At 46.5% G+C, this 232,659-nt stretch overlaps 4 protein-coding genes and 1 long non-coding RNA gene across 9 annotated transcripts; 2 read left to right on the plus strand and 3 right to left on the minus strand.

The window, feature by feature from the left end:
- Nucleotides 1-59,205: 59,205 nt before the first annotated feature.
- Nucleotides 59,206-91,620, minus strand: CDHR5 (cadherin related family member 5). Of its 4 annotated transcripts, none has more exons than XM_006263422.3 (15): nt 91,432-91,620; nt 91,064-91,239; nt 87,160-87,210; nt 86,727-86,819; nt 84,812-84,910; nt 81,171-81,281; nt 80,710-80,883; nt 78,906-78,996; nt 76,646-76,743; nt 74,619-74,825; nt 72,134-72,250; nt 71,034-71,106; nt 69,693-69,911; nt 63,366-63,520; nt 59,206-62,021 (listed from the first exon to the last, which is right to left on the minus strand). In XM_006263422.3, the coding sequence occupies exons 1-15, from the start codon at nt 91,496-91,498 to the stop codon at nt 61,461-61,463; spliced, it is 2,292 nt and encodes a 763-aa protein (XP_006263484.2). In that variant the 5' UTR covers nt 91,499-91,620; the 3' UTR covers nt 59,206-61,460. The 4 variants fall into 4 exon arrangements, with proteins under 4 accessions (XP_006263484.2, XP_019340717.1, XP_019340716.1 ...); XM_019485172.2 differs by having other exon boundaries at nt 69,519-69,911; XM_019485171.2 differs by having other exon boundaries at nt 69,240-69,911.
- Nucleotides 90,708-182,251, plus strand: LOC109282610 (uncharacterized). Of its 2 annotated transcripts, none has more exons than XR_002089637.2 (3): nt 90,708-90,927; nt 115,406-115,499; nt 182,054-182,251. It is a non-coding gene; the product is annotated as an uncharacterized LOC109282610 (long non-coding RNA). The 2 variants fall into 2 exon arrangements; XR_002089638.2 differs by lacking the exon at nt 182,054-182,251 and adding an exon at nt 159,372-160,043.
- Nucleotides 116,563-135,832, minus strand: LOC106737439 (uncharacterized). The gene is made up of 6 exons (XM_019485175.2): nt 135,471-135,832; nt 131,591-131,695; nt 126,668-126,772; nt 123,269-123,406; nt 120,996-121,115; nt 116,563-116,961 (listed from the first exon to the last, which is right to left on the minus strand). Exons 1-6 carry the CDS (start codon nt 135,557-135,559, stop codon nt 116,853-116,855), a joined length of 666 nt encoding a protein of 221 aa, XP_019340720.1. The 5' UTR covers nt 135,560-135,832; the 3' UTR covers nt 116,563-116,852.
- Nucleotides 182,252-183,923: 1,672 nt separating the features above from the next.
- On the plus strand, nt 183,924-232,285 carry DRD4 (dopamine receptor D4). Its single transcript, XM_006263418.4, has 4 exons — nt 183,924-184,592; nt 224,798-224,910; nt 227,413-227,966; nt 231,967-232,285. The coding sequence occupies exons 1-4, from the start codon at nt 184,335-184,337 to the stop codon at nt 232,167-232,169; spliced, it is 1,128 nt and encodes a 375-aa protein (XP_006263480.1). The 5' UTR covers nt 183,924-184,334; the 3' UTR covers nt 232,170-232,285.
- On the minus strand, nt 202,524-210,662 carry LOC132248678 (uncharacterized). Its single transcript, XM_059722537.1, has 2 exons — nt 210,060-210,662; nt 202,524-204,467 (listed from the first exon to the last, which is right to left on the minus strand). The coding sequence occupies exon 2, from the start codon at nt 203,857-203,859 to the stop codon at nt 202,663-202,665; it is 1,197 nt and encodes a 398-aa protein (XP_059578520.1). The 5' UTR covers nt 203,860-204,467; nt 210,060-210,662; the 3' UTR covers nt 202,524-202,662.
- Nucleotides 232,286-232,659: the final 374 nt, after the last annotated feature.

Genomic DNA, 232,659 nt, shown 5'->3' on the forward strand with positions numbered 1-232,659 from the left:
CAGGGGCAAAGCCCCCTGCCACCAAAGCCCCCACCACCTGGCTGTAGTTCAGAGTGGGCAAAGCCCTCCTGGATCCAATGGCTCCATGGGCTAGGTAGGTTTCCAGCCCCTGACTTAAACTAGAAGGCCTCATTCTGGAGGTGTCATGTTCGTTGTCAGGTGCACACTTAGGTGCTCATTACATTTGCTTTCTGCAAAAATTTAGGCTATCGAGCTCCAAGCATTCAGATCTTCAGGCTCAAGTGTGGAAATTGAGCTATGAAGGTTCAAAGCCAGGGGCTGCCAGGGGCTACCAGAGCAGTGTGTGTGTGTATGTGTGTGTGTATTGGTGGATATGGAGTGTAACTTTTCCTTGCCCAGGATGTCACATAGGAAGTTTTCACCCACTCAGGAAACAGAATACTGTGTGATTTCACTCCCCAGCAATACAGCTGAAATGCATGATCAATGGCTAAAAAAAAAGAAAGTACGCTAGAGATGACTCACAGGATAAACTAGAAGCAATCCCAAGAGGGGAATAGGCTTGATCCTTTCCTTCTTGCATGCAATTTTCTCAGCCTTGTGCAAACTCTGATAATTTAGGGATCTGATGGACCACGGCCATAGGCGGCAGAAGGGGTGGGGAGCAGCAGTGCTTAACACCCTCAAAAGCAGGGTAGCGGTAGGGCCACAAGCCAGCTCAGCTGAGGGCTTCTGGTACAGCAGGGGTGGGGAGGGAGTGGGACTGGGGCTGGGGCTGGGGCAGGTGCTGCACAGCTGGCAGAGCGTGGGACTGAGCTGTGAGTGGCTCCTCAGTGCGGGTGCAGCTCCTGCTGTTACCCACACCCCAGGAGGCATGGGGGGGGCATGTGCCCCCAGATCTGCGTGGGGCAGGGCAGGCTGCTGCTGTGGGCTGGGGCTGGGGCTGCACCGGCCTGTTCCTGGTGGGGGGGCTGGGCTGGGAAGAGCCCAGCACAGCCTCTGCCCCAGCCTGCAGTGGCACCCTGCCCTGCCCCACACAGATCCGGGGGCACGCACCATCCATGCACTCCTGGGACACGTGCAGCAGTGGGAGCTGCGACCACCTCCCCACACCCCCAGAGAGCAATGATGACTTGGGGCACAAGGGTCCCAGGGGATCCATCCCCTCTGGCCTGTCAGCGCAGCCAAGGCTGGCCCTGCTCTGGCCCCCAGCTCCAGGCCCCCTGGGTGGTGTGGAGCCGGGGCCAGTGCAGAGAGGCAGCCAGGGCGGGTGCAGGGCTGGGCGTGGTGGATTCATTGCACCAGGCAATGACCCCGGGCGTGGGGGAAGGGGTGGCCTCACTGGCACAGTGAGTCCCATCCCTGATCCTGATCCTGATCCTGGGCCCAGCTCTGCTCTGCTCCCTCCTGATCCCTGCCCAGTCCCAGGCCCATTCCCTTCCCACTCCCATGGCCCTTCAGGGGCCAAAAAGGAGGTGTACACCCAATGGAAGGGAGGGGCCATCACCAAGGAGAATTATACCTCCATTGCTCAAGACTGTAGGGAGGCTGTTAGGAAGGCTAAGGCGGAGATGGAACTGGGACTAGCGAACCAGATCAAGGATAACAAGAAGTCCTTTTTTAAATACATAGGGGGTAAAAAGAAGGTACCGGGTAACGTAAGGCCTCTGCAAGACACGCTAGGAAATCTAGTGGTCACACCAGATGACAAAGCTAACCTCTTTAACAATTTCTTTGCCTCCATCTTTTTGAGCAGGGACTGGGGTATCCCCCACACTGGGATCCCCAACGGACCCAGGGGAGGTGCTGCCAGGCCTAGGGTCAGTGAGGACCTAGTCAGGGAACTTCTGGTGGGACTAGACATGTTCAAATCAGCAGGTCCTGACAATCTCCACCCCAGAGTGTTTAGGGAACTGGCAGGGATCATTGCGGGACCCTTGGCCAGAGGTCATTGCAGGACCCCTGGTACAGTTTTACGAGCACTCATGGTGCTCTGGTGAGGTGCCAGAGGACTGGAAAGGGCCAATGGTCCCCATTTTCAAAAAGGGGAGGAAGGAGGACCCAGGAAACTACAGGCCCGTTAGTCTTACCTTGGTCCTGGGGAAGCTCTCTGAGAAAATTATCCAAGAGCACATCTGCAAGGGATCAGCAGGGGGAATCATATATATCTTCTGTGGTTAAATTGGGCCAGGAAGAAGGGCAAATTGAGGTACTATGGGTCAGGGTGAAAGGGACTTGGCAGTGGGGGTCTACTACAGACTCCCACACCAGGGGGATGAGTTAGACCTGGAATTCTCGAAACATCTCTCAGAAGCAGCGCGCTAAAAGGACTTGGTCATCATGGGTGACTTTAACTTCCCAGACATCTGCTGGGAGAAACAGGCAGCCAGGTCTGCCCATTCATGAAAGTTTCTAACCTCCTTAAGTGCCAGCAGGTCAAGGCATTTAAGGGAGCCCACCTCTGCCCCAGCCATAGTAAAATCTGTGGGCAAGGAAGGAGCCCCCCAGGGGACACTTGCTTGCCTGTACACAAATGCCAGGAGCTTGGGGAATAAGCAAGAGGAACTCATCCTCCTGCTCAATGCAAATAATTATGATGTCATAGGGATAACGGAGACCTGGTGGGACTCCACCCATGACTGGACCACGGGTATAGATGGCTATACCCTGTACAGGAGGGATCGTGTAGAGAAAAGGGGTGGGGGTGTAGCTCTCTATGTTAAGGAAAGCTACATGTCCCTGCAAGCCGATATTGGCGACCAGGGTGAACGACTGGAGACCCTCTGGGTTAAAATCCATGGGGGACACGGCACAGGGGACACAATGGTGGGAGTCTACTACAGACCTCCCACCCAAAGTCCTGAGCTTGACCAGGAGTTTGCCCGGGAACTGGCTGAGGCCGCATGCTCCAGGACCACGGTTGTCATGGGTGACTTCAATTACCTGGACATCTCGTGGAAGGATCGCTCAGCAAAATCTGAGCGGTCGCAAAGCTTCCTCTCATGCGTGGATGACCTTTACCTGACTCAAGAAGTCTATGGGCCAATGAGAGGCAAAGCCCTGCTCGACCTGGTACTGGCTACTGGGGATGACCTAGTCGGCGACCTAGTGATCGATGGGAAGCTGGGTGACAGCGATCACAAGCTGATCACCTTCACCATCCGCCGAAAAGCTGGCAAGTCAGTCAGCAACACGGAAGTCCTTGACTTCAGGAAAGCCGACTTTGACAAGCTCAGGAGCCTTGTCAGTGAGGCCCTAAGGGACCATGACCACGGAGAGAGGGGAGTTCAAGAAGAGTGGTTGCTCCTCAAGGGAGCAATCCTCAAAGCACAAACTAAGTCTATTCCATCTTGGAGGAAAGGCAGCAAGAGGGCACAGCAGCCCCCCTGGCTCTCCAGGGACCTAGCAGACCTCCTGAGGCTAAAAAGAAAGGCCTACAAAGGATGGAGGATGGGAGTCACCTCCAAGGAGGATTATTCTGCACTGGTCCGGTCCTGTAGGGAGCAGACCAGGAAAGCCAAGGCTGCAACTGAACTCCAACTAGCTTTGAGCATCAAGGACAATAAAAAGTCCTTTTTCAGGTATGTGGGGAGCCGGAGGAAAAGCAGGGGCAACGTTGGACCCCTGCTGAACCAGATGGGGCAACTGACAACTGATGCCCAGGAAAAAGCCAACCTATTAAATAGGTACTTTGCGTCGGTCTTTCATCAGTCCCATGGGACGCCCATGCCTGCTACAGGACAGGGAAGTCCAGGTGAGGGTGATCCCCTGCCCTCCATTGATGCTGACTTTGTGAAGGAACATCTTGAGAAGCTGGATACCTTCAAGTCAGCCGGCCCTGACAATCTTCACCCCAGGGTACTCAAGGTGCTGGCGAGCATCATAGCCCAGCCTCTAGCACGGATCTTTGAAAACTCTTGGCGCTCTGGTGTAGTGCCCGAAGACTGGAAGAAGGCCAATGTGGTGCCTATCTTCAAGAAAGGGAGGAAAGTGGATCCGGCTAACTATAGGCCCATCAGCCTGACTTCTATCCCGGGGAAGATCTTAGAAAAGTTTATTAAAGAGGCCATCCTTAATGGACGGGCCAACGCCAACATCTTAAGGGATAGCCAGCATGGGTTTGTTGCGGGTGGGTCTTGCTTGACCAATCTCATTTCCTTCTACGACCAGGTGACTTATCACCTGGACAAGGGAGAAGAGATTGATGTCATATATCTTGACTTCAAAAAAGCCTTCGATCTCGTTTCCCATGATCGCCTCTTGGAGAAACTGTCCAACTGTCGCCTTGGGTCCTCCACGATCCAATGGCTGGAAAATTGGCTCTGGGGTCGGACCCAGAGGGTAGTAATTGATGGAAGTCACTCATCGTGGTGTCCTGTGACCAGTGGGGTCCCCCAAGGCTCTGTCCTTGGACCCATCCTGTTCAACATCTTCATTAATGATGTGGATTCTGGAGTCAGAAGTGGACTGGCCAAGTTCGCCGATGACACCAAACTTTGGGGCAAAGCATCCACACCAGAAGACAGGCGGATGATCCAGGCTGACCTGGACAGGCTCAGCAAGCGGGCGGACGAGAATCTGATGGTGTTCAACGCCGATAAATGCAAGGTTCTCCACCTTGGGAAGAAAAATCCACAGCATCCTTATAGGCTCGGCAGTGCTATGTTGGCTAGCACTATGTAAGAAAGAGACTTGGGGGTCATCATTGACCACAAGATGAACATGACCCTGCAGTGCAATGCTGCGGCTAGTAAAACGACCAAAACGCTGGCTTGCATCCATAGATGCTTCTCAAGCAAATCCCTTAGTGAGGCCGCAGCTGGAGTACTGCATCCAGTTTTGGTCTCCACAATTCAAAAAGGATGTGGAGAAGCTTGAGAGAGTCCAGAGAAGAGCCACGCACATGATCAGAGGTCAGGGAAGCAGACCCTACGATGACAGGCTGAGAGCCCTGGGGCTCTTTAGCCTGGAAAAGCGCAGGCTCAGGGGTGATCTGATGGCCACCTATAAGTTTATCAGGGGTGACCACCAGTATCTGGGGGAACGTTTGTTCACCAGAGCGCCCCAAGGGATGACGAGTAGGTTGAATGGTCATAAACTACTACAAGACCATTTCAGGCTGGACATAAGGAAGAATTTCTTTACTGTCCGAGCCCCCAAGGTCTGGAACAGCCTGCCACCGGAGGTGGTTCAAGCGCCTTCATTGAACACCTTCAAGAGCAAACTGAATGCTGATCTTGCTGGGATCCTATGACCCCAGCTGACTTCCTGCCCTTTGGGCGGGGGGCTGGACTCGATGATCTTCCGAGGTCCCTTCCAGCCCTAATGTCTATGAAATCTATGAATCCTTACAGGACCTTCACCTATCACAGGAGGTACGTATTCCCACTAGGGGAAATGCCTTACTAGACTTGGTACTGGCCCTGAGGGCCTTTTCCAATCCTCCGGGACCTGTCCTGAGTGCCACAAGTCCTCAAACAGTTGTGCCAGCTGTTCCATTATGACTCCAGCTAATTCCCTAAGTACACTTCGATGAAGGTAACCTAGGGGATAGTGACCATCTATTGATAGGGTTCACTATCTGGAGAAAGGTGGGGAAGATAACTAGTAGGGCAGAAGTGCTAGACTTCAGGAAGTCCAACTTCAACAAGCTCAGGAGATTAGTTAGGGAGGGGCTGACTGGTAAAAGCCTTGGAGAGATGGGAGTCCAGGAAGGGTGGATGTTTCCCTTGGTACTAATCCTGAAGGTACAGAAAAGGACCATCCCAGTACACATAAAAGGGGGCAAAAAAGTAAAGAAACCCTTTTGGTGGAGCAGGGAAATCCAGGAGAGCCTGGAGGGAAGGAAGAGGCCTACAGGCTGTGGAAGCAGGGGGCTGCCACCAAGGAGGAGTATACCTTCTTGGCTCGAGCTTGCAGGAAAACAGTGAGGCGAGCCAAAGCAGAAATGGAGCTTATGCTGGCAGCAAAAGTTAAGGATAACAAAAAGTCATTCTTTTTGTACATAGGAAGTAAAAAGAAGGTGCAGGGTAACTCAGGGCCCCTTCAGGATGAACTAGGGCAACTAGTAACAGATAGCATGGCCAAAGCAGAGCTTCTAAATGATTTCTTTGCAGCTGTGTTCCTGGACATGAATACAAATACGCAACCCATTGGGACTTTAGGTAAGCCCAGTATAGCTACCAACCCTCCAACTGTTCATGCTGACCTAGTAAAGGGGCACCTGGAGGAGTTGAATGTGTCTAAGTCAACAGGTTCTGATGATCTTCATCCTAGGGTACTTAGGGAATTAGCTAGACTCATAGTGGAACCACTGGCACAACTGTTTGAGCACTCGTGGCACTCAGGACAGGTCCCAGAGGACTGGAAAAGGCCCAATGTGGTCCTTATTTTCAAGAAGGGGAGGAAGGAATAACCGGGTAACTACAGGCCAGTTAGTTTTACCTATCCTTGGCAACACCTTTGAGAAAATTGTTAAGGATCACATTTCTGGGGGACCAGTGGGTAAAATAATGCTAAGGGGAAATTAGCATGGGTTCATAGCAGGCAGATCCTGCCTGACTAACCTGGTTTCATTTTACGACCAGGTCACAAAATGCTTGGATGAAGGAATAGAGGTAGATGTTATTTACTTAGATTTTAAAAAGGCCTTTGACACAGTGTCACACCCAATTCTTATAAATAAATTAAACAGTTGCAATGTAGATTATTACACAGTCTGGTGGGTGGAAAATTGACTTATGGGATGCACCCAGAGAGTGGTGGTGGATGAGTCAGTTTCTACCTGGAGAAATGTAGGCAGCGGAGTCCCTCAAGGCTCTGTCCTGGGACCAATACTATTCAATATCTTCATTAGTGACTTGGACGAGGGAGTAGAAAGCACCCTGTCCAAGTTTGCTGATGATACCAAACTATGGGAGAAGGTACACAAACTAGACGGCAGGGAGTGAATCCAGGCTGATTTGGATAGGCTATGGAAATGGGCCAAGCAGAATAGGATGCAGTTTAACAAGGATAAGTGTCATGTGTTATGTGGCGGGCCAGTAGGGGGCGCTCCTGCATTGAGCCACCCACCTCACTGCACCCGACCACCTTCCAGGTTCCGAGTGCCTCCCTGGGGGTGCCTCACGTCTGGCTGACCCCCTTCCTGGAGCACACCCGCTAGCCTAGGGGTAACACTGCCACCACCCAGGGCTGGGCTTGATGCTGGCTCTGCGCACCCTGGGAAACACAGGCCTAGTAGCCCTCAAGGGTACTTGATTCACTTCAAGAACTTGGGATGCTTCCCTCAGTCAGAAGCACAAGTAGCAGTCTCTCTTAGTCAGCCGAGCCAAGGGGACCCCAAGGCATAATCTAGATCCACTCCCAATAGATCTCCCACACTAGGTACAAAAGAGAACTTTATTGGTTACAAGGGGTAGGGTTGGAATAGGGTACAGGGTAGAGCAATATCAGAGAAATCCCATAGAGCAAACTCCCATAGCTGGGTAGCCTTTGATCACGTATCTGAGTTACTGCAAGCTATATATCTAGTTAGATCTCAGGTAGCTTACTCACAGGTATCATCCAGAGGCAGGTGGAGATTCCCTCTGGAGGCAGGCAGTTCCTTGATCATGAGTTTTGGGAGAGAGAACACGTTTCAGATGGTCCAGCTCTTCTCTCTCTCCGAGTCTTCCTCATGGCTGCTGCCCCTACCTCCTGGGCAGTCCTTAACTTATTTAGCCCTTGTGACCTCATTTACCTGGTCCAATGGAGGCCAGTACCTGTTGGCTGTCAGCCAACCAATTTGAAATGCATCACTAGTTGCTGGGCAGACTGGCCGTCCCTAGCTCCCCAGGGAGCAAGCCCCTCACCCAGGTATGTGATACCAGTCACATAGGCAGAGGGAGCAGGTTTCTCCCCTCCCTCAGGAATGTATACAGCTCAGGTTACCTAAAGAGCTAGGGTAAGTTGTGTATCCTCTGCTGGGCCCATCCTAACCAAATTGTCACAGAGCAGAGTTTATGGGGAGAAACAGAGGTAGCCTTCTGCCATGTTGCACCTGGGGAAGAAGAATCATCAACACTCCTATAGCCCGGGAGGTACCACTCAAATAGCACAACTGCAGAAAGGAATCTCTGAGTAGTAGTCAACTCCAAAATGAACATGAGTCACCAGTGTGATGAGGTAATAAGTAAAGCTAACTGCACCCTTTCTTGCATAAATAGCTGCAACACGAACAGGTCTAGGGAGGTGATACTTCTTTATGTGGCATTGGTCAGGCTGCAGCTGGAGTACTATGTCCAGTTTTGGGCACTGCACTTCAAGAGGGATGTGGATGGCCTGGACAGCATTCAGAGGAGGGCTGCTTGTCTGGTTAAAGGCCTACAGAAAAAACCCTATGTGGACCAATTGGGAGACCTGAACCTCTTCAGCCTCCGGAAGAGGAGGCTGAGAGATGATCTTGTGGCCACCTACAAACTAATCGGGGGGGTGGGGGGGCAACAAGAAATAGGGGATACAATGTTTACCAGGGCACCTGTCAGTGTAACTAGAAATAATGGCCACAAACTGGCAGAGAGCAAATTCAAATTGGACATCAGGAGAAAATTCTTTGCAGTGAGGGTTGCCAAAATATGGAATATGCTTCCAAGGGAGGTGGTGCTGTCCCCTTCCTTGGAGGTATTTAAAAGGAGATTGGACAGACACCTGGCTGGGGTAATTTGGCCCCAGCACTCATTCCTGCCCAGGGCAGGGGGTCAGACTCGATGATCTAATAGGTCCCTTCTGACTCTAACATCTATGAAACTATGAATTAATTCAATCTTTGCAGGTTAGTCTGACCTGGCTAGGCTGAACTGGTTTGTAACTGGACAGACATTCTCTCGGGACTGAGGAAATTCAGGCACATGCCTGCAGTGGCTCAGGCTAGAGGCCGGGGGGTGCTAGAGTAGACCTCCCTTCCTTTGCACAGTGCTGAGCTGAGGGGGGGCATGGCCATGCCCCTACAGGGCCTCTGATTAGGGAGGCCTGCCTGCATGGTCCCAGGCTTTTCCCTGCTGGCTTCTCAAGGGGCAGGAGTGTTGCCAGACCCTAGCCCCCTGCTAGCACTCTGAGGCAAGGGAGACTGTGCAATGCATGCATCTGTTGATGATACAGAGTTTTTCAGTCTCCCTCCCTGCTTCTTTATACTGTCTGCAGCAAACTGACAGGTGACCAAACCAGTAGGGGGCTGATAACAGTGATTATCACCTCATCAGCAAAACAATAGACTCTCTCCATTACTTCAAACTCTTCTTAAACAGCTCGCCCCCTGATCTGTTGATTCATTCCAAATAACCGTAAGCAGTCACTGTTCTGTCTGCCTGTCCCAGTGAAATTGGAGAGAGATACACACAGACACCTCTCAGCATTAGTTAGCATACCATGTGCCTAGGGCCTGTGGGGCTGGGGTCCATGCTGTGGGAGATGGGAGGGAGGGAGGAAGGGATTCCTGCTTAAGCAGTGAGGTGGGGTGGGATTGGGCAGGGGGAAGCCAGGCAGACCCTATTGTGTCTGCAAGTCTCTGCCCTAGCTCCAGCCAGGGAGCAGAGGGGAGGGGCTAGCTCTGCTATAGAGCAGAGAGCTCCGCCCAGCCCAGAGAGCATGCTGGGATGCTGGGGGTGTCTGGTTTATCTTAAACCAGCAAGGGCTGGGACAGACATTGCATAAACCGGTTTGAGCCAAATCAGTTAAGTCTGATACTACATTCAGCCATTTTCAAACTGGTTTATGTGCACTGAACTTCTGTTCTGTTACAGATTTAAACCAGTTTCTGATCACTTAAACCAGTTTATGTGTAATGTCTGTCCCTAGCCATGATCTCTCTGTTCTTTAGCTCCATCTCAGTAACACTGTGGATGAGGATGGAAAATATGATTTAGCCAAATACAAGTTACTAGACTTAATGCAAGACAACCCAGGAGAAAAATTCTCTGACCTGTGCTATTCAGGATACCCCACCAAAAGGTCATACCAGCCCCTTAGGGTACTTTTACACATGCTCCAGGGGTGGAGGAGGGTGGAGCTTTAATTAGAGCGGCTCCAAGATCCACTCTAATTAAAGTGCAGCCGCATTTCCTGTATTGGTGTCCTCACACTTCAAAATGGTGTTAGGGGAACTTGAACTAAAGTTCATGAGATGAACTTTAGTTCAAGCACCCCCCACTGCTGTTTTTAGGTGCTGAGATGCTGATACATGAGACACAGGAGGCTGCTGAGTGTAGCAATTGCCATGCTCCAGCAGACTTGATGAATCGATTAGTTGATTCATCAAGTCTGCTTTGACCTGCTGGAATTGGAGCAGCCTCCATGCTTGTGTATAGGTGCCCTTAAGGCCTCCAAGTCATAGATCTATAGACAAGGCTTCCTCCCCTCTATCCTTTGTCTTGCCCATTTAAACCAGAGCCAGTCAGGCCAGAAGCTATCTTTTGCTAGATGTTTGCAGGATGTTTAAAGCAGCAAAGCCCTCATCCTGGTTAGGGACTCCAACTGCTATAATAATACAGATAATAATTATACCTGCGATAAAAAAATTTTGTAGGCTGATTTTCCCCTCCCAAAATATTTGCCTTAGGCAAAGATGAGCAGAATCTTGCAAGACTGCTTTATCTGGGGTATCCACAGAGCAGTGAGGTGTCAGAGATTGTGTATGTGTATTTGTGTGTGTGCACATGTGCAGGCACCTGCTATTGTAAAGAGCATTTGTAGCTGAAGACAGCTGGTAACATTAGTAAAGCCCTTGATCAGCCTTGCCTGGAATTAGTTGGTCACAAAAGTACTCTGCCTGTTTGGCATGTAACCAACAACCAGGAGTCCTGCCACTATCTCAGATGCAGGCCTTCCAGTCTATTGGGCAAAGCCCCAGCTTGTGTGAACTGCCATTGATCCACTGAAACCTGAAGGAACTAGGTGGACAGACGCATGCCCAGCAAGGGTCTGCCTCTGGTTGCCTTAGTCCATCCACAGCAGCAGAACGGTGTGATTTGCTCCAACCCCCTTGATCCTTCATGCCTTCACCCTTCCCAGTCCTTCACATCCACTGTCTTCACCTCTGGCCTCTGCCCAAACAGGATCTGAACACAGGAAGGAGAGTTAAGATTTTTTTAAAAAGCACATTGCTTTAATCACAAGCATGAATAATTGCTCGTGAAACTGCCAGGTTTGTTTAACCAGCTCCAATTAGACAGGCCAATCTGCTCTCTGATTTACAGTAATGCAGGCACTTGCCAAGAAATCTCTGCACCATATCTCAGTGTGAACTGGACCTGCCCATACACTTGGTTTTCCTCTGATAGGAGAGTTTCAGCTTGCTAAGCAAATTTTAACCATGCTAAGTCACTGTTCACTATTTGATGCTGCCAACTCTATCAATCAAGGAGGAGGCAGGGTTTTTCCTGGTGACAGAAAACTCCCACTCATATTTCATTTTTGTTTCCTATCCGATGTAGTTCCCCAGGACTGTTAATACACAGACCAGTTGCTTTCAAAGGGTTCTGAATTTCAGCTCTATTGTCTGTGGCTTGTGGGGGATTCTTGAGGGCAGAGACCAGCCCTGACATAGTGCAGTGGCTATGCCTGTCTCTGATTCATTGTACATGCTGTGGGTTGGGAGCAGAGCCCTTGAACCAGTCTTACAAGAGTCAGGAAACAAGTGCTGCTGGGAGCATCCTTACAGGGTGGTGTCTATTAATTTTAGGCTTTCTTTGATATTTTCTGTGTGGCATAAAAGGGCCTTAACCTAAGTGAGAATCAGGCTCTTTAAATTTCTATTCTCCTCTTTCCACTTCTGCTATTGTAACATGAAACTTGGCCTGACCTTCAACTGCTGCTTGTAAGGGATGTGGACCCGTGAAAAGAATCCTTCCCTTGCAGCTCTTGTTGCCCTTGTCTTGCCTTTGTAGGTGCTTTCCTCTTCCCTGTTCCTCCATGCTGTCACAGCTCAGGCATTTCATCCCCCTTCACATATCCCGCACCAAGAGACCAACTGTCTTTCAAGAGGGGAGCAAGGAAATCCCGCTTGCTTTGCTGTGTCTGTTACTATAACATACTGCACATGGACATCTCTTTCCAGCCTCCCCACTTGAAAAGGAAAAGTAGAGCATTTAGCAATTGGCAACTTATGTGCAGCTCATTAACCATTATGGGAAGCAGGGAAATACCATTATCCTGCAGTCATAGATGGGAAATTGGATCACAAAGCAATGCAGTATGCCTGATGTCATCTGGCAAATCAGTAGCAGAGCTGAGATTTCAGGGGCCACAGTCAGACAGCTGCTTGGACTTCTGTGCACCTATTGGCAGGGGGAAGGGGGCCGGATAGGATTTTCTTCCCCCATATAGGGCTAGGGACAGAAATTACACACAAACTGGTATGAGTGATTGAAAACCAGTTCAAATCTTTAACACAATAAAAGTTCAGTGCACATGAACCACTTTCAAAATGGCCAAAACCGGTTTAAGATAAACCTGGATGGATGGAGTATCAGACTTAGAACTGATTCAGGTTAAATCACTTTAGTGAACTTCTGTCCTAAGAACCCCTCCGGGTTCAAGTTAACTCACAGTCCCCTAGTATCCCAGGATGCTTTGCACCTCTCCCGCAAACCTCCCCACCTCACACAGTGGGCAGGCAGCCTTGGCCCAAGCTGTCTACTCCAGCCAAGAAGGTAGGCATGCTCTAGCTGCATTTTCAGACTCAAAACTTAATGTCAGTTCACTTCCTTATCAGTTCAATCTACACAACTTAGACTAACCTGCAAAGGCTGAATTGATTCATCCTTGGGCTTTTTGACTGTCCGCACGTAGCCCAGGTGGTCCTGCCTGAGACTCACTCCGTTATAGGCTATTGACAGGTACCTTGCTTCAGACACCTCACTCAAGTGGGGCTTGCAAGCAGCTTGTATCTTTGCCTCCCCGCTCCTTCTGGACTGTCTGCAGCTGAGAGCCCATGGCCAGGCAGTGCTTCTGGCTCTTGGGTACTACTCATCTGGTCTGGCCCATCTGGTCTAAACACATGCTCCCTTTCTTCTGGGTGGTATGGATTACTGAAGCCACCCCTTGCATGTCTCACAGGCCATTTCAGAGATCACAGATTATTTAAGGCTGGGTGTTTGCATTATAGTAGTGTTTGGAGAGGCAGTAGTTTGGCACTATGGCTGTTGCCCTATGATGCCAAAAGACGTCTTGGCCTTACTTATGTGCAGACCTCTAAAAATTTTGAATAGGGGTGCAGATAACTTTATATTGTAAGTCTGGGTATTCACATACTTTTGATTGATCACAGTCATCTTCTGCGGACTCCTTAGACATGGGCTGTGGACCTCCATGGGTCCGTGGACCGCAGGTTAAAAGGACAAAAGAATGCTTAGTTTGCTTGTTGGCTTCCCTCCATTTTTCTCCCCCATTGCATCCTATGCTAGTTTCATCACTGCTATGTTAAATCACATCACTGCCAAAACTAATGAGTTCATTTCCATTGGTTTAGGGATTAAGGTCGGTGTAGGTGGGCAAAGTGTTACGTCTCAGCTCTGTGTTCTCCGGCAACCCTGGCACAGGATGCAGCCTGTCTGACTCACAAAGGACTTGCCGCCCCTCCCCTCTACATAAACGGAACTGATTAAGATGCAGTGAGAGACACACCTAAGACCCTCCAGATAAGGGTGACAAGAGTGAAACAACTGCCCTAGGTCTCATTTGCATCCGAGATGGAACCAGATGACCATTCATTTACATGAGAGATGGAGAACAGAAAGCCTGAAGCAGAGACTGCAGTGAATTCTGGGACCAGAGAAGCAGGGGAGCACTGCGTGATGGGGAATCTGTGCTCCAAATGCTAATCAATCCATGTTCACACATACCCAGCTCAGCATTTATCAGACCATTTCTAATCTGGATTTACAAAGGACTTTTCCCCCCAGACACACACACACCTCTAAGTTTAATAGGCATCTCGGGCTGTACATTCCCTGGTCCCACTATGGGAGGCCTATTTAAACTTGATTGACTAAAACTCAGTTGCCAGGTTAGGGAATGCTGAGGCAAGAGACCGAGTCAGAGGGGGTATGGGCAACATTTGAACAATGGTTAAGGGTTCATCACAGCATCCAGCCCATTGGAGCCCTGGCCACAGGTGTTGTCATGCTTTTCCCAGGACGACTGGTGGAAGTCCTCCTGCCCAAAGGTTATAAACACTCCAATAATTGCCTTAAGTCTGTTAAAAGACTATAGTAAGATCTAGAAAAGTCATGCTAAGCTGAGGCTTGTTCACAACAAGTAAAAATCCAAAATCCTGATGCTGCAAGCTGTCTATTGTTTCTGAAGAAACCATGAGATAATCCATCAGTATATCTGCCATCCATAGGAATTTCAAGCTGGCTCCCAAGTATCTGGTTACTCCATAACCTTATGTGTTTCCTGATTATCAGCCAATTTCTTGAGATGTTCCAAACCAGATAACCCCTTGTCAATAGAAAAGACAATGATTTACACTATTGAGAATGCTTCGAAGCAGCTGAACTAAGGGTATAAAAATCTGTAAAAAGCAGCAGTGTGTGTGCTTCAAGAAGAAAAATTGTGAGCTAACACCATCCCCTGTTGTTCTTGGGACGCTGGAAGAACAGATCGTCTCCCTTCAAGGATTGTGCTAGGAATTTTACCTGTCAGCTTTGAGACTCGAGTACCTTGGACTGGTGAGATCCCAGCACTCTCTCTCTTTTCTCTCTAGGCATAAATTTCTGAACCTGAACTGTATTAGTTAAGCTTGAGCTAAGTTTCCCCAAATGCTTAGCGAAACCAGGGTAGTACTGTAATTGTTTGTGTTTGTTTTTCTTTTGCATGTCTATTACTACTAGTACCATTATATATTTCATATACTTAGCAATAACTTTTATAGTCAAACTGGTAGTAACTGGGTACATTTTTCCTTCTCTACTTCTCCTTCCTCACATGCTCTGCAGCAACGCTTCTTTTACCTAAGCTAAAGATCCCTTTGAAGCCCAAAAGTACTGTGGGGTCTGTTCATCAAGAGGCTAAAGATTGGAATGTGCTGAGTTTGAGACACATAAGGGGATCAGGCTGATTGACCCAGTTTGACTCAGACGTGCCCTTATGAACTGAATGATGGCCCATGAGGGTGTCAGCTGGACACCCAGCCAGATTCAGAGGGATTCTGTTCACCCGTGTGCTTGTGTCTGACTGCAGTTTATTGTTGCTCTGATGAACTGATTCTTGGCATATGAGGGCGTCAGCCAGTCCATGCTGATCAACCCGGCCAGGTCAGGCGTGTCACGTTAATCTGTGTGTGTTTGTGTGTATGACTGATTTGGTGACTGGAGGAACCCAGCCCCATTGAAACTGAGTCCTGCAAGATAGCTCCATTGGGGGTGAGGACTTGCAGAAGGGAGATATACAGCTCCGTATAGAAACACAAGTAACACAAGCAGCACATCGACAGAATTACCAAGACCCTAGACGTATCCCTAATAAATGAGCACACCCCAAAGTAATGGGCAAATCTGGTAACAAAAGAAACAGTGTGCAGTTCAGGTAACACCTGCCAGTCCCCAGAAGCTTGCAGCTTGGGCTTTGTTCCAAAAGCATCCATATGTGTATTTTAGGTTTAACCTCCGCACAAGTTTCCTGGAAGCTCCAGCCTCAGCGTGTGAGGTGGTATCAAGATGCAGCCTGAAGAACTGTGAAAACTCAGCACTGAGGAAGAGGGTGGTACAGTAGCAGTAACCATTAACCTAAGGCCATCAGGGCAGTTAGCCAATGTCATCTAAGCCGCACAACATCTTATAAGATAAGTTAATGTGAGATGGCCTTCACCCTCCCATCCTGCTTTAGAGGTGGAACTGAGCCCCCTGGCATGTTGAGGTGAGGGAGCTATGTTCAGTGCATTGTTCCGTAGAAAAGAGCTTCCTGTTGTGCTGAGACAGGGATGCAGCCCTGCCTGGTGGGGCTCCAGGTACTCTCCTCCCACCATTACCAGTGCCCAAGCCAGGAAAATCCTCCCATTACCCTGTCCATTAGAAGCAGCTCTTTCCTTCTGCCCTTTGCCACAATGTGGCCCCTCACCATAACCCTTCTCTTGGACTGAGAGGGAAAGCAATGGGCAGTGACTCTCATCTTAGCAATGAGTTCGAAGAAAAGATTGAGAAGCATTTGGCTGCATCTCCCCTTTTGGTTGTTCTACAATAGTGTCACCACTATGGGAATGCAAGAAATGTTGAAACCACCTACACATGCACCTCTTAACTCTCTCCATGCTCATAGAATCATAGAAAATGAGGGTTGGAAGGGACCTCAGGAGGTCATCTAGTCCAACCCCCTGCTCGAAGTAGGACCATCCCCAACTAGATCATCCCAGCCAGGCCTTTGTTGAGCTGGGCCTTAAAACCTTCCAAGAATGGAGATTCCATCACCTCTCTAGGTAACTCATTTCAGTGCTTCACCATCCTCCTAGTAAGAAGGTTTATCCTAATATTCAACCTAAACCTCCCTTGCTGGAACTTGAGACCATTGCTCCTTGTTCTGTCATCTGCTACCACTGCTTGCTCCTCCTTCTGCAGTAGAAATGGGCATGGATTTATCTGCTCCAAAACGGAGAAATCGAAACTATAAACTTGGAGGCAAGAGGCTGCCTGATGAAAGGGGAAGGAGTTTATCACGGACATTATGAGAGGGAAGTGATCCCTGCCGCCTGTACCAATGCTGTGGAAAAAATACTGGCTGTCCTCCATGCATATCATTAACCCATGCAGTGCTGTACCAGATGCAGCTGTCAATGCTGCTTGGAGGCAGTTTTCAGGAAGAAAGTGAATAGGAGTAGCACATCCTGTATCTGTGCAGGGGCTTGAATTACGTGGCTGTGGAAATCCCTTTACACCCTATAACAGTTCATAGGATTATAGGAAAGTAGTGCTGAAAAGGACCTCACACAGTCATCTAGTCCAGCCTCCTGCTTATGGTAGGGTCATCCCTAGCTAAACCACCCTAGCCAAATGTCCATCCAACGTGTTCTTGAAAATTACCAGGAATGGAGATTCCACAACTTGTCTAGGAAGTTACAGTATTGGGCCTGTTCAAATGCTTGACCACCCTCATAGTTGGAAAGTTTCTCCTAATCTTGCACCTAAATTTATTCCATCATAGCTTGAATCCATTGCTCCAAGTCCTGTCCCCTATGCCAAGTGGAAAAGCCCATTTCCATCCTTTCTCTAATTGCCCTTCAGATATTTGAAGGCTGTTATCAAATCCCTCCTCAGTCTTCTTTTCTGCAGACTGAATAACTCTAGCTCTTTCAGCCTTTCCTCATAAATCAGGCTTCCCAGGCCTTTAATCATTTTTGTTGCTGGACTCTTTCCAGTTGTGGGCTGAGTGCATGAATGAGGGAGCTGCACTTTCCAAAGGCATGGCCCATTACAAAAATGTAGCATAGAAAATTCATGCGGGCAGTAAAGGACTCCCTTCTACCCTGATGGTGAATGCTTCCCAGGCATTATTTTGGTGCAAGCCAGAATGGTAATTCTTAGTGTTCACAATCCTTACAACACTTTTAAAACGTGCATCTGTCCTCATAGAAAAAGAAGACAGCATTTTTGTTCCTATTTTCCACACGGGCACGTCTACATATTCATTAATGCACAGTGGTTACTGCTCATTTCATTTAGTACTTGTAGAATCATCAAGTACTAACTAAATGCACAGTAACCAGAGTTACTGCACAGTAGCACCAGTGAGTGCCTTTTTAGTGATGCTACGTGCAGTAGCCTAATATCACCACATAGTAGTTTATTAGCAGTGTCCATGCTATGACATGCTACTGCGCATCATTATTAGGCTACTGAGCAGTTAGCATCTCATGTAGATGCGCCCACTGAGAAGGAAAGTTACAGTGCTTTATCCAGTACCTTAGAGGGAGCTAGGGTCAGAAATTCCTCAGATTTGTGCTTAGACCAACAGCTCGTATATCCCACTGGGACCCTATTGCCAGCCTCCAGAAATCCCAGTGGGTCCCTGGTATTTGGACAGTATGGACAGTAGAGTCAAAGGCTGCTTGCTGCATAGCTCTCTTTGTCTGCACAGAAACAGCTGAGGTAGGCTTGGGTGGGTCCTTGCTTATATTTAGGGGTCTATCAAACTGGAGGAGGCAGCAGGCTGATTTTGCAGGCAGGACTTTACTGGGTTCAGTGCTGCAGGTTCACCATAGTGAATGCTCTGTACAAAATCTGTGGCCCCAGGGTAGGGGGCTATTCTCCCTCTGCTCCATCCTCCCCACTCCACCTTCCCAGCTTCCTCCCCACCATGCTCCAAGATTTCAGGGCTTCTTTGCTAGTTGGTAAGGTTTTTTATCTATTTATTTATTTATTTGCAGCAAGCCTGTGAATTATTTTGTGGAGCCTGTCCAAATAATAGTTTCCACAAAAAGTGTCCAATTGAGATTTTTGGTAGGTCCTTACCTATGGTACAGGGTACTGTGAGGTTGATCCCTAATTAGAGAGATGCTAGTTCCAACCCACTTGCACATGAAAGCTGAGACAATTAGGCTAGAGCTGTAGCACTGCTCCTCTTTGCCTGTGAGATTGGAGGGTAAAAATACACCAATCAGACTGCTTATGTTTTCTTGAGAGGTCAGTTGGTGTTTTCACCAGTAGCAAAGCACAGGGCAGCTAATGCTATTGGGCATAGAGGCTGTTAATGAGCAGTACGAGACATTCTTGGTACTCATCTCAATAACCTTTAGGTGATGGAGTCTGGGGAACCCAGCCGACTGCTAAGTATGTCACCACCACAAGCTTGAATCTGGCCCAGATTGGCCAATCCCCTGGCTGACATGAGCCATGTCTAGGGATTTCTTTCTAGTTTCTAGTGTTAGAGCTCATCTTTTCCAGCATTATCTTCACCACTGTCATGACCAACTGCTTTGCTTACAGTCCCAGTGAAGAGGCACAGGACAATTAACTTCCAGGAAGCCAGGCTCTCATCCTACCAATCTCTCAAGAGAAGAACAGCTCACACCTTCCCTCATCATTGTCCAACAGGTCCCAGCTGTAAAGCAGGCTTTTATTGTCCATTAAACATATCTGCCAGGTGCTGTTCCAGGTTGGTAAGCTATGCTGGGGTTAGTAGGGGAAGAGTCTCTTTGTCGCTTCCATCATCCTTGGTTCTCCTTTGATCCCAGCAGGCCTGTATGTGTAAGTGTTGGAAAGTCTTCTGGGAGAAGCAGTGGTGAGCAGCTATCATACCATGCCACACTGTGTTTTCTTTTCAAATGTAGGGGAAGGGATAATACTGCAACAAAGCTCTCGTTCTGTTTGTTAATGGACAGCATACCTAGAGAGGTAGTCTGCTAAGTGTCATGGTGGTGGCTACTCATTTGCAGTTGACTTACACTTACTGGTAGGGTGAGCCTAGGCTTTGCAGGGGCCTATGCAAAAGTTTTTTGGTTTTATTTTTAAATGGTGAGCCCTTTCCAGTGATTTGGGCTTTTTGTTTGTTTGTTTGTTTTTCTCTCCCCCTTCCACCCTCTTTCCTGCCTTTGGGACCTGCTCTACCATGTGAGTTCAACTGCCTTAGTTGGGGAGAAGGAGAGGACATCTAAAGCATGCTATTCGTGCTGCAGAGGGCTAGGATTTCTTCAGGTGGTCTCTTCTGTTGGACCAGTTATGTAGCTGGGATAAAGTCAGACAAGTTTTGAAATGCAAGAATTCTTCAGCAAGTCTCTGATCATAGGAAGCTGGGCACAGCAGAGTGGAAAAACAGCAGAGGGGAGGAGGTGAGAAATTCTCAAAGGGTAGCAGCCACAATTAGCAGAAATAAAGGAGTTAATTACTGAGAGAGAGAGGCGGAGAAGGGTCATTCTCACTTTTCCTGGGTGGAAAGAATTCAGGAGTTGGGTAAAATATAATGTGCCATAAACCTGATATCAGTGTTCAGTCCTTGGTTTTTAGTGTCCAGTCAGCTTATGATTTGTTGTCCACAAGTTTGGCTTTTAAAGGTGTTAGGTAGATTTCCCTTGAGTGTGAGAATAGTGAGGTCGGAAGGGAGTGGTTGTTCTGTGAGAAATGAGCTTCTAAGGTCATGTGCATGTCCCTGGCCTTTACATGGCTTTTATGAGAGTTCATTCTGGTGCATGGTTGCTGTTTAACTTCACCTGTGTAGTTGCCATAAGGCACTTGGTGCACTGGATCAGGTCTAACACATTTTGGGAAATGCATGTGTAGGAGCCATGAATTCTCATGGTTTTTTCACAGGGGTTGTTGATAGTAGTGGGTATGGAGATGTGCTGACAGTTTAAGCATTTTTTTGCCAGGCTGAGGCTGTGTCCCACTTGATGTCCATTGAGTAGTGGAGAGTTTGCTTCTGATGATGAGTTGGGCAAGGTTAGGGAGAAAACCAAATTCTGCAAACAGGGTACTGACGAAGGTGTTTGGGCTAAATAACTGCATGTAGTGCGGGGCCCTGATGGGTAGTCATCCTTGTAACAACATCTTTGAAAGATGCTTTGACTTAAAGCTGGAACAAGTGATTGGGACATGAAGTTGAGCTCCTTTCCAAACCTTTAGACGCCTACAAATGAATCCCGCTGGGGTAGAAGTTTACCACGACTCTGTGTCTGTTCTGTTGATCTGCCTGACTGGACTACAGAGTTGTACTTTATGTCTGCGTGAAAGTGAAAAGGACCAAAGGTGCCCAAATAGAGCCATGGCAGGATTTGCTCTCCTGACATGAGTGACTGGTGCCTCCTGAATCTGGGGGGGGCACCCACAGAAGCCACTGATAGTGGCAGCCCTTTCGGGGGGGGGGGGGGGCACCAGCCCTACCGACAGCATCAGTGTTGGCCATCAGGGGGGGCATGTGCACCCCTACCAGTTGCCTACATCTCCCGACTTCCCCATCCCAGGGGGTACTTGAAAACCTTCTCTTGGCTCAGGACCTCCTTTTAGCTCAGCAAGGTTCCTGCTGGTAGAGGGCCTGCAGGTCCCATCTAAACTTCTGAAATCTTGTTCCTCTTCCTCTAGCACATGCTCAGAAACCCAGCACTTCACTTACTTCACAGGTCCTGCCAAGGGGAGGACTTGCCTGTAATGGGGCTTTTCTGTCTGAGTTAACAGCTGTAATTTTGCAATCGGAAGATTGCGGTACAATGGCAGCAACTTCTACTGCTGAGGATAGGGAAAAATCTTGCGTCCTTGTGCCACTGGGCATCTAATTACACCCCTTGTGACAGTCCGTCACTGGATTCCCAGTGCCTCAGCCCCAGCATACTTCCCTGTCTTTGGTGTTTCAAGAAAAGGAGAAAGCTGATGCAGTGCCCAGGCCACAGATTTCTGCATCCTTCTACAGAAGGATGTGGCATTTTGTGCGAGGAAGGGTAGCATATAGATTTAATAAATAAAATGGCCCCTGCCCTTCCCTGGTAATGACTCTTTTTGTTAGCAGTTATACCCCCAAGGAACTGTCCCCCACTTTCTGTGTGGCTCTCTCCTGTCCCCTTCCTTTCCCTGCCCCTACCCTCCCCCCACTGCCCCATAGACTCCAGTGAGTCTGTCAGAGATTAGCACTCATCAGTTTAGTTCATCTGACTTCAATCCTGCCAGGTGAGCACAATGGCTTCAGTCCAGCAAAGCGTGTAGATGCTTACTGACCTCTGAACATCTGAGTGACCCTGTTGACTTGAACGAAATCACTCATGGGCTTGACATCAAACACACGATTTGCTGGAGCAAGACCACACAGAGTTGAACTCCTACTGTGTATCAATCAGTTTTCTTTGCACTGATTCCAGATACTAACCTATCTCTTGGGTCTTCTGAATGTCAGAAGCTGTCTTTTTGTCAAGCATAATCTACTCAAAAGCAGCTACATCATGAAAGAGTTTGGATGTCGGGAAACAAGTGGGTGATGCTCACTTTTTACCTGCATGACTGGACTTCAACCATCCTCTCCCACACAGATAATGGAAAAACAGCATCTTCAAAGGCTTAGGGGCTGATGTCATGGTTCTCATACTATTTGACATCATACCATGTGATTTGCTGTGACCTGAAGCAGGAGCAATAAAATGCCCACAGATGAGATTTTCAGTGGGCTTATTCTTTTCACTCCATTAGAAATCCTGCTCATCTGGAGGGCAGAATATTTCTATGCATTGTTCACACTACACAAGATGCTTACTGTGCAATAGCTTGTTAGTACTGTGCAGTAGCATCACCGGGCATGAACCATGACATGACACTGCTGTGCGGCTGTAACAAGCTATTGCGCAGTAGTAATGAGCTATTATGCAGTAAGCGTCACTGGGCTACTGTGCTGGAATGCTACCATGCAGTAACACCAGGTACTGCGCAGTCATTTAGTACTCAGCGTCTAATCTAGATGTGGCACTGAGGGGCTTCCTGGGCAGAGTAGTAAAGAGTACTTCCTTTTTAATTTTTTGTGAGGGAAGGGGAGGATAAAGTGGACCTACACAAGATATCTTTATAAACTAATCCGCTGAGAGCCTGCATTCAAGGTGATATTCATCACCCAGGATTTACCAATAGGGATAGGACAGAAATAATGGAAGCTAGCTGCCCACAGGAGATTATAGGGATAGATATTCCTTTCTATAGAGAAGTCTTCTCAAATGTGGAGATTGTTTACCTACTTTAATTAGTGTCCTTATTTTGGATTAGCTTTCAGGAAGACAAGAGACGGCAATAACACAGATGTGGCAGTAACTGCAAGCTAAGATCTCTCTTGGTACTGCATAGGGCTGGGACTATGCACTTCTTCACTCCCTGAAAATGGAGATTCCTTTCACCTCAGGTTGAGGAACTGATAAGAAACTGGGCAGAGCAAGGTCGTTAGTTCTGTGATCTTTTTCTTGGTAATTTATGGGCCTGCATCTTAGTATGCAATTGTGTTGGACAGTTTCATATCCATGAGCCTTTTATAAATATAAAAAAGAGCATATGCATGGTGGGAATGGGCATGTTTTTCTGCTGGTTTTCTTTCTTTGTGTCTTATGGAGATGCCTGGAAGCTTTCTGTCAAAGGACTGTGTGTGGGGGGCAGGGAGGAAGGGGCTGAGGGAGAGGGTATGAAAAGAGCTATGAGAGATTTTTCCAGAGTTATGGCTGCACAGAGCAGGGACAGAGAGCCTCATCTGACTCTTCCTCCCTTTCCTGCTGAAATCCATAGCTGCTGCTGAAGAATGGTCTCCATGGGTGGATCAATGAGTCTGAAAAGAGCTAGAGTCTCCAAGGCTATGAAAATGGAGGAGAGAGAATAGTGGGGTTGGGGAACCTCATCTTGGTTTAGGGTAAATGCAGTAATACAACAGGTGCTGTAATGTAGAACAGGAGTCAAAGTAGGGTGCTTCTATCCTGCTCAAAATCAGCTTCTCTGCTTAATGCTCTCCAATGTTGGGGGGAGAAATGCCTGTTATACATGAGCCAATACAGGACATCTCAGTTTTCTAGATGGTTGTCTTGGATTTTATTTTCTTGATGCTAAATTCTGTCATGTCCTCCTCCCCCCCCCGCCACTACTACTGTATTCATCCTGTGTCTAAGTCTATAATTATTGAAAAACCTCTCTATATAATTCTCTTTTATAACTGTAATTATATAATTTATAATTACTGAAAAGGACCTCCCTGCTCTGATCCATGTACCATGCTGCATGAAGCCAGCTAATATCCTTCTGCTCTTTTAATTCATTGCTAGCCTATCTGTGGGAACTTGGCTAGTCCTTTGACTCCTTCTACACTTCTTCTTTCGCTCATGGCTCAGTCTTGTGCCCCGCTGGCCGTGCAGCTCCTGCCCCTTCCCTAGCCCCAGCCCCACTCCCTCCCTACCCCTGCTGTGCCAGAAGCCCTTGGCTGGGCTGCCTTGCAGCCCTACCGCTGCCTCATGTTTGGGTGGGCTAAGCCCCATTATCCACCCCCTTCTACCACCTATGATGATCCCAGTTGGGAGCAGAGTACCAAGAAGCACTGACTTTAGCTAGTGATGTTCCATGGGTCTCGTGTGCCTGGGGGCCAGTGCTTGCATTTGCGCTCCCCCCTGCGGCCCCACTGTGCCCTGGGAAGGGAAGAAACAGTTGTTAAGGTGAGAGATGGCTTGACCCAAAACACTTCACCCAAGTAGTCTGAGCATGACATCTGGATCTGAGTGCCCTAGACATCTTATTTCTCCAAGGACTAAATCAAACTCCTGGATTCAGACTCCTCCGTAGCTCATGATGTCTGGAGACTATTTTGTAGCAGAGCAGCATGGTTTTAGGCCATTGTCAGGTCTTGAACAAGAATGAGTCTCTAGACAAATAGTTAGACATCTGGAAAGATCAAGCCTCCAGATCATTCCTGCCTTCCACATTGCCTGAGCCCTACAAGTGGCAGGAGGCTTTATTGGCCCAATTCAGGGGAGAGTTTATTTGTTTAAGCTGAGCTAGATATGGATTGCATATTCCATCTTCCACACCTTCAATACACATGCACAGCTCCACCAGCCCCAAACCATAATCATCTTCCTAGGCCTGACAAATGTTGCACTGCAGGGAGGATTTGATCTAACTTCCCGCTGACATGGATGAGAATTGGCTGCACTGAGCCTGTGCAAGGGCCAGTCTGCTCTGCCATATACCACTGAGGCAAGTCTCTCTGTTTAGATTTTTCTTAGCCCTGGAGCATGGGCAACTGGTGCCTCCTGAGTCTGGGGGGACTCTGGCAGAAGCTGGCGTCAGCAGCGGGGACGGGGCTGGTGAGCACCCACAGAAGCCACTGGTGGCATCAGCAGCAGGGATGGCCCTGTCAGGGGGGCACATCCCCCCCCGCCCATGCTCCCTGACCAGTTGCTTATGCCCTAGAGTATGTTGTTCTGTGATGCAACGTACCTGCTGAGCCATTCTGTATGTCAAGTGGAGGAGATGGGGGTTTTCTTCTATGAGGTATGGGTGGAAATTCTGAGTAGGGGAAGAGGGTGGAATCTCATCAGGCAACACTTTGCCTTCTGAATTTTCTGAAAGTGGTGCCTCATATTGTGCTTAGATGTTCTAGTGATGCAAGTTTCCAGGTTCATGGTTTTGGTTGATCACAGGCAGAGTAGAACAAGCAGATGTCCTGCCACTACTGTGTGGATTGGAAAGGCATGATAACAGAGCACATGGGCAGGAAGCTGTCAGAGGAACTGATTTGTGCTGGCCACAGACCACAGTACGTTTATTCGAAGGCATGGTAGAGAATAAAATAGCCGACTGACTGGGGTTTCTTTCCATTAATAGTCCAATAAAATATGAAGAGGGATTAGTAATTCTCCCCAGGCTAATTAGAGGACATGAGCATATTAGAAAGAGGAAGCGCAACCAGTTCAAGAGACTGCAGCTGGTTTACAGTAATTCTCTCTCCATTCTCCAGCATGCGTAGTTGATCTTGGTGCATCGTGGGCAAGTGTTAAATGAAAGGAGAGCAACAGTCAGCTCCTTGAGGCTTCTTCATTGGAACCAAAGCTCTTTAATAGCCAGACACAAAGAAAGCAACATTAAGCACCAGTGAGCTTTTTCTTGAAGAGATGTTTTATGCTTCCAGATAAGTTTATGCCCCATGATGAAAATGCATGCAGCTAGCCTGCATCTTGTCCAGTCATCTCTGCCAATTCAAGACTGGAGCAAAATGCTGCCAGTCTGGTTTGTTTAAAGTGTAGGACCATGATATATCAGACGGATAATCTTTCTACCCTCACTTTTCTTAAACTGGGCTGACCTTTGGGGAACTTTGGATCTAGATCCAATTTGGTGGCTTGGGGCCTGTTTTTTGTGATGTTGAGCTTTTGTGCGAAGGTGGGTGGGGACAAATTATGGAATGGAGCCGGTAGGGCTGGGTAGTGAAGTATAACTAAGGCTCCCTGAATCATATTATAGGTAAAAGGTGAGATGGATTCTTAAAAGGCATTTGGTTTTCCTAAATTCTAGTCTGGGGGCACGAATAGGAAAATTTTAGGGAGCAGGAACATAATATATTCAGAGATTCATAGATTGTTAGGGGCTAGAAGGGACCTTGCAGATCATTGGGTCCAGCTCCCCTGCTCTAGGCAGGAAGACAACTGGGGTTAGGTGACCCCAGCGAGGTGACTGTCCAGTCTCCTCTTGAAAACCTCCAGAGTAGGTGACTGCACCACCTCTGGAGGGAGTTTATTCCACAGTCTGGACACCCTGACTGAAAGAGTTTTTCCTGGTGTTAAGCCTGAAGTGGCCTTCCAGGAGTTTGTGTCCACTGGTCCTGGTCTTCCCCAGGGGTGCCCTGGTGAACAGTTGTTCACCAAGCTCCTGATGCACTCCTCTGATATAGCGGCAAGCCGCTATCACTTCCCCTCTCAACCTTCTCTTTAGGCTAAAGAGGACCAGGTCCCTCAGCCTTTCCTCATATGGCTTGCCTTGCAAGTCCCTGATCATACGGGTGGCTCTTTTACAGACTCTCTCAGGTTTTTCCACATCCTTATTGAAGTGCGGCGCCCAGAACTGGACTCAGTACTCCAACTGCGGTCTCACCAGTGCTGCGTACAGCGGGAGTATCACTTCCTTAGTTTTACACGAGATGCATCGGTTGATGCATGCCAGTGTGTTGTTTGTTTGCCCTGCTGACCACGACCTCGCACTGATGACTCGCATTCATACGGTGGTCGTTCATTACCCCTAGGTCCCTTTTGACTGTGGTGCAAGTCAAGCTGTAGCCACCGAGCCTATATGTATGCTGAGGGCCGTTTGTCCCCAGATGGAGCACCTTGGAAATGTTAAACTTCATCTGGTTCCAGTCTGCCCAACTGTTGAGCTTGTCCCTGTCTGCCTGTATCTGCAACCTATCATCTGGCATGACCACACTGCCCCATAACTTGCTGTCGTCCGCAAACTTGGCCAGCGAACTTTTCACTCCCCCATCCAAATCATTGATAAAGATGTTGAAAAGCACCGGTCCAAGCACAGACCCCTGAGGGACACCACTGGCCACTTTCCATAGGTTGACATGGAAAATGCTAATTAAACTAAAAGACTCTTGTACTGCATAGTATGGGTAACATCTAAATGGGCAGTGTGCTTAGGAGCTTCCCCTCCCACTTCCAGGTGCAGGGGCTGCCTACTCATGGTCCACATAATGTCCTTGTGGCAACAGTAACCATTCTTACACTAAGAAGTAACCTTTGAAAGCTTCCTGTAAGGGAAAACTTGACTGTTCATGGGCTGCATACCTGTTTCCCTCAGCATACTATATTCTCCATGCCTTTAGAGGAGTTGCATTCTCTCTGCAGAAAAATTCTTATCCTAGAAACAGTAGCAGTCTGTGCAAAGTATCTCCTTTCTCACCCCATATCTGGTTAAATGACTAAATTTGCCAGCATGTACGTTGGGGTTGGGGAAACTTCCCTTTTTTGTCTTTGGGTAGTTCCAGAGCCAGAGGGGTGTCATGAGCTTTATGCAGAGAAGTACTTCTGAGTGCAAGGAAACCTGCCATTAAGGGGAGCAGTTACCTGCCCAGGGTGCCAAGAGAAAACATGGCTACTGGACTTGGAGCCTGATCAGGATAGACAAATTGAAGGGAAACCTGTCACTGAAGGCCAGAGGAAGTAGCAAATGTCATCTCACCACTGAGAGAGGATTTTCTGATTGACAGGATTGTCTATGGTCAGATTCTGACTCCTATTCAATCAATGTTATACAGCCTTAAAGCCAACTTAACCAACCCTCATGGAGCAAATATCAATTGGGGAAACAATTATGGAATCACATAACCTAAGCTCCCAAGTCACCTTTCTGGTTCTAACTGTGCTTTAATTTTTTTTTTTTCTGAGTCAGCTTCTTGTTGAGCCACTGAACAGACTGAGGATACTTTCTGATATTGGCAAGAGCAAGTAAAGTCATGATTAAGAAGTGGTTGGAGGGATTAAATTTGAATGTATTGGATCCAGAATTGAACTTCCCCATAGTCTTGGGGGTATCAAATTCTGTATTCTTGCTTGGCTCATTGCTGGGAGGCCAAACTTCTTGAAATATGGATGCAGAGGGCATCAGTGAAACTTTTTTTTCAGTGGCCCACAGACTGTACGCAGGTTCCCTGGGCACAGGAAAAGTCTAGTTCCAGCTGTTCCTCATACAACATGATGTCACTGAACACAGTCATGTCCCTTCTTAATGCAAACAGCATCCTTGAGCTAGCACTTCCTTACTGGTAGAAGCAAGCACGGGAGGGTTCAGTTTCACTGAATGTGGTACACACCCAGAAGTCACATATACAATTATTTTTTACCTAGTGGATTTGTAGCATTACTCCAATGTGTGATCAGTTTTCTTGGCTGGCAGCCACAATACATAATGTAGTTATTTCTTTGCATTTATCAGGAAAAAAGGCATATACAAAAAATACTACTCTTCCAAATATGGAGAGGCAAACAGTTCTGGTGCAAGCTCTCCCTGGGAAACATGAAAAATTGTTGATTTTGCACAGGTTGATTCAAAGGTGCCTTATGTCCTGTACCTGAAACTGCTTAAAGGCCCTCTGTCCTTGAAGGCTGGAGGCAGGTAAAGTTTCTAACCTACAGTTCCTCTTGAATAACAAGGCTGTGTATCCAAAGCTTTTTATCCAAAAAACCCTAGAGTACTTTACAAACTCATTATTATTATATATGCCCTTGTTAGAGAGCTGGTTTTATGATGAAAAGTCAACAACCAGGTACAATTCAACCACTGAATGCCACACAACTGTGTAAAGGAAAGGAGGGTGTTTGCCAGTGGCTACCAGGTGAAACCCCCTACCCTTCCATGGTGTCATGGGAACTTTGATGCTTCTGGATATGCTCTACTCCAGGCAGGGGAAAGGCTCCATTCAGTTTTTTGGGATTTGGACAGGTGGCCCTTCGGAATTTGGATGTTTCCTGCGTGGGCTTGCTTAACCACGCCCATAGTTCATTAGGCTTTATTGTCTGGCTTTAACAAACAGGTACAAACAGCTTGGGTGGAGCAAGTATCGCTTGAAAGCCAGATTCTGGTCTGTATTGGCACAGGGACAGCAACAGGCTGATGGCATCTGCCCTATTCAGAAGCCTTAGGGGTCTTGTGGAATTTCTCATGGGTACAGAAGAGTCTGTAATTCTTCTTGTTTGGAGTCTGTGATTGAATGCAAGTAGGCAGGGCATGCTTGGGAACATCCTGGCAGGAATGTGATTCTTCTTGCACTGTAGGCACATCCTTTGTGGTCATGAGCAGTCAGGCGGGCTTCCTGGTTACTTGTAGAAAATGCAGAAGAGCTCAGTTCGATTGAAATGGGATACAGTCCCATAGCACCCCCTTTCCAAGAATTAGTCGCAGGCCAAGGACCTATTTGGGCTTCCCCATGATTAACTGATCTGGGTCTTTTTTCTAATCTCCTTCATATGAAATCATGCATGTGCTACTTACTGAGTCCTAATGTGTGCTCCAGGGATGTGAATATGTGCTACCACAGGCAGCGTGTCAGGGGTGCATGCCCTGCCCCAGATTTCTGCATTGACAGAGGGCATGGGGCACAGCCTGCAACCTGGCTGCAGCCAGGGCCCTGCCACAGTGCGGGTAGCCTCGCATCACCTATGTCTGCTACTTACATGTCCCTGGACTCAAATACCTTTGGAGAGGGGATTAAAAATAAACTGTTTGGTTGTTTTTTTTAATATTGAGGGGAAAGTGTTGAGTTCTGTGAGTAAGGGTTGTTGGTTGTAGCCGTGTTGGCCTAAGGACATAGGCAGACAAGGTTCTTTGGGTACATGTAATATCTTTTATTAGACCAATAGTTGGAAAACTTGTTCTTTGCAAGCTTTTGGGCACAATGCCCTTTAGGCATGGGGAGAGTCTGTCAGTGTTTGTGTGCTCTCCTGGGTAGAATAGAAGCCAACATACAAAATATATATGTGTATGTATGTATGTATGTGTGTGTGTGTATGCGTATATGTGTATATATTCTGCATGTTGGCTTCTGTTCTACCCAGGAGAGCACACAAACACCAACAGACTCTCCCTATGCCTGAAGAAGGGTGTTCTGCCCCAAAACTTGCAATGAACAATTTTTCCAACTATTGGTCTAATTAAAAGATATCAGATTTACCCAAAGAATCTTGTCTGCCAGTTCTGCTAGTTTAACATTTAAAAACAAATTTGGAATAAATTTAAAAGCAGAGATGACTAGAAGACTGTGAGATTTGCATTATGTAGAGTTCCAGGGGAAAAAGGGGGTGAATTTTATTATATGGAGATGAAGAAACACAAAAGCTTAACATCAATGAAAGTATGAAGGAACTGTCAGAGCCTGAAACGAAGAGAAGAAAAGAACACAAGACTGCCATAGACACTGACTTGGATTAAGGGAGCCCTGCTTGATGGAAGGTAAATATCTGTTTTTATGTATATTTTAGGGGATTGAATGCATCTTCAAATGTTAAATCTCTTATTTGATAAATTGGATTAGTTTTTCTGTTGGTTTGTTCTTTAAAATAAACTCTTTTTCTCAGGCTAACATTAAGAACATCATACCTGTCAATTTCTTCTAAGGCTCTCAAAGCACTTTTGCACAGCCTTTAACCTTCATACTGCTTCCATGACTTAGCTCTAGTAATTGCACAACACAGTAATAACCTGTGGAATTCAATGATGCAAGAAAGTAGTGAGCTTACTTTCAAAACAAACCTTGGACACTCATATGGTATGAAAATATCAAATGCTATAGTGAATATTAAAATAGTTTTGGAATGGATGTAAAGCCTATTGATTCATGGCAGAGGCCAGACTTCTAACTATGGGTGTTTATACAAGTGCTGGGGGAGAGGGAGCTTTAGAGTGGCTCTTGGAGCTGCTGTAATTAAAGTGCCTGGATCATCACGTGTATTAGTGTCCCCGCACTGAAAAATGGTGGCTAGGGTGCTTTAACTAAAGCTTATCAAACAAACTTTAGTTAAAGTGCTGCCACCACCATTTTTCACATGGGGATGCTGATAGACATGATGCTGGAATCTGCTGACCTCTGCCTCAGTCAGTGTGCAGGCTGGCTGAACAAAGAGGAGAAACTAAGGTTCCACCAGTAGCCTTAAATCTGGTACTTTTGACATCTTGTGTGACTTTATAGCCTATTTAACTTTCTTCTGTAATTTTGAGAGCAGTGGAATAATCTCTTGTTTCAAGTGCCAGTCTGCTTTGGCTATAGCTTGTATTATGGTAGCTCATTAACTAAATCCATAGAGGATAACTGGGGTCATCTAGCCTGATATCACATATAATTTCAGCCACTGGATAGTAAGACCATAAAAGATGGTCTTGTTCAAATTATGAAACTGAAAGAAAGTAATGATTTTTGTTAGTAAGGATAGGGTTGAAGCAGACAAGTTAAATGGCTCATCCGAAAACATGCCGGGAGTTTGTCTGTACTGTCTAGTACCTTACCCAGAAGACCAGTGTTTCTCCCTTGCCCACATGTAGAGATGAGACAGAGCGGCTGTTGTGAACTAGATAAAAATTCAGATTGACATTTCCAGAGCTGCTAGGGAGGGAGATGAGATCTGCTGCTCCAGGTCAGTTCCATCTTTAGTTGGAGTAAACAGCTTGGTGACAGTGGCTGGCTAAGGCCTATGCAGCAATTGGCTTTTCTGTTCTTCTGCCATTAACACCCTCCCATCTGGTTCATTCTGTGGCAAGCAGGGGTAACATGGCCCCAGTTCCCAAACTTCTTGTCCTTGTTCAGGAAACATTTCTTCAGCTCCTCTACCTACTCCTCATCAAGAGAAGAAGAAATACTGCAATTTCTGGTGACCCCATATCTCTCTAACCTGTCTGGCCACTTGAGTGGGCTTTAGCCTGCCTGCCTGGTCACAGGTAGGAGATGGCTTTTTGTTTGTTGATTGTGAGAGCAAGGTAATGTGGAAAACTGAGCCACAGGCATGGAGGGAGCTGTACAGTACTCTGCATGTGTCCTCTAAGCCTTTTGTAGGGCTGGCCTTAGTGGTGGGCAATACAGGCAACCGCCCACGGCTCTGTGATCAAGGTGTTAAATGAAAAAAATCAAAATAACTCATGTAATGGGACATAGCGTGTAAACCTAGTCAGCCATGGGGCTGGTGGAGAGTGGGACCAAGTCCTGCTGAATGTTGCTCCTGCGTTGCTGCTGCCTCCTCTCCTGGCTGGCTCCTGATGAGGGGTGCACTGGGAACAGGAACCAGGTTGGGCTGGGCACCACCTTGGGGAGCAGGAGGGGGGTGGGACTCCAATCTACCCATCCCACCCCCCAGTGAAGGCAAGGCAAACCCCAGATAGCACTCCCTCCTCTTTCTTTCCTCCCCCCTCATCCTGCAGATGGCACTGGGGGTGGGGATGGGCTGCTTCAGCCCAGCCCTGCTCCTGGTACACACTAACAGAAGTTAATGAAGGCACTCTACTTTGGAGTGCCTTTATCTGAACCCTCATGTAATGAGGGTTCATTTGTCATGCGATCAGACACTTTTTAAAGTGCTTTGCAGCCATGCACTTCTGTCAGAGCACAGCTGAGAGTGCTTTCAGCAGCTGTTTGTGCAACAGAACATCACATCTGTCAAAGCAGCTGTTTGTGCAACAGAACATCACATCTGTCAGTGCCCTGCAATGCACTGTGGAAGGAGGGTAAACATTAGGCAGGAAAAAGAACAAGTCAAGTTAAAGGGCTATGTTGGTAGGAGAACGAACAGGCATAGATTGGAAGTGTAAAACAAGGTTGGATATAAGAAGGTTTCTAAATCATCAGTTTCTGATGCAGTCTTCTGATAAAAGCCTCATGGGCAAAAACACAAACTAGCTTTTAGATAAAGCCTGAATAGCTTCAAGAAGGGCTTATGGTATATGTTGCAGTTGCCTACAAAAGGAAACGCTTGGACTAATTACTCAGAGGTTCCTTCCATTTCCATGTTCCTTTTGACCCTTGTTTTCATCCAAAATTATAAGCACAGACCAAAACCAATCTCTTTCCTTAAATCTCAGAAATGTGGCTCTTACTTTCATTTCCCACCCCCCCTTGCACTTTCTACTCTGCAATAAGGAGAAGGAGACTTTAGCTTGGCCAGAAATGGAAAGTACTGGAGAATGGCATTAGAAAGCCTGGTCACTTGAGTTTTACAACCTGAGCGATCTACGCCAAAGAAGTGTAGCTGAAATAAAGGACTGTTTGGTGCTTAATGCTTGGGAATCAAGAAATCTGGGGTCTATTCGTAGCTTGGGGAAGCTACTTAAATACTCCTTACCCTAATTTCCCCTTCTGTAAAATGGGGATTATGCTTTCTTTGTCTCATCTGTCTAGGCTGAAAGCTTCTAGAGGAGAAGATTCTCTTTTCTCTATATGTGTATGCACAGCTTCTAGTACAATGGGGCAGTGATCTGCTTCACAGCTTTCAGGTGCTTTTGTGATACATGTACAAAATAATTAAATTTATTATTGTAATTGGCTTCAACTGACAGAGTGCACAAAACTAGCTAAACATAGGGCAAAGTGGAGGAGGATTGTTGCAGCATCTAAGATGCCCAATGGTTGTAGTGGTCTCAGGACTGACTTGACTTGAATTACCTCTGGAGGTCCCCCCACATGCATCCAAACCACTTGGAATTTCCCATTTCTATATGTAAAGACCTGGAGTTAATGGTATAGTGCTATCAACCTATACAGGCATCAAGACAACACCCATCTTATTTTCAGCTTCCATCTCTGCTGGAGGGAATTTGTGTACACACCCATTCTCTCTGAACAATGGACAGCCTTTGTAAAGAAATGGCTAAACTGACTTGATGCCAATGTTTCAGTGATGATCTCACAGAGCTGTCGTCTCAGCCTTCTGTAACCTGAATCCTATTGCATAAGGGGGAACTATTTTCAGCTTTCCATAACCTGAATCCTACTGCTAACAACCAGCCTCTGGAGTGGTTTCCATATGATATGAGGATTTGGAAACCGCCTGCCTTGCCATTGCACTTTGTAGGATTTTCTGGTCATGTGCCACAGAATGGCTAGGACTTGACCAGACAGAGGCCTCTGTTGTGCCATGTGGTACCTACTACCTCCTATTCATTTGCTTGTGCTTCAGTGCAGCCTGGGATCTGGGTCAGCTCAGTTTGTTTGGCAGGTGAGGTTATGGACTAAGGCTTATTAAGGTCTTGATCCCATCAATATCCAGTGGAAAGGAGGGATGTGGACAACATTGAGAGGGTCCAGAGGAGGGCCACTCGCATGATCAGGGGCAGCAGAGTAGGCCCTACCAGGAGAGGTTACGGGACCTGAACCTGTTCAGCCTCCACAAGAGAAGGCTGAGGGGGGATCTGGTGGCCATCTATAAACTGGTCAAGGGGGACCAGCAGGCAATGGGAGAGTCCTTGTTCCCCTGAGCACTCCCAGGAGTAACAAGGAATAACAGCCATAAATTGATTGAGAGTAGATTCAGGCTAGATATCAGGACAGTCAGGGCGGCTAGGATCTGGAACCAAATTCCAAGGGAAGTGGTGCTCACTGCTATCCTAGGGGTCTTCAAAAGGAGGCTAGATAGGCACCTTGCCCAGGTCGTTTGACCCCAGTACTCTTTCCTGCCATGACAGGGGGTCGGACTTGGTGATCTACTCGGGTCCCTTCCGACCCTACCAACTATGAAAGGCTCCCATTGGCTTCTGTGGACTTTGGATCAGAACCCAAGGCAGGGAGTGGGAGCCTTCCCAACTAGTGCTGTCACCCTAACCACACCTGTCTACTCTGTCACTGCCATGTAAATTGTTTCTCTAATAGTCATTTGCCAGTCCCGTGCTGTGCATCTATAACCAGCTTTCCCCTGATCCGGTGTGAACTTTGTTGTGTTGCTTCAAGTACAATCGAATTCCAAGCAGCTGCAGCACAGTCTTATTTCTTAAGATGCTAAAGCTGTTAATCATCACCAGAAAAGGGGAAACACTAGAAAAGCTGGGGCTCTTGTCAATCTAAAAGTAAGTACTGTACTTGGGTTTTTTTTTAATAGGAAGTGCATAACCATTATATATTCATTGCTGATTCTGCAGATGCAGAGCAAATGCCCGAAGATAAACTTGGAAAGGAAAGAAAGATTTCAGTGATTTGATAATGCAAACAGAAGGTCATTTGAGATGCTTGCTTGAAAGATCAATTTGAAGAGCCTTTCAGAAAGCTTACAACTTTAGCTAAGGCTTTGCCAAAAGTTTTCTGCCTGAACAACTTTTTGATGGAGAAATGACAACATTTGACAGAATGGGTCTACGGTTCTCAAAAACCTTTGCTCTTTCTGATGAAAAGTCAGTCTTTCACATACATTTCATAGCTGTTAGTGCCTGGAAGGGACCTTACAGATCATCAGGTCCAGTCCCCCTGCACTTGGGCAGGAAATCAGATTCCAGCAGTCTGACCCCAGCAAGATGGGTGTCAAGACATTTTTTGAAGATCGCCAGGGTGGATGACTTCACCACCTCTGGGGGGAGCCTGTTCCAAACCCTCGGCACTAGACTTATAAAGTTTTTCCTTATGTCTAGCCTGAAGCAATCCTCAATCAGCTTGTGCCCCTTATTTCTTGTTCTACTTGAGGGGCCTTTGTGAATAGATGTGCTGCCCCGGCCCTGATGTATGCCTTTCATATGCTTGGTATAGGCTGCCACCAAGTCCCCTCTGAGTTTTCTCTTCTCCAGACTGAACAGTCCCAAGTCTTTCAGCCTCTCCTTGTATGACCTGGTGTCTAGCCCTCTAATCATGTTCGTGGCCCTCCTCTGGACTCTCAAGCTTCTCCACATCCTATCTGAAGTGTGGCACCCAGAACTGGATGTAGTACTCCAGCTGCAGTCTCACCAAGGCTGAGTAGAGAGGGACGATGACGTCCTTAGTCTTGCTTGAAATGCCCTGGAGAAAGCTAGTCCAAGCAAGGATCAAACCTGTGATCTTGATGTTATGAACACCACACTCTAACCCTGATTACCATGACTTCAGCCAACTTTACAATTTGACCTGGATTCAGTCTTCACCACTCTCTCCAGCAGTCCTGGAGGTGTACAGTAGCCACGAGGGGATCCCAGACCAATCCACTTTTTATACCTTCAGGTGCATAACCCATTCCTGCTCTGGTGCATAACCCATTCCTGCTCTGGACCAGCTGTTTTGGTCTGCTCAGCTGGCTAACTTGTTAGGTTGCTGCTTAGTGTGTTAACCAGATCCAATTTCAGCCAAAAATCAGTGCACAAAAAGCAAATTGCTGGCAGGCAGTGAATCCTCTTCATCTCCCATGTCCAAGCTTGGTAAATGAAGCATTTGAAAGCCTGAGCATGGGAAACTCAAAAGGAGCATGTCAATGGCTTCCTATTTATTTAAGAAATTAATGTGTTACAACACAGTTTCCTAAACATTATCTCATCAGACTGGCTAGTGTAGCCACAGTATAGGCATGTGTCAAAACCCTCTAACACAGTTTTTCTGAAGCCAACACCAATACAGGAAGATGTTTTGACAGGATTCCTTTGCTTGACTTCCTTTGCTCACAGCTGCAGGCTAAAAGCAGCAGCAGGGACTTTGGAAGGGACTGGACTGGAGGGAAGAGAAGGATATACCACATAACCTCCTGGGTGACTTGTGTTGGGTTGAAACTCATTCAAGCCCTACTTCTCTGTGGACAAGGTGAACTCTGTGATTAACCACCGGCACTCTGACAAACAGTCAGAAGCTTTATTGACTACAAAACATCTACTATGCTCAAAGCAATTCATCAACTGGGACCACCAGAATACAAGTAGTCAACTTTACTGGGACTGCCAGAATATAAGCAGACAGTTACCAAAGACTGAGCACTTTAACGTGACTCTTCACCACTTCACAGTCTGTCTAGAGCTGTTATGCAGAAGTTACTTCTCTCAGCCGGCCGCCCTGGGAAGGCTTCCTGGGTTGCACTGCTCCCATCCAAAGACTTGATCTTTCCTTAGAAATCCATGCAGACCTCTCCTTCAGAAATCTGCAGCGAACACTGACTTCAATTCCTTAGGCTATTTAACCTTTTAGTGATGTCATCATCATCAATGCTAGCTAAGCAGAATCTATCAGTTAAAATATTGTAATCTAAGTTAAACAATAGCATATCCTTACACGTTTTGTATACTTTCCTGTTATGTTTCTTGTTTATTAGCCTGTTCTTACATTTATTTAATCCCAATGGTCATCATGGTATAGTTCTATTGTTCTGTACTAAATGTGCAGACAGCATGTTACTGGGGTTAGGTTCAATTCTGAATCATCTTGAAAAGGCTTCTGGGAGTTCAGTCAACTTGACATGACCAAATGTAATTTTCCTTGCAACAACTTGGATCAGAATATGGAGAGCCTCCAATACGTCACTGTTAGTCCTTTCAACACCTGAATTAATATTACCATACCCGAGTTAAGGTTTTTAGCTAGACCTACAAACACATTGCACAGCTGTGAAATAGGAAACATTACCAGGACTGGCAAACAGATTGCAAAATTGTAGAGTAAAGGATAGTTTAAATACTGGAACATCAAGGCTATTAAAAAGAAAAGTTGTAACACCAGTGGGGTGAAAAGAGGTTAGTAGGAATCGGGTAGATGACAACGAGTCATGAAGTTACTTGTCACTGTAGCCTGAATAGAGTGCCACCGTTCCTCCCAGCCAGGCAGTCTTAAATTTTGGGTAGAGCAGGATTCAAAAAGGGGTGCGAGTGCACCACTGCACAGTACCTACTACAACAGGATCCTGATCTCAGGGACTTTTAGCTGCTGCTGCAATAAAGATAATACAGTGGTGTAATATCTTTGCTCCTTGCTTTCCTGCATGCAGCAGGCCATTATGAAGCCTCTGTAGCTGGCAGTAAAGGTCAGAGAGGTGATGTTACCAATCTGTTTGTGCATAGACCGATTTGAATTCTTTGTAGGCTCTTGTTCTGCAGAAAATATCCCTTGTGAGACTAGACTTTGGCTCCCTGCCTCCTACACATATATGATAATGTTTTGGACCGAATCAGGTGCAGTCTGTAAACAGAGTGAATGCAGGCATGTTCACCTGGCCTGAACAGCTTCTTAAAGATGCATGTCAGTAGCTAGTGTGCAGTGCAATAGTGATGTACCTATATCTCTCCTATGTAAATTCCTCTCTTGCTTAAACAACTTTGTAAGTGATAATTGGCCCTTTTCTCCCACCTTCCTCCAGCACTTGAGAATCCTAGCCTTTGCAATGATTACAAATGGTGATTTGCATAGGTAAAATCCTCTCTGGGTAGCAACCCAGATGCTCAGGGTGTTCTTTGGCATCGGCCACTTTTTTTTTTTTTTTTTTGGCAACAACAGTGCAAGGAATGCAGTGAAAATAGGCACAAGTCCATTGTGCAAACTTTTTCCTCCCCACCCCAGTCATTCTGGTTTAGTTCAGACACGTTAGCATTGTTCTGCAGGAAAACAGATAGCAGAGGTACGCTGCCTCATACCCAAAGGCTGAGTAGCCTAGTTTGGTGTACGAGAGAAGCAGGAAAGAGAACCGTTCTTCAGCATATTACCCCCACTGAGCTGCTTGTTGGCACTGGAACAACTCAATGGCTAGCCCTGAAGGCCCCCAGGTTTCACATGCATCTCCAGAGCTTGTCGCACCTTTTTTCTCCATACAGACGTGTGATCAGATCTGCAGCTGCATGGGTTCACCAGCCCCATTTCTCTCCTAGCCTTTTCTCTGTACTGCTTATGCATTGCTCTCAGGAAGCATCAGTATTTAGTAGGGACACCGGGTGTGACTTCTTGTAGTCTTGTGTAGACCCATTTGTGCTGTGAGAGCCCTGCCAGTATAACTGGGGCTCTTCAGACTTGAACCCATTTGTGTAGGCAAGGATGGGTTATCTAGCTGGGCTCTGAGGAAGGGCAGGTGGTGAGAGCAATAGCTTTTCCTGGATTGTGTGGCTGTTTACATAAATGGGTTGTGGTTACTTTCCTACCCACCCCATTGCAAGCTACCACTGGTGGCCAAGTTACTGGGCTGAAGGCTAGACTTCAGTCTGGAGGATCCTGAGCCCCTCTGCAAGTCAGGGAAGTGAGGGTTTCCATCTGTGTACACAGCAGGTTTCTGATGTATAACTGTCGCCTTATCCCAGCAGAGCCCTTCTATTTACTGATTATTCAGCAATAAAATACAGAACAATCTATCCTTATCAGGCCAAAGTTTCAATTATTCTCTCTGTTAGACTAGTTGAAAACAAATTCCAGGAAGAGGAGGAGAAAGAAGTTTTGGGGAAGCTATAAATCTCCAGTCATTTTATTTGTATGGCAAGCTGCGTGGGTGCTTATGCATTCCATCCACAGAGTCAATGTTATCTAGTTTTTGTGGAAGACCCAGGAATAGAAAAAGGCCTCCTGATTTTCAGCCCTGTGCTCTCTCTACCTGCTGGCCCACATTGTTCTGAAGAGAACAGTATCTTTAGCTACTGTAAGTACAGACAACTCCATTGAGGTCAATAGAGCTATGTTCATTTTATGCCAAAGTTTTTTTCAGACACTACGTACCTGTGCCCAGACTCATGGTGGCAACAGAATTGCAGAGCTTATTTGATTTTGCCCCATTGCTTGGCCCTGACTAGGAATGACTGAAGAACAAAAAATCAATTTTGTGCCAGCTCCCCACCCCCAAGCTCTCAAAGAAAAAAATCCTTTCAAAACTTTGAATCCTGTTTTCCTTCTTAAGGGGAGCCTTAAAACTGAGCCCATTTGACACTTATCATATTTCCTTGCATACCACATGAACCCTGATTTTGGGGGAAAGAATATGTATGCTAAGCAGGGGAGCTGGTTTGGTTTTTGCCTGGAACAGAAGCATGGAGATGCTATAAAATGGCTGCTGCTGCTGCTGCTGCTGCTGCTGCTGCTGCTGCTGCTTTCCTTCTCTTCCCCAGAGCCAGCTACATGGAGGGAGAAGATGAAGTTCAGCCTTCAGCAACAGCTGCTACAGTTTCAACCCTTTTATAACTGCTGCAGAATCGGAAGCCTTTGCCTGAGTGGCCAAAAGCTGCTGCCAATTAGGCAGCAATTTTGAGAAGGTTAAAACTGTAGGTTTTTTACCTGAGTAAGAAAGGGACAGTGAACGAGCTGAAGATGAAGTTCTGTCCTTGCTCCATGCAGCCATCACTGGAAAAATCTCCCCCACCCTTCATTTTGCCTTCCTCAAAACAAGGTGCACTAAGAACAAGCCTCCCTGCACCCCCCAAAGTATGTGAGAAAATATGATGTTCATGGATTGGAATGTATTTTATAACTTTGGCTTGCTTGAAGCAATAGCCTCTCATTTATACTATCTCCTCTATCAGACACACTTTTTCATCTCTTTCATAATACAAATAAGGTTGAAACAAAGGTGCTTTAGAAATGGCACCTGAAGAACTTCATTCTCTGGAGAAAAAGTTGGTAACTTATGGACCAGATCTGGCCATTGGAGTCATTTCATGCAGCTGGTGGAACCAGGGGGGCTTCTAAGGTGGAAATAAGTGGCAGCTCTGCATGGAAAAGCGGTAACTGTGGCTGCAGCTCTGGTGGCATGAGACCAGTTGGAAATGGTCTGCATTCAGAGCTAAGTTTCATTAAAGTGGTCAAGGCAATCAGGAGTCGTAGTAGAGTTGATATCTTTTATTAAACCAGCAAGATTTTTGTAAAAATAATTATTTAATTGCAAGCTTTCAAGCACAAACATCCTTCATCAGGCATTGGAGACAAGATTATAAAAGTTCTCCTAGGTAGAAATGAAATCCATATTTCATAGGATTTCACAGAGGAGTCAATAGATGGAAAACTCTTCTGGGCAGTCAGTTCATAGCTGGTATGGAGCCTCTCACCTCCTGTGAGGATCTGTGATGATGCAAATTACCTTGAAGCAAAGGCAGGAGCAGGATCTCAGGTTTCAGGTGGTCACAGTTGCTTCCTGCTTGATTAAAGTGGCCACCCACTGCAAAATGTTGCTGACCCCTGCTCTGCGGGGTTACAATCTAGACCTGGATTTTGTGACTTGGGTCCATTTCTAAAGCATTTGATCCAACAGGCACACTGATACATGTCATTTAAGAGCCAGTTAAGGGCTGAGGGGCCAGCCAGATGCGTGTTGTGGGGGCCTGCGTGGCTCCAGGTCTCACACCACACAGTGCCACTTGTGCCTCGCTGCACTGTGCAACAGGTACACCCCCACTCCACTATGCCGATGCCCCAATGCATGGCATTGACATAGTGGAGTGGGGGTCACCCTGTGTGGTAAGTGACCCTCCCATGGGGCCACCCTGCATGGTAGGTGTGTAGGTGCCTTATGGTAGGTGACCACTTGGGGTCTCTGGATCCTCCTAAACCCACTGACTCCTTCAGCCCTGTGGGCCATGCTGCCCTGTCCCCAGGGAGGGGTGGCCAGTCTGGTAGCAGCAGCAGGAGAGCAATGGTGGGGAGCAGTGCTCAGACTGGAAGCTACAGTCCCTTGGGGACTACATGTGGCCCATGGGCTGCCATTTGAACAGCCCTACTGTATTCAATACTCATGCATTGATTCTGTAAGTTGTTCCCTCTGAAGCATCACACACCAGTTTTGGAGTTTCCCCTGTTTTATTAAGTTTCAATTTTGAACTTTTTCCATTATGTAACTAGAGCTATGGCCTTGTGTTCCAGTTTCTATGAAAAAAGAAAATTTCATTTTGAAATAATAATAATAATTGTCATTATTATTATTGTCATTATTATCCATAATAATAAGGATAATAATTTCAAAATGAAATTTTATTTTTTCTTTATTTTGGACAACCAAATGTTCAATTCTTCTTCTTCTTAATAATAATAATAATAATAATAATAAGGAGAAGACATCTTTGTTTTGGCTCAACCCCAAATGATTATTCCCTTTCCATCAGATTATTCCCCCATCAGTTTGGCCCCTGAACTGAAAAATCTCCTTTTTGCCTAGCAGTGTTTATCATACCCTGGGGTTTCTATCACCCAGGCTGCTCAACTGCAAGTGATGCAAAACCCAGATTGCAATGAGAACAGCTGAAATGCTGAAGATATCGGCTGTCAGTCAGACATGGCAAGTCAGACAGCGGGGAGGTTAGAGTTCAGAGTTGTTTCACTCCCCTGTACACTTTTCCCCATTCATATAGTTAGCTCTTATTATGCAAACATGCCTGAGCAAACATTGCAGGGGCAGCAGCTCAGTCTGCACATCCTCCATGTTGACATTAAGCAGTTTTTACAGAAGGGAAAGTTCCCTCTGGGGCCACTTGGAGTTCAGCAGACTCAGCCTACTATAGCAACCTCCAGATGCTAGCTGAAACATGTTGGCTGTTGAATTTACCTTCTGACACCTGGATTCTTCCCTTCTGCTTTGCCTTTGCTCAAGAGGTTTGTTTTCTCTTCTCGTTCTCCCCTCCATTCATGAGTTCTGGTGGTTTACGTGTATGTGTAAAACTGAAACTCACTTGAGAGGCAGCACTCGCTGCTCAGACTCTGCCCAGATTACAACCCCCCTTCCCGGTTTCATCATCAGCGGCCACCCAGATCTTATTGAGGCAAATCCTTTTAGCTTCTGCATGGCTACTCAGTAGAGCTGAAGCCCTCTCTCCAGAGCTAGACTTCAGTGCTGCCAATCTTGGAAGCTCAAAAAGCATGAGTTGGTCTTCCTTGTGCCCCTAGGAGATCTGTCTCAATGATTAAGATGTATTTTATGAATTGGGTATAATTTTATGAATTATATAATAATGTGTGTTTTATATAAAAAACAGTGTGTGTCTCGCCTTCCTAGCCTTGCCACATCGCCCAAGTATACAGAATGGCACCCTCTATACAGCCCAAATAAATCAAAATAGATAGAGCTGCGTAAAAGGCTGCCTCATGGGGCAGAACTACTAGAATAAGGTTTCAGACTGGATACAAGGAAAAACTTCTTCATGGTTCATGTGAACCAGACTCTGGAATAGACTCCCAGCGGTGGTGCAGACACCTACCCTGGAGACCTTCAAAAGGAAACTGGACGCACACCTTGCTGGGGTGATTTGATCCCAGCAGTCTTTCCTGCTCAGGGCAGGGGGGCTGAACCCGATGATCTCACGAGGTCCCTTCCAGCCCTAAACTTCTGTGAATCTATATGACCTTTTGGCTCAGGCAGGGAGAAGCGGACTGCCTGCCTCCTGCAGTAGCTCTTATTAACTGCACTTTCTGTAGAAGGAAGGGAAATAGATGACGACATTTTATCAGCTTGCTTCCAGATGGAGTTAAAATGGCTTTAGTGGCCATTAGAATAGCAGGGATGCCAACTCTCCTGTTGCTCTGTCATAGTACTCCCCTGGTCATCCTGGCTGCATTTACCAAGCTCAGTGGAGAATCTGTGTAGGAAATCTGGGTTTTCTGGGATCTGGTGGAAAGGGGTTCTATGTTAATCTAACTCTTTCTGTGGCCTTCAGTATGGACTGGTGCCTTTGTTTATTCTTAGAAGGCTTGGGTGGCTTCGTTTTCTGCTGAAATGACAATGCTGAAAATTTTAGGTTGAAGCATGAATGCCATGTGCCCCCAGCAGCTGGGAGGCAAGGCGAGCTCCTGCAGGTGGCGGCAGCACTCCCGGCGGCGGAAGCATGGTGGCGGCAAGCGGGGAGCTCCCACAGGCAGCCGTGGCACTGTCAGTGGCAGAGGGGTGGGGGGTGGCCAGTGCCGATCAGTGGTTGTCGACCACCCGCAGACACCACTGGTAGCATCAGCAGTGGCCAGTGGTGATCATGGACTGCCCGCAGATGCTGCCGGTGGTGTCGGCGGTGAGGGGGGAGGGTGGTGAGCGCTGACTGTCTGCAGGCACTGCTGGCAGTGTCGGTGGCGCCTTTTTGCAGGGGCTGCACTGCCGTGCTCCAAGGGTGCATGTGCACCCACTTGCACCCGCTACACGTCGCCAGTGGGTTGAAGGAAGTCATCTGTTCTGTCCAAAATGAAGCACTCCATCTTCAGGGACTTGTCAGCAAGCCAAAGGACACCAAGGACTGGTTCCACAAGACGAAGGAGGTTCTCCTTTTTGTTAATAGCTCAGTGCTTGGGCCACTGAGGGCCAACCTTGTTGGCAGGTGTGCCACAAATTAGCCCTGCAGCCCCCACAAGTGCCACTTGGATCCCTTTCTCCTGCCTAATCTGCTGCGTTGCTTTCCACTTCCTTCCCTGTGCTCCCTGCCCCATTAGCTGCTCTGCTTTCTGTTCTGCCTGCCACTGTGCTGCTTGTCCCCTCCCTGATCTGCCTCATGCCACACACAGAGGCTACCTGGGCAACTTGGGTCACATGTGCCCATAGGCACTGAATTTTATTTTTACCAGGGGGGAGGGCTAAAATGATGGACATGTTGAAAGTTTTACACATTTCAGGTGACAGCCCTCTTCCAAAGGGGGGGGGGAGGGGCAGGGCCCTCAGGCCCCCATGTACTCAACACCTCTGCATACGTCTCAGATTGGCCACCCCTGGCTCAGGCCATTCAGTTAGGAGTAGGTTTCAGACCCCTGCCCAGTAAGTGGAGAGGCCAAAAGTGACCCACCCCAGTTCACCCTCTGGCCTGGCAATTAGGGCACGCTCTGGGCAGGTGGGAGTGGGTGGCACAAGAGAGATTTTAATCGTGGAGCTGAAAGCAACTGGAATGAGAGCAAAGCCCAGCACAGATGCAGATTTCAGGAAAGGCAGAACAAAGCGGAGGATATTCCTCTGGGACTCTTATGGAGCATGAAACCCCTGCAAGATTTCTGGAAGCTCAGCAGAAGTTGTGTGTAGGCAAAAGTACTACAGGTGGTAGGTGTGTGACAGCCCTGTGCTACCCTGGCAGAGGTGCCTATAACAAGGGTCTGCCAGGACCATGATACATCTTGAAGCAGTCACCAGAGCTACTTACACGGGGTACCTGGTGCTCCCAGGGGTACTCCTCACATGTCCCCCTCAACCCCCTTCTACTTGCCCACATGCCCCCCTACTGTTATCACTGTTGCTGAAGGAAGACCACTGATCACAGTCCGTGCTCTCCCTAAGGTGGAACTTCCTTACTGCTGACCTCCCCCAGGAGTCTCCTGTCACGTTTTATTTAGCACCTGCTCTGGGCTGCCTGCCTCAGATCCCTAGTGAGATGCCATGCTCAGCAGCAGCCGGTGTTTTCCCAGCTCTGCACTCCCACATAGCTTGCTTACTCTGTAATAGCTACAGGGATTATCCTAAACTGCCCCTCTTGCATCATGCATGATATCACCTCTGTTAGTTTAAGCACAAACTATGATCGTGCTTGTTTTCCATCATTGCCTGCAAAGCCAGGGTCACGGCACACTGAAAAGAGGAATGCAAGAGGAATTGGTCCAAGCCCTGACAAACTGTTTTGCCAGAGATAATCAAGAATCCCCTGCTCTGGTGTCAGGGCAGTTCTCAAGCAGCTGCATCTCTGGTGTCCTGGGGAATCCCTGGGTGATACCACATTAACCCAGATCATTCTCTGCCCTTGACTCTGCTTTCCCTTCTCCCCATTTCAGTAATGAGAATATTTGGGGGAACTTCCTAGAGCAGCAGAGGGCATGGTTTACAAGCCTGCTGCAAACCTTTAGAGGTGAGCTGGTATGAGTTAGAACAGCCTGGAGACTCAGCCCTAACTGCCCAGACAGTGGAAGACCTTTGGTATGGTGACGCTGCAGGATGGAGTTTTATTAGGTGCCCAAGAAATTTAGGAGCATTGGTCCTATTAAAGATCCATCTAACTTGTGCTTCTAACCTCTTTTAGCCACCTTTGGGCTCCCTGTGCCCCTGAAAACCTAGATGCCTTGAATTCCTCCTTTCTGAAATAGTTAAACTTCTGTTTCTGATGCATGAGTCATATGACAAGGCTTCAAGGGAAAGGACAGAACATCAAATATTTGAAATTCCCCTCCTCCAGCCTTGCACAGGTAGCCAGAATTAATGGTTTTTGGCATAATATTGGCCTGTTTTTTATTTATCAATAGAAAAATCTACAAGATTTTATTTACCTTCCTGGGCAGGAGCATTTTGCATGGATAATTCAGTTTCCAAAGGGATCCTAGTGTTTCATAGGAGGGCAACATTTTGTTTTATTACTCAAACCCCTCCTGAAAGACAGAGCCAATACTTTCCCAATAATGCAGCATTGCTGCACAAGTTTTCCAGTGTGTCCTAAACTGAGCCTCATGTCATATGTGTGTTATAGAGAGAGAGACTTTCATTTCCTTAAATTTACTTTCTTTGTTTTCGGGGGTTTTTTAATTTTGTTTTTTTTGGGGGTTTTTTTGCCGCTTTTAGTACATGCGTGCATTTGGGTCACAGGGTTTGTTTTTTTTTAATTTTGCAGCCACAAGTGCTAAAATCTCACTTTCTATGAAAGCAGAGAGTCTCCCATTCATAGTTTTATAGTTGCTAGGGGCTGGAAGGGACCTTACAGATCATTGGTCCAGCCCCCTGCACATGGGCAGGAAAGACTGCTGGGGTCAGATGACCCTAGCAAAATGAGCATCAAGGCCTTTAAAAAAAACATGAAAGAGCCTAAAACTTGTGATAAAACTTCCAGATGTGGCAATACCACAATGGAAAGCTCTGTATAGATTTCCAGGGGCTTTGGATCAAGCCTAATATTAGCAGCAGCTGCCTACAGGGTGCCCATTCTGCCCTTTTCTTCTGTGGCAGGAGCTGGGTTCCAGGGCTGTCCCTGAAACAAAACCATAAACATTGTTTTGCTTGTTACATGGTTTCTCTTTGGCAATTTGGCTCACAACAAAACAAATCCCTGCCTGGTTTCAATCAGTACTGACCTCCCCGGAAGAAACCCAGTCTTAGGCAGAGAACAATAAAGACTGGGTCAGATCCTCATCTATGCAGATATGGACATATGAACAATGTACCATGTTGGGGGGGGAAGGTTGTGGGGAAACAAGTTGTGCCAACTTCTCCATGGGAACTACCTGTGTACAATTGTACATACACTTACCCTGCAATAAGCAGAAGCTAAAGGGTATAGCTCAGCCTTCAATGAATGAGGAGCATGTTGCTGCCTTATAGCTCCCAATCACCTTAAAAGCATGCATTTGGGTATTTACCACAGAGCAGATGCTTGGGTAGAGCTTTCAGATGTCTTTGCCCCATGGTAAATTGACCATATGTCCATACCCTAAGAGGCCTCCTTTACACTGCGCTGGTAGGATAAAGAAACCTAAAAGTGGGTGTGAATTTATACAGCCAGAGCAGAGTCAAGCATCGGCGGATCCAGGATTTTAAAAGGGGGTGCAAGAGCGGTGACCAGTGCTGCAGGGTTGGCTGTGTCCCCACTCCAGCCTCTCCTTCTCACTTGGGGAGTTGGGGGGGCAGACAACATTGTGTGAGCAGCAGCTAGGACTCTTTAAGTCCCCAAAGCAGATAAGAAAAGTGCAGGCTCAGGGGTGATCTGGTGGCGGCCTATAGGTTTATAAGGGGTGCTCACTAGGATCTGGGGAAACATCTATTCATCAGAGCGCCCCAAGGGATGACAAGATCAAATGGTTACAAACTCCTCCATGACCATTTCAGGCTGGACACAAGGAAGAACTTCTTTACTGTCCGAGCCCCCAAGGTTTGGAATAGACTGCCGCCGGAGGTGGTTCAAGCACCTACTTTGAACACCTTCAAGAGACATTTGGATGTTTATCTTGCTGGGATCTTATGACCCCTGCTGACTTCCTGCCCCTGGGGCAGGGGGCTGGACTCGATGATCTTCTGAGGTCCCTTCCAGCCCTAATGTCTATGAAATCTATGAAAAAAAGAATCTTCACCTTGTTCTTGGCACCTTCTCCCTTCCTTTTTGTGCTCAGTGGTGCCTCCTCTCCCCTCCCGTTACCCCTTCGCCCTCTTTACTTACACCTCTGGGAGGAAGGGGATACCCACATGCTACCACAAATGTCCTGAAAAGTCCTGAAAAGTTGCCAGTGCAGCCCAGCTACAGCAGGGCAGGAGCAGATCTGGAGCCTCCCGCCCTCCTTAGTTCATCTGGGGGCAGTATCAGCAGTGGGCAGGGAAGGGAAGAAATGGGAAGATACGGCTGGGCACAGAGGGGAAGGGAGTGGGTGCCAAAAGCAGAGCAGGGGTTGTAGGTTTTTACCTGCTTCAGGGACTTAAAAAAGGTCTCTGGCAGCTGCTTCAGTTGCATGTCCTGAAAGTGGCAGACATGATTGTGCCACTGCACCCCCTAAGCATCCTCCCCTAGAGTCAAGGGGGAGAACTCCAGTAATGGAGAACTCAGATGATATCTGATAAAGGACTACCTTTATGTGTCATGGGATCATGCAGCCAGGCATGTGTCATCTTTATTCAAATAGCACTTTATCATAACCCCCACCCCCTTTGAGTCTACCACCCATCTCCAGCAGTAGATCTCAGAAGGCCAAGTGGCAATTCAAGCACTGCTTACACTTCTCCCCCCATCATTACCTTTAAGCACCAAATCTTTTGAAGTGGCAGGAGTTTGCCCCATGGGAATTAAGCCATGGTGTTTGAATAGGCTCCTGGCTCCAGCATTAACAGGTGGCACTGCAACTCGACATTGAACCCACAGAGTGCCTCCTTGAGGCCTGGAAATGACTGTGGCTGGGTTAGCCTGAGGCATTGTTTGTCTGGGCACTTCAGACCTTGGGGGAAGCAAACCTACACATTAGCCACAGAGATGCTGTTATGTAGCAACAATGTCTTGACACTGAGTTTTTGTTTTGGGGTCACCTGTGATGCTGTATTTTAGGAGTTGGGAAGAGTTTGTCTCTAGTGGGTTATGGAATAGAGAAAATCCCACACAATTTACTGATTCGTTTTGATGCACTGGCTGGGGGAGTAGTTAGCTGATTGCACGATTTCACAATGATTACACACTTAATTTATACAACACAATTTTATTTTAAAACTCTTTGCTACGTACATAACACTGCTTAGCTTTAAGAAACACCACAAACATTAAAAACACAATAATTTCATATATCAGAAACAATGCTCCGAATGCACTTCCTTCCCAAACAATACTATAAGAATTAGTGTTACAAAAACAACTACAATTACAACTAAAAGTTAAATTTGTATCAATACTATTATTTTCATAATATACTTACAATCCTAGAATTCCAAGAAGCCAAATACCAAAATATGGTTTCATTCCTCAGTAGTACGATTTAATGGGTTGGCCTCAGTAGTACGGTTCAATGAAATGGGCTCAGCAATACAATTCAATAGGCTGGCCTCAGCAGTGATAGGACTAAGTCCCCTTCCTTCAGTCCTTTTCAGGTGCTCCGTGGCTTCAGCATGAACTAAGAGATTCGTGTTCACGGAGAGGGTGGTTTCAGGTGATCAGTCTGAACCGGGCTATACTTGCGATTTTTCCTTTGTTGTTCTACAAGTATAGTCACCGCCAAATTGGGACAGCAAGTTACTGTTTTTATTGAGCGAGTTGCCGTCAGCAGGCTCCTCCTACTCAATATATGTTTGCTCCCAAATTTGGGCTCGGATCTTACTCAACAGATTCTTTTACCTTTGTTGAGCATTTTAAATTACCTTTGGGAAACTTCCATATCACTGCAAATGCCCTTTTCTTACCAACCTGGTCAAAAGGCCTCAGGGTTTGATCTCTTGGAATTCAGGATATTTGCTCTCTTTGTAAAAGATTTCTAAAAGATGAAATTTAAATTAAGACTTTAAGCGAAGTCAGGATCTTTTGCACATAGTCCCAAAACAATGAACTAGATAAGGAGATAAATCTTATCTTCTTCCTGAAACTGGCTAATGGGCAACCTTTACAAACATTCAAACTATTTCATTCAATATGACAGAGTTCTGATGTTTTGCCCCATCTACCATCAGTGCTTCCCCATGCTCTGCTCCCCAGTTCCTACCTGTAGATGTATACCCCAATCCTGAACAGGAATCAGATGGTGTGGCAGTGGCATTGCTGAGCAGGATCACAGACTTACAGTGGATTACAAACTCTATATGATGTTGGAAAACAGATCAACTAGAATTTTGTGAGGCATTAACACCAACACTGTATGTGAGATGCTGGGGATGATTTTGAACTGCTACTTGGTGCTGCTTAGGTCTTGGCTGGATGTCCAGCTCTGCATACCATATTATGAGAAGGATGTGGAAAACCTGGAACAGATCCACAGAAAAGTGGTGAAAATGATAAAGTATTTGGGAAGCAAATGGTGATGCCAGGGATCCTGGTTTTCTCTGATTAAAACCCCAACATCCATATTTTTCTGAAATTAAAATGAAACGTCACTATTAGGGCTGTGCGAAGCTTCAGGTGGTGATTCGATTCGGAGTGGATGTGGCCTGATTCAGTGGCTGAATCTCCGAATCCTAATCGAATCAGGGGACCAATTTAAGGGTCCAAATCGAGTCAAAGCTCTCTGAATCTTTGGCAAAGATTCAGAGAGCTTTGATGATTCGGGCAGTCCCCAGTGGCTGCAGCAGGGAGCTGCAACCACTCTGAGCTGGTACTCAGAGTACTAGGGGTGGAGGAGGGGGCGCTGGGGGAGGGAACCATGGGGGGACCCCTGCCAGCCCCCCTGACCTCCGCCCACTCCCTAAGTGCCCACCCATGGCTGCCCCCGCCTGCCCCAGCTCTGTACTTTAAAAAAAAAAGCCCCGATGCTCACCAGGTTCTGCTGGGCGGGGGTGGGGGGATCCCTGCTCCCCCCATTGCCCCATGTGGCATGGGGGGCTCTGCACGAGGCCCCTCAACCCTCCCCCTGGCCCCCCCACAGCTGCCCTGCCTGCCGGGGCTCTGGCCTCTTAAGAAAAAAAAAAAGCTAAGAAAAGCCCACGGACTCACTTGCTCTTGGTGCAGCCTTAGGGCTTCGGGGGCTCCTGCAGAGCCCCCACGTGGCAGGAGGCAGTGGGGATTGCCCCCCCGCCCTGCCATCAGGAACACTGAGTCCCACATTTGTTTGGTTTTGGGGTTGTTTTTTTTTAAGGGCTGGAGCTGGCCTGTGCAGGGCACCCGTGGTAGGGTTGAGGGAGCAGGAGTGGGGGGTTTGGGTGCTCATGCATAGCCCCCTGTGCAGTGTGGCACAGTGGGGATCCCCCCCCCCCTCCCCCCAGCAGCACCTGCTGAGCAGGGGCTTTTTCTCCCCCCAAGTGCTGGGAGCTGGGGCCAGTGGAGCAGCCATTGGCAGGCTGGGAGAGGGGTGGGGGTTGGGCCTGGCCTGGCTGTGTTCATTGCTTTTTTGTGGTTTCCACACTAGGCTTTTAAAGCCTGAATATATTTTCCTGCTGAACAGTGTTCATAAAAAGCCAGCAGACTGTGGAGGATCTGCTCTCTGACTTTCAGCCTCTTCTGCTGAGCCTTTTCACTCTGAAGCATCCACCTACCCTCTGACTATGTGGCAATGAACAGCATGGTGACACTACAGTTCAGCTTCCAAATGACTGACTCTGTCAGGCAGACATCATTCAAGAGCAGTCCCTTAACCTCTTCATTAGTTTTTACTGGTCTGTATCTCACCTGCCAGACCCAGGTAATGAACACAGAAATCAGTTTTATCTTGGCATAATAGCACCCTCTGCTGTGTTGATCTGAATGAACAGGCCCTTCCCTTTGCCTTGGCATGAACTCCTGGCTCTTGCTGGAGATGCCTAGCCGGGTGCACTTCCCCTCCTGCAGACATTGAGCAAGTCAAACTGACTGGGCCAGGCTGGCCTAAAAGTGTGTATGCAAGTGTGAGAGGAGGGGTATCAGCTTCCCAGAGTCTGTAGAAGGAATTCTGCTTTGCTAAGTTCCTGCTTGGGCCTCCCTGTGAAATGCCCCTGTGCCAGATCCTTTATTAAAAATATGGGGCTGTTCATAAACTCATTGTGCTAGGAAGGGAATTATTTTATGCTGACCATAGCACAGAGCTTTTCCTGGAATGAGAATATGTCAGTGATGGAGGAACTGTCTCATGAACTTCCCCAAAGTTCATGGGTGTTTGGGTCCAAGGTCTTACTCAAGACTCATCTGCGCACTTGGGGGTTACATAGCAGATTTGTCAGGCAGCAGGTTTAGAATAAACATAAAGGGGGACTTTTTTACACAGCACAATTAAGACACAGAGCTCGTTGCCACAGGATATTGTGGAAGCCAATATTATTACCAGACGGCATAAGACAAAGTTATGGAGGATTAGTCCATCAGGGAAAATAAAATGCAATACTTAAGGCTGATCTACTGGTGGTGATTGGGAGGGTAAGACACGGGATGGATCATTCCGCTTGCCCTGTTTTCTAATTCTCTTCCTCAAAAGCAGGTGTCAGCAAGATACAGGCTCTTGAGTTAGGAGTCCTGGACTTGGTTTCTGGCTCTGGCTTATGCTGACAGTCATTAGATAAAATGCTCATAACCGTTTGGAGCTGTGAACCAAACCCAGAACTCCCTCCCATTCCAGATGTAGGCTCTCACCCTTGAGCTTACACAGTTCTGCTCACATGACTGTCTTCTCTCTGGCTGCCCTCAACCAAGCCATGGAGCCTGAGAGCAGTCGCAGGGTGTGTGCTCAGGGCCCTGTTTACTTTGCATAATTACCAGACATGGGCTGAGGCAGAGCAAATGTGAACAATGGGGCTGATCCCAGGTGTAGCAGGGAAGTGGTGCATCTATGGCCTCAGTGCCTGTGTAGGCCTGGGCTTCGGTGTCTCCCTGTTTGCATTCCTCCTCAGTACAGTGGGGGATAATATTGCGCTACAGCATGAGGCATTGCTTGTTCATGTTGGCAAAGTGCTTTGAAACCCTGGCTGGAAGGAATAGCAGAAAGGGAAAGTAATCACTGCATTTGCAATTTTGGGTTTTGTCTAGTTAAGGTGAATGGAGCAAAGTGGGAGAAGCTGATGGGGCTGAGGATGGATGAAGGGGAAAACAAAGGGGAGGCATGAAGCAGAATGGGGAGAATAGCACCAGGGTCCAGATCAGCTGGGGAGCCTAGAGATTTGGATGTTGCTTTGTGGCTCTGCTAGCACTTTCCTGGGGCCTTGAGAAAGTCTTTTGAGTTCTGTGTCACCATTTCCCAAGCTATGGAAGTCTTAATTCAACTTGCAGGGCAATGCTGGGTATCTGGGGGTCTGCTCTGGCTCCATTTGAAGTCGATAGCAAAATTGCTGTGGTGGAGGATAGAGGCCTAATTCAGTCAGGATGCCCTGAAAGAACTGCCTATAAATAAGGGCCAGATCATGGCCTCTTTTCCTTATGCTGCATATTCAGCAGATGGTCCCACTGAGCATAGGGATGGAATAATGTCTTGGAATATGGTGCCTCACAGTGTAATTAAAATCATGATCTGCCCTGAGATTATGGTGAGACTGGGTTAATCTCCGGCCCTGGCACAGGTGATAGTGATTGGGAGTTCCAGATAAACCAGATGCAGGAAAAAAATGATCAATTGTGCAGAGATGTAGGGGAAGAACAGGGAAGAAACCCAGATGGGGTGCTGAGTTAGTAAGACACGAGGAAGGAGGATGAGAATAGAATCAGTCCTTCTGATGGACTTGTCCTGTTTCTCTCACTCTCCCTTTTAGGTCCCCAGTATGGAGCATCATTGCTTCTTGCTGAATTGCTCCATCTCTGCATGAAGATGATTCACTGGTTCCACCCACTGGGCTTGACATGAATTACAAACCAGAGCATGTCATGGGAAATGCCGTTAACACTGGAGCATGCTTCAAAAGGAGTGCTGTTCGGCCAGTGGCATATGGATATTTTTCTTTGAGGAGTGGAGGTGGCTGAATGAAAAAATCATTAACTGACAATACCCATCTATGATTTTTCCTTCTACCTGGGATTTCTGAATGCTTTGTGAACACTAAGTCAGCCTTGCAACATTGAGTTTAGAAGATGTGCATATTGTATTGATCACTACAAAATATAGCTCCATCTGCTGTGAAACATGAGGGCTGTCTAGCAGTGCATAGAAACAGAGTTGAGACTAGGAAGAAAAGAAGGCTGTATCTCACTGAAGTGTCAAATGAAAAGATTGGTCTACATCTTTTTGGAAGCAGATTACCCAAAGGTCTTGTAGGTAATATTGTCTTTTGAAGGAGATTTTTTTTTTGCAGTGCACATTTGCCATCTCACACTAGGGCTGATACATAATCCAACAGCAAGATTCATCCAGAAATTTTGACATGCTGCACAAATATTAGAAACCTCATCATTGCAAAGCGTACCCAGGAGGCTAAACTGAGGCACAGATAAATTCAATCGTGTATTCCTCCATTGATACAAAACAAGCCAGCAGCAGCTGCAAATGGAGCTGGAAATTCCTGTTTCATAGTTCTTGGCTCAAACAAAATCATCTCCTGAATAAAAATACAAGCATCATGACTCCTGCTGTTGCCAGCTCTCAGCAGTGAGTGTCACAGTTCCTCTTTCATCCAGACTTTCAGAAGAGCAAGTGCAAAACCCTAAGCTTGATTTGCATGCAGCAATTCAAGACCAGGCATGCAAATTTGGGGTTTGCAGTAGCACTAATTGCATATGCAAATTAGACCCACAATTTTGCAAGCATTTTTGTGTTAAAGCTACTGACAATCTGACCCTTGGTGTTTGCCATGTTTTGTCTTTCAGCTCTTTCCTCTTACCAAGCTAAGCTTTTTTCTAGCCATCTCTTATTCCCTTATCTTTGTGCTGGTAGTATTGTGATCAGGCTTGTGAATTCACGCCTATGAAGGGGGTATACAATTTTTTTATCCATATATATAGGTATCAATGCCATCAAATAACCATTTAATGCTAAAGTATGACTTGAGATTGCTCTTTAAACCCAAGTGATTAACCAAAGAATGCCCCAGGGTATTTTCTGTCTGCATGTCAATTTGTCATAGCCTGTCCTGGGGAAATTCCTGGTACTTTTCTCCTGCTTGTGTGGAAAGCATCTTTGTCATAATGTTGTGTTATGGCAGGGACCAACATCCTGTCACCATAAGGGGGCATTAAGTGCATGTAGAATGGCTTTGGATAAACCTGAGCAAATGATACATAGCAAAATGCCTTACCTGAGAGCAGCCTCTCTCTTGTTCAGAGATTGTCTGCTGGAAGTCTGCAACTTTCTAAAATGCAAATATATTCTGTCTGGAACTAATTTATTTTCTAAGATTGTCACAAACACTCGAGTAAGGCTGAGGTTTAAAAAGAAAGAAAAGTGGCGCCCAATTATCCTGTCTATACAGGTATTTCAGGCCTTAAATAAATGGAACAGGAGCTGCTGGATGTTCCATGCCTATGAATATCAATATATTTAGGTGCAGAAGATTTGTGGCAAGAGGGCTTGTGGGAATGACCGTATGGCACTCTAGCTGGGGTGGGGAACAGTTTTCTCGTCAGATACTTAGACACAGTTGCACAAGCACCCACGACACAAGTTTTGCCTGTCAGCAGCTAGAGGTGCAGGGACCCAGAACCCCTGCACTGATCTCCTCAACAGCTGGCAGGCTTCGTGGCCTCAGCAGGGGCGAGCAGGCCTGCAGCTTTCACCCTGCTGCACCCTAACACACACAGTGTCACCCATGTCACGAGTTTTGCTTGTCTGCAGCTTGAGGTACAGTTTCCCCCAAACCCCTACACCCGTCTCCTTGAAACCTGGCAGGCTTTGTGGCCTCAGCAGGGGCTAGCATCCCTGCAGTTCTGACCCTGCTGTGGCTTAACACATACATGTGCCGTGAGTTTTGCTTTCAAGAATTTGGGGCGCAGTTTCCCCTGAACCCCTGCACCTATCTCCTTGAAACTTGGTAGGCTTTATGCTCGCAGTAGAGACTATCACCCCTGAAAGTTTCATCCAAATCAGACAATAAATATCAAAGTTATAGATAGTTCATTGATTCCCCATTATACCCTATGGCTGAATCTCCAAATCGGCTCCAAAGCTTTTGCAGGGCCAAAATTTATAGCATAAAGGTTTGGGTGCCTTGAGACTAACTCCCGCCTTGCATAGGGCTCTGCCTTCTCTGTGCCCTCATGTTATTTCCTGGTTAAAAGTCAGGACCAATAAAGTAAAGCTTTTTTGTTTCCCCTTTCTCTTGATATCTATCGTTCAGTAACTTTTCAAGCCACCTCAGAGCAGCTCAAAGTTCTTTATAGATTAGTGAAGGGAGCAGCAGTTGATTGCAACCTGCTCAACTGATATGCTTCAAATTAGCAAGGCTATGATGAAAGCTAAGGTGAATCACAAAGCCAGGGCTGGGAAATGGAAGATAATGGAAGTTTTGAGCCTTGCCTACCCATACCCTTCTCCTCCTGTATTATGTATTCTCTTTCCTTTTCACCTCCTCCATCCTTCCACCTTCCTGCCTTTCTCTCTAGGCATGAGGGTTTTGGTACAAATAACTGTTCCTTTGCCCCAGTCTGCCCCACACTGCTCTGTTCCATTAGCTCAGCAAGACTATTCAGGCCACATCCTAGGTCCACCCATTAGGTGTCCTAAGCCAGAGGTTGGCAACTTATGAACTGTTAGCTGGTTTTGGCCCACAAACCCATTGGATTTGGCCTGTGGATGTAGGGCTTCAGTGACACTTGGAGGTAGGGAGTTCTTCCCTGCCATGGCAGAGAGAAGCAGTGGCAACAGGCACTTCCCTCATACAGGAAGAACTGGCAGTGGCAGTGTCCTGCCTGCCTGCCCACTTCTGTCCCAAATTGGGTCATTCCAACCCGCAGCGGCTGCCATAAGTCATCTAGGCATGCAGGATGAGACTATTCCATCTTCGTCAGTTCCCTGAAAACAGTGTTAATACAGGACAAGGGGGGAGCCAGGCTAGAGGCCCTTTGGTGAGGTGAAGGGCAGTATCATAGAAGCACCACTAGCAAAAATCTTTGCAGGGGGTGGGCTGCCTGGGCTATACTCTCACACATGACACAGGCTCACCATGACAGGCATAGCCAGTTGTTGGAGACTCTTTATGTTGCCAGTAACAGCATAAGAAGATTTCAAGCAACAGCAGCCCCCTGTAATAATAACTGGCTTCCCCCATCACCAGATAAACTATATGTATTCTGAGCCACAGACAGACACTTCCTTGTCTAGTTCCCCACCCTCTGCAAGATTGTGGTTCCAAGGAAACCCAGAGGTTGTCACGCAAACACAAACTCAGAAACTAAAGTACAGCAGAACCAAGAGCTCAATATCCACAGAGGAAGGAGGAAACGTATAAAAACAAAGACCAAGAGATGAAATCTGCCTGGGCTTGTTTGAGTGTAAATAAATTGGATCTGGGTCCAAATGTGCAGTACAACATTAATACAATGATCAATATATTTCGGGTTTTCTTCTACCTATTTTGGATATGTGCACCAATCCCATTGATTTCCAATGAAGTCTTAAGGCCAACTTCTGTTTTTGGTTACTCTGTTGTAAACCTGGATTAACCCCATGGAAAGAGAGCAGGAGTAGGCAACCTCCCAGCACTGGTGCCAGAGCATGGCACGTGAAAGCATTTTGCTTGGCATGTGCACCTCAGGGTGGATGGCAGGGAAGGGGCTGGGGCTGTGCTGCCACAACAAGGATCAGGCCCCCCGTGGCTCTCCCATCATCCACCCTTGGCATGCCAACATCTTACAAGTCGAGGTTGCAGGTGTTTTTGGCACTCTGCCCCAAAAACATTGGCGACTCCTGAAACAGGGTTTGAATCAAAGTCCATATATCAAGAATGGGCCCAGCTGTTTGCTATCATTTCTCTAGAGAGAGACTTACCTTGGGAAAACCAGGATGCTTCTGTGCTATCAAGACACTCTGGGCAAGAGGAATAAGCAACAGCAGATCATGTTTCTCCTAGTGTCTTGTTCATGAGACTTAACTCCCAGATGTATCTGAGGAAAGCCAGGTTACTTAATAGCAATCTTCAACACTTTTGCTGCCATTAAAATGGGAAAACTGAGAGCTGAATGAATTTTGGGTTAATAGATAGTAAAATGTGGACACACAAGTCCAGATTCTCAGTGGTTGTGAGTCAGACTGACTCTTTGGAAGTCAACGGAAAGATGCTAATTTACCTCAACTGAAAAATTGGCCCCAAAAGTCAGTCATTTTTCTCACTTCTGCTCTCCGTTCCATGTTCTGGAAGTGTCTTGTTCCTTAGGAGACTCCCACTAGCTGTCACAAGAATTAGCTGCAAAGAGCCCCAGAGGAAGCTGCAGTATATTCTCCACCTTCCTTGCTGGAAGGAATTCTACAGTGTGAAAAGGCCTATTAGAAGAGGAATCTAAGGCAGAAGAGAAAAGTAAGCTTCACTGCGGTCAAAAGATAGATCTGAGCTATCCAAATGGCAGACTGTGGGCCACAGGCAGCCTGTGAAGGGTTAGCATGTAGCCCCTGGGCTCCCACCTGGGCACCACTGTCTCTATTGCTTCGCTTTCGGGGTTCCCCCTTCATCCCCCAGCTACTGCTACACACCTCTATGGTGCAGTGGGGTGGGGAAATGCCTACCCACGTGTATATATATGGGACATGCCCTCAACCACTTGGAAGTTGGACAGTCCTGTGATAGACCACTACAGAAAGCCAATGGGTTAAAATCATAGAATAGAATCACAGAAAAATAAGGTTAGAAGGGATCTCAGGAGGTCATCTAGTCTAACCCCCTGCTCAAGGCAGGATCACATGTATAAAACTTCCTAGATAAGTCCTTGTCTGACCTGCTCTTGAAAACTTCCAGAGATGGAGATTCCACAACTTCACTGGGTAATATGTTCCAATGTATAACCACCATCAGAGTTATAAAGTTCTTCCTAATATCCAGTTTAAATTTCCCTTGTTGCAATTTAAGACGTACTCGTTCTGTCCCCTGCAGCCACAGGGAATAGAATATCTCCATCGCCTTTATAACCAGGCTTCAGGTATTTGAAAACTGTTATCAAATCCCCCTTCAATCTCATCTTCTCCAGCCTAAATAATCCCAGTTCTGCTAATGTTTCCTTGTAAGTCATGTTGTGTGACTTTACACACTTCTCTATCCCTCAGTGTGTATCAGATCTGTTTTCTGGCTGATTACATGACCCATTCGATTTTAATGAATGTGTTTAAAATTACTGTTAACTTCTTCCCCAGCTGACAAAGAAAACCTCCTAGGACAAGGGATCATGGCTGCTATTGCAAGTATGTAAGAGTAGTTCCTGGAACTGGTGGGAATCTAAACTTCCTTGTAACTGGGGACAGGGTTACAAGAGGATGATACTTAAGAAGTAAAGAGCACACGCTTCATACTTTGGTGGCATGGTTTTATTACACAGATAATTCAGAGAGAACAAGGATATTGAACTCTTCTTAAAGTGACGGTGGTTACAAAGAGCAACAAACAAGAGAAATTCTAAAACATAAGATGAGAAGTTTTCTCTTAATTGATGGTCCAGGTCTCTTTTTAATAACCCAGGGAGACTGTCACTGAAGTAATTCATGTACCAGAGGGGAGAAATGGTTTTTTAGAGCTGGAGGGATCCCTGTGGCTTTGGGAAAGACTCCTTCCACCCCCCAATAAGTCAAAACGAGTACAATACAGTTAATGAGGAAGAGTTGTTCAGTACTTGCAGGCAGCATAGTATATGGCAAAGTGTTTTTTATATTCACAGGTTTAATTTTTCCCCGTGGCTTTTATAGAAAGGAAGATGCTGATTCAGTCTCCCAGCATGTAAAGGTAAAGGTATTTATTCTGCCCTATTAATTTAATTAGGATTATTCTTACACTTAAATGAGAGCACATGACTTAAATACAGGATAAGGACCTTGGTTTATGTTTACTAAGGCTCAGTGGGTCATTCTGATTTTAAAATGACACCAATGTCAGAATGGACTAATTACATTGATACTGTATCGGTGTTACTGGGTGCAACTACACATGCGCTTTACCGCAAAGTTGACTAATCAGCTCCGCAGCAAAGCACCACTGTCTACACATGAGCCCATATTAGGGCACAATAAATTAATTATCTCCACTGTAGAATAGTACCATCTCTATCCTAGTACTATCCTATGGCAGAGTAATTTATGCTGCCACAATGCATGTGTAGATGATGACCTAGACTGGCTGGGGGCATGAGGGTGCTACAGTGCAGAGGCTGCCTGCTGGCTAGCCCTGTACTGTAGCCCCTTTGTGCCCCAGCTAGCCCCTCCACCACCGAACACCACCACCTGGAGCCTTGGGCTGACTCCCTGAGTCCACTTACAGCCTGAGGCTCCTTTGCATTGGCTCAACATGCTGTGGTCCCAGGCAAACATGTAAACACTGTGCCCAGGAGAAATAAACTCCGGCGCCCTAATCACATATGTTGATGCACCCACTGAGACCTGGCTTGATCCCTAATAGAAACTAAAAACAAAGAATAGAGCACAGGACAATGAAGTGATACTGGTTTGTGCAAACAAGTAATATTGGTATAGGCAGGAACGGACTGACATGCTATCAAATGGGAAACTGCATAATCTTTCCTGCTACATTTGGTTATAGGTTCCTTAGCTTCTCTGGGCAGAGTGATAGTTGCATAAATTTGCAGGCTCTTAGTTCTTTCTCAGGGTTTGTCAGAGAAATGAATACTGTGTAATGGAGAGCTACCCAAGATAACTGTGAGCTCATTAGCTCAAGGGCCAGTATCAGGTTAGCCATGGTTAACCTGCTGAGAAGGGTATATTAATCTGTGCAGAGCTCTGTTAACACCATGAGATGGCCAGCAATTCCTGAGCTACTTCTTTTAAAGCCAACTTGGTACCAGTACACTAAGCTGCAGTCAAATCTAATTCAGACCTGCCGGCTATTTAGGGATAATAACTGTGTGCGCCTCAGTAAACAACATTGGGAATTCAAATGAGCTTCAAAGTAAAACTTTCTGGGAATGGCCTGTGGCACCTCAAAAATGAAGCAAAACCTTTGAGGTATCCCTGGGAATGGTCTTACTGATGAACTTGGATTGAGCTCAATTGTGGGGAGAGGGATGGGAAGTTCACACGTACTCAATCCTTTTGACTAAGGTAGAAGTGGGATTAGATTGCTTCCGATGCGTCATCCCAAATGCAACTGAGGAAGTTAGAAGGCAGAAGTGCTTTTCAGGCCCCTTGGCTGAAGTAAGACTTAGTGGATAAAACATTGGCCCCCGAAGCTAGATACTGTGGGTCTGAGTCTGATGAGGGGTGAGAAGATACTTTCTTAAACATTAGTATTGTCTCCCTTTCTAGGGAAGATGTTTATAGTTCAACCCCAAGCAATTGAACTCAGTGCAGGGATTACTGAATGAAGAGTTATGGACTGTGCTATTGTGGAGCTTGAACTAGATTAGTTTGGTTCCTTCTTGCTTGGGTCTACACAGTCTACATGGGACAAGGGAGGAAGGGATTACACTGCTGATGATGAAATCTACCTTTGCTAGCCATCCTATCTCTCACAGTCCTCAGAACAGGGGGATCTCACTAAAAAAAGTGGCTTAAAACAGCTCATGGCCTTCAGAAGGACAAGACAAGCTTTGCCAAGCCTATAGTAAAATGTTCTCTCCTTCCCCTCCTGTGGTTGTATCCTGATCAGGTGTGCCATAATTAGCTCTCAGTGGAATGAAGGACACCACTGGGTCACCTGGGTGACTGTCCTGGTTATTGCTATCATCATTGTCATCATCATCCCGATTTTCTTTGCCCTCATTCCTGTCTCTATCATTGCCATCTTCCTCTTCCTCAGGGGCATCCTCGATCACCATAACCTCTTCCTTGGCATCTGGATTAAACCACACCGCTTTGTAGCCATCATTTGCTGGCTTCCTGTCCTTAGTGAGAATAGATTTAACTTCTTTTTCATTATCAGTGTCATGTGCCCCTTTATCCTTCTCCTCTTGCTCCTTGTTAACAGTGGCAGAAGTAGCGCCAAGGCTGCTAGCTATCATAGTTTCTAAGGGCTGGAAGCTTTCTGAGTGTTTCTGTAGAGCCGGTGAAGCGTTGCTAGAACTGTTGCTTCTCGGCAACTCACTTTCTCCGGTGCTCCTAGCAGGATTTTCTTCATCATCTTGGTAGCTATCATTACTTCTAAATGAATCCTGAAGGAGCTGCCAGACAAGGAAAGTCTTATGAATAGACAAACAGAGGATGAAGCAAAGGAAGCATGAGTGCTTGAAATGAGCAGGCAAGATCCTGAGCTATTGCATATCAGCATAGCTCCAGTTACATCAATGGAGTTTCATTCACTTGCATGAGCTGAGGGACAGACTGCCTCATTTCCTCCCTTGTGGTAACTTTGAGCTAAAAAGTTTCCTCCTTGTTTTTGTTAACCACCTTTTTTGTCCACATCAGGAATCTTGAGCCAAGTGCTCTGTCCTTTCCCATAGGTTCAGAACAGCCAACTAAAGATAACTGTGAGGAATTCAGCATGTTCTAATGAAATAACCCAAGCGTAGTCTTGGCCAGGATCCTCCCATCACTGATAGGACCTTGAGGGGTAATTCCTACTTGTAAACCTTGGAAGCATAAAGAAATGTATGGGGAGGTGGCAATGCCCCCCTTCCTCCCCACATGTCTAGTAGCTGTTACTGCATTTTAGATTTTCATGGGCATTTGCTGGGATGTGTTTATTCCTCTGGAAAACATGACCTGGGTCAACCCCTTTTATCTCAGATGCTTTCAGCAATTGCCTGAGTTGCAGGATTTCAGTATGAATTGACCAGTCCCAGCCTTGAAAATCAAAGGACCTCTGTGAGAAGCATGTTGTCATGTTTTGTACTTCTTGGGTATCTTCCACCCCAGACTTACTACAAATGTTAGCAAATTTAGTGTAACAAGCAGAAGCCATCCATAATAGAAGTATTAGCCTTGTTTTGGTAGGTATAGAAATAATCAAAGCTTCAGCAGGTGAAAGCCCAAGCATTCAAAAGTGACCACTGGTCTTTAGAGTGTGTCTACACTGCTTCTGCAGTTCTCCTGAAATTGCGGTCAAGAAACATGCCTCATCTACGATGGCTACCAAGAAGTATGCTTCATCTACCTATTCCTGATATATACACACACCAAACCCTGCAATGAGGTGGTGAAGCCTTAGATCTGTTGCCCTCAAGATCTGGTCTCTGGTGTGTCTGAGTAGAGGCACTCTCAGACCAGTTTCATCACCTCATTTCCAGGTCTGGCAAGGGTAGATGGGCATATTCAAGATTAACACATCTGCAAACCATTTGGAAAGGGCATAGATGTGCCCCAGTATCTCATGTTTGACTTCACATTGCTGTGGCTTGCATAATCAGAGCCCCCTTTGAAATGATGCAGCATTGTCACCCTAGCACAGCATGTCAGATTGCTTATATCCTGTCTCCCTGGTCTGTCCACATACACCTCCCACCCCAATATTATTTCCTATCTCAATGGCAATCTTGAAATGAGTGAGTTACAAATTAACCACTTACTTTTCTTTTGCTGATTGTCGTGACTGAATTTCTGTGGACCTTGTAGAAAATGAATCCAAGGAAAAATAAGGCAAGGATCAGCAACGCTGCTAAGGTGCCACCTAAAATGCCCATATCTTGTGCAGTGTACTTATAATCGGACATCTTGTTTACATCTACAAGAAAAACACATTGGGCGTTATGCATCGAAGGACAGTATGCATGCATTCACCTGCACATGCACGCATGCACACACACACGGATGCACGTGCACACGCGCACGCACGCACACACACACACACACACACAAGCTTTTAATGCAACACTCAGTTGTGGGAAAAGTTCAAACCACTTTTCTAAAATCAAGGAACAGACTCTCATGCCATGAGGGGCATACTTCATTTGGCAAGATGTATTCCAATGCAGTCCTTGTGGCACAGGATTTTCCAGGGGATGCCCATTGAGACTTTAGAACTTCCAAGTGGTTAAAAAGAGGTTTGGACTCACATAGGTGAAACACTTATTTCAGTGAATCAAACCTGATCCTGGGAAAGAAATGTCCAACATAAGAATGTTGCATGTGGAAGGCTTGAAATTAGGTTTAAAAGTTTGGGGGGAAGGTGAGGAGGAGATAGGAAAGAAACTGAAACAAGGGATCCTCTTCTGAACTACAAATCCCAGTGCTGGACTTTAAGGACAAAATCCAGTACTCAACCTATTTGGTGCCTCAGGAAATTTAGGCTCCCAAGTTTGATCCTATTCCACTCTACCAAAGTCTCTGAAAAATGGTTAGCACAAAAATTGGGTATGTCCTATTTCTCTCTGCTTTCTGTGACTTTGTCTTGAGGCTAACAAGATGGCATAATATAAAAATTGGCATGCTAATGGGTGGAATAGGATCAAGCTTAGGTACCTAGTCAGTGGAACAAGAGCTGGTCCATATTTACTGGACAGCTGGAGTACGAACTATTGTTGGGGGGAGACGAGGGGGGGTAAAGACTGTTGTTTAAGTAGGCATGTGTGTGGCATATTCCAGACAGACAAAATGCTTATACCTAGATTGTGATGGTACAGTGTGACAAGAATTTATTATTTTAATTTTCACATGATTAAAATGCAAAGATCACCCATTTATAACACAAGTATTACTTGCATTCCAGACGCTGCTTTTATTATTACCTAAAGAAGTGATTCTCAACCAGGTTGCTGTAGCACTCTTGGGTGCCTTGAAGTCCTTTCAAGCTTGGTATGGATGTTGCACAATGTTAGCATTATTAGGTGTTCAAACAAGATTTGCAAGATAAACCCACAGATTTCAAATAAGAATGAGTGTCAAAACCATTGACCTGTTGTGATCTTTTTGAGTTCTTTGCAACAGAACAATTGTTCTATTATTTTTCTATAGTCAAACAATAAGCGGAAGCCAAGAGCTGGCATTTTCTTGGAAGTGTCTTGAGTCTAATAAGGGCTGTCTGGAGTCTAAAAAGGTTGAGAACCATTGGTTTAAACTGTTTAATGGAATGAGCAAATAATACATGGATATAAGCAAGTAGGCATAACTCAGGGCAGAGCTGTGGGGTGCTCTATGCTTCATAAGTTTCCACCTGTGAATGGAAACATTTTCTTTGCCTTTATTTGTGAGGTTTCCTTTTTTGCAGAGTTCAAGTTCAGAAACTCTGGGTCATATAAAAACAGGGAATAAGAACTTGAATAGAGTTATCTTCTCTGATAGATGGGTGCAATTCATATTGATGTCAGCTGGAGTTACCTCTGTGACTCTGAAGGGTTCATTCTACCTTTCAGTCTATTAATAGACCAAAGTGCCATAATAAGTCTATGCCATTCTGCTGGTTGCCCTATGATAATAAAGCATCAAGGAATTGGCTCTGGAATTACACCCCTTATTGTATTAAGATATCTGTAATTAAAACTGGTCAGGATTTTTTTGAAGAAACTGGATCTAATTAGAAATTGCTGATTCCTCAAAACAAAAATGAGGAGCCAAACAGTTTCATCATTTTTTTTTTGCTGGAGAAAGGTTTCCTGAAGCCAGGATGGAGTTTCTAGTACGAAGATAGAAAAGGGGAGAGAGGGAGCAATCTCTTTTCTCCCCACAATACCCGACCACCTGGTCATGAGACTACTCACCTGGTAAGTGGGAGATCAAGCCATATAATTATTTATAGAAAGTGGGCCAGCTTCAACTGGAAGGACTAAGCTTGTATTTATGCTGCATCCTTGCTAAGTTCAGGACCTCCACTAAGAAACAAACATCACCCCCATGTTCCCATTCTGTATGTGCCCAAGCCTGACAAACCACTTTCAGCTATCTAGTCTGCCAACTTCTAGCTTGGAGAAGGAACAGGAATGGGTAGGTAGGGTTTCTCAGTGGTGGACCTGGGATCAGCAAGGCAGTGATAGAGACATAGCCCACAGTAGCTGACAAGGCATTTGCTCACCTGGGGTGTGGGAGAAGTGTAGAGGAAAGACTTGAACCTAAGTTTTCTACACCCAGGTGAGCACTGAGAATCTACAGGGCTATTAGCTATCCTGGATGAGTGTTCCTCTTTGCCGTAAACTTTTGAAAGGTCATGGTTTCCTCCTGATGCAGAACATCAACATATTTGTAATAGTAAAGTTTTACAAGCTAGGAAAAGCATTTCCTACCCAGCTGTATATTTCAATCTGTTTCATCTTTCACATCTGAACAGTGCTTCACTGCATGATATATTTATACTCTTCACCTATGGAAAAATGGAAAACTACCCAGACTTTCTTAAATGTTGTTTACACTGCATGCTTCTGGACCAACTTCAAAACTGAGATACAATATTATATTTCACAAGGATTAATCAAGAAAGTTTGCAGCAAGGAACCTTGTTCCTTATTCCATTTTCCCCAACTTAATTCTGGACTGAAAACTAAGCATGGTTAATCAAGTATGTTTGTGCTCTTCCTGGCATGTTTGTAATAATGGACTTTGGATATGTCCTTGGCTTTTATATTATCAAACAAGTTATCATCAGTGTGACATAGGAGGGATGGCATTTTTATGGAATTTTACGACTTAGTTGTGTTTGATACCACAATTAGAGGACTACCAACTTGATACAGAACTGTGCTTAACTCCTTGTGGACTAAAAAGTGGGTGTCAAAAACTTGAACCCAAGCTAGCTGAATTCAGTGGAAAGATTCTTATTGGCTTAACTCAGGAGAGATGACTGGGGCAACCGCCACACATGTCAACTTAGGAGGAGCCAAAAAAACTCCAGCTGCCACTGATAGCCAAGTGATCCCAACTGTGCCAGTGGCATGACAACCAGAAGCTGACACTACCCTTGTGTCCCAGGTGGTAACGTGTCACTATACTGCTGCTTCACTGGGGTTTGAATCAGGCCCATGGAGTATATCTCCCAGAAATGAAAGACAAATTGGCATCTGTTATCCTGTAATTATATATATCTACACACCCCTAAAGTGATTATAATATACTAAGAACCTTTACTCTTTTTCTGATATGAAGGACAAACACCAACTGACATACAAGTCCGTAGCATAGAAATCTTTAACACCAGAGAACAGCCTTGGAGATAGGAATCACAGCAATTAGACATAGCAGAGGTATCCAAAATGATTCCTCCCCTTTCCTAATGCTGAATTGCTCCTATGGGATATGGTGGGTGTATGGCAGAATTCTGAGTTTTTTAGATAGGGCAGGATATAAATCCTAATAGATAAGCAAATAGTGCAGGTCTTACTACTTAAGAATCCCAGCCCAACAGGTTTTTGGTTTACAAGTAAAACCATTTCAGTGTCCAGTTATAGGTATAGAGTTTGGGGATATTTAGATACCCAAAGCCAAGTGTTAAAGCTGCATCTAAATTTGGGAGCCTCCATTTTGGTGTTTGCAATCTTAGATGCTGTTAGACAACATTTTTCAGGTGTGAAGGTCTATCTTGGGGCAATCAAATACGAACTGAAAAAGCCTGACTTTCAAGAGGTACTGATGTACCTTCCAGTGCATTTGAAATTACAGGGAGTTAGTGGTGTTGAGCACGTCTGAAAACAAGAGCCCATGGCGTCTGAATGTGAAAGCTGAGGAACTCATTGAAGGAATCTGCACAGCATTTAGGGAAGAGCATAGTTTGTAAGAAGAAAAAGTCTAGAAGTACCTGTTTGGAAAGCTACCTGCATTTACAGTGTCTCCATACAGGGGTGGATCCAGGGGGGTGTGGTGGTACAGCTACACCTGCTTTTGATTCCTGCTCTACCCAAACTTTAAAACCAACTACCTGAGAAAGGCAGCAGCATTTCTATTCAGGCAGTGCTGAGAGGGTTAACCGACTTCATGGCTCATTATAATCTACCTGACTCCTGCTAATCTCTCTTCTTCACTCCACAAATATTAATGACCCTCTCTCCTTTTTAATGGTCTTGGTGTTCCACTAATCAAGCTAGCCTTCTGCAGTTTTGCTGTCTGTTAGTCATTCCTGGTAATCCCTCTCCTCTATTTCACAGCCCTGCAGACTGTTTTTAGCTCTAGCACTGTCAAGGCACTCAGGAAGGCTAGATCACATATTCCGAATCTGAAAAAGCAATGCACATTTAACTGTAATGACTACAGGACTAATGAAACAATATCTAACCCCCTTTTCAAAATCCTTGGTCCGCTCATGTCTCCATACATAGTTCCTAAAGAAAAAGCAACATTAGTTTTCAAAACACAGCCTTCTCATGTTATGTCCAGCAGTGTGTAGGTAAACCCGCTATATGTAGAAGCATTGCTTTAGAGAGAGTCTCAAAGTACAGTTGGGATTCATAGTCTGAGCAGAATTTCTTAAACTTCAGGTTTGCCCTATCAAGTGTTTTGGTTCAGCCCATCAAAAAGATGCGGGACCACACATGATGTCTAGATCTAGGTCTGAATCTACCCAAAGATAGGGCATCTTGAATATGTGATTTTGGGTTTGGGCCCATCATCAACCTTTCAGAGAGAGTGGAAACTGTACAGTAACTCACATTAAAGCTTTCACAATATTCCATAATTGCAGAATTCACTCAGAATTAGCTGCATTATAGTAACTGTGACATACTCTAGCAATCATGGTAAAAATGTGATGTTCTTGCACTTATCTAGCTGCAAATGGGCTGCAAAAGAGATGGGCATAACCTGAGAATTCTCAGCTGAGTGCTACTCCCTGCCATCGCCTACTCCCAGAAGGACATTCTGCGGTAGGAAGCAAACACTGAATTGTCAAGAGCCACAGTCTGATCAATTCTACAGTGGGATTGTTGTAGTAGGGAACCAATGGAATTGAAATATTTTCATGGAAAAATGTTAACAGTTTTTCAAACAGCTCTAACAGATAATGATTTTAGTAAGAAGTGATGGTGGTATTGCATGTCTCTGGGAAAAAGTCAAACAATGTCACAGCAACACGCAGGACCAGATTGTGACTCTGACTCTGGGCATGTCTGATTATGGGTAGCTCTTGTATACATACCTGAGGTAACTTTAATCCAGCCATGCAAGTGAAAACACAGTGCAATGGACTTTAGCCTGGGCTAGTTGTCTGAGCAGGTCACCAGTGGGTTTCTGCAGACTGCCCTATTTAACAGATTTCATTCAAAAGAAAGGCATTTTCCAAGCTACACTTACCCAGCATTGAAATGCAGCAGAAACTAGCAGCTGTTGAACAGCATAGGAAAAAGCTGCAAGATTTTTAGAAAAGGAAATGAAAGCTGCTATCTCCTGTATGAGCCCCCGTGGGATTTTAGTTGAACATTAAAAAGCAATTTACCCAAATTGTCCTGCAAGAATTAAACTGAATTTGTTGAATGCAAAGATGGGAAAGAAGTTGTGATTCTGGGTAGCACGCACACACATTGATCTACCTGTCTGATGACTCTTTGTAAAGGATGTTTGAGGGGTCATGGGGTCTGATGGCCTTGGAGGTCCACTTGCTACAGCAGTTAGTGTAGGATGAGGGCCAGGCCCACCAGTCTGAGAAGGCATCAGAGCAGTGGGTTGCACGACTCCACCACCTGGTGGGCTTGTTCCTGATAGGGTGGGATCAGTGGTGCCAGATTCTGAAGGTCCTGTGGGAATCTTGGTGGAATGTGTGATGGAGGGCTTTGTGGTGGCAGGATGGGTAACTGGACCTGAGGCGGTACCTGATGTAGGCTTTCCAGTGGGGCCAGATATGCTGGCAGTGTTGACTGTCTTGCTTACTGAAGAAGTGGTGGGCTGTGTTGGTCCTGAACCAGCCCCAGAGGTCGTGGTGGTTAATTTAGGTGGAAAAACTGATGATGAACCAGGCGGCTTTGAAATAGTGGAAGGTCCTGTACCAGCAGTGGTGGTAGTGGTGAGTCTCGTCCCAGCAGTGCTGGTAGTGGTGTGTCCTGTCCCAGCAATGATAGTAGTGGTGGGTCCTGTCCCAGCAGTGGTGGTCGTGGTGGGGCCTGTCCTGGCAGTGGTAGTCGTGGTGGGTCCTGTCCCAGCAGTGATGGTCGTGGTGGAGCCTGTCCCGGCAGTGACGGTGATGGTAGTGGTAGGCAGAGTTGTACCTGGAGACCCAACAGGTACACCAGGCCTTGACATTAGTGAACTTTTATCTACAATGGTCCAGTGCTACCCTCTCTTTTTTAACTTTTGACAATGTCAATAAAGCATTTTATTCATCTGAACAGAGTAGAAAAAAGACAGGTAGCGACGACACAACCTGCTGTACATTTTTGCATATGGGGGTGGGTGGCCCTCAGATATTATGAATGCATTCAGGGACCCTTGTGAACACTTGGCCCATCATATCATTTGGTGCAAGTTTTAATTATCACTTTGCTGATGGCATCCAAGGATTGGGAGTGAGGATATTGTGCACAACATTCTGTAAGATGTAGGGTACAAACCAACCAAGCTCCAAAGAAAAGTGGTCCAGGCTTCCCACCTACTCTGTTATGTTTAATGTGCAATGTTGGTCTGTCTTCATTCAAAGTGGAACAAACTCAGCAAGCTTTAGATCTACTTGACTCATCAGTTCCATTTAATAACAATTGTTGATGAGCATGGAAAATAAAAACTAGCTGGTCCCGGTACAGCTACATGAACAGTCCTATACATAAACCTGTGGCTATCCTATTCCCCATGGGTTAGGACTCAAAATTCAGAGGCAAAGGTTTTGGGAATGTCTACTTTGACCTGAACGGGAGGTTGCTTGAAGGATGATGAAGTATCACACGCCAGGACCTACTGGCTCCCTTCTCTTTTTAAAGAGAATCGCTGCAGTTTCTTCTCCATTTTATGCAAACTTTAAGCAAGCCTCGTATTTTGTGCCAAAATTTGACAACCTAGCCAAACCCCAACTGATAAAATGACGCACAAAATGATCCCAGTTTTGGCCACATGGTTAAAAGAGCTTTGGACAAAGGAAGTGAACAGCAGAAATTAAGTCCATGGCACTTCATGAGGGAGAGTTACACAATGGCCTCTTAAGCCATGAAGTGACTACACTTACTTGGACTGCTTTATTCCAACCCAGCTGGAGGATAGTACTTCTCATGGATATCAGTGGGTTTTTGGATTGGGCCCATAATCAGCAATGTGAGGCTTGTCTTCTCTAGGTCATGAGGGCAATATAAAAGAACTTCAGTTCCTCTCTGAACTATAAGGCAATAAGATGGCCAACGCACCTTTGGGAGGTATGACTTCTATGGTAATAATAGTGCTTGCCTCCTGGAGACTCGCCAAGTCAATAGCCGTTGCCTGTATAGACATGAGAAGGAGATGATTTAGCTGTTTACTACCTTCATGAAATCTTTGAACGTCTCCTGAGTTCCACTCCTGTGCATTAAACACTCTGCTATATTTCAGTCATAAATCTGGCATTGTCAGGAGGAAGGACAACACAGCCAAAGAGGCCCTTTTACCTACTGCCCAAGACAACTCAAAGGGAGAAATTATTTCTTCCATATTTGAGCAAGAAAACTCAAAGGCAGTATCAGAGGATCACAAAATTCAAGGACCATATTCATTACAGCCACTGATATATTTGGGACTCATTTCCCAGGTGACTCAGGTATGCAGTCCTGTATTTCATTATTTTCTCTGTTACATTAGTCCTATCATCACTCCACTGTTCTCTTGTCTTTGTCCCTTTCACCCACACAACCTGTCAACATTTGTCATAGGTTATACTCTAAATTCTCTAGGGTGGAACTGTCTCTTTATCATGAACCTACTCCACTGAATTCTTCGGGAGCCCCTGTGTCCTCCTGTAATAGTAATGCCATCTTCCATTCCTTCTCCTCACAATAATACCTGTATTTTCTCATATACCACATGCCCCCCAACTAAGATGAGGACCTTGTTTTGGGAAGTCAGAATGAAGAAAGAAATACTTTTTCCAGAGTCATGGCAGAATCCTGGCCTCAGGGAATCCTGACCACAAGGCTGAATCCTGACCATTACTGTTCAGCTAAAGCTACTTTTAACCCCCTCACACTATTGCCGAATTGGCAGCAGCTTCTGACTGCTCAGCCAAAAGCTACTGCTAATTCAGGAGTCATAGTGAAAGGGTTAAAATGAACTCTGACATTGCGAATGGCACTCTGCCTCTCCTCCTTTTCAGCCACAGAGATCAACAGCGCCCAGGCACCCATTATAGCCCAGGCACCCTATGCTTCTTATCTGGTGCAGAAATTAGCATCTTTACAAGAGACACACCTCAATATGGGGCTGAAGTTTTGGAAAAAGTATTCAAGTAAATATGGTATCAGAAGAGCTAACATACCAGCATGGTTATTTTCATGGCTGAAGACAAGACGGAGTTTGTCAGGACAAGTCCATCTTGGGTTACTGTGAAATCACTGCTGTTTTGAATGCTGTAAGTGATGTGAGGATTGATTTTCTGAAAAGGCAGATAAATGAAGTTGTAATTTGCATTCATGCATATGTCCATAACAACCTGTTTGCAAAGCTGAAGCCAGGAGCAAACCTTTGAGCTAGGGACAGAAATCACACATAAACCAGTTTAAATGATCAGAAACTGGTTTAAACCTGTAACAGAACAGAAGTTTAGTGCACATAAACCAGTTTAAAAATGGCTGAAACTGGTTTAAGATAAACCTGGTTGAATGTAGTATCAGACTTAACTGATTTGAATCAAACTGGTTTATGAAACTTCTGTCCCAGATTCCTTCCTGGTTCAAGTTAAATCAGAATCTCCCAGCATGCTTTCCAGCCCTGGGTTGGGCTGTGCTGCCTGCTCTAGAGAGCAGGGCTGGCCCTGTACTTCTGCTCCCTAGCTGGAGCAGTGAGGGCTGGCTGACAAGGGAGTAGAGGGGGCAGCCTGGCTGGGAATGCAGCTCAGTCTGTGGGGTGGGGGGGACTGCGCACCCCCAAAGAAACCCCAGCTGGGATCTGGGGCCAGGGAGGGAGGTTAAACACCCCTTCCTCAGCTCAAACTTACTGCTGGCTGCAACTGTGGACTACAAATCCCAGAGGCACCTGGAAGCAGGAACCGGAAGTGACAAGCAACCCTGCAGAGTCCTGTTGCTGTAATTCTGGACTGCAAATCCCAGAGCCCTCAGGGGCAGCAGGAAGAAGAAGTGAACACTCAACCAGAGAGCTGTGTTCTAGCACCTCCTAGCTTCTGGTCTGAGCCACTGCAGGCATACGATTGCATTTCCTGATTCAGAGGTAAATGTCTGTTCACTTCTATTTCAATTTAATCTGTGCAGCTTAGACTAGCCTGCAAAGACTGAACCAGTTCAGCCCCAGGCTTTTTGACTGTCTGTATCTAGCCTTGATGTTGTTAAAATGGAGATGGATATAAGGTGCTAAAAATATTAGATACTCCATGCCCTCAAACTCATAAGTGTTCTGGTTTCAAGTTACAGAAGAGTCCTAAGTCAGATGACATTCATGCCATTGCAAACCTTTGCCTGTACATAAATGGCCAGGGGTTCTGTAATTATTAGCCAGGGTCAAAATTGTTCCTGTGCTGAAGGCTAGCACAAATTTTACCACTTAGGTTTTATTTTGATGGCATGAGTAGGGCAAAGTGGTGCCATGAACCTTGAGATGAGCTTCCCTATTGTGGTGTATTTCCCCTCTGTCTGTACAAAATGGCATTGTTAGGTCCCACACTGTGTTCTGGATGCCCTTACACCAGTTGTAATTGGCTAGTTCTTTTCTTTAACCTATATAACAAATAAAGACCGCCATGCCATTGCTCCTGCCACAGGCTCCTATCAATAGCATTCCTCTCAAATTGAGACCTCCTGAAATGTCTATGTAAACGATGCATCTTGCAGCAAGACCAGAAAACTAGCAGGTTCAGACTTTGGCTTTCTGGGCTTTGCTACCAGAGTAGATGGCATCACCTGCCTTCTTACAGGCCTGATGCTGTTCCCATTTAAGTTAATGGAAAACCTCCTGTTGAAGGCTCTTCTGAATGTGGTTATAACTATGCCTACCAGAGTTCAGAGAACATTGACATCAGTTCAGCATCACTAGGCACTACACGTGCACATTTACTGCACAGTAACCAAAATTACGTTGCAGTACGGACATGCAGCTACACGTGTACACCTGTATCACACAGTAAATATGGTGACTTACTCTGACTTGAGTGTAAATTTGATACTTGCATAATGCAGGTATCAAATTTATGCCCGTTTAGTTACTGTACATCTACTGCACACGTAGATGTGTTACTGTGCAGTAACCCAGGGGGCTTCCCTTCTGGGTCTGCCCAGCCACTAGGGGGCTGGGCTCATGGCTGACCACCTCTCCTGGCTTCAATTTGGGACTAAAGTTAGTCCCAAGTGCTGGCAGCTTGCTCTGGCTTCAATTTGGGACTAAGGTTAGTCCGAAGTGCTGGCAGGCATGTGGCTGGAAGCTGGAGCTCCCCACAGTGGCCACAGGGGCACATGGCAGGCTGCTCTAACCTGGGACTAAATTTAGTCCCAGGTTGCCTGCATGTGTAGACACCAGCCTATTCCCATTTACTGAGCAGTAATTTACTGTGCAGCAAATTTAAGCCAGCCTAAATCATGTATAGACATGCCCACTGAGTTGAATTATGTGGGTACACTGGTGAGAGCATTAGGCCATGGAAGATGCCTGGTGAGAGATGAGAGGGGTAGGATGGATACTGGTTGCCTTAGTCTGTTCCTAGTGGAAATGCTAGTTACTATCCTGCTCCCCCATCCCCTAATACTGGTCTAAACACAACATAAGCACAGAAGGAAGCTAAACACTTTGTTCCTTACATTAGGGAAGTCGTCATCAGCTGCAAAGATCTTCAGGGGTTTGGAAGGAGCTCCAGCCTCCATGACCAGACTGTTACGGATAAGGCCAGTAGACACTGTCCCTGTGTAGTTCACGTGCTCAAAGTATGGTGCGTGGATGCTTCTGTTGATTACTTTGATCTCTACAGTAGTTAAAGCATATTTCTCTATGCTGTTGGCTTGGGTGGCCTGCAAAAGACAGAGACAAAGAGATGGAGGTACTAATGCCAGCTATTCCTATTTTTGGTATAATCAGAGTGGATCTAAGATTTTGAAAACTGGGGTGGGGTAGAGAGGTCACTGGCATGGAGGCTTTGATCATCAGCCAAGACTGGTTCCCAAAATCAGAGTTCTTGGAAGCAGAGAGTACACTGTGCATGAACTACAGAGTTGAAGGAGGGTATAACCATACCACAGCACCCGCTGGATTTACCCCTGGGCATGATGGACTTGATCCAAAATCTGTTGAAGTCAGTGGGATTCTTGCCATTGATTCCAATGAGCTTTGTGTTAGGGGTATTAGAGGCGAGAATAAGTTAACATTTAGGGCAAGAACACGTGGTCAGAACACCTGGGTTCAAGGTCTGTCTTTGCCATTGTCTTCCCCTGTGATCCTGGATCAATCTTTTAATGTCACCGCTTTCCCCTGAGTTTAATCATCTGGAGACATGAGGCACTTGTGTTACAGTTTGTACCTGTGAAGTGCTTTGGAACTCTTCAGGGCAAAGTGCACCAAGACTTAGTAGAGCCAGATGCTCTGAACCAACACATGCAACTGCTGTGTACTGCAAATAGGCTTCATTTGCTGCTTGGTGCTTTACAGCTTTGCACATACACTGTTTGGGAAAGAAATGTCTTGATGCTCTTAACTCTCTTTCTAGGAGCTTTTCTGTAGGAGGTGATTATACAGTTGCTTTGATGCAAATGATGATGACGATGATGATACCCAAGTCCCCCATCATTTTAAGAATGTAAGTGCCAGACTGCTCAGACCAATGGTCCATCTAGCTCAGTATCTTGTGTCCAGTAGTGACAGGAGTGGATACTCTAGAGCAGGGGTATGAAACATGCGGGCTGTGGAGCCATCCTGTCTGGTCTGCCAGACTACCAGTGTGGCTGGGAAATGTGGCCTGTCGCAGAATGGCTATCAGGGACAGGAGAGCAAGTAAGGGCTGATACAGCCCCCATCACCCTCTGGTCACTTCACCAGTCTCTGCTGCTGCAGCCCTATCTCCCCAGCTGCCAGTCCCCACTGCTTGCTTCACGCTAGAGCTAGAGCTGCCACCACAGCGGGGCATACAGTGGGCAGCAGTTCCGACTCCTGCACAGGATGTGTATTGGGAGCTGGAGTCACTGCTGTGTCCTCTGAGTTAAAGCTGGAGCTGCCGCTGTATGCTCTGGTCTAAAGCTGAACTAGGTGTTCTGGTCCAGAGCCAGAGCTGCCACCGGTGCAACAGTTTCCTCATGCTCCAGTCTGAATCAGACCTGCAAGGAGTCTTATGGTCCTGATCTGCCCAGGGCACAAGGTGAGTTTGACACCACAGCTTTAGAGGGCATACATTGAACAGGGTATATCTAGAGTGATCTATCCCCTGTCCATTATCCTCCCTGGCATCCAACATCATTAGTTTAGAAAAACCAGAGGATAGATCTCTGACCATTTTTAGTACCACTTTCAAATAGATTAAAATCCCAATGGGTGGTACTTCAATTATAGCTTCTCAAGAAATCCTTATCTGATGACACAAGTCAGCTATCTTAATACAGGTCAAAATTCCCCCTGCTTGTAGCAGGAATTTTGCTTGTGGAACACTGCAGAACTAGTCCCATCTTCCACGGGTATGTCATGTTTGGGCATCTCAAGAGAAATGTGTGGTTTTTACTGAGGTTTGTGAGCCAAGCCCAATGCCACAGTTTCCTTTATTCTTCACCCATTGAGCTTGTTATCTTCTACAAGGCCAGGAATGCTGGAACTAAGCCTTGGGGTTCTGGGATGTCAGGAGACTTACCATGACATGCAAAATAAATGTTTCTGGTGTATTCACTGCTTTGTTCATAGTTAGGTTCCCGGTATCGTAATTCAATAAGAATACATCATCCGTGTTTCCTAAAGAAATGGGAAGACTAGTTAGGGCTAGAACTGTTTATAAAATGCATTTAATAAAGTATCTTGAGTTTTTGGAGTGACTCGTGGCTTTGCATATCAGAAATATTATGCCTCATGCAGTATTGTTGTTGACCTTGTCCAGCTGTCAGCTTTGAAGACTGGATGTGTAGTCTATGGAGGTGGTACTAACTCTACAAAAAAACCCAGTATCCTGAGAACAGCAGAAAAATGCCTGTGAGCCTGACTAGAGGAAGTTTCATAGTTGTTAGGGGCTGGAAGGGACCTTACAGATCATTGGGTCCGGCCTCCCTGCACATGAGCAGGAAAGACCACTAGGATGAAATGATCCCAGCAATATGGGAGTCAAGACATTTTTTGAAGATCACCAGGGTGGATAGTTGACTGTACCTCTTCTGGGGGGAGCCTGTTCCAAACCCTTGGCACTCCACTTGTAAAGAAGTGCATTTGCAAGTTCCAAAAGCAAGAATAGCTTTTCTTACCCAAATACCTGTCTTGAACAGGCAAGGAATGTGTTTATTTTAGCTGTAACTTGTTCAACTGCATTAGGTAGCTCAGTCAACCTGAAAAAGTATGCTACATACATGCTTCACTGCTATTAGCAATATGCATTATTCCTTACAATAGTGCATCCTTTCCAAAAGCAGCCATGATTAAGTCTAATCTGTTTATGCCAGCATAGCCTATTCTTACGGAATCACAGACCTAGATGCTGTTAGGAGCGTTTAATCCTAAGTGCTTCTTGTTCAATTTTAGTCTCTAGTCATTAGCCTAAAGGAATTGCTCAGTGTTAAGCCTCCTCCCTGTAACTGCATCCTATAACTACCAAAGTAAATTTTGAATGGCCAGCACCTCAAGAATACAGGAGTTGTTCCAAGGAGAAACTTCCACATGTTCAAAAGCCTTCTTACAGTGCTCAAGTTAGCTATATCCAGCTTGGGTTTTGTTACTAGGTGCCAGTAGTTTCAGAATCTATAAAGGTAGCAATATTTTTGAGCCATGCCACAACTAGAACTTGCAGGATGTTTGAACTTTCCAAACCATGGTCTGAATGAAGAAGACACAATCGTCAGAAGCCACAGAGTAACACTTCTTATTTATTGTACCTAGAATCTCCAAGTGACATCTGAGCCCCACGATGAAAGGCTTTGCTCTTATGCCTAGTAAGACCCAGACCCTGCCTCTAAGAATTTGTAATCTAAAAAGAAATAGTCAAAGAAAACCTTACTCTCATTTTGAAGATGGGGGATAGAGGCACAGAGATTAAGTGCCGTGCCTAGGACCATAAAAGAAGTATATGGAGCTGAGCCAGGAATAGAGCACAGGCCTTTGAGTTCCCATCTAGCACTTTAACCACATGGCCATTCTTCTACTTACAGAAAAGAATTAAAGCATATTCATACTCCACTCAGTTGCATTGTTCAGTGTTTCCTCCTTCCTTTATTGAAAATATTTCAGTGACCTTCAGAAGTAAAGATGACTAAAGGACTAACAATCTGTCCCATCTGCCTGAACTGTCAGCTCATTAACTGTAATTGTCAATCAACTGATCTTTCTTTTTTTTTAAACTTTGACCAAAAAGTGCCCTATTTGGTGATATAAATCAGGTGATTATATTCAAGTCTCATCCTTGAAATCAAGCCCAATGTAGGGAATCTTTGCATCCCAGAATGGTGCAGAAATGAAATTCTTGACTATAAATGAAAATGATGATCGTCTCAATTTTTTTGGGTCACACAGATCTAATGATGGATGGAATCAATGTGACTAGAATGGAAAAAGTTGGCCCCTTTCATTCAATCCTAAATATGTCTCATCTGAGAAACCAGGGTCTCCAACAGAGACTGCAGTAACTTCTGTTTGTAGGAAGTTATTTCTCTTTCTCTTCCTCTCTATAGTCTGTCTTGTCTACTTGGACCATAAGCCTTTTGAGGTTCTTCCTCTGTGCCTGTGTAACTCCTAGAGCAATGGGGGTAATGATCTCAGTTGGCTCCTCATGACGTAACAACAATTGCAATAATTTTGTTTACATAGAAGTGCGTTGTCATGGTTCTCTATTACTTGTGAAGGTATATAAAATATGGAAGCTTTGAAAAGATGAGCAATGGAAGTGAATGTTTGTAAAGGCAGGAACTTCTACTCACCTTCAATAATGCTGTACACTATTTTTTCATTCAAGGTATAGTCAGGATCAATAGCATAGAGAGGTCCAGGTTTCAGGTTCAGAGGTTCCATCTGCAATAACATCAGTGATCTAATGAATATCTTGCATTTGAGAGTCTGTCTAACTCTATCCCAAGTATGCAGCTGGTCCAATAAAATATATCACTCTAAGAAATCCTTGCCTCTTGCAATAACAATGTAAGACATTAAAAAAAACCCCAAATACCAGAAGCTTGCAGAACTTTCATATCCAAATGGTACTTTGGACAACTGAAAGAAGCAAGATTTATTTGGCAATGTCTTTTATTGGAGCACCTATGTAGTTGGGAGGAGAGACATTAAACAAGCTTTCAGACACAAAATACCTCTCCTCTGGTCCAGGAAAGAAGCTGGGAAGAAAGTTGACATCTCCCCCCGCTATGTAGTTGGTCAAACAAAAGAGATAACAAAAACCTTGATTCTTGCATATTCCTTGGTCCATCCTGGTTACAACAACACTACAATTCTGCTAGAGCTTTGGATACTAGACCTTTTAGGCTGAAATTTACTGCTATGAGTTGATCATAAGAGAACAGAGATAATAGAGAACAGGATTCGGTTTTGTACAGCTTCTTCCTTGCTCTAGGCATTTTTCAGAAGCAAAGAAAAGCAACACAATGCTTTGTTGTGATTGCTGGTCTCAGTGGCTTGATGTTGACTCAACACCTGGAGCAACATCCTCACCTATAATGGAAGTCAAAAGCCTGTATGTGATTGAGCGGTAGAGGTTGTATTAGGCATCCACCCTAGGGGGGAATTTCCTGTTCAGTTACACCAGTCTAGTTCTACCTTCCTTGTTCAAAAAGGTGATGCATATATTCTTTCCTGCTGAACAGGGCAGTCTGCAATGGTTGTCTTTGACAACAATATTTTTCTTATACCCTTTTACTTAGGGTTTCCATCTTGGAGGGAAGATGAAGTCTGCAAAGACCACAGACTAGAGATGGAGAAATGCCACAAAGTGTCTGGTCTCCTCATTCATCATCAAGTCAGATGGTGGCTCCTGGTGGCCAGGAGAAAGCAGAGTTTGCAGTTCTAATCCTGCATTTCCAAAGGGTTCTGGATCACTTTTTGTGGGATGCAGAACCACGCGGTCACGGTGCTTAACACACTTCTCTCCTTTTCTTATGGCAATACCACGTTACAAACTTAAACAGCTCTGGTGCAGTGCAGTGTTGACCTTGTTGTGTGCAGACCACATCCATGATGTGTTGGAAAGCATCTGCCCTCAGCTGAAAAACAGCTTTTCAAAGAAGGGTCAGCATATCCAGGGCTGGATTAAGTAAAACAATCCAATCCCCCAGGTTTTCTCTGACCTGAGCTGTCCCTAGGGCTCACACCTCAGCAGAAGGTGAACTTGGACGGGAGGGAAGAGGGGTGGTAATGGTGGCCGGAGGCCCTCCATATCATGACAAGTTGCCTCCACTAAACAGTGGGCCTGGCCTGCTCTGATGACAGACTTGAGACCAATTGACTTTCTCCTTTTCTCTATGGCTTTTCATCAGTCGGCTGAACATTGCCTGCAGGCTCAGGGAGCTATCGTGGCTTTGATCTGCAGTAGGTTCATATTTCAAGCTTTCCTAGGAAACCTCTAAGGCTCAAGGGTTCACTTAAAGCTTAGGTTCTATCATCATGAGAAATTTTCCCAAGGTCTGTTCTTTAACTTGGCTTTAAACATGTTTCCAGGGCTGAAGGCCAGTCCCAGCATACAGGCTGAAAGCAGAAGCTCCTGTGTAAGTGGCATACCGTTTGCTCTGAGATGTTGATTCTTCCAATGTAACCAGTGTTTAAACAAACTTTACTGCTCATAGCCACAGGTTTACATGGCAGAAACCAGGGAGGTTTAGTGTCAGCCTGTTGGATATTTATGGTGATTGTTGCATTCGCTGTATTAGTATCCACACTGCCAGGAGCCCTGTCCTGTACAGAAAAGAAAGGAAGAATGTTCCTGTTAGGGACAAGGCATTTTTCCAACATGGGACTCCCCCTCCCCACAATGCAAAATCAGGCGGCCCAGATCCTTAGCTGAGGTATAGCATTGTTACTACAATAGTGTAAATCCACTGAAATTTGCTTATGTCAGCAGAAGTCCCAGCCCAGTACCCCATGACGGACAGACAATAACAGCAGATATTACTGAATGGAAGATGTAGCCAGATGCAGCTGCTGCTGGAAATGTGAGGATTTTTCTTGCTTAAAGAACTTACCCTCGCAAGCAAGACTAACTGCATAGATTTATTTTTGTCATAGTCCAGTGCTTTGAGCAAATAGATGCCTGGGTTGTTAACTCCTTGGATGTTAAAAAACTCGGTTGCTTCCTGGAAAAAAAACAACAAGGAATAAAAGGCTGATAATGTCTCCGTTACACAGGAGTGAGCAGCATTTCAGAGTACTGCTTAATGTGCTGCTTAACATCATGATTCTCAACCTTTTTAGACTCAAAGTATCCCTCAGAAAAAGCTGACTGTTAGCTTTCCCTTGTATTTTGACTACAGAAAAATAATAGGCAATTTTTCTGTTGCAGAGAACTCAGAAAGACCACAACACTCTGATTTCCTATTTGAAATCTCTAGGTTTATCTTTGAATCATGTAGATGTTTGCACACCTAACAGTGCTAATATTTTGTGGCATCCCATGCTATGCCCAAAGGTTTTATGGCACTGTGATTGAGAATCACTGGCTTAATGTATAAGCCAAGCTTGGTCCCTGAGACTGAGGCTAAATACAGACATTCAAAAAGCTCCTAGCAGAAGTGCTCTATTGCGCTTTACTTAAAGTGTTATTAATTAGAGTAGGAGTGAACCAAACAGAGGTTCACCATTAGGTGGGGGGATCAAAGCCTGCCTACACTGGCCAAGGTCAGCAGCCTGGGGGTGCTCTCACACACCTCCCAGGAGGCTGCTGGAGTGGCCCTCTCCCCAGCCCTGCCCCCATCAGGTGGTGATAGTCAGTAGCAGCTGGGGAACATATCCCCTCTGCTGCAAGCTCCCCGCAACTTCCTGGGTTGGGTTTTGGGTGGAAGCAGGCCGGGTTCATGCAGCAAGGAGCTCTGTTCCCCCCACCAGTTCCTGGTGCAGCGAAACGCCATGCACAGCTCCAAGCTGCAGATCCTGGCTGCAGCTGTCAAGAGGTTGAGGTGGGGTGAGGTGGAACGGACCCCCCTTGCCTTGTGGGCCTGGCCTGGCTTGGCTGTCAAAAGGTGGAGGTGGGGTGGAACAGAGCCCCCTATCCTCATAGGCTCAGCCTGGATCCTCCCAATACCCCAACCAGGGTGGCTGGGCTGGGGACTCTAGAGGCAAGGGGGCTCCATTCCACCCTGCACCACCCTCCCCAGCTCCAGCCCAGCAAAGCCCAGCTGGCATCTATCTGCTGCTCCCTCTCCTTCCCCTTCACCTTCCCCCTCCCTCCCCTGCTGACAGCCCCAGGGGTGGGCCTGTGCTGGTGCCTAGACCTGCAAAAACTTAACCGTTGAGGGAACACAAGTTCCCTAAAGTGCTCTGCTCCATAGCACCTTCAGCTAATAGCTGATTTGACGAGGGTTACGTTTTCTCATGTTTGGCCATTTTAAAAGTGCTCTGCAGCCATGCATGTGTATCTTGCTGCAGCTGTAGAGTGCTTTTAGGGGCCCAATTGAAAAAAAAAAGCAACTTGTGTAAGCACCCTTAGAGAGGGATCCACCATTTTTAAAGTGCTTTATGTGCTTTGAATGCCTGTTCTGTTACAGCTGTGCTTAATATGTAGTAAGTGTAACTTCTGTACAGGCCCTTGTGGGTCTTTATATTGGAGGCACAGGCAGGGGCCTTGTCTATTTTTGGGTTCCCATCAGGAATAAACTCAGGCTTATTCCTCTTTGGCCTTGTAAAATTGAATTGTCTGGCTTTGTTGGTGTGAATCAGTCCTGGAATTTTGAGCACAATTTTTTTCACATTCATAAGGGTGAATTTGGAGTCATGTTATTGTCTGAAACCAAATTTTGGGCCATAGCTTTCTACTGTAACTGGTAATTACAGGCTTCATTTTTTTGCTCTGGTTTCCATCACTGTGAGGGTAGAAGCTGCCCCAGTGCATACAATTCCGGATGCCTTTACATTTATTCAACACCATGAAAACCCATGAAACTGTGGAAGGGGTAACGGGCACAGTTTCTGCCTTATGCATTAATCTCTCTTCTTTCAAAAAAAAAAAAGATAAAAGCTTAATCCTGTTAACTGTTAATCCTTTATTAGCTGAAGCTCTCAACAAGCCATAATCAGCAAAGTGCAGGTGAATACTACAGACTGACATTAATTTAACTGTGAACATATTTCATCTTTCAAGAAAATCCTTCAAAATGAAGGTAGATTCTGTAGTTAAGATACTATCCTGAGATGCAGGGGAAGTGGTCTCAGTTCCTGTCTCTGCCACAGACTTTGTGTGTGACCACAGGCAGGCAAAGTACATAAACTCTCTCTTTGGTTCAGAGCAACATGTTTAAAATAGGGATGAAAATACTTAAGTTCCCATTCTTTGCCTGATCTTTTGAGATTCTAATCTCTTCAAGGCAGCAGCACTCTTTGACTACAAGACTGTAGAGCACTTCAATTATTCTCCAACCTACTGTTGGTTTCTGAGCACCACTTAATAGGTGCTGCTGTAATATATATGAGAAGAAAGTGTAACTGCTGGAAGAATTCAAAATGTTAAAAACCATTCATTTCTCCATTCCTTTAACTCCCCTTTCCTCTTCTGCCCTTGCCTTCACTTTCTGAAAAGTCTACCATTTATTCCATGAGTTGAAATCACGTCCCCCGCTGCATAGTAGGGGTGGGCCCTTTTCAATTTAGATTCGAATTCAGCTCAAATCAAGGACAGTGATTCGATTTGTTGATTCAGATCACTGTCCTCAATTCGATTTGGCCAAATCTGAATCTGAAGATTCAATGCTGATTCGGAGAAGACACCACTTTTAAAGTTTTTTCTACATACCTTGAGGTAGCAGGCACAGCTTGTGATTGCTACGATGCTGGGGCGCATGGAGTGTCCCACAGGAGTGCAGGGGGGCCCTCTGCATGCTTAGTGGTGAGCCCAGAAGTGGACTGGAAGTAGTTGTGGTCCACTTCCAGGTCTCCCAGGAAGTGCACTGGGGCCCTCCCCCCCACACCTCCCCGGCTCAGTAGTCGGCCGCAGGGGGACTCTGGGTGCCCCCTCAGACCCAGGAGGCACCAGTCGCCGAGCCAGGAGGGTGCAGAGCACCCCTCCCCCCCCGTGCTCCCTGGTGCTTCTGGTTCACTTCCGGATCTGCTGCCAAGCGCGCGCTGGGGAGCCCCCCATGCTTCTGTGGGACACTCCATGTGCCCCAACATCACAGCAGTCGTGAGCCCCTGCTACCTAGAGGGATGTTGAAAAAACATTTAAAGCTGTCTCTATGTCTGAATTTCTGAATCTTTCCAAATCTCACTGAATCGATTCGGAGGGTTCTGATTTGATTCGGATAGATTAAAGGGTCCTCTGATTCAATTCAGATTTGGAGATTCGGCCACCAAATTGGGCCGAACATCCACCAACTCGAATCAGGGACTGAAGCTTTGCACAGCCCTATCAGATAGATGTGATGTTACTCTGGGCGGGTTGTCTGTCTCAGGGTTAGTGTCTGTGGGTGCATCTCCATGAGACGTTTGCTGTGCAGTAGACTAATAACACTATGCAGTAGCACGAGTTACTGCACATTTAGTACTTGATTATTCAAGTACCAAACTTAATGCACAGTAACTATGGCTCATTAATGAACGTGTACATGAGCCCGGCATGAATGAGAAACAAGAAGTCTTTGCACTGTTTTTTACAAGATCGGTGAACAAATATACTTACTGGAGTAGTCCCTCTAAGTTCATAATATATGGTATCCTGGTCAAGGTCAGTAGCGCTTACTGTATCACTGGATAGAACAATGGCATTCACTCTTGTATCCTGAAAAGAGATTTCCATATTTGCTTGGTTTTCCCCACTCATAGCAGTAGTTATATAGTGGATAGAGAATCCTCATTAGTATGTTTTGTATTCCATTATACTGTTTCACCCAGTGCTTTCTATGCTCCCCCCGACCATGTTAAATGCTGAACGCTGTGAGAGCCTTGTCTATTCTGGGACTCCCATCAGGATTAGTGTTGCTTAACTGTGATGGCCCCAATAAGAACTGCATTGCTAAAATCCCCTAGTGTAACAGGGATGGCCATCATCTTGACTGATATACTAGGGATTGAACCAGAACTAGAAGCTTAAGCTAAAGCCCAGGTTTCCTAGCTGCTGTCACAGGCGTGTATCATATCATTGGCACAAAGGGGGTGTAGCAGGACACTAAGATGTGCCTGCTCCTTAAGGCTGAAGAAGCCTGGCCAGGGAGCTCTGCAGGCCAAACAGAGCTCCCCAGCTGCAGGCTGTCAGGGTAATAACTTAAGAGAGTAATTGGCCACCCCTGCCCACATCACCTAACCGGCAGGAGGCAGGGTTCTGGGATTTATAAGCCCAGGCTGCAGCTAGCAGATGTACACACTCTCTCTGGCAACTGATAGGGAAGGAGCTCCTGCCCACTGAAGCTACTTGAGACTTGGTGCTGCCTGCCTAGCTCTCCCAGTACTGACTGCTCTGCTATCTAGGTGCTACCTAACTACAGCGAGTCTCCCAGGTACCTAGAATAGGGACATGTTACTCTGAGTGGAAGTTTGTCCTCTTAAAGAGGCATAGCACTGTTATAATTTAAGTTATAGCCTAGGGGCTTGTGTTTGTGTTCATGTTTACTCTGGAGGATTGTGATGAGGCTAGAAGGGGAGGTTTGGAGGCCTCATTAGTGCCTAGAGAGAGAGGGCACATGATTTGGTATAGCCTAGTGTCAGGCACAGCACCCATAGTGCCACAGGGGTGTAGCCAGGGGGCTGCAGTGAGCCCATAGTGCCAGGGGGGTGCAGAACCAGGTGCCCAGGAGAGAGGCACTGAGCCAGGCATCTGAGAGAAAGGCACAGAAAGCCAGTCACTAGAGAACTCAGTGCCTGTGTGCTGCAGAGAGACAGGAGCCAGAGTCATATAGAGTTGGTGACAGTAGTAACGCCTGTGAGGCATGGGACATGTGTAGGGGAGGTCAGAGCGTGTATGTACAGTCCGGTATAGCTGGGCACATTAAGGGCAGTCTCCTGCTTAATGAACAACTTAATTATTTACTAACAAGGCATGGCAGGTGACATAGGCAGGCAGACTGCCCAAGACAGGTGGGTAGGCTGATGCAGAGGTCAGCCTTAGGACAGCGTCCCGTCACAGGGGGGAATCTGTAATATGTACTGACTAGTGGGTTATACAGACAAGACCCAGAGAGCTGGAAATGTGAGGTGTGCTAGGGTTGAGTGTGCTTTGCTCTTTGTGTTTTTTCATTATGGTTACCCAGGCTACTGACTGACTTTCAGAAATGGTGAGCAGCACTGCTAACAGCTGAAGTCATCAGTAAAAGCCGCAAAGAACTCATTGCCTCTGAATGTCAAGTCTCAAATGTCTGTGACCACAGAGGCCGTATCAATCAGCCAGTCTCTCCTGAAGTATCAAGGGAAGGATTGTCTGCACCACCTGTAAAAGTCTGTAGGAAAAGATCAAGTTTTGTGCAATGTGTTTTCTTCCATTTTTTTTAGAATTCGTCTCTAGAAAACATGGTTGTAAATCTTTCCTTTTGCCAAGATCAGAGTGCAAGGCCTTTGATTCAGAATCTCCCCTTTATGCACAAAGGCTTCAGTAAAATTCTTACCTCGGGAACATTTACAGTGAAATTTGGTTGCTTAAATACTGGGCTGTTATCATTCAAGTTGACAACGGTCACTATAACCTCCAGAGAATCAACCTTGGAGAGAGCAGGGAAAGAAAGTATCATAATAAGATCATTATGGGTTGGTACAAACTGGCTGACATAAGCTGAGGACATGGCTTGAGGATGAACTAGCTGGATGCTAGAATTTTAGACTAAATCATGGAGTGGGTTTGGATTTGGACGATGGCTCTGAAATCTTGTGGATGGTCTGGGATTTTCCTTTTTCCATGACAAGTAAATGCTTTAAGCATGAGAAACCCACAACCCTTGTGAAGGATTGTCAATTAAGAAGAAACTTAATGCCAGCATTCAGTGTTGCTTACTACTATCTAATAATAACTAATATAGCAGAATTTTTAGAAATGATACTTACTTGTACATTCCCTTGAGTGCAAAGCAGGGTTAAAATGTATATATCTTGTTTCTGTGTTAACAAAAAAAATCACAACAAAGCAAAACAGTCAGTTGAAAAACATTAAAAAGCACATAAGTGCCATTTACTGGCATAGCCAAGTATCCTGTCACACTGTGGCAGAACAGGGCAAGTTGAGAAGTTTCCCCTCCCTGCCGCTCTCCCACTGCAGCTTCCGGCATTCTGAGAGGCTTAGGGAGCGCTTATTCAGAGGCTGCATGGCTGTCTACCATGCTCAATACCTATGCATGGATACTTCCTCCAAGAATTGGTCCAATCCTCTTCTGAACTGGGTTAAGGTACCAGCTGTCACATCATCCTGTGGCAACCAGTTCCACAAGTTAATGATATGCTCTCTGCAAAAGAGCTTCTTTTTGTTAGCTTTAAATCTATTATCTAATAATTTCCTATTATGTTCCCTAGTTTTAGCATTGTGAATGGTAATAAATAACAAATCCCTATTTACCGGTATTGTAACTTCGGGCAGATGCCTAGGGCACCAGTCCCAGGGGCTATCTTAGATAGGGTGCCAGATTTGCCTTGCACCCCAGGAATTTTTGCCAGAGCAGGGATAGCCCCCACAGGAGCCCAGCAGGGACAGCCCCTCACCCAGTACCGTATTTTGGAGGGTAAGAAGTTAATGAAGTGGTGCTCCCCCTTACACCCTAGGGAGTCTTTGCCATGGCAGGTGCAGCCCTGCCCCCTGTAGTATATCTGGGCAGGGAGGAGGAGTAAACAGGAAACTAGGAGTGACTCCTAGGGAGTCCACTGCTGTAGCTGGTCTGCAACTGATCTGAATAATCCCTTCCTCCTGCCCTAGGTGCTGAAGGAGCTCACTACGCCTCTACTATTTTCTTTCTCTGCACCATTTAATATTTTGTAAACCTCTGTCATGTCTTCCCTCAAGCATCTCTTTTCCAAGCTGGGAAGTCCCAGCCTATTTAGTCTGTCCTCATTTGAAAGCCCTTTCTCAGATCATCCTTGTTGCCCTTCTTTGTAGCTTTTCTCATTCTTCTATATCCCTTGTGAGGTGTGCAAACCAAAACTGTGCGTATTATTCAAGGTGAGGATACACCATAGATTTATTAAGGGGCATAATAATACTTTTTAGTTTGTTTACAATTCTCTTTTTAATAACTCTGAACATTTCATTTTTTCTTTTTGACAGCTGCTGGACATTGAGCTAGTGCTTTTAGCAATGCTAGAATTTCAGTGACACCAAGATCTCATTCCTGTGTGGTAACAATTAATGTAGAGCCCATCATGATGCATGTATATTTTGGGTTATTTTATCCCATGTGCATCACTTCGTGCTTATCAACATTGAACTTCATTTGCCCTTTTGTTGCCCATTTGCTCAATTTTATGACAAATTTCTGTAGTTCTTCACAGTCCACTTTGGCCTTTACCATTCTGAATAATCTTATGTCATTGGCAAACTTGGCCATTTTACTACTGATCCCCTTTTCCAGGTCACTTACAAATATTTTAAACAGCACTTGTCCCAACACAGATCCCTGCAGGGCCCCATTGTTTACTTCTTTTAATTCTGAAAATTGACTGTTTATCCCTACTTTCTGTTTTTTTATCATTAAGCCAATTTCAGATCCACAAATGGACATTCCCTCTAATCATATGTCAACCTACTTTTAAGAGCCTTTGATGTAGGACTTGGTTGAAGGTTTTTTGGAAGTTCAGATATACTATATCAACTGGACTACTGGATTTCCCTGATCCACATTCTTGTTGAAACACTTGGAGAACTCTAGCAGGTTGGTAAGATATAACCTCCCTTTACAGAACCAGGCTGATTTCTCCCTGGCAAGGCCTGCTTGTCCATATGCTGAACAATACTTGTTTAATTATTGCTTCTACCATTTTGCCAGGAACACAAGCTAGATGTATTTCCCCAAGTCCTTCTGGAGCCTTTTTAAAAATTGAAATTACATTGGCAACTCTCCTGTTCTCTGGTACCAAAGCTGTTTTTAGTGGCAGATTGTATATTTAGCAAGTAGATCAGCTATTTCAGATTTGAGCTCCTTCAAGACTCTAAGGTAAATACCATCAGGTCCTGGTGATTTCTTCCTGTTTAGTTTATTAATATCTTCTAAAATGTCATCTACTGATACCTCAATGTGAATCAGTTCTACTGACCTGTCCCCTGGGCTCTGGTGAGAGAATCTACCCACCATCTTCCCCAGTAAGGCTGATACAAGGAACTCATTTAGGCTGTATACAGATGTGTTGTTCTGACTCAGGACTGATTACCCAGAGGTATGACTTGAATCAAAACAGGAGCTGCACAGTCATATACACATGTAGCCTTTCCAAGATGCATTGCTGCCTTTTCAGTAGTAGGTGGCCAGCAAGAGCACACAGCCCAAGAGACTGGAATGAACTGTCATAATCGTACAGATGTACAATAGGGTATCCTGGGGAAAAAAGTGTTAGTACATTTTATCTGCCTACTGCAGAGGGACCTGAAGCAGGACAGCAGACATGTACTTCTGTACAGTCCCAGAACAAAAGACTTTCTCCCGTGACAAATGCTACATCTGTGCATAACTTCCATTTCTCAACAATAGCCTTGTCCTCTTTAAGCATTTCTTTTACACCCTCATTATCCAGTAGCCCAACTAAGTCTCTGGCAGACTTTCTTCCTCTAATGTACTTAAAGAAAGCCTATGCTTCAAGTAAAATAAGAGAATACGTGCTTTGATCAGTTAGGGCCTCCAGGATCCTTTTGTTAAATTAAAAATGATAGGGATTTTTCCTTTCCTTTTACAGGTTTCCAATTAGTTTCTGATCTCAGTACCATGACTACCAACTTGAAATAATTCCACCGTTTTCCAAAAAATTGTTTCACCTTTACAGAGGTATAAAACAGATCAGAGACCATCCTTACATATGAGAGTGAACTGAGGAGCTCTCTATGGTGGATGTGTGTGAGAGAGAGAGAGAGCGAGCGGTCTTAGAAGCTTTGCAGGTTTTCTGTTTAACAGATACCAATTGCTGCAATTACATCCATTATGAGGACCAATTGCTTGTCTAACTCCCCCGTACAACTGATGCCCCCCTGGCTGTAATGTGGAATTTTGTCTACAGGGAGATCTGAAGTAGATTCAGGCAAGCTAAAATGGAGATTTTAATTGAATGGGATGACAATGAATCATACAGCAAATACAGACGGGGGGCCCCAGGTGTTTATTTTTAGATTCAATTTATTATTGTGCAACATGCCGCAGAGTTTAATTTTACATCTGAAAAAACATGGCTATGTTGGAAAAGCTGTTGCTGGGAGCAAGGTAAAGCTTGTACAGGACGGGGGAGTTATAGCTGGGTAGGAAACTGACCCTTGACTCCTGAGGAGGAGAGCTTGGCATGATCCCAGTGGATGGATCGTAAACTAATTAGCTGGGAAATAGTTAACAAGATTGAACATTTACATTTCAAAATGGAAAGGCCGTGGAAGGGAACAGGATTTTTTTTTTTTTACATGCTAGCTTTATTTGACAAATGCACACAGACCAGACGTGCACATGGACCAGCTGCTTGGGTTCAGAACTCCACTGACTCGACAGATTTCCACTTAAGAACCCATATCTTGCTCCATTAAGCAACATGCCTTATGCCCTTCCTGGAGTGGATTTCTAACAAGACAGTAGTTGGGCCAGACTTGTACATGCAGGTTCCCTGCTTAGGCTATTAAAGCTCAGAGAAACTGAAAAGGTAGGCGCCATTTTAAAAAGCTTCACTTGCTACGACTGACAGAGCCATTGGACTGTCACAGTAAAAAGTACATTATAGAAAGTGTTTTGCAATGTTAAATTAGCTGATATTTGCCTTTTTTCATTTAATAACTTACCTCATAGTCCAAGGAACAGCTTAGAATCAGTTCTGTGTCACGAATGGAGAAGCAATTTCCATCCGCTGTGGGACTGATTGTTACTGTGATACCAGCAGCCTTTGTAATGTTGGTCACCACTAAGCCAGCAGAGTTATTTTCTCGTACCAATGGCTTGGCATTATTTACAGAGCATCCTGAAAAAAAGGCACAATATTTCCGTCAGACACAGGAATTGCCAAACTGGATCAGATCTAAGGTGCATTTACTCCAGCAGCTAGTCTCCAGCTGTGGCTGATGCCTTGGAAGAAGGCATTCAACATCCTGAGGTAGGCAACCAAGGAGATTTTTCACTTTCATCCATCCGGACTCCAAAGGCATTGACTTACCTTGGCTCTGTATTAGGGGTAGCAGCAGAAAGAGTACGTAGGCAGAGAGCCGATGAGAAACAGCCATGGCGCAGACGGCAGAAAGCAAAGGGAAACCCTGGCTGTGGGTGGAGCACTCCTGCCTCTTTCCTCCCTTGGAGTCAGCAGTACTTTGTCATCCATTTACTCCTCCGAATGGTGGTGAAGAACATTGCATGGCTGGCACTAATTCCCAACTGTTGCCGCTCAACCTTTGCCTCCTTGCCCTATTGGATGAATCATTTATGATTCATTTACCGGTACCTGGGTACTGGGTGTGATGAGCAGTAAACGCCGCAGCTCTTCTGTGGCTCTTTGTCCTCTGATTCTTAACTCTTGCAGGGACTGTGAGAAATTCCACATCTTTTAAGATTAGATGCAGAATGTCCCCGAATAAGTGTGGAAGCAGGGTGCTTGTTGACCCCTAAAAAGCTGTCTGCTTGTCCTGACCTCTCCAGTCATGGGCACCGTATAATTACCAAGTGTGTGTGCTACGATATATACCAAGCTAATGATGTGGGTTAACTTTGCACCTCGTACGTACCTGTTCTTGATGAGAATATTTCTTGGTAGACTTAATAGTGATTCAGGCCAACCTTAGCTTGCTTCTCCCCATGCATTATTCTATGCCAGCTGTGTTTGGTCAGCTCTGTTCTGGCGCAAGCCCTGTTCTCCCTGTTGGCTTTGCTCTTTCCCTGCTCCTAATCAGACTATATATTGCATTGCTCACTGGAAGCTAAAGGTAAAGCGTAACAACTGCAATAGAAGGAGAAGGTAGAATGGTCTGGGACCAGGGGGTAGAACTCCTGCTTTCTGCTCAGGCTAGGCATTAGCATGCCTGCATACTCTTGCTGTCCCTACCACTGATGTCTCCTGTGCCCTTGTGCAAGTCATCTGTGCCTTACTTTTTTCTTCTATAAAATGTTTCTTTTTCAGAGGGATATTAGGAAGCCTATGCTTTAAAAACATGACTACTGGTGTTTGGTACACAGATTTTTGGCCATCCAACCCCTATGACAGCCTGATATATCTATATCTATATAGCTAGATATATAGCTATATAGATATAGCTAGATATATATAGATATATATTTTCCAAAGGGATCAGCACTTTGTGAAGATTGGAGTCCTTTGAGGAACTTCTAGCCGGGCAGCTAACATTTCTTGTCATTTGTAAAGACAGAGGGCACCATGGGTGCAAAGTGTTCTGCTATTCACAGATAACAAACAGTGCAAAAGTCAAAGTATTATAATTCTGTTGCAAGGAGGTTTTCCTTTTGTCTCTCTTTCAAGCTACTGGAGCATGAAGAAGTTAGGAGTTGATGTGTATTCCGTATGATCATAAGCCATGTCAGAACTGAACTAGGGGTGGTTTTACTGAGATACTATTTAACTAGAAAGGTACAGTGGAGGAATAGGTGCTAAACATCTTATTAAAAGGGTCATTGGGGAAGAAGATGAAAATCTGGGGACTGTAGCAGAAGAGTGTATATAGTCTGTTGATGAACACGCCTTGCTAAAGAGCCATTTTGGGGAGCTAGAACAGAAAAATGAAGAAGGTTGGGTCTGTGTGTTTTTACTGGGACTTAGGAAATCTGAGTTCTGTTTCTGGCTCTCACAGATTCTTGGTGTGTCCTTTTAATTAAGTCACTCTGTGCCTCAGTTCTTCTACCTGTGAAATGGGGATGTTGTATTTTGTTTGTCAGGTTTATTTAAATTATAAGCTCTTAGGTATAGAGACTGTTCCTTATTCCGTGCGTGTATGTGTGCACACACACATCTGTGCATGTGTCTCTGCACATACAGCAGCAAGCACCTTGAGGCCTGGATTTCAGACAAAATCCATAGGTCCTCCATCCTGCAAAAGGGATCCTGGAAATGATTCTTTCTTTTCCCTACTTGACATCAAAGTTTCATTTGATCATGGGAAGTCTTTCCTAAGAGAAAAGTTGCAGCAGCACTCTAGTGCCTCAGCCTTGAAGGTTTGCAAAGCTTATATTATACCCCATTTCCCTCTTTCAGGATGTGTGAGTGTCAGTAAGCTCTGACTCCTTTTGATGTTTCTTTGTGTGACATATTGACAAAAGATATTTGAAAGTATTGATTGCTCGGGTGATAAGGTCACACAGCAGCTTGGCTTCTTTGTATGATTTAATTTAGCAGTGGAGCAAGCCAGATACCACTTTCAGAGTTAGCTTCTTGGACTACATGTACACGCCACGAGATTTGCCCTTTAGGACACTGCAACTGGTTTTGCTTGCACGAATGGGATTTCCTGCAGTTTTTAAAAGTCTTTTCAGCGCATTAAAATAAAACTCCTGGGACATAGTTTAGTTTGTGTCACCACCGATTACATCGCCGTAGCTATGGATTCATTGCGTGCAAACACAAAAGCACTCAAAGATGACCTTCATTGTCCACCGATGGCGCTGCAGCTTTTTTGTAGTTCACCCCTTTGTGCACCAGAGGGTGCTTTGAACTGGCACGAGGTGGCAGCCCCATCCCAGTGTTGGGGGGTCACGGGGCTGCAGGTCAGGAGCGAAGGGCACTGGCAACGCTGGGGTGGCAGGGTGTTGGGCTGAAATTTGAGCCCTACTCTTTTGTGGACAAGGAGAACAATGTGATTAACTATCAGCACTTGTTTGATAATTAGTTAGAAGCTTTACTGATTACAAAATTATCCATTAAACACAAAGCAACTAAACAACTGGGGTTGCCAGTATACAAGTAGTCAACTTTACTGGGATTGCCAAAATATAAACAGGCAGTTGTCAAAAACCGAGTGTGTTAACGTGGCTCCTTACCGCATCACAGTCTGTTTAGAGCTGTTACTCAGGAGGCATTCCCCTCTGTCAGTCGTACTGGGTGAGCTTCCTGGGTTGCGATCTTCCAAACCTGAAGGCTTGGTCTTCCTTTAGAAATCCATGCCGGTCCCTCCCTCAAAAATCCATGAAGGTGATTCAAACAGCGAATGGTGATTTTACTTGCTTAGGCTATTTAATAGGGGTGTGCAAAATGGGTTGTATTTGATTTGGATTCGGCCTGAATCGGGGGACAGTGATCAATTCATTGATTTGCATCACTGTCTCAATTCAATTCGTCTGAATCCAAATATGAAGATTCGATGCTGATTCAGAGAATCAGCAATTCGGCCATGGACACAGCTTTATATGTTGGGTTTTTTTCCTACATACCTCGAGGTACCAGGTGCGGCTCGTGGATGGTGGAGTGGATGGAGCATGGGGTGGATGGAGCATCCTACAGGAACATGGAGAGGGCCCCCCCAGGTGCTTGGCAGCGGACCTGGAAGTGGACCAGAAGTACTTCTGGTCCACTTCCAGGTCTGCTGTCAAGTGCACAGGTGCCCCCACCAGACCCAGGAGGCACCAGTCGCCAAGCTAAGGGGCAGAGCAGGGGGTCCCCTGCACGCTCCACGGCGGACCTGGAAGTGGACCGGAAGCACTTCTGGTCCACTTCCAGGTGCACCACTGAGCATGCTGCAGACTCCCCTGCACTCCTATGGGGCGCTCCATCCTTCCCAGCATTCACAAATTGCCTGGTACCTTGAGATATGTAGAAAAAACATTTAAAGCTGTGTCTATGTCTGAATCATTGAATCTCTCTGAATCAATTTTGGAGGGTTCTGATTCAATTCGGAGAGATTAAAGGGTCTCCTGATTTGATTTGTATTTGGAGATTTGGCCACCAAATTGGGCTGAATCTCCGGTGAATCAAATTGGTGACTGAAGCTTCTCACAGCCCTACTATTTAAACCTTTAGTGATGTCACCATTACTAAGGCTAGCCAAGCTTGATTATATAATATTTTGGAAGCTTTATAATAGCATAGCCTTAACGCACCTGGAATATTTTCCTGTTCCCACACTAATTAGTTGCAATGATCACAACGTTGTTTTAATTTCTGGTTCCATTGTTCCATTGTTCTGGATGTTCCTTGACATTCATTTTACTGGGGTTAACTTTAGGCCACAATTATTGCCAGCTCTTAACTGAATTGTCTCGAAAAGGTTTCTGGGAATTCAGTCAACTGTCAGAGCCTAGTGGTTGAGTGCCTCAGCACAGTGGAACTTTCTAGCACAAGGCACGGTGAGATTTTGTACGAGGGAATTTCTCGGCACAGTGGAGAGCCCCGGCGTGGAAAGGTTCTCGCCACTCATATGCAAATTCACTTGGCCGGTTCTAAATTATTCCTATGTGGCGACTAGCAATTGGCTCGCTAGCCGTATAAAAGGTTGGAGCGGTTTCCGCCCAAGTTGGAGAACTCCGCGCCCATCTCGGAGTGAACATGGCAGACTGATCAACTGCCGCCGACTCCCCATCGCCGACCGACCCCGACGTACCCCCATGTCCTGAATGCTCGTATTAAAGATATCTCGTCTTATCAGAGCTCCTCGGTTAAACTGAAACTGAAGTTTGAAGTTAACTTTCTTCCTACGCTGTACATCTCGACAGTGTAAGTAAAGCCATCTTTGTTTGAACCAGTACGCGTTTGTGCCTAATTCTACTCCAGCGGTCGAAAGTACCCATCTGTACGTGCTGGGTTTGTGGCCACAACCCAGCCGACCCTTTCCTGGATCCCCCTCAGCCCCCACATCAACTTGACGTGACCAGATTTGATTTTATTTATTTATTTATTTTTGCAACACCTACCCTCCTTGGTAGCTAGGAAAACCTTTTCCATTGCTACCACTTACTCTTTTGTCCTGGCTATTGTACTCAAGGCAGTTGGGGCCACCAACTCCGAGTGTTAGATTTTCTGCCAGGCACATTAGAGTTTTTTTTAATGTGGATAGGGAAGTAAAAGTTGCTTATGAATTTTCTCCTTCTGAATTTGTTTTCGAATGATTCGTGCCAGTTGGTGCACTTAGACTACAATGTCAGACCCTACAACGTCAGACCAACCTGATTGCCTTTTAAGATCAGGTCACAAAAGCATTGGATACAGGTGTCGCAGTGGATGTAGTCTTTCTGGGCTTCAGCAAGGCCTTTGACACTGTCAACCACCCCATCATCATTAAAAAACTAGGCGACTGGCATCGATGCCTACACAGTCAGATGGATTGTGAATTGGCTGAAGGGTCATACTCAGAGAGTGGTGGTGGACGGGTCATATTCGACCTGGGGGGAAGTGGGCAGTGGAGTCCCCCAGGGCTCGGTCCTTGGGCCCTCACTGTTCAATTTCTTTATCAGTGATTTGGACGATGGGGTGAAAAGCAACCTGTTCAAACTTGCTGATGATACCAAAATTTGGGGTGAGGTGGGCATACTAGCAGGGAGGGAAAGACTGCAGAAAGACCTGGATAGGTTGCAGGGGTGGGCTAACAAAAACAGGATGTGTTTCAATATGGACAAGTGCAGGGTGCTGCACGTGGGCAGTAGTAACCGGCAGCACACTTATAAGATGGGAAACTCCCTTCTTGAGAGCACGGAGGCAGAAAGGGATCTTGGAGTCATCACTGTTTTCAAGATGAACATGGGCCGACAATGTGAGGTCACAGTTGGCAGGGCTAACCGGACCTTATCGTGTATCCACAGGTGCATCTCAGGTAGGTCCAAGGAAGTGATCCTCCCCCTCTACATGACACTGGTCAGGCCACAGCTGGAGTACTGTGTCCAGTTCTGGGCACCCCACTTCAAGAGGGTTGTGGACAACATTGAGAGGGTCCAGAGGAGGGCCACTCGCATGATCCAGGGACAGCAGGGCAGACCCTACAATGAGAGGCTACGGGACCTGAACCTGTTCAGCCTTCACAAGAGAAGGCTGAGGGGGGACCTGGTGACCGTCTATAAACTCACTAGGGGGGACCAGAAGGGTTTGGGGGAGACCTTGTTTCCCTGAGCGCCTCCCGGGATAACAAGGAATAACGGCCACAAGTTGTTGGAGAGTAGGTTTAGATTAGACATCCGTAGGAACTACTTCACAGTCAGGGCGGCTAGGATCTGGAACCAACTTCCAAGGGAAGTGGTGCTGGCTCCTACCCTGGGGGTCTTCAAGAAGCGGCTTGATGCCTACCTGGCTGGGGTCATTTGAGCCCAGTTTTCTTCCTGCCCAGGCAGGGGGTCAGACCTGAAGATCTACAAGGTCCCTTCCAACCCCACTTCTATGAGATTCTATGACTACCATTCCAATTTGAGCAACCACCATAATGATGATAATGCCCAGCAAAACAACAAGTGGGTGCATTATTGCATTCAAAATTCATGTAGCTTTTGGAGACCATTCCCATATCAATTCCCAAAAACTATGATATGCCATCTTTTTAAGGCAGTCCAAAATTTGAGTAACTTGATCTACATCATGATGGACTATAATAAGGGCACTTGGGCCTTTATCTTTTGCTTCTTGCAATTGAATTTGCAAATCTGGGTGCTGCAACATTTGCTTCACCAAAGTTATATTTTTTTCTATGTGTAAGGGTTTAACATACTCATACAAAACAAAATCAGCTTTAAGTGCTTGACTAATATATGCAAGGACATCATAATTAAAATTACAGCATTCAAGCTTTAACACTGTTCAAAAACATTGATTTACACTATAATTCATAGTGTAATTATACCAGTCATTAGCAATTATATTTGTACATTGAGTTTGAATGCACACGTGCCCTTTTCCTGCATAAACAAAAACTGGCTTATTATCTGGATTGGGGTCCAATTCAAAATGACATTTCCCTCGGGATGGGTTAAGACAAATTCACTAACCTTATTACATGGTCTTCACAAACAAATCCAAAACCATGTACTATAACACAGGCTTTTCAAATTAACAGCTTTCCAAGCATTATTTTTTTTGATAGGCCCAACTACTGTGATTCATCGGATATAAAACTGAGCTATTAGCATTTATTTCCAATTGGATATACTTGTAAGCGCTGAGCGTGTGTAACAGTTGTCACATATGCCACAGCAACATTCTGTGCAACATCCACGTGAAAATTTACTAATTTTCACCTACTTTGCAAGTTTCACTCTTCTTTGGTGGCATTGTCCCAAACTATCTTACAAATTTCATTTGGTAAGATAACATATTTACCTTCTCAAATCAAATTCATTATTGAGGTCTGCATACATGTTTGTACTTGAATGCAACTTAATGCTAGGGATATGTCACCTTTCAGTGCTCCCAAGGCATTTGCTAGTATTTGTGTGGCATTTTTTTTCATTGTTTCCATTCAGGAAGTAGCGTGGTAGCAAAAAAGTGACTTATTTCTAATGCTGTCAATGAGGACTTTAATGGAACTGTTAGGGATTCGAGTTTTGTTCTGATACTATGTATTTTGTTAGCCAAAGTCTCCTCATTTACAGTGTTTATGATTTCCAACCCTGTTCCGGTTCCTCCAAGGACCGTTTCTAGGAAGTTATGCTTTTGTTTCCCACGGGGGTCCAAGTATCATTTAGTCATCTATGCTTTCCATCCTTCCTCTAATGAGGTTACAAAAGCAGCACGTGCCTTGTAGGGCTGTGCGAAGCTTCGGGTGCTGATTCAATTTGGAAGAGATTCAGCTGGATTCAGTGGCTGAATCTCTCTCAATCCGAATCGAATCGGGGGACCAATAAAAAGGTCCGAATCGATTTGAAGCTCTCTGAATTGATTCTCAGAGCTTCAATGATTCGGGCAGTCCCTGCCTGCTGCAGCAGGGAGTTAGAGCCAGACTCAGAGCTGGTAAGTAGAGGGCGGTGGACAGGGGGCTGGAGGAGGGAGGAGGGGACCATGGGGGAACCCCTGCCAGGCCCCATCCCCTGCCTGCTCCCTCAGCCCCCACCCCCCATGGCTGCTCCACCTGCCCCAGGTCCCAGTGCTTTAAAAAAAAGCCCTGACTCACTGGGTACTGCCAGGCAGGGGGACATTCCCTGCTGCCCTGCACTGCCCCACGCTGCATGGGGGGGCTCTGTCATGAGCCCCATGACCCCCCAGCTCCCCCAGCCTCCATCCCACAGCTGCCTTGCCCACCCCAGCTCTGGCCCTTTAGAGCTCCCCATGCAATGTGTAGAGCTCCCCACGCAACATGGGGCAGCAGGGATTGCCCCCTGCATGGCAGCAGCCAGTGAGTGGGGGCTTTTTTTTTTCCTTCAAAGTGCCAGGAGCTGGGGCAGGAGGGGCAGCCATTGCTGGGCTTGGACAGCAGGTGGGGGGATGGGCCTGGGTGATTTGGAGATTCAGTGATTCGGACATTCAGCAGCAGCCGAATCTCTGGATCGACTTCAGCCGAATTGATTCGGGACAGTGATTCAAATCACCGAATCGAATGACTGTCCTCCAAATCAGCCGAATCCAAAGCGAATACTAGCCACTTTGCACAGGCCTAATGCCTTGTTAATTTTAACCACATTTGCAGCATTTAAATTTAAAATAACCTTTTTCAATGATCATTTTGGTTTTATCAACACTTCCTGTTCCAGGTGCTGTTTTACTACATACGCTTCTACCGGTTGATTTTTGATGTTTTGGAGTGTATTGGAGAGGGACAACAACTTTACAAAGTCCCTCATAATGGACTATCCAATTTCCACTAAGGTTGTTATTGAGCATGATATTCCACTTTATCCCACACTTTCATTGGGGACACGTTGGACAATGTTATGGAATCCCACTAGTTGGTTTCCTCTTTTCCATTTTTAGGGGGAAAGGGTTCTGCTATTACACATGGCAGCACTATTTTGTCATTTTTCATTTCATTGTATAAGACTCACGGGGAGACTTCCTCTGGCATCTGTAGTCCCACTGTCACTTCTGCTTTAAGTTTCTGACAATTACCTCACTAATAATATTTCCATATGCATCCTCCCAGTGGTTTTACCCACAAAGCCATTGTCATTTCCCCATTTACCTGATTTATAGGGATCCATGGTTCTCACAGGGTTTTGTTTCCTACATATAGGTCTGAAGCAAACCACAACACCACTTACAATCACTATAGGCCATATTCATATACAATGGGTGCTATTATTTTGTAAAACAAAGGTTGTTTTACTGCCACTTTTACCAGTTTCAACAGCTTTCTTTTCTTCACCATTGAGTGAAACACTCGATTTTCATTCACATTAATACTTGGTAACCACAAGACCTGTGCAAAGCAGCTAGTATTTGCTTCAGATTTCAGATTCGGCCGATTCAGGGGACAGTGATTTGAATCACTGTCCCAAACCGATTCGGCCAAATCTGATTTGAAGATTCAGCTGCTGCCAAATCTCCGAATCACACTGGCCTCATCCTCCACCTGCTCTCAATAGCTGCCCTGCCCACTCCACTCTTTGGAGAAAAAAAAAGCCAAAAAAAAAAGGCCTCACTTACTGGCTGCTGCTGGGCAGGGGGAATGATCCCTGCTGCATCCCGCTGCCCCACACTACATGTGGGGGCTCTGCCATGAGCCCCCTGACCCCTGCCTGCCCCCCCACCCCCACCCCAGGTCCCAGCCCTTTAAAAAACAAAAACAAAAAACCCAGAAAAGCCCTGACTTGCCAGCTCCTGCCTGGTAGGGGGTGATCCCTGCTGCCCCACGCTGCATGGGGGGCTCTTCCATGAGCCCCCAGAAGCCCCAAGGCCACTGCAGCAGCCAGTGAGTGCGGGGGGGTGGGAGGGTTGTTTGGTTTTTTTAAAGGGCCAGGAGCTGGGGTGGGTCTTAGACCAGCCATGGCGGGGCTAGAAGAGTGGGCAGGGGTCGGTGGGGCTCTTGGCAGAACCCCCCACACACCGATGCTGCCGGTGGCATCTGCAGATGGTCCCTGATCACCGCTGGCCGATTGCTGTTTAGCACTCGCCCCCTCCTCCCCCCGCTGTCAACATCACCGTGGCTGCCTGCAGGAGCTCCCTGCTTGCCGCCACCATGCCCTCACTGCCGCCACTGCCTGTGGGCGGTCCCCATGCTCCCACCCCCAGCCTCCGTCAGCATGCGGCGTTCATGGCTTCTACTCACTTGGTAAATGCATCTACACTTACCAAACAATACTTATTACCCCTTGCACTTCTAGGCAGTTTGATGTAATCAATTTGCAACTGACTTCAGGGGCTGTCAATTCTCTGATGTTCCAATGGTCCCTTGATTGTTTTAGTATCTTGATTATTAGTGGCATAGGGCAAACAGTTAACATCTTTTCTCACTTGACTACCATTCAGCTGCCTGCAATTGCTTTAGTGAGTTTTTTTGTTTTTTGTTTTTATTCCTAAATGTCCTTTATTATGAGCTAGTGTAATTATTTTAGTTTGGATCCGAGTAGGCACTACCCATACAGGAGCTTTATCGGTCTCTGGATTAATTTTAGCTAAAAGAGCAGAGTCATTTTTTTTCAAATCTTTCACCCACAAACCTCCTGTTTCTTTACCAGCTCCTGTAATTGCTTATCATCTTTTTTTTCCAATTTCGCTAAGTTTAAACTCAAGACTTTACTTGGTGCTACTGCTACTAGAATTACCCTTTTTCTTGGTTCCCATAAGGGACCTTCTTTCGCTCCTGCTTTCGCAGCCAAATCTGCTTTCTCATTCCACTCAGCCTCTTCAGTCCCCTTTTTATGGGCTTTAACTCCTCCAGTTTTGACCTTGAAATCCCTATTTTCTGCTAATTTCCATATGTATTCCAGTTTTTTTGCATGTACTCTGCTATACATTTTCCCTCCTTGGCCTTTACCAAGGGCTTTTCTGTCGGGGTATGCTCCCCCTAGCCTTTTCCCATCAAAGGGTAACCTACAAGGCAGTGGGAGCCAGGGTTTTCAGGTGCTCTGTACTTGCCTTTTCCTGGGGTGGCAACATGTGGCATTTTGTAGAGATTACCCTGCCACAAGTAGTTTCACCATATTAACCAGTCCCAGGAGAGTGTAGTTTTCAGTGTTTACCCAGTAACAATCTCCCTGGTCACTTTTTTACTTCTTATGGGCACAGTCTTTTACTCCTGGGCTTCCTGTTACCACCAAGATTGTATTTGACATTTACCATAAAACCTGTTTTACTTCAGATGAGGATATGTACCATAAAAAGAGGGTTTTTTTTAATTATACTGACCAGTTTATAATAAATAAATCCTTCAATAATATAAATTGCAACAGGCAAACTTGCTTTTTAAACTTATTGTAGCTTTGATTTAAACTTTTTTTTTTTTTTTTTTTAAACACAGAAGTTCCAAGTTCAGGGATGCATTAACTCTGCAGGTACTTGTTTCTTGTAAAACAATAGGTTAATGCAGTTTTTCCACACACACCTTGCTAGGTTGGTGTTATAAATAGCATTTAAATACAAATGAAATGTGGTCACCATGTTATCATTTTAATTTATGGTTCTGTTGTTCTGGATATTCCCTGGCATTCATTTTACTGGGGTTAACTTTAGGCCACAATCACTGTTAATTCTTAACTGAAGCATCTTGCAAAGACTTCTGGGGGTTTGGTCAACTTGACTTGACCAGATTTGATTTTTTGGGGGTTTTTTTGGTTTTTTTTGAGGCTGTGGGTCGGCAGTATAGGGCAGGCACCAGCAGGGCTGGGTGGGGGCAGGAGGCTGCAGGTCAGGAATGAAGGGCACCAGCAGGGCTGGGAGGGCAGAGGGCCATCTGTCAGTCTGTCTGCATGCTTTGTTGAGAAGGAGTGAAAACACCTGCCTCTGGGTGAGATGGGGGTGGGGAGGGAGGGGAAGAAAATCCCTCAGTTTCTCTTGCTCCCAGGAGAACAACAAGATGGAGCTTGGCCTGAGAAAGTGCTAATTGCCCTCTTTGAAGTGTAAAAATTTTACACAAAAAGGAAAACAAAGCCAGGGCTAGTCACTGCATTCAGTCAGGGTGAGGGTAAGATTAGGAACTGTTCTTTCTTGCATTTTTAAGTGATTGGGAGATGCAAGGATTTTTGACTCAATATGAAAGCTTTTTGGTTGTTTTGTTTGTTTTTTTAATATCCGTGTCATTGGATGTTGGGTTCAAAGTAATTTTACCTGGAAACTTTTCCCCCAGCCCTATCTATTGCCTGTGTCCACTGTTATTCTGATGTCATCCTTCACATTACACTGACATAATATATTTGTTCTCCTTATCTCCTTCATAAATAACTCCTTCCTACACTGAATTCCCCCCCCCCAAAACACTGCATGTAATAAAACTAAAGTAAACAGAGAGAACTCCTGATGTTAGCATGTTTGTTAGGGATTTTCTTATAGCTATATGTACCTTCCTGTTGCATTCAACAAATTGAAAGTACCTTCCTATCGCATTCTTTCCACATTTGCAAGGCCCATACTTCAAAGATTTCATTAAAAAAAATATTTCCTCTTATCATGAACAAGTTGTGACATAAACCAGGTAGTGACATAAACCAGGTACAGCATCTGTTAATCCTAACACACAGTCTTTATCAAGGGCACATTATCATTTACACAGTGCAACTAAACTAAAGTCATTGCTTTACCTGGTATTTATTAGGGCTGCATGAAGCTTTGGGTGCTGATTCAATTCAGAGGAGATTTGACCCGAGTCAATGGCTGAATCTCCAAATTGAATCAGGGGACCAATTAAAAAGGTCCAAATAAATTCAAAGCTCTCTGAGTCACCAAACCGATTCAGGCAATCCCTACTGACTGCAGCAGGGAGCTGGACACAGACTCCATGCTGGTAAGTAGGAGGCGGGGGAGGGGACTCCTGCCAGGCAGGGGGCCAATCCTCACTGCTTCTCACATCCCCGTGCTGCATGGGGTGGGGGCTCTGCCATGAGCCCCCAGAAGCCTCAAGGCCACTACAGCAGCTGGTGAGTCAATGCTTTTTTTTTTCTTTAAAAGGGATGGGAGCTGGGGCAGGCAGGGAAGCCATAGAAGGGACTGGGGCAGTGGGCAGAAGTCAGAGGGTTTGTGGAAGAGGCCCCCCTATGTAGGGTGGGGCAGCAGGGATTGTCCCCTCCCTCCCCCCCACCTGGCAGCTGCCGGTGAGTGGGGGCTTCCCCCCCCCCGTCAAAGAGCCAGGAGCTGGGGTGGGGGGCAGCCATTGAGAGCAGGTGGGGGATGGGGCCGATTCAGCTATGGCTGAATCTGAATCAGATTTGATTTAGGACAGTGATTCGAATCACTGAATTGAATCACTGTCCCCCCAAAATTGGCTGAATCCAAAGCGAATACTAGCCACTTTGCACAGGCCTAGTGTTTATAGTCATTTTATCTGCCACTTTCCCAAGCTTCAGGATAAGCATTTAGGCAAACTTTTAGGCCCAAACATTTCTCCCAACTATTAGATTAACACAGTAAAAGATATTACCAAACAAAGCTTTGTTTCAGATGTACAAAAGGCAACCATGTATTCAACATTCCAATATTGGCATTATGAGAAATAGGTATAACCTGGCTATGAATAAAGTTAAGCTGGGGATTGGAAGAAAGTTTCTGTCAAAATAGTGAGGTGGTGGAGAAGACTTCAGTAGAAGGGGTAAAAAAAAATGCAACTTCTTTTAGGGTACAGTTTGATCCATTTACAATAGGGATCATCTGATATTGTTTCTTACTTTAAGAACAGACTGGATTTGATGGCCAGACAGTTCCTTCCTATCTTGGAGAAATAATTCTTCAGTCTTTAATATCAATTGTAGCAAAGTGGGGCTCCCTGTCTAGCCACAGTGCTAGGTTCCCCACTTGCCTTTGGGCACGGCCCCCACCTGATGCACCTTGTTATTAATTGATTAATGATCTTAATTAGGCAGGAGGTTGCCCATTTACTGCCCCAATGCCAGGGGGTGCTATCTGCAGCCCCATACCTCCTCTACACCACAGCCTATGCCTTGCAGATGGCATCCGGATGTTACAGTGCTCTCAGCCTACCACCAGAGCAAGCTTAGGCCGTGCTGTCAGGCCTCAGTCATGCACACATTCATACCGCCCGCCTCTTATTCAGGCCTCACACACTCCACCCTCTCTCACAGGGTCTCTTTCATGCATCGATAACTTATGCTGCCTTACTCCCTCTTGGATCAGGCCCCCTTCGGCCATAGGCTTAGCTAGTCCATTCCTTGGGTGGCAGACGTACCATCTGTTGGGCCTCTCCCATGACCCTCACCAGGGTAGTGGCCAGCCAATTACCTGACTGGGTCTAAACTTACTCCAACCCCTTCCAGGGCAACACTATGTGTATACAACTGTAATGGGCCCTCAGCACTCTGGTTCTTCTCCCCTTCACTCAAGGCTACTCATCTCTGCCCCCTTCACTCGGGGCTTCCCTCCCCCATGGGCTCAGGTAGCCACAGCCGTGCCTGGCCCCACTACCTCCAGAGTCACCCGGCCCACCCGGAGGTGGGAGTTCGGGTTAAGGTGCCCCGACCTGCCTTTCACCAGGAGGGTAACTGGCCTGGCATTTACTAGGGGCTCCCATACCACTGAGAGCCCCACCAGGCCACCCACTCCCAGTAGGGTACAGTTTTAGGTCATGCCCAGGACCAGGAGCCTCCTAGCCATCCCCTACAGCTCCTCCCTTACCACCACCACCACCACCACCACCACCACCACAGTGTTCCAAGAAGCCTTAGAGCCAGGCAATGTTGCTGCCTGGCCTGTCAGCAGCGAAATGCTGTCTTTATATAGGCAGCCCTGAGTCCAAAATGGCTGCAGCAATCAGGCACCTGCTGGCTATTTGGCTTAGGCCCTTAAAATGGCAGGCACAACCAATGCCCTGCCACATCAATGCTGACTGAATCATACAGCAGTGGCCCTGCCTTGTGGCTGAATGCAGAGAGGAAATCTGTTGTATAGCATGCCTAACAAATATTTGTCACTGGACATGGAATCCATCCTTGCAAAAGGATAGAATTCTACACATGGAATCGAAATCTGCCCAAACACTTTACAACTGTTGTGAAGTGTTAGCTCTTCAGTAGAAAGGTTACATTTGTTTTGAGTCTGTAATGCTCTGTGGCAGGGGTTTTCAACCTTTTTGAATGAATGTACCCCTTCTGGTGTGTACTCCCTTCCGTCTGGTGGGGCGGGGGGAAGGACGTGGGTGCTGCTGGACGGATAGATGGACGCGAAGCTGGCAGCGCATGGCGGCGGCGCAGAGTGGTGAATGGCAGTGGCAGCAGGGAGCTTGCAGTTGCTGCCCCCATTCAGCACTCTGCCCTGTTGCCACATGCTGCTTCCCCGTGCCACTATGCGTACCCCTTGCAGCCATTCCAAGTACCCCCAGAGATATGTGTACCCCCAGTTGTCAACCCCTGCTCTGTGGTATGGTATTAGTTCATTGTAAGACATACAACTTTATTGCACTGGAGAGATTTGTAGGAACACACACAAGTGTCAAGAAACTCTCTGCTACCTGGCTTGTTGGAGAAAGGACACTATGCACCCGGAGTCCCCGAGACGAGACAGTGATCCATGGGTCCCCATGGAAACTGTACCAAGCCCGGACAGCTGGGGGATGCTTGGAACTGTAATCCTGTCACACAGGTGGAGGATGATGGTGGGGAGGGCAGTGACATGCTGGTGCCCTGCTTTTGCCCATTCTGTTGACCCTCAATGCCAAGCCATAGACTGCCCCCCCCGCCCTGCCAGTGCCCCTCGCTCCTGACCCACAGCCTCCTGTCCCCCTGCCAGCCCTGCCAGTGCCCTTCACTCCTGACCTGCAGCCCTCTGCTTTCCCAGCCCTGCCAGAGGAGCCCAGCTGTTCCCATCCTGACTGGGCTGGAGTGCGGTGGCTCCGTCTCATGCAGGCAGCAGCAGTGTGTCTGGCCCCAGTGCAGGCTTGGGGGGAAGAGGAGGGGAGGTTTGTGGCACCCCCTCTACCGCACCCTGGGATGGAGCTGCTGTGCTGTGCCAGGCAGCCTGGCCACAGCCCCACTTCCCCTTCCTTCCCGCCAGGCAGTGTCTCCTGGTCCCTGTGCTTCCTGGCTGGCCATGGAGTTCCCCGCTGCCCTCAGAGGCAACCCCTGCCCCTTCTGCCCTGTAGCAGCCCCAGCCTCCGCCTGCCCTGACCAAATGGCAGGGATTTTGCTTTACTATGCTGGTGGGAGCAGAGGGAGGGCAATCTGAGCTAGATTGGTGTTTGGCTACCCCTACTGGAATTTGTGGGGAATTTACACATGGGACTTAATTCATTCACAAGCAAGTGGCTTGTAAACACAAACACAATGCACAAAAATAACTCAGGTTAAAATTTTTAAAGCTTGTTAAATTAATGAGGATTGAATGCCATGACATGGGGCTGAAGAGAATAGGGGACTTTTGTTCCAAGAGTATGATTCACTCACAATAATGAAAGAGGATACAGCACTTGAAATGAAACTAGATAGGTTTATGTCTGAAGATGCTGAGATAACTGACAGAGAGAGAAGCGGAAAGCTTGTCCTTGAATGCTTGATAGTGCTTCTTGCTTTTGGAGGTAGCAATTTCAAAGAAGCACAAAAATTACAATCTCAGGATGACCACCTGTCATTAAATCATTATTATTTGTATGATGGCCCCTGCTGAATTCAGGGTCCAACTATGCTATATAGATGCATATAGTAAATAAAATGTGTATGTGTGTGTTATTTTATTTTTCTTAAAATGCTGAAAATATTTTTTCAGTATTTTGTTTAAGAAAAATAAAACATTTTGGTTGCAAGTTTTAACAAAAAATGTAACAAAAAAGTTCTTGTTTTGGCTTGAAGTTCCAATAAGTTCTTAGCACATCTGAGTGAGCTGTCTTATTTTGTGGTTGCCCTTAACCCCTTTTCATTCCATGTGTACAAACCATTCACTTGAATACCCCCCATTAAGAAATCCCATGAGAATTCATAGGTCTTACATATGCCCATCAACAAAACAAAAGCCTCTTTCCTTAGTTCAAGCTCTTCTTAAACAGCTTTTTCCAAGGAAGGAACAAAGGGACATTACCTACTGACCTGTTGATTGGCTCCAAAAAGCCCTAAGTGGACACTGGTCTGTCTACCTGTCCCGGTAAAATCAAAGAGACACAGACACTTCTCAGCATTAGCCAGCATACCACATGCCTAGGGTCCATGGGGCTGGGGTCTGTGCTGTGAGAGAAGTGAGGGAGGGAAAGGGGGATCCCTGCTTGAGCAGTGAACAGTGAGGTGGGGTGGGGGGAAGCAAGGCAGACCCTGCTGTGTCTACAGTCAGCTAGAGAGCACAGGGGTGGGGCCAGTGCCGTTCTCTGGAGCAGAGGGCACAATCCAGGGCTGCAAAGTTTCTGTATCTGGGGACTCTGGTTTAATTTAAACCAGGAAGGGGTCTGGGACAAACATTGCATAAACTGGTTTGAGCCAAATCGCAGAGCTTCCTCTCGTGCGTGGATGACCTCTACCTGACTCAAGAAGTCTATGGGCCAATGAGAGGCAAAGCGCTGCTCGACCTGGCACTGGCTACTGGGGATGACCTAGTCGGCGACCTAGTGATCGATGGGAAACTGGGTGACAGCGACCACGAGCTGATCACCTTCACCATCCGCTGAAAAGCTGGCAAGTCAGTCAGCAACACAGAAGTCCTTGACTTCAGGAAAGCCAACTTTGACAAGCTCAGGAGGCTTGTCAGCGAGTCCCTAAGGGACTGTGACCACAGGGAGAGGGGAGTTCAAGAAGAGTGGTTGCTCCTCAAGGGAGCGATCCTCAATGCACAAACTAAGTCTATTCCATCTCGGCGGAAAGGCAGCAAGAGGGCACAGCAGCCCCCCTGGCTCTCCAGGGACCTAGCAGACCTCCTGAGGCTAAAAAGAAAGGCCTACAAAGGATGGAGGATGGGAGTCACCTCCAAGGAGGATTATTCTGCACTGGTCCGGTCCTGTAGGGAGCTGACCAGGAAAGCCAAGGCTGCAACGGAACTCCAGCTAGCTTTGAGCATCAAGGACAATAAAAAGTCCTTTTTCAGATATGTGGGGAGCCGGAGGAAAAGCAGGGGCAACGTTGGACCCCTGCTGAACCAGATGGGGCAACTGACAACTGACGCCCAGGAAAAAGCCAACCTATTAAATAGGTACTTTGTGTCGGTCTTTCATCAGCCCCATGGGATGCCCATGCCCACTACTGGGCCAGGAAGTCCGGGTGAGGGTGATCCCCTGCCCTCCATTAATGCTGACTTCGTGAAGAAACAACTTGAGAAGCTGGATACCTTCAAGTCAGCCGGCCCTGACAATCTTCACCCCAGGGTACTCAAGCAGCTGGCAAGCATCATAGCCCAGCCTCTAGCACAGATCTTTGAAAACTCTTGGCGCTCTGGTGTAGTGCCCGAAGACTGGAAGAAGGCCAATGTGGTGCCTATCTTCAAGAAAGGGAGGAAAGTGGATCCGGCTAACTATAGGCCCATCAGCTTGACTTCTATCCTAGGGAAGATCTTAGAAAAGTTTATTAAGGAGGCCATCCTAAATGGACTGGCCGATGCCAACATCTTAAGGGATAGCCAGCACGGGTTTGTTGCGGGTAGGTCTTGCTTGACCAATCTCATTTCCTTCTACGACCAGGTGACCTATCACCTGGACAAGGGAGATGAGATTGATGTCATATATCTTGACTTCAAAAAAGCCTTCGATCTGGTGTCCCATGATCGTCTCTTGGAGAAACTGGCCAATTGTCGCCTCGGGTCCTCCACGATCCACTGGCTGGAAAATTGGCTCCGGGGTCGGACCCAGAGGGTAGTAATTGATGGAAGTCACTCATCGTGGTGTCCTGTGACCAGTGGGGTCCCCCAGGGCTCTGTCCTTGGACCCATACTGTTCAACATCTTCATTAATGATGTGGACACTGGAGTCAGAAGCGGACTGGCCAAGTTCGCAGATGACACCAAACTTTGGGGCAAAGCAACCACACCAGAAGACAGGCGGGTGATCCAGGCTGACCTGAACAGGCTCAGCAAGTGGGCGGACGAGAATCTGATGGTGTTCAATGCCGATAAATGCAAGGTTCTCCACCTTGGGAAAAAAAACCCGCAGCATCCTTATAGGCTCAGCAGTGCTACGTTGGCTAGCACCATGGAAGAAAGAGATTTGGGGGTCATCATTGACCACAAGATGAACATGAGCCTGCAATGCGATGCTGCGGCTAGTAAAGCGACCAAAACGCTGGCTTGCATCCATAGATGCTTCTCAAGCAAATCCTGGGACGTCATTCTCCCCCTGTACTCAGCCTTAGTGAGGCCGCAGCTGGAGTACTGCGTCCAGTTTTGGGCTCCACAATTCAAAAAGGACGTGGAGAAGCTTGAGAGAGTCCAGAGAAGAGCCATGCGCATGATCAGAGGTCAGGGAAGCAGACCCTATGATGACAGGCTGAGAGCCCTGGGGCTCTTTAGCCTGGAAAAGCACAGGCTCAGGGGTGATCTGATGGCCACCTACAAGTTTATCAGGGGTGACCACCAGTATCTGGGGGAACGTTTGTTCACCAGAGCGCCCCAAGGGATGACGAGGTCAAATGGTCACAAACTACTACAAGATCGTTTCAGGCTGGACATAAGGAAGAATTTCTTTAGTGTCCGAGCCCCCAAGGTCTGGAACAGCCTGCCACCGGAGGTTGTTCAAGCGCCTTCATTGAACACCTTCAAGATGAAACTGGATGCTTATCTTGCTGGGATCCTATGACCCCAGCTGACTTCCTGCCCTTTGGGCGGGGGGCTGGACTCGATGATCTTCCAAGGTCCCTTCCAGCCCTAATGTCTATGAAATCTATGAAAATCAGTTAAGTCTGATGCTACAGTGGTTGTCAACTGAGGGTACATATACCCCTTGGGGTACTTAAAAGGGTTGTAGGGTTGTAGGGGGTATGCAGAACAGATGTGTGTGCATGCAGCCGCAGTGCAGCACGTAGGTGGTGAGGAGCACAGCCTGGGCATGTAGAGAGCTAGTAAGTCTGTTGTGGGGGAAGGGGTGTGGAGCCAGATTAAAGCCCCAGCGGTGGGGGAGGGAATGGGGCTGTGGGCAGAAGCAGGGGCTGCCCAGCCAGGGTGGGGTGTGAGACTGAATCATTTGTGGGGGGGCGGCTCCCACCACTATGCGCACCCCCGGGAGGGCATGGGGGATTGTGGCCCTCAGATCTGCATGGGGGACAGGCTGCGGCTGCGGGCTGGGGCCAGGACGGCACCAAGCTCTTCCCAGTGGGGACTGGGCCAGGCTGAGCTCGGGGTGGGCAGTGGTGGTGGCACTGGGAGGGGCGGTTGGGGGTGCTATGGTGAATTTTTCAGTGGCTGCAGCCCCCCGCCCCATAGCCCCACTCCCATAGACCCCCATGATGAGGGAGAGAGCGGGGCTGGGGCAGGCACTGTACAGTCGAAGGGTGTGTGGGACAGAGCCGTGAACGGTTCATCCAGGGGGTGGGGGGGCTGCCACCACTGCACGCACCCTGGGAGGGCATGGGCAGGGGGTCATGTGCCCTGGGATCTGCGTGCGGGGCAAGGGCAGGCTGCAGGCCACTGCAGGCTGGGGGTGGGGCAGCACCAGGCTGTTCCCAGCGGGGGTGTTGTGCCAAGCTACAGAGGGGTGGGGGTGCTACGGTGCATTCTGGAGTGGCTGCAGCCCCTTCCGTAGCCCCCTCCCAGCACTGCTGCCACCTACCCGAGCACAGCCTGGCCCAGCCCTCTGCCAGGAAGAGCCCGGCACAGCCCTGGCCCCAGCCTGCCCAGCGCACAGATCCAGAAGCACGCCCCACCCCATGCCCTCCCAGGGTGCATGCAGTGGCAGGAGCTGCTCACAGCTGCATCCACACTTCTCCCAGCTGTGCGACACCTGCCCCAGCCCCAGCCCCACTCTGTCTCTCACTGCGGGGGCCTATGGGAGTGGGGCTATAGGAGGGCTGCAGCCACTCCAGAATTCACTGTAGCCCCCCCACCCCGAACTGCCCCTCCCAGTGCCACCCCTGCCCATAGCCGCAGCCCACCCTGCCTTGTGCACAAATCCAGGGGCATATGTCACCAATGTTTCCCGGGGGTGTGCATAGTGGCAGGAGCTGCACCCTACCCCCCCCCCACGCGTGGCTCAGTCCCACAGCCCTTTCCCCTGCCTTTGCCCCAGCCCCACTTCCATTCCCTCCTCCACTGCTGGGGCAGCCCTCCCCACCGTGCGTGCAGATCCAGGGGCATATACCCCCCATGCTCTTCTGGGTTGTGCACAGCATCAGGAGCCACCCCCCTCCCCCTGCGCCTTCTGGACAAGCCACTCCCAGCTCCGACCCACACCTCACCCCGGCTGTGCAGCGCCTGCCCCAGCCCCAGCCCCACTCCCTCCCTCACCACAGGGGCCTCAATCTGCAACACCACCTCCCCCCCCCCCTTAAAAACAAGAAAAAAAGGTAAAGGTTTACAGGAGTTGAAACTCTGAGTCAAAAGGGGTGCACTTATTTAAAAAGGTTGAAAACCCCTGTGATACTACATTCAACCAAGTTTACCTTAAACCAGTTTCAGCCATTTTGAAACTGATTTATGCATACTGAACTTCTGTTCTGTTACATGTTTAAACCAGTGTCTGATCACTTAAACCAATTTATGTGTAATGTCTGTCCCTAGCCTAAGAAACAAGAACTAAATTGATATCAGGTTTATGGCACATTATATTTTGTCCAAGTCCTGAATTCTTTCCACACAGGGAAGATAATGGCCGTCATCCCTTTTGACAGGGCTTGATTTCCCAGTAATTAGCTTCTTTTCTTCTGCTAATTGTGTGTCTGCTACCCTTGAGAATTTCTCCCAGCCCCTCTCCTCTGCTTTGTTTCACTCTGCTGTGCCTCGCTTCCTGTGATCAGAGACAAGCTTGTCTAACTTTATCCCAGCTACATCGTTGGTCCAATAAAAGATATCGCCCTAAGAAATTTTGCCCCTCTGAATTCTGTGACATTTTCAGCCCAGGCTGTTTGGCTTGCCCAGGGCTCTGGACTGAAGCTTAAGGGAAGATTTCAGTGGAGCTGGTAGCTTGCTCACTTTGCAATGAGGATACAAATCGAGTGTTAATAGTCCTCCAGTGCCTTCCCACAGTTCTCCCTGTGCATTCAGGAGGATAGACAATCCTTTCATCATTCAATGGGAAAAAATCAGTGTGGTTCAGCTTACTGAAACACAAAGAATCATGGCACATGCTCCCAAAAGGTATACCAACACATAGGAGAAGACATCACTTGCTTGGACACAGTAACTCAGGCGCAGCTTTGCAACATGGTTGTTGGCACCCAAGCGGTGAAGACGATAGCTTAAATGGTTCCTGGAAGGTCATCCAGAAGGTGGACCTGGAAACTGAACCCAAGGTTCCTGCATTCCATCTCTTAACTACAAAAGCATCCTTCTTCCATAAATTCTGACTGGGTGGAGTTGATGCTGCTACTGCATGTCAATGAATGTGCATCTTTCCTAGCTTAAATCCAATCGGATGACTTTCATGAGTAACAGAATTATTTCTTGCTGAAAAGGGCACCTATACATGTGCCCTACACATGCTCTGATGCTTGTTTTTTAGCACGTTATCTGATGCAAGTCTGCTGGAGCGTGCTAATTAGTATGCACCAGCAACCTCTGTATCATGTGTATTCCATGTCCCCGTGCTTCAGAATGGTGGCAGGGGCGCTTTAACTAAAGCTTGTAGAAGGAACTTTACTTAAAGCACCCCTGCCACTATTTTGAAGCATGGGACACTTAATATACTAGATGCTGCGGACACTTGAATTGGAGCAGCTCCCAAGAGCTGCTCTAATTAACCCCCTTGGATCACATGTAAAGGTGCCTGTAGACTTTTACTTTTGCCGCGGGTTTGGCTTTTGCTTTCAGCTTTGAGATTGCATTTCAGTTTTTTGGGGGGTTTTAGCCAGTAATTGTCTTAGTGCTTATTTGTGCTACATAGTTTCAAAATAATTTCTCACAGTGGAATTTGTAGCATAGAAGGAAATAAAAGAAATCTTATCTGAGACTCTTGTCTTAGTATTGATCCCACTTGGTAAATATATATAGTATCTTCTGTCTCAGAGTATATTTTGTGAAGGCTAGAGAATAAAGTATTCTTCTCCTTTGCTTTCTGTCATGTGCTTTGCTCTCTCTTATGTGTGGCTGGGGGGTGACTTCCAATGGAATAGCATTTCTGAAGCTGTTCTCATCTACCCTCTCATCCTTGAATAGAGAAAAGTAGTTAGCCCTATGAAGTTAAGCAGAAGGCAGAGGAGGATAGCACCCAACAGACTAACTCAGTCACAGCTTTCATCAGTTACAGCCTACTTAGTCTATGGGTATTAAACTCATCAGACCCTGTAAGCCAGATGAGTAGTGCAGGGCTGGTCCACTGGCTGAATGAGTGATATGGGACTGGTCCTCACACCAGATTGGGTCCACAGATTGGCCCCAAGCACCAGATCCAGCACATGGGGCCAGTCTGGTGCAGATGCTGCATACAGTGAGTTCCCTGGAACCAGCCCCACATGATATGTGCAGTGCAGGCGCTGGTCTGGCTTGTACTGCATGCAGCATGCGGATCCAGTCTCAGATTCATGGGCAGCATGGCAAGCCATATGATAGGGCTTTTCAGGCCATATCTTTGCCACACCTGCATAATCTGGTGGATGAGCATTGGAAGAGCTATACTAACTGCTTGGCTCTGGATTGGCTAGGCCTGAATGTTGGTAAGGTCTGAAGGTTACAAAGCCAAATTTAGTCACCTGAATAAGTTCAAGACTGAGATTTTTAAAGCGGTGTGAGGAAGACTCCCAAATCCACTAAATGTGCTTTAGTGCCTTAGCAAAAAGTTTGAATCATTCCAACCATTCCTTCAAGATGGTTCTGACATTTTCATGATGGAAAACTCTGACTGAATTCTGCAAACTGTAATAAATAGAAACTGACATGCCACAGTAAATAGAAACTAGCTTTTGGGATGTAGAAATGGTTCTTTAGTGTTCCATAAAGGAAAAGGAGATGGAGCTGTATATTTGAGAGACAGATGGAGAGTAATAACTTGGGATGGTAGTTCTCTGATATGCTGCACCCTAAGCAATGGAGAACAGACCACACACAAACTATTCTGAGCAGTATGTTCTTTTATCAGATACTTAATGTGGGGACCTCAGCTGCCTTGTTGTTAGAGCTAAGAGTCGACAGGAGAGATGGATCCCCTGGCATATCCGGGAAGAGCATCCCAGGTAGGTAGTGTGGCATGCAGATGATATGGAAACCTAATGAAGTGTTAAGAATTAATTCCTGCTTTCTCCATGACTGCTGTGCTGGTCTTTGGTTGTTGGAAGAGTACTGCTGCCTCAGGCAGAGGGTTGGGCTAGATGACCTCTGGAGGTCCCTTCCAGCCCTACTTCTCTATGACTCCATGACTCCAATTAATGGATGGATGGAGTCAAGATGGCGTGGAAATATATACCTGTGGTTTCTACCACAGCAGCCTAGAGAATAGCTTTTACTGAGACCTTAAAGATTCCTTTACATCAGGGGTGTCAAAGATACAGCTTACAGGCTGGTTCTAGCCCATGGACACCCATCATCCGGCCCCTGGTGCTGCCCGTGGGTCTCAGAGGTGATTGACAGGCAGCATGTGGGGTGTGCCACATGGCCCCATGTGCCACACATGGTGTCCACTGCAGCTCACACCCCAGAGAAGCAGAGTGGCCCCCACATGTACTGAGCCCCAGAGTGGTCAGAGTAGGATGTACCACACATAGCACATACTTTGGCCACTCCAGGACACGTGCTGGATCCAGAAGGGAGGACCGGCTGTGTGCCACTCATCCAACCTGTAGGGCCAGATGAGTTCTAACCCCTGCTTTATGACATAAAACCCATCACACATCTGCAAATTTCTGCTAAGCTAGGGGCCATAGTCTTCGGGGTGGGGGGGTGGGGGGAGCTCCAGTCTTTATAATGATGTAGTATCAGGCACAGGATAAATGTGAGATGGAAATAACAGCATTTGTAGATTGTACTGAAGGGTTGTCAGGGAATATCAATGTAGTGAGCTGAACAGGAGATCAGGTCTTCAGCTGATGTAAATCTGACTTCACAAGACTCATGCTTCTTACTCAAGCTCAGGATCTGGCCCTAAGTGCCAATATGAATGCATGTGAGCTTATAGGCATATCAAGCAAGGAAGGACATTTCTTGCCCTGCCCTTGCAACCCCTCCAGTACTGTATCCAGTGGCTTTGGTACCACAGTCTCAGATGCTTCGTGGTGCTTGACCAGAGAATCCAAAACATGGTGGCTGCTAAAGAACCTTTATTAAACTCTAGCAACATGCAGGCAGAGAATAAAGTACAGTGGAAGCTACTTACATAATTTATGTTCCAGCTAGTGTTCCCCCACCCCCAATTTCACACACAGACATTGCTCTTGATTACATGAATTGCTTTACCATGACTTTAGCTGCTTCTGTGGCTTCACCCCCTTATAATTTTATCCTAGAAGGAGATTCAATAGCTTCCTTATTTATTTCTAGGCCAGGTATAAATGGGGTTCACCCCACCACACTGCAGGTTCAGTTGCTGGTGCCTAGTCAAAATTGGACTCTTCATCATTCTTTGCAGTCAGCTGCTTGGAGGCAGGGCAAATGTATTGGCTAGTTACTTGAGCTGCTTCCCTTGCACTGCTGTCTGAGCCACTGTAGTAGAGAAAAGAACCAAAGGGTACATCAGTACACTACGCAGAAATTAGAATAGGCTGGTGGTGAAGCTGACTTAGAAATCAGAAGGAAGGGCCAACGAAACATCAGAGAACTGTGGTGCTCAAATTGTGGTAGCCCACTACTGCCAAGATCAGGTGCCCACTGTGTTGGGCATTGCACAAGCACAGAAATGAGAAACAGCTCCTGCCCCAAAGAGCTAGCATTCTACCTGGACAAAGAATGGGAGGAAAGAAGAAGCATTGCCTCCATTTTATAGGTAGGGAATTGAAGACTATGGAGAGCTTAAGTAACATGTCCAAAGCAACACTGGAAATCAGTGGCAGAGTCAGGAGCTACACTCGGATTTCTTGAGTCCCAGTCTAGTGCCTTAGCAATGGCCAAGTCACCTCTGCTGCAGCATCAACAACTTTAGAAATTAAATCAGCATGACACAACATTCAGAACAAACCAAATCAGTATGCTATAGAAAGCTTATCCTAACTTAATTACATTAGACCAGTTTCGCATCAGTAGGCAGAAAATGGCTTGGTCCAAAATCAGCAATCTCTCCATTATCAGAGGAATATTTTATTGAATTTTCCCAATTTATTATTTTTATTAACTATCTGTTATACAGCACTTTGTGCCCACAGATCTCTAAGGAAGGTGTCCTCTTCACTTTAAAAGAGGTGAAATTGAGTGTTAGGGTGCTCCATACACATACCTAACTACAAAATTACCCTGAAGAATTGCACAGAATTTGGCAGCAATTATATGAAGACAGCAATATTCTAACTTGCCTCAAGAATACAGAATTGTCTCCGAGGACTGTGCGAACAACAGCTCTGAGGTGTGTGTTTTGTTAGCATAACACTGAATGTAAAACAGTTTGATACAGACTCAACAATAAGCATAAGAAGACAATCTACCAGGAGGTGAGGAATGATGCCAGCTTGGTTTTAACTTTAAAAAAAAATCTATGGATCAGATCTACAGCTCATACAAATCAGTCTAGCTCTTGGTCCATTGACATAGCCCAAGCACTTCTGATTCACATGCAGAGAATCCAGCTTGTAGGCTTGGTGTTAATCAATACGAACTAATAAATAGCGAGTTACACGCAGCTTTGTGAAAAGTAAAGGGACCAATCCTGAGAGTGCTTGCCAAGGCAAGTAGCCCCATTGATACCAGTAGTTCTACTCGTGACCAAGTTTTTGTAAGATCAGGCCCTATCCTTCCATTTAAAATGAAGGATTGCTAGTATATATTCCTACAGCACAGGTTTACCACAACACAGTTCAGTTCATTCATTCTCCTCTTTTACACTCTGTTTTAAGGCTATCTTTATTGCTCTTATAGTGATTTAATAGAAACTACCACAATGTTACATTTGTAACACTGGATTTAATGCAAACCACCTTCATTCCTTATAATTAACCACCATTACTTTAAAACATTTGCAAACCCATAATAACCACCATTTGAGACTACCGGCATAGAAACCGTAGAAGTGTGGCTAAGCAGAAGGCCCCCAAAGCCTGTTCCTCAGTGACCATAAAGTGAACCTTTGTAAAGATGACAGCTATCTTGGTCAGCAAGGTAAAGGAAGCCATCAACATATCTAACTCAACCAGTAATCAAATACAATTAAACAAAGCACAAGGCCTGAAAAGAGACATTACCATTCTGGACTATATAATCCAGAAATACTATACCATAGCTTTAGTTTATGGTAATTGATGTAACCAAATGTATTAGATGCTGTTTTGCTACAGTGGCTGTATATTTGTTAAGCTTCTAAATAAGTTGGAGAGAAACAAAGCAGCCTTGTTTACAGACTACCATACATTTTGGGGAAGAGAAAAACGGGATAAGGGCAATCCGTATTCCATAATGGTGAAGGAAGAAGATAAAAATCCTTCCCTCCAGGAGTGTAATTTTTATAGAAGCATAACTCCCAGCTAAGTCTAGTTCCAAAAGTTTCAGTAAAAACAAAGAAATTTAAGTAAAGCCAATCAGAGGTCATTTATTAGAACCAGCCCTCTATAAATATGGGGTATAAACTGGAGGGAAATTTTTTGAAGTCAGCAAATTCAAAAGAACCTGCTGCTGATCTGTGCGCCACCACCCTCACACCTCTCAAGTCTCCTCAGCTGGTATAGATGAGACTCTATGTTGTGCTGTCACAGGCAGCCAGATACACTTTGGGATACAAGTCTGGTTTTTACATTTGGAAGTGCAAGTAAATAAAAGATCAGACTACAAACCTATTTCTGCCTCTTTTATCAGTAGCCAACCTGCAAGGTTACCTGTAATCTGGGTAACAGTATTCAGTTCTACAACATGCTTAAGAATGGGACTTTCAGAAGCACTTAACAGATGCAGGTTCCAATATTCAAGGATACTTAGCCACCTTTAGATTCAGGCAGGTGCCTAACCTACCTAGGTGCTTTCAAAAATCCCATTGGATATTGCAGTCCCACTAGTTTCTGCTGGGAGTTAGGCACCTAAGCAGCTTAGTGAGATCTCCAGAAATGCATCTACATGGATCTATATCTGTAAAGGACCAAATTTACAAAAGGGTTTGGACATAAGTAACCTGTGCTCCTTCATCTTGAGAATCCCACTCTAAGCACAGGCCCAGCTTTGTTTTTGTGAATAGCCCCAGAGAAGACACTGACAAAAGAGAAGCATAATGCAAATAGGGATATGACCCTGAGTAGCTCAGGTGATAGAAGATAAAGCTATTCATCAACAAGTGCTTTGCTAAACACTTCAGTCCTTTGAGTGGAGAGGAGACTGAGCAGCTAAATTTGGCCTATCTTCAAAAAAGCAATCTGAAACTTCCCTTAGCTCCCAGTCCTAACCCTCGAGGCCCTTAAACTCCATTGATGCCATACATTTTTAACCTTAAAGTGCTCTTTGAGCCTTTAAAATATCTAGGGTTCTGTTTCTGCACATGTGTAGAAATCCCTCAATCTGAACAGCTCAGCCTTCAGCCCACGCTTAAACCCAATCCAGACTGAGGCATTTCAGGCATATTTTGAGCATACTTTACACAACCACATTGAAAAGATCATCCCCCCTGTTCAAACTAGTTGGAAAGGTAGAGGTACAGAAGATACCCATCTTTTATGTAATGGTTTACTGGTTAGAGGACTTACATAGTTAGTGGGAGACCTGGGATTATTTCCTTCCTCTGCATTAGAAGATTGGATCGCACATTTCCCTCCTGCTCAGAGAAAACCCTTAACTACATGGTAACGTGTGCTTTCAGGTGGGGAGATGCTTTCATTCTCTCCTTGTCAGAGCTGAACTGTTTTAGAGCCAGTAATTCACAATTTATTGGTTCACAGAGAGGGAGCCTGACTCTAGCACAGCACTGAAGGCACTGCTTTGGGAAGGGGAAATTTGAACTCCAGTATGTTCGTATTTCACATGAAACACTGACTGAATGGGTTGCATCAGCCATCCCAGGAGCAGGAACCAAGTGAGAGTCTGAATTTCTAGGCTACAGAGCCAGGTTCTTCTTTGTGCTCTGTGGCTCAGCAAATCTTGGGCAGTGCAGAGTCAGCAGGGAGTAATGGGGTGGAGAGTGCCTCTGGCCCCTGGGTCTTTACAAGAAAGGGGAGACCACCACTGCCTTTTGCAGGGAACCTCGTCCCGTTCTTGGCTATTAGGTGTGCTCTAAGGCTGCATAACATTTCAAGCCCCACAGGGGACTTAGAAGGCCAATTAGACTTTGGTGCAAGTCCAGTGCTAAGCTCTTTAGCTCTGTCATGACTGAGGCACTTCTGTACATATGGACTAAGCAACCCTGACATAACAAATTGCACCATCTCTGGAGTCTAGACCTTTCAAGGATTAAGAGGCAGCTGATCTGGATGTTTTCAGGAGTGTAATGTAGGATTTAGGTACATAAATTCCATCTATACCCTTTTCTTGGGTTTGTTTTTTTTTGTATTTGACCCCCAGGTACTATGGTGATGTGGTCCACAGAAGGATTTAGATCAGAAATTCACTGTACATACCTATCATTCAAAAAGCTCTGGTACAACCACATGAAGCAAAAGTCATTGTAGTGGCTGTCACTCTCATATTTCCCTGGTATGGCTATGCTGATGAATCCCTGAGAGCCATCTTCTTTATCACTGATTAAGGAAGAGAGGAAGGGAGAATTCAGTTAATGAAGGTGATGAGGCAAAGTTTTGGAACTAAAGCTGGACATTATAAGGTCAATGTTGCAATGAGACAATGTTTTTTGTACAAAGGCCAAGCTGCAAGGAAAAAGTTACTGCCATTGGAGCATAGCAACCACTGCAAGAGAAGCTACACTAATTCCTTTTGTTTTTCCAGGGGATGTCATGTTTAGAGGAACCGCCATGCTTCCTAAATTTGACACATTTATCCTTCCTTCTTTTTTGCACCCTTGTGCAACAAGGTATTAAGCAGAATTCACAGATTTGGCCATGAGCGCTTCGGCTCTGGCCTCAAATTAGCAACCTCTGGGCTGTTAACTGCACACCTTAGTGCCTGCACCACCCTAGTTCCCTGTGCATTTTTTATAACTACAAATGCAATCAGAAACAAGTTCCTGTATAGCAGGAATCCTCACTGTTTTGCCTCCTGGTTTTATCATAATTAATGAGCTACCTGGAATTGTGGTAGCACTCGGAGACATCTAGTAGCTGGATAATACATTACAAGAAAGAACTATCTACATAGGTGGTAAGAGAGGGTATGTCAGCATGGCACTATGCAGTACCATATAGAGATACCTGAGTTAACAATGGCAGCAGAGCCTGCTAGTTTGAGTGGAATTAGCTTGGATATCTCTACAAGGCACAGCAGACATCCCTCAGTTGCATCTTTCCCAGAATGGTACAAGTCACCATCTTGTGTCTTCTCCCGTTGCTGCCTATGAAATCAGTGATTGCATGATAATGATAAATTGGCATTTCTTTATTGAAGGTGAATGGGAAGAGTTGCGCTTGGGTCTGAAAGCTAATGGCAGGGGTGACATAGGGGAAGGTGCATGTATCACTGAAATCCATTTTCATTTCCAGAAGCAAAATTGGGCCTATATTAACTCACTGCTTCTTCCACATGAGCTCATTTCTGCCCCTTAAATAGGTATGGCCTGAGCCAGCTGCTAAGCTGTGCAGAGACTCTGCTTAGGGTAGGCCAGTCAGTGCTCATTTACATTGGCTTTCTGGCCCTTGCTCATCATTGGCTCTACCTGCCTAACTCTACCCTCAACAGGGTATAAATGGACTAGGGCAGGCCATGACTGCTTGAACCTCTGTCCCATGCAACCAGGGCCCTCACTCCAGACCAACCATAAAAGAGTTAAGACTTCTGCTGAGTGTGTCTGCTTCTGATCTTAAGTGTCCTTACTAAGACTCAGCCTTATTTCCAGTTCCTGCCCTGGATGCTGCCTGCCTGGCTTTCTGTTTTGGCTCTAGCCTTATCCATCCACTTCCTTTGAGTTTCCAGACTCAGTGTAGACTGTGGTTTCTGACTTTGGCTTGCGCTTCAGACTTTGGTTTAGGACCCAAACCCCTGATCTTCAGTCCTGCTCTAAGCCTTGCTCTGGACTCCAGCCCCGATGGAGCCAAGGACTCTGAGAGAGGTCAGTGCCTGAGCACTAACAATTCAGCATTGTGTAAGGTGAACTTTTGCACATCACAGCAACAGGTTTCACCTAGTCTCCTAAAGTTCCCCATAGTGTTCACTGTTTCAAGGACTCTTTGTAGCATTTCCTTGGCTGTTGGGGCAGGCATGTTGATGATGGTTTCAGCTTTACTGTGGTCTGCCTCTATGCTTAGCTGTATTATCTTCTCTCCCAGGTGTGCTTTTTCCCTTACACAAGACTTGCAATTTTCTTTGGCCACACAACACTGTTGGTTCTAGCTGGCTCTTGTGAGAACCACTTAAAGGTGCAATTCCCCACAGAAGAAATGATAAGGCAGGGAAACGGTAGTGTTATTTCTTCCACTGCCTCTTATACACTGGCCTTATAATGCACAGCAGCCATTAGCTCTAGACACAGTTTCTCAGCATCTTGACATGGCTGGAGCTACATGGTGGGTCGATGGTCACTCAAGGGATTGACAACAGGACAGAAGGCAGCAGCATACCAGAGAATGTCTCTGTGTCCCTCTATAGCAGTGCCATTGGGAGTTCCTTTCCTTTGACTAGACAGATTTATGGGGATAACTTAGTAGAGAACCTGAGGTCAAAGGTTCTTGTGGTACTGAGAAAGCCCAGCTAGTAAGGAAACAGGGTTAATTTCTCTCCTTACCTTCCTCTGAGACTTTGTACATGGTGCAGGAAAGCCTTCAGTTTAGTGAGTATCTCTTTTGAGTCCAAGTCATTTTCAGCTTGATTGATAAAGCCAGTCTCCTCCAGCTGTCCCTCTGCTCCAGATGGTTCAGGAACACTAGCAAAGAAGTGTACAGAGGAACAATACCAAAGCATTATTCTTCAATGTCCTCATTACCTTCCAAATGCTGTCACACCAATTCACAGAGAGGTGAGTGGATCCCCAGTTGATGCCAGTTGATGTAGTGCCACTAAAGTCAGGTTTACCTCAAGAGAGGACCTGAGACTTGTTTGTGAGAGTGGCTCCATGCAGCATCTCTCAGAGCCAAGGTCGCTGGATCAGCTGAGTGTTGTCATTGCAACAAGCTAAGATTCATAGAAGATTCATAGATTCATAGAAGCTAAAGGCTGGAAGGGACCTCACGAGATCATCAGGTGCAGCCCCCCTGCTCTCAGGCAGAAAAGACTGCTGGGTCAGATGACCCCAGCAAGTTGTCTTTTGAAGATCTTCAGGGTAGGTATCTGCACCACCTCTGAGGGGAGTCTGTTCCAGACTCTGGACACTCAAATCATAATGAAGTTATTCCTTATATCCAATCTGAAGTGATCTCCTAGCAGTTTATGTCCATCATTCCTTGTCTTCCCATGGGGTGCCTTGGTGAACTGATGTTCTCCCAGCCCCTGATGTTCACCCCTTATAAGATAAACAAGTATCCTGCTCAAATTCAAACAGATAGCTGTTTTATGTGTCCAGAATGCCACTCATAATTAGTAAATCCCAGACCTGTTTAGGAACTATCCATTAGGCTGATTCAGCTCAAAATTTGAAATTCCTCAGACTGCTCTTTCTGATGAGCTGAGCTCTAACAAATCCAGTGGAGTTTAGCAGGTGATGTGGGTGTCTGCACAGCTGGAGTCAGTGCAAGTGTTTTCAAGAATTTTAAAACTATCATATGGCTTGTCACATGGCTCTCAGTAATGGGGTAGATTCTCAATGAAGTTATGGTGATGGGAACTCATTTGTGGATATGGCTTTCTAATTTTAATACACCTCACTCCACTACCACATCTCTCCATTTCATTCTATGTCCTGGTTTATGTAGATAAAATGAGTTCTTCACAATGTACAGCTACGCTGAGGGGAAGTGATGTAACATCCCATTACCCCCCCATGCAGAACCGTGAAGTAAAAATCTAGTGCATCGGGAGGACTTTCACAAGAAGTGAATCACTTAGAGCAGGGGTACTTGGCCTCCAGCTTGCAGGCCAAAAGTGGCCCATTGGGCTCCCTGAAGGTCAAGAAATTTGGCAAAGGGGGAGCAGTGGCCATTAATACTATCATTCTTCTCCACTGCCAAATCCCAAGCCCCTCCCCGTGAAGAACAAGATTGGGGCTGAGCCAGGACCCCCTCCTCCTATGCAGCTGAATTGGGGTCAAGCCATGTCCCCTTCCCCCGGTTGAATCGGGGCCAGGCCATACTCTCTTCCCCCCCTGTGCAGCCAGGGTGAGGCAGGCTATGCCCTTTTCCTCCCATGTGTCTGGGTTGGGGCTTGGTGACACCCTGTTTCCCCATGCAGCTGAACTGGGGCCAAGCTGCCCCCACCCTCCTCTTTGCAGCCGGATGGGGCCCTGCCATGCCCACCCTAGGCACCAAACCAGTGTCACTGTCTTGATCTAGTCCATGGGTGGGCACTGCCCATCCAGCTCACTGAAGCAAGAGGTTGAGCACCACTGATTTAGGGCATACAGAAACATCCAAAATAAGAGAGGGAAAGGAATTATTTTGATACTTAATGAGGATCCTTTCCTGAAGAAAGAACAAGCTAGACTTGATTGCTTCCATGCAATCTCTTTCTCCTATTGTTATGTGACCAATGGCTAGGAGCAGTGGTGGTTCTCATTTGCATTGCAATAGCAGCAGCTTGAGGTCTCAGTCAGCCACTAGGTTTTTTGCACCCATACGTGATCTGATTGGCCATGTGTAGACGAAACGAATGTTAATGAGAATGGGGGCAGCTCACAGCATTGGCCAATATCAAAAGGCAACCCCAGCTGCCTATAGCTTATGATCCTAAAGGCAAGGCTTCACAGGTGGGCAGTAGATATAGCACTTGACTTAGCCTCAGGAAGAATCACCTCTGTTTCCAGGTCTGCTATTGATTTGCTTCATGACTTTGAGAAAGTCACTTCCTCAGTTTCCTCTGCCATCCTTTGCCTTGGACTGTATTTAGATTGTAAGAAGCTCTTTGGGTCAAGTTCTCTCTTTTACTACGTCTGTGTGTGCAGCAGGCCTTTATGCACTGCTGTAATACAAGTAACACTAAAAGAAAAGGCAGAAAGCAGGGCTTTGGTGGCACATTATAGCCTAACCTGTTCAGAGAGGCTGTACAAATCTACAACATCAAAAATTATGCTTCATCTGACAAAGTTGGCTGTAGCCTGAAAAATTTCATACTGAGTTATTCTCTAAGGTGCTGCTCTGCCCAGCCTTCTGCCTGACTTCAGACTAACACAGCTAACTTCCTCTCTCTATTTAAGGAATATTAAGGTTGCAAAATCAAGCATTTATATCTTAGGAAATGCCAGGGTTATGGTTGTCTGTCCTTACTGCCTGCAGTCCAGGGGTGGGGCATGATCCAAGCAGCTGGCATCTTTAGAAAACACAGTTACCAAATTAGGAAAAATCTTAGTTCTCACATGCTCAATACAGACTCATTTTGAGGCACATAACTTGGCCCACTGTAGGTGGATTTTCACAGCAAAAGGTACATCTCTTGCACCAGAGTGGCCCCTTTCACCAAATTTCATGTTCCTGCTTCAATGCATGGGCATATTAGAGCTTCTCAGTGAAACACAGAAGCCCATAAGAATTTAATGTGGACCAAGCACCCTCTTTTCCTCAGATCTTTTTTTTTTTAAATGGCTGAACAATTTTATTTGAAATTTCCCTGTCCATTCAAAAAAAAGAACTGAGACTGAGGGAGACACCCAGCATGGAAAATTTCAGTCAACATCATTAAAATTTAACAAAATTATAAGCAATGCTTAACAGAGTCTTGTAACAAAAAGCATTGGGCAGCCTCAATAATACTTCTTCTGCCTTTAATGACACATTCAGTTGAGCAGGGTGGCATGGGACAGTCTTGGTAACACAATTGCTATGTTGGAAACTGCAATAGAAGCAAGTGAGAAGGGACCAATACAGTGTAGTCTCTTGCCTGAGATTTGTAGAAGTACTGGGAACAGACAGCTTCTTCCTAGTGAATAGCAACCCTTCATGCTTCATTCCAGACAGCAAATTTCTAGCAGGGGGATAAAGACACTGACAGACAGAATTGCCCACAACCCTCTTTGACTTGCCATGAGTGTAGTTGTTACCTGCGCTTGTATCCCACGAGAGACTTGATTAGTTTCTGAACCTGTGCGTTTCCTCTCATTTTGCTGAGTTCACTGGTAAATATGCCATCTGCATGCCGCTGATATCTGCGGTTCAGGAAAGAGAAAATAAATTTGCTTGCCCCAAGGCGCTCTGTTCTACAGGACTTCAGTTAATCTGGTAATTGCTTCACAGCTCTGGCTGGGCTGTTACAAACAGCATACAAGATGCACTCCTCCTCTGAACACAGTCTAGGGGACTTTATCCAGAGGATCAGAACTTAAAGGAGGGAGGAGCTGTGTCTCTTGTGTGAATTTCATTCTGCACTGCTGAGTGTAGCTGAAAAAATATGTTTTCAGAGTGACATATGGATTAGTCTGTATGGCATATGCTCAGGACAGCTGTTCATATTCAGAAAGGCTGATCTAATCCCTCTCCCCCCTGCAATAACTTGGTCTAGCAGCATGCATTTTGAAGAGGGGTTAAATGGTGCATCCCTCTCTCTTGCTCCTTGGATTGTTTTTATTAGTGGCTTTTAAGTGTTGGCATCTATATTTAAGCAATGGGCATTGGGCTAGACCGAAGCAATACACCTTGCCCTGGGTGAAGGGCAATGCACAGCTATACTGCCTCTGGAGCAGAGAAGGGAGTGAGCTGCCCTCGCTGCTGGTTTCTGCTATTAACAGTCTAGCTAGCTCCACCCTCTGCACCAGCTCAGCTGAACTGTCCTTTCCCCAAGGAGTAGAGCCAAGGTTGCACTCACCTCCTGCTCCTATTCTCTCACCTGCACAGGAATGGGAGTAGGGGCTCTGCCAGAAGCAGCTCTCCCACCAGCGCTGTGACCCCAAATGGCGGCATCCCCTGCAGGAAAGTGAGGGAGCTCCTGGCTTCTGATTAGCACAGTGGTTGCTCCTACATATCCCAGTCCTGGAGGAGATCCCATCCTGTGCCAGATATACTGTACGCACAAACAGTCCCTCCCCAAAGAGCTTACAGTTTCCGTGATAATCTTGTGGCCCCTTACTGCCCTGTGCAGGCACACGCAGCAAGTGGTGATCTATCCCCATTGTTCTTACATGTTGTGAAGAGGAGACAACGACTGACTGTTTTTTTCTTGTTGCCTCAGGTCTGTAAATGTTCCACTCCTGAACACCCGCATTCACACTGGGACCCCCTGGGGCAGATGATCTCTTCCTCTCTCCCAAGGCTGTGCCAAATTCCCCTATGGGCCCCACCACAAAAAGACTCCACATCCACACACCACCCAGTGCCCCACATCTGCCAACCATCCCCTCCCTGCTCCCTATTCCCCCGAGAGCCTTTCGGGAGCCAGCCCTGCACGGCGGGCACCTGAACTCTCTCGTGTCAGAGGTGGCTGCATATGAGGGTTTGGCTCCTGCTGTGTTTTGGCTGGGTTCTTCCTTTCATAGATTCATAGATTCATAGATTTATAGATGTTAGGGTCGGAAGGGACCTCAATAGATCATCGAGTCCGACCCCCTGCATAAGCAGGAAAGAGTGCTGGGTCTAGATGACCCCATCTAGATGCTTATCTAACCTCCTCTTGAAGACCCCCAGGGTAGGGGAGAGCACCACCTCCCTTGGGAGCCTGTTCCAGACCTTGGCCAGTCTAACTGTGAAGAAGTTCTTCCTAACGTCCAATCTAAATCTGCTCTCTGCTAGTTTGTGGCCATTATTTCTTGTAACCCCCAGGGGCGCCTTGGTGAATAAATACTCACCAATTCCCTTCTGTGCCCCTGTGATGAACTCATAGGCCGCCACAAGGTCGCCTCTCAACCTTCTCTTGCGGAGGCTGAAAAGGTCCAGTTTCTCTAGTCTCTCCTCGTAGGACTTGGTCTGCAGGCCCTTAACCATACGAGTGGCCCTTCTCTGGACCCTCTCCAGGTTATCTGCATCTCTCTTGAAGTGTGGCACCCAGAATTGCATGCAGTACTCCAACTGTGGTCTGACCAGCGCCCGATAGAGGGGAAGTATCACTTCCTTGGACCTATTCGTCATGCATCTGCTGATGCACGATAAAGTGCCATTGGCTTTTCTGATGGCTTCGTCACACTGCCAACTCATGTTCATCTTGGAGTCCACTAGGACTCTAAGATCCCTTTCCACTTCCATGCCACCCAGCAAGTCATTCCCTAGGCTGTAGGTGTGCTGGACATTTTTCCTCCCTAGGTGCAGCACTTTGCATTTCTCCTTGTTGAACTGCATTCTGTTGTTTTCTGCTCACTTGTCCAACCTGTCCAGGTCTGCTTGCAGCTGTTCCCTGCCCTCCGGCGTGTCCACTTCCCCCCATAGCTTTGTGTCATCTGCAAACTTGGACAGAGTACATTTCACTCCCTCGTCCAAGTCGCTGATGAAGACATTAAAGAATATCGGTCCAAGGACTGAGCCCTGCGGGACCCCACTGCCCACACCCTTCCAGGTCGATACCGACCCATCCACCACGACTCTCTGGGTGCGACCCTCTAGCCAATTCGCCACCCACCGGACCCTCTTCTGACCGAACAAGTCACAGCCTCAACTTGTTCACCAGTATGGGGTGGGATACCGTATCAAAGGCCTTCCTGAAGTCTAAGTATACGACATCCACCCCTCCTCCTGTGTCCAGGCGTTTCGTAACCTGGTCATAAAAAGAGACTAGATTGGTCAGGCACGATCTGCCTGCCACGAACCCGTGCTGGTTTCCCCTCAGCATAATTTGTCCTGCCGGGATCTCACAAATGTGAGCCTTGATAATTTTTTCAAAGACTTTGCCAAGGATGGAGGTGAGACTGACTGGCCTATAGTTGCCCGGGTCCTCCTTCCTCCCCTTCTTGAAAATGGGGACCACATTGGCCCTTTTCCAGTCCTCCGGGACTTGGCCCGTGCGCCACGAGCGTTCAAATATTCCCGCCAGTGGCTCTGCAATGATGTCGGCCAGTGCCTTCAGCACCCTCGGATGGAGCCCATCCGGGCCTGCCGACTTAAAGGCATCCAGTTCTTCCAAGTGACTGCACCATCTCAGGGTCTACGCATGGAAGTCTGGCGCCTTGCTGCTGCCTCTCTACAACCCCAGTGAGAGACTTGTCTTGCCCCTCACTTAGGAACACTGAGGCAAAGAACTCGTTGAGGAGTTCAGCCTTGTCCCCCCTGTCCGTCACCAATTGTTTCTGCCCATTTAGCAGGGGTCCTATTCCTCCGTGGGCCTTCCTTTTACTCCCTATATATCTAAAAAACAATTTCTTGTTGTCCTTTACTTGGGATGCCATCCTCAGCTCCATGGTAGCTTTGGCCCATCTAACTGCCTCCCTACAAGCACGAGCAGAGGAGGTATATTCGTCTTTGGTGATCTCTCCCTGTTTCCACTTTTTATGTGCTCCCCTTTTGGCCCTTAGGCTGCCCTGGATTTCTCTGGTCAGCCAGGGAAGCCTCCTGGCCCCTTTCCCTCTTTTACTTCGCACGGGGATCGTCTCGCTTTGTGCCCGAAGGATCATTTCCTTAAGGCACAGCCCCCCTTCTTGGGCTCCCATCACTTCAAAACTCCTACTCTGCAGTGCGTCCTTGACTAATCGCCTGAGTTCATTGAAATCAGCTTTCCTAAAGTCTAGCACTTTCACCCTACTAGTTACCTTACCCACTCGACGTCTTATGTTGAATTCTATTATTAGGTGATCACTGTCCCCCAGATGGCTACCAATCTGTAGGTCCCCTACCATGTCATCCCCCGTTGCCAATACCAGATCCAGTATGGCATTCCCCCTAGTGAGACCATGTACCTCCTGTGTCAGGTGGAGGTCCTGTACACAGGTTAGAAACCTGCGTGAGCGGTGGGACTTTGCCGTCTGCGTCTCCCAGCAGATGTCCGGGTAGTTTAGGTCCCCCATGACTACCGCCTCTTTAGCTTTTATGATCTCCGAGAGCTGCCTCAGGAGCCCTGAATCTATTTCTTCCCCTTGATGTGGGGGTCTGTAGCAGACCCCTACCACCAAATCCCTTTCTCCTTGCCCCCCATGTAGCCTAACCCACAATCCTTCTACTTCCTCATCCTTGGATTCCGTCTTGATGAGGGTCGATGTATATTGCTCATTGACATAGAGCGCAACCCCTCCCCCTTTTTTCCCCACCCTTTCACCTACTCCTTTTGCACTACTCTGGCTGCTCACTGGGAGCCATGATTTGACCTGCAGACTTTAAAACTGCTCTAAAACAGCAGTTCGGGATCCCCTTGTAGAAAGGAATTGCCTTCTGGTTTTCTGGCAACCTTTGTTAGCCCCTCTCTCACAGGGAGTATGCCAGGGTAGGAACGGCACTCTGGATATTCTGGATCAATAGAGCTACCCCTAGTTCAGCCTTTTTAATGGGTATGAGGCCATGCCTAAGATGGCTGTAGCTTAGGTTGGGGGCTGATTGCTTGCGGGCGGGGGGGCGCGTGTCAGGGGGATACGGGAGACCAGATAGCCAAGGGGCACCCAAGGTTCTGCCCCCTGGATCAGGAATAGATTTCATAGAAGTCTATGCAGTTTCCTTGCTGGCATCTGTCTGCGTTGTCAAGATCCAGTCTACACACTATCTGCGTACAATTCTGCACTGGCGCTACCATGAGCCCCTGCCTGCTCTCTCCAGCTTAGCACATGCCAAAGCCCAGATATTAGGCAGCATAGCTGATTTAGCGTGACTCTGAGTACATGGCAAAAACCCATGTCTGAGACAGAACCTGAGAATGGCTCTGGGCACATGCTCAGGACTGTGCTGAACTTACTACACTGCTTCATTTCCACGTTTTGGCAGGAATGAATAGAGGATATGTACTTTGCAGCAGTTAAGTCAGGGGTCCCCAGAAAAGCAGCAGAGAGGCTTGCGATCTTTTTGCCATCTTGGAGGTCAGAGGTCACATCTGCAGAAAACAAGAAGGGATCACATTGTCTCACCTTTCATTGAGGCCCATAAGAGATTTGACTAATTGCTGCACATAGGCATTTTCATTCATCTTGCTGAGTTCACTGTGAAATAGTCCATCTGCATGCCTCTGAGTCCTGGGGGTTTAAAAAAGAAATAAAGTTGGGGGCCAAGCCATGTTTTGCAGGGGAAGGGTATCTGAACCTGCCTCCTCAGGAGATAGGGGAAGCTGAGAGATGGGACCATAGACAAACATGAAGAGATACCAGGGTCTCCTTGGTCCAAAATGGGAAACAAGAGAATAACAAGTAGTGATGGACAAGAAGGGGTTAAAATAAGAGACAAGTCAAGTAAATCATCAAAAGTTTAAAAGAATCAGAGAGTAAAAGCACCTTGTACCTCAGTCTAAGCTAGGTTTGCCTTAGGTCACCCACCTCAATGGTATCCAAACTCCTTCCTGCACCTTCCTCAGTTCTCTATATAGATGGATTCAGGTCCTCAGGCAGTCTCTCATGAACCAAGTTTCACTGACTTTAAGTGGAGCTATATCCATTTACATCACCTTGAGATTTTGCTGATATGGAGTGTGATCCTGCTTACTACTGAGCATAACGTTTTCTCTTTTGTGTAGTTCCATTGTCTTCCATTGACTTTTCACTTGTAATAGGCATTATGCTTGTGCAGATTTGCTGAGGCAGGAATGTCTAGTGGTTAGGGCATAAGCCTGGCATGAGGGAGGCCTGGGTTAAGCTCCTTGCTCTGCCTAAGACTTCCTATATGACACTGGGTGAGTCAACCTCTTTGGTTTCCTCAATACCACATCTACGGTGCTCTTGAGAGCATGGTGGAGAAGCACAGCTCCACCAACCTGTGTGTAGCAAACCTGGAAGAAAGGTGGTAAAGGGCAATTCCTAGCACTGCTTTCAAGCACATTAATCAGAGAGCTCCCCACCTGTAATATGGGGATGCTACTGCCTTTCAGGGGTGTATGAAGCCTGTTAAAGTTTGTGAGATGCTTTGATAATAGGGATGCATATCTGGACAGCCCTAACAGGGATGGCATTTGCAGGTCCAGGCTATTAAGTGCCTCTTTTGAAACAGAAGCCTCTTTTCTACTCGTCTCCAAAGTACACGGACGTTGTGGAAATCATGCTTGGTTTACCAGTGCTTTAGCACATTGTGGTGTGCATCTGTAAGGTAACTGTGTGTCATCCCATGCTTTCAGGCTGTGTGCTCTTGTCGGTCACCTATAAGCAGAGGAACAGCAGCACAGCTTGGAAGTGAGGTGTGTGTATCCTATTTGAACCCAGGTCAAAACCTAAGACAATCAGGACCGCCTCAAATGAGACATCTGTTTGCAGCCCTAGTGGAATACAATCACCATGCAGAAAAGCAGACATGTCCTTGTTCCTAGAATGGAGGTATTTACATGCCCAAAGTGGGTAGTGGAGCCACTCCTACACTTTATTCAGATAACTCATGGTTAGTCACAGGCTTCACTTTGGTCATCCATAAGGTAAAATAGAATTCTGTGCATTGACTGTCACTGCTCAGCTTATGGTATCATTGCCCCCAGCAGCTATATATGGAGTCATATTGATTTTCTCCTGCTAAGAAGAAGGCCCCCCATGTGTTTTGACACCATTTGCTGTTTTGCTTGACGAGCTGTAAAAAGAGTTAATTTAGATATACCCTCAACAGTGCACTTGACTCCTTTTGGGTGGGGTGCTTACACTGTAGAAGTGTTGAGTGAATATTCAGTATACTAGAAACAGCCCTCTCTTTGTAACTGTTCCCATATATCTTGAGGACAGCATGCACTCAGTTATTTTGAGGGCAGGTTTTTGTCTTTCAATGAATAAAGCCTGAGAAACAAAACAATGCACTGGAGTAGCATATTCAGTCTAAGTGCTACAGCCTATGTCTGATGCCCTGTGCAAAGCAGGTTATTACCCATCTTTACAGTATCGCTTTAAAGATAGGACAATATTTTGTTGAAGTGCTTTTCCATACAGTTTGTTAGACAGGGGCAAAGATCGGGGCATAACTAATCTGTCGTTATTTTATACATGTGGGAACATACTGCCTTTGTATGACCCTGAGGTCAGTGGGGCTTTTGCCATTGATCTCCACAGGAATAATATCTTGTTTGTCCTGGGGATAGCTGTGGTAAACCAAGGTTTTCCATATGGGCCTTTGTCCATTGGGACTGAGTTGGAAGCCTGGGATTGAAACAGGTGGGGTGAGTGGGGCACCTATCCCAGATGCCAACTATGAAGAGACACCAAAATTGCTCCTTCTTCCCACCCCATAGAAGCTGGGCAGCCCTGGGCTCTGTAGTGTATAAGGCTGTAGCAGGACTGCTGAAGCTGAGGGGCAGGCTTTCTGCACACTGGCTGCCCCAGCCCCATGGTACGGGCTCCCCAGCAGCTGTTCCTGGTAGGTAGTTCACTCCCCATCTCCCACCCAGGATCCTCTCCTGGATTCAGAGCTGTGCATCCCATGGCAGGCCCTGGGGAGGTGTGCCTTTCAGATCCCCCTCTCCCTCCCATGCAGTATGGGATACAGGATGCCCAGCTTCTATAGCTAGGGGGGCAGGGGCATTGTGGTGCCCCCTGTTTAGCCTGCTCCTCAGCTGCAGGAGCATGAGCACTTGCACTATAGCCCCAGGAGCTGCTTCCAGAGTGCAGAGTGTGGTGGAAGATGAATCTTTGCCCTTCACCCCTTGCTCTCCAATAGTCGGCACCCGCCCTGGGTGCTGCAGGAGTTCACCACGCCTCTGAACTGAAATGCCTGACGATGAAGCTTCACATGGATTCCTTCCAAATACCCATGGTCATCTGGCCTGTTATCTGCATTATAACAGGAACTTCCTACTGAAATGAACTGGTGGAAGCAAGGTGAGTCTCCCACACCACTTTGATCAGACTCCTATGATAATGTGTCTTAGTGAAGGTGTTGTGTTTTTTTTTCTCAGAGTAACTCTGCTGGTCCTCAGTTCTGTTACAGATGTGCCCATGTCACTGGAAGCCATTTTGTAAATGTGGCACCTGCCAACAAACAGATCCTGACTCTCCACGGCCGTGCCCTTTGTGCCATTGCTTCCATTCTCTTCGAAGCTATGTAACACATTACTACACTGGGGCAAGGGAAATTCTGATGGGGTAACATTGCAAACTCATGCCATGAACCCAACACAGAGGCATACCAGCCAGGGTCTGGTACTAGTAGCCACTGGATCAGCTGGATCAGCTGCAGGACCAGCTGCCAATCTTGTGCCCCTTCTAAATGGGCACCTGGCATGGGTGCCCTGGTCACCTGCCCCTCGTCACACTACTGACCCAACATACCCCTGGACACTTATTTTTGTGGTTAAAGACAATGAGCTGTTGAAATCAGTGGTATTGCACCAGCAAAGCTTTTGTCCTAGAACTCAAACACAGTCTCAAATAAAAGTCTGTTCTTAAGAACGGCCTCATTCCAGTAACCTCTTTGCCATTCAGAGTGAAGCTCCATGACAAGTATGAGAGGACATTAGAAAGGACTGGATGGCTTTAGGAGAATGAGAATCCATAAACTCTAGCTTTGCCCACATGCTTGCACCAGTCTAGCTAATGGTATGTTGTAAACCAACTAATTCACAGGGGTACAAACTTGCATGCTGAAGAGCACCTTGATTCAGTTTAGCTTAACACAGTTTTACAGAAGTAGGCTAAATCAAAGCATGCCTCTCCTAAGCTGAAATAAGTGTCTACACACACTCGTATTCTGGTTTAAATAAATTAATTTAGTTAGCCAACCAAATAAGTGCATCACTTTGGGTAGGTAAGTCCATTGTTTTCTAGTGAGCAGCTCCTTAAAAGACAAAGCTCTAGAGAGAAAGGGGAAATGGATTAGCAGACAGGCTCTTACCTCTCCAGAAGAGGAAGTGATGCTGTGAGTTGAGACAAGACAATCACAAGAACAATAAGCTGCCCAAACCCAGTGAGGAGGGAGGCCATGATGACTCCTGAAATGAAGGACTCAACTTTACAAGCAGTTAAACAAATTCTTACCCTTTAAGCTCATGGCACAGTTTACCCGCTACACATAAAGTACTGCTACATAAATAATACCATTAGAATTAAGCAAGGCAGGAATATTTGTCAACAACGAGCATTTGTATTAAATGTAAAAGATGAACAGACCCAACCAGTTTGCCACTAAATGACAAATTATTCGCATTGCTTATCCCCCAGTGAGAATGAATTTGATGAGACCTCTATGAAATTACAGTTCTGATGTATTATATGGTGAGTCAGTATAATATACAATGAATATGCTGAAAGCCATCCTGGCAGATAATACATCTGTAACATAAAGCAGTGGAGCAAACTCCATTCTATTTTAACTCTGTTGAAGTCAATACTCCAGGGAGTATTTTGGCTATAAATACATAAATGAAAGGATTAAAAGCATGCCCAATCAATGGCACAAAAACTGAACACACACAGCTACTAATATACCCTTAAGAAAGACAAGGGAGGTCTAATTTTTCAAACTGGCAGGCAAAAGCATGTGTATGCAACACTACTCCTTCATCTACACAACATGGGGGCCTTGAATATATAGCGATAGGTTTGGTCAGCACCCGCACTGAAAAATCAAACAAATCTTTGGTTGAGAGATCCTTCACTTCCAAACTTTTCTGTTTTCAGTTTGTCAAGAAAGAAAATGGCAACATTTCCTTTGGTTCAACACCAAACATTCCTCCAGATTTGAAACCAAAGTGTTTTATTATCAGCTGCTTGTAAAAAAAAAAAAAATATATATATATATATATATATATATATAAACTGCTGCTGTCAACTTCCCCTTTGGTCAAATAGTGTGGGGCACTCAACCAGAATGTGGGAAAGCCAGATGCAGCTCCTTCCTGCACCCATGAGAATTTGAATCTACGTGGTGCTTAGTGAATGCTTTAATTACTCTAGGTGGAGAAGAGGCTCTGTGTCTTTCCTGTTGTAATTGATCCACTTCAGATAAAATGCTAAGGGCCTTGGCACATGTTCAGTTTGTGCCGTTCCAAATTTGTGGAATTTTGTGCTGCAGCAAAGTTGGGATGCAACAGGAGCGGATGCACATTCAAGTCTGAGCATGCCATGCTCATGATCCATCACTAGAGGGACACTGAGCAGATATTCCAGCCTGCCTTGTGGTCTTGAGTCCAGAGAACAACACACAGGGAAGTGCAAATTGCTGCCCTTGGCTCATGGTAAAGCTGAGGTTTTGGGGGACTGGCAGAAGACAAAGAGCAGGGATATCCTTCTAGCAGGATGCTTAGGGCACTCTGCTAGGAGGTGGGTTTAACAGGCTTCCAGTTCTTCCTTGGTGAATGTAATTATTTACACAAAGTAGAACAGTCTCCATAGGAAAGACTGAGAGTATGCCCAGTCTCCCTGTACTTCTGAACATCTCTCATGGCACATTATTGCCTGGTGGTTGGGATGCTTTTCTGAAAAGTATGCGCTGAAATCTCCTCCAGCGAAAGAACTGACCCTGGACAAGTGCACTAACCCTTGAGATACTGAGATACCATATTCTTGACCTTGAATGACTCAAGTGTAGTTAGTTAGTGAAGGATTGTTCCTTGCTCTGAAAGTAGGCTGAACCCTGCGAGAGTCTCCAAATGTCTCCAAATGCAAGGATCTCAGCTACACAATTTATGGTAATGGGGGATTGCTCTCGGGCTTTCCCTTTAGTTTGCTGCTTCCATCTTTTAGCTAGGGGCAAGCAGCAAGACTAGGGGCATTTGTAGACAACACTTTAAAGCAGGTTAAATGCCTTTTGCGCCGCTTTAATGGCATTACTGTTTGTACAATCGGCGGTGTATTGCACGTTAATTCCAGCCGCTGTTGCACATTCAGTGGCGTAATGTGCCTTAAATGACTTTGGGATGCAGAAAATGACTTTGGGGTACTGCAAAGTAAAACACTTCTGAGGAGTTTTAGTTTCCTACCCTACAGCCATGGAGGGAAGCACCAGGCTTCGTGCAGGCAGACCGTGCAGGCAGCCTAGCAGCAGCATGGGAAGGTAGGATGCACAGAAGGAGGAAAAAAAAAAGGCTGCGAGCCCAATCTTTCCTCCCAGTACCGAGTCTGCCTGCCTGCCTGAGCTATGCAGGGGCCTTGTGCTTCCCTTCATGGCTGTGGTGTCCCCTGGGACTGCTCGAGCTGGGTACCACCTGGGGGTGGGCTGCCACTGCCATGGAGAGAAGCACCAGCTTCTCCCCCTGCAACTCAGGGACCACCAGCAGCTCGTTCTCCTCTCCCTGCTGCTGGAGAAGGTTTTTTTTAAAAACACTGCTTCAATTTAGGGAGAATTAAACCCCTATGTTGTGTACAAACCCCCTAGGGGGCATCTGAACTCCAAGGTCTCTGGGCTTGGGGCTTGCATGTAGGTTGCCTGCCATGGATTTGGGAGCATCTGAGCCCCAGGCTGATGAGTCTGGGAGGTAGGATACTTGCTGGTAGTAGTGCCAAACAGACTTGAATGATTGAACTCTGCTCAGTCAAAATTTGAAACTTAATTCGGAAGTGATTTTTGGAAATGAAATTTCATTAAAAAATATAAATAACCCTTGAGATACTGGTTAAACAGAGGCTGCCACTTCCTTGCTGGATCTAAGCTAGAGGGGGGAAAAAAACTAATCATTTCAGAGTTCAACAATTCAGTAAATTTGACAGGAGTTATGGCATCATTGCGGGGGGGCTGGAATGGCATATTTTGGAAAATGTGTTTGATAGAAAAAATTGCTTGCTATCTGTATACATAAATTGTGTGTGTGTGTGTGTGTGTGTTGGGGGATGCCACAAGGGATACGCTGTAATTCTTAACTTTTGCACAATGCTAATTCTTTTCAAGTTTCCAAGGGAAATCTTGTGTGGGATGTTTTCATATTTATTCTATGTTGGGGGGGGTTGTGTATTTGTTTGTTTGTTTTCTAAAACTATACAAACCCTGACCTGTAATTGAAGCATGTAGTGTTTCTGGGATGGGAAGAAAGACGTAGGATGGGTAGTCACAGTGTAACTAAAGATAACTCCTTCAGAAGGGAACTTCACAGAAAAGCTGTTGATATTATTTCAGTCAGTGTTGACTGAATGGAGAAGACAGAAAGCAGATGATGGCAACCTCTAGTTCTTGGTACATGAAAACGTCCTTGCAGTGAGTTCTGTCCAGTTTGGGTAGAGACATGCTGCCTTCTCTATGCCCCAGAATACCACGGAAGAAATACCTCCACTTCACACAACTCTATTTGAAGATTTCACATCCAGACTAGCAGACATCCAAGTAGCTCTTTTCCAAAACCAATGATTTTGTTACAGTTTACCTTGGCCAAGTGCCCACCTTTTGCATGGGGATATAAAATTGTTTTACCTTGGCAATGGAAGCAGTGAGGCAATGGCCTTGCTTATGCCTCGTCTTCATTTTATACAGTGCCCTACTTCTGTTGCTGTCCCTATTCTGGGAGGCTGTACTTAGGAAGCCATTTTGTGGCACACAGCAACAACTTTTTTGAACCTCTTAGCTGCTTAAAAATAGTGCTAGAATCACAGTAGCTGACATGCTACTGTATCTTTATGTGTGTGTGCTATATGTACCTTACATATCTTACATACATACCATATGTATGTATCATATACGCTACATGCATCTACTAGGTATATACTATATGTATCTTTTACCCAGAATCCTTGGAATATTCCCTAGTCTCTTTCTGGCAAATGTAGTAATCCAGACTTTAAAGTGATTCAAAAGAAAGGATGGTCCAGTGATTAGGATCTGGGAGAAAGGATGGAGTTTCTGTTCCATCACATTTTCACTTCTGGCCTGGGGCCAGTCACTTGGCCTCTCCATGCTTCTGCTTTCATCTGTAAAATGGGGGTACTATTTCCCTAGCTCTCAGGGGCATGTCAAAGACAAAATACATTTGACTGTGCACTGTTCACGTATTATAGTAGTGGCAGCCTTCTACATCCCTAAAATCAATAGCATAAACAATTATGTAGGTCAAGGCTTATGATTTATATGTGTTTTTTTGCTTGCAGAGGAGCAGGTCCTAAATCACTACCTAATACAAGTGTTTTCTTTCCCTCCCTAATCTCTTGTCTTAAACCTCTCAGAACTTCAGTGTGTGGGAGAATGAATCTCAGCATTCCTCTCCAAAACTCAGGTCCCTACCACATTGCTACTCATGCTAGTATGTGGCTATATGGTAAGACAAAGCATCTATTTGCATTATGTAAGTTTTCCTCCTCCATTAGTTAGGCATGTTCCAGACATTTGAAGACTGTTTTGTGCTCTGAGCATCTTGCTGCTTAAAGAGGCAAATTGAAAGGATCAAGGGGTATGGGAACAAAGAGCAATGTGTATGCCATTTATACATAAAGCAACTGGATTCCATAGAGCACAAGTTTAGGAGGAGATGGCAGGAGCCTTAAAAAGATAAGCCATGGGAGAGCAAATCACATGTAGGAAGCTGTGTAAAAGAGGCAAAGAAGTGTTTGTGGAAATACTGATAACCAGACAGGCAAAGCCAGTTAGCAGAATGGAGAGCTCTGCTGCTGGCAACGAACAGCTTGGCAAAGTTAGAGAAACAGAGGAAGGAAGACTAATGAAACATCTAACATAATACAAAGCCATAAAATCAGTTATGGGCTTCATGCCCATAAGCATTTTTAATAACTGGCCATGAACCAAGCTACCACTTGTGAGTACATTCAGGCAGGAAGTTGGAAGAAGGATGTGGAAAAAGAACCACTAAAAAGAAAAATCCTACCATTACCAATGTATACTTTTTATTGAGAAGGGTGATTAAGTCAAGGGGGAAATTATCCCTGCATACACAACATATTCTAATGTTGTTTTCTTCATCTGACTTGACTTTTGAAGACAATCAGATTTTTTTTAAAAGGCAATTTGAAAAAGAAAACCTTCGCTGGAACCTAAAAAGCCACAAGTCTTCCTCACTTGTATCAGCATGTCCCTGAATTGTAGGGCATTTGCAAATTGCAACCACATTTTGCAGTTTGAGTGCTTTGTTGAGATGCACTGAGTGGATGTACACTGAATTGAGTCATGCTTTGTTGAGATGCAATGAGTGGATGTACACTGAATTGAGTCATCCTACAATTTGTTTGTCTGTATTTTGTGGCAAAGCTGCTGTACTGAGACTTAGATATAGGTTCAGTACTTGCCTTCATCTCTCTGACCTTGGGCACCTCATTCAATCACTCTGTGCTTGCAGTGGATCCAGGAATTGGGCAAGGGGGTTGTGCCCCACAACTCTGGCTACACTGTGAATGCTCAGTGAGCTCTGAGAAAACTACCTGATCAACACATGCTTCCAGGGTTCGAATTACACTTTGACTCCTGGGCGGGGGGGCGGACTGCCAGAAAAACTGAGCTGCCCATCACAATGCCCTAATAAAATCGGAGACCCCACCCCAGCTTATGATTTTCAAATCTTACAGGGGGGTTCTCATCTCTTATGGGGGGGGCTCAGCTCCCCCAAGCTCCCCCATAATTTGAACCCTGCATGCTGCTGCCAGAGCAATTGGAGAGCAGTGAGCTCTAAGCTCACCAGCTGATTGAGGTGGGGTCTAGCCAGAGCCCTTGTTTCACATAGCTCTAGAGCCCAGGGGGTGAGCATTGCAGCTATTCACCCTTCCCTACTTTCCCTTTCCCTGCTGAATTCAGCTACAGGGGAAAGAAGAAGACCCAGCATCAGCCCCCTCTGAGCTCCAGAGCTGAGCAAAATTAGAGGCTTTGGGCAAACCCTGTGACAAGAGCTCATGCATGATAGCCAAAAGGGGATGCAATGGTGCCACCACCCTCTTTCTGGATCTGCCCCTGCTCTGTCTCTCTGTAAGATGTGGCTGATAATGATAATATGACCTTTTCAGAGTAGGACTTGTCTCTTACTGGACGCATCTCCCTACACCAATGTAGCAACGCACTACGTCACCGTCTGGCATGCTACAACAATGCAGCAATCATACAGTCTACTTCTGTTCCCTGAATATAGAGCACTATGGTGACATAGCAGGGAAATCTTTGCATGCACCACCCATACGGCGCAGTAAAAACGGTTACTGTGCTATGTTTTAGTATTTCCAAAAGGAAGTACTAAAACACTGTACAGGAACAATATCACCTCATGGTGACGTGTAGATACACCCACTACATGTATGTATAGAGCCTGCCCAGCACAGTGAGATCTTGATTTCAGTTGGGACTTCTCAGTGTCACTGTATTATGAATAGCGATGATAATTGTTGCCTCTCTGTCTGAGTTACATCATCCTAATCAAGGGTCTGCAATCCTCTTAGATAATTAGAATCGTATGTTTTCTTTGGTTGCTGCAATGCTGCTTTGCCACAGGATGATCTAAAGTAGTGGTTCTCAATCTCTTTAGGCTCAAGGCAGCCTTTGTTAGGCACCAGGCACCCCTCTTAACTTGCACTTGTCTCTTGACTATGGAAAAAAAGGAAATTCTTTTGTTTCAAAGAATTCAGAAAGACCACAGTAGCTCAGAATGATTTTGATACTCTGGGTTCTTATTTGAAATTTCTGGATTTATCTTGTGAATCATGTATAGGAGTTTTCACACCTAATTTTGCTAATACTGCTTGGCACCTTCTACTCTTTAAAGGCTCTCATGGCATCCCAAGGTGCCATGACACCTTGGTTGAGAATCAGTAATCTAAAAAATTCAGCATATATTCATAACAAAGGGTGTCTGAACAATTTTGAAATATGGGATCTTTCAGAGGAACACTGGGTAATCACAGAGCACCCAATCTCAGTCACACGTAATCACCCTAAAAATGCTTTGGCAGTAGAGTAACTGGAGGTGGGGGGAGACCAGGGCAGCAGCCCCAGACACCACCTTTGGGGAGGGAATGCCAAAATTGTCATTGCTGGTGGTAGGGCAGCAGCCACCACTGCCCTGTACGCTGCCATTGCCCAGGATGTAGAACTGCCCTGTTATACCTGTGGCTTTTGGTACATAGCTCTGTTAGGCTCTTACCCTCCCAATGTGGGGCACATTTTTCTTTTTCTTCCTAAGGCAAAACTACTCTGCTTACTGTAGGAATCCAGAAGACTCACTCAGGCCTTCTAGATATGAAAGGTGGGTGGGTTATTTTTCCAGTGGGACTGCGGAGAGAAGGCATTTATGTTTTAACAGCTGTCTTTGTGGAGCTGCATTTTGAGAGTACCTTATTAGTGCCTGGCAAGATTCAAGGTTCTTTGGGTAAATGTGATATCTTTTATTAGACCAACAAAATAGTTGGAAAAAAAGTTCTTTGCAAGCTTTTGGGCACAAGCACCCTTTTTCAGGCATTGGGAGACTCCGCTGTTGTTCTGAGTTCTCCAAGGTAGAAAAGAAGCTAAAAGTGTGACAAGAAGTCTGTGAAAATGCAAATAGGTGGAAGTTTGGAAGACAATTCATAGAGATAGGAGGGGAGTGGGGGAAGGGGGTGGGAAATGTGTGAGGGAATGTAAATGGTAAACTTCAGGCAGGTACCTGGTGAATCATGTCAGGCAGGTTGCAATGTGTCATAAATCCAGTTTCTATATTAAGTCCATGATTTTTTGTATCCAGTAGATTTATGAAGTGAAGTTCATAGGCTTGTCTATGAAAGATGTTTTGTAAGTTCCTTTTGAGGATTAGAACTGAGAGATCGGAAAGGGAGTGATAGTGCCTGAGCTTTTTCTAATCTAATGTATTCTATTCTATTTATGCTTCAGGCGTATGCTGAATGGGTGTCTAGAAGTACACATCTGTTGGGTTGGAATGCACTTTTTAAAGCTACCATTTCCCCGCAGGTAACTGAACTTGTTGGGATGTGTTCTCACAGCTACCCAGTCAACACAGACCTGAAGAACATGTGAGGAATCCCACCATTCCCTGTCACAAGACAGCTTTTAGCACCCAAAGCTAAGTGCTTTGCTGGATTGGGAGCTTTTATTATCATAGTAGAGCTTTCTAGTCTTAAAAGAGCATTTTGGAAGGCAGGGGTTTTCGGTTTCAGGTGATCCCCACATTATAATTTGCTGCTGACCATCTACCATACTGCTTATAAAAGCAAAGACTTGCACCTCTGGTTTAGAGAGTTGACTCATCAAACCAGCTGTTTGATATAGAGTCTGACTCATCTGCCTCTGGCAGTGGCCCATACTTTCTTTGTCCAGAAGAATTAAAACCCAGTTGCATGTATTGCCAATTTCACAGCGTTATACACGGATGCCTCTTTGGTAATGGCCTGCTGCCCTAAAGCTTTGGAGATGATTACCCTCTGTGCTCCTCTAACTGTTCCTGGTCAGAAGATTGGTCTGTACTTTTCAAAGCTCAATTTCATCATTTGATTTGCTGCCGTGCTGTGACATGAAATTCCGCCAGATGAGTGAAGAAGAATTTCCCCTGACTTACCATTCATTTTTTACATGTGACCCTTTGTTCTCTCATTATAATAAATGGGAATAAAAATCACAATCAACTGCTCCTAAAAGAATACATAATACATAGCAAAAAGGACAAGGCATTGATATTCATGAGAAATGTGCCCATCTGAGCATTTCACCTTCTGCTCGGCACTGAATTAACAAATATTGGTAAAGATTTTTAGTACTTACTGTGCTGTCTTCACACAGGGACTTTTCACTCACTTCCACAATGAGCCACTCTCTTCCCATCCTTGCCAGCATCCCTTATAAATAACCAGGCCTTATCAGAAGCAATTGATTAGGTAAAGATGGACAAAATGGTAACAGTTATTAATGGCAAATAACGCATCCTGGCTTAATTGCACCATAAAACCTGAACAGGTTGTTATAGATGTTTAATTGACCATTTTGCCCATCTACATTCGTTCCTGTTTGTACATTTAATGAAACTCACTTGTCAAACAAATATCCCTTGACTGATATTGGTGATCTCAGGAATGACTGATTGGCCATGAATGTCATCGTCATCTCCTTTTTCCAGCTTTAATCACCTACTTGATGGGAGGTTAATGTTCTTTTTTACATGTTGGTTGGAGTTTTGATTGCAATTACCAGGAAGTGTTTTGATGTGTATACACACATAAAGATTGCTCTTGACATTGGAGGTATGTCCGAGTAATTTCTATGCAATAATGATGGCTATCCAGTACCTGCCCTGTTCTGTTCAATAGCATGTGGTTACTTCAGGAAAAATGTTGACTGATCTTAGGTAGCCACAAGCCCAGCTTTGGAATAATAAAGATGCTGCTGCTCACAAATGAAGTTGAAAATCTAGAGACATGGAGAAGTTCTAGTTCTGGAACTGCTGCAGCTGAAGAGCAGGATGTATTGCTACGTTTTCATGAGGGAATCTTAGAGCATTTTTGCACGTGCTTTGGGGGTTGGGACAGGAGGCGAGGTGCTTTAATTAAAGTGGCTCTGAGAGCTGCTCTAATTAAAGTGCCCAGAGCCAGTGGCAATACGCAGGAGGTGCATGGGGTTGCACGTGCACCCCATGAGAGCGCTGGTGCACGCCCTGACAAGCCACGCTCCTCACTTAGGTGATGGGCAGCGGGGGCAGGTGGAAACGCCGGTGCATCCCCTGCGAGCACCAGCCAGAGAGTGGGAGCGCCAGATGAAGCACTGCGGCCACTTCTGGGAGTGCCATGGGGGATCCACCCGAGGCAGCGCGATTGGCCGCAGGGGGAACCTCTCCAGTCGGCAAGATTGGCTGTGGGTGGACCACCCCCCCCAGTCTCTGACTGGTTGCTGGGGGGGGGACATGTGCCCCCCTTGACTAAGGTGGCAGCAGTAGCCCATGCCCACAGCATCTTGTGTATCAGTGTCTCCGTGCTTGGAAATGGTGGTGAGGGCACTTTATCTAAATTTTGTTGAACAAGCTTCAGTTAAAGCACCCCTGCTGCCATTTTGAAGCACAGGGACACTGATACACAAGACGCAGAGACTGGCTGGAGTGTGCTAATTAGCACATTTTAAGTCTGCTCTATAATTACAGCATGTCAGAGCAGCATCCCAGCTCGTGTACAGGCACACTTATAGAGTATATTGTGGGCCTGTGTAAAACCTGCTGAAGACTCACATAGATTGTAGTGGGCTCTTAACAAGGATTTGCAAAGAGAGGGTAAAAGTAAGATTAGGTCCTTTCTCTTATGATGCATACAGCAGCTTGAAAGCCTCCATTATTAAAAATAAGTAGCCTGGCCTTTTACCTTTTGAAATATGATGACGATGAAGTCCTGTTTTCCCTCATTTTTGGGAGATTCCTTGAAGGGGAAGAGAATTGCAGTGGGAGCTTTTTGGCCTTCAGGAGAGATAGAAAATACAGGAATTATTAGAGAGAGTTTCTAATCTGACTACTGCTCATGAAAGTTTAAGTGGGTGGTGGTAAAACAAGTAACAAGAACTTTCAATCATTTGACTTAAAAGGCAAGGATGATGTGACTTTCTGACACAACCCTATACAAGGAATAGTAGATAAATTATCACTACCTCTGAAGTAGCATAGAGAACCATTTTGACACAGATGCTTCTCATAGGAATAGTTCTCTTTTCTTTTCACCCTTACTCTGGAGGGAACAGGAGTTAGCACTTAGTAGTTAGATACCAGGCCACTAGCAAATGATGATGCCCCCACATTGGTATTGGGGGGGCAGGGAAGACAGAAACAAATCTCTGCCAATTCCCCAGTATCTTGCCCCAAACATCAGCTTATCATCTAGGGTGAGGATATCTGTGGGTGATATCTTTTATTGGACCAGCTGCATGGCCGGGATAGATTTAGACAACCTTTTGAATGCAATGCATTTGTCTTCAGGTCTGGGCTTTTCTATTAGCCTATAATATCTGGTTTCATGCCCTGCACACAGGAATATTTGTTCTTCCATTTTATGACCCAGCCTACATGCAGTTAGTTGTTTCTTATTGACTTCAATTAATTTCCTAGTTGGATTAAATAGAGTCCTTTCTCTTCCTGTATCTCATAAAATTGTTGCCTCCCTTCCTATTGTGATGTTGCTTTACCCATTGTTGTATCTTGATGTATACAATTTTCTTTTTCTTACATGTTAAAACCAGGCATGGAGACTGCACAAATCTCATTCCATCTTCTCCCTTAGTTTAAAGCTGCTCTAATCAGTTGTGTGAGACTCCATGATAGATGTGCCAGGTCCTCTTTCTGTAAATGTCTCTATGGTCAAACATCACAGAACCTTCCTCCTGGCATCAATCCTTGGGCCATCTATTGATCTGGGGACCTTGTCAGCCTCACCCTCCCTTCCCATGGAAGATCCTGCTGCTGTGAGGGGAAGTGTCTCCACCAACAACTGGCTTAATCCTTCTCTGGCCCTGCAGGCACTGCTGAATTAAGGTCTGTGCATCATTGCTGGGCATGTTAATCTGCAGTGGTTGTGGGGCCAGGGGAGTGTTAACCTGGTTGTTGGCAGCAACATCTTCTGCCGCAGCAGCACCTTGCCCCTGCTTTGCTTTGTGCAGCCAAAGCCTTGAGCCCTGCTGCCTCTATTCCAGCAGCCCAGGGTACAAATTAGGTATGAGCCTACTGCCCAGGGCACAAACTCTACCAGCTATGCCTCTGCTCTTTGGTACATGGGAAAACATAGTTGTACCAGTTTTCCAGGCAGCTATAAACAGGGAAAGGATAGTTCAGTGACTAAGACACTGAACCAGGACCCAAGAAATCTAGGTTCAGTTACTGACTTTGCAATTGACTTCCTAAGTAATCTTGGCAAACTCCCTCAATTTGTGTTCTTCATCTTTAAAATGGGAGAACTTTATGCTTCCTTTCTCCTGTACGTTGTCTATTTATTCTCCTGCCCATTGTCTATTGCAAACACTTGAGGATCCAGATTGTCTCCTGTGTTGCTTCTATGTAGAACCTGGTACACTGGGACCCTGATCTCACCTGGGTTTTCTGGTTGTAAGTGTATGTACATTTAAAAGTAATAAAAGAAAAAAGAAAGGCACTTCATTCCTCAAATCTTGTCTATATCTCTTCCAGCTATTTGCTTGGTCCAATTAAAGATATCACCGATAAGAATCCTTTCCTCCTAAAAACAAGCTAGACAGGAGTTGAACTATGTTGTTTCTGCAAAACAAGTGGAAGGAAAAAAGCTTCTTTCAAACTGTAGGAATCTAAGAGCTACCCAGATAATTTGCAGGTCTTCTTTAATAGTCTGAAAATCACATCACGGTTTATGGAGCTCCGTGCATGTCTGTGTAGCTCTCTGCAACTGGCAGATGAAAAGCACAAGGAAAAGATTCATGGTGATGATTAATTAAACGGCCCCATGAGGGCAGCAGAGGGTGAGAATAGGAGACAACTTCTGGGTCCTTCAAATGGTTGAGTCTGAGACCTGGGGTCATTCCATTTTTTATTTACACTTAATCAAAAAGTAGTTTTGCTTCTCAGCTGCAGAGAAGGAAAGGGCTATAGAGAACCAGAAAGTGCAGAATATTGGTTAACTATCCAAGGATTTGAAGGAAATACTTGAACAGAAGGTTTCTCTTTCCCTTAACCCCCCACTCCCCATCTTTAAAAAAAACCCTCCCTTTAAGTACATAGCCTTTAGATGTCATCTAAAGAAAAGCTTCCCTGTGAGGTGCTGCCCCTAGGTACCCTTCTTATTGAAGAAGTGCAGCTCCTAACTCGTAGTGCTCTTTCTCAATGTTAGAGTGCTGTCTCCATGACACTTTAATAATGATTCCTGGTTCAGTATCGCCCAGAGGTGCCACCCCAGCTCAAGTCCCCCATTGTGGTAGGCCTGGAAAAAGATACAGCCTCTGCCTCAAAGGGCTTATAATCAAAATAGCTGAGACATAAACACTGAGATCATTAGCAGCTTCCTTTTACAGAGAGGGGTAGGGACCTATGTTCCCCACAAATTCTGGCAGCAGTATAAGGGAGGGTGGGTGAGCAGGGCACCAGCCCCAGGTGCCAGTTAAAAGGGGACACCAGAATGGCATCCCTACGGAGCCTGCACCAAAGCAGCAGCAGCAGCCAAAGTGCAATGAGCCTGTGCCATGGCAGATAAGACTGTGCCTGCCACTCCCCACTCTCCACCACTCAGCACCATACACCACCTCCACCCAAGGTGCTGGAAAAACTAGCTACATATCTGCACTAAGGTATCTATACTGCTTTCATAGCCCACCCACTTCCACTCCACACTGACCAAACAGTCAAAGGATGTGGCACCCCCACACACCACTCTCTGTCTCTAGTGTGCTTCAAAACAGTAGCACAGGTTGCCTTTAGAGTAGTTTTCCCACCTTACTTCTGTATTTCACATACATAGGGTGACAGAAGCAGATAGGTAGGATATGCCTGAGAAGAGCGGTGCTTCCGAGACAGCCATGGGACAGAGTAAGGCAGAAACTGAGACTGAAACCTTCATCTCCTGCATGCCAAGCCAGTGCTGAAACTAAAATGCCGTTTTCCTATTGATGACAGTGGGGTTAGGACCGAGTGAACATTTATGGTGAATAATTTACCTGACAAAAAATGGTGTTTCAGGAAATTAACCCTCAGTTGAAGAGTTACTGTCAGGAAGGAAAGGAAATCCAAACATTTCATGTGGAAGAAAAGAAAAGAAAAGAAAAGAAAATTGAGGAAATCCAAAATTTCATGTGACAATGGCATTTTGTTTGGAAATAAACTTAAATTATCCATTTAGAAAAGTAGGCAATCAAAGAAAAAAACACGCACACACCCAAAAACAAAATGGCAAAAATGGTTGAGGATGGAGGGTTCATTTTTAGTTAATCCAAAATGAAATATTTCTGTATTTTTCTTTTATTCCCTCCACCCCCAAGAAAAAAAAGGGAAAACTCCCATTTCAGGTTGATCCAAAACAGAAGTTTTTCCCCAATTCTTTTTTTCCAATTCAGTTACTAAACCAAAAAAATTAAGTAGGAGCCCAGCCCTGTGTGTGGTACAAAAGTACATGAATGAAGCTTTTTGGCAAAAAAAGTTTGAAGATTTGTGAATGGCTATAAAGTCCCACTAGGCCCAAGAGTGTGTGGAAATGGCAGTGGGCACATGAAGAAAATAGATCCTAAAATGCCTCCGTATATTATAAGCAATGCTCAATTCTGCTCTTATTTGAATCAATAACAGAAGGGCTATGCAGAAGATTATCCTTAATGCAGAAATTTAAAAGTTAGAAGCACCTACACAAGCTGCAGGTTAGTGTTAGGAGTGCCACCTCCAAATTAGGATTTCTTAGGTCTCAAAGTCCTGGAAGCTGTAGCGGAAGAGGGATAGGAGAAGGATCAGTCTAGCTAGATCCTGCATGAATATGTTTTCCCTCAGCATCCACTTTCTGCCAGTGTGAGTGAAAGGCTTATTCAGTCTACAGATATGGTGGGCCTAGGCCCCCTTCAATGTTTCAGCCACTAACTGTATGGCAATTGAATACTTGGGACACAGTAGGAAAAAACCAGGAATGTGAATGCGGGTCAAAGGCTGGTAACAAGGGTTCCCAGGGGCGGCACCGAGGAGAGAACTCCAGCTAGTGTCCTCTGCCACATGAACTTATCTAAAGAGCCTACAGACACCACCCAGTGAACCTCTGCCCAGAGACATGCATGGATGAGTGAAAGGAAGACAGGCCCATAGTTATCCATTTCCCTCTACTAGTGCCTCTTTCCTGGTGTGGTTAATGGAGAACTTGGCCAAAGCCAGGATTAGGTTGACCAGAAGGTCCTTGGATTTTGTGTAACTACATATGGGGTGCGCATAAAATAAAAGCTGTGGGGAAAAGTGCAGCCAGATCCTCAATAGGAAGTTCTTGAGAAGGTGGTAGAGCAGGTACAGCCTGGTACACTTGAGGTAGGCATGCACAAGGGTCTTCCTCTGATTGCAAAAGGAACAGGTGTCAGGGGAATCAGTGGAGCATGCCAGGTACACAACCATGCGGACAGCTCCAGCCTATGTCCCTGGTGGCTCATGGGATTAAGGTGGAATACAAGCTGGTCCACTGGAGACCATGGGGGGCCTGTGGTCTGACCCAGTATGGCATTTCTTATGTTCTTGTAGACTGGATACTCTGCTGGTGTGAACTGATGCAGTCAATGGAGTTTTGCTGGTTTACATTGGCTGAGGATCTAGCCCTAGATATCTTCCCCTCCCCATTTGGATAAACTTTCAAACCGGGAGTGTGAATTGCCTTGTTAGTGCCCAGCAAAGCGCACAGACGTTTATTAAATCTCCATCATGATCACTGTAATCTGACCTGTAATCACTGTGTAGGCATCATTAAAGAGAAAAGCTTCCAGTCACTAACTTGAAGGATGAGAAAGTGAAATGGAAATTATAGCCCTCTCCTGCTTCCTGCTCTTCAGATAATCAAGAAGCATGCTAAAATGTGTGAAATCTGCAATGTGCAGCTGGGGGTGAACTGATACTTTCTTGATGACTGTCATGTGTATTTGCAAGCCACTCACCAAAGGCCTGATTTCAGGTTTCAGTATATCACTAGTTCCCAACCTTGTTAGATTCAAGACATCTCTTGAAAAATGCCAGCTCTTAGCTTTCACTCATTTCTTGACTACATAATAATAATAGAGTAATTCTTCTGTTGCAAAGAACTCAGAAAGACCTCAGCAGGTCAGTCTGTTTTTGACTCTGTGGATTTGTGTTTGAAATCTGTGGGTTTATCTTGTGAGTCATATGTAGATGTTTGCACATCTAACATCTAATATAATGCAGCATCCTTCAAAAGATCTTGTGGTACCCTGGGGTGCTGGAGCACCCTGGTTGAGAATCACTGGTATATATTGTCTCAGTGGCAATCCTAAAATCATCATCTCCAAGAAATAATCCCTACCCATTCACTCCTGCCGTGCATGTATTGCTTGCTGAAAAAATGTCAGGTGATCATTGGTTGAGCACAGTAGGGATTGCTCATAAGAGCACACACATCACTGAGACCATTTTTGAGTATGTGTTAAGAAGCGACCACATAATACTTTATGGTAAACCAAGCACAAGGGAATAGATGGGGCTCATTTCTCAGCAGTGGTGTCAGGGTTACTGTGGGGAAGGTGTAGCCAGACCATCAGGGGATTTGGGTAGCACTAGAGCGGAATGAAGGTCACGTGTGTGATGCAGGTTCACTTCCTAGCTTTGCTGCTTTGGGCGGGGTGGCAAAGAACCCAAGTTTCATGTGCAGAAGAAACTCCAGGCCATGATTTTTGCCCTTTCATGCACTGCAACTGCAACTGCACGTCTGTTTGCACGAACAGGATTTCCTGACACTTTAAAAGTCTTTCTGGTGCATTAAACTAAAACTCCTCAGACATAGTTTAGTTTGGCTCACTGGGAATTAAAGTGTCATGTCCATGGATTCATTGTATGCAAACACAAAGGCACTCAAAGGTGTGTAATGAGCCTCTTTGTCCACCAGCTGGCGCTGTGACTTTTTTGTAGTTCACCCCTTCAAATTGCTTTCTTTTTCAAATTGCTTCCGCTTTTTTTTTCTTGTGTGGTTGTCTTCCACAACTGCGCAGCAGGGCATGGGCATGAGGTGGGTGGGGGGGCCCTGGGCCAGGGGAGTAGCGCTGAACCATCCTGCTCTCCTGTGGTACTGGCCAGGGGCTGGGCTTAATTTGTTCAAAAACCTAGTGTGTGCAAACACATATGTGACGCTCCAAAATAAACTAGTTTAAATTTTACAAACCTATTTAATTTAATGAGGATTAAAACTCATGGTATGTACAGGTGTCCCCAGTGTATAAGGCCCTGTGACTTTCAGTAAGACTGGGGTTCCTGAGTCATTGAGGCACTTCTGAAAATATTGCTGTTAATATGCTAGATCCCTTCCCACTTACCCTCTGTTTCTGGTGGTCATTGAAGTCAACAGGCTTACATGGGAGGAAAGCTAGCCTGGAGGCAGAGATGCTAGCCTAGAATCTAGGAGACCTGGCTACAATTCTCAGCCCTGCCACCGACACTCTGTTGGCCTTGAGCAAGTTATATAATCTCCCTCTGTGGAGGAAATGTGTTCCACCAGATTATTTGTAACCTGTATTTCCTCTAACACCATCAAGATTACACTGGCATAAGGGATGCTGAATGAATACATAGAATTAGGCTGGTGCAGAACCACTATTGAGGAAAGAATAATTAGTCCCTCAGGTTGCATCTCAGTTCCTGTCTGAAAAATAGAGTATACCAATGCCATGTTTACTTGTATGCTACATGTGCCCTTCCCCCAGTAATTAGCCCTCCAATATCAGGCTGTTTGTCTTAAGCAAGGAAGATGATTTCTACACCAGAAATGAAGCCTGGAAATGCTGTAATGGCTGCCCTCTCTCCAGCCAGTGTTCAGCAGGGGCTGAGTCTAGTTTTAACCCTCTCCTAGTGACTGCCAAATTGGCAGTAACTTTTGGATGAGCAGCCAAAACCTGCTGCCAATTCAGCAGCACTGTGAGAGGATTAAAATTCTGACTTTTGCCTGAAGCAGCCATGGAGCTAACTGAAGGCAAGTGAACTGCTCCATTCAGCTTAATTCTGCCTTCCCAAAACAAGGTGTATGTCTTTTTCCAGGGTGTGTGGTATGCAAGACAATACGGTGCTTTCTGCGTCTCTTTTCTACTCAGATCGTACCTTTCTGTCTCCTAATATGTGTATGTATAGTGAGCCTCTAATGCCCTTGGGCTCTGTTATAGCAATTGATGCCACATTTCCCTGCTTTCATCAGCCTGTCCTGGAGTCCTACTATCTTGTTAGAACCCTGAATCAGACCCCATATGAGGTTGCCAGGATGTAGCATCACAACATGACAGCACAGTGTAATCATTGTGTGTCTTAGCAGGGGCCTGCCCATGCCATGTGATTGGTTTGCCATCTCCAGAGGTTATTCATAACAGGCTATTGCAGGGCTGAGCGTCACAAGGCAGCAGCATTAGTGTGACGCAAATCTCCCACAAATAAAGAGCTTTGAGGGGCAAAGTCCTCCCTTAAAGTCAGTGGATTCATAGATTCATAAATGTTAGGGTTGGAAAGGACCTCAGTAGGTCATCAAGTCCAACCCCCTGCCCTGAGCAGTAAAGAGTGCATGTCTAGTCTCCTCTTGAAGACCCCCAAGGTAGGGGAGAGCACCACCTCCCTTGGAAGCCCATTCCAGATTCTGGCAACCCTTATTGTAAAGAAGCTCTTTCTAATGTCCAACCTTTTTAAATCTGCTCTCTGTCAATTTGTGGCCATTGTTCCTAGTTACACGGGGGGGGCCTGGTAAATTCCAGCAGGTTTTGAATCAGGCCTAAGCAAATGGTGGACCACCTCTGCATTTGCTACTAGCCACACTCTGCAGTCAGCTCTGGTGTCCTGCCCTTGCTGGGGAATGCTGACAGTTTGAACACACATCCTGGAAGGTGGAGAATCCTGACATAATTGGCATTACATAAATCCAATTAGCATGGGTATGACGCTAACACAGTGAGCTCTGTTTGGAGTGCTGGAGCTGGCTTTTGCTTCAGCCAGGGAAGCTGAGTCCAAAAATAATCCTTTTTTCTGTGGGGAGGAAGACACAGGGTGAGGGGAGGGGTCAGACAGACCAGTGTGGCCCATTCTTCTTGTCTAATTATTAAAAGCAAATGGAGCAGAGGTGTAGCATGTGAATGAGGAACCTGCGACAGACCTCTCTCGCCCTTCCCATAAGGCAGCATGCAGAGCAGCATCAAGCAGCTGGTGCAGGCAGCGTGTGTTATAGAGTACAAGACACTCTGGGAATTGTAGTTCTCCAGCATGCCAATGAAGTTCACTGCTGCTGGGGAAGAAGAGGGTGGGGAAAACTTTCACCCTATTTTTTTTGCCACTGAAGCCCATGTCAGGAAGACAAAAATACTAATGATTTTCATGGCAAAAAATAGGGTCAATTCTCCTCCTAGCAGCAGCGAATTCCACTGTCATTCTACAAAACTATGATTCCCAGAATGCCTTGCACTTCACCACACACATTGTCTGCATTGCTGCAATGTACACATAGCAAGTGAAAGCAGAGGGAATGTGAATGTGAGGTACCCCTCACACTCCTTCTGAAACCCCTCTCCTTAGGTGGTGTCCGGGGCATGTGCCCCACTCACCCACCCCACATTACGCTACTGAAATGGGGAGGGGGCACTATGTGCAGAGAAGAGCCTAAGAATCAGAGACATGGGAAACAGGAAACCTGGGCTCTGTTCCCAGCTCTGATACTGATTCACCTTGTGATATTGAGCATGTCACTTTGCCTGACTGTGCCTCAGCTTTGCTGCTTATACAGTGGTAGGGATGATAATAATCAGTCTTGTCACCAAGTGCCTCAGGATCTTTCTGTACCATGTGAAGCAGCTTCTCTAAGAGACAGTTTGATGTCTCCTCAGAAGAACAGCACCCTTTCCCATCTAGCCCCCAGGCCAGCACTGCCCTGCAGTGTTACCAGGCATAGGCAAAGCTTGGGCCATTCACCTAGCATGAAGGGGACTGAGTATTTGGGGTATATCTACACTAAGGCCTAGATTGACAAAGAGGGGCCTATAAATTCACCATGCCCAAACAGGAGTCCTGGAGTCTTGGAGCAAAGATGCTGACCAGAAAAGAGTGTCAAGAGCAGGGGCGGGCAATTATTTTGGCTAGAGGGCCACTTACCAAGTTTTGGCAAGCTGTCAAGGGCTGAATGGGTAGTTTTGGAAGTCCCACCCCCTAACCCTGACCTTTGCCACCAGAAGTCCCTCCCCTTGCCCCCAGATGCACTCCTTTCAGCAAGGGGGTTTGCCATCTCAGAACCAGAAAAATACCAAATTATATTAGAAAAAGTAAACATTTAAAACGTTCATTAATTTGACTTCAAAAAATATTGTTGTCCTGGTTTACATGTGTTTGTGTAGTGTTCATAGAGGTGGTTGTATAAAATAGCTTAGAATGAAGTCTTACACTTGTGTATTGTAGGGGGGAGGGAAGATATAGGTTTGTGGGGGGCTATGTGTGGGTATGTGGGGTCTGGGGGCTATGGGTGTGTCTGTGGGGGGTGGATAGGTGTGGGTGTGGGGTGAGGAAGCATGTGGGTGTGTGCGTGGATATGTGGGGTATAGGTGGGCATGGGATTTGTGGGGAGTTTCGTGTGGGGGGAGGTTGGCTAGGGTGTGGGGATCTGTGTGTATGGTAGTGCGAGGGTGGGCGTGGGTGCATGTGTATGGTGGGGTGTGCATGTGGGACTTACCCTACAAATACACACACACACAGGTACTGGTGTGGCCCCGTGCTCCCACAATCTGGCGATGCAGCCGGGAACCATGAGGTGCTAGAGCAGTGCACAGGCAGGAAGACAGGGAAATGGTTGGGAGTGGGGCAGGGCTGGGCAGAGCTGCTGTGTCTTGATGCTGACTCCCCCTGGGTCCTACAGCCCCTGGCTCCTGTCATCTTTGACAGGCAGCCAGGAAGAGATAAATATTTTCTAAATTTTTTAGGGGCTCTGCAGGCCAGATAGAATGGCCTGGTGAGCTAGATCCAACCTGCAGGCCATATTTTGCCCATCCCTGGTCAAGAGTGATTAAAAAAAATAGTACTGCAGGTTTGAGACTCAGGCTGATTCTACTCCAGTGAGATTCTATGGAAAGACTCTCATAGACTTTTGTACCAGTTAGACAGGAAAACAACAAGATCTAATGGCTTGAATGGGAAGTTCATCCTGGAACAAGCCTGCAAATAGAAAAGGTTGGTATGACTGGGCACCATATATCATCCTGTACATCACACAGTACTGTTCACACAGGAGAGCCACTTTACATATTATGTTCTGCCCATCCTCTCCCTCAGGACATAGCCACAGTTCTGCTGGGACCACGTTTGGGTGCACTGTCCCTGGCCTGGCCTATAAAGATGGACACGGTTGTCAGAAAAGATGCATAGAGCCCTGATCTTGCTTCCTTTGGGCTCAGTAGTAAAACTCCTTTTGACCTGGGTTTGAGCAGGCATGAACCCTGAAAGGAGAAATGAAGAGCAGAAAGCAGCTGGGTTTGTGGCTTCCAGTACTGACATGCTGCCAGGCCTGCCTTTGCCAAAGAGATAATGTTGGGACCAGAATACCCAGTGTATCAATCAAGGCACACAGCAGCCTGAGAGTAGCTCCCACACTGCTAACAATGAGGATTCCTTTTGCTAGTGTCTCAAGTGACCAACTCCTGCTCACACTGGCAGATAGCCTGGTGCTGGAGCCAATCCCAGCACTAAGAACATGAATTTCACTAGGGCAGGAGGAGGGGTGGCTCTCATGAGGATGAGCATTTCCTCTGGGAGAGCTGGCTCTGCTACAAGGTTCCTTATTGACCTTGGTCATGTCATTTAACCTGTCTCCTCTTCCTGCAGAATGGGGGTGCCAATACTCACCTATTTAAGTGGTAAGCTCTTTGGAGCAGGAGCTGCCCCTCATTATGAGTCTGTACAATGGGTTCCCAGTCTTGGTTGGTGCCTTTAGGTGATCCAGTGTTATAAATTATAGTAAACATCATGGCTGTGAATGGGGGAGACACTGACATAGTGAAAGGTTAACCCAGGATAACCCAGTGTGATCCCAGTTGAACTGGGCAGCCTGCCACTTCTTACTGTTATAAACAGTTACACTGCTTTTATGGCAGAGTGATAGCTGGGATTGAGGATGGGAAAGATTGTTGGCTTGTAGGATGATAGGAAAGCACTCTGGGGACAGCTTGAGTGTGAGCTTTCCCCCTCCCCACACCTAGGATGAAACAGGAACCTGGTGAAAATCCTGGGAGGAGAGGCAGGTATCAAAGTTTTAACTACCCTCTGTTCAGTCTCAATCCAGGTGCAGCTTCCTGAGGAACACTGAAGTTGATACGATAGTCAAGGGATGTAGAAGGCAAATTAGAATGGTAGACAGAAGAGAAAGGAATAATATCAAACTGTGCATCTGTGTGTTAGCTTGTGATTGGATGGTTCCAAGAAAAATGCATGTATTAGTAGGAGTGTTGCCAGCAGATCGAGGGAAGTGATTCTTAACCTCTATTCTTCACTGGTGACGCCGCATCTGGAGTACTGTGTCCAGTTTTGGGCCTCATGCTACAGAAAGGATGTAGACAGATTGGAAAGAATCAGTGGAGGGCAACGAAAATGGTTAGGGGGCTGTGGCACATGACTTAGGAGGAGACACTGAGGGAACTGTTCTTATTTAGTCTGGAGAGCAGAAGACAGCTAGGATTTAATAGCAACCTTCAACTACCTGAGTGGGGTTTCCAAAGAAGATGGATCTAGACTGTTTTCAGTGGTCATTTGTACATGCTACAAAATTGGCCTTTTAAGTGGCTTATTGCCCTTTTGCACCGCTTTAATGGTGCAGTTGTTCGCACGTGTCAGCAGCGTAATGAGCTTTAACGGTGGGCTGTTTGCATTTGTCAGTGGTGTAACATGTGTTAAATGACTTTGGGACACAGCAAAATAAAACATCTCTGAGGTGGCTTAGTTTGCCGTGGAGGAAAGCACCCGGCCCCATGAATCTCAGGGGCTGTGCAGGCAGCCCAAGCAGGCAGCTGCGCAGCACCCTATGCAGGCAGGCGCCACTGAAGGGGAAAAAAAAGTGGTGAACCTGATCTTTTTTTTTTTCCTCCCCAGAGCCTGCCTTCCTGCCTGAGCTGCACAGGGGCCCAGTGACTCCCTCCACAACTGCGGTGCCCCCCACGGCCACTCAGGCCAGGTGCTTGTGGGCAAGTGTCACTTGGGAGGTGCCACCGCTGCCACGGAGGGAAGCACCAGTCCCCCCCACCCAGCTCAGGAGCTGCTCAGTCCACCGGCAACTTGCCTTCCCCTTCCTGCCACCAGAGAGGCAGGTAAGGGTCAGGCCCGACCCTTGTGTACATGCCACAGGGGTTTACTTCGCCCTAAATTGAAGTGGTGTTTTTAAAGACCCACCGCTTCAATTTAGGGAGAATTAAACCAAAGCAAACCCCTGTGGCATGTACAAAAGTCCAGTGGTGGCAGATGACAGAACAAGGATCAAAGGTCTCAAGTTGCAGCAAGGAAAGTTTAGGTTAGATATTAGGAAGAACTTTCTCACTAAGAAGATACTAAAGCAATGGAACAAGTTACCCAGAGATGTGTTGGACGCTTCATCCTTGGAGATTTTTAAGACCTGGCTAGACAAATCTTTGGGTGGGATGATCTAGTTGGGGATGGTCCTGCACTGAGCAAGGGGCTGGACTAGATGTTTTCCTGAGGTCCCTTCCAACCCTCATTTTCTATGGTACTATGATTCTGTAAAGATGCCTGCTTGTGTGTCCTGGCAGAATTCCTCTCTGTCTGTTGGACCAACCAATGAACTGACAGTGAATAAAGGCTATCTGGTTTCTATTTGGTTTCTTTTACTCACTAACCTGCAGCAGTGGGACTGGAAGAAGTATCCCTGGGAGTTGCAACAAAGACCTCTTGGAGTCTGTCTTCTGGAAGGTGAGGCTGCAGTCCCCAGACACAAGAGGTATCCCACAGGAACACTAATACCATCCTTTAACCTAAAAGGAAAGGCCAGGGTAAAACAACAGGGTATTGCCAGCCCCAAAACATTCAAACATCATGATTTTTAGCTTCAAAATTCATGAGATTGGCTCAAAAATTATGTTTATAACCCCCCCAAAAATAAACAAGTCTTGAGGTCTTTTTCTTTGCCTACTGGTTTCTGAGACTAGCGTGCTCTTGAGCTTTTCATTGCTAGTGTAAGGGCCAGGAACTTGCTATCTTTCTTCTTCCTTTCTTTTTAGGTAAAAGAAAGCTGAGATGTTTGCATAATCATTGGGCCCCAGGAGCAGGATCTTCAAGAAGAACAGCAGCTGTCTCAGGACCTGTGATAAAATTGCAAGAATTGGATGCCTCACCTATTTAATGAGGGGGGAGGAGGGAGGGCATCACCAGGCAGCTGACAAATTAATGCTGCAGCCTGTTTTGTTTTTGCTAGTAGCAGCATGATGTGGAGTCAGCTTCTACCATCCCCCTCCCCCCAGGGCTAACCTGGGGGATGCTGCTCAAAGCCTGGTTTGGGATAACCTGGTCTCTAGATCAATGAGGGCCAACTGTTTAGCAATTTTGCCACAGATTAGCCCTGCACCTCCCCCCAGTGCCACTCTGATCCTCTTCCCTTGACTGATCTACTCTGCTTTCTGCTCCCTGCCCTGTGCTTCCTGCCCCATCTGGTACTATGCCAATTGTCCCCTTCCCAATCTGCCATCATTTTGGTTCCCACTCACATCAGATCTGGTGCCCACTCCAGCCAGCCCAGGACCCGTGCTCTGTGCAGTGCCCACCCCAGACCAGCTGGAGCGGGCAAAACAAGCAGTTCATGTCCCAGGCCAACCAAGGCAGGAGAGGCATGCAGTGCAGTCCTGGACCAGCCAGAGCAGGCCCTGGATCTGGCATGAGTGGGATTGGAGGCAGGGGGTCTGTGGGATCCAGCATGTGTAGGGTGGGAGGGAGGGCTGTCCGTGGGTCTGATCTGGATGGCAAGGCCAATCCCTTGTTTTTCATTGGGCCTATGGACTGGTCCTGGGCCACTCATCTGACCCATGCGGCCAGATGAGTTTGACACTCTGTCCTAACCCATTCCAGCCACACACCAAAGCTTTGTCATATAACCAAGATCCTCAAGATACAAAGCTTTGGAGCTGCATTTAAGCTTCCTGGGAGCTGTGTGGGGCTTGTGAGCCACCGTTTGGTTGCCCCTGTTATACCTGCAAAATGCCATGAGCTGGTCCACAGCAGCATCATGGCAGTATAATTATGTTCTGGGAGGGCCTGGCTACAAGGAGCAATAGAGTCTGAACTGCCAAACTCACCCCCAACTCCACCAAGGCAAGCACATGTAAGTGCTGCATCCTCTGGGAGAAGTTCTCTGTTCCAGCCCTCCACCTCTTTGCCATTCAACGACTTTTGTTTCCTCCTTGTCCTCACCTACCACTCTTTGGGAGCACCTACACATGATACTACATCACCTTAGTGATGCACTAGGGTGACGTAGCATCCACAGGTGTCTGCATGTGACTAGCGGCTACTTCACTGTAGCGACACGCTATAACAGGGGAGCGCACCACTTCAGCAAAGTAGCTGCTAAAAATAACCATGCACTGCGCATATGGCGCAGTACGGGCAGTTACTGCACCATGCTTTAGTACTTCCAAAGAGAGGTACTAAAGCACGGTGCAGTAATGACATAGCTGTAGGGAACGTGTAGACCTGGACTTTAGACATTTACTATATTGGTTCAGTTATAAGCCAAACACTTTCTTTCCCTCCAAAAGAATTGTAAAATCTGCTCTTGACTCATATGCCCCCAGCTATCTTGACTTTTGTACTGGGGGTACTTCTGTGCATGTGATAAAACAGCGAATCAGATTTTCTTTCCATACTGTTGTTAGTTCAGTATTTTTATTGCATTTAACCCTTTGGGTACTTTCCTGGGTTATTTGATTCTCCTGTGGGGTTTTGTAAGAACCATGATAGTTCAAGGTCTGTATCTGTACTTGTATGGGATGAGGGAAGCTATTTTTCCTAAAATTAACCTGAAAATGTTGAGTTGACTTATATGAAAGGTCAAAAAAGAATTGGAAAAATAGGATGTATTGCTGTTGTAACTAGAAGCTCCAGTGCATTGGGCACTGAACAAACCCACATATAGAAGAGGACTCCTGCCCCAAACTACACTGTGAGCAGTTACAATGAAAGTTTTTCTAGCTTCAAAAGTATTGGATAGAATTTAAAAAAAAATCTGATTGGTTTGTTTGCATTTGAAAAACATCCTGCTCTATTTATAAAGGATGTGACAGGATCTATTAGCCAATTTATGTCAGCAAACAGCTGAGGATCAGAGTGCAAAGCAGTTCGCTCCTTAGGTGACATCCAGAAAGGCACTGGGCCAGCAATCCAGTGTGAGTGACAGTACTTATTGGAGGTGTCACAGGCTCTAGTAGTACTGTACAAACCCCACAGGAAATCCAGTGTTCACCAGCCAACTACCAGCCCAGTGTGAAAGAGAACAAGGGTGAATTCCCCATGCTGGCACTGCAAAGGGACCCTAAGGAGGGTGTTAATTGATGTCGAGGCCCTCATGCAAAAGAAAATCAGCCCCTTCCACCAGCAGTGTATGTGATAACAGAATTGGGCCTTGATGGTCACACATGAATTTATGCTCCCACAGGAGGTACCAATCAGGATGGACTGCTAAGAATTCAAATCTTCAAAGCATCTCACCAAAGAGCCTGAACCCCAGGTTCAAGCTGCCTTTAAAGCTGGTTTGTGCTGCAGTTGATCGCAGGGTGGTCATGTGGGCTGCCTCCAAAGACGTACCATGTTGTGTACTGAAGAACCACAAAACACCTGCTCCCAGCTGGACGCCCTTAGCGAAATCCTAACATGGCTAAAATATTCCAGCAAGACGTCAATGCAGCAGCCAAAGCAGCTTTGAAGCCTGAGCATTTCTCACCAACATTGCTCCAGCTGATCTTCCCCACAACGTCATGCCCAGCCCCATTAATCGCATCCAGCAGCAAGGTTGGAAGGTTCCTTGCAAAAATGTCTTGGGCTTCTTCAGCCTAACACAACGTGGGACTGTGGCTTACATGGGTCTGAGCTTTACACATGCCATTGCTACACTGGGGCTGCCACAATACTGCCATCCTGGCTTATTGTATGTTTTGATTTTTGTCAATTTAAATGAGCTTCCCCACTGTGAGGCCACATCATGGGCTTCACGGGCAAGCAGAGTTGCAGGATTTACAATCACATGGCATACGCTCAGTTGTCATTTGCTATTGGTGCCCCACAGGTAGGCCAGCCCTGCAATAGTTCCTGAACACAGACAACTTCCCTCTATCTGAAACACCCCAATCCAGCTACCTTGCTACTAGACAACTACTGAAATGTGTTTTCTTAAAGCAGCAGACCTGGCTTCACTGTGATCCACATGCTCTAGATTGACCCAAGAGGAAAGAGTCAAGGATTTCTTCTGAGGTAGTCCTGTTTCTTTAGAAAGGATCTGCATAAAGTGCTGTTGCCCTAAACAGGGGAGACATTATGCAACAGGAAACAGCTTCTTTACCCTAAGTCCTCTTCCAGCCACAACTTCACTCAAAAAACTTTCTTTCCACTTTCACTTGTGCACACTCTGTCTCTCTCTCTCTTTCTCTCACTGATGGGCTTTAAATGTGCCTTGTCTTTCAGGCTCTGGCTCCTTTTGTTTCTGCTATCTATGCTATAAAGGAGATTCATTGTTTTTTACAGTTAGTTACCTTGAATGAAAGGCTGGTTCTGAGTATGACCATAAACTTCATCTGACTGGGGGGCGCTTGATGGCAAGATGGCAGGGCTACTCATGCTGGTGTACAGCCTATAAAATACCACAATGTTGCAATCTCTAGAGTAAGGCAAGTATAGGGTGCCTCAAAACCCTAGGCTTCACTGCTTTGTGGGTACTCCTTGATTGGAGAAAGGCCATCTCTCTGACAAAAAACACGTCCTCACTGAGGTGTTAGGCACTGAGCAGCAGCTCTAATCTGTTGCTCTCTGGCAGAAGCTAGAACCATTGAGGCACTGATGAGTGTCTGGACTCAGTCTGGCCTCTGATGGTCACATAGACCTCTTACATGTACACCATGATCCAGAGAATCAACAGTTAAGAGGATGAAAGACACCAGCTCCAAAAAGTCCAGCCCCTAGCATATCACCGTGCTATGATATGACATTGAAGTCATTGCGTAGCTGTCACTGTTTTGCCTGTTAGATCCTGATGCAGCAGAGTAATGGTGGCCCAAAGGACTATTCTTAACTGCATTTTGATGGATTTGGGAAAGAATCTGCATCCATTTAGCCAGAGCTCAGTTAGTACTGAGAAGAGCTGCTCTATAGAATATGCACGGGCACAAGGAGTTTTCAAAATCACCTGCAATTTAGCATATCCAGCTGGAGACAGCTCAGTAGGGCCTGATTTTCAGAAAGCACTTAAAGGTGCCTCAGTGTGTGTCCATCCATCCCATTAAGATCTGCTGTTTTAACTGGCAGACTTGGAATTTTTACAGTAATTTGATATATCTCTGGTTTTCCCCTCTGATTCCCTGCAAAATATCTAGGTATTGGCAATACTTGCTGGATTAATTATTTTTATGAACAATCAAATTTACAAGGGGTGAAGTGAGTGTGAAACTGGTGTCTGAGGTGAGAACGATGGTCCCCCTGGGAAGTCTTGGGTTATAAATATTTGTTCTGATGGTTCTGAATGGATGAGACTCCAAATGATCCCTGAAATGTTATTTCACATGTGATGGCTCATTTTGATTTCAAATTACCAAGCAGGTTAATGCAGCCACGGCTTTCATCACTAGATATCATTTGAATCATAAATAAAGTAATGCACTAGCTTTCCGGAGGTGCCCAGAGCTAACTTGGCTTTTTGTGTGACACTGCATTGTGCCACGCAGAGGTCCCGTGGAATCAGGATCTAGCACTGTGTGGTCTTCCTTCTGTTCAGTCTCACTGCCTGCCATCACATGCTCACTCTCTCCATTCCCTCACAATAGTGTCCTGCAGAAATGCCTTCAAACCCTCCAGAATGCAGGGCAGATATGCACCTTACAATTTAACTAAATCAGAGATATATAGCATAAGTTTATGCTAGACACCTCTAATTTAGTTCATCTATAAGGTGCAATAAGGTATATAGCTTACGCTATTCAACTCTGATTTAGTTTGTCTATAAGGTGCAAATTTACCCTGCTTTCAGCCTGACTTCACCACTAGCTATTCAGACTCTCCAGCCATGTAGAGCCTAGTCAAACTACAGCAGTGGTCTGGGCCAAAATTCCTGGGCTGATCCTTCTTGTGGAAGCACTGCTGTGTAAAGAAATGTTTTGCTAGCAGGAACCAGAGAGTTGCAATACGTTGTTTGTATGGGCTCCATCCCATCATGTGCTTGTAACAGGGCAGGCTGTCCCTTTAATGAGAAATAGTCTGACCTGCCAAGAAAGCTCATCTTAGGGGTACTTGGCTAAGGAGGGAGTGCCCACTGGAAGTGACACTTCCTGAAGAAAATGCGAGGAGCAGGAAGCAAGCTATGAAAGGAACAGCTTGCTGCCAGGAAAAGCTAGGCTGGTGTCCTGAGGCCAGAGCAGAAAGGGGCTCTTTTCCAGGCGAGGACAAAGGATTTTGTTTTATTGTTCATTTACTTAAAGACTAAACTTTGCTTTGGAGTACTGGCTGAGGAGCTCATAAGAGAGGGAATTATCCTGCAAAAACAAGCAGGATACATGACCTGCATATGCTACTGTTACCCTGCTCATGAAATACAGCTGTTTTCTGCATGGCTTAGGATGCACACACCTACCTAACTAGAACATGCTTTTGTCAGTGTTTATGGGGCAGGTCTCACTGGTGATGTCTAGTCTTTCAGCAGAAGCAAAAAGGGAAAGTCTGATATTCCCTGAGCTAGGACATTAACCAGGAATTTGGGTTCAATTCCTGCAAATAGGATGCCTGCCAAAGGATTTGGAAGTATCTGAAGCCTCAGGCTGGGGTGGAGCAGGGCCACACATGGTTCTTGGATGATTCAAATGGATTTGGATTTGATCTGGCTAATTTGACCTGGAATATGACTTTTTTTTTTTAAAACAACAAAAAACGGGTTCAATTCCCTGCTCCATTGCAGACTTTCTGTGTGACCCTGAGCAAGTCACCTAAGCTCAGTCAGCCTCAGCTCCTCACATACAAAATGGAAGCCATAGGACTTCCTTGCCTGAGTTCCTATCTGGGGAGACCATATCAGTATCTCATTCTGGATAGAAATGGAGTGAGACCTGGGTGCACTGCAGGTCCTTGTGCTCATCCCTCCATATCTCTCTGTCGAATCCCACCAGTCCATTACTGTGGAACAACGGGTCCTCGGTTCCTGAATGGAGCCTGTAGGTATGACCCCAATGTAAATGGCCAATAATACAGTCATGACCCTGCACCCTGCCAATGCCATACAAATATATTGAGGTCAGCTGGTACTAGGCACTGTCTGGCTCAATCCTTTCTGCGTAAAATAGACTTTAATCAGCTTATGGGGTTGGGGGAGGGTGCTTTTTAACAAAAAAGCCCTGCAGGGACCTGGCTGTGGCTATTCTCTTTGCTGGGAGCAGACTGCACTCATTTTCCAAAAAACCTCAGGCGGCTGCATCAGATAAAGGACCCTAATTGGGATAAGGGGATTGGAGGATTTAGCTTTTCAAGTGCTCCTTTATTGCATGGAATGGCTTCAGGAGCAACTTTAATCTTTCACACACTTGATTTCTAGTTGAGTTGGCTGAGGGGAGAGCGAAGGGGTGGGGAGCTGGGTTGTTGAGAGGCCTTGGGAAGTGCAGCCCAAAAACTGGAGGACAGATGAAGAAATACCAAGAAACTCCCACCTCTGCTCAGAGCGCTGGTGTGGCCTCCCTGCATGCCCTTGGCATCACATGGCACAGACCAGGCATCAGGGAGATGGGCGGAATCAAGTTGGATGACTGGGGAATGGTCTTTGGAGTGTTTCCTCCTTCCTAGGACTGGTTTTTGATGAGGGTTTCTCCAAACAGTTGTGATTTCTGCTGGAAATCTCCTCCTTGGGATTTTGATGTCAGCAGCTCCTGAGACGTTGCCTTCCCTTTGTCCCTGCCAGCCACAGCTTCAGCTGCACATTTGAGTCTTTTAGTCCTCTTGGCACTATCCAGGCTGCCTTGGCTCCTACCCTGCCTAGCCTGGAACCACAGGCACTCTGCCAAAGGCCAAAGCCCTCCTACTAGTACCTGCTTGATGTTGCTGTTAGTGCTGAACTGCTGTGTAGAGGTGGAGGGATGACTCACAATTTCTTCCATCCAGTCATTCTTCTCATGCTTTGACTTTGGGCTTCCTTGGTATGTATATGTGTGTGAGGTGGGGCTTGATACTACTAGACAGACAGTGTTGCACTGTGGCCAGGAGCCATGAAAGCTTCCCATGGGCTGCTCTGACAGGCTGAGCCCTGACTTGCAGCCCCCTTGTTGTCCCAGTTCCAACTCTGCCAGCATCCTTCATCTTAATCCTTAGCCTTCTTGCTGTTCTAGCTGGGATTGCCTCATAGCTCCAACACTGTTTCTTATTACACTGTAGTCTACAGCGTCTCCTGCTATTTCCACTCTCAGCCCCTACACAGTTCTGTGAATACACTACCTGCAGGGCTCCAGTTACTCCCCTCTGGCCAGCATGAAGACCTATGAGTTGAGCCAGTGTGCTCTGGAGGACAGAGCAAAAGTGCTGTGGACCAGTGGCAGGGACTTCAGCCCCATGAGTGTCTAAGTGGAGCCCTGGGACCTTTCCTTTTCAGCTGTTCTCCTCAGCCTAGGGAGCCCCACTCCTTAAATGACATTCTCTGCAGCTGAGGAGAGATGGATGCTGTTCCCCAGATAACTAATAGGGTCACTGTAAGCCCTAGAAAATGGTTTTGACATCTGGATTGAAGAAGCCCTTTGATAAATCACAGCACTACATCTGGATACCAAATGGCAGAAGCCTGCACTGTCCTGGAGGATCAGCCAGGCACCACAAGAAGCTGCTCTGGCTGAGTCACATGTTTAAGAGCAGCATCCACAATTCTGCTGAAACCCCTAGTGTGTCTGCTAGGCACTGCTTGGGTTTACCGTCTAGGGCTTCCTGCTGACAAACTCAAGAAGACTGGCTAGAGCCCCCATCCACAAACCTGGGGCAACTATGTGACATCTGGGTGCTCAGGATGAGTAGCATTTCCCCTCTTGCAAGTAGAAGCTAAGAACCAGGACTTGATGAGGACAAAGGGAAGCACCAAGTTTGCATAGTAACAAACCAACAGTAGGCCAGGCTACAAGGCTAGGCAACAAGCCTGGCCCTGCCTCTGCTCACAGCCATGGGCAGATCCAGGATGTTGTAAAAGGGGGTATGGGAGCTGCAACCAGTGCTGCAGGGGTGGCTGCACCCCTCCTCTCACCTTCACCCCCAGCCCCACCAGAATGAGTAGACCATGCCACAGAAACAGCAGCCAGGGATTTTTAAGTCTCTGATGATCAGGTAAGAATCTCTCTTCCCCCGCAGGTCTCAGCACCCTGTCCCTCCCCTCCCATCCATAGTGGCACCTTTCCTTCCCTCCCCTCCCCTCCCATTCCCTACCCCCTGCCTGCTACTGCCACTCTCCCTGGCTGATCTAGGGGCAGGGAAACCTCCAGAGCTGTTCCTGCCCTGCTCCAGCTGAGCTGTATGGGGAGCCAAACTAAACAGGGGACAACAGCAGGGGCAAAAACAGTGGTGGATGGGTTCTCCTATCCCATGCTTGGTCTCAGGCTGGCAGAGAGATCCCACGGGGACTGGGCAGAGACAGGGAACCCTTCTGCTGCTGCTGTACCCAGCTGAGCCCACCTCCCCAAGCCACTCAGTTGGAGGAAGGCAGGGAGTGACTCTGGAGCTCCCCTGCCCCTAGGGCAACCAGAGACAACAGGGAGTGGCAGCAGTGGGGAACGGGGGAATGGGAGGAGAGGGGACTTACCACTGAGCATGGAGGGAAGGGGAGGGTGAGATTCTTACTCAATTCTGGGACTTTGAAATGTCTTCAGCTGCTGCTCCTGCAGCATGGGTTAAAAGTGGGATATGACTAGGCCATTGCACCTCCTCTGGATCTGCCCCTGCTCGCAGCTGTGAGAGGCTGATGAGGTGGCTAGACAGGACGCCGCTCTCACGTAGAGTTTGTAGACCTAGCTACAAAGGAGGAAGTCTTGGTTTCAAGGCACATTGCCCTCTTATGCCTTTGTGGTGCACAGTTTAGTGGGCTCTGCCACTGTCCCTGATACAAGAAACTGCTGCTGGGCAGGGAGGCCCCCATTGGAGTCCTTCATCTGGGCTGCCGCTCAGCACTTAAGTACTGCAGCCTGAGTGTTACTATTGCTACTCTGCTGGTCTTTGCTTCCACCACAAGTGTCAGAGACTGTCGAGATTCCTGTGCATAAAGCAGAGACCCTATCCAATGCAGGTAGTCTAGAAGCACAGTCCTACACTGGTCCTGAGATGTGTGCTGTGAAAATGTTGGGCCTGCCCCTGAAGAGCCTGCCATTGTCCTCGATGACCAACATTGGGTTGGAGCTATCTCTATGACCTAGGCCTTATGCTGGTGACTGGCAAGAAACCCAGTGGCAGGAGGGTGATATGTGTGACACTGCATGTGCTAAAAAGACTGGACTGCAATTAAAATAGACAGGGCCTGTTTTCCATTTTGACTCTGAATGGTTCCGGAAACGCAGGGGAATGAATACAGCCTCCTTCTGTAAGAGCCAGAGCTATGTGAGGGGCTGTGCATAACATGGGGAGACCAGCTTTAAAAATAAAAGCAGATGGTGAAAACAATGGAGAGAGGCAGGCAGCAGGCAGAGTAAGAAAAGCTTTGTAACAAAGATTAACAGCCAGAGCCAAAACGGGGCCGGGTGGGAAACAGTGCTGCTTCGGACTCCAAGGAGATGATAAGTGGCCAACAGTGACAGCTCTCAAATGGCTGAGGAAAGCGCTGTCATGAGAAGAGTGGGTTTGCTCAAATTAGCCTCTTATTCTGGGGACAGAACCAGGGGAATTGCCTCCAAGTCTCAGCAGACAAAGAAACACCTGGGCAGAGGGGGGATATTTTCCCCTATCTCCTCATCAATTAAATCAGTGCTTGAGTTTGTGTTATGTCTTTGCATGCTAGCTGTAGCTGAGGGCCTGATTCTCTGTTCTTCCCTGGTCTCTTTTGACTTTTTTACACATGCTCGGGCGGAGGGGCATTTTAATTAGAGTGACTCGAAGAGCAGCATCTCGTGTATCAGTGCCCCAGCACTTCAAAATGGGATACCTCTGCTGCTATTTTGAAGGGCAGAGATGCTGATACACAAGATATAGAGAGGCTGCTGGAGCGTGCTAATTAGCACGCTCCAGCAGATTCAATTAATCGAGTCTGCTCTGACATGCTGTAATTACAGCGCATCAGAGCAGTCTCCCCACACATCTACAGGCACCCTTTGTGCTGCTCTGGAGGGTGTAAAGGGCATATGGAGACACTAGAGTCAGACCTGATGGCTTAGCAATGGTAAAGGGGCTCCCTGGCTGACATGAATCTGTTGTGTTGGCTTTATACCTTCTCCCCTTTCCAGACCACTGCATGGCTGAGGCGTAACAAGCAGGTTTTGCACCCTGGACAGTGGCAGCGGCTAAGTAGGCATCAGCGATGGCCTTCAGTCTAGCGGCTGCTCAAAGTCAGCACTTGGGACTGAGACCCTGCTTCCATACCCCTAGTTATGCTATTGCTGCATGGGGCTGAATTGGCTGAGACACAAAATGGGACAGGCATGGCCAGAGCACTCAAGACTTGAAGGAGTCTTGGCTGGTGCAACACTTTCTGCAGTGCCACTACAAGACAGCAGCATGAAGGCTGTTACACGACAGGCCAGGCAAGATTCAGGAGGCACAGACTGAGGAGTTTTGAGCTAGCTTTTGGATCCACTTTTACTTGCAGATGTGGCCTTAATTGCTTCAAGATCAACTTTCCCTTCCTTATTCTTTACCAACCCAAGCTCAGAGAGGGAAGGAAGCCCTAGTGGGAAGCACAAAGATTAAAGGGAGCGTCATTGATTTGACAGCTCCATTCATTCTGACTTTGAAGAAACAATCCTGAATTCCCTCTAGTTTCATGCTTGTGACCCCTGCTGCTGCTCTGCTTAGCTGATAATGCTATTTTCCCCTTTGGAGATGATACCTTATTGCAACACAACTGTTTAAATATGGGCTTTTATGTGCCTAAAGGGAAATTTATTTAATTTTTGTATTGTGTTTGGCTTCACAAATGCTCTTAGACTCGCTTGGTTTCCTTTCTTTCTCTTCCCACTTCTTTCTAAGTTCTGGGTATTTCTTCTTGGTTTTGTTCAAAGTCTTTAGACACGGAGAGGATGAAAGGAAAGCAGATCTTAGATGTTGATGCAGCGCAATCTTGCCTCCTTTATGTCAACGGATTCAGATCAATTTATTTTTAAATCAATAATGACAAAAAAATTAAATGGGGATGAGCAGAGGGAAAATGCCATTTAGCTGCAATAAAGGTGCAGAAGAATGGAGTCTTGAAAGGACAACCATTCCCTCTGAAACCTCCAGGAAGCTACAGGGTGCTACATTTCAGTGAAAAGCTTTAAATACCAAAGGCAAGTGTCATCACCTATGGTTAACGCTGCCCAACCCCTCTCTTGATAACATTCTGGTTTTCAGTTGCTTCTCATTTTCCCACCCTTTAATCATTCAAGCTGAAATATTCCATAGCTGGTGACTACTTCAAACTGATCTGTTAGGGTTACCATATTTCCAGTTCCAAAAAAGAAGACACCTGTCAGGAGGACACCTCACTCCCAACCCAAAGGCCCCTGGCCCTGCCAATGCCCCTCATTCCCAACCTGCAGCCCCACCGTCCCTGCTGCTGCCCCTCACTCCCAACCTGTAGACTCCTGGCCTTGATGGTGTCCCTCACGCCTGACCCACAGTCCCTCACCACCCCCCAGGCTATGCTGGGGCCCTTCAGTCCCAACCCACAGCCCCCCAATCCCTGCTGCTGACCCTCACTCCTTACCTGCAGACCTCTGGCCCTGCCAATGCCCCTCACTCCCAAACCACAGTCCCCTGCCCCCCTGACCCAGGCCATGCTGGTGCCCCCTGCTCCCCCCTGCCAGAGGGGGCCCCCAGATACATCCGTCCGGACCAGGCTGCAGCACAGCAACTCCCGTTTGTGTGGGGAGTGCCAGAGTGAGTCTGGCCCCAGCACGGGCGGGAGGGAAGAGGGGATGCCTCAAAGGGCCCACCCCCCACCTCTTTCCCCTGCTGAAGGGGCAGGTGCCTGCCCCCCAGTCCTTGTGCCCTGCCACAGCCCCCCAGACAGTCCCCAAACCCTGGCCCTCCAACCCCCGATCCCCATAGACTTACCTGCATCCAGCTGTGGAGGCTGCTTCCACCACCCTGCCTGGTTACATGCTGGCCACGTGTGTGCAGGAGCAGATGCAGTGGTGCCCCCTGCTTCCAATTGCCTTCCTCCACTCCCACCAGCGGGGTGGAGCAAAATCCCAGACATTGGTTCAGTTTTCAAAAAACCAGCCGGACAGAGATTGGAGGGTCCAAACAAAGGACATGTCCAGGAAAACCTGGATGTATGGTAACCCTACTGTTGCAGAAAGTTGCAGCCAAAAAAAAAAAGCATGCCCTCATGCTTTGGGTCTAGGACTGGAAATTCAGCATGGGGTTCAACCAGGTGTTTAAGGCAACCAAAGTCACTGAGATGCTGTCTGCTCTGGGCATGCTCCAGCTCAGGGCTGCAGGGGCTTAGCCAGCTTTTTCCTGTCATTGCCTCCCCCATCCACAAGCACTGAGCAAGGAGGCTGAATCATCTGTTGTCTCAAGGCTGTCCTTCATGCCATGCAGGCTCCCTGGAGGATGAAGGGTGAGGGAGGGGGGCTTGAATGGGTGGCCTGAAACTGGATGACCATGCTGGCGCTCCTCATTCCCAATCTGCAGCCCCCCCATCCCTGTTGATACCCCTCACACCTAACCCGCAGCCCCCTGGTGCTGTCTATGCCAACAGTCCCCCGTCCCCCCCTGTGCCTCTCACTCCCAAGCCACAACCCCCCCGCCCTGCTGGTGCTCTTCACTCCTGACCCGCAGCCCCCTGCCCACCCCTGCCCCTGCCCAGCCCTGCTGGTACCCCTCACACTCAACCCACAGCCCCCTGCTTCCCCCAGCCCTGCAGCATCTCTCGGCTGTCCGGCCCTTGCAAGCAAGGGCACTGGCCCCTGTGCTGCCAGCTGGGCCATGCAGCTCCCTGCTGCCCCTGAAGGCCACCCCTTTGCCCCTGCTGGAAGGGCAGGTACCTCCCCTACTCTGCTGCAGCCCCGGTGCCCATACAGGTGCCCCCAGTGCCAGCAGGCACCCACCCTCCTCATATACCCATCCCCTCTCCACACCCACATGCACATACACATACACCACATACAGCCCCCCAGACAGTCCCCAAGCCCTACCCCCCCATAGACTTACCTGCATCCAGCTGCTGCAGCCGCTCCCACCACCCTGCCTGGCCGCATGCCAACCACATGCATGTGGGCACACATCTACAATGCCTCTTCTGGTTCATCCATGGCAAAACCAAGGGTGCAGACAGAAGTGCAGCTCTCCACTGTAATGAAGAATTCTTTGCAGGAAGCGTTATGAGTTACAATGATCCCCCAGACCGAACCACGTTCACTGTTGGTTCCAGGGGAGGGGGGACTCTAGCTGCTTGCTGGGAGCCTGCAGTCAGTTTCCCCAAGCAATGGCCTCTGCTCTCTCCCTACCTGTCCCTGTTTCAAAACAGCAGAAAGGAAAGGGAGCAGAGGGAGCTTGTTCTAGATCAGTGGTTCTCAACCTTTTTTTTGTACCAGGACCCATTTGTAAACACCGATGGCCATTCCTGACCCAGTAAATAGTTTAAATAGAAAACACACAAATATTTTGGCCCCAAAATACTTATTAAACACTACAAGTTAAAGCAGCTGAACAATCTTAATTTTAAAGACAGAAATCAACATTGACAGGAAAACATTAACAGTAATATCAACATGTGGCCCTCCATTACTCCCAAGTGACATTCATTATTGTGAAGTTTTCACAATGCAAATTGCTGGTGCCCTTCACTCCCAACTCACAGCCCTCCAGCCCTGCCAGTGCCCCTCATTCCCAACTTGCAGCCCCCTGGTCTTGCTCCTGACTTGCAGCACCCACCCCTCAGCCCTTCTGGTACCCCTCACTTTCTGACCTGCTGCCCCCCCACCCCCAGACCCCAGACCCCCAGTATGTGGGGCAGGGGATGGACATGTGGGGTGGGAGGAGGGTGTGCACCCACAGCGGTCATGGGGCTGCAGCCTGGCAGGACTGACATGGGCAAAAGCCACCTCCACGATCCAGCAGATAGGACCTGGAGCAGGGTGTCGACTTGTTGCTACTGCATTTCATTTTTCATTTCTTTAAAGCCACCTTAGAGACCCACTTAACTAGTTTATTTGCCCAGCAGTCACAAGTGAGAACCCATATGATGGACCCAGATGTCATTGTATTAGGGGCTGTACAAACCCAGAACAAAAAGACTGTCCCTGTCCCACAGAGTTTGTAATCTAAATAACTCTCCAGAATATCAATATGAAAATACTTATGGGCAAGGTTTTCCAAAGGGACTGGTGTCATAAAGTCAAAGTCATAGAGAAGTAGGGCTGGAAAAGACCTCTAGAGTCATCTAGTCCAATCCCCTGCCTGAAGAAGAATCATTCCTATCCAAACCATCCCATACAAACCATAATCTACAGTCTACATAAGATTACCATCAACCCTGACACAGTATAGACCTTGCACCCTAACCTGCCATAGGTAGAGTAGGGGAACCACAGTAGTCAATGTCCTGCTTCTACAAAATGTGGTCAATATATGCTCAAGAGGTCCCAGGTAAAGGGCCTTTCCCCCTGCTATGGAAGTTTACTTTATCTGTGCTGTGGCCTCTACCAAGAGGTTATAGATCCAAGATGTTCATATATTTTAGAGCCACAAGGGGACTATTCAGTCATTCAGTCTGATCCCCTAAATTAAACAGGCCATCCTATTTTATTTGCTTACTCATGTATGGGTCCTGATCATTTGCCTAATGCATATATTTCAGAAAGCTTCCTGTTTGGATCATCAACGCAGGGAGGATCTACCATTTTCATGCCAATGTTTAATGAAATAAAAAACAAGACTAGTTAACACCTTACTTCTCATTTGAATATGTCATGTTTTACTGAGGTATAAATTATAAAAGAGCTATTCAGAGTGTACTTGAAATCCTGATACTTACTGGAGACGTGATTAAGGTATTCTTGAAACCTCAAAGAGGCCATACATTCTTTTTTAAAAAGAGAGAAATCCTCAAAAAAGCTAACCAAAGATACACTGTCCTGCTTTGTATAGATTGCCTTGGAAATTAATTCCAGCTAGACTGCAAGATTGGACCAATTTTGCAGCTGATGCTTTCTCACAAAAATCCTCTTAGCTTGTTCTAGTTCAAGGTATCAAGCAAAAGGAACAGGAATGACTTCAAGGGCTCTCTATTCTCTTTCCTTTGTTCTCTGTGCTGAAGATAGCAGAGCCTTTTTGCTCCAGTATTAGAACATTTTTCACCATTGTATTTGAAGGATTTTCTCAGATTCATTCAAAAGTGTTTTCCCTCTCCCTTTCTCCCATTTTCTATTTAAAAAATTCAATATATTAAAAGCCAACTGCCTGCCCCCTGAACCTCTCAATTCCTGTCAACCCTGACAGCTGTCTCCTTTCTTAATCTTTCTGGCCTTTTGAATTGGCTATCAAATCCTCCATTAAGTTGTCATGAGGGAGTTGGTTGGAGTTACTTTCAACACTTTGGTATGTTATCAGAAACTGGCTTCCTGGCAAGGAGTTGGCTATTCTAGGGTCAGCACGCTGGGCTTCTCTTCAACACCCTCTGCCAGATCTAAGGTCTTAAGCAAGACAGAAGATCCCATAGGGAGTGGTAGACCTGCAATCTGCTGTGAATACACCTATATGCCCAGTACCATGCCTGAGGCATGGTAATAGCTGATATCTGTCCCCAGAGCTGTCACGCTGTTCCCATCATACCTGACACTGCCATTGCATTTTTGAGGGTTGTGTATCCGCGATGACCAGTGACCATACTTTAAGTGGAAGCTAAACCATCAAAACTTACCCTGCCTTGTATGGAGGTAAGTTACCCCAATATAGCTTCTTGAACACTACTGCCACTATATACTGCTGATTCCCTCCACTTTCAGCTGACTCCATCATCCTAGCTTCTCAAGCCAGGCACAACTGGCTGTAGGTTGCCAACTCCTAACCCAGACTATTCTCAGCTGAGATCAAATAACCCAATGTTCTTAATAAGCCATTTATAAAAAAAAGTAGAGGACATGGATGGAAGATAGCATATTGGGCTTTCAATATACCAATCTCTACTTGGAAAGAATAACATAATCCTATTCTTAAAGGAAAATGAAGCCTCTTTAGTCTCTCCTCACATGGAAGCTGTTCCATACCACTAATCATCCTTGTTGCTCTTCTCTGTACCTTCTCCAGGTCTTCTAGAACCTTTTTGAGGTGTGGGGACCAGAATTCAAGGGGTGGGCACTGGACACACCAAGGATTTATACAGGGACATAATGATACTTCCTGTTTTGTTTACAATTAGCTTCTTACCAACCTCAAACATTTTGTTTGCCTTTTTGATGGTTGCTGAGTACTGAGCTGATGTTGTTAGCGAACTCTCCACACTGACTCCCAGTTCTCTTTCCTATGAGGTAACAGCTAATTTAGAGCCCATCAGAGTGTAGATATAGTTTGGGCTGTTTCCACCCAGGCGCATCACTTTACACTTATCTACATTTAATTTAGTTGCCCGTTCACTCAGTAGTGCCAGATCTTTCTGTAGTTCTTCATAGTCCACTTTGGTCTTTACCACTTTGAATAATTTTGTGTCACCTGCAAATTTGGCCATCTCACTACTCACTTTCTTTTCCAGATCATTTATATATGTTATAGCAGCTCTAGGCCCAACATCGATCCCTGGGGGATCCCGCTGTTTACTTCTTTCCATTCGAAAAACTGACCATTGATACTCACTCTTTTCTATCTTTAAGTTGATTTCCAATCCATGAATGGACATTCCCTGTAATCCCCTGACTACCCAATTTAGTTAAGAGTCTCTAATGATGGAACTTGTCAAAGGCTTTTTGGAAGCCTAGATAGACGGTGTCAACTGTCGCACCCCGTCCCTTGGCACTGTGGGTGTCACCATCCAGTGTTGTCAATGAGGCCCTGATCTTGTTCCATTTAAAATAGACACTAAGGCTGTTTACAGATTAAAAAAAACACCCCCCCCCAAATGCACTGTACCAGAAGAAGCAGTGCATTAGTTGGACCCATCTCCACAGTATCTGTATAGATCAGGTGCTTTAGTGGGGCTGTTTGGCACTTTTATCTAATAGCTGATTGAATCAGCTATTAAAGTGCCAAAAAAGCCCCACTAAAGCACCCAATCTATATAAACGTTCAGCAAGCTGGGTCCAACTAATGCGCTGCTTCTTTTGGGCATGTGCTGGGCTCAGCTCAGGGGTGACCTGTATTTAAAGTGCTGTTTTGGTTTTGTTTTTTTTAAACTTCTGTAAGCAGTCTAAATGTAGAGTTCATTTAAAAGGCAAAACTTCTGAGAATTTTCCTGTTTCATGGGGAGTTGGCCAGTAATACTCTGTTCTTCATTTCCTCCTTGTCCTCTGTTCCTGCCCCAGGGAGCCTGCTTGTAACCTGCAACCTGGCATTCTTAGCACCATTGTCCTTCAAGAGCTTGCAGTTCCTTGAGGAAGCAAAGTCAGAGAGACCACCTCACTCACCACTCTGACCCTGAGCTGCTTGCTGCTAGAAAGTACTTTGTGGGAACAAGGCACAGCTTCTCCGCCATGCAAATGTGCTTCTCCAGGTGTCTGTGATTTATGAGCCGCTTTCTCCATGCTGGCCATCCTCCAGCAGCTTGCCAACTGGTGCCATCAAGCCCCATGGCAGTCCCTTGTCTCCTGGCTGGCTGGATGCCATTCCCTTGCTGTGGGTGTTTGGAGGCTGGCCCTGCTGTTCTGGCCCTGCATAGATCTAAGTCATATAACTGGGAACCAGACTTTTTGCTTTTGGCAAGTTGGCACTGAAATTATAATGTTTCTGGTGACTGGTTCAGAAATGTACCAGCAAAAAACAGGACAGGATGGATGATCCTACTGATACTCAAGAAATGTTTATTCTGTGCTATGCTTTGCTTAGGACAAAGGTCTCTCAGCTTTGCTGAGCCTCTGAAACATTTTACTCAAAATGAGATTAAAAAAAATGAGAAAGAGTGGGCTCTAAAGTCTTGACTGATATCTGGACTATTCTATTGGTCTAACGATTGCAAACAAGTGAAGTATAAGTAGAAGGATGGTAAAATGTGTTGATGTTCCATAACTTCACCCACCACATCCCTTCTGGTGGATTGGTAGTGGATAGCTCCCTGTCTTATGGGCTAGGTAAAGACAGTCAAAAAGTCTGAGGCTGAACAGATTCAGTTTTTGCAGGCTAGTCTAAACTGCACAGATTAAATTGAAACAGAAGTGAACAGACATTTGATTCAGGAAAAGCTGCCACGTGCTTGCAGTGGCTCAGGCCACAAGTCGGGGGGTGCTAAAGCAGGGCTCTTTGGCTGTGTTCACTTCCTCTTCCTGCTGCCCCTGAGGTCTCTGGGATTTGCAGTCCAGAATTACAGCAGCAGGACTCTGCAGGGTTGCTTATTGCTTCCTCTTCCTGCTTCCAGGTGCCTCTGGGACTTGTAGTCCACAGTTGCAGCCAGCAGTAAATTTGAGCAGGGGAAGTGGTGTTTAACCCCCTCCCTGGTCCCAAACCCTAGCTGGAGTTTGCCTGAGTGGGGGGCAGTCCCCCCCACCCTGCAGACTGGGCTGCATCCCCAGCCAGGCTTTCCCCACCCCCCACTCCCTAATCAGCCAGCCCTCACTGCTCCAGCTAGGAAGCAGAGGGGCGGGGCCAGCCCTGTTCTCTGGAGCAGACAACCCAGCCCAGCCCAGGGCTGGAAAGCATGCTGGGATGCTGGGGGACTGTGATTTAACTTGAACTAAGAAGGGGTCTAAATAAACAAAAAACAAACAAAAAAATATCTCACTGTCCTGTCCCAAATGCTAAGAAAGGAGTCCCTTTTGCTCCCAGCACAACAGTTTAGTCCCTCCTTGGAGCAAGCAGTTCCCTTCACACTTTGCTGCCTCCTTCCTTTCACTTATTCTTCTGTGGGGTAGGATATTCCCTGCTTATCCAGATGCCTTACAGCTGGGCTTTCTGAACAGGGCTGATTATTCCTCCTTAAAGGGACAAACTGCCCTGCTACAAAAAGCCTTTCACAGCATCCCTGAGACATGTCCTGAGTCTCCTTGCTGTATTGTGGCATAACAGGAAATCAGAATCCTTTGCAAAGATGAATGTCAAAGCAGTAACAACTTGTTTGAACCTGGTGGCCACCCCAGCATGTTCTCCATGGAAGTTCATAAGCATTCACTGTCCATTGTTCAGACTTTCAAAATCAATCAAACCGTTCCAGCATATGTCTGTGGTATCTTAAAGAAAAAAACCAAACAAGCAAATGGCTGGCAGGGACACAGCTCTCATCAAATGAAAAGGGACCATCTTGAGTGCTTGGGGTGACAGTTCCTAGAACAAAGGTCACTGTGTCTAGTGGGTGGTTGGGGGATTTTTGAAATACTAAAAGCTTGTTATGATTTTAGGGCAGTCGCTTTAGAAGTCAAAGGAAAGCTCTTTCCTGTTCTTGAACAGAAAACACTTCTTTCATATTTTAAAGACACAAATACAAGTAGTACTGCTTCCTCCAGAAAGCTTGTTAACATTTAACTGCACTGCATGAATGAAAAGGGTCATTTTCTGTCATTTTCTATAAAGAATCTACAGAAGCAGGAATAGACTATGCATTTCATTGGTATTCCTGTTTTATCCTTGCACTAGGGTAATGCAGTCAGGGACCTATAATGCTAGACGTTATGTATGCACACAGAAAAGATGGTTTCTTCCTAAACAGCCTACAATCCAAGACCCAGCATCTGAACCCACTATTCACCAGAGTCAAGGGAGCAGCACATACCTTTAAAACTTGGCACAGTGGGATGATTTATGAGACTTATTGTCAACATGAGCAAGGAATAGAATATCTAGTGTGAAGAAGTAACAAGTCCCTATAGCAAGCAGACAGGAGGACATCTTCACAGAGAAGTTAATTCAGATTAAGGTATGGTGCAAGTTTAAACAGAGTGGCTATTTTTCCAGTTTCTCTATTTACCCAGATACTACATGACCTTTCCCCAAAAATCAGACTTCCAAATTGAGGTGCATGTCTTAAGCAGGGAAGCTGATTTTCTGGACCAGAACTGAGTTAAGCCAAACCAAAATAAACCAATTTAATAGCCTACAAACACGTACAGTTTAACTATTCCACTTTAAAGTCACACCTTTCATTCATTTGGATTGGTTTTCCCAAGTGCTCCTGAGTAGACAAGCAAGAATCACAAATCATCAGCTGCTGGGCTATATTCTGAATTGTTGTAGGAAGAGTGTAGGAAAAAAGGTGTTTCCAGAATCTTAACTGCCACAACATGGGCTCAACATGGCAGGTAGAGGCAGGGCCCGCTCCTCAGCATTAGTCTCTAGCTGCAGCTACAGAACTGCAGTTCTACTGCCCTAACAGGGATAAAACTAACTGTCCCTCTGAAGGATGCACTCCACCTCTCCTTCCGGGGCTAGGAGAGAAGCATAGTCCACAGCAGCCATTATGTGCTTCAATTCTGCTGTTTTGTGGATATCAAGACATGGCTAAATGTTATGGCATATGAGGACTTTTTTCCAGCTAGGATGCTAGAGGCACAACTATGAAAGAACAAGACCCTTCTTATTGGTAGTAAGTGGACAGGAGAAGTGCATGCCCTGTGCAGTATATATCAGTCCTTTTTATTTGGTTAGTTAAAAATCTATTTGTGGCTACTGAAGATGTTTATAGAGGTGGAAAAGAATAAGACATAGTAGGCATAGTGCAGACACTCACGTACATGTGTTTGTTTTACATTCCCTATCCATTGTACATTCATCAAATATGAATCAAGATCAAGCAAGAATCCCTTTTGTTGAGCACTTTCATTCCGTTGCTCCTAAATAGGCAATAATAAGCAAAGAAACCTTGATGCTGACCTTCATACAAGATTTAGACATCACAAATCAGGTTTCATTACCGGGAAATCTGAAAAGCCCAATGCTTCAAAAGAAATAACTTTAATTTATGAGTTACGCATCATCCAAAGTCTAGACAATTATAGTGAAAGAGAATTTCATGTGTACCACCTTAAAACACTGATGCACTTTTCAAGGAGGATAAATCTTGCACATGAATGCAGCAGGCCATGGCTGCAAATGGGATTATTAGGCTTTTCCATGCTCGGTACTGTAAACCTTTGCTTTGCTTCTCCCAAAGAGAGATTTTTGTTCCATACATATCATTATCAAATAAATTATTCTTTAATAACTGAAATCTGTGAGTAGCTGTAACCAAATGAGTTACTGGCAGCCTTCCCCCTCCCCCAATGCAAAAGGATCAGGCACCAGCATCCCCCCAAATTTCAAACCTGAACTGCAGGATGGAAAGTGACAGATTAAGAATCTAATTCAAAATCGGTTCAACTGATTTTGGATTGGGCTCTTCAAATCCACTTTCTGCTGTACCATTATGGCTAGAAAGGGGAGCTGGGAGCCATTGCTTTCCAGTGGTCCACAGCTTGAGCATCTTTCCCTGTTGCACTGTGAGGTACTGTACGTTAACATCAGGACTTCCAAGAAAATGGTATCAACTTTGAACCATGGTTTTAGTTATCATAGCAGGCAGGGTCCTATGGTGCCTGGCTGCACAGATGGACAGATTTGGCAAAGTTATATTAATCTGTGCTATAATCTGGAAGACGTGTGGTATATGCACACTGCCAGGCTAAGACAGAAGCTTTGTGGCCCCAGTCAAATGAACCTTTCTAGCCCTTGTACTTGTGAAGAAAAGCTTGAAAAGTACCTCAGGTGTAACCAATGCAATGAAGTGTGCTTGCATCTGCAAACAGCTTGAGCTCTGAGCAGTTTTACTGGCCTCATGCATCTCAGTGATGGGCCTTATTGCACCACTCTGGATGATCCCATACTAGCAGAAAACTTGGAGAAGAACGCAGGGAACAGTGCCACACTGCTAAGCAGACACTCACAGCTCCTGGGGTGGGTACTGGCCCCTTGGCCACTTCAAAAGTGGGGGCAGAAGTAGAGCTATAGCTACAGAACCCTAGATTGCCTAACCCTGTCTCTATATAGAGAGTCTGCATGAAGAAACAATGGGATACAAAGGGTGGCTTGTTTGGGGTGGCATACCTTGTACATCAGCCATTCCCAAGTCAAGGGGTGCTGAGAAAGCCTTAGGACCACACCACAACAAACAACCGCAGTATACCCAAGGCTTGATTCTCAGCAGCCACAATTAGGCACAACTACATTCGTTTCAACAGATAAACCCATCGTATGTCCAACTGAAGTTTTGGCTCCAAACCACTTAATTGTGTTCATTGTGGAGGGGACTCATGCTAACTTTTCACTCATGATGCCAATCAGTCACATTCTTCCAGTGGCTATTTACGCTGTTGCTGTTTGTTGTTTTGGGTTTGAGGGTTTTTTTAATTAGAGTTTTCAGATTTCAATACAAACATTGTCTCTTTTCATTCTTCAGCAGTTCACAGAAGAGACAGGGATGCATTCCGACATCAGGCTTCCTTGACCCAGAAAGTCCTGGCTAATGAATACAGATATGCCAATCAATTATCGCTAGACTCCAAGCCTGGCTAATCAAAGAGCGAAACAGCAGCAGTAGCAGAGCAAAAAACGTTGGTGTATTGTCCTTCTGATTAAAAAACCTAATGAGTCCTAACAGTCTGGGAACTGGAGCACTATAGTCACCTGGAGATACATGGAAAGCTTGGGAAGGGAGCAGAGGTATCATTTACGCCAGAATTATTATTTTTGTAGTCATTTTTCAGTGCCAGGTCTGTTAGCACGGGAACAGCCCAGAGTGACTTGAGCCTGAAGAAGGATGTTTGTGCCCAAAAGCTTCCAAAGAACAATTTTTCCAACTATTTAGTTGGTCTAATAAAAAAATATCACATCTACCCAAAGCACCTTATCTACCGATGTCCCTAGTCCAACATAGCTACAACCAAGAACCCTTTAGCCAGTGTGACACTGATCACCACCCGCCAGTCTTGTTGTGTGAGTGACAAGGGTTTGGGCTCCACCTTGTCAGGGCTGAGGGCAGTCTTATGCAGAGTTTCTATTATGGTTGTATGGGATGCTTTGGAGAGAAATGATCCTGCCTCAGGAACAGGTTTGCATTAGATCCATGGTTTTTTCATAGATTATAAGACTGGAAGGGACCTCGGAAGATCATCAAGTCCAGCCCCCCCTGCACCAGGCAGGAAAGACAGCTGGGGTCAGGTGACCCCAGCGAGGTGACCGTCCAGTCTCCTCTTGAAGATTCCCAGGGTAGGCGATTGCGATTATACCACCTCTGGAGGGAGCCTATTCCACAGTCTGGACACCCTAGCTGTAAAGAAGTTTTTCCTAATGTTGAGCCTGAATTGGTCTTCTAGAAATTATTCTCAACCTTTTTTATATCAGGACCCTTTGGTAAACATCAGTGGCCAGTCCTGACCCAGTGCCCCACTCCCAACCCATTGCCCTCTGCCCCCAGTGTGCAGGGCAGGGGGTGGGGGGGGGTAAGTAGCCCCAAGCAGCGCCTGGCAGGCTGGAGCTCTGCCAGCCTGCAAGGGAAAAGCCACAATTCCCCATGTTTTTCTCCTTTAAAAGGAGAATGCATTCTTCAAGTTTGTTTGTGACCCTTTCATATATTGTTGCAGTCCACTTTTGAGTTACAACTAGGGTGGCCATCATAGAGGACATTCTGGTTTTCTACTACTCTGTCCTCTATCTATACGAAACCAAAAAATAGAGGGCATAAAGGCATCAGGTTTCATATCAATAGAGGACAGAGGACAACTGGACCCTAGTTACAACCCCTGGGTCATGAATGCCAAGTGTCCCCGGAGGCTGGGGGGCACAGTGACCGTCCACAGGTGGTGGTAGCAGTGGTGAGCAGGAAGCTCCTGCAGGCTTTGTGGCAGCATCGGTGGCAGGGTGGGGGTAAGCGCCAAGCAGCGGTCGGCGACCACCCGCAGACACCTGGCGGCATCCAGCACCAATCGGGGACCGCCCGCAGATGCCACCGGCGGAGTCAGGGGGTGGCGAGCAGTGACTGTGCTTTTTGCAGGGACACACCGCCAAGCTCAGGGGATGCATGTGCCCCCGCGGGCACCCCCTGCGCGCTGCCAATGAGAAAACCTGCGCTAGATGCCTCGAGGAAGGTCCCTTCCAGCCCTGCTTCCCTCCGACTCTTGACCCCCGGCTGGGCCTGCATTATGACGTCACAGCGCGGGGCTTGTGATGTCAGGAGCAGAAGTTTGTGTTTTTTTTAAAGGCGCCTCATCTGCTTCGGGTGACAACTCCTCCCGGGGGCACGCGCTGCTCCTGCCGGGCAAGGCTCCCCGCAGCCAGGGCCAGGGCCAGCCCCCCTGGGGGCGCAGCTCAGGGGGAAGGTCTCAGGTCGGGGCGGGGCGCAGGGCCCACGTGGCTGAGGACCTGAAGCCCCACCCCGTTTAAGCGGCTCTTCGCGAGAAGCCCGCCCTGTCCCGGCCGAGAGCTGCCCCCTAAGCGGCTCGGCGGGCGGGAGGTGACCGCTGACAGCGAGCGGAGCCTGCTCTGCAGCCGCGGGGTTGGTGCCGGGTGCCCGCATTCCGCCCGCCCCGGCAGGGACCATGGGGGCGTGTGAGCCCCAGCCTTAAAGTGAGGGAAGCTCACCCCACCCTTCCCCTCCATGAGGGGCCCCTGGAAGGAGCTACAGGGAGCCCCCTAAAGGAGCCAGGGGCTGGGGGTGCCAAGGTGCCCCCCGAGCCCCAGCCATGCAGAGCAATGGCACTGAGGAGGACCCATCCAATGCCACGGTGCAGGTGCCGGGCGGGCAGCCCGGGCACAACGTGGCCGCCCTGGTGCTGGGCATCCTCCTCATCCTCTTCATCATCTGTGGGAACCTGCTGGTTTGCCTCAGTGTCTGCATGGAGCGGGCGCTGAAGACCACCACCAACTACTTCATCGTCAGCCTGGCCGTGGCCGACCTGCTGCTGGCCATCCTGGTCCTGCCCCTCTATGTCTACTCGGAGGTAAGCTGGGGTCGCTAGGGCTGGTTGGGCTTGAGGCTTGTGGTCTTCATCTTATGGAGCTGCTCTGCCCAGCTGGGTTCCCTCTGAGAGGCCACCCGGCTTCCTGGCAAGAGCCCGGAGCCAGCTCATGGGTGTAGGTGGGTGGCTGTAGGAGCCAGGGACTCTTGGGGCTACTGCGGTGGCTCTCAGCCTCTTGAGACCCCGTGTACTTTTTGGTAGACTCGAGGCACCCTGTGGAAAATGCCAGCTCTGAGCTTTCACTCGCCTCCTTCCTGTGGTAGGGAATAAGAGAGCGATTCTCCTGTGGCAAAGACTCCAGGGAGCTCACGGCAGGCGAGAGCACTCATGACACTGTGGATTTCCATTCACAGTCTCTGGGCTTGTGGATTTAACAGAGCTAATATGCAACACACTTAAAATAATTTTGCAGCACCCCAGGGTTGAGAATTGCCAGTCCAGTGTATGACACCCCGATACTGGAGACCTCTGGAGCAGGGAGGTCCTGCTGGCACCCCAGCCAAAAGCTCTGTCTGACAGCGGCTAGACTGTATCCCCCGTGTGACCGGGGCCAGAGAGGAGTTAGTGTGGAATAGACCGAAAGGCAGAACTGTGTGTGTCAGACCTCTTGGATATGAGACAGGCATCCTCCAAGTATGGTCCTGTCCCAGCAGTGTGTTAAGGAGTAAAAAAGCCCCATATTTACAAAGTTAAGTGTAACATAAACAAGAAGGACTGGTTGGGAAGAGAGGGGATTTTTGTCTCCTTTGGAGGTATGAATAGAAAGTGGTATGATACTGTGTGAGCTCAGGGATCCAGAGGACCTCCAGGCTGGTGGAAAGACTATACCACTGGCTTCAGTGGTCTCAGGAAGCAAATTCTCAGCGAACAGCTCTCCAGATGCATTCTTGCTGGGGGGAGGGAGAGGCATTCTTCTGCAGTCCACCGTAAGCTGATCAGTATCTCGGGGATAAGAAAAGCAGTTTATGAAAGAAATAAGGTCATTCCAAGGCAATGGAAATACTGTTTTGGGATGGAGGCACATGGATTTTTTTTTTCTTTTCCTTTCCCTTAAACTCACAGCTGTAAAAGCAGTGTCTGGGTCTGTTTACTCTCCATAATTTCTTCTGAATAGGGAAAACGTGCTGGCATAAATTCCTTGAAAAGTGGTGGCTCCCTGCGTGTTCTCCCTCTCTCCCTCTCTCTCTCTCTCTCTCTTTCTCTCTTGCTTATAAGCCCAATCCAAAGCATGTGTAAGTCAATGGAGAGAGTCCATGACTTCGGTGGGTTTGGGATCAGGTCCTATGTTACTTTTTAAAATGCTGAAGGTCCAATGTAAAGGCAGCAAGTCTAATGGCTGAAACAAGGGACCAGGTTTCAGAAGGTAGGTCCGGTTTGGAGCTGTAACTTGCAGAGCTACCTTGGTCAAGTTGTTCTAGCTCTTTGGGTCTCCATTTCCTCAGCCATATAATAGTTATAATGCATTTTATTTTGCTGAAACCCAATAGATGGGTTTCAGGAGCACTGACATTGCCTTGGAGATCCTATGATGAAGACCACTGCAGAATGCTACTGAAACAGGACAGGAATATCGTTATTTTTTTCTGCTGTAGACAGCACCTGTCCTCTGAGGATCAAGGAGCTTTCAGCACTGTAATTAAACCTGGGGCGTGGGAGGACATACAATTCCCCTTTTGCAGGTGGATTACCTGTAGAACAGGGGAATTAAAACCAAAAGCTTTGGCAGGTTCAAATAGCCCTGTGAGTCTCCATCTAGGGGCTCAAATAGGAACAGAACAAAGCTTCCAAATATCAAATTCAGTTGAGCCCAAGTTGTTTGAGAGCCAGTAAGTAGCCTGGCAGCCCCCAGCTTGGAGGCAAAGCCAGAAAGCATGGGATGTGTTGCTCAAGGATCTATCCCCTTTCTTTTTATCTCCCTCATCCAATTGGTGGAAGTTCAGCTGATGGATACAGTGCACAGAATAAAGACTGGAGTGTGTAGGCTAATTTAAGAGAGTAAGGGTCTATTGGGACAGAGGTGGGGCTAAAAGAGGTAAACAGGATTGGGGTTCATACTTTGGTGTATCAGGCTATATAAGCTAGGACAGCACCAGTGGAGAGAGGCTGCAGCCCAGAACCTGAGCAAGTTGGGTCTGTATGCAATTGAGTAAACTGGGGGAAGTCGGTAGAAGACCCCAGAGGCCAAGATGCAGTATTTGGGGTTCTCTTACCTGCCTGGCTAGGTCCATGGACCTCTGGGAATCTGCTGTGACAATCTGATGCACATGTTCCTTCAGGAGGGCAGGATCAATGGTAAAACCATCCTAAAGTTTTGTGATGAGCACAAGGAGGGGCACTAGAGAGACCTACTTGATGAAGCCTTGTGCACTGCTTCCCAGCCAGCCTTTTTACAAGTATTGATTGAGACCTTGTAACACAGAGTGGAACAGCATCCAAGACTCATCATCAAAAGTCACTCAAAGCCCAGATGTTTAGAGTTAGGTAAGTGACAACCTCCCGTTTTTTTCCAGGTGCCTAAATATTACTGAGTCTGGGCCTTAAGCTCCTAAGCTTCATTGAAAGTCAAAGGGACTTTGGTTGGGAAGCACCAAAGTCACTTTAGAAAATGAGGCTTAAGTTCTGGGCACAGGGACAAGTTACTTACTACAAGGCAACCTAGGCTGTGAATGTAGTGTCAGCTACTCTGTGGTAACTGCCAGTGTGTAGGCCTCCTCTCTATACCCCCCCACCCTGGATGACTGATGTAGCCTGTCCCTAAGCAAAAGTGGGATAAAGGTACCTTGTATTTGCTGTGAGGTAAGATGGTATATATGCATGGTTACACCATGGCAAAGTTGACCTGCTATATCACACCCCTTGCTGGATACGTGGGATCTTGCGCGTGCGTGTGTATGTGTGCACCTCAAGCTGCAGACCCACAGAGACGTAAAGCTTGACCTTAAGCCCATGGCAACTTGCACTGTGGCAGCTGTGCCCAAGCAGCTCAAAGGTAGTCACATAAGAGTCAAACGAACAAAGCCCTGATTTGGGCTGAACATGCAAACATCACAGGTTTGCAGTATTTTTAGCTCATGAGCATTGGCCGCCTTCTTTGCAAGGATGACCAGGCCGCCACCTAAAATGCAGGGCCACAGTGACAGTCTGGGATGCAGTGCATTTATCTCACCTGGGCATCTCTGGAGCTCCTCTAGCAAAAGATGCTGAATGGGGGTGGAGGGAGCACAAGAATAAGGCTGGTCAGAAACCTTCCGATGAAATGTTTAGTTGGAAAATGCTGGTTTGCTGAGCCCGCAAGGTTTCATACCAAACCTCTCTGGCCTGGTGTAGTTTTGCTATGTGTTAAGCAAGGGATTCTCCACCTGCCTCAAGGTAAGATGCTGGAAGCTGCAGGGTCTGTGTTGTGCCCCTGGCACAGATGCACCAGGTATTGGAAGCTGTGGGTTTCCTGGATTTGAACCTTATACCTGTGTGGTTCTCCCTTGGAGCTGAAGGCCTGCAAGGATTATTCCTGCTGTGTTCTGGCTATGTTGGCAGCACTACAGAGACAATGCAGTTGGTCAGCTTTGCAGTCCAAAAAATGTCATGCAGCCACTCCTGGACCAATGCACCATGTGCTTTCTGCCTTAGACCTGCTTTCTCTTGCTGGCAGAAGGTAGGTAGATCCACCCTGGGAGTCCCCTGCAGCTGCTGGGCAAAATGCCTTTTTGTCAGTTCTTCAGCTGCTATTAACAGTGAAGTTAAAAAAAAGACCTTCAACTTTGGGAGCAGCTGCAGGGGCTGGGGAGTTTCCAGTTTGCTAGAAATTAAAGGAAAAAAAGAGAAGTTTGGGGTTCAGTTTGCATCGAAATAATTCAGAGAGCTGAAATAAACCAGAAACCCTGCCTTTCAGGCAGCTGTGCTCAGTACAGTTTAGCCTAGGAAATATCCCTATTCCATAAGTAGTGTGGCTGCCTGGGGCATAGAGATGGTGCTCACAGCTTGTGCCTTTGCTTCTGTAATTTGTTACTGTCACCCACTGAATTAATTTGGTTTACAGCCAGAACTGTTGGCTGCTGCTTCAGGCTGGCAAGAAGAGTTCATGAGGGATCACTCATCCATTCATTCTTATGAGTAAGCTATCACTTCAGCAGCGATGTAGTCTTTTTTTCTGGGGCTTCGTAGCTGGGATTCCTTTTCCTCCCTCAGAATGATGCTATAGCCATGATAATACAGGAATTATTTGAGAGGCAAGGAGTTTTGTGAGGGAGATCTTTTATTGCACGGTTGGGATCGACTTAGACAAGCTTTTGAATGTGAAACATTCTTCATCAGGTCTGAAAGAAGCAGCAGGCACAGAAGTGATTAAAAATAGTATTGAGGGCTGTGAAATTAGAAAAAGAGAGGTATTCCCAGGAGTAGCAGACAAAGAATTAGCAGAAGAACCTAATTTCTGGGAGGTCAATGCCTATCAAAAGGGAAGAGGGTCATTCTCACCTGTAGGGTGAAGAAAGAGTTTCAGGAATCAGGTAGATTGTAGTATGCCATAAAATCAATATCATTGTTCAGTCATTGGTTCTTAGCGTCCAACCAGCTTGTTAATTTCTGTTCCCAAGATAGCTTTTTGGTGCAATCTTTGTTGCGGGAGATGTTCAAGAACAGGTGGGACAGGCATTGGTCCAGGATGATCTAGGTGTAGCTATGCCTATGTTCTACTAGGGATATTTCCCATGCTTTCCCAGGCTTTACTAGTTGCTACATAGAGCTGGGAGGGAATTTTTCCCTCTCCTGTTGTTTTTTTTGGGATGGGGGTGATTTAAGCCTTCTTCAGAACCAAGGTGTTGGCTGCAGCCAAGGCTGGGGATTGTGACTGGGGTGTACCAGTGCCCCTGCTGGGACTTAAATCTGGAGGTTCCTGGCTAGAAGGTCTTGCCCCTCTGCTCAGAGGGCTGAGACACATGACTTGTGAGGAGCAGTTTAGGGAACTGGGCTTATTTAGTCTGGAGAAAAGAAGATTGAGAGGGCATTTAATAGCAGCCTTCAACTACTTGAATGGTGGTTCCAAAGAGGATGGAGCTAGACCAGGGGCCGGCAATTATTTCAGGCAGAGGGCTGCTTACTGAGTTTTGGCAAGCCATTGAGGGCCACATGACAGGCAGCCAGGGGCAGATACATATTAATTTTCTAAATTTTTTAGGGGCCCCATGGGCCAGATAGAATGGCCTGGCAGGCTGCATTTTGCCCACCCCTGAACTAGACTGTTCTCAGTGATGGCAGATGATGGGACAAGGAGCAGTGATCTCATGTTGCAGCAAGGATGCTTTAAGTTTGGATATTACGAAAAACTTTCTCACTAGGAGGGTAGTAAAGCACTGGGAAGGCTACCTACAGAGGCTGTGGAGTCTCCATCCTTGGCAGTTTTTAAGACCCGGCTAAACAAAGTCTTGGCTGAGATGATTGAGTTGGGGATGGTCCTTCTTTGAACAGGAAGCTTTACTAGACCTTCTGAGGTCCCTTCCAACTCTAATTTTCTATGATTCTGTGATCAATGTAGAAAGCTCTGGGGGAGCATGCAAAATATCATCCAGTCTGGAGGAAGTGTCTGGCACTGGGTGCAGTTCAACACAAAGCAGCTTTCCAGAGGGTGGAAACAAATCAAGGAAGGCTAAAGCATGCTGTACATTTGGATCCCAACTCGGACAACACATGGATCTGTGAAACTTGTAAAAAACTATTGCTCTTGAATCAGACTTGTCAGCCACAAACAGATTCATCAGGCATCTGACAATAGATCTCTTACATGTACACCATGATCCAGAGGATTGACGGTTGCATACTTTATGGTGCCTCACATGCAGAGCATGACCTTGTCCACATTTAAACAGCAGAAAGTTTGTTTCATTGATTTAAGACTAGGTTTGCATTGAGCTATGAAATGGGTGCAACATGCAATATAGATTAACCTGATTATTCTAACACCCACAAGTCAATGCAGCTAGTATGTAGTTGTGGGTGGTATTCTGCTAAGATTCAGTCTGTGGGGTGGAGTAAGGGGAGAGAAGAGAATGTGTGAATGGTGCTTGGGCTGTTGCCTCTTTACTGCCTGATTTATATCTTCCCTATGTTGATCCTCATCAACTCAAATGGTCTCAGCAAAGAACTGGCTCCAGTTCTGCTCTCAGTTCCACTGGAGTACAGCTAAAGTTAAATTTGTAACTCTGGATTTAGACTAGCATTGTCAGATACGATGTAGCCCATTTGCCAAATGGGAATGTCAAATCTAAGCATCCCAAACTTTAGAGCGCCAAATTCTGGATCTGAATTCTCGGCTGGGACACTTCACTTGCTACAGAAAATACCTTGCTGGTCCATCTCTCTTTCATTGAGCATGCCAGAGTGATAACAGGCAATGCTATTCATTGTGATAATTACTGTCTGTTTTGAAAAAAATACAGTAGCTGCCTCTCATCTCCAGGCTGAATCCTATTATTATTTGATGTGTGATAACACTAGCACACAATCATTTGAATTGAGGTGCTGCCTACAGCCCAAATAATGACACCCAAGTTAACCACTTAAGTTATTTTTAATATGGCCTTTATATTTTATACCACCCATAAATACCTAAGAAGTAAGAGTAAACATATCAGTGGGCTAAGCTGTGCTTAGAGGCTTTATACCTTTTGGCAGGACTTTGCAGATTCCCTGATCAGTCTGTAGTCTTGTCTTGCAAAACAGAAACCTGTTACTTCATGTTTTAAAAGGTCTCCTTACTAAGTGAGTTCAGGCATAGCATGGTTGAGATTTTTTTCAGAAGGCTATTCAGAGGCATTTGAAGTCAATTGCAGCACTCAATTTCCATAGATGTTAATTGGGCCAGGACCTTGCCCACTGCTTGCATAATTTTTCTTTTTCTTGCCTTTTCACTGTCAGATATTCAGGGCAGTGATTCTCTCCTGCTATGTGTGTGTATACAGTGCTGAGAGCAATGGGGCTTGGCTCTCATTTGTACCTTAGCTTGAACACAATAAAAGGAAACTTACCTAGACCAACTGAGGTGGTCTGCAGTTCTCTCTCTGAGGTAATTTTCTTTACAACAAATAAAAGCTTAACTAGCCATAAAGAACCATGGAAGCCAGTTCAATGGCATTTCTCTCACTGTCTGAAATGGAGCAAACTTCAAAACCCCACCCTCAGGAAAGGAAAGTGTGTAAGATCCATTTCAAGATTTCTGTAGCATGTGAGGGACCAGTGGTCAGGACTCTTAATAATTTTGGTGAAAACTGAAGTGGGGCAGGGGAAACATTTACAGTCTTTCCTTTATAGGACTACACTGAGGGTGGAGACAGACTGGGCTGCTTCAGTTGTTGGGGCTCCCATGGGCAATGACTGTGAGATCATGCATTACAGAGCATTTCAAAGTGATGTCACAGTGGTGAGAGATGAGGTCAAGCAGTCACGTGTCTGGGGACTGTCCCAGTTGACTCAGTGTTTTAGAGGGAGCAGCACGACTGGAGGAGCTGGAGAAGACCATTCTGTCAGTAAGGCTAAGTACAGACAGTCAAAACGCCTGAGGCTGAATCAATTCAATCTTCACAGGTTAGCCTAAGCTGCATAGATTAAACTGATAAGCAAATGAACAGAGATTCACTTTTGATTCCAGAAATGCAGCCACATGCCTGCAGTAATGGCTTAGGCCAGAAGCCAGGGGGGGAGGTGGCAGGGAGCTAGAGCATGCCTCCCTGCTTGGCTGGAGCAGACAGCTTGGGCCAAGGCTAGCCCACCCACCCTGCAAGGTTGAAGGTGCAAAGCATCCTGGGATGCTAGGGGACTTTGAGTTAACTTGAATCTGGAGTGAAGTTCAACAATCCAATTTAACCTCTGCAAGAGAAGGAATGAGAGGTGATCTTGTGGCCGCCTACAAATTCATTGGAGGGGCGCAGCAAGGTATTGGAGTTGCTCTGTTGACCAGGGCTCCTCTTGGGGTAACAAGGAACAATGGTCACAAGCTGACAGAGAGCAGATTTAAGCTAAACATCAGGAAAAACTTCTTCACAATGAGGTTGGCCAGAATTTGGAATGGGCTTCCAAGGGAGGTGGTGCTCTCCTCTGCCTTGGGGGTCTTTAAGAGAAGGCTGGATAGGCATCTGGCTGGGGTCATCTGACCCCAGCAGTCTTTCCTGCCCAGGCAGGGGGTCAGACTCGATGATCTGTTGGTCCCTTCTGACCACATCTATGAATCTATGAACCTAAATCAGTTCAGTCTGATACTGCATCCATCCAGGTTTATCTTAAACCGCTTTCAATATGGCTGAAACCAGTTTATGTGCACTGAACTTCTGTTGTGTGACAGATTTGAAGTGGTTTCTGGTCATTTATACTGGTTCGTGTGTAATGTCTGTCCCTAACCTAAGAGTCTGAGCCAGATTCATAGGAGCAGGTGAGCAGACTAATGCTGGTTTGGCTGAATGAAGTGAGTACCAGCCACCTGTGCCTCTCTTCTAATATGGATGGGAGAGCAGTATCCTGGAGTAGGGAGGGAAAGAAAGAAACACTCTCCCTGGTAGGAGGGAGGATATTTATAGAAAGAACATAAAATGCTTCTACTAAAAAAATCTTAGTTTAAAACAAGGCCAACTATTTCCATCACCATGGCACACTCATATGGGTATTCTTGATTAGATCCAGGGAGCAAAATGTAAAGTTCAAGCATAACTTTTTGATCTCTACAAAGGCTCCATGACAACAAAAACACTCAGTTGGAAATTTGTGTGAATGGAAGGCAATTGTGTGAGAACAAGCAGGGCGACACGACTGCTGGCAGTATCGAAACTGTGTCTGCTGTAAGCTATGAGTATGATCTGGTCAGCAAGCCGGCCAGAAGCATTGCCCATATAGGGCTGTGCGAAAGGATACTGTTCTGTTTCACCTTGAGGTTGGACAGAACAGCGTTCGGTTTCAAATTTCATTTCGATTTGAAACAGCTGTTCCGTTCCATTCCATCGAAACAAAGGCTATTTCAACGCTGTTTTGCCAGGGAAGGGGAGTCCCCTGCCGGATCTTGCTCTGGGGATGGGAAGTCAGCCCAGCTGGACTGACTTCCCATCCCCAGCACTATGGTCAAAACGTTTCGACTTTCAAAATGTTTTGACTAGCCTCATTTTTGTTTCGAGGCTATTTCGACGGCCTTTGTTTCACTTCAATTTTGCTGTTTCGACCTCAAAATGAGTTGAAACTGTGTCGAAGCAAAACAGCCAGCAAAATTTCGCATAGCCCTATTGCCCAATTAGACAAAATACGATTGCCTTTAATGACTAGATCATATTTAGTCATAGCAGCAGCATACTGCAAAACTGCTGGCAGGCTATAGCCTGTGCAGAGAATTTCATTGTGGCTTTTTTGTGGAAAACCTGAAAAGCTTTTATATGCCCAATTTGCAAGCACACAGGGCTCAAGCTGCATTAGCCATGAGGTGCTCACCTTCTGCCTCAAGCTGATTTTAGTTGTTTTGGTTATGGCCATTGAGCTGTTTCTTGGGATGAGATGAAGACAAATTACCTTGTTCTGAGGAGTGGCTAACCTGTTTGAACTGAAACTAAATTAAAAAAAAACTTGGCAGATCCCTGGCAATATGGGCTGTGGAATCTCCTTCACAGAAAGTAATCCAGCCTCCTCCTTGGAGGTTACCTGTCTGACACAGCCTGCATCTGAGCAGGAAGTTGAACCAAATGATCCTTGAGGTCCCTTCCAAGCCCACATGGGAGCTATCTCTGCTCAGTTGCAGCTAACTATAGCCACAGCAGAACAGAGCCCAGCAAGGGCTTGCTGTCTAGGTATTCACCCATCTTCTCAGGCAGGTTGTCCAGGGGGTGCTGGCTCAGTGCCACAATAGCAATACCCAGTGTGGCATGAGCACGTCTTCAGGAGCTGCAGTCACACAGCAGCAATGTCAGTGCAGACATATCCAAAGTCTGGAAGTTAGGCCCAGCTAGCACAGGCAAGTGGAACTCCCCTCTGCAATTCATGGCATTTTGCAGGAAGCACCATGAGTTACAGCAATTCTCTTCTGCCCCCAACCCAACAGACATTTGCTGTTGGGTCCAGGAGGTTGGGGGATCCATCTGGAGTTTAGAGCAGCTGTGAGTCTGCAGCTGCTCCTCCCTCCTAGCCCCAGTGCTATCTTTAGAATGGGAGGTGGGGGAAGGGACTGGAGGGAGCTTGTTCTGGGCATTGCCCAGGTGATGCTGGAGGGGGGGGTAGGTAAATTGGAGGCCCCCCACCTTGTGGGAGGGGGACTGTGTTTCATCCCCCCCACCCTTCAATGCTGCCTGGACAACCCCCAGAACAAGCTCCTTCTGCTCTTTTTCCCTCTCCCATTCTGAAAGCACCACGGGAAGCAGAGCTAGGCTGTCAGCCCAACCCTGGTCCCTGTACACACTGACACAAGTTAAAGTGGAGCGCCTTCATCTGAACTGTCATATAATGAGGGTTCAGATTGTTGTGGGGTTGGGTCCTTTTAAAGCAATCTGCTGTCATGCATTTGTGTTCACTCATCGCTGTAAAGCACTTTCAGGGGCCATACTGGGCAAAATTTGCCACTTCTGCCTGTCCCTAGAGTCTTGTCACAGACAGTATCAGGTAACCTAAGTTTGTGCTGAAGATCTTGTAGCCTAAATAGAAAAGAGACAAAGCTTTGGAGAATGGAAGTATTCCCTGTTCGGTAGATATGTTGCACTGAAGGGTGAGGGCCTTTGTGGCAGACTCTGTCTATGCCTGGAGAAGGTTGTTTGTGCCCGAAAGCTTGTGATGAACAATTTTTCCAATTATTGAGTTGGTCTAATAAAAGATATCACGTTTGCCTTGTCTGCCTTTATGGCAGTGCTGAACACTGAACCCAGCTCCCCTGAGATTCAGTCTGTCTTTGCCATGGACCACCCTGTGGGCACAGTACAAATTGTCCCATAGTTTGGCCTATAAACACTTCTTCTTTCTGTTTGCATTGCATGTCACATGCTGTTAAAAATGTTCTCTTTCCTCATTACTTTGCCTTGTCAAGCTTACTTGCTTAAGCAGCAGGAGTCAACTCTTGAGACTAAAATGAAGAGCACTGTGCAATTAATTGATTTGTGAGGTCGCTAGCGTAAATCTTACGTAAATCATAATGTTGTGATTTAAGTTCTGTCTTGCAGCCTACCAGAGCTAAAAGCCATACACTGAAAGAAACCTGGGGCATACCCATTCCCCAGTGAGACGCATGCATCCATTTCTTGCCTTAATGGCTCACACTTTCATAGAATCATATAATCATAGAAAATTAGGTTTGGAAGGGCCCTCAGGAGGTCTAGTCCAACCCCCTGCTCAAAGCAGGACCATGCCCAACTAGATCATTCCCACTGGGGCTTTGTGGCAAAAATGAGCACAATACTCCAGGTGTGGCATCACCAGTACTGAATAGAGGGGAATAATCACTTCCCTCTATTTTCTGGCAACAACCCAGTATGCTGCTAGCCTTCTTGGCAACAAGGGCACACTTGTTGACTCCTATCTCGTTTATTGTCCACTGTAACCCCTAGGTCCTTTTCTGCAGAGCTGCTGCTTAGCCACTTGGTACCAAGGCTGTACTGGTGCATGGAATTGTTCCATCTCAAGTGTAGGACTTTGTACTTGTCCTTGTTGAACCTCATGAAATTTCTTTTGGCCCAGTCCTCCAATTTGTCTAGGTCACTGAAACTCAGCACTACCCTCCAGCATATCTACTACTCCCCACAGCTTGGTGTCGTCTGTGAACTTGCTGAGGTTGCAGTCCTCACTGAGAGTGAAATGTAAGCTTAATATTACTTAATATTAATAATATCCAGTACTTTAAGGCCAGGAATTTAATGGGAGGGAGAATCGCTTTTTAGACAAGTTTACGTTTAATCCTTTAGAAGCGCTAGCTATAGTTGTGCCTAGGGGTGGATGAGCAGCTGGAGTGCAGGGGAAGTGGGCAGAGGTGTGTAGGAGAAAGACGTTTTTACTGTATATATTACTGCTGACAAGAAGGGGGAGGTGCACTACGAGTACACGCATAGGTGTTGTGTGTGCACGTATGCCTGTCAGCACTTGTCTAGCACTTATCTAGAATAGAAATATGATTTGTGCATTGAAATGTTTGCTGGCATGTTTCGGTGAACCCATTTTTAAATATTGCTTTATGACAATGAAAGGGGCGATAAGAAGCTAGTTGTGGTCAACCACATGGGCAGACTATGATTGAAGGTGTTACCACCTGTAATATGCTCAGCACCTAATGTCTGCAGTTCTTGCCTCTAAGGGCTGAAGACTGTCAGGAGGAAGAACCCCAGAGCTTCAGTGGCATCCTGCTTTCACTGTTGGGCATATGAGATTCTCCACCCCATGCAGCCAGCTGGGAGCAAAGCCACATGAATATAGGGAGGACTATTCACATGGTGCTCAACAGTACTTTAAAGGAAGCAATGCTACACCACTATGTGAAGGGAGGCAGAGAAGCATCATGACACCCAGGCAGGGCCAGCAGCACTGACAGCAGGCAAGAGAAGTAGCTAAGGACTTGGATCTGCAAAGCATTGTGAGCATAACGGAGGCTCTCTATCATATCAGTAGGCTCAGCATTGCCTTATTTGATCAAATCTGCAGCTGGAGACGGATGAGGCCATGAAGAGACTCTTGCTCTTCAACTTCTTCTCCATCCCAGCCTGGACACTAAAATATCCATGGTACTTTAAGGCTCTAGTGGAGGGGCTGCAGTGGCTTTCTGAGAAACAGAGGGCACATAAAGTTTAGGACCTCACCCCTGCCTAATGAATGAGTTGCAGTAAATAGGAGTCTTGCCTGTTGACTAGGTTATGGGCAGAGTTGACTATATGAAACTTCAGTGTCATGTAGCATCCTATGCACCCTTGTCTGCAATAGCCAGGATGGAGTTCTTCTTATTAGCACCTTTCTTAATCTACAGCAAATGACCTTGCTTTGAAACAGAGTTGAACCAAGAATTTATGTTGGGAAAATATTGGTGTGGCTTGGTTACATAAACATCTTTGTCATTTACTTGTTTGGAATTGATTAAGAAAGAAGGAGCAAGATTTTCAGCTGATCTGCTTGTTTAAATAGAGAGCCTTTGGGTTTTAGTTACCTAAAGGTGAGACTAGTGTGGTTTGGGGGGAAAAAACAGATATTGATATTTTCTCGTTTTCAATTAGAAAAAATAAAGGTTGATGGAACTAAGTTGCTCTCAAGAACTATTTAAAGGAAGCCTGAGCCAGTTAAGATCTCTAAAGCTTTTTACTGTGTGCACCTTGATGGGCTGGCTAATCTCTTCCAACCTAGCATAATCAGCTAGCAATTAATCACATGACCCAGTGAAGCCAGTTGGGCCTCTGTTAATCTAAAATCAATCAAGCATCAGAGTCATTAGCTAATACAGACAGGGTGACACTGTATGGCAACATGTCCTCCTTAAATGTTGCCATTTCCACTTGGAAAACTAAGGGGTTGACTACTTAGGAGTGACTCTGCTTTCTTCTTTTCCTCTTCACCTTTTGTTGAAGAATAGAGTGGAACATGAACTAACACCTCCCCACACTGATAGTGTTTAAAAGAAAAAGAAAAAGTGATTTTTAAATGGGTGCCTGCATTAAAACAGCCTGATTTTTTTTCAGAAAGTGCTGAGCCTCTGCCCTCCGAGAATGAGGGCCCTTTACATTAGAGCATCAAAATGAAGACTGTGCCCATAAAAAATCAAAATGAAACACGAAGTTCTGAAAATCGTGGCTCTAGATCCTGACTTGCTTTTTCTATAATAGAACCACACCCTCCAGGAGCTGAAAACACTTGAAATTGCCTCTAAATTCAGCTCCCAGTTCTCAAAGATTGAGCCCATTCTAGAGAGCATTTCAAATGGTGAATGCTGGTCTGGGTCTGGATCCAGTTTGATCACATTTCTGTTAAGGGTGTTCTGTGTGAAATTAGCAGAACAGTTTTCCAGGACTCTGCCGCCTCCTGCTCCTCTGCTGAAATCCTAATTTTGCATGTGACCTCATAACTAGCAGATGTTATTCCTTGCATGGCTCTCCTCCCTCCCCTGAGTAGGATGCATATGGGAATGATCCTAGGTGGAGAACAAGCTCAAGTTTGCAAAGGGTTTGGTGGAAACCAAAAAATATTCAATAAAAACAAAGCACTAGCGGGCATTTAACTTCATCCCCATCTGTACTGCCTCCCTGCTGAGCATGGGACCCCTAGAGATGGATGCTCCTACTCTGTACACACCCAAGCCCAATAATTAAGCAGGAGTAGGTACTTAAAAGGGCCTTGAGTGAGTACTGCCTTAGAGGCTTTCTGTCCTGGAAAAGCCTGTGTGCTGCATTGGCATGCACATCAACCCCTCTAAGATATTTTCAGTGTCTAATTGCTAGGTGTGGGTGCTCACGGAGTAGGAGCTCAATCCTCCGTAGTGGTTCTGAGGGCTGTAGAAAGGCACTAGAGACCTGGCCTTTGGGACCTATCTCACTAAAGAAGTGGTCTGCTGATTTGGGGGGAGAGGGAAAGACCTAACCAAATGGACCATCCTTCCAACTAGACTAATGGATGGCAACTGTCTGAACACGTGACTGAGGCATTTGGGAATACACAACTGCCTACACTTGGAGGTGAGGAAAAAAACGTGTTCTACAGCAGCGTTTTTGGTGGTGACTTCAGAGGGTTATTGGCATCTCTTTGACTTCTCACAGGGGAGTCTGTGATATGCCAGGCATTGTGGTCCAGCCACAGTAGGTATCTGGTCTGAGGCATAGTATGGCCTAATTGTAGTGTTTCAATCCCAGTTGTCCCAGTGAGAAGTGCCTAATGAGAAGTGGTTCCAGTTCAGAAATCTTCTTGACACTTTCTCTGTCATTCTGGGCCAACTGGATGAGCGATGGCATTAAGCCAGTATGGTCATCATCGGTCCTGTTTAAAAAGGATGGTCCAGGCTATAAGGGTTAAGACATTCACACATCAAACTCCATCTAAACACAGGTGAGGCCTTTAAAGTTTAGTTCTTATTGTTGATTTGTATTGGCACAGAAGCCGCTGTGGGCTTGCTGCAGTACTTACCTATGACTGGAGCCAGTCCCTGCTTTTCAGATTTTAGTTTTCCTTCAGCCTATGTTTGTCTGGTCTCTTTTAGATAAGAGCCAGGTTCAGAATGACACCACCTCACAAGGCACTGGAAGGCAATTAGATTACAGTGCAGGAACCATTGCTTCCTGCACTATTGGAGCACTGCAGAGCTGCTTTTTGCTAAGCGAGGAAGGAAGAGTCTCTCCCCCCTTCCCTATCTCCCATACATCATAGTGCAGCTGTTAGTACCTGCTCAGTTCTCCTGAGCATGACTATATATCAGTTGATTGAATGTGCTACAAAGAGAAACATCAGAAAACTTTGCTCTGGGATTTATGTAGAGAGAAGGGCCTATATTCTTCCCCGAATGCTGTACTTGGGACTGATCTTGTGAAGTTTTATGCTGAAGAAATGAGCTTGGATTTAGAACGAGTAACAGCTTATTAATGATGAAGGATGAGTTTGAGGCTTCCAGTCTGCCCCTCTCCAGAATTTAAATTTTGGATGCCCCCACTAAGAATATCAGCTGTCTTGCAATCTGCATTAAGCAGGGGGAAGATGGGATGGAGACTTTTGTGTTTCTATGTCTTCTGCCCTTTTTGGAAGAGTGAAACTAACTGGGTTGCTGGTGTACAGGGCATCTGGAGTTAGTTAGCTAGTCACTCCATTAGCTTCCATAAACACCAAGACTGGGAATCTATCTGAAGCCAGATTCTGTCTCAAACATGTAGAATAGGCACTTATTCTGCACATTCTTGCTCCTTGATCATTGCAACAAAGTAATGACCCTATGTTTCTGCATAAAGCAGTCAAGGCAGGGTGAGGAGATCCCTTGCTTCTCAGAATTTGCATGGTGCCATTTGGTGAGAGCAGACTCTTCAGGGCTTTTCCTCCCTATTATGTGCAAGGGACTAGAAATCATGGCCTTGCTGAATAGTCAAAAGGTCCAGGTCAAAGGTCTACTCAAGCCTAGCAACCCATTGGCCTAACATGATTAAGATGTATCTGTAGAGTGGTGTGGCATGGCTAGTTTTACGTTTATCTATCTGTGGCTTCCCAGATGCCCACTTGCAGCAAAACCAAGTGAGGAAGCCTCTGGCAGAAGTCTGGAGCAGGGGGGATAAACTCCAACTCTGTAACCAGATGCCTTAATGTTCTACCTCTGTGCTCCTGGGACACTAGTGCAGGGATATCAGTCTTGTGGCTCCTGGATTGGATCCAGCCCATGAAGCCATATCACGTGGCCCACAGGGCTGCTAGAAGGGATGGGAATCTGGGGCTGGGGCAAGTGAGGGCAGAGCCTGCTGCCAAAATCTGGGGCACAGAGCCCATTTGTGACATGGTGACAGGGCTGAGTGACAGCTGCAGTAACCACTGCCAGCCTCCCTGCCTCCCTCTTCTTTCTACCTCTGCACTTGGTCAGCTGTCTCCAGCCTGAGGGAGTCAGGCGAGTTTCACACCTCTGCCATAGTAGTGTAATGAATATTCTATTATTAAAACATTTCAAAGATACTCTGCATTCAGTGAAAACTGGCCTGTTTCCATGAAAGATCGAGATAATAAGGAAACTGCATTTCTGACCTGGTGAAGAACATCTTGCATTTGAAAAATTGTCTATCTCTATCCCACACATACAGTTGGTCCAATGAAAGATATCCCCTTAAGAAATCCTTGCTTCTTGCATGATTTCTGGACCATCACTGATGGCTATGACATCACTCTTGCACTACCACTTTCTGACAGAAAATTGTTCTGTTTTCCATTAAGCAGCTTTGTCTGGAGCAAAATGAAGACCATCTTGGATCGTAATTCTGTTCCTGCTTTGCTTCTGTGGCAGCACAGTTATGTAGTGACACTTGTATACAGGCTGTGGCAAACCAGCTTTTGGGCTTTGAGAGAGTTTAGGTAACGGGAGCAAAACCTGGCACAGGGAAGAAAGGACCTGGGAACTGGAGCAAGGTTTTTGTTATATATTTCTCTAGATCAGCTGCCCTGCCCAGTAAAGCAGAGCGTGTACGGCATTGTGCAGCTCTCTGACCCAGCTTGTTCAATGCTTGGCACCCACTTGCTCACTGGAGACAAGTGTTGGGCATGAAGCACCTCCTCCCTTGTCTCCACCTGGACACATAATCCAGGCAAGCCTGGCTCGATCCTATGGCAAGAGGAACCTTCTCTCCCACAGCCTTTTGAGGGTCAGCCACAGTCAATGAAGCTTCAGCTGTAAGAGGTCTGTTGGGCTACTGTGTCCCTTTGCCTGCCAAATTTTGTTTCGGTTGTATTTCTGAAGAAGCAGGAAGTGTCCCTTTGAGAGGGTTGGAGTGCTGTTGCTCCAGAGAAGCTTTTCTTTAACATCTTCTCAACCTAATAGAGGAAGCCAGGACCTATGTCTAGGTCCTGACTAGCTCCAGGTCACTCTAGCCCAGGGGCGGGCAATTATTTTGGGCAGAGGGCTGCTTACCCAGTTTTGGCAGGCTGTTGAGAGCTGCATGGGTAGCCCTGCCCCTTGACAGGTGCCCCGCCCCCGGTCACCATCTTGGATCCAACGTCCCAATGTCTTGGGACCAATGTCCCAGGGCCAGCACTGGTGGGGCCCAAAGCGTGGCACAGGCCGGCAAGGGTCTGTGGAGCCGGGCTGGGCTACACCAGCAGAGAGCGGGAAAGTTGGCCCGGGTCCATAGAACCCCTGCCAGCTGGGACCCTGCGCCCCTGCCACCCTGCTCTGGGCCCCGGCGGCACTGGCCCCAGGACACCAGTGCAGGCCCTGTGCTCCCGCTGGCTCCCCGCCTACTCACACCCAGTGCCCCCCAGCTTCCACGCAGCAGAGGATCAGTTGCATTAAGACATAGAACATTATCAGAACTATCAAGACAAACAATATTCCATACAGGATTTTCTTGCCAAGGGCCCCGAAATCTGGGAGCCAGGAGGTTAGCCAAGACCACATTTCTTCTAGACCTCAGTCAGTATTTTGTGAGGCCACTTGATGTAGGACCCTTAACTGATTTCGGATTTTGCGAATGTCAGTTTCGATTCGCATGTCCTGATTGACATAGACACAACAGGTGGAGTTTACTAAGGCACATACTCCTCCCTGGGATACCAATAGGTAATCTAGGGCTATGCGGTGTTGTATAGTTACTTGTGAGATCTGGGAGATCTCTTTTTGCAGAGCCTGAATTGCATCCGCAGTGGCATTTCCCATAGCTTCCATTGTGGCTGAAATGTTAATTATGGCTAGTTCCAATTCTCTTATTCCAAGCCACGGTATGAAGGTTCTCACAAATCGATGGAACCCTGTGTTTCTGGTAGCTAAGGGGTTAACCGCCCTTTTCATGTGATGGTTGAAATTTTTTACTTGTTCCAGATATATTGCACTATGCATTTCGAAACCAGGGATAACACGTCCAAGAGTGCATGCCCCCACCCAATTCCAGGGCAAGATTTTATGAGCCCTGTTTCCGCAGAGCCAGTAAAGGCCTGGGGCAGAAAGGGTACTCAAATCTCGACAGTTGTTGTGCCCTATCCGGCACTTTCGATTGATATGCATTGTATAGGACGGTCCACGTTCAGCTGCTATCCTGCCGGACCGAGATATATTACAAGAAGTAAAATTGGAGTGAATGTAAAATTCCAATCTGTTTGCAATGAGAGCAACATGAGGTTCCTTAGAAAAGTTGTAGACCATGAATCCTGTACAATTGAGAGAGGGTACGTTACCCAACAGGATTCCACTGGTGCTACTAGGGCTATAATCTAGAGTAGTTAGGCAATGAGGGTAGTGTCCTACAGGTGTGGCTTTATTATAAGCTCCGGTGTTGTTGGATCTGTAACAGAAAGGCGCCTCTACTCTTGGGGAGATTATCCAGTTAGTAGGGGCGGCCCTCCATTCTTTAGGAGCGGACCGATGGGCAGCTAACAAGTAGTGTCTAATGAAGCCGCCGTTTATTGTTCCCCATTGCTGGAGGGATATTGGTACTCCGATCATTGGGATTCCTTGGTGTAAGTGTGCTGGGCTGTGAGAGCATATCCAGCAGTCACTTTTATTTCCAGCTTGAGCCACCGCATGGGAGATCTGCAAATACAAATTTTTCTCCCACCCCCCTTGGGTGATACTGAGATACCCAAGTGTGATATATAAGGATTTCAGTGCCATTTTTAGATACAGGAGGGACAAAGAATCTTAACAACAAACATAACCAGCACCAGTAAGAAAAAGAACACTACCAGCCAAACCCAGGATGGCAGCCAAAGTCTTTCTTCGTCCTCTGGGCTCAAGTTACCTAAAGGACTGATAATGTCGGCTCTTGGTCTTGATCGAGGTGGTGATCTTCCGAATGGGAGCATTCACTTTCTTCGAGGCCGAAGATGATATCTTCGTTCTTCAACTGATGAATCCGGCTGGGCTGAGGTGTTGGGTGCCGGGGAGAGGTTACTAGCACTTGCACCCTGATGCTCCTCACTTGCCTGAGTGAGGTCCTGAGGGTCTTTGTCCTTGGCCTCAGGGAAAGATCCCAACCTTGGTTGGAATACAGCTGCTTCGGGGTCCAATGGAGGTGATACCTTCTTGCAGTGCGAGGCGTGAGTCCACGTTTGGTGACCTTGGCAACGAACAGCAGAATTAGTGGTTAGAAGTACCTGGAAAGGTCCTTTCCATCTGGGTTGAAGTGCGTTTTTCCGTTGATAGACCTTTACGTAGATCCAATCCCCTGGTTCGAGGTTGTGACAGGGAACATCCGGTGGTTGAGGTAAGGCTTCTTGGACCTGTGAATGAACAGACCTGGCATACTTCATTAATGCCTTGCAATAATTTAGTACAGTTTCATCAGTTAATTGTAGGTCTGTTTGGTGAGGGGCAACAGGTGGTGTAGCTGGCATCCTCATGGGTCGTGCCATGAGTATTTCATAAGGGGTTAGGCCATGTTTTCTGTTAACAGTGTTTCTAATGTGCATAAGAGCAATGGGCAGTGCATCAGGCCATTTGAGGCCTGTTTCAGCACAAATCTTCGAAATGCACGTTTTTAAATCAGAGTCTTTACGTTCTACAGCACCACTTGACTGTGGATGATAACTACAGTGTAGGTGTTGCTGTATGTTGAGTGCTTGGCAGATGTTTTTTACTATCTGTCCTGTGAAATGGGTGCCACGGTCACTATCTATTGTGAGGGGCAATCCAAATCTAGGGATGAATTGTTTGAGCAATTTCTTTGCTACAGTGATGGATTCAGCACGTACGCATGGGTAGGCTTCCACCCATCCAGAGAACACATCAATAATAACAAGAATGTATTCATAAGAACAGCACTTAGGTAGCTGCACAGAATCAATTTGCAGATTTACAAACGGTCCCCATGGAGGGGGATGGGCTGCGGGTGTCGTTTTTACCCGTTGCCCAATGTTGTGAGCTAAGCAGATGGGACAGGAGCTACAGTACTGTTGTGCCATGGAAGGAAAATTTGGGGCAAACCAATTTCTTTGTACTGTAGCAATCATTCCTCCTTTGCTCGTATGGGCCACAGAGTGGGTTAAACGAGCAAGATGTGGCAAAAGCTCTCTAGGCGCCACCAGGCGGCCGTCCGGGGAGCACCAGAGAGAGTCGGGGTGCAGTGAACATCCTGCACGCAGCCAGTCATTTATTTCCTTTTTTGGGGCCTGATTTTGAAGAAGGGCCAGACTTGAAAGGCTAGCCAAAGGAGACTGGTCTGCTGAAAAACAAACAAAAACAGAGTTAGGAGCCTGTGGGCCAGAAAGGACCGCATTTCTGGCAGAACGGTCTGCCAGATCATTTCCTCGTGTGACATCATCAAAGGGTTTCTCATGAGCTTTACATTTAACAATAGCAAGAGGCAATTGAACAGCTTCTAAGAGCGCTTTTACATAACAACCATGACTGATTTGGGTCCCTGATGAAGTGAGGAACCCTCTTTGTTTCCAGATTTGTCCAAAATCATGAACAACACCAAAAGCATACTTAGAGTCAGTATAAATGGTTGTAGTTTGATTTTTTGCAAGAATGCAAGCACGTTTTAAAGCAATGAGTTCAGCAAGTTGAGCAGAACGAGCTTGGGGTAAAGAATAGGCTTCCAAAACAGCATACTGAGTGCATACTGCATATCCCGCAACTAATTTGCCTGCATCATTTCTAAGACAGGAACCATCAACAAACAAAACAAGGTCAGAGTTCAGGATAGGAATGTCCTTGAGGTCAGTTCGAGGGGTTAACAATTGAGTTGTGATAGACAGGCAATCATGAGGCTCACCATCAGAGGCAATAGGCAGAAGTGACGCAGGATTCAGAATTGAACAGCGATTTAAGGTTACATTTGCAGCTGACAGTAGAAGTTTCTCATATTTAGTAAGACAGGAATTGGAAATGTGCTGAGTTTTGCCCTTGAGCAGAAGGGCCATCACAGCATGTGGAACTGCAACGGTTAAAGAGTGTCCCAAAACTAGAGAATCTGCCTTTTCAACCAACAAGGCAGCAGCTGCAACTGAACGGAGGCAAGGAGGAAGTCCCGCAGCTACGGGATCAAGGGCAGAGCTGTAATATGCAATTGGGTGATGCTTTTCACCATGCAGCTGAGTGAGTACTCCTAAAGCGATTCCTTCCCGTTCATGACAAAACAAGGTAAAGGGTTTCTTATAATTAGGAAGTCCAAGAGCAGGAGCAAGAGTGAGGGCTTGCTTAAGGGCCACAAATGCTTGTTCAGCTTCAGGAGTCCAAGGGAGGGGTTCCGGGGTGGTATCATGAGTGAATGCTTGCAAGGGTTTTGCGAAAGCAGCATAACCCAGGATCCACTGTCTACAATAACCCGTTGCACCTAAGAATCCCCTCATCTGTTTTCTAGTCATAGGTTTGGGAATGTTGAGGATAGCTTCAACTCTGCTAGGGGAAAGGTGTCGTTCTCCTGCTGAGATATCATGCCCTAAATAATGTACCTTAGACTTGCAGAGCTGCAATTTAGATTTTGAGGCCTTGTGGCCTTTCTGAGCTAAAGCTGTGAGGAGTGTCAAAGTATCTTGCTCACAGGCCTCTAAAGTGGGTGAGGCTAACAATAGATCATCAACGTACTGAACAAGGGTGGACCCCCCTTTGAACGTGATAGGATCCAAATCTTTTTTTAGGATCTGAGAAAACAGGGTTGGGGACTCTGTATATCCCTGAGGGAGTCTTGTCCAGGTATATTGAAATCCCTGATAAGTAAATGCAAACAGATACTGGCTATCCTTATGAATGGGGATAGAGAAAAAAGCAGAACAAAGATCCACTACTGTGAAATATGTAGCATCTGAAGGGATACAGGAAAGAACAGTGGCAGGGTTAGGGACCACGGGGAAAGCGGGTAACACAGCGGCATTTACAGCTCGAAGATCTTGCACAAAGCGATACGTATCTTTACCAGGTTTTTTGACAGGTAGGATAGGTGTGTTGCAAGGGGAGCGTATTGGGACAATAATCCCTTGCTCAAGGAGTGAGGAAACGACAGGCTTGATCCCTTCCTCAGCTTCCTTTGAGATGGGGTACTGTGGGACACGAGGAAGTGGCTTGGCAGGGTTCAGGATGATACGCACTGGTTCAGCACTCAGCATGTGCCCCACTTCATTCGCATGGGTGGACCACAGCTGTGGAGGTACTCGTGCCAACAGTTCCTCTTGCAAGAAGGAAGTGTCAGGATCAGAGTACTCCTGGGTTAGCAAAGCCACAAGCTCAGTTTCCCTATGTTCCGGTACCTCAAGGTAAACACCATCTGGGCTACAATAAATCACGCGTCCCAGTTTACACAGCAAATCCTTACCAAGAAGGTTGACAGGTGCACAGGGGCTAAGAAGAAAGGCATGATTTTCAGACAAAGGGCCAATAGAGATGGAGACAGGTTCAGAGACGGGATGTGGGATAGGTTGTCCGCCTATACCGACAGCATTTACAGTTTCAGGAGAATAAGGTAGAAAAGGAAACTCAGCAGCCTTTAGCGTGGAGCGGGACGCTCCGGTGTCGACAAGACAGGAGACAGGTTTACCAGAAATAAGGCATTCAACAAACGGACCAGATTGGTCAGTAGCAAGCAAAGGAGCAATGATGTCACTGTCCCTCAGGCTGTCCTATTCAACACTGGGAAAATTGACAGGAAGTGGAGGTGGGGGCTGGGGTCTGGGTCCTTGGCCGGGGCGGTTGGGGCATTCTGATTTCCAGTGTCCTTCTTGCTTGCAATAATGACATTGGTTCCCATAGTCTGGGTTTTGTGGGCTCAAGGATCTATCTCTTCCCCTGAATCTACCCGGGCCTCCCCTTCCCCGTCCTCGTCCCCTTCCTCTACCTGGACCCTGCAACTGAGAAATCTGTAAGGCCATTAACTTAAACTCGGCACTGTCTTTAGACCGTTCCAATTTGTTATGAAAATGGTTAGCCGCAGCAAGGACTTCAGTCAAATCTTTAGTTTCCCAGCCAATAATTACTGTTTGAATTTTCTCAGCAATTTTAGGGTTAAGTCCCTGGACGAATGCTGCCACTATTGCTTGTTTAGCATTTCCGACTGGGTTATCCATTCCTGAGTATCGTTCAAATGCCTGTTTGAGGCGTTCTAAATAGTCACTGGGGTGTTCATTTTTGTTTTGTTTACAGGTATTTATTTTGGTCCAGTCTGCCTTTTTTGGGCAAATTGTGAGAACTGCCTGAACCAAAGCATTTCTCTTGTCAATAAAGTCTTGGCCAATCCCTGGGTTTTGATCTGGCCAAGTACAGGCAGCATACAGACGTAGCATAGTTTCTTTGGGCAAAATGGATCGCATGAGCTGATTAATGTCAGCCCATGTTGGATTATAACAATTTATAACAGTCTGCAATTCTTCCTGAAATTTTTCTGGGTCTTCCCTGATTTTTGGGAACTTTTGAGTTAAATTGTAGAGATCACCTGGAGTCCAGGGTGCATGCACAGTTACTATATTTTGTCCATCGGTGCCAATGCCTGGCATTTGTCTTAGGGGGTAAACTTGTGCAGTTCGGGATCTCAGATTGATGGGAGATCTTTCCATGCCTATTCCCATTCTTCTAAATACACCTGTGGTGGGTTGTGACCCAGGAGTAAATTGCCACACTGGTGATGATTGAGTGGCAGATATGGTGGATGAGTCTGGACTATTAAGCTCCGTGGATGGATTTACTGAAGGAGCTTCAGCTAATGGGTCACTAGCCTGGGCTGCAGCCTGATGTTGAACTGGTTGTTGCTGATGTGGGAGTCCCAGGAGAGCGGGGTTCGAACAAAGGTCAAGGATATCCTCTGCTGGCTCCGGTGGTGGGGGCGCCCTGGGCAATGCTGGATACATCGGAGCGGTGGCCAGCGTGTAATTTGGGGGAGCAGCCAATTTCTCCCGAACAGCTTTTAACTGCTGTTTTAATTTTTCTTGAGAGTCTTTTAGGCTCCTAGTTTGAGATTCTGTCCGCCTTTTGGACATTTCATCATACCAATAAAAGAACGCGTCCCACTGGTTTTGTGGTGTTTTGGATCCACGGGACTCTAACGCCCCTCTCAAGTGCACTATTTTATCCTGATCAAATGTTCCTTCCTGTGGAAAATGTTTCACAGGATCATCCCTAGTATACCAGTTCCACTTATCCAGGTACTTGCAAGTCTCGGGAGAATAGTGTGTGTACATAAAGTATGCCGGAGTCCCCTTAGGGGGGACAGGAACCTGTTTAGACTGACTTGTTCCCATTTTCAGTCACACAGGGAGACGTAGGAGAGGCTTATTTAGGATGTCCGGGCCGCTCAGTGCCTTGCCCCGCAGTTTTTCACTGCCCAGACAAAAGGCTTCTGACCCGACACCGGCTCATAAAATGGAAATGGGGAGGGAAACACTAGAGGGATCCTTTCACTCCTGCTTTCGGCAGAAGCTACTGGGACGAGGGGTTTGGAAAAGACAAAATCACTCAGACGCCCTGTCCACTGGGTCACGAGGTTCCAGTTGGGTCCCCTTGCTTTCAAAACTGCCCTGTCAGGCAGAATTGGGGCGGCTGAACCCAACCGTAGTCTCAGTCCTGGTCAGTGGCTCATATTTCTAAATACACAAACACATGCACATTTATTCAGTCAGCCAGACCTCCTACCCCACACCGCCTTAGTTAATTAACTACAAGCCCGATGTGCTGTTGGATGAAGGTGCCTCAAACAGTTTCTCCCTAAAACGTACGTTACCAGACACAAAATGGGATCCTTTACCAGACAGAAAATTTTAGCCGGCAGTAAGGTTCAGACTGACCTGTTTTAACAAGGTTCAGATCCAGTTACCACGGCCAAGTTGGGAGCCTACAGGCAGTCCTCCTCCGAAACCCCAATAGAGATTTTGAATTAGGTCTCTTACCTCTCAAGTTTGGCGCCTCAGGGTTCGGGGGGGGGGGGGGGTAGCCTGCGGTCCTCCTTCCTCAGCCTGTGTTCTGGATCCGAGTCACAGCACCAGGAATTGTCGTGGAAACACACACAGAGTACTTTTGGGTCAGGTCAGCAGAAGCTTTTATTCAAAAGAAACTACAGCTGTAGGGGGAGTTCCAAAGTGACATGGATTTCCCAAGCACTTGGAAGGGGTCCCCCCCCCCAAGAGCAAAATCAGGAGGCTTATATACTTTTTAACAGTCACTTACAACTCACGTGATCATATAGTGAAATTAGCATGAAAAGCGGCTATAATATTACTTCATTATTTCTTTGCTGTTATCAGGATGGGAATTATGGGGGAGGTGGGGTTAGTTCACAAACCTCCTTCTTGCACCTGGAAATCTACTTTGTACATACCTTTTTTTTTTTCTACCTTCAAGGCCGCGGTGAGCGAAGCATTTGCAGAAGAGTTACAAAGAACAAACACTTGCCCTTATCTGTTCTACTGTACCGAGCCAGCAATTCTACACAAAGCAGTTATGTCATCTTATAACTAAAATAATCAAAGTTTAAGGCATATATTTTTTCTGATTCCACATTAGCCCCGCGCGGGCTGCGAGCGCCTGCAGCGTGGGGCACTGGCCATGTGGCGGGTGAGGGGCTGCTTTTCTCGGTGCAGGGCTGGGGCTTCTGGCTGGGGGGGACCGGGTGGGCCTAGCTGTTGTTGGAGCCCGCCGGGCTTCCCCTGGGTCCTACTGCCCCTGGTTCCTGTCATTTTTCGACCAGAACCAAGGGCAGAGAAATATTTTCTACATTTTTTTAGGGGCCCCGTGAGCCAGATAGAATGACCTCACGGGCCGCATCCCTGCCTGCAGGCCATATTTTGTCCACCCCTGCTTTAGCCTTCTTTCTGTCAGATACCTGCCCTGTCCATAAGAGGGTGCAATGCCTCACTTTCTTACACAGCATTTTGTTCAGTCCGTATTGATTTAAGTATCCCATGAAATGGAGCTTCCATTTGTTCTCTTGAGGGACTGTTACATGCACAAATGCATCATTGACTGTCTCAACTTACATTTTCACTGCCTGGCTTTCTTGCCTGCATACTGGCCTCTGGCTTGTAGTGTATCCAGGAAGAGCACAGCCCAACTGCAGATGCTGTCTCAGGCTGGCAAAGGGTGTTTGTACCCAAAAACTTGCAAAGAAGAATTTTTCCAACTATTTTAGTTGACCTAATAAGATATTGGATTTACCCAAAGAACCTTGTCTCTCAATGTCAAGAAACTTTTTCAGGTATCTAGCCTAAATTATTTTCTTTCTTAGCTTCATCCCATCTCTTTGCTAATCACCCCAAATAATGCCTCTCTCTCTCTCTCTCTTCCAAACATTTATATATTCTTAGCGTGTCATGTGCACTTCTCTATTGTCTCGTAGCCAAACTGCAAATTTAGCTCCTTTTCTCTTTCCTCATAAATATTTAGCTGTCTTCCTTCAGACACTGAGTTGATCTCTTCAACTCTCCTATCATTGCTGATGCCCTTGGGTCAACTTCCTCTCGTCTATCAACTTCTTCCTAGTAATGGTACCCTAAACTGAAATATTCCAGGGGTAATTCTAGCATTCAGAGGGAGTCTTATATTCCTCAGCCTTCATTATAAGGAAAAACATAGATAGTCACAATGTCTGTTATCAGCACTTTCAGGAAATCTGTTATATAAGCCTGGACTATCTTTCTTCTCCCAGTTGCTCTGGGTTTTAAACTGCTGTTGGCTTACCTGGAATAAGAAGCGTTCAGAGGTTACCAAGTGGTACTTGGGTGACACTGAATGAGGTAATTGACTCTTGTTACTCACACAAACCCTCCTTTGCTGACAGTTAATAAAACCTTCCAAGCTTGAGTCTGAATATGGCTTATTACCTTTGTGGACAAGCCAACAGGTCCTGAGAGCATCTGAAAACACAGACGCTCCCCGATCAGGAGGAAGACCAGGGAAAGGATGCATTGCTTTGGCTTTGTACTGTAGCTGACTGGCAATCTTCCAACCAAACTTTTTATACATTAGAACAGGGCTCCCAACCTTCAGCCTGAGGGACAGATCTAGTTCATGGCACCATGTCATGTAGCCCATGGGGGTTTCTCATGGGTCCAGAAAATTGGTGGTGGGAAAACAGCAGCACTGCTCCCCTGCTGCCAAACCTCTGGACCCATGGAGAGCCCCAGGCCCTATGCACTGGATCTGGTCCCTGATCCCAGCATGCAGGGCCAAGCAGTGTCAGGGCCCAGGGCCCAATCTCGGTGTGGGCGGCTGAGAGGAGATGGTACCGGCCCCCTAGGATCCAGTCCTGGTGCACAGAACAGAGAAGTGGAGATGCTAGACCCCAGGGCCCAATCTGGCCCACAAATGGGGTTGCGCCTATTGGGCCAAAAGGCTGAGCACCACTGTATTAGAAAGATGATTTGCTGAGATCCAAACTTTTTAGCTTACTGTACCAGGTTAGATGAATCTCTCTTTTGGCAGAAAGGGTTTCCTAGGTCCAGGATGGATTTTTTTTTTTTGGTCAAAATGAGTAAGAGAAGGCACCACACCACTGCAGAATAATTAATGTCCTTGGGACACAGGTGACCCGGAGTCAAGATGTTGGTCTGACTGAGATAGAGAGAGGGCTTGAACCTGAATCTCCCACCTGCCAAGGAAGTGTCCTGATCTGACTTTTCTGTGAGCGGGCTGTTTTTTAGCAAACAAACTTTTGAAAAATCTTGGTTTCATCCAGTACAGAACAAATTTAGAAACATCAAGGTTTCATGGGACAGAAAAGCCAACAACCACCCAGTTCCAGTTTCTATGGCAGCCCAGCTACTTACATGCACTACTGGAAGCAAATAGCAATAATAAAGGGAGCAGGTGCCTTCAAAACACTCTAATCCCAATTTCTGACCTCATGCCAACATTGTCTTGTGGACCTTGGTGGAGCTGGCATTTACTGGAAGGGAGGGAACATTGGCCACAGTGTCCCTAAAGCACATCTTACTTTTACAATGTTATCTGGCCCAACCAGGATGTGGTTGCTAACCTTTTTAGGGTTTTGCATCTACTGACACATTCTTCTGTTAGTTGTTTCTCTCTCTAACAAACTAAAAGAGGAGAATTTTCATTGCAAAAAAAATTCCTAGGAAGGCTCTTCTAAGATGCTAAAATAGGAAAAGCTCATCAAAACCTTTCTTCTTTCTTCTTTGTGACTGTCATTCAGATTCATGAATTATCATGATCGCTTATCTGTTCAGCACTGATAGTGAATTTGGCACAGGACAGAACCTGTCAGTGCCCTACCAGGGTTTGAAAGCTAGCACCATTTGTCACTGGAGATGTAAAATTATATTACACTCCATGGTCCTTTAGTTAAAACTATAAAGCTCTAAAAGGTTGTTCCCATTTTATGTATGGGTAAACTGAGGCACAGATTGAACTGCCCCAGATCAGAGAGAAACTAGAACAGGTATAGATAGAATTAAGTGAATGCCAGACTCCTAGCTCTCTCCTTTAACCACAGTATGTGTTGTGGGGGGTTTATTTGTTTTTTCAAATGCTAGGTATATCCCAGAATGTAGAGAGAGCGCAAAGCCAAGGCATCTCTAAATACTGAAGATTTGGAGCCACCATAATGAAGAATAGGGTCTGGGCATTTCCCTAGGCAACTGGTAAATTGGTAAATTAGCAAGACTGGCAAGAATCCTTAGCACTATAGCTAAACTAGTAGGTACAGCAAGAGTTGATCATCTACAACAAATATCCAGATAAAAGAGCAGATAGAAAAAATTAACATCACAGCCTGTCTCTGCAAAGTAGCAATTTCAGAGTAAAAGTAAAAGAGGGCAACTTCCCCCAACTTTATTAAAAGCAACTGCTTGAGTAAAAACTTCCCATCTGAGGAAAGTATGGGTGTGATGTTCATGGGTATTTTAATTTTATTAAAAAAATTAACTCCAACTATCTAATTAGATAGTTATTTAGCAGTCCTGTAGTTATTTAGAAGTCACTGGGCACATCTACACAAGATGTTTACTGTAAAGTAAACAAATTAGCTCTGCAGTAAAAGTCTCTCATGTTGCCATTTCTAAATCTCCTATTAGGCTGCAGGAAACTAATAAACTTTGCAGCAGGTTAGTACTTGTTAATACAGGTACTACCCTGGTGCCAAGCTTCTTTGTGTGCAGCAACACACGTGTAGATGCTGACCTGGCTGGCTGAGGCATGAGGCTGCTTCAGTGTGGGGGCTGCCTGCCCACTAGCCCTGCACTGGAGCACCCTTGTGCCCCAGCCAGCCTCTCTGCAGCACATTGAGCCTGGTCAGAGCAGTCCCAGGCTGACAGGCTGACACCTCCCCCCAGCCCCCCGGCCCTCTGCCAGCCCGGGCTGCTCCAACCTAGCTCAGCATGCTGTGCTCCCAGGTTCACGTGCAGACATGATACCCAGGAGCAATAAACTCTAGTGCAATAAGCACCAGTTTGCTTTGCTTTAATAGACTGTGTAGATGTGCCCACTGTCTACCTAGTGAGACATACTTCATTTACAAAATGACTGGTTCAGCCTATCCCATCAGGGATACAAAGTGTGCTTCTTCTTGGAATCATTCAGAACCACAACTTCCACTGACAAGCATGCAAATGATAAATATGCTCCTTGATCTGGCCCTGCAGCTGTAAAAAAACAAAACAAAACAAAACAAAAAAAACAACAACAACAAAACAAAAAAAACACGTCATGGACTGTCATACCAGACCTTCTATCGCATGCTTAGAGACGGAGTACTAGAATGGAGTATTAAAATGAAAAATAACGCTTGGAAGAGCTGTTGCCTACCAGCCATGTTTGTTGCTAATATATAAGACCTCTTTCATATGATTGCCTACCTTTTGTGGCTTTCTGTTGTCCGGTACAGTGGCCCAAAAGAACCAAGGGTGGAAAAATAGGTTCAAGTTTTTTCAGTGCAAACCGAAGGAGGGGAACAGGAGGGACAGATGTGGGTTTGGATTAAATTGATACACTTCATTTGATCCAACATAAAATGTTGTGCTTCATTTTTGTTATTTAATGGGTATTGTTTAATTAAGTATATTTAATAGACATATGTCATGAAGTCTCCAACTTAGAGCGGTCCAAATTGAACTCAAGTACCCATTGGATCTGAGTTGCATGTTACAGAAATCTTTGATGTACAGAGCATTGGGATAACTGCTTGAGATTTTGGTCTGTATCAGGGGTGCGCAAAATGCAGCCCATCGGCCAGATGCGGCCCACTAGGCCATGCTATCCAGTCTGTGGGACCCCTAAAAAAATTAGAAAAATTAATATTTATTTGCCCCTGGCTGCCTGTCATGCGGCTCTCGATGGCTTGCCAAAACTCAGTAAGCGGCCTTTGCCCAAAATAATTGCCCGCCCCTGGTCTATATCATGTTTAAAAACAGCTAACATCACAATTCATTGCAATGAGGAATTTGGTTTCTGAAAAGCAATCTTACATTTAAAGATAAAAATATTAAAAGCAGTGCACTAGCCAGTCAAACATACATATTGCAGCATGTAGCAGGAGCAGGACTAATATTGGAATATGATGCCTGCTTCTGGCATCCTCCTTGTTTTGAAAAGGATGTTAATAAATTTCTTTAAGTGTAGAAAAGAGCCAGAGGACTGACTTTCCTCTGTCTATAGGGTAAGGCCCTGGATAAATCAGTCTGTTTATCCAAGGGAAAGTGGATCACAGCCTAGAAGTATCTGCATGGGAAGTATTTTGATAGTAGGTGATTCTTCCGTCTATAAGGCAAAGGCATAGCAATAGCCCGTTGCTGGAAGCTGAATCTTGGCAAGTTTAAATGAAATTTAAAGATTTGCTCCTTAAGTGAGGGGAATTAGCCACTGTAGCAGCTTCCCTAGGAACATGGTGGATTCCTTGGAAATCTTTACAATGATATAGGACATATCTCTAAGGAGGAGAAATACCCAGTGCCAACCAGAGGTTATAGGCTTTATGCAAGATATTCTGGGTGAAATGTGTCACACACAAGGTCAGACTACATCCAAATTATCACACCTGGCCTTTAAACCTCTGTTTTCTGTTGGATCTCCAGGGGTAACAGGTTCTTAATCCCAGAAGAGCTGGTGGGAGGTTATGTGTGATTTCTTTTTCACTGAAATGACACCAAAGGCCTTACTTGGTGATCTGTTGCTGTTTGGCAACCTGCATCCACACCCACTACTTGGCCACCTACACCACACCTGCATGCATACCCACACATTCTGTTGCAGGAAAGATAGAGAGTAGGGGTGCAGTTCTGGGACATGCGGCAGGTAAAAGGCCAGTAGCAGAATTGGTTGGTAGCCTAACTTCACTCAAGTTGAGATAAACCTACTGAGGCTGAAACTCAAGGCACTGCTGTGCAAAGGGGTAAGTTGGGCTTGTTGACATAAGGCAGGTGTACAAGCTTGCCCTAAGGCAGATGCCATGTGGAGGGGCAAGGGGCATAGAAGTTGTGCTTCTATTCCACCGTGAGAGGGGACAGACACTTCTAGTTAAGCTGCTTGAGGCAGGAGCCATCTCTATCCTGAGTTTGCCCAGTGGGGTCCTGCTCTACTACCAGGACTCCTAAGTACTATTATGATGACTGAACAGGGCTCTAATTTCTCCTTTACCCAACTTGCACAGTGCAGTTGGAAGGACAGTGGGAGGCAGCAGGGGCAACTTGCTGGGCTCAATGAATTCAGCAGTGCTACATACCCCTAGCAAATCCCCCTCCCACCCCAACCAAGAGCTCCCATTTTCTTCCCTAATTATGGCACTGGCCGTATCTACCCTCATCTCTGCTTCCACATGTGGCAGCTTATAGATAGTAGCATAACCAGCAGTGGGTGACCAGGGCACTAGCCATTGAGGGGGCACATGAATGGCAGCAGCTGCTACTGCCTCTGAAACCCAGTTGCTTCATCTACCCCTACTGGCCTGGCCCCAGCTGCCCAGGGAGAAGACTTTGGCTGTTACACTTCTAGTTATAGGGTGCTCTCAGGTTTAACCAGCCAGGCAACATAGGTGGCTGCCTAGGCTGGCAAATAAAAGGGGGTGGCAAAAATGGTGGGCACCCTGCACATGCTCATTGGAGGCCAAGTCAAGAGTCTGGGCATGTGCTGAAATGATCAGGCACCTTCAGTACTAACTAGCCACCATTCCAGGACTCGCTTTGGCACCTGCCCTCACCAGGTCCCAGGTAGGTTATAGGGGAGGGTGGCAAAATTTTGTTTGCCTAGGGCAGCAAAAAATCTTTGTGCTGGTCCTGGGTGTCCTTGGTTTTCTTAGGTAACTATATTCTGTAGTTGTAGGGAAGGGATTGAAGGCATGACTTCAGAGGTTCTTTTAGTTAATGAGGAGCTGCAGATGCAGGGGACCACACACAGTGATCCAGGAGGTCTCCTCCAGTCCTATGTTACTATCTATAAAAGTGGCCAGTGCCGCTTACCATAACAGGCCCCCTTTATTGCTTGGTAAAATGCATAGGAAGCACAGTAGTGGTGACAAAGACCCTCTCTAGCCACTATCCCCTGAGTTTCAGAGGGTAATAGGAGCTCAGGATGGTGAGAGCAAGTCTGCAATCTTCCCTTCCATTGAATGAATAATAAGATAAGCATGGTCCAGTTATAGCTGAATGTGCATATTTTGACTGTTCGGATGAAGTTCTGTTTTCAAGGGCTGCTGATGCTTGAAAACAATGTTAGAGTAGATGCACCAGGGCTAAGACATCTTCAAAATACTTAAGTTGGGCAAGACCAGGGCTAGGGAGAGCTAGCCCAGGTCATTTGCCACTCTGTACCTGCTTCGGTTTCTTCATGTGGGTTAAGGATAGTGACCAGGTTTTAAAGTGTTTTGAGATTTAGGAATGGCAATAACACCCAAAGAACTTGGTGGTATCTTAGTTATTGAGACTCTGCTGTGTCTTTTAAAAGAATCTGAGAGAGGTCGGATGGAGACCTGATCAGGAAGAACATGCTTAATTTAACCAAGATGCACCAGTGTGCCTTGGGTGGTCCTCCCTTGATTTTTTTTTATTTTTATTTTTTTCCCAAATGCAGGAGAGTGTTTGTTTGTGGATGTGGAAGGTCAGAACATGCTTGTTCTGTGGCGCTGTATGTCGTTGTGTAATAACCAGTGTCATAGATTTCTAGAGTCGGAAGGGACCTGGTAGATCATCGGGTCCGACCCCTTGCACCAGGCAGGACAGAGCACTGGGGTTAAGTAACCCCAGCCAGATACCTGTCTAATCTCCTCTTGAACACCTCCAGGGCAGGAGAAAGCACCACCTCCCTTGGAAGCCCATTCCATATTTTGGCAACCCTTACCATGAAGAATTTCTTCCTTATGTCCGATCTAAATCTATTCTGCTTCAGTTTGTGGCCATTATTTCTGGTAACCCCGAGGAGTGCCCTGGTAAACAGATTGTCCCCTATTCCCTGCTGTCCCGTTTCTCCCCTCTCCCCCCCCCCCCCCCCCCGATGAGTTTGTATTGTAGGCAGCCACAAGATCACCTCTCAGCCTTCTCTTGCAGTGTTATGCAAGTCTCACTGAGATGCAGGAGTCTACTTGAGTTGATTTATGTGATGGTTTGTTTGAAACATGCACTCACACCAAGGTTAGGAATTAGTTAGCAGGCCAGATCATCATCTGCTGCAAATCAGGATAGTTCCATAGCAACCACTGGGGGCAGCTGAGAGACCCTGTGATCACACTCACTGGGAGTGTGAGTGATATATTTACACATGTAAAGAGATTAAGAGATTAATTTCCATTTGCGCAGAGTATACGTTGATGTAGACTGGATCCCAAATAACTATCCAGGCTTTGCGTGTAGCCACTAATGCAGTTACCTGCCCTTGCAGCAAACTGCTGTACAGGAGAGGGGGAAATTTTGCCCAGAAGTGCTAGACGCATTCCCTGCCTGCTCCAGTAAACCAGCTATTGTAGGACATGTAACTGGCCTCTCAAAACTTCAGCTTCTAAAGTCTTGTCCAAAAGACCTCTCTCCCCCTGCCCAGCACAGTGAACTTTGTGATGGGACATGCACATACAACACATCAACACCTGGAGGAAATGTGGAATGGACACATGATATCTCATTCTGTTCTTGTAAATAAACTGACAGGCTGTGATGTAGATGATTACACAGTCAGGTGGGTGGCAAATTGGCTTAGGGGTCACACCCAGCAAGTGCTGATGGATGGGTTGATATCGACCTGGAAAGATGTGGGCAGTGGAGTCCCACAAGGCTCGGTCCTTGAACCGGTGCTATTCACTGTCTTCATCAGAGATTTGGACAAGGGTGTGGAGAGCACCCTGTCCAAGTTCACAAATGATACCAAAAATTGGGGCAAAGTTAACACATCAGAGGATAGGGAACGGATTCAGGTGGATCTGGACAGGTCAAATAAAGGGTAGAACAAAATACGATGCAGTTCAACAAAGACAAGTGCAAAGTGCTGGACCTGGGCAAAAAGAACCACCAACAGACTTACAGGCTGGGGGGTGACCTCAGCAGCAGAAAGGGATCTTGGAGTCACAGTTGACTCCAAGATGAACACAAGTCGTCAATGTAACAAAGTGATCAAACCGCACTTTATCATGCATTAGCAGATGTATGACAAACAGGTCCAGAGAGGTGATGCTCTCTCCCTATGGTCAGGCCGCAGTTGGAGAACTGCATCCAGTTTTGGGCACCACATTTCAAGAGGGATGCGGAGAATCCTGAGAGGGTTCAGGGGAGGGCCACTCGTATGGTCAGAGGCCTGCAGGCAAGGCCCTACGAGGAGAGACTGAGGGACCTAGATCTCTTTGGCCTTCGCAGGGGGTTGGACTCTGACCTACTGAGGTCCTTTCTGACCCTAACATCTATGAATATACAGCCCTCTGCTAGTATAGGTTGCTCTATTCCAGAGCAAAGTTGCCCCTCGGAAAGGCAGGAGTAACCACACACCCCAGTGTAAGCTACAGCAGTGTATGGGTTGCGTGTCTACAGCTCTATGTATCTTCATCCCTGGGCTTGCCCCTTGCTCAGTTTTAAATTTATAGTTAGCTTCTCTGCCACCTATTGGTGAGGCATGGGAATAGCACCTCCTTCCTGAGCTATCTCAAAAGAGACGGTCACTAGGGCTGTGTGAAATTTTGGAAGCTGATTTGTTTTGGAGGTGTTTCGGTGCCCGAAACGCCACATCCAAATCAAAACAGAAGGCTCAGAAACATTTTGGAGTTTCAGAGCCGGGCTTACAAGGAAACAAAAACTAAGAAGAGGGAGGGGAAAGAGTGGGGGAAGGACTGCTCTGATATGGACATCTAGCTCCCCAGCTCCCTGCTCAGTTCACCAGCTCTTCCCTATTACACGGGGGTTCAGTAGGCTGCCGCTGCAAGCTGGGACCAGTGGCAGTTGCTTGGTGCAGCCCGTGCCAAGTGCCAGGAAGCCTGTGTGCTGCCACTGGCCCCCGCCTGCAGCAGCAGTCTGCTGAAACCCAGCATGCAGACCTGGGGGTCTGTGCCCTCCGGGAGAAGCTGCGGGGGATGAACAGAGAGCTGGGGAATTGAATTGGAGGCTGGGCAATCCCTGCCATGCAACCTGGCTCTGCAGGGAGCAGAGATCCATGCCGGGGTCTCCTCGCCGCCACCACTGCCCAGCCCGCACAGCCCCACATCGCTGGTGGAAGAGCAGTGGTGAGGAGACCCCGGCGCAGCTCTTTGCTCCCTACAGAGCTGAGTTGCGCAACCAGGAACCAGCAGGCTTGCTCACCACTGTGCTGCTTCCCTGCCCCGCGACCCGGCATGACGGGGATCTGAGATCCGGGCAGAGATCTCCTTGCCTGCACAGAGGGCAGCGGCCCTCCCGCTCCCCTGGAAGAGCCACCCATGGCCCCGTCCTGCTCCCCACTGGGGCCCCAAGTCCCACCTGACTGGGTAGGGCTGTGCAAAGCTTCCCTTGTAGCCCTTTCAAAACACATTTGGAGGAGATTTGGCAGAAACAAAAGAGGACAGTAATTTGAAACAAATCACTGTCCTCCGAAACAGCTGTATCCAAAACTGAACAAAACAGTCATTTTGCATAGCCCTTCTGATCACCTGTCTGCTCTGAACATGGGTGTCACTTTTACCTTGGTGTACAAAGTCAGTGTAAAATTTAGCAGTACTAAACTGGAGCTGCAGTGGTCTCTCATTCCACGCGATGCAGGAAGCTTCATGATACTCTGTTTTTCAGTCTACCTAGTAGTGTGAAAGAGTGTGAGTCTTCTCCAGCCCCACAGTTTGTGTTGTACTTGTGTGGGAGACGAGATGGTGGTGTTGCACTCATGAAAAGTGGTCTGACAGGCTTACAACACAGCTCTTATTCCTAACAGTGTTCCCACACACAGGCCTGTCTGAAGCCACCCCCAGCTGTGAATCGGCAAGACTGTGACTGACCACCAGCCTTGGTGTCACCCAGAGCCCTCTGGCTGCCCTTGCATGACACTAAAGCTGCACTGCGGTTTTTCCTATTTGTTTCCTCTCAAGCAATGCCCAAAGGTCTGATGGGGCTACACCAGCTCTTTTAGATCAATGAGCAGCTTTGGTTGTAGTCTGGACTGTGAGGTACTATTGCTTCATCTGTGACTCCTGGCTGGTGGAAGATGGAGTTATGACAAAGAGGCGCCATTCCAGCCAAGAGCACCCAGACAAGGATGGCCTTGTGAGTAAAATGCTAGACGTGGTTGAACATCCACCTCTGCTACAGGCTTCCTGTGTGACCCTGAATTTAATCCCTTTCTGCTTCACTTCTTCCCTAGTTGAAAAACAGAGACAATGACTATTGCCTTGGTCAGTCTCCTCTAGTTAAACCATGCGCTTCTGGGACAGGAGCATATATGTATAGTCCCTACCACACCAGGGCTCTGGTCTCGGCCAGTGCCTCTCACCATCACCATAACGATTGTGGTAGTTTGGGGGAGTGATTTCTCTGCCAGTGGGGTGCTGTTCTGTGTGTGTGTGTGTGTGTGTGTGTGTGTGTGACTGGAAGGAGGGAGTAGGTTTTTGGGGGCTGTGGTGTCATCAGCACACTGACAATACTGAGTTCCAGCTCTTCTCCTCATCAGACCAAAGCACCATGGAGTCTCTTTTTCCAAGTGTTTGGCTGAGAGAGGGATATTAGGGCAGCTGGTAGCTCTGGGAAGCCATTGAGAGTTGCTTTCTGCAGAAGGGGGCAGACAGCTCATTGCTAGTTTTGCAGTGTTGGCATCCCTTTGAATCTTTGCACCTGGACCTTTTAGCTGGAGCAGCTTGGCCTGTGCTACCCCTTCACCCCTCTGTGTCCAAAGAGGAATTCTTCCTCAGACATATGTCCTTCACTGTGACACCTATGGGGAGGTGACTTTGCAGCCTGCTCACCCTTCCTCTGGTGCCAAATGCTAGGTTTTCCTGCACAGAGGAACTTCTTTCTGCTCTTACAGAGCATGCTCAGGGGAGCCCAAAAGCCTCATCACCATCCTGTGCTCCAGAGACTGCAGCAATGGGAGGTGTGAACTGCAGCACCTCTGTGGGCGCCTATACAGTATGTGAGCACCAAGGCTGTAATGATAGCATGTGGGAGCAGGCTTACTTAGATTGCATAGACATTAGGGTTGGAAGGGACCTCGCAAGATCATTGGGTCCAGCACCCAGTTGAATCCGCTGGAGCGTGGTAATTACTGTGCTCCAGCAGACTCTAGCATCTCATTTATCAGCATCCCGGCACTTAAAAATAGCAGTGGGGGCACTTTAAAGCTTGCCGAATGAGCTTTAGTTAAAGTAACCCCACTGCCATTTTTAAGCTCAGGGACACTGATATGAGATGCTCCCCCCCCCACCCCCAACTCCTGTGTATGGCGTTTATACACATATCAGACTGGTGTAGAGTCAGTGGTGACTTGTCTGTGCAGACAAGACCCTGGGATCCTGGCTACGTTTTCAGCTGCTGCAGCCCATATGGTTATGCCAATGCATTACAAAGGATTTAACTCAAATGGCTTGATTCCTAGTTATGGTGGAGACAGGACTTGGCTGTAACATGCTTGCTCTCAGTTTCTTCTGCATTTCCTTTCAGCTTTGTATGTGCTTCCCAGGTGGAACTGGCTCATAAGAGCTGAGGTGGGAGCTGTACATTTGGGTTACTAAGTCCAGCTTGCTTCTGAGCATATACAGTAGCCCAGGTCTGGTCAGTGAGGGATCTTGTCAGGCCAGAATGGAAGCAAATATGTGTAGGCACCTTGGTTGTTTTGGGGATGTGGGTGAAACAGGATCACACTTAGGGACAGATCCTATTCCACTTGTTATGCACCCAAATGGATTTCACCACCGAAGTGTGATCCTATGCCACCTTGTTCGAGGCCCTGAAAACGCAGTATTCCTACCTACACTTCGTAACACAATAGCCTTTAAAAGACACCCATTTCCTATAAACATTTTCTGCTGCTCAGTCAGTCGAACCATTGTGGTTGCATCATGTGGGGTTATAGACGCTGCAAAAGGAGCTCCATGCTCCAGCTAATCGGTTAAAACCAAATGTGGGGACAGCCTGGAAAAAAAATTGCTAATGGCCTCTTTGCTTTGTCTGGTGGCTGTGATTTATACCAAGAGGTATAATATTCCCTAAACTAGAATTGCTTTGATATACTCCCCAGAGTTTTACTTCTCGTGCTCTGTGATAATGAAATAGTTGTTTAATAATGAATAAGAAATTACGTGCACAATTACTTACAAATGGGATGTTTTTACTGGAAGCAAGTGAAAACATGTGAGAGATCAGGACCTGCAAATTACCTAGGAACACTTCTCTGATTTAATCAGTTCCATCAATTAAACCAATACCCCTGCAGCGCTTCTGGTTGGTTGCACTCATGCATGAGTTTTAAGTGTTTAAGGTTGCAGATGGAAAAAACGATTCTCCTACTGCTGCCACCTTATCAGCACTGGATGGGTTGTGCTATATCTCACGTCTGCTGGGGTTTATATGTGCTGAACTTTCAGTGATTCTCGGCCATGGTGCTGTAGTACCCTGGGGTGGCTTGAGATCCTTTCAAGGATGTTGTAGGGTATCGCACCATGTTAGGTATGCAAACATGGTTCCCACGATTAAACCCAGAGATTTCACGTAGGAATCCACAGTGTTAAAAATGTGCCAACCTGTTGCGGGTTTTCCACCTTTGCAACAGAAGAATTGCTCTATTATCTTTCTGTAGTCAAAAATTGAGTGAAAATAAAGAGCTGGCATTTTCTAAGGGGTGTCTGGAGTCTAAAAAGGTTGAGAACCATGGAGTTATATGTTCCCTGGGTCATACAACCTTACCCTGGCCTCACCCTTCCGTTGGGCTGGAAACTTAAGGGATAACAAAGCTATGAGCTACAAGGTGTGAATAATCTACCTGTGTGGATGTCATCTCCATAGGAGATTATAATGATGACTGAGCGGGATTACTTGACTTCAGGGCTTTTTTTATTCTAGGACAATCCTAGATTTTGTGAATGTCTCTGGGAGTCAGTTATTGAAATGCAAGGAAGTTACACTTAAAGTTCTCATATACCACCCCCCCCCCCCCACACACACACACTGCCCATTGCAGAGTCCAAATAACATGTGCACCCCTTCCAGGGCCTGTGCAGGGTGGGATAGTAGCATGCATTGACTTTTTCTGCCTTCAGTTCCAGGGAGGAGTGTGGTCCTTGAGCACTGTGCTGTGTGATGCCCTGATGACCATGGATGTGATGCTGTGCACAGCCTCCATCTTCAACCTCTGCGCAATCAGTGTGGATCGGTAAGCACACCCCACTGCTCCTCTGCCTGCCCCCCACTGTCCTCTAGGCTTGATGCCCAGGTTCATGGCCCCCACCCTCCCATGGGAATTCAGCACCCAGATGAGACATTCCCAGGTCTGCGTCCGTGAGCTCCACCTCAGGGTAGCTATGTTCCCCACTGCTATGCACCCATTCCCCCCCGAGGGAAATCCCTCCTCCATTAGCTCTGGTTTTCCCCTTGCTCTGACCTCCATTTCTGTGGCAACTGAGCCCTTCCTGCCCCTGAAGCCCTAATGCTCAGTGTGCCGCACACCTCTCTGAGCTATCATTTTTACTGCAGTGGACAGGAGTGATAGCCATATGTTATGACACTGAAGGCAGAGCCAGCCCTTTGGTTGGTGAGATCTGGGCCTCGGTGGGTCTCAGTAAATGAAACGTCTAGAATTACCCCTTTGGTCACTTAGAAGCCACAATTCTGGAATCTAATTCTTGCCTTGGAGGAAGAAGGGCAAAAGGAGCATTAAGCCTCTGAGCCCACTCAGTCTTGATCTCTCTGCTAGGATTGCTTACAGGTGTGCTCTGTACACCTGCCCAGTATGAAATGGACAGAGACCATCAACCGCATTTATACCTAGGCCATCAAGCAGCTGCCAGATGCATGATTTGTGTTTAGGGTCTGTGAGCATAGCTGCTTTCCTAGTCTGCTCCCGCTTAGTGTTTCACTTTGGGAGTTTTCCTTGCTGTTTTCCTCTCTGGCTCTTGTTGCTTTCAAATAAGCTAAGCAGAGCCCACCATTGCAGGCTGAGGTGGTGATTAGGAACAAAGCATTGTTTTTGCCCCATAAAAAGCTGCTTGTTCTCAAGGCCCATTTCCCTTTCCAGGAGGCAGAGTTAGATTTTGGAGGAGACATTCATTACCCAGATACAGAAAGCTGGTGGGTAGCTATCACTAGATCAGTAGAGGATGCTCTGTCGAGCTCTATTGGCTTTTTCGCTTCTCAGTTCCAAGTCTTCCAGGATGCCAGCTCGACCACTGCCTTGGAACAAGAGTGCACAAGTCTCTCACTAAAGAATGTAATTAAATCCCCAGGCACTCACTTGACTTGCATTTCAGTCAGCCAGCCATGGCATGTCCACAGTGTAAGAGGGCTACAGACGTGAGGATTAATATTTCTGTCCATGCATTCATTAGATACACTGGGAACTATTCCATGGCCAAGGCCTTCAGTAATCCCCTAAATGTAACATGCATCATCTGCCTCATGGAATCAACTGGGTTCAGAGCCAGCAGTTTTCTGGAACGTCAATCAAGGAAAAGAGGAGCTTAATGGGCTCATATGAGACTGGCTTATGATAAAGACTAATCTGCATCCATCTCGTATGTGTGCAGTGTCCCTCATTAGGAAGCACCTCATGCTCCAGTCTGCAGCTCCAGGAACACCACAATTCCAAGAAGGGAAGGAGCACATGGGCCTTGTGTTGGTACAAAGTAGACCATGGGAGTGCATTGCACTACTGTAGTGGGAACTCAAATTGGGAATAAAATGGGAGATCTCTTACCTTATTTATTCATGTACCACTCTGGTCTTTTTCCATAAAATTAGTGATTGAAAATTGGGGTGCACGTCTTAAACAAGGAAGAAAATTCTGAACAATTTGGTTAAAAGAGAAAAATCTTTTTGGCATCATTCTGCCTTCCCAAAACAAGGTGCATGTCTTATCTGGGGGCGTGCAGTATGTGAGTAAATATAGTCTTCTAGGCAAATGAAAGGCAATTTGTTGGGGTCCTACACAATTTTTAGGGTGAAGGAAAGGCAACATCTCTCTTCCCTTGTTAGGTCTTTCAGCAGGGAGGCAAATCTGGAACCAGTACATTGGGGCAGTATGTGATATATTCTTAGGGCATGGTGTTGGCACAGATGTATTGGTCTAAAATAGGCAGCCAGTTTGAGGGAAGGGTAGCCTTGGAAGAGATGGTACATTTCTAGGAGATTGGGGCAGGGAGTGAGTCAGGGAAAACCTGAGGGGGCAGTCGCTTTAGAAGGTGGAGTGACCATCACCCAGACAAGTATCTGGCACAGTTTCCCTTCCCTGTCCCCAACACCCAACGTGGCAGTCAACTAACAGATCTTACCCCAAAGGGTTTATACCCAGTCATGGGCAGAGGAGAGGACCTGGATTTGTCTGCTGCAACTTAAGATGATTCATGACTGGTAACAGTGATGCAGTGACCATGGTGCAGACTCCTAACACAGGTACACCACGTAGGTACCCTGCAGGGCTAATGCTGGTATGGCCAACTTGAGACTGTTCCACTGGGCAGAAGCATGTTAGGGTGACAGCAGTGAATATCTCTCATGAAACCTGGGTGCAACAATCTCTAAAATACTTGGGGGATGGATAGTGTGATGCTGCCCACAGCCTGGGTGAGAGGGGGTCTGGCCCTACAAGACTGTTCAACCAGCTCCCCTGTTGGGTACAGGGGCAGGCCACTGGATCTGACCCCTGTTTTACTTGTCACAGGTTCATCGCTGTCTCCATCCCACTGAACTATAACCGGCGGCAGATCGACCTGCGCCAGATCATTCTCATTTCCACCACGTGGATCTTTGCTTTTGCCGTGGCTTCGCCAGTCATCTTTGGCCTCAACAATGTCCCCAACCGAGACCCTACTTCATGTCGCCTGGAGGATAACAATTACATCATCTACTCCTCTATCTGCTCCTTCTTCATCCCCTGCCCAGTCATGCTGGTTCTCTACTGTGCCATGTTCCAGGGACTTAAGCACTGGGAGGAGACTAGGAAGGCCAAGCTGCGAAGCAGCATGTGTGCAGGCAACAGGACGTTGTACTGCCCATCACCCCTCTTTGAGAGGAATCACATGGACATCAGGCTGGAGGAGCGCAACCTGTACAACCACTCTGAGTGCTCTTTGCCCAAGGGGTACATGATGAACAATGGTATTCAAACTGTCTCTTACCCTCACCTCAAGTACACCCACCCAGAACACAAACGGAAACAGGCCAAGATCAATGGCCGTGAGAGGAAGGCTATGAAGGTGCTACCAGTTGTAGTTGGTGAGTGGGTGGTCCTGGTTATATAGGTACTGGAGGGGGAGGGTGGTGGTGGTGTCACACTGGGGGCCAGATTTTCCAGAAGGGCTTGGGATGTGGGTATTGCTGGGTACCTGCTGGGTTTTGGGTGTAGGTAGAAAGGTGTCTCTAATTTTTGGTGCTTAAACAGGGTCTAAGTGATCTTGCAAATCTGGACTTGAGCGTAGGCATGTTTAGGCACTTGTAATTGGAGCTGGCATGCAGTTTGGAAATCTGGGTCCAGCAGGACTCCCTGCTCCCTTCCTCCCAGTTACAATGCTTCTTCCCACCCAGTCCCTCAGCCAGGATTAATATTGGACTGCATCAAAGACAACTTGATTTAGGAATAGGTAAAATGTAGGTCTCTCTTATCTGCTTCTGATACCGCCATTCTGGGAATGGTCTGATGTGATTCATACAAATTGGGCCTTGCCAGACTCTTCCATTCCAGCTTGGCAACTTTTCTTGCCAGCCTTGCACCCAAGGAGGGGATAGAGGCTTCCTGTACACCCAAAGAATAGCACTCCCAGGACAGCAGATCTACTGAGGATGGAGGGAGGAACCCATGTGGCACCAGTTCTCTGCTTTTGTCTCCAGACAGCCAGGCTGAGATCTGGAAGTGCTTGCCAAAGCACTGAGGGTGGAAATATTTAAGACACTTATTTTATAAGACAGAGCTCACATTGACCTCAGTATGTGGTAGATAAACATCTATCCCAGGCAACCGATTATGACAGAGTCCTGTCCTCTCTGCAGTTTCTGCACTAGCTATAACATGGCACCAAACAGGTGCCACAGGGTAGAGAAGCGGGTCTCCCCAGACCTGCTACCTCTGCTAGAGCTAAGCTGCAGAAGCAGAGCAGCTAAATCTGCTGTGCCTGGCCAAATGCACACTGTTGCCCACATCGCCAGCAGCTCTGGGCTCTTGCCAAAAGTCAGGACTTACCATTGCAGGGTTGGAGATTTGGCCGTGGGGATGCACAGTTCAGTGTTTCTCGCACCTAAAAAGAGAAATAGGGTCACTAGCTGTCCTGGTTGAACTGCTATGGTTCATTGCCAGTGAGGAGAAGCCATGGCTGAGCCAAACTGCTCTGGCCACATGGCCTTCTAGTGAGGAGCTTTCCTGTCCAGAATTACTCACCGCTCCGTCCTGCGTTTGGTTCATGCCTCTGTCAGTTCCATTGTCCTGTTATGGCTAGCCATGAGACTCTTCAAAGCCTTTAGTAGCTAAAGGTGTAATGAGACCCAGCGACTGGGAGTTAGCCTAATTCAAATGGAAACTAAATACAGCCTTTACCGGCAAAGATAACGAATCCTTGGAACAGCTTAAGGAAGAAAGTGTGACAGTCTGTCATCAGGGCGGGTGTTTAAATTGTGGCAGCCTGGCCATGGAAAAGCCTTGCCAGAGCAAAACCCTGAGTTGGTGGGTTTGACATGGGTGCAATCTGCAGCCTTGTGGTCCCTGGAATCTGTGAATCCTCATAGAGCTAATGACCTCACATAGCTCTCCAAGGAGACTCGTTACAAGCTGCTTACTAATTTGTGGGGCCAAATGCACAGGTTTCGGGGCCATTACTGAAAAGGGACCAAATGCTACCCCTGGAGCCCAGCGCTGAGGAGCAAAGGTACTGTCCTGCTGACATGCCCTCTAGCTGCTAAGACCTTTAATCCAGTAGGACAACTTTCTACAGAAGTCAGACTGCAGAAGTTGGTGATCCCTTTTGCTCTTGGACCTTTGGACCAAGACCCCCACTTGGAATATGCCAGCTCTTAGCATTCACTCACTTTTTTTTCAACCATGGAAAATAACAGCAAATTTTCCATTGCAAAGAGTGCAGCAAGACCACAGTAGATCAGAATGTTTTTGACACTACAGGTTCCTGGTTTAAATCTCTTGTGTTTACCTTGTGAGTCATATGTAGGTGTGAGCACACCTAGCAGTGCTAATAACTGAGTGCAGCACACCACAGACCCCTTAAAAGACACTCTCAGCACCCCGGGGTGCTGTGGCACTGTGGTTGAGAATCACTGCTTTAGACTGTATATGGAAAGTTGGAGCTCTGAGTCCAGACCAGTCCGGTATGGGTTATCCATATTGCAGGATTCCATTTTTTTAGAGGGGGCTTTGAGACTGGCTCCAGGTGAGATCTTCATTTAGAAATGTACATGTGGAGACCCTGTTGTAGCTGTATGCGAGCATCCTAGACGGTAATGGAGACAGCTCACAGGAAGGTATGGTAGCTCTGTCTCCATTTTCCAGCAGAGGTGTGGAGGCACAGGCAGACACAGAGCCATATCTCTGACAGGGCCTTAAGTGCTGCATTGCAACACCTGCCTTTCACACATGCCTCAGAAAGGGCTCCATGAAAGCCAGACCACTGAGCAGGCAGCTGCCTCCTGTAGCCAATAGAAAATAATGGAAGGGGGGGCCTGAGCCTGTCTTGCATGGGGAGCTAGGATTCATAGCTATGAACTCTTTCCTGGAGCTCAGTCTCCTGAGCTGTGCCATTGCTTTCTTGCACAGACCAGAGGGGAGCTGGGTGGTGCTGCCTGCCCTTCCTTTAGGGTGCAGCTCATCAGCATGGAGTATAGCAATCCTAAATTTGAGTGGGTGTACACGTGCAAGTAATCTGGGAGCAGTTTACTCAAGAGTAAATTACTCTTGAGACTAAATTCTCCTGGGAATGGCTGTATATGTGCAGGGACATGGGAGAAGATTTTCTGCTCCTAGCAGCAGATTGCTCCCACTCCCTGTGGCCCTGCAACTGGCTCCTGCAGCAGCCAGGAGGAGCTCTAGGCTCTTGCTGCTGAGGTGGACTCTGCCATCAGAGCCTGGGCGGGGAAAATGTTCCCCCTGCCCCGACAGCAGAGAGCTTCCAGCCCTGGCCCCGCTATTGCTCAGTGTGGGCTGGGAGCTCTCTGCTGCCAGGGCAGGGGGGCATTGTCCCAGCCTGAGCTCCCATGGCAGAGCCCGCCCCAGCTGCAGGCAGTAATCTCCCACCCCCTGCTGCCCAGCTGACCAGGAGCACATTTGCTCCTGGTCAGCTGGCTGAACCAAACTGCTCAGCCTCTCTTCTCTTCTTTAGCTGAGTTGGGTGGGTAGCCAGCAGCACTTACCAGGTCAGCTGAGGGCCCTAACCTAGCCAGCCATATCTGTGAAATCAGCCTACCAACTAATTCAGTAAGCACCACTGCCCTAGCACCCAGGGCTCTGCTCTGCTTTAAAAACACGGCTTCTGCAGCTAGAGTCTGTGCTGGGGGAAAGGGAAAGTAGCTGCAACCAGCAGGTTCGCTTATGTTCCCACCCCTGCGCAGGACATGCAGTATTACTTTGTCTCCTTCACCCTCCTCCCCACAAAGGCTCAAGTTGTAGAAGCTGCTGTTACTGTATTTCCATGCTTAAAACACACACCCTATTTTTCAGCAGCTGGTCTTTCTTGTATGCAAGAAAATATGGAAGAGTCTTTCTTCTTGAAACTGTTTGGCTTTGTATAAATATTCATTAAGTAACAGGGAGAGACTGTAGCTTCTGTAGCACAGTGGTTTGGGCAGATGTGTAGGCTGTGTGATATTCAAGTTTGAGACGAGCCTGGGGTAGCCTGGAATACAAGCTACACACAGCTTGATTTGGGCTGTTTAGCCCCGTGGTGAGAACACTGCTGTACAGGGTGTAGAGCCTGGGTTCTAGTCCAACAGAGGGTGGATTTTTGTCCGATGATGCTTTTAATATAGAGACAGTGCTGGGCTAAAGAGACAAGTGAACTGAGCAGCAGGTGGAAAAAGGAGGGGCAGGGAGAAGCAACAGTAGATCAGTTATGGAGCTGGGAAGAGAAGTGTGCTATCTGCCTTAGCTCATTGCCTCTAAAGCATGTTGCCTGTACTGCCCTCACAGTTGCGCATGCAGGCTCAACCCCAGTCTCACCTCCTCCCTAAGTTGCCACTTGTACATGGTGCATTTACCAATTCTGCCCTTTCTCTTTCATAGGTGTTTTCCTCTTCTGCTGGACGCCCTTCTTTGTGGTCCACATCACAGGAGCCATATGTACAACCTGCAACATCCCCACTAAAGTCACCAGCATTGTCACGTGGCTGGGCTACGTCAACAGTGCTCTGAACCCCATCATCTACACTATCTTCAACGCTGAGTTCAGGAACTTCTTCCGCAAAGTGTTGCACTTCTTTTGTTAATGCTGCCAGTGCCAGGAGCCAACATGGCAGCAGGGAGAGGAGGTCCAGCCTTGGGAGAGGACTGGTTTTGTTGGGGGTTTTTGTATAGTTCATTAAAATTTTATTTCTTGTTATGATCCTTTGTTTTTCCAGTTTCTTTCCACATAGGGAAGGACCCCCAGTGCAATCCAGGACAACATCCTTCTCTGCCACTTGTTGTGCCTGTTACCCAGTGCCTGGTGCTATTCCCCACCCCTTAAACCAGAGTGGGAATTCAGACTGGGCACCTGGGTAGATTGCAGTGTGGAGAACTGGAAGGAGGAATGCAGAGACTGCCATGCCAAAACTGGTCCATTCACTCCATTCTCTCATGTTTCTCAACAACCAAAGTGAAATGCATCAGGAAAAGTCATAAGGTTATCACACAGCATCTGCTCTGCCTTCCTGAACCATTCTGGGAGAACCTGTTGGGAGGTGGGGGCATGGTGGAAGATATAATTTTGTCCTGCTC

Source organism: Alligator mississippiensis, chromosome 2, assembly GCF_030867095.1.
Source record: "Alligator mississippiensis isolate rAllMis1 chromosome 2, rAllMis1, whole genome shotgun sequence".
Classification (NCBI taxonomy): Eukaryota; Metazoa; Chordata; order Crocodylia; family Alligatoridae; genus Alligator; species Alligator mississippiensis.

Bases quoted from the DNA above. Each gene is read 5' to 3' on its own strand.
- CDHR5 (XM_019485171.2), bottom strand. From the start codon at position 91,498: ATGGCTGTTTCTCATCGGCTCTCTGCCTACGTACTCTTTCTGCTGCTA. The intron at 71,107-72,133 runs GTATGTTAGCTC...ATGTCTATACAG, and splicing joins CCATGAAAATAACCATGCTG to GCAACGGCTATTGACTTGGC. The intron at 62,022-63,365 runs GTAAGTGGTTAA...CTTGTCTGGCAG, and splicing joins CGACAATCAGCAAAAGAAAA to CTCCTTCAGGATTCATTTAG.
- LOC106737439 (XM_019485175.2), bottom strand. From the start codon at position 135,559: ATGGCCTCCCTCCTCACTGGGTTTGGGCAGCTTATTGTTCTTGTGATT. The intron at 131,696-135,470 runs GTAAGAGCCTGT...TTAAACCCCCAG, and splicing joins TCACTTCCTCTTCTGGAGAG to GACTCAGAGGCATGCAGATG. The intron at 116,962-120,995 runs GTATGTACAGTG...TCTCTACTACAG, and splicing joins CAGAGCTTTTTGAATGATAG to TGGCTCAGACAGCAGTGCAA.
- DRD4 (XM_006263418.4), top strand. From the start codon at position 184,335: ATGCAGAGCAATGGCACTGAGGAGGACCCATCCAATGCCACGGTGCAG. The intron at 224,911-227,412 runs GTAAGCACACCC...TACTTGTCACAG, and splicing joins TGCGCAATCAGTGTGGATCG to GTTCATCGCTGTCTCCATCC. The intron at 227,967-231,966 runs GTGAGTGGGTGG...TCTCTTTCATAG, and splicing joins GGTGCTACCAGTTGTAGTTG to GTGTTTTCCTCTTCTGCTGG.
- LOC132248678 (XM_059722537.1), bottom strand. From the start codon at position 203,859: ATGGCACTGAAATCCTTATATATCACACTTGGGTATCTCAGTATCACC.